Source organism: Salmo salar, chromosome 18 (assembly GCF_965601325.2).
Source record: "Salmo salar chromosome 18, fSalSal1, whole genome shotgun sequence".
In the NCBI taxonomy this organism is placed as follows: Eukaryota; Metazoa; Chordata; class Actinopteri; order Salmoniformes; family Salmonidae; genus Salmo; species Salmo salar.
The window spans coordinates 41,520,527-41,780,000 of record NC_138308.1 but is presented as its reverse complement, the minus strand read 5'-3'; the positions used below and the strand labels follow the sequence as shown (position 1 = coordinate 41,780,000).

Sequence of the window (259,474 nt, the reverse complement as noted above, 5' to 3'; positions counted from 1 at the left end):
GTGTGTGTGTGTGTGTGTGTGTGTGTGTGGGTGTGTGTGTGTCTGGGTGTGTGTGTGTCGGGTGTGTGTGTGTGTGTGTGTGTGTGTGTGTGTGTGTGACTTGTGTGCACTCACCCCTCCTCTTTCCACTACACTGGTGGTGTTCCCTTCCCTTACCTTCATTGTGGAGGTCCTTCCTTCTTTGGACTGGTTCACTTTTGATGGCAGATCTCCTGTAGACCACATGGACACGACCTTTCACCTCCACATCCTGCTGACCCTTCTCTAAAGGCTCGATGAAAAACTCCCCGTTATCAGTCCGGATCAGGCCTGCCTGGAAAAAGACACAGGTCTTCACATAATGTGGTTTATAGTACTTAAGTAAAAATACTTTAAAGTACTACTTAAGTAGTTTTTTTGGGTATCTGTACTTTACTTTAATATTTCTATTTTTTACAACTTTTACTTCACACCTGTTAGGGCTAGGGGGCAGTATTGACACGGCTGGATAAAAAACATACCCGATTTAATCTGGTTACCACTCCTACCCAGTAACTAGAATATGCATATACTTATTACGTATGGATAGCAAACACCCTACAGTTTCTAAAACTGTTTGAATGGTGTCTGTGAGTATAACAGAACTCAAATGGCAGGTCAAAACCTGAGAGATTCCTTTACAGGAAGTGGCCTGTCTGACCATTTCTTGAACCTCTTTTCCATCTCTATCTTTTACTAAGGATCTCTGCTCTAACGTGACACTTCCTACGTCGTCCATAGGCGCTCAGAGCCCGGGAAAAACCTGAATGTCGTCATCCCAGCCCCAGGCTGAAACACATTATCGCCTTTCTCAAGTGGCCGATCAAGGGACTCTGGGCTTAGGCGCGTGACCCGACCGCCCCCGCCTTTGTGATTTTTTCCTCTGTTTGCCGAAAAGGAGATTCCCTGTCGGAATATTATCGCTTTTCTACGAGAAAAATGTCGTAAAAATTGATTTTAAACAGCGGTTGACATGCTTCGAAGTACGGTAATGGAATATTTAGAATTTTTTGGTCACGAATTGCGCCATGCGCATGACCCTTCTTTACCATTTCGGATAGTGTCTGGAACGCACGAACAAAACGCCGCTATTCGGATATAACGATGGATTATTTTGGACCAAACCAACATTTGTTATTGAAGTAGCAGTCCTGGGAGTGCATTCTGACGAAGACAACAAAAGGTAATCAAACTTTTATAATAGTAAATATGATTATGGTGAGTGCTAAACTTGCCGGGTGTCTAAATAGCTAGCCCGTGATGCCTGGGCTATGTACTTAGAATATTGCAAAATGTGCTTTCACCAAAAAGCTATTTTAAAATTGGACATATCGAGTGCATAGAGGAGGTCTGTATCTATAATTCTTAAAATAATTGTTATGCTTTTTGTGAACGTTTATCGTGAGTAAGTTAGTAAAATGTTAGCGAATTCCCCGGAAGTTTGCGGGGGGTATGCTAGTTCTGAACGTCACATGCTAATGTAAAAAGCTGGTTTTTGATATAAATATGAACTTGATTGAACAAAACATGCATGTATTGTATAACATAATGTCCTAGGGTTGTCATCTGATGAAGATCATCAAAGGTGAGTGCTGCATTTAGCTGTCTTCTGGGTTTTTGTGACATTATATGCTAGCTTGAAAAATGGGTGCCTGATTATTTCTGGCTTGGTACTCTGCTGACATAATCTAATGTTTTGCTTTCGTTGTAAAGCCTTTTTGAAATCGGACAGTGTGGTTAGATTAACGAGAGTCTTGTCTTTAAATAGCTGTAAAATAGTCATATGTTTGAGAAATTGAAGTAATAGGATTTTTAAGGTTTTGAAAATCGCGCCACAGGCTTCAAGTGGCTGTTACGTAGGTGGGACGAATTCGTCCCGCCTAGCCCAGAGAGGTTAAGAAAATATTGTACTTTTTACTCCATACATTTCATTGACACCCAAAAGTACTCGTTACGTTTTGAACACTTAGCAGGACAGGAAAATGGTCCAATTCATGAACATAACAGAACATCCCAGTAGGGATCTACTGCCTCTGATCTGGTGCACTCACTAGACACAAATACTTTGTTTGTAAATGATGTCTGAGTGTTGGAGTGCCCCCCTGGCTACCCGCAAATTAAAAAAAATATAAGCAAATGATGCCTTCTGGTTTGCTTAATATAAGGAATTTGAAATTATTTATACTTTTACTTTTGATACTTAAGTATATTTTAAACCAAATACTTTTAGACTTTTAATCAAGTAAAATTCTACTGGGTGACTTTTACTTTTACTTAATAATTTTCGATTAAGGTATATTTACTTTTTTCCAACCACTGTTCACATTAGTACACAGGCCTCTACATTAGTACACAGGCCTCTACATTAGTACAAAGGTATTCACATTAGTACACAGGTATTCACATTAGTACACAGGCCCCTGTATTAGTACACAGACCTCCGTATTAGTACACAAGTTATAGTCTTCCCTGTGGCCCAGTTGGTAGAGCATGGTGTTTACAATGCCAGCATGGTGTGTGCAACGCCAGGGTTGTGGGTTCCATTCCCACGGGGGGCCAGTACGGAAAAAAAAGAACAAAAAAAATAAATGCATGAAATGAAATGTATGCATTCACTACTGTAAGTCGCTCTGGATAAGAGCATCTGCTAAATGACTAAAATGTTATTTTTAAAATGATTTCCCTTCTCTTCCATATCCATCCTTGAGTAATCTCCTCTTCTTTCAAGCTGTAATTGTAGAGGAGCTTATAATTATCAATAGGAAGTTAGCCTCCAGTGTATGGGGGAATCAAATGGGAAATTACATAGGTCGAAATAATTGAGATAATTATTTCAAAATTCAACAATGTCACTTTCAAAATGATTGGAAAATGTTTGACTGTGTGTTTTTCTCCAAGCAAATGATATATCTGATTGTTCAGTCTAGCATCTCTATTCATACGGTTTTATTCAATAATTTGAACAATAATAGTAAAAAAAATTAAGAAGGAAACATTCAATTGTGGGGCTACTGTGAGGTAAACTCATTTTTAACCAATCACTGGAGAGGCAGAGGTCCATAATGACTTCTAAACTGTAAAGGACACAATACCAGCTCTCTCTCCAATGTGTCTCATCTCAACTCTGTATGACCTCTGAGAGTTTGATTCAAAGTAAAGAGAGAGAGATGGCAGAGCCCAGGGTCTTCCATACTGGTTCTGAGAGTATTTCATGAGTCCAGACTGCAGAGCCATGCCATCTGGCACAGTCATTTCTGCATGATTGTAGAGCACTCCTTTCCTCTCCAATCCTCCCCTCTCTTCCTTTCCTCTCTCCTCTCCTCTCCACCCCTCTCCTCTCCCCCATCCATCCATCCACCCCTCTCCTCTCCCCCATCCATCCACCCCTCTCCTCCTCCTCCCCTCTCTCCACTCGTCTTCCTCTACTCTCCCCCATCCACTCCTCTCCCTCTCCTCCTCTCTCCTCCTCCTCTCTTCTCTCCTCCTCCTCTCTCCCTCCTCCTGTCTCTCCATCCTCCTCCTTTCCTCTCTCCTCCTCGCTCTTCTCTCTCCTCCCCTCTCCTCCTCTCTCCTTCTCCTCTCCTCTCTCCTCTCCCCTCCTCCTCCTCTCCTCTTTCCTCCTCCTCTCCTCTCTCCTCCTCCCCTCTTCCTCTCCTCCTCCTCTCCTCTCCTCTCCTCCTCCTCTCCTCTTCTCCTCTCTCCTCCTCCTCCTCTTCTCCTCTCTCCTCCTCCTCTCCTCTCTCCTCCTCCTCTCCTCTCTCCTCCTCTCCTCTCCTCTCTCCCTCCTCCTTCTCTCCTCACTCCTCCTCCTCTCCTCTCTCCTACTCTCCTCCTCCTCCTCTCTCCTCCTCCTCTCCTCTCTCCTCCTCCTCCTCCTCTCCTCTCCTCTCTCCTCCTCCTCCTCCTATAATTAACTAGTTCAGTTCTCCAGTAGTTTGATGATGCAATCCCATGACGGAGAGAAGTTAACATTTATAAATGGGTGATGACATTTGTTTGGTAATGACATGAACAGTGGTAGATTCCTTTTGAAATGTGTGACACAGTAAACTTAGTTGAAATGTGTGACACAGTAAACTTAGTTGAAATGTGTGAAACAGTAAACTTAGTTGAAATGTGTGAAACAGTACATTTTGTTAGATGTGATGCTTTAGAGTCTGTACTCATGTCCAAAATTCTCTGAGGAACCCACACCCTTTCCTTTAGAAAATACAGTGGTCCATCATTATGCTGGTAAAAATTAGAAAAAAAAACATCTGCATTTTGGCAGGGAGAGATATGTATTTCCAGATCCCAGACAAAATGGTACACAACTTAATATGCACAAGAAGTGAGAACAACTGTTTTGCAGCCAAATTTAACCCACACACACACACACACACACACACACACACACACACACACACACACACACACACACACACACACACACACACACACACACACACACACACACACACACACACACACACACACACACACACACACACACACAGCTAAATGTGACCCCTATCATAAAGAATCCTAAGCATCTTCTCATACATAACTTGTTGTGAGGAAAAACAAACTCAAGTTGGACAGGTAACAATAACACACTGGAGGAGGTGTAGCCAATAGGAAAGAACGGAGGGATCCATCACTTTAAAACCAGGAAATGCCAGGCAAACAAATGTATGAATACTTCCTCTGTGGTCTTTTCTTTTACCAGCCAGCTGGTCGGTGGGCGGAAACTGAACTGGGGCTGTCTGGGGGAGGACGTCTAGCGACACCACTCTAGAACACTACAGCAGCCAAACATCTGGGAGGCTGGGAGAGGAGATGGGGAATAGCCTGGCCTACTGAGTCTAATGGGAGGCTGGGAGAGGAGATGGGGCCTACTGAGTCTAATGGGAAGCTGGGAGAGGAGATGGGGAATAGCCTGGCCTACTGAGTCTAATGGGAAGCTGGGAGAGGAGATGGGGAATAGCCTGGCCTACTGAGTCTAATGGGAGGCTGGGAGAGGAGATGGGGCCTACTGAGTCTAATGGGAAGCTGGGAGAGGAGATGGGGAATAGCCTGGCCTACTGAGTCTAATGGGAGGCTGGGAGAGGAGATGGGGCCTACTGAGTCTAATGGGAAGCTGGGAGAGGAGATGGGGAATAGCCTGGCCTACTGAGTCTAATGGGAGGCTGGGAGAGGAGATGGGGAATAGCCTGGCCTACTGAGTCTAATGGGAGGCTGGGAGAGGAGATGGGGAATAGCCTGGCCTACTGAGTCTAATGGGAGGCTGGGAGAGGAGATGGGGATTAGCCTGGCCTACTGAGTCTAATGGGAGGCTGGGAGAGGAGATGGGGAATAGCCTGGCCTACTGAGCTTAATGGGAGGCTGGGAGAGGAGATGGGGAATAGCCTGGCCTACTGAGCTTAATGGGAGGCTGGGAGAGGAGATGGGGCCTACTGAGTCTAATGGGAGGCTGGGAAAGGAGATGGGGAATAGCCTGGCCTACTGAGTCTAATGGGAGGCTGGGAGAGGAGATGGGGAATAGCCTGGCCTACTGAGTCTAATGGGAGGCTGGGAAAGGAGATGGGGAATAGCCTGGCCTACTGAGTCTAATGGGAAGCTGGGAGAGGAGATGGGGAATAGCCTGGCCTACTGAGCTTAATGGGAGGCTGGGAGAGGAGATGGGGCCTACTGAGTCTAATGGGAGGCTGGGAGAGGAGATGGGGAATAGCCTGGCCTACTGAGCTTAATGGGAGGCTGGGAGAGGAGATGGGGCCTACTGAGTCTAATGGGAGGCTGGGAAAGGAGATGGGGAATAGCCTGGCCTACTGAGTCTAATGGGAGGCTGGGAGAGGAGATGGGGAATAGCCTGGCCTATTGAGCTTAATGGGAGGCTGGGAGAGGAGATGGGGAATAGCCTGGCCTACTGAGCTTAATGGGAGGCTGGGAGAGGAGATGGGGCCTACTGAGTCTAATGGGAGGCTGGGAGAGGAGATGGGGAATAGCCTGGCCTACTGAGCTTAATGGGAGGCTGGGAGAGGAGATGGGGAATAGCCTGGCCTACTGAGCTTAATGGGAGGCTGGGAGAGGAGATGGGGCCTACTGAGTCTAATGGGAGGCTGGGAAAGGAGATGGGGAATAGCCTGGCCTACTGAGTCTAATGGGAGGCTGGGAGAGGAGATGGGGAATAGCCTGGCCTACTGAGCTTAATGGGAGGCTGGGAGAGGAGATGGGGAATAGCCTGGCCTACTGAGCTTAATGGGAGGCTGGGAGAGGAGATGGGGCCTACTGAGTCTAATGGGAGGCTGGGAGAGGAGATGGGGAATAGCCTGGCCTACTGAGTCTAATGGGAGGCTGGGAGAGGAGATGGGGAATAGCCTGGCCTACTGAGTCTAATGGGAGGCTGGGAGAGGAGATGGGGAATAGCCTGGCCTACTGAGTCTAATGGGAGGCTGGGAGAGGAGATGGGGCCTACTGAGTCTAATGGGAGGCTGGGAAAGGAGATGGGGCCTACTGAGTCTAATGGGAGGCTGGGAAAGGAGATGGGGAATAGCCTGGCCTACTGAGTCTAATGGGAGGCTGGGAGAGGAGATGGGGAATAGCCTGGCCTACTGAGTCTAATGGGAGGCTGGGAGAGGAGATGGGGAATAGCCTGGCCTACTGAGTCTAATGGGAGGCTGGGAGAGGAGATGGGGAATAGCCTGGCCTACTGAGTCTAATGGGAGGCTGGGAGAGGAGATGGGGAATAGCCTGGCCTACTGAGTCTAATGGGAGGCTGGGAGAGGAGATGGGGAATAGCCTGGCCTACTGAGTTTAATGGGAGGCTGGGAGAGGAGATGGGGGAATAGCCTGGCCTACTGAGTCTAATGGGAGGCTGGGAGAGGAGATGGGGAATAGCTCAACCTGCAGAGTCTAATGGTGCTCACATGGTGGAGCTTTAAAACAACCACTGATCTTTTCCCTGCTTAACTAATGAGGTGGTCCTGTCATCGTGGCTCAGTTGGTAAGAGTAGTGTGGTGCTGTCAACATCAAGGTTGTGGGTTCAATTCCCACAGGGTTTACATAGACACACTGAAAAAGTATACACTCAGTGTACAGTCAGTTTCTACGGATAAAAGAAACTGACAAGTGTAATAGCTGTCTAATGAAAGTGTAATAAAGTGCTCACACGCTCTATCTATGTAATGGATATAATAACTATGCATTCATACTATGACTCCCATTCTATGGAACGTCCACCACCCTCATATGACATGTCTGTTAAAATGTTTTATCTGGTTCTTCAATGATAGACGAAACACACTTGGTGTCACGTCCTGACCATTGAGTGCTCTTATTTTCTATGGTAGAGTAGGTCAGGGCGTGACTGGGGGGTTTATCTAGTTTCTTTTTTCTATGTTGTGTTCTAGTTTCTTTTTTCTATGTTGGGGTTTTTGTATGATTGCCAATTAGAGGCAGCTGGTCATCGTTGTCTCTAATTGGGGATCATATTTAAGTAGTTGTTTTTCCCACCTGTGTTTGTGGGAGATTATTTTGAGTTAGTGCATGTTGCACCGCTGTCGTCACGGTTTGTTGTTTGTTTATAGGTTATTGTTTGTTTGGCTAAGTTTCGCAATATAATAAAGATGTGGAACGATACGCACGCTGCGCCTTGGTCCGTTCCTACACACAGTCGTGACAATTGGATTTTATACAAGACCAATAAAATCCAACTTATTACATGGAATGTGCACGGGCTTCATGATGGGGGGAAAAAAGCACAAGGTTCTTGAACACTTAAAGAAATTGTCAGCAAATGTGGTTTTCCTGCAAGAGTTACATAAAAAAATAGAAATTGAATATTTAAAGAGGAGCTGGGGTGAAGAGGCCTATACCGCCACCTACTGTAGCAACAGCAGAGGTGTAGGCATCCTGATAAATAAGAACAAACCCTTTTCCATTATATCCCAGCACACGGACCAAGAAGGCCGTTTTCTAATGTTGAATTGTACCTTACATGGTGAAAAATACACATTGATTTCATTGTATATCCCACCAGGGGCATATCTGGTGTTTTTGGATAGAATTCAAACTATATTATATCAAATCCAGACACAAACTATTATTCAAGCAAGACACCTAAATCATACATTAGATAAGATTGACAGATGTTGAAATAAGAAAAGGGCAAATTCAAGGAACCTGCCCAAAGAGGCTGAAAATGTTCATCTCTACAAATAATTTACAGGACACCTGGAGATTACTATTCCCAACTTCAAAAAAACCACTCCTTTTTTTCTCAAAGTAAGAAAATCTATTCAAGAATTGACTAGATTTATATTTTAAACAATGCTCTGAACAATTTACTGGGTTAAAAAATCTGTGAAATAGTGATATGGGATCATTCTCCGGTATCATGCTGAATTACACCAACAGAAAATACACTTAATGACAGAACGTGGAGAATGAACAGAGCACATCTTCAAGACCCGATATGTATTAAATTCGTACATGTAAAAAATTTAAAATTTTACCATTACAAATGTAAACATAGAAGACAGAGAAAAGTGTGTGTCCCGATATCATCTGAGATGCTTTTAAGGCGTACATTAGGGAAATTATAATCTCATACTCGGCCAAAATTAAATCTGAGTTAGAAATTAAAATGAAAGAAAAATTAATTACTATTTTAAAATAAGCCCATAAAAAAATCTTTAGAAGGTTTAAAGGTAAATGTCATGGTTCCAGTCCTATCAGTTGTATTCCTAAATGTCATGGTTCCAGTCCTATCAGTTGTATTCCTAAATGTCATGGTTCCAGTCCTATCAGTTGTATTCCTAAATGTCATGGTTCCAGTCCTATCAGTTGTACTCCTAAATGTCATGGTTCCAGTCCTATCAGTTGTACCCCTAAATGTCATGGTTCCAGTCCTATCAGTTGTATTCCTAAATGTCATGGTTCCAGTCCTATCAGTTGTATTCCTAAATGTCATGGTTCCAGTCCTATCAGTTGTACTCCTAAATGTCATGGTTCCAGTCCTATCAGTTGTATTCCTAAATGTCATGGTTCCAGTCCTATCAGTTGTATTCCTAAATGTCATGGTTCCAGTCCTATCAGTTGTACTCCTAAATGTCATGGTTCCAGTCCTATCAGTTGTATTCCTAAATGTCATGGTTCCAGTCCTATCAGTTGTATTCCTAAATGTCATGGTTCCAGTCCTATCAGTTGTATTCCTAAATGTCATGGTTCCAGTCCTATCAGTTGTACTCCTAAATGTCATGGTTCCAGTCCGATCAGTTGTGTGCATGGAGCAGGACATGACAAAGCATCGTACTAAAGTCAGACCTAGTAGAACGCACCACTGAACTGGCCTGGCTAGATCTGCTGATGTGATATCTAACTCCAATCCAACGGGTCAAGTGCTTGAAAGTGACTGACGCATTAGTTTCATCATGTACAGTAGTGAACTAAACACAGACTAATCTGCACCGACATACTGTAGTTGGACACGTAAAGAATTCAATATCACATGATGGTAGGAATCTGGAATCTGTCCCTGTCAATTTGGATGGGGTAACCCAACACCATCCTAACACACCCATCAGTTAGTTGATGTGATCCCAGGCTGGATTCCAAATGGCACCCTATTCTCTATTTAGTGCACTACTTTTGAACAGGGCCCATAGTGGGAATAGGGTGCCATTTGTGACGCATGCCCTCTCCGGCGCTGCTGTTGCTAGGTGGCTCTCTCTGTATTTAACTGACGGTAACAGAAATAGCCTGTCTTCTCTTCCTAGTTCCCAGTCAGCGCAGTCATCCATCCCAGTACTCATGTTTCAGTAACAGATGTCATTCCATCACACGTCATTGGTGTTAATTCCCCAACCATGAGAAATAGCACCCGTGTAATCATAGCCATCGTTCATCGGCACCTAGAACAACAATGGGCTAGAGTTATCCTAGAACATCTGCATGATGTTATCACTATCCTAGAACAGCTGTCATGGTGTTATCATTATCCTAGTACATCTGTCATGGTGTTATCACTATCCTAGTACATCTGTCATGGTGTTATCACTACCCTAGTATAGCTGTCATGGTGGTATCACTATCCTAGTACAGCTGTCATGGTGTTATCACTATCCTAGTACAGCTGTCATGGTGTTATCACTATCCTAGTACAGCTGTCATGGTGTTATCACTATCCTAGTACAGCTGTCATGGTGTTATCACTATCCTAGTACATCTGTCATGGTGTTATCACTATCCTAGAACAGCTGTCATGGTGTTATCACTATCCTAGTACAGCTGTCATGGTGTTATCACTATCCTAGTACAGCTGTCATGGTGTTATCACTATCCTAGTACATCTGTCATGGTGTTATCACTATCCTAGTACATCTGTCATGGTGTTATCACTATCCTAGTACATCTGTCATGGTGTTATCACTATCCTAGAACAGCTGTCATGGTGTTATCACTATCCTAGTATATCTGTCATGGTGTTATCACTATCCTAGTACAGCTGTCATGGTGTTATCACTATCCTAGTACATCTGTCATGGTGTTATCACTATCCTAGAACAGCTGTCATGGTGTTATCACTATCCTAGTACAGCTGTCATGGTGTTATCACTATCCTAGTACAGCTGTCATGGTGTTATCACTATCCTAGTATATCTGTCATGGTGTTATCACTATCCTAGTACATCTGTCATGGTGTTATCACTATCCTAGTACATCTGTCATGGTGTTATCACTATCCTAGTACAGCTGTCACAGTGTTATCACTATCCTAGTACAGCTGTCACAGTGTTATCACTATCCTAGTACAGCTGTCATGGTGTTATCACTATCCTAGTACAGCTATCATGGTGTTATCACTATCCTAGTACAGCTGTCATGGTGTTATCACTATCCTAGTACAGCTGTCACAGTGTTATCACTATCCTAGTACAGCTGTCATGGTGTTATCACTATCCTAGTACAGCTGTCATGGTGTTATCACTATCCTAGTACAGCTGTCATGGTGTTATCACTATCCTAGTACATCTGTCATGGTGTTATCACTATCCTAGTACAGCTGTCATGGTGTTATCACTATCCTAGTACATCTGTCATGGTGTTATCACTATCCTAGTACAGCTGTCATGGTGTTATCACTATCCTAGTACATCTGTCATGGTGTTATCACTATCCTAGTACATCTGTCATGGTGTTATCACTATCCTAGTACAGCTGTCATGGTGTTATCACTATCCTAGTACAGCTGTCATGGTGTTATCACTATCCTAGTACAGCTGTCATGGTGTTATCACTATCCTAGTACAGCTGTCATGGTGTTATCACTATCCTAGTACAGCTGTCATGGTGTTATCACTATCCTAGCAGAGGGGATGCTGTTCCTCGCTGTCTTTCATTGTGCTGCAGCCTGCATATCATTCATCACCATTACCATCCATACACTGACTACATATCATTCATCACCATTACCATCCATTACACTGACTACATATCATTCATCACCATTACCATCCATACACTGACTACATATCATTCATCACCATTACCATCCATTACACTGACTACATATCATTCATCACCATTACCATCCATTACACTGACTACATATCATTCACCACCATTACCATCCATTACACTGACTACATATCATTCATCACCATTACCATCCATTACACTGACTACATATCATTCATCACCATTACCATCCATACACTGACTACATATCATTCATCACCATTACCATCCATTACACTGACTACATATCATTCATCCCCATTACCATCCATTACACTGACTACATATCACTCATCACCATTACCATCCATACACTGACTACATATCATTCATCACCATTACCATCCATTACACTGACTACATATCATTCATCACCATTACCATCCATTACACTGACTACATATCATTCATCACCATTACCATCCATTACACTGACTACATATCATTCACCACCATCCATCACCATGACAACAGTCGTGTTCCAAATGGCACCCTATTAATGATATAGTCCAGAGGCAGACGTTGACCAGAGAGACAGACGTTGACCAGAGAGACAGACGTTGACCAGAGAGACAGACGTTGACCAGTGACAGACGTTGACCAGAGGCAGACGTTGACCAAAGAGACAGACATTGACCAGAGAGACAGACGTTGACCAGAGAGACAGACGTTGACCAGAGAGACAGACGTTGACCAGAGAGACAGACGTTGACCAGAGAGACAGACAGTTGACCAGAGAGACAGACAGTTGACCAGAGAGACAGACGTTGACCAGAGAGACAGACGTTGACCAGAGAGACAGACGTTGACCAGAGAGACAGACAGTTGACCAGAGAGACAGACGTTGACCAGAGGCAGACGTTGACCAGAGAGACAGACATTGACCAGAGAGACAGACATTGACCAGAGAGACAGACGTTGACCAGAAACACAGACGTTGACCAGGGACACAGACGTTGACCAGAGACACAGACGTTGACCAGAGACACAGACGTTGACCAGAGAGACAGACGTTGACCAGAGACAGACATTGACCAGAGACACAGACGTTGACCAGAGAGACAGACGTTGACCAGAGAGACAGACATTGACCAGAGAGACAGACATTGACCAGAGAGACAGACGTTGACCAGAAACACAGACGTTGACCAGGGACACAGACGTTGACCAGAGAGACAGACGTTGACCAGAGACACAGACGTTGACCAGAGACACAGACGTTGACCAGAGAGACAGACGTTGACCAGAGACAGACGTTGACCAGAGACACAGACGTTGACCAGAGAGACAGACGTTGACCAGAGAGACAGACATTGACCAGAGAGACAGACATTGACCAGAGACACAGACATTGACCAGAGAGACAGTCGTTGACCAGAGAGACAGACGTTGACCAGAGACACAGACAGTGACCAGAGACACAGACGTTGACCAGAGGCAGACATTGACCAGAGAGACAGACATTGACCAGAGACACAGACATTGACCAGAGAGACAGACGTTGACCAGAGAGACAGACGTTGACCAGAGACACAGACGTTGACCAGAGACACAGACGTTGACCAGAGAGACAGACGTTGACCAGAGAGACAGACGTTGACCAGAGAGACAGACGTTGACCAGAGAGACAGACGTTGACCATAAACACAGACGTTGACCAGAGGCAGACGTTGACCAGAGAGACAGACATTGACCAGAGACACAGACGTTGACCAGAGAGACAGACATTGACCAGAGAGACAGACGTTGACCAGAGAGACAGACGTTGACCAGAGACACAGACGTTGACCAGAGACACAGACGTTGACCAGAGACACAGACGTTGACCAGAGAGACAGACGTTGACCAGAAACACAGACGCTGACCAGAGACAGACGTTGACCAGAGACACAGACGTTGACCAGAGAGACAGACGTTGACCAGAAACACAGACGTTGACCAGAAACACAGACGTTGACCAGAGAGACAGACGTTGACCAGAGACACAGACGTTGACCAGAGACACAGACGTTGACCAGAGACACAGACGTTGACCAGTGAGACAGACGTTGACCAGAAACACAGACGTTGACCAGAGACACAGACGTTGACCAGAGAGACAGACGTTGACCAGAAACACAGACGTTGACCAGAGACAGACGTTGACCAGAGTGACAGACGTTGACCAGAGACACAGACGTTGACCAGAGAGACAGAAGTTGACCAGAGAGACAGACGTTGACCAGGGACAGAAGTTGACCAGAGACACAGACAGTGACCAGAGAGACAGACGTTGACCAGAGAGACAGACGTTGACCAGAGACAGACATTGACCAGAGACAGACATTGACCAGAGACAGACATTGACCAGGGACAGAAGTTGACCAGAGACACAGATAGTGACCAGAGACAGGGGATGCAATTGGGATGCATCCACAATTTCCCAATTTCCTGCCAAAACAACCACCCCTGTGAGTCTGAGTCTGGTCAGTTTCAGCCATATAGTCCAACCCCTCTGGATGGGCTCACTTGGTAAACTGTCCATCTACAGCGCCTTGCAAAAGTATTCATCCCCCTTGGCATTTTTCCTATTTTGTTGCATTACAACCTGTAATTAAAAATTATTTTTATTTGGACTTCATGGTAATGGACATACACAAAATAGTCCAACTTGGTGAAGTGAAATTGAAAAAATAACTTGCCTGCATATGTATTCACCCCTTTGCTATGAAGCCCCTAAATAAGAACTGGTGCAACCAATTACCTTCAGAAGTCACATAATTAGTTAAATAAAGTCCACATGTGTGCAATCTAAGTGTCACATGATCTCAGTATATATACACCTGTTCTGAAAGGCCACAGAGTCTGCAACACCACTAAGCAAGTGGCACCACCAAGCAAGCGGCACCATGAAGACCAATGAGATCTTTAAACAGGTCAGGGACAAAGTTGTGGAGAAGTACAGATCAGGGTTGGGTTATTAAAACACATCAGAAACTTTGAAAATCCCACAGAGCACCATTAAATCCATTATTAAAAAATGGAAAGAATATGGAACCCCAACAAACCTGCCAAGAGAAGGCTGCCCACCAAAACTCACAGATCAGGCAAGGAGGGCATTAATCAGAGAGGCAACAAAGTGACCAACGATAACCCTGAAGGAGCTGCAAAGCTCCACAGCGGATATTGGAGTATCTGTCCATAGGACCACTTTAAGCCGAGCTGGGCTACACTCCACAGAGCTGGGCTTTACGGAAGAGTGGCCAGAAAAAAAGCCATTGCTTAAATAGAAAAATAAGCAAACACATTTGGTCTTCGCCAAAAGGCATGTGGGAGACCCCCCAAACATATGAAAGAAGGTACTCTGGTCAGATGAGGCAAAAATTGAGCTTTTTGGCCAATAAGGAAAACGCTATGTCTGGCGCAAACCCAACACCTCACATCACCCGGAAAACACCATCCCCACAGTGAAGCATGGTGGTGGCAGCATCATGCTGTGGGGATGTTTTTCCATCGGCAGGGACTGGGAAACTGGTCAGAATTGAAGGAATGATGGATGGCGCTAAATACAGGGAAATTATTAAGGGAAACCTGTTTCAGACTTCCAGAGATCTGAGACTGGGACGGAGGTTCACCTTCCAGCAGGACAATGACCCTAAGCATACTGCTAAAGCAACACTCGAGTGGTTTAAGGGGAAACATTTAAATGTCTTGGAATGGCCTAGTCAAAGCCCAGATCTCAATACAATTGAGAATCTGTGGTATGACTTAAAGATTGCTGTACACCAGCGGAACCCATCCAACTTGAAGGAGCTGGAGCAGTTTTTCCTTGAATAATGGGCAAAAACCTTAGCGACTAGATGTGACAAGCTTATAGAGACATACCCAAAGAGACTTGCAGCTGTAATTACTGCAAAAATTGGCTCTACAAAGTATTGACTTTGGGGGGGTGAATAGTTATGCACGTTCAAGTTTTCATTTTTTTTGTCTTATTTCTTGTTTATTTCACAGTGGTAGGCATGTTGTGTAAATCAAATGATACAAACCCCTAAAAAAATATATATTTTAATTCCAGGTTGTAAGGCAACAAAATAGGAAAAATGCCAAGGGGGGTGAATACTTTCGCAAGCCACTGTATGAAGGCTATATGGCAGGGAAGAGAGCCATGAAGAACAAATATATCCAGAGAAAATCCATCAATATAAGAGAGAGGAGAGAGGACTGACTCTATGGGGAGTCGGGAGATGTTCCCCCCTCTGAGAGAGGAGAGAGGACTGACTAGCTATGCTGAATTTGAACGACTGTTATCCACAGTCAGCGTATCTCTAAGTTGTCAATCAAATGTACTTGGCATCGATCAAATGAGCTGGTGGGACAGGCAGGAAAGTTCCCATTCACTTGGGACAAGAATGCATTGGCAGGCAAGCTGCAGAAGGACATGGAGGCTACAATTCCCCATCGTTTATCAGTGTAATTTTGACGGCCAACTAGCTGAAAAAGTTTGAGGGTTTATCTAATGTTCCTTCGTTTGATTTTAGCTCATCTTGCTCTAGCTAGCATTAGTTGTTGATCTTGCTGATGTGCATAACTGAGGGAGAGAGCCTACCTTTTCATGGTTGTTTGATCAATAGGACTGTAAAGTTCCCAAATGTAAGAGGACTCCTGTGGTATTTACATATTTACAGAAATCTATTCAGGTGTATTTTGTGGTTTTTGGCGAATGCTTTCTAATGATCTAATGTCTCGCTGTTGCAACAGTCTGTAAACACACAGTCCATTTCAAAGTTAATGATGACAGGCCCTACTGCCTGTAAACACACAGTCCAGTTCAAAGTGAACGATGACAGGCCCTACTGCCTGTAAACACACAGTCCAGTTCAAAGTGAATAATGACAGGCCCTACTGCCTGTAAACACACAGTCCAGTTCATAGTGAATGATGGCAGGCCTGTGTGGCAAATGGCATATTTGCATATAGGCCTACGGTAGCTCTGATTGGCTATAGCACACCGGTCTGTGTAGACTCCGGTCCTGGACAAGACAGATGTTTTTATTAGGTTTTATTTACTGCAGTGTCTATTAATTGTTCAAGCGGATGGCCGCTTTCCCACTCTATACTGCTATAGAATTTTCACAAATGCCTCACTATGCACCATTCCCAAACATTCTATTAATTTATGAAAAACGTGAAAATGACCATATCTAAGTCTTTGCTTGTCAGAAAATGTAAAACATTTTTTTTTTAAACTGTTGTATTTTTCCTGGGTATTTATATGAACCGATTTTAATAAGATTTCATGTTGCTAAAACGCTGTCAGTTCCACTTTAAAGATAGAACTCCGCGGCCCCGCCCACCTGTGGGGAAAACAACATGTGGTTACCTAGGTTACCCCATTGGCTCACAGCAAAAAACTTTGACTTGTTTTAGTCAATTACAAAACGACATTTAAGAAAAGTACAACATGTCTAATGATTAATTTTCAACATTGCCTGCTACCGAGTGTTCTCACTACTTAACATTGTAGGGCTTCCCTCATGCCCCTTTTCATAACGGTGCTAGCTAGCTACGCGAGTGAGTGTTAGCTAGCTAGCTACAGGCCGGAACATTAATCTAGCCAAGACCAACAACTTAAATATACGGACTATACAGCTACAAGTAGTGAGTGGAGTTAAAAACGGACTAAACAAGTTAATTGTCTTACCTGTGATTCAATGTTTTCTCTAGCTACTTGAAGCCTACTTGGACTCCAAATAGCCTGGAGCCACAGGGCTCTTCTAGCAGGTTCTATTTCCCTACGTGGGAGCATTGCGAACCATAGGTCGGGATTTCTGACCTGCTTACATGTACATTGAACAACACAGCAGATTTTTCGGCATGTTTTGTTATTTTTGTATTACTCAAAATCAACAACAATGTTGGCTCTTTTACACTGGGGGTCAATGGGAAAGAATGTGGGCGTGGTCAAGGGAAATTCCTAATTATTAGGTGAATATCGGCTCGGAGTATCCCATTATCCTTTGCGAGATATGAGACAGATCAGTGCAGGCGGAATCAGTGTCAGTCAGCCACTAACAGTCATTCTGACGGCTAGTACATCTAACACTTTCAATCATTCATTTATGTTGTGTTATGAGCAACAGTACTGTGAAGGGAAGGCACCAAAGACTTTAAGTTACTCAAACATACAGCCATTATGTAACAGATCTGTGTGTGTGTGTGTGTGTGTGTGTGTGTGTGTGTGTGAGATACATACATACAGCCGTAGTGTAAGGGAGATGGAATGACCCACATCTGATGTTGCTGCACCTAAACAGGCTCCCTCTCTCTTTCTCTTTCGCTCTCTCCTATCTCTCTCTCCATCTCTGTCTCTCTCTGTCTGTCTGTCTCTCTCTCTGTCTGTCTCTCTGTTTCGCTCTCTCTCCATCTCTCTCTGTCTCTCTCGCTCTCTGCTTCTCTCTCCTCTCTCTCTCACCCTCTCTTTCTCTCGCTCTCTCCTATCTCTCTCCAGCTCTGTCTCTCTCTCTCTCTGTCTGTCTCTCTGTTTTGCTCTCTCTCCATCTCTCTCTGTCTGTCTCTCGCTCGCTGCTTCTCTCTCCTCTCTCTCACCCTCTCTTTCTCTCGCTCTCTCCTATCTCTCTGTCTGTCTCTGTCTCTCTCTTGCTCTCTCTCTCTCTCTGTCTTTCACTCTCTCTCTCTGCTTCTCTCTCTCTCCCTGTCTTTGCTTCTCTCTCTCGCTCTCTGTCTCCTTTCATCAGTCATTATCTCCTCTATGGCTTTAATTGAAATTCGATTCAAAGTGCTTTATTGGCATGGTATACATATTCTTACAATGCCAAAGCAAGTGAACTAGATAATAAACAAAGTGAAATAAACAAATTAACAGTAAACATTACACTCACAAAAGTCCAAAAGAATAAGGACATTACAAATGTTAATGTAAAAAAGGGAAAATAAATAAACATAAATATGGGTTGTATTTACAATGGTGTTTGTTCTTCACTGATTGCCGTTGTCTTGTGGCAACAGGTCACAAATCTTGCTGCTGTGATGGCACAATGGTATTTCACCCAATAGAAATGAGAGTTTATTGGGTTTGTTTTTTAATTCTTTGTGGATCTGTGTAATCTGAGGGAAATATGTGTCTCTAATATGGTCATACATTTGGCAGGAGGTTAGGAAGTGCAGCTCAGTTTCCACCTCATTTTGTGGGCAGTGTGCACATAGCCTGTCTTCTCTTGAGAGCCAGGTCTGCCTATGGCAGCCTTTCTCAATAGCAAGGCTATGCTCACCGAGTCTGTACATAGTCAAAGCTTTCCTTAAGTTTGGGTCAGTCACAGTGGTCAGGTATTCTGCCACTGTCTACTCTCTGTTTAGGGCCAAATAGCATTCCAGTTTGCTCATTTTTTTTGTTAATTCTTTCCAATGTGTCAAGTAATTATCTTTTTGTTTTCTCATGATTTCGTTGGGTCTAATTGTGTTGCTGTCCTGGGGCTCTGTGGGGTCTGTTTGTGTTGGTGAACAGAGCCCCAGGACCAGCTTGCTTAGAGGACTATTCTCCAGGTTCATCTCTCTGTAGGTGATGACTCTGTGGGATGTGTTTGTGAACAGAGCCCCAGGACCAGCTCGCTTAGGGGACTCTTCTCCAGGTTCATATCTCTGTAGGTGATGGCTTTGTATTGGAAGGTTTGGGAATCACTTCCTTTTAGGTGGTTGAAGAATTTAACGTCACTTTTCTGGATTTTGATCATTGGGGGTATCGGCCTAATTCTGCTCTGCATGCATTATTTGGTATTTTACGTTGTACACAGAGGATATTTTTGCAGAATTCTGCATGCAGAGTCTCAATTTGGTGTTTGTCCCATTTTGTGAATTCTTGGTTGGTGAGCGGACCCCAGGCCTCACAACAATAAAGGGCAATGGGTTCTATAACTGATTCAAGTATTTTTAGCCAGATCCTAATTGGTATGTCGAATTTTATGTTCCTTTTGATGGCATAGAAGGCCCTTCTTGCCTTGTCTCTCAGCTCGTTCACAGCTTTGTGGAAGTGACCTGTGGTGCTGATGTTTAGGCCGAGGAATGTATAGTTTTTGTGTGCTCTGGGTCAACAGTGTCTTGATGGAATTTGTATTTGTGGTCCTGGCGACTGGACCTTTTTTAGAACACCATTATTTTTGTCTTACTGAGATTTACTGTCAGGGCCCATGTCTGACAGAATCTGTGCAGAAGATCTAGATGCTGCTGTAGACCCTCATTGGTTGGGGACAGAAGCACCAGATCATCAGCAAACAGTAGACATTTGACTTCAGATTCTAGTAGGGTGAGGCCGGGTGCTGCAGACTGTTCTAGTGCCCTCGCCAATTTATTGATATATATGTTGAAGAGAGTGGGGCTCAAGCTGCATCCCTGTCTCACCCCACGGCTCTGAGGAAAGAAATCTGTGTGTTTATTACCAATTTTAACCGCACACTTGTTGTTTGTGCTTCACACATCCCACCACACGGCACATCTGAGACTAAACCATTTGCCTGGGAGCAGTAGTCTGTAGTCAGTAGTCTGGTCTGTAGTTTGTAGTCTATAGTCAGTGGTCTGTCTCTACAACTTCAAACTGCTCTCTCTCTGCTCTCTCTCTCTCTGCTCTCTCTCTCTCTCTCTGCTCTCTCTCTCAGAAAAGCGCCGGCTGGCAGGCATGTACAGACGAGCCTGATGTGTTTATTTTGGCTGTGGCTCAATGAAACACATGGACTGTCTTCTCTCCTCCTGACTGTGGTCAAGATCACTTCCCTTCAGGAGATGATACCCCATTTTCACATGTTCCGCTGCCATGTCAAACTCATAGCCTTTTAGACACACAAGAGACTATTCAATCATTCTGTGAGAGAGCCGAAGCCAGGGAAGAAGAAGACATGCCTTGAAATAGCTGACATTGCTGGGGTGCCTGTGGTGGGAACCTAGCCCTTATCTACAAATGTACAGACATCAGCAATGTCTAACTAACCAATGAGAGGGGTAGTCCATCTACAGGGCTGCTGTTATGCCAGCTTCATAGCATTGGCTCAGAACTCTCTGCCAAAATAACCAGTTCAAACTTATAGAGAATAGAGAAGAGGCTGCTCATTCAGCACTATTATTAGTGTGTGTGTGTGTCTGTGTGTGTCTGTCTGTCTGTCTGTCTGTCTGTCTGTCTGTCTGTCTGTCTGTCTGTCTGTCTGTCTGTCTGTGTGTGTGTGTGTGTGTGGGGGGGAGGTGGGAGTGTGTCTGTGGGGGCTGTGTGTGTATATGTGTCGGGGGAGTGTGTGTGTGTGTGTGTGTGTGTGTGTGTGTGGGATGTGCCTGGTGTTTTTTGGTTTAGCATTGATCAGATGGTTCATCAGTTTCTGGATGGATGGGCATGGAATCAACTAGACATATTGTGGATGGGAGCCATTGGCTACAGTCGATAGTTCTATCAGGGCCAACTACTGTAAGGCAGTACACGGTATTAACACTGTACCAGACAGTCTCAGCCCGGTGGTCCTCTGTGGCTCAGTCAGTAGAGCATGGCACTTGCAATGCCAGTATTGGGGGTTCGATTCCTGCTGGGGCAACTAATACGGGAAATATATGCATGCATAAAAGCTGCAGATAAATTATGTATATTATATATAACCATTGATTATGGGGGGGGGGGTCGATACAGTTACATATCACAATATTATTTGGGGACAATATTAAATCGATATTTGACTTTAGTTACTGTAGGTATCATTAGCTACTGTAGGTATCATTAGTTACTATAGGTATCATTAGTTACTATAGGTATCATTAGTTACTGTAAGTATCATTAGTTACTGTAGGTATCATTAGTTAGTGTTAGTCGGCTGTTCCTGCGCCAAAACTCCTGGTTCTCCATCTTCTTTTTAAATAGTGAGCCAACATGTTTTCAGAACATTTCTCTGAGTGATCACACTAACTTTCTCATGCTCTCTCAACACTGAGTGTACAAATTAGGAACACTTTCCTTATATTGAGTACCACCCTCAGAACAGCCTCAGTTCCTCGGGACATGGACTCTACAAGGTGTGGAAAGAGTTTCACAAGGATTCTGGCCCATGTTGACTCCAATGCTTCCCACAGTTATTTCAAGTTGGCTGGATGTCCTTTGGGTGGTGGACCATTCTTGATACACACAGGAAACTGTTGAGTGTGAAAACCCTGGCAGCGTTGCAGTTCTTGACACATTCAAACCGGTGCGCCTGGCACCTACTACCATACCCCGTTCAAAGGCACTTAAATATTTTGTCTTGCTGTTACGGATACAGGTATCCTGTGTATGTATCCTGTGTGTGTTTCTTGTCTCTCCTTCTCTCCTTCTCTTCTCTTGTCTTTACTGACACCCATGCCGCTCGTGCAACTTATTGTAGTGGTCTAGTTCAGTGTTGAGCGTCATAGCATTAGTGTTTGCTATTTGTTGGCTCTTGTGTAGTAGTTCAAGATGGCTACTTTTGAGTTGAAATCCTTTTTGGATAACCCTACGTTGGAGGTTTTTGACAAATGTCGTAGAGTTGATTTAATGACCTTGGCTGACCATTATTCTGTATCTATTCCGCAGAGTTTAGTTAAGGTGGAGGTTAACTTCTTTGGGATGGGGGCAGCATTTTCACGGCCGGATAAAAAACGTACCCGATTTAATCTGGTTACTACTCTTGCCCAGAAACGAGAGAATATGCATATAATTAGTAGATTTGGATAGAAAACACTCTAAAGTTTCTAAAACTGTTTGAATGGTGTCTGTGAGTATAACAGAACTCATATGGCAGGCCAAAACCTGAGAAGATTCCATACAGGAAGTGCCCTGTCTGACAATTTGTTGTCCTTCTGTTGCATCTCTATCGAAAATACAGCATCTGTGCTGTAACGTGACATTTTCTAAGGCTTCCATTGGCTCTCTAAAGCCACCAGAAAGTGGAATGAGGTGTCTGTTGTCTCTGGGCGAAGAACAGCAGGAGAATTTGTAAGTGGTCAGCCTGGGGACAGTGACACTGGAGATGTGCGGTCACGAGACTACTCCATTTTTTTCTTTCAGCCTTTGAATGAATACAACGTTGCCCGGTTGGAATATTATCGCTATTTTACGAGAAAAATAGCATAAAAATTGATTTTAAACAGCGTTTGACATGCTTCTAAGTACGGTAATGGAATATTTTGACATTTTTTGTCACGAAATGCGCTCGCGCGTCACCCTTCGGATAGTGTCCTGAACGCACGAACAAAACGGAGCTATTTGAATATAACTATGGATTATTTGGAACCAAAACAACATTTGTTGTTGAAGTAGAAGTCCTGGGAGTGCATTCTGACGAAGAACAGCAAAGGTAATCCAATTTTTCTAATAGTAATTCTGAGTTTAGGTTGTCCCAAACTTGGTGGGTGTCAAAATAGCTAGCCGTGATGGCTGAGCTATGTACTCAGAATATTGCAAAATGTGCTTTTGCCGAAAAGCTATTTTAAAATCTGGCACCGCGATTGCATAAAGGAGTTCTGTATCTATAATTCTTAAAATAATTGTTACGTATTTTGTGAACGTTTATCATGAGTAATTTAGTAAATTCACCGGAAGTTTTCGGTGGGTATGCTAGTTTTGAACATCACATGCTAATGTAAAAATCTGGTTTTTGATATAAATATGAACTTGATTGAACAAAACATGCATGTATTGTATAACATAATGTCCTAGGAGTGTCATCTGATGAAGATCATCAAAGGTTAGTGCTGCATTTAGCTGTGGTTTTGGTTTTTGTGACATATATGCTTGTTTTGAAAATGGCTGCGTGATTATTTTTGGCAGGGTACTCTCCTGACATAATCTAATGTTTTTCTTTCGCTGTAAAGCCTTTTTGAAATCGGACAATGTGGTTAGATTAACGAGAGTCTTATCTTTAAAATGGTGTAAAATAGTTGATTGTTTGAGAAAATTGAATTGTGGTATTTTAGTTGGTTTTGTATTTCACGCCGTGCGATGCCATTGGCTGTTGGCTAGGGGTTCCGCAGGCGGAACGGGGTTCCGCTAGCGGAACGTCTGTTCTCAACAGGTTAAGCAACTGGTGTTAAATGTTTTGTTGGAAGAACAAGTGCTAGTATTACCGCTGCCTGAACCTACTACCCCTGTAGGGGATGTTGCTGCTCCTGTAAGCCCGTCGGTGTCTGGGAACGAGAGCGAGGCTAAAGCTCCAGCCACATTGCCCCGTTTTGATCCACTCTCCCCACTGTCAGCCGGTGATGCCAGTTGGGATGTCCGTTCAATACAGTTCCAACTGGAGGCGGAAGAGAGAGCCCAAATTAGGCGAGAGAATCTCCAGTTGGAGATGTGTAAAATTGAGGCAGAAAAAGAACGAGAACAGCGGCAGTTAGAGTTGGAAATGTGTAAAATTGAGGCAGAAAGAGACCAGCGTCAGTTGGAGTTCAGAATGCGCCAGATGGAACTAGAGACAGCGAGGCTAGCCTCCGTTCCTACTGTGCCTGTTAGTGAGTCGTCCTCACCAGCTGTAGCTTCCAACACGTTTGACATTAGTAGGCAGATTGCCTTAGTACCTTTGTTTAGAGAGTCAGAGGTTGACTCCTATTTTTGTGTGTTTGAGCGAATAGCCGTCGCATTGAAATGGCCTGAAGAGGTATGGTGCTTATTACTTCAGTGTAAACTAACTGATAAAGCCCAAGAGGTTTTGTCAGCGCTACCTTTGGAAGACAGTTTGAACTATGAAGTGGTCAAAGCTACTGTTCTTCGTGCCTATGAGCTTGTGCCTGAGGCATACCGACAGAGATTTAGGTCTCTAGTCTTCTAGTAAGACTTATGTGGAATTTGCTAGAGACAAGGGAAATCTGTTTGATAAATGGCATGCTGGTAACTGATTTCAACTCTCTCCGGGAGTTAATCTTGTTGGAAGAGTTTAAAAATTGCTTACCCGAACGCATTGTTGTTTACCTAAACGAACAGAAGGTATCCTCCCTGTCAGAAGCGTCTGTGTTGGCAGACGAGTTTGTGCTAATGCACAAGAGCGTGTTTTCGGCTCATACTGAGAGTAGAGTCACTGAGTTGCCTACTTTTAGTCCTAGTCGGCCAGTAGTATATCAAGCACGCCAGAAAAATGAGCGTCCCTGCTTCTCTTGCCATAAAGTGGGACATATGATTAATGATTGCTTCCTGCTAAAACGCAAACAAGGGATGCCTATTCATGCCACGCCGCCAACAGGTGTTGGGCTAATTCATACGGTTGTGAGGTGTGAAACGAAACAAGTGCCTCAGGGTAAATGTAGTTTGAAAGTCTCAGTCCCTGACCTCAGTTACGAACCGTTCATTTTCGAGGGGTTTGTGTCCATAACGAATGACGAAGCATCTCAGCACCCGGTTAAAATCCTTAGAGATACTGGTGCGGCGCAGTCATTTATATTGTCTGATGTGTTGCCCTTATCCGACAATACATACTGTGGTTCCAGTGTGTTAGTTCAGGGTATTGAAATGGGCTTTGTCCCAGTGCCATTGCACTTTGTGAATGTACACTCTGAATTAACCAGTGGAATATTCAGAGTGGGGGTACATCCTATGTTGCCAGTAAAAGGTGTGACCTTTATAATGGGTAACGATATTGCCGGAGGAAAGGTAGTACCCGTATTGGAAGTATTGGATAAAAGTGACCACTCTCTCTCCAATGAGCTGGCACAGAGTTATCCACATGTGTTCCCCGCTTGTGCTGTCACTCGTGCTCAGGCAAGACAAGTGGGTGACGTGATAGATTTGTCGAACACTGTTCTGTTCAAAGAAGTTGATCAAGAGGATGGGTTGTGTGCTACTTCTGAGAAGCTGATCACCTCTGACAAACAGCCCCCGGAAGAATCGAAGTATGTTGAACTTATTGCTGATGCAATACAGTTACCAGATCCTCGTGAGCAGCTGATTGCTAACCAAAAGGTTGACAACAAGCTTGCTAAATGTTTTTCTAGCGTTGTCTCATTGGAAGAGGTAAAGAAGAAGAACGTGGCTTACTTCATTGATGGTAATCTCCTCATGCGTAAATGGACATCCCATGTTGACGCAGACAGAGATTGGAATGCTGTTTACCAAATAGTGATTCCTACAGCCTTTCAACAAAATGTGTTATCCCTTGCTCATGATCACCAGTGGTCTGGTCATTTAGGAATCACCAAGACTTATGATCGGGTCCTTCGACATTTCTTTTGGCCAGGTTTGAAACAGGATGTGGCTCAGTTCAGTCAGACATGCCACACATGTCAGATAACAGGAAAACCAAATCAGGTTATTCCTCCCGCTCCTCTTAGTCCTATACCTGTGGCTCAGTTGGTAGAGCATGGTGTTTGCAACGCCAGCATGGTGTGTGCAACGCCAGGGTTGTGGGTTCAATTCCCATGGGGGGGGGCCAGTACAAAAAAAAAAGTTTAAAAAATAAAGAAAGAAAAAAAATGCATGAAATGTATGAACTCACTACTTACTGTAAGTCGCTCTGGATAAGAGCGTCTGCTAAATGACTAAAATGTAAATGTAATAGGTGAACCAATTGAACATGTGGTGGTTGATTGTGTTGGACTGTTACCGAAGACAAAATCAGGTAACCAGTTTCTGTTAATGATTATGTGTATGGCAACAAGATACCCCGAAGCCATTCCTCTGAGAAGGATTACAGCTCCGGTAGTGAATAAAGCCTTAATTAAATTCTTCATGACATTCGGGTTACCTAAGGTGGTACAAATTTCCTGTCAAAGCACTTCAAGCAGGTGTTAAAATCCTTGTCAGTTACGCACCGTGTGGCAAGCACATATCACCCAGGGTGCGCTTGAGCGTTGGCATCAGACACTGAAGTCTATGTTACGTAAATATTGTTTGGAATCTGAGAAAGATTGGGATGAGGGAGTTCCTCTAGTTTTGTTTGCTGCTCGTGAAACTGTACAGGAGTCCCTAGGGTTCAGCCTGGCTGAACTAGTGTTTGGTCACACAGTGAGAGGACCAATGAAAGTCCTTAAAGAACAGTTTTTGGCCCAAGAGTTGTGTGTGGGAGATGAGAACGTGTTGGAACATGACATTAATGTTGGAAATGCTGCCCCTATCAAGCAACACCCATATCGTGTCAATGCTTCTAAAAGGAAGATAATGAGGGATGAAGTGAGATATTTGTTGGAGAATGACCTGGCTATGCCAAGTTCAAGCCCATGGAGTTCTCCTTACATTCTGGTTCCTAAATCTGATGGTACGTCCAGGTTATGTACGGATTATCAAAAGGTAAATTCTGTCACAATGCCAGATTCGTTCCCGTTACCCAGACTGGACGACTGTATCGACACTGTTGGTGCTGCTACTTATGTAACAAAGTTGGACCTCTTAAAAAGTTACTGGCAGGTTCCGTTAACCTCACGTGCTTCTGAGATTTCTGCTTTTGTTACCCCAGACAACTTCCTACATTTACATTTTACATTTACGTCATTTAGCAGACGCTCTTATCCAGAGCGACTAACAAATTGGTGCATTCACCTTATGATATCCAGTGGAACAACCACTTTACAATAGTGCATCTAAATCTTTTTTGAAGGGGGGGGTGGGGGTGGGGGGGGGGGTTAGAAGGATTACTTAATCCTATCCCAGGTATTCCTTAAAGAGGTGCGGTTTCAGGTGTCTCCGGAAGGTGGTGATTGACTCCGCTGTCCTGGCGTTATGAGGGAGCTTGGTCCACCATTGGGGTGCCAGAGCAGCGAACAGTTTTGACTGGGTACTCTGTCATGGCTTTTGGGATGCGGAATGCACCAGCCACTTTTCAACGACTGGTTAACACTGTATTAGCTGGCGTTCCCAATTGTAGTGCATATCTTGATGATCTAGTGATTTATTCATCTGAGTGGTCAGATCATGTTAGCTCTCTAAGGGTAGTATGTGAGCATTTGGCAGCTGCTTCTTTAACCCTGAACTTGGCAAAGTGCGAGTTTGGGAAGGCTACTGTTACCTATCTCGGCAAAGAGGTAGGCCATGGACAGGTGTGCCCTGTTGATCCTAAGGTCTTGGCTATTACTGCATTCCCTGCACCTACCACCAGACGAGAGCTATGCCGCTTTTTAGGGATGGTTGGCTACTACCGTAGCTTCTGTAAAAACTTCTCTGCGGTAGTTGCTCCATTGACCGATTTGCTCAGTCCAGCTAGATCGTTTGAGTGGTCCCCAGATTGTAAGGTAGCTTTTGAGACTGCTAAAGCACTCTTATGTAATACCCCTGTACTTGCTGCTCCGGATTTTGAACAACCATTTAAACTTGAAGTAGATGCTAGTGCCAGAGGTGCTGGTGCTGTTCTACTACAGCAGGACAAGAGTGGACTGGATCATCCTGTGTGTTATTTTTCACGTAAATGTAACAAATGTCAGGCAAACTATGCCACCATCGAGCAAGAAGCTCTAGCTTTGCAATATTTTGAAGTGTATATTGGTTCTAGAGCTCTACCAGTGATCGTATATACTGACCATAACCCCTTAGTGTTTCTCCACCGGATGTACAACCAGAACCAGTGCCTTATGCGTTGGGCACTTATTGTACAGAATTATAATTTGGAGATACATTATCAGAACCCTTTTTGTGGCGTATTAGCAGAAGCTTTGTCTCGTGTGTAATAATAATAATTTTGTATGTTTTGTAAGGTTGCCTTTGTTTATTGATATTGTGGGTATACTTTGTACATACTTTTGGTCGCAATCCCCCCTAGGGTTACTCTTTTAAGGTTGGGAGTGTTACGGATACAGGTATCCTGTGTATGTATCCTGTGTGTGTTTCTTGTCTCTCCTTCTCTCCTTACAGGTGACAATCATCATTCCCCCAATCAGTCATCAATCAGTCCCCAAACAGAAGACACCTGCTCCTCTTCCCTCACCCTTGGTTTAAAAACCCAGTCAGATGTTTTCTCCCCAGATCAATCTTTATTGTTCTCTATCTCTCTGTGTCCCCAGTTCTCTCTTTCTGTATTGATCTCTATTTTGTTTTGCAACTATATGTCACTTTGTCCATCCCACCTGTGAGTATTGTTTTTGTTAAAGTGTTGACTGTTTGTTTGTTGGTGGGAAAAGGGGGTACCAAGACAAGTCGCCCATGGGCATACACTACCCGTAGGTAACCCTTGTCTAAGTACCCTAGTTAGAACTGGGCGAACCACCCACTGTATTTTTGGTTAGTTAGCTAGCTGTTCTTGAGGTAGGCTAGTCTAGTTTAGGGGTGTTTTGGATTATTGTTTCTTTGCTTGGGTCCAGCTCAGCCCCTTTTCCCACACCCCCATTACTGTGTGTTTAAAGAAATAAACCCTAAAGAGTTTGACGGTAGATTTACGGTAGATTTGTCTGTGGTTTTTGTTCTCACTGTTACTTGTCACTATTATAATTTGCAGGAGTTATGGAGGGTCTCGTTGCCATCCCCCCCCCTAGACTGCAGGGCCAAAATGAATTCTTAACACTTGCCCATTCACCCTGTGAATGGCACACACACTTAAAAATCCTTATTTAAACTACCCTTCATCTACACTGATTGAAGTGGATTTTTTATTTTTATTTAACTATGCAAGTCAGTTAAGAACAAATTCTTATTTACAATGATGGCCTAGGAACAGATTTTTGTAAGCTCTGAGATTTGATCTAGCAACCTTTTGGTTACTGGCCCAACGCTCTAACCACTAGGCTACCTGCCGCTCCAATTTAACAAGTGACATCAGTAAGCTTAGCTTTCCCTTGGATTCACCTAGTCATTCTATGTCATGGAAAGAGCAGGTGTTCTTAATGTTTTGTCCACTCAGTGTATAGCGACCAATATGTTTGAAACATCAAATCTCAATTAAAATCGTAATCAAAATCTCAATAACCACAATAACATGTTCATAAAAATGTATCAATACTGTCCCTTAAGTCTGAGAATGTTTGTGAATTTGGTTAATCAAAATGTAACTCTTCCAGATCAATATTGTTCAGAAAAGTAATTGTTTGTTTTCTTCAGTCCATGGAGAAATGCAGTCTGTTTGAGAGCACCAACATAATGTTTAACCAGAAACTACAGTCAGAGAAACAACAACATTCAGACCTTTTAGGCTACGGGACTGATTCCCTCTCTCAGTACACAGAACAGAACAGCATTGTCCTCATATGGTTGGTTTGTCATTTACAATGAACAAACAGATCTGGGACCCGGCTGATAGTAAAGTATACAGTACTAGGGTGTGTGTTTGTGCAAGCATGTCTGTAATTACCTCAGAGTGAGAAATCAATGTCTCTTTAATGAATGATCTCATTGTTCCTATGCTGAACAGTGGTACTCTATTCTTCTGCCCCTGTCAGTGGGGGGGGGGGGGGGGGTTGACAGAAATAAATGCAATGTAATGTAGGGTACCACTATGGTTTATATTAGACGCACAAATACACATAAAACAACAGACAAAGAGGCAACCAGAGTTCAACAGGGTTAGACAGGTTAGGAGAACCAGGTGGTTCAGAGTTCAACAGGGTTAGACAGGTTAGGAGAACCAGGTGGTTCAGAGTTCAACAGGGTTAGACAGGTTAGGAGAACCAGGTGGTTCAGAGTTCAACAGGGTTAGACAGGTTAGGAGAACCAGGTGGTTCAGAGTTCAACAGCGTTAGACAGGTTAGGAGAACCAGGTGGTTCAGAGTTCAACAGGGTTAGACAGGTTAGGAGAACGAGGTGGTTCAGAGTTCAACAGGGTTAGACAGGTTAGGAGAACGAGGTGGTTCAGAGTTCAACAGGGTTAGACAGGTTAGGAGAACGAGGTGGTTCAGAGTTCAACAAAGTTAGACAGGTTAGGAGAACCAGGTGGTTCAGAGTTCAACAAAGTTAGACAGGTTAGGAGAACCAGGTGGTTCAGAGTTCAACAGGGTTAGACAGGTTAGGAGAACCAGGTGGTTCAGCGTTCAACAGGGTTAGACAGGTTAGGAGAACCAGGTGGTTCAGAGTTCAACAGCGTTAGACAGGTTAGGAGAACCAGGTGGTTCAGAGTTCAACAGGGTTAGACAGGTTAGGAGAACCAGGTGGTTCAGAGTTCAACAGGGTTAGACAGGTTAGGAGAACCAGGTGGTTCAGAGTTCAACAGCGTTAGACAGGTTAGGAGAACCAGGTGGTTCAGAGTTCAACAGCGTTAGACAGGTTAGGAGAACCAGGTGGTTCAGAGTTCAACAGGGTTAGACAGGTTAGGAGAACCAGGTGGTTCAGAGTTCAACAGCGTTAGACAGGTTAGGAGAACCAGGTGGTTCAGGGTTAGACAGGTTAGGAGAACCAGGTGGTTCAGAGTTCAAAAAAGTTAGACAGGTTAGGAGAACCAGGTGGTTCAGGGTTAGACAGGTTAGGAGAACCAGGTGGTTCAGAGTTCAACAGCGTTAGACAGGTTAGGAGAACCAGGTGGTTCAGAGTTCAACAGCGTTAGACAGGTTAGGAGAACCAGGTGGTTCAGAGTTCAACAGGGTTAGACAGGTTAGGAGAACCAGGTGGTTCAGAGTTCAACAGCGTTAGACAGGTTAGGAGAACCAGGTGGTTCAGGGTTAGACAGGTTAGGAGAACCAGGTGGTTCAGAGTTCAAAAAAGTTAGACAGGTTAGGAGAACCAGGTGGTTCAGGGTTAGACAGGTTAGGAGAACCAGGTGGTTCAGAGTTCAACAGCGTTAGACAGGTTAGGAGAACCAGGTGGTTCAGAGTTCAACAGCGTTAGACAGGTTAGGATAACTTTTTTTTCTCCCAGTTTTAACATGACAAGTGGCAGAATAATATCCACATAAACATGTCATTAGAGGTCAAGGGTGAAAAGGCTGTCTTAATCACTATTCCTTGCATGTTGTTTCTGTCAGAAGTAGCAGGGAAGCTGACAGACTGCGGTGGGACGTCACCTCAGCTTGGTCCAGCTATCATTACCACCCAATACTTGAAATCAGACTGCGATGGGACATCATTACCACCCAATACTTGAAATCAGACTGCGATGGGACATCATTACCACCCAATACTTGAAATCAGACTGCGATGGGACATCATTACCACCCAATACTTGAAATCAGACTGCGATGGGACATCATTACCACCCAATACTTGAAATCAGACTGCGATGGGACATCACCTCAGCTTGGTCCAGCTATCATTACCACCCAATATTTTAAATCACAGATGACTTGTTTGGTGGTTTTGATGATAGAGATGGAATATGCAAATACTACAGCTAATGCCTTGTCTATGTGGACATAACACCTGGTTCTCCTAACGTATCTAACCCAGCCCAGGTCTTGACACTTGTGTCCTGTCATGTGTGAAATGAAGTATGCTCCCTCTAATTATCTCTCTCCCTCTCCTCCCAGAGGACCTGAGCCCTGGGACCATGCCTCAGGACTACCTGGCCTGATGACTTCTGGCTGTCCCCAGCCCACCTGGTCGTGCTGCTGCTCCAGTTTCAACTGACTGCTGCTATGGAACCCTGACCTGTTCACCGGACATGCTACCTTGTCCAAGACCTGCTATTTTTGTCTCTCTTTCTCTACCGCACCTGCTGTCTCTAACTCTGAATAATCAACTATGAAAAGCCAACTGACATTTACTCCTGAGGCGCTAATCTGCTGCACCCTCTACAACCACTGTGATTATTATTATCTGACCCTGCTGGTCATCTATGAACGTTTCAACATCTTGGCCATGTTCTGTTATAGTCTCCACCCGGCACAGCCAGAAGAGGACTGGCCACTCCTCTGAGCTTGGTTCCTCTCTAGGTTTCTTCCTAGGTTCCTGCCTTTCTGGGGAGTTTTTCCTAGCAACCAGGCTTCTGCATTGCTTGCTGTTTGGGGTTTTAGGCTGGGTTTCTGTACAGCACTTTGACATCGGCTGATGAAAAAAGGGCTTTATAAATACATTTGATTTGATTGATTGATTGATATAAACACAATGCTTTTAGTACTCTAACAATTACTAGTAGCAGAGGCTACGAGCACTCATTTACAGCAAACACAGAAGGTTGGCAAATAATATTCATAGGGTTTGTAATCTCTCGTGGACAGACGCACGATCTAGCGCATTTACGTTCGATTTTAGTTCTGGGTATCTGGCTTGTAGTTTTTTTGTTCTTGGTGTCTGCTTTGTAGTTCTTTAGTTCTGGGTGTCTGCTTTGTAGTTCTTTAGTTCTGGGTGTCTGCTTTGTAGTTATTTGGTTCTGGGTGTCTGCTTCGTGGTTCTGGGTGTCTGCTTTGTAGTTCTTTAGTTCTGGGTGTCTGCTTTGTAGTTATTTGGTTCTGGGTGTCTGCTTTGTAGTTCTGGGTGTCTGCTTTGTAGTTCTGGGTGTCTGCTTTGTAGTTCTTTGGTTCGGGTGTCTGCTTTGTAGTTCTGGGTGTCTGCTTTGTAGTTCTGGGTGTCTGCTTTGTAGGTTCTGGGTGTCTGCGTTCTGTAGTTCTGGGTGTCTGCTTTGTAGTTCTGTGGTGTCTGGGTGTCTTTGTAGTTCTTTGGTTCTGGGTGTCTTTGTAGTTCTTTGGTTCTGGGTGTCTGCTTGTAGTTCTTTGGTTCTGGGTGTCTGCTTTGTAGTTCTTTGGTTCTGGGTGTCTGCTTTGTAGTTCTTTGGTTCTGGGTGTCTGCTTTGTAGTTCTTTGGTTCTGGGTGTCTGCTTTGTAGTTCTTGTGGTGTCTGGCGTTGTCGTGCTGTTGTAGTTCTTTGTAGTTCTGGGTGTCTGCTTTGTAGTTCTTTGGTTCTGGGTGTCTGCTTTGTGGTTCTGGGTGTCTGCTTTGTAGTTCTGGGTGTCTGCTTTGTAGTTCTGGGTGTCTGCTTTGTAGTTCTGGGTGTCTGCTTTGTAGTTCTTTGTAGTTCTGGGTGTCGGCTTTGCAGTCCTTTGGTTCTGGGTGTCGGCTTTGCAGTCCTTTGGTTCTGGGTGTCGGCTTTGCAGTCCTTTGGTTCTGGGTGTCGGCTTTGCAGTCCTTTGGTTCTGGGTGTCGGCTTTGCAGTCCTTTGGTTCTGGGTGTCGGCTTTGCAGTCCTTTGGTTCTGGGTGTCGGCTTTGTAGTCCTTTGGTTCTGGGTGTCTGGCTTTGTAGTCCTTTGGTTCTGGGTGTCTGGCTTTGTAGTCCTTTGGTTCTGGGTGTCTGGCTTGTCGCCTTCTTCCTAATAGTGTTATATGTTTACCATAGTGTTATTAAATGATTACACTATTAAAGCCAGTTATGACTGGCTGAATGAATGAATTGCTTGTAACATTTTCTGAATGACATCCCTAGGGGAAACCAGGAAGTTCCCCCTAGGTACAGATCTAGGATCAGTTTCCCTTCCCCTTATCCTAACCGTAAAGGTGCACTATGCAGGAATTGCTCCGCCATTTCCTGGTTGCTAAAATTCGAATAGTTCGGCTGATTTCAGATAATTTCACAAAACAAGTAAGTATAGTGTAGAGAATCATTGTACCATCGAAATCGCTGTGAAATGTATTTTCCATTTCCACGCTGTTTGAAGCTGTTGTACAAAACCGAAAGTTAAAGATGAGAAAAAACTAAACTTATGAACAGGAAGCATAGAAATAGCGGACATAGAACAGATCTACCGCTTCTTAGACTTGCTTTCAATGAGAATGACATATCTATAATTCACAGTTCTATGTGAATTTGGTTGGTCGTCCAAGCAAAAGCCCTTAACTGGGGAAAATGTAAAACTGACCCAAGAACAGCGCCTAAGGGCAACTTCACCCTATACATTTTAGTAATTTAGCAGACGATCTTACACATTTTCTTACTTTTTCCTACTATAGGTGAAAACGTTTGTGACAGAGCAGTAACCACTCTAAATTCCAAGCATCTGCCTCTAACCCTAGGAAGCTCTTTGCCGCCTTCTCCTCCCTCCTGAATCCTCCTATCCCCCCCCCCCCCCTCTCTGCGGATGACTTTGTCAACCATTTTGAAAATAAGGTTGACGACATTCGATCCTCGTTTGTTAAGTCAAACGACACCGCTGGTCCTGCTCACGTTGCCCTACCCTATGCTTTGACCTCTTTCTCCCCTCTCTCTCCAGATGAAATCTTGCGACTTGTGACGGCCGGCCGCCCAACAACCTGCCCGCTTGACCCTATCCCCTCTCTTCTCCAGACCATTTCCGGAGACCTTCTCCCCTACTTCACCTCGCTCAACTCATCCTTGACCGCTGGCTACGTCCCTTCCGTCTTCAAGAGAGCGAGAGTTGCACCCCTTCTCAAAAAACCTACACTCGATCCCTCTGATGTCAACAACTACAGACCAGTATCCCTTCTTTCTTTTCTCTCAAACTCTTGAGCGTGCTGTCCTTGGCCAGCTCTCTTGCCATCTCTCTCAGAATGACCTTCTTGATCCAAATCAGTCAGGTTTCAAGACTGGTCATTCAACTGAGACTGCTCTTCTCTGTGTCACGGAGGCTCTCCGCACTGCTAAAGCTAACTCTCTCTCCTCTGCTCTCATCCTTCTAGACCTATCTGCTGCCTTTGATACTGTGAACCATCAGATCCTCCTCTCCACCCTCTCCGAGTTGGGCATCTCCGGCGCGGCTCACTCTTGGATTGCGTCCTACCTGACAGGTCGCTCCTACCAGGTGGCGTGGCGAGAATCCGTCTCCGCACCACGTGCTCTCACCACTGGTGTCCCCCAGGGCTCAGTTCTTGGCCCTCTCCTATTCTCGCTATACACCAAGTCACTTGGCTCTGTCATATCCTCACATGGTCTCTCCTATCATTGCTACGCAGACGACACACAATTAATCTTCTCCTTTCCCCCTTCTGATAACCAGGTGGCGAATCGCATCTCTGCATGTCTGGCAGACATATCAGTGCCGATGACGGATCACCACCTCAAGCTGAACCTCGGCAAGACGGAGCTGCTCTTCCTCCCGGGGAAGGACTGCCCATTCCATGATCTCGTCATCAACGTTGACAACTCCATTGTGTCCTCCTCCCAGAGTGCTAAGAACCTTGGCGTGACCCTGGACAACACCCTGTCGTTCTCCGCTAACATCAAGGCGGTGACCCGATCCTGTAGGTTCATGCTCTACAACATTCGCAGAGTACGACCCTGCCTTACACAGGAAGCGGCGCAGGTCCTAATCCAGGCACTTGTCATCTCCCGTCTGGATTACTGCAACTCGCTGTTGGCTGGGCTCCCTGCCTGTGCCATTAAACCCCTACAACTCATCCAGAACGCCACAGCCCGTCTGGTGTTCAACCTTCCCAAGTTCTCTCACGTCACCCCGCTCCTCCGCTCTCTCCACTGGCTTCCAGTTGAAGCTCGCATCTGCTACAAGACCATGGTGCTTGCCTACGGAGCTGTGAGGGGAAGCGTCCCACCCCTGGTACACCCAATCAACAACAGGTGAAATATCAAGAGCGCCAAATTTGAAAACAATTAAATGTCATAATTCAAATTTCTCAAACATACAACTATCTTACACCCTTTGAAAGATAAACATCTCCTTAATCTAACCACGTTGTCCGATTTCAAAAAGGCTTTACGGCAAAAGCATAAAGTTAGATTATGTTAGGAGAGTACATTGACAATAGCTGTGTGTAATGTTTTGTCAATTCAAAGACAGGCGTCACCAAAAGCAGAAAACCAGCTAAAATGATGCACTAACCTTTGACAATCTCCATCAGATGACACCCCTAGGACATTATGTTAGACAAGGCATGCATTTTTTGTTCTATCAAGTTCATATTTATATCCAAAAACAGCGTTTTACTATGGCGTTGATGTTGAGGAAATCGTTTCCCTCCAATAACCGCCAGTCAAGCAGCACAACAAATTAAATAATTACTATTCGAAAACATTGGTAAAATATTATATTGTCATTCAAAGAATTATAGATTTACATCTCTTGAACGCAACCGGATTGCCAGATTTAAAAATAACCTTACTGGGAAATCACACTTTGCAATAATCTGAGCACTGCGCCCAGAAAAATACGCTTTGCGATACAGACTAACCGCCATGTTGGAGAGATCTAAAATCGAAAATACTATGTAAATAATCCATTACCTTTGATTCTCTTCATCAGATGTCACTTCCAGGAATCCCAGGTCCATAACAAATGTAGTTTTGTTCGAAAAAGCTCATAATTTATGTCCAAAAAGCTCTGTGTTGTTAGCACATGATCTATGCCAGCCGGACTTCTCGTCATGAACGAGGGGAAAAAAAATATTTACGTTCGTTCAAACATGTCAAACGTTGTATAGCATAAATCATTAGTGCCTTTTTTAACCAGAACATGAATAATATTCAAGGCGGACGTTTGCATTCTCTTTTGGAACGAGAGTACCCAACATGAACTCGCGAGTCAGAGTCTAATCGGCCACCACCGTTCCAAGGCTCTTGTTCGTTCAGTTCTCACAGTATAAGACTCAAAACACTTTCTAAAGACTGGTGACATCTAGTGGAAGCCATAGGAAGTGCTCAACAATTAATAAGCCCCTGTGTGTTTCAATGGCATAGGCTTAAAGGTAATTCAACACATCAGGTATCCACTTGCAGTCAGAATTTGTCTCAGGGTTTTGACTGCCATATGAGTTCTGTTATACTTAGACATCATTCAAACAGTTTTAGAAAATTCAGAGTGTTTTCTATCCAAACCTGAACAATAATATGCATATTCTAGCTTCTGAGTTGGTGTAGGAGGCAGTTAAAAATGGGCACATATTTTTTTCAAAATTCTCAATACTGCCCCCTAGCCCCAACAGGTTTTAAGGAATGCCTAGGATAGGATAAAGTAATCCTTCTACCCCCCCCCCAAGAAAAAAGATATAGATGCACTATTGTAAAGTGGTTGTTCCACTGTATATCATAATGTGAATGCACCAATTTGTAAGTTGCTCTGGATAAGAGCGTCTGCTAAATGACGTAAATGTAAATGCAGTGACAGAGCAGTGACAGAGCAGTGACAGTGCCGTAACATGAGCTCCTTGCATAAGTGTTGGAAAAAGAGAAAGTAACGTCTGGACAGCTTAACAGAAAACTATTCCCTGGAAGCAGCAGTGTAGGGCTGTAGGCTAAGTAGAGGCTACTGTATACTGAGTTCTCTATAGTTAACAGGGCTCCATAGCAAAGCAATGGACAAGCATCATGTCTCCCTGCTGTTTACGTCAACTTCTTGTTATATATTCAAGTTATTGTGTGCAGTGGACAATGCTTCAGTGTAAACCCCGATGTGCTGTCATTACTCTAAACTTTCGAGGAAACCCGTTGCACTTAAAAGGGATACTTCGGGACTCACGGAAACCATTTTTATGTCGCTGCATCCAGTATATAAAGGAAGTTAGGAAGAGTTTCAGAAAGCCAATGCTAACTGGCGTTTACACAATGACTGGAAGTTTATCTCTAGTTAGCAACCTCCTTCAAACTGCACACAGAGACATAAAACATGTTTATCCACGAGTTCAATTGACTGGGGAATTAGATAAATTACCTTGTTGCCAAAATTCCGATGAATCCCTTTAATATATATCAGTCCAGTTACTTAAAGGGATTTTGTAGTCATTACATTTTTTACATTTTAGTCATTTAGCAGACGCTCTTATCCAGAGCGACTTACAGTAGTGAATGCATACATTTCATACATTTAAAAAAAGAAATTCCGTACTGGTCCGCCGTGGGAAACGAACCCACAACCCTGGCGTTGCAAACACCATGCTCTACCAACTAAGCCACATGGGACCTATCCTTACACAAACGTATAGAGTCACTCTTTCAGCCCTGTGGCCTTCACTAAGTGAGTTCCTAGGTGAATGTTGTCATTATAATAAAACGTTTTTTGACAATGTATTACATATCTTATAAGGCCTTATTTTGAGGCCTAACTTTACCCTCACTCAGTGGCCTAAAACTCATGGTTTACAGACCACATGAGGCCTGCAAGTAGGGTTGCAAAATTCCGGTAACTTTCCAAAAAATTCTGGTTGAAGGATTTCCAGGAATCTTCCAACCAGTATTTCTGGAAAACCTGTGAAATGTAGCAACATTTTGCAATCCTACCTGCATGTCACATTATGCTGGCTTGCAAAGTGATGTGTAATTCCTATTGGAATCCAGCCAGAGTTAGGATATCCTACCGCTGATTTTTATTCACCCGCAACCTGCATTCATAGTGACTGCCAGGTCTAGGAACAGTGTGAGGAGAATACCTAAGCCATTTAAACAGTGTACAGCAGCCTGGTCCCAGATCTGTTTGTGCTGTCTTGCCAACTCATATGGTTACATTACAGCGTACAGCAACCTGGTCCCAGATCTGTTTGTGCTGTCTTGCCAACTCATATGGTTAGATTACAGCGTACAGCAGCCTGGTCCCAGATCTGTTTGTGCTGTCTTGCCAACTCATATGGTTAGATTACAGTGTACAGCAGCCTGGTCCCAGATCTGTTTGTGCTGTCTTGCCAACTCATATGGTTAGATTACAGTGTACAGCAGCCTGGTCCCAGATCTGTTTGTGCTGTCTTGCCAACTCATATGGTTAGATTACAGTGTACAGCAGCCTGGTCCCAGATCTGTTTGTGCTGTCTTGCCAACTCATACGGTTGATTTGTAATTTCCAATCCACAAACAGATCTGAGATCTGGCTGATAGTACAGTATACAGTACTAGGGTATGTGTGTGTGTGCGCTAACTCATTTGCACCATTGTATGGAATTCAGGGAGGGTGGGTTTGGTTATTGACTTACCAGTCCATCACAGTTGCTTATGGCAACAGTAGCCTCTGGCATGTCTGATACGTCTCCAGTGAAAACACAGTCCCCGTGGAGACGCTCCTTAGCCTTTTCCTCGAAGTCCTCCTGCCATTCCACAAATGCCCCCGGAGCCACCAGCCTCCTGTTTGCTTTGAGGCGAAGGTGCAACTCTTTCCCAAACACAGTGACGTTGAAAAACAGGTGTTGGCCTGTGCCAGAGGTGATAGAGGGAGTCTCGGGGGCGCTACGGGCCACACGCCTCTTTCCCGGACCAGGGGATGAGGAAGCACCAACACCACCACCTGCATCTTCACTTTCACTTTCTCCCGTTGCAGCTGAGGCCCAGGCTCCTGAGACTGAGACCACGTGGGAGATATAGCGGCCGTGGGAGTCTGTGCTGAACGGCACGATAAGACCATATTCACTTAACTTTCCAGAGAGATGTTCTGATGAGACAAATAGTCAAGAATAACATCAGAGAAACAGAGACAACTGGACAGTTCTAATATAAACTCTTAGAAAAAAAGGGTCTCAAAAGGGTTCTTAGGCTGTCCCCATAGGATAACCCTTTTTGGATCCATATAGAACTCTTTTGGGTTCCAGGTAGAATCCTCTGTGGAAACGGTTTTTACATGGAACACAAAAGGGTTCTACCTGAAACCAAAACAGGTTCTTCAAAGGGTTATCTTATGGGGACAGCCAAAGAACCGTTTTAGGTTCTAGACAGCACATTTCTTTCTCAGGGAGTAGGAACCTATGCACAGAAACATATGGGAACTTGGGGGATTGGGAACTTATGGGAATTTATGGGAACTTGGTGAAAGGCACAGAAAATAATATAGGATACTTTAATTGATACTGACTTGCCTAGTTAAATAAAGGTTAAATAAATAAATAAAACAATTATGATTATACTCTGTGTGGCTAAGAGTAATGCATGCTAGTTAAAGGAGAATTGGCCTACTAACAAATGGTTAATGAATATGGAAGATGATCCTTTTATTCTTTTTTGAACCTTTATTTAAAGATGATATTGAACTTCTGAACAGTGGAGACATAGGATAATGTGTCTCTAGTCTAGTTTGGTCTATGGGTTATGAGCCAGCCAGTTGCATCACTGTTTAGTTTGGCTAAACCCTTTCAGGTACAACTAAATTATTGGACTAGTTTGTGGCATTTCTGGACACGTTCATCAATAAGACCTCAGTCTCTATCAAACCCAGGGGGTTATATAACTTCAAATACTGTATGCCATACGTTTTATAGCCCTCTGCACAAAATCCACATTAGGCTACCTCAAAGTTGAATACCAAAAAGTTTAGAAAAAAAGTGTAAAATCATAAGAACTTACCATGTGATTTCACAGTATGTTTGTGATCTAAAAATATCAAGCTGAGAGAACAGCACATCAATAAATATATACAATCCAAAGCGAAAGCCATTGTGGAATTACGAGCTGCCACTTCACTTCAGTCCACTCTAACGGGAGTTGAAGTTTCCTTTCTATTGTAAACGTTGTAGTAGGCAACCGCTGTTCCCTCTCCCTCCTCCTGTCCTGCTCCAGTCCTGAACGCCGCACAGTTTATGAGAAAGAAAAAAACGTATCAATCTTTAACTTCTTCAGCGAAGCCGCCGTCGAGCATTCTTCTGAACGTTACCGCAAACGCAAACCAAACTGACGAGGGAATTCACAAGTTGTTCCAATCTTTCGGCTTCCGTTGAACTGTGCATGAAGCTGGACAGCCCCATCCATTTAGAAAAGGGAAAAAACCGGGGGTGCTGCTGATGACGACAGCTCCCTGCCCGGCTAATCGGAGAGTTCAGGGAGGTACAGATAAACTAACTCACAGCCGGAGCCTGGAACTGTTTAGATGCCTTGTGGTTGTTTAGAAAAAAGAGAGGTAGGCCTGCACCTTCATATGTACAGTCATTGGCCTACAACATACTAATTCGTATAAAATTCAACCCCAACCTCAGAAGTAAAAAAGCATTCCTGCACACAAACATCTGCGGCGCAGTCCCGCACCATTACGCACGGATGGGGAGGCGTTAGTACAAAAATTGCAGTCGGACTTCTCTAACTCCACGAAACTTTAAGCCACCGAGTTTTTAGGGTAAACGCATTCTGTCCACTGGTCTGAGAGAGAGACTCTGACACACAGGGAGAGAACAAGTCGTGGCGAATTGTTTAGTTTGTGAAACAAGTCTTGGAATGCACATTCAGTACGTAACTGTCTGCGGGCATGGATCTAACCACCCAGACTATTCTTAAAATAAAAAATAATACAGTATGTCTTCTGTTCAAATAAACGTTTTTACTGCATGATTTTATAAAAGTCATGGAAAAGTAATGATTCATACATTTGCCTAAAGGCTACCGTCTACAAGTTCCATCATCAGTAGGCTACGTTAACGCGTGAATATTATTTATGGGTAAGAATTTTATGTAATATCCTTGAAATGCTTCTGAATATATTTACAGTAGCACAGCCTACTGATAGGAAGTGGTGAGGAGTTTGCCCATCACTTATCTCCAGCCGAGACTGAACACTCGTTTCCGATGTAAATAGAAAATAAAAATGTCTGTTTTCTCTTGAAAATAGTCGAATAATGATTTCACCAAAATTATTGATTGCTAGATTATATGATATAAATCTAGATTTGAGTTGAACAGATCATTTTCCCATTGCTGTGCCATACATCTTGGTGATGGGATGTGTCTATTCTACACAGCTAGACTAGTATCTGTACTACTGTTGACCAATGTGTTTAGACAAATATATATAAATAAAACACATTTCATAAGTCAACAATATCATGAAAGGGGATATTATATAAACCTGCAGATGTCACTAAATGTATATGACATTCATTCCACTTGTAGTAAAAAAGACTAAATGAATTCCTCCAGTCATTGAAAGGGTTTTTAAAGTATGAAATGTGAAATGACTTGTCGTTTCCACCAGTGGAATGGAAGGCTAAGGGCTAAGACTCCTGGATGGCTGTTTTTATGACCGCCCACCTCGACCCTCACAGGTACTCAACCCAAACCACAGTAGTGAATCATAGAATGACTCCACACAAAATAACTACCCATGGAGCTCCGAGTCTACCTGTAAGGAAAGGCTTTAAAGGGTCCTTCAGAGGCAAGATAGAACTGACCTAAACTAAAAGTAACTATGTCTAGACTGAACCTTATTTTCCCCATCTTCAATTCTAAACAAGTTCCCTCCCTGAGAGGAAACTGCCTGCCTGCCTTCCTGTCTCTCTCTGTCTGTCTGCGTGTCTGACTGCCTGCCTGCCTGTCTGTATGTCTGTGCCTGTCTGGTTTTCTGTCAGTCAGTCTGTCTGTCTGTCTGTCTGTCTCTCTGTCTGTCCCCCTGTCTGTCTGTCCGTCTGTCTGTCCGTCCGTCTGTCCGTCGGTCCGTCCGTTTGTCTGTCTGAATGCCTCCACACCCTGTCAGTCTTCAGGATAATTGTCTACATGTTTCTAGGATGGACAGTCAATGTGGAGCAGGTGTGTTTTTTATGCCTTGGTTCATCTATGATGGTATATGCACAGTCATCACTATAGACTAGTAGAGAGGGTTGATGGTATATATACAGTCATCACTATAGACTAGTAGAGAGGGTTGATGGTGTACAGTTGAAGTCGGAAGTTTACATACACTTAGGTTGGAGTCATTAAAACTTGTTTTTCAACCACTCCACACATTTCTTGTTAACGAACTATAGTTTTGGGAAGTCGGTTAGGACATCTACTTTGAGCATGACACAAGTAATTTTTCCAACAATTTTTTACAGACAGATTATTTCACTTATAATTCACTGTATCACAATTCCAGTGGGGTCAGAAGTTTACATACACTAAGTTGACTGTGCCTTTAAACAGCTTGGAAAATTGCAGAAAATTATGTCATGGCTTTAGAAACTTCTGATAGGCTAATTGACATCATTTGAGTCAATTGGAGGTGTACCTGTGGATGTATTTCAAGGCCTACCTTCAAACTCAGGGCCTTTTTGCTTGACATCATGGGAAAATCAAAAGAAATCAGCCAAGACCTCAGAAAAACAATTGTAGACCTCCACAAGTCTGGTTCATCCTTGGGAGCAATTTCCAAATGCCTGAAGGGAGCACATTCATCTGTACAAACAATAGTACACAAGTATAAACACCATGGGACCATGCAGCCGTCATACCGCTCAGGAAGGAGACGCATTCTGTCTCCTAGAGATGAACGTACTTTGGTGTGAAAAGTGCAAATCAATCCCAGAAAAACAGCAAAGGACCTTGTGAAGATGCTGGAGGAAACTGGTACAAAGTATCTATATCCACAGTAAAATGAGTCCTATATCAACATGACTTGAAAGGCAGCTCAGCAAGGAAGAAGCCACTGCTCCAAAACCACCATAAAAAAGCCAGACTACGGTTTGCAGCTGCACATGGGACAAGGATCACACTTTCTGGAGAAATGTCCTCTGGTCTGATGAAACTAAAATAGAACTGTTTGGCCTTAATGACCATCGTTATGTATGGAGGAAAAAGGGGGAGGCTTGCAAGCTGAAAAACACCGTCCCAACCATGAAGCACAGGGGTGGCAGCATCATGTTGTGGGGGTGCTTTGCTGCAGGAGGGACTGGTGCACTTCACAAAATAGATGGCATCATGAGGTAGGAAAATTATGTGGATATATTGAAGCAACATCTCAAGACATCAGTCAGGAAGTTAAAGCTTGGTCGCAAATGGGTCTTCCAAATGGACAATGACCCCAAGCATACTTCCAAAGTTGTGGCAAAATGGCTTAAGGACAACAAAGTCAAGGTATTGGAGTGGCCATCACAAAGCCCTGACCACTATCCTATAGAATATTTGTGGGCAGAACTGAAAAGGTGTGTGCGAGCAAGGAGGCCTACAAACCTGACACAGTTACACCAGCTCTGTCAGGAGGAATGGGACAAAATTCACCCAACTTATTGTGGGAAGCTTGTGGAAGGCTACCGGAAACATTTGACCCAAGTTAAACAATTTAAAGGCAATGCTACCAAATACTAATTGAGTGTATGTAAACGTCTGACCCACTGGGAATGTGATGAAAGAAATAAAAGCTGAAATAAATCATTCTCTCTACTATTATTCTGACATTTCACATTCTTGAAATAAAGTGGTGATCCTAACTGACCTAAAACAGGGAATTGTTACTAGGATTAAATGTCAGGAATTGTGAAAAACTGAGTTTAAATGTATTTGGCTAAAGTGTATGTAAACTTCTGACTTCCACTGTATATACAGTCATCACTATAGACTAGTAGAGAAGGTTGATGGTCATCACTATAGACTAGTAGAGAGGGTTGATGGTATATATACAGTCATCACTATAGACTAGTAGAGAGGGTTGATGGTATATATTCAGTCATCACTATAGACTAGTAGAGAGGGTTGATGGTATATATACAGTCATCACTATAGACTAGTAGAGAGGGTTGATGGTATATATACAGTCATCACTATAGACTAGTAGAGAGGGTTGATGGTGTATATATATATACAGTCATCACTAGACTAGTAGAGAGGGTTGATGGTATATATACATTCATCACTATAGACTAGTAAAGAGGGTTGATGGTATATATAGTCATCACTATAGACTAGTAGAGAGGGTTGATGGTATATATACAGTCATCACTATAGACTAGTAGAGAGGGTTGATGGTAATCACTATAGACTAGTAGAGAGGGTTGATGGTGTATATATACAGTCATCACTATAGACTAGTAGAGAGGGTTGATGGTAATCACTATAGACTAGTAGAGAGGGTTGATGGTATATATACAGTCATCACTATAGACTAGTAGAGAGGGTTGATGGTATATATACAGTCATCACTATAGACTAGTAGAGAGGGTTGATGGTATATATACAGTCATCACTATAGACTAGTAGAGAGGTTTGATGGTATATATACAGTCATCACTATAGACTAGTAGAGAGGGTTGATGGTAATCACTATAGACTAGTAGAGAGGGTTGATGGTATATATACAGTCATCACTATAGACTAGTAGAGAGGGTTGATGGTAATCACTATAGACTAGTAGAGAGGGTTGATGGTAAAAATACAGTCATCACTATAGACTAGTAGAGAGGGTTGATGGTATATATACAGTCATCACTATAGACTAGTAGAGAGGGTTGATGGTATATATACAGTCATCACTATAGACTAGTAGAGAGGGTTGATGGTTATCACTATAGACTAGTAGAGAGGGTTGATGGTATATATACAGTCATCACTATAGACTAGTAGAGAGGGTTGATGGTATATATACAGTCATCACTATAGACTAGTAGAGAGGGTTGATGGTTATCACTATAGACTAGTAGAGAGGGTTGATGGTATATATACAGTCATCACTATAGACTAGTAGAGAGAGTTGATGGGTGTATATACAGTCATCACTATAGACTAGTAGAGAGGGTTGATGGTAATCACTATAGACTAGTAGAGAGGTTTGATGGTATATATACAGTCATCACTATAGACTAGTAGAGAGGTTTGATGGTAATCACTATAGACTAGTAGAGAGGGTTGATGGTATATATACAGTCATCACTATAGACTAGTAGAGAGGGTTGATGGTATATATACAGTCATCACTATAGACTAGTAGAGAGGGTTGATGGTTATCACTATAGACTAGTAGAGAGGGTTGATGGTATATATACAGTCATCACTATAGACTAGTAGAGAGAGTTGATGGTATATATACAGTCATAACTATAGACTAGTAGAGGGAGTTGATTGTGATCCAAGGCTGCATCCCAAATGGCACCCTATTCCCTATGTAAGGCCCATAGTGCTCTGGTCTAAAGTAGTGCACTACATCGAGAATAGTGTGCCATTTGGGACGTACACCTAAAACCTCAGCATTAATAAGCAATGGAAACTAACCGCAGCATTAAGAGATGGAAACCATTAACTGTCTTGAAGAAGTTTGGATGTTTTTTTTGTCTTCAGTTCGTAGCATTGAGTACCTGAGGTTTTTTTTTCAGTGTGTCCAGAAATCCACAATGACATTCCACAATATGCTGAGTATTCAGTTCAAAAGCCTGAGGCTAGGTCCCAAATGGAACCATGTTCCCTTTATAGTGCAGAGAGCCTCATGGGTCTTGGTCAAAAGTAATGCACTCTATAGTGAATAGGGTGCCTTTTGGGTCGCACATGGTTTATTCTAAGTAGAGGCTTTAGAATTCATTCTTTGCTATAATTAATTCTAATCCAACTGTCTCTTTTTTTACGTTGTCTCTGTAAAATAAATGTTCCTTAATTGTATAATAGTTTGCTGAAGGCTGGGAGGATTAGGGTTGTTAGAAGTATAGCTTATGCTAACTTATATAGTTGGTTGCTGCACTGATGAGAGCGAGAGAGTGAGAGAGAGAGGGTTGGTTGCTGCACTGATGAGACAGTGAGAGAGAGAGAGAGAGAGAGGGTTGGTTGCTGCACTGATCAGAGAGAGAGAGTGTGAGAGAGAGAGAGAGAGGGTTGGTTGCTGCACTGATCAGAGAGAGAGAGTGTGAGAGAGAGAGAGGGTTGGTTGCTGCACTGTTGAGACAGTGAGAGAGAGTGAGAGAGAGAGAGGGTTGGTTGCTGCACTGATCAGAGAGAGAGAGTGTGAGAGAGAGAGAGAGGGGGTTGGTTGCTGCACTGATCAGAGAGAGAGAGTGTGAGAGAGAGAGAGGGTTGGTTGCTGCACTGATGAGACAGTAAGAGAGAGGGGGGGGTTGGTTGCTGCACTGATGAGAGAGAGAGAGAGAGAGAGAGAGAGAGAGGGTTGGTTGCTGCACTGATTAGAGAGAGAGAGAGAGAGAGGGTTGGTTGCTGCACTGATCAGAGAGAGAGAGAGAGAGGGTTGGTTGCTGCACTGATGATACAGAGAGTGAGAGAGAGAGAGAGAGAGAGGGTTGGTTGCTGCACTGATCAGAGAGAGAGGGAGGGTTGGTTGCTGCACTGATGAGAGAGAGAGGGAGGGTTGGTTGCTGCACTGATGAGAGAGAGGGTTGGTTGCTGCACTGATGAGAGAGAGAGTGAGAGGGTTGGTTGCTGCACTGATGAGAGAGTGAGAGAGAGAGGGTTGGTTGCTGCACTGATGAGAGTGAGAGAGAGAGAGGGTTGGTTGCTGCACTGATGAGAGTGAGAGAGAGAGAGGGTTGGTTGCTGCACTGATGAGCGAGCGAGAGGGAGAGAGAGAGAGGGGGTTGGTTGCTACACTGATGAGAGAGAGTTGGTTGGTTGCTGCACTGATGAGAGAGAGAGAGGGGGTTGGTTGCTACACTGATGAGAGAGAGAGAGAGAGAGTTGGTTGGTTGCTGCACTGATGAGAGAGAGAGAGAGAGAGGGTTGGTTGCTGCACTGATGAGCGAGAGACAGGGAGAGAGAGAGGGTTGGTTGCTACACTGATGAGAGAGAGCGAGTGATAGAGAGAGAGAGTTGGTTGCTGCACTGATGAGAGAGAGAGAGAGAGAGAGAGAGAGAGAGGGTTGGTTGCTGCACTGATGAGAGAGAGAGAGAGAGAGAGAGAGAGGGTTGGTTGCTGCACTGATGAGAGAGAGTGAGAGGGTTGGTTGGTTGCTGCACTGATGAGAGAGGGTTGGTTGGTTGCTGCACTGATGAGAGAGAGAGAGGGTTGGTTGCTGCACTGATGAGAGAGAGAGTGAGAGGGTTGGTTGGTTGCTACACTGATGAGAGAGTGAGAGGGTTGGTTGCTGCACTGATGAGAGAGAGTGAGAGGGTTGGTTGGTTGCTGCACTGATGAAGTCACTCCTTTCTCAAATAAAAATACAACTTTAAAAAGATCGGTTGCCTCCCAAATAGTACCCCATTCCCCATAATATAGTGTACTACTTTTCAACAGAACTCTTTGGGCCCTGGTCAAAGGTTCACTCTTAGAACAAAGGGTTTCAAAGGAGTTCTTTGGCTGTTCCCATAGGAGAACCCTTTGATGTTCCCGGTAGAACTTTTGGGGGTTCCATGTAGAACCCTCTGTGGAAAGGATTCTACACAGAACCCAAAATGGTTCTACCTGGAATGGAAAAGGTTCTACCTGGAACCAAAAGGGGTTCTTCAAAGGGTTATTCTATGGGGACAGCCGAAGAACACTTTTAGATTCTGGATACACCTTCTTTTCTGAGTGTAGTGTACTAGTGGAGGAAGGACTAGTGGAGGAAGGACTAATGGAGGAAGGACTAATGGAGGAAGGACTAATGGAGGAAAGACTAGTGGAGGAAGGACTAGTGGAGAAAGGACTAATGGAGAAAGGACTAATGGAGGAAAGACTAGTGGAGGAAGGACTAGTGGAGAAAGGACTAATGGAGAAAGGACTAATGGAGGAAAGACTAGTGGAGGAAGGACTAGTGGAGGAAGGACTAATGGAGGAAGGACTAGTGGAGGAAAGACTAGTGGAGGAAGGACTAATGGAGGAAAGACTAGTGGAGGAAGGACTAATGGAGGAAGGACGAGTGGAGAAAGGACTAGTGGAGAAAGGACTAGTGGAGGAAGGACTAATGGAGGAAAGACTAGTGGAGGGAAGGACTAGTGGAGGAAGGACTAATGGAGGAAGGACTAGTGGAGGAAGGACTAGTGGAGGAAAGACTAGTGGAGGAAGGACTAGTGGAGGAAGGACTAGTGGAGGAAGGACTAGTGGAGGAAAGACTAGTGGAGGAAAGACTACTGGAGGAAGGACTAGTGGAGAAAGGACTAGTGGAGGAAAGACTACTGGAGGAAGGACTAGTGGAGGTAGAGGAAGGACTACTGGAGGAAGGACTAGTGGAGGAAGGGACTAGTGGAGGAAGGACTAGTGGAGGAAGGGACTAGTGGAGGAAGGACTAGTGGAGGAAGGACTAGTGGAGGAAGGACTAGTGGAGGAAGGACTAGTGGAGGAAGGGACTAGTGGAGGAAGGACTAGTGGAGGAAGGACTAGTGGAGGAAGGACTAGTGGAGGAAGGACTAGTGGAGGAAGGGACTAGTGGAGGAAGGACTAGTGGAGGAAGGACTAGTGGAGGAAGGGACTAGTGGAGGAAGGACTAGTGGAGGAAGGACTAGTGGAGGAAGGGACTAGTGGAGGAAGGACTAGTGGAGGAAGGCAGGGTGCTTTGAATTCCTCTGTGTGTGCTGTAATATGGGCGAGCCATGCCAGCGTGCCCAGAATATGTTACTATTCATCTCTCCAATGCATGGAGATGCAAAGCAGCTGCTAGCTAGACTGACTGCAGACCAGTTTGAGTGAAGAGAGGGGGAGAGAGGGGAGAGAGAGGGGGTAGAGAGAGAGGGGAGGAGGGAAGACAGAAAGAGGGGTACGGAGTAAGAGAGAGAGGGGGTAGAGAGAAAGAGGGGGGAGGGACGACAGAAAGAGGGGTAAGGGATAAGAGAGAGAATGGGTAGAGAGAAAGAGGAGGGAGGGAAGACAGAAAGAGGAGTAAGAGAGAGAGGGGGTAGAGAGAAAGAGGGGGGGGGAAGACAGAAAGAGGGGTAAGGAGTAAGAGAGAGGGGGAGTACGAGAGACAGAGAGAGAGACAAGAGGTAGAGAGAGAGAGAGACAGAGAGAAGGAGAGGGAGAGGCAGCGAGAGAGAGGGAGAGGCAGAGAGAGAGAGTGAGAGGGGGAGAGAGGGAGAGGGAGAGGCAGAGAGAGAGGCAGAGAGAGGCAGAGAGAGAGAGGGGGGAGAGAGAGAAAGAGAGGGAGAGGCAGAGAGAGAGAGTGAGAGAGAGAGGGAGAGGCAGAGAGAGAGGGAGAGGCAGAGAGAGAGGGGGAGAGAGGGAGAGGCAGAGAGAGAGGCAGAGAGAGAGGCAGAGAGAGAGAGAGAGAGCGAGAGAGAGAGGGAGAGAGAGAAAGAGAGGGAGAGGCAGAGAGAGAGTGAGAGAGAGAGGGAGAGGCAGAGAGAGAGGGGGAGAGAGGGAGAGGCAGAGAGAGAGTGCGAGAGAGAGAGGGGGAGAGAGAGAAAGAGAGGGAGAGGCAGAGAGAGAGGCAGAGAGAGGCAGAGAGAGAGAGCGAGAGAGAGAGGGGGAGAGAGAGAGGGGGAGAGAGAGAAAGAGAGGGAGAGGCAGAGAGAGAGAGAGAGAGCCTGCCAAGTTACAACCCTGCGTTTTAGAGGTTGTTATTAAGTTCCCCTGTCTCTCTCTCTCTCCCTCAGTCAGGACAGACAGAAGGCCCTGACAGATGTGCTGCTGACTTGTATAATATTATCAACACTTTTCACAAAAATGACACAAATATACTCTATAAATGTAGGATTCTGACAATGAATTCCATTTGAAAGAGTTCTGCTGACTACTTTCTGCTGAGGGCAGTGACTTTTTACAGGGACATACACTGAGTGTACAAAACAAAACATGCTCTTTCCATGACATAGACTGACCAGGTGAATCCAGGTGAAAGCTATGATCCCTTATTGATGGAGAGGTGGACACAGGTTAAAGAAGGATGTATAAGCCTTGAGACAATTGAGACATATGGATTGTGTATATGTGCCATTCAGAGGGTGAATGGACAAGCCAAAATATGTAAGTGCCTTTGAACGGAGTATGGTAGTAGGTGCCAGGAGCACCGGTTTGAGTGTGTCAAGAACTGTAACGCTGCTGGGTTTTTCACGCTCAGCAGTTTCCTTTGTTTATCAAGAATGGTCCACCACCCAAAGGACATCCAGCTTGACACAACTGTGGGAAGCAATGGAGTCAACATGGGCCAGCATCACTGTGGAACGCCCTGACGATTTGAGGCTGTTCTGAGGGCAAAAGGGATGCAACTCAATATTAGGAAGGTGTTCATAATGTTTTGTTCACTCAGTGTCATTTTTACAGTATGAATTTAAAGAACACTACTGCTACCTCAAAATACATAGGGAGATTTCCCTGTGATATGAATGTATTGTCACTGATCACATCCCTATTTGTAAGCCAGGCTAATGGATTCAATTCACTTCTCTCTCATTGGAGTCTGATACTACTCTTTTAAGTCACATCAGAAATATCAAAGGGGATGATATAAGCTGTGAAAAGGGATGCTAGTTGGGAGTGTCCTCCAGTCCACCTCCAACCTTCTCCCCTGAGTCCTCAGCACTCCTCTCTCATCTCTGGAGGGAAGGCTTTTCACATCAAGTTAATTACATCCCTCCTAGCCGCTCAGCTCTCAACGCAGCTCTTTGTCTCTGCTAATCTTAGGATCCCTCAGAACTGGTTGGGTTACACGTCAGAGAGGGGATCTGAACCAGCCTGGAAAACATTTCAAAGTCCAGAGGAGCGAGGGCCGCCATATCACCTCACCGCCCTGGACCACGGTCGGACTTCATGTCTTAGAGCTTATCGTGACCTGGAGTCAAGTTAGCTACCTACTGCAACAGAATAGCTTTTATCTCCTACAAGACATATCTTGATGTTTTTTTTGTTATGGCGATGGAAGAGAAGAGAGGTGTCCTTGTTGTTCATAGCAATACGGAAATGAATAATAATAATAATACATATATTATAAATTCTCTTCCCCCCCCCCCCCCCCCCATTCACTCCAGAACCAGCACCCTGTCCAAACCATCATGTCAATATGATGGGGTCGGCAGGTAGCCTAATGGTTAGAGTGTTGGGCCAGCAACCGAAAGGTTGCTAGATCGAATCCCTGAGCTGACAAGGTCTGAGCTGAAATCTGTCGTTCTGCCCCTGAACAAGGCAGTTAACCCCGTGTGGCAAAGAAGGGGGTAGAGTGATAAATGGCAGATATGTGAGGGCAGAACTAATAAACGGGCTCTGCCCGATCACTAAAATGGCCACCCCGATCAGAACTACAGATCACAAAATGGCCGACTGCCAAAACTACAATTCCCAGAAGCAAGGGGAACCCTCAGAAGGTGGAGCCGACCCACAGATAAAAGGTCAAGAAAAACGAGGAAGAGAGCGGGAAGGATCTATGAACCATAGAGAAAGAGACAATCTACATTGGCTGGATTTACCGTGTACGAGCTGGACTGTTTTGGATTTACCTGTTGGTGTTTAGACCTGGACCTACCGAGAACCAGATTTGTGTACCGAACCCTGCTATCCTTGACCTTACCTGCGGCCTGGGTGGACCAGGACAGCGAAACAAACACACAGGTACTGTCATGTTCGAAAGAACTTTCATTCTGGGCTGACTTTGGTGACAGTTTCCCACTTAATTTGTGACAAACGCTCCTAACTTTGAAGAGGTTTGCCACACCCGGTAGGCTGTCATTGTAAATAAGAATTTGTTCTTAACTGACTTGCCTAGTTAAATAAAGGTTAAATAAAAAATGATAAAACTAATGATGTCAGAGAGAATGTGGACAAGGCATAGAAGTAGGAGAGGATTTCCCTTAGCGATCTAAACGCCTCCTTGAACATGATATCCTGGTGACGTCCTTTAGTATGACTATTAAACATGATATCCTGGTGACGTCCTTTAGCATGGCTATTGAACATGATATCCTTTAGCATGACTATTGAACATGATATCCTTTAGCATGACTATTGAACATGATATCCTGGTGACGTCCTTTAGCATGACTATTGAACATGATATCCTGGTGACGTCCTTTAGCATGACTATTGAACATGATATCCTGGTGACGTCCTTTAGCATGACTATTGAACATGATATCCTGGTGACGTCCTTTAGCATGACTATTGAACATGATATCCTGGTGACGTCCTTTAGCATGACTATTGAACGTGATATCCTGGTGACGTCCTTTAACATGACTATTGAACATGATATCCTGGTGACGTCCTTTAGCATGGCTAAATCCTCAGCTGTTGTAAACTACAAAGGTCATTTCATCATGACCACTTAGTTTCCATTTTCATTAGTCCAAAATAGGGCTGCGATGAGATAAAATCCTAAACTTCCGTATTTTAGGTGATAAGCGTGTTATGGTCTTAGAGAACGGGAGGGACGGTGGGGAACTTATCTGGGATATCAGCCTTTTAAAGCAGGGCCAGCTTAGCCAAGGGAGCTTCAGTCTGCTCTGATCTGACCTGCTGGCTGGTACCCTTTCCTCAGGACTTCAGTCTGCTCTGATCTGACGTAATGGCTGGTACCCTTTCCTCAGGACTTCAGTCTGCTCTGATCTGACCTGCTGGCTGGTACCCTTTCCTCAGGACTTCAGTCTGCTCTGATCTGACCTGCTGGCTGGTACCCTTTCCTCAGGACTTCAGTCTGCTCTGATCTGACGTAATGGCTGGTACCCATTCCTCAGGACTTCAGTCTGCTCTGATCTGACCTGCTGGCTGGTACCCTTTCCTCAGGACTTCAGTCTGCTCTGATCTGACCTGCTGGCTGGTACCATTCCTCAGGACTTCAGTCTGCTCTGATCTGACCTGCTGGTTGGTACCCTTTCCTCAGGACTTCAGTCTGCTCTGATCTGACGTAATGGCTGGTACCCATTCCTCAGGACTTCAGTCTGCTCTGATCTGACCTGCTGGCTGGTACCCTTTCCTCAGGACTTCAGTCTGCTCTGATCTGACCTGCTGGCTGGTACCCTTTCCTCAGGACTTCAGTCTGCTCTGATCTGACGTAATGGCTGGTACCCATTCCTCAGGACTTCAGTCTGATCTGACCTGCTGGCTGGTACCCTTTCCTCAGGACTTCAGTCTGATCTGACCTGCTGGCTGGTACCCTTTCCTCAGGACTTCAGTCTGATCTGACCTGCTGGCTGGTACCCATTCCTCAGGACTTCAGTCTGCTCTGACCTGCTGGCTGGTACCCTTTCCTCAGGACTTCAGTCTGATCTGACCTGCTGGCTGGTACCCTTTCCTCAGGACTTCAGTCTGCTCTGATCTGACGTAATGGCTGGTACCCTTTCCTCAGGACTTCAGTCTGATCTGACCTGCTGGCTGGTACCCTTTCCTCAGGACTGCAGTCTGATCTGACCTGCTGGCTGGTACCCTTTCCTCAGGACTTCAGTCTGATCTGACCTGCTGGCTGGTACCCTTTCCTCAGGACTTCAGTCTGATCTGACCTGCTGGCTGGTACCCTTTCCTCAGGACTTCAGTCTGATCTGACCTGCTGGCTGGTACCCTTTCCTCAGGACTTCAGTCTGATCTGACCTGCTGGCTGGTACCCTTTCCTCAGGACTTCAGTCTGCTCTGATCTGACGTAATGGCTGGTACCTTTTCCTCAGGACTTCAGTCTGCTCTGATCTGACGTAATGGCTGGTACCTTTTCCTCAGGACTTCAGTCTGCTCTGATCTGACGTAATGGCTGGTACCCTTTCCTCAGGACTTCAGTCTGATCTGACCTGCTGGCTGGTACCCATTCCTCAGGACTTCAGTCTGATCTGACCTGCTGGCTGGTACCCTTTCCTCAGGACTTCAGTCTGATCTGACCTGCTGGCTGGTACCCTTTCCTCAGGACTTCAGTCTGATCTGACCTGCTGGCTGGTACCCATTCCTCAGGACTTCAGTCTGATCTGACCTGCTGGCTGGTACCCTTTCCTCAGGACTTCAGTCTGCTCTGATCTGACGTAATGGCTGGTACCCATTCCTCAGGACTTCAGTCTGCTCTGATCTGATGTGCTGGCCTGATACCTATTTGTCAGGACCACTAAGCTTCAGTTTAGTCGTCAGTTTAGTTTACAAATTTAAGAAGAGCTGGCCTTCACGTCAATCTTCTCTCCTGGAATCTTTACGTTTCCAACATTGAAGTGTGTTGTTGTGCTCTCTATAATCCTTCTCACCGCTGTCTGTTTCTAGACTCCTCTATAATCCTTCTTACCGCTGTCTGTTTCTAGACTCCTCTCTAGGATCCTTCTCACCGCTGTCTGTTTCTAGGCTCCTCTATAATCCTTCTCACCGCTGTCTGTTTCTAGACTCCTCTATGATCCTTCTCACCGCTGTCTGTTTCTAGACTCCTCTATGATCCTTCTCACCGCTGTCCATTTCTAGACTCCTCTATGATCCTTCTCACCACTGTCCATTTTTAGACTCCTCTATGATCCTTCTCACCACTGTCCATTTCTAGACTCCTCTATGATCCTTCTCACCACTGTCCATTTCTAGACTCCTCTATGATCCTTCTCACCACTGTCCATTTCTAGACTCCTCTATGATCCTTCTCACCACTGTCCATTTCTAGACTCCTCTATGATCCTTCTCACCACTGTCCATTTCTAGACTCCTCTATGATCCTTCTCACCACTGTCCATTTCTAGACTCCTCTATGATCCTTCTCACCACTGTCCATTTCTAGACTCCTCTATGATCCTTCTCACCACTGTCCATTTCTAGACTCCTCTATGATCCTTCTCACCACTGTCCATTTCTAGACTCCTCTATGATCCTTCTCACCACTGTCCATTTCTAGACTCCTCTATGATCCTTCTCACCACTGTCCATTTCTAGACTCCTCTCTATGATCCTTCTCAACGCCGTCCATTTCTAGACTCCTCTATGATCCTTCTCAACGCTGTCCATTTCTAGACTCCTCTCTATGATCCTTCTCAACGCCGTCCATTTCTAGACTCCTCTATGATCCTTCTCACCACTGTCCATTTCTAGACTCCTCTCTATGATCCTTCTCAACGCTGTCCATTTCTAGACTCCTCTATGATCCTTCTCACCACTGTCCATTTCTAGACTCCTCTATGATCCTTCTCACCATTGTCCATTTCTAGACTCCTCTCTGTGATCCTTCTCAACGCCGTCTGTTTCTAGACTCCTCTCAAGAAACAGTAGTCTACATTCCCAATACTGGAGACTGAGTATATGACATGCAATAAATTCATGATTATTTTGGTGGCATTTTACCAGGAAAAGACCCTTGAGGTTAGAAACGTATTCATTCAGGTAACAGGAACTGGTAAGAGGTCAGCAAGAACTCGTCAGCATGTACAAGGTCAATGTACAGTATACATACAAGTCGGCATCAGACCTCGCCTGCCCTGGTCTCTATAGACTCGAGGTGAACAAGTCAAACGGATGTGTGTGATTGGATGGCCAGTGGAGCCTTTATTCGTCTCCCTCTTATCTGACAGAAGACCTTCAGAGTGGTTGGACAGAGCACAGCAGTTACGCTCGGCTTAGATAACGTGTGGCAGGACAATCTCTGCCCTGGAACATCATATTTTAGAGAATGTGTGTGGCAGGAAAGTCTCTGCCCTGGAACAGACTGCAATATCTTAGAGAACGTGTGTGGCAGGAAAATCCAAGCTGTCTGGAAGAGCCACCTGGGGCGGCAGGGTAGCCTAGTGGTTAGAGGCAGGTAGCCTGGTGGTTAGAGGCAGGTAGCCTGGTGGTTAGAGGCAGGTAGCCTGGTGGTTAGAGGCAGGTAGCCTGGTGGTTAGAGGCAGGTAGCCTAGTGGTTAGAGGCAGGTAGCCTAGTGGTTAGAGGCAGGTAGCCTAGTGGTTAGAGTGTTGGACTAGTAATTGAAAGGTTGCAAGTTCGAAATCCCCAAGCTGACAAGGTAAAAATCTGTCGTTCTGCCCCTGAACAGGAAGTTAACCCACTGTTCCTAGGTCGTCATTGAAAATAAGAATTTGTTCTTAACTGACTTGCCTAGTTAAATAAAGGTTAAAAAAAAAATTAACAATGAAAGAAAGTACAGTATAATGAGGTACAGTTAGTGGGACGATATTCACAAAAAAGGGACAAATGCTGTTGTTGAATTCATTTTCATATTTATTTATTTAGCTTTAAAACAAATAAAAAAAGATTAACAATGGAGTCAAAATGCAATGGAATGAAATGAACATAAACCCCATCATCTCTGTACTGGACAATGTTCAAATAAAATGCATTTATATATACACACTTCTAATAGCTCCTTCATAACAACCGATATGCAGTAACGTGGCTGTTTAAATAGTAATGTATGATGTATTTGATAAGGAGAGCGGTAACGTGGCTGTTTAAATAGTAATGTATGATGTATTTGATAAGGAGAGCGATAACGTGGCTGTTTAAATAGTAATGCATGATGTATTTGATAAGGAGAGCGATAACGTGGCTGTTTAAATAGTAATGTATGATGTATTTGATAAGGAGAGCGGTAACGTGGCTGTTTAAATAGTAATGCATGATGTATTTGATAAGGAGAGCAGTAACGTGGCTGTTTAAATAGTAATGTATGATGATAGGTAAAGAACATGGTAAACTGATTGGACATTGGATGTTTCTCAAAGCTGAATGATGGTTGCATTACAAGCAGGAATGCATTGCTGCTATCATGAACACATTATTATACAGCCCTTCCTGTGGGTGTAAGATATAGTAAGTGTGCATCCCAAATCACACCCTATTCACTATGTAGTACACTGCATAGTGTACACTACTTTTGACAAAATGTGTCAACATTAGTACACAATACAGGGAATCGGGTGCCGGCCCAAATGTCACCCAGGAAGTCCTGCCAATGGAGAAAGAGTATCAGTAACCATTACCAATTGATACTAAAATATGGTTGACGTGGCAGCTTCCACATGTAGATTTCTGCCCAAGGCCATCCGGCCCGGACGTATCATTTGGTTCCTACTGGAGTGGGGAGTGGAGCACGCCCAATGACATCACAGAAACCCCCCAACCCTTTATGGTTATGAGTCATGGAGACTTAAGTCCGGCCTCTCCATTGTCCATTAACGACAGCTTTAAGTCCTACTCGTGTGTGCACACCGTAGCAAAACGCTTTTTTGCAATTGAAAACGTTTTGCCAACGAAAAGGTGCGTTTCTGATTGGACAAGTTCCGGTAGTCCTTTCCCGTTTTGGTCCGTTTTCTTCCATTCGGTGTCTAGTGAATACAACCCAGGACTGCTCAATAAAACAGTCATCCCTCAGCCCTCTAATGCAAAACAGATCCTGCACCCACAGAGAGATGGGGTTGTGTCCCAAATGGCACCCTATTCCCTACGCAGTACACTACTTCTGACCCTATTCCCTATTGACCATGGTCAAAAGCAGTGCACTAAAAAGGGAATAGGGTGCCATTTGGGACGCATTCGAGGCTGTGTTGGAATAATTTAGTTCACAAATAGCAAACCTACAGTAAGTGTTGTTTCTACAGTTTCACACCAGCCTGATCCACAGACTACTGTTGTTCTGCAGACTATCACTGTACTCTGGCTGGCTATATTTGCAGGATCTACTGTATGGCTCCTAAAGCATGTTCATTATGGCATTAGAAATACTGTAAAAACATGTAAGTATCAGGTATAGCTTACACAATACATGATAGTAGCTGAAGCGGATTCCTGTCGACGGACATTTGATAACCATTACATAGCTTTAGTGTGCTTAATGATAATAGTTTGTTGTTTTGGGGTATAACATTCCTGATCCCAGATCTGTTTGTGCTCTTGCTAACTCCACTGCTGTCGTTGTCAAGAAAAACATGTTTGGTATGACAATGAGTGCCAAGCAGTTGGCATGACAGTACAAACAGACTGTCCCTCAGGCCATAGCTTTCCTCCTAAAGGACACATCCTTCCCAGAAGCCCTCAGAACTGACTTTTTGTGAAAACAAACTGCATTTATTTACTGACCAATATATATATATATATATTTAATGATCTGTTCTTGGAGGCTGATTTTCAAAATAGCCTCATATTTTGTTGACAAACACCTAAAAATGCAGTTCATAACAACACAGACAGAAGACGGCAGGAGACGGGAGAGAAGAGGACACCGTGTGGGGGTGGACGACTAGTTACTGCACTACTTTTGACCAGAGCACAATGGACCCACATCAAAAGTAGTGCACTACTGTTTGGAATGGGGTGAAATTTGGGACACACCCAATATCCCAAGAGGGGGGGGGCACCTTTTACTGAAGTTGGAAACCTCAAATGAGTGGGTTGCATGAATGGTTTCAGCAGCTGTTCCAAGGATGCAGAGATATCAGTTAAAGGAAGAATCTGGGATTAGTACATATATGGTCACTGCTTAGAGCTGTCTGTGAATTTGAGAGTGGTTCCATTTCTCCAGTTCCATCCCTCAGCTGTTTACCGAAACAGGTGGTAGAGAGACGGCTTTGTTCTTGTTTCAATCCCATATTAACCCTTTAAAAAGGGGAAATTCACAGTTCAAAACACAGTGTCCACCCCACCACTGTTTTGGTAAAAGGCAGAGGGATGGTGCTGGAAAAATGTAACCACTCAAATTCATAGACGGCGCCATGGATACAAGGACAGACCATCCATGATATCAACATTATAGTTTAACCATGTTTTGAGGCTATACAGTGTTTACACTGACATCGTTTACAAACCTTGGAGTAAAACAAGCGTATATTTTGGGTTCTGATGGGGTACGACAGTTGGATTAACGCGAGGCATTTATAAGTTATATTCTTCAAGGATCAATTGGTATATATCATTATTGAAAAAATATCTAAAAATGGATGAACCTTATGCAGATTACCCCTTTAATGATTGGAGAAACGTCTGTGAAGAACTGAGGACCGAGGCACAAGCAAACAGCAGTAAAACACAGAGCAGAAGCTTAGCTTTGGCAGCATCTACAGCAGTTTGGCAAACGAATACTTGGGAGTGGACTTGGAGACACTGATACTGTATGTTAATTAAAAGTAGCAGAAATGTATTCAATCTAAACAAAGAAGCTGTCATTTTAAAAGTCTGCAGTTACATTCTAGTACAGACAAATACAATTCTGTCTTCTGGTTAAGGTAGTGTCTATTTAACCGGCAGAATATTTATGGAGGTGGAGTTCCGCTAACCCAAAGTTTAAGCCTTTCCCTACCTCTAACCCTTAGCGTAACCTCAAACTAACCTTAACATAACCCTTGTTTCTAACCCTAAAAGTAACCTACTTAAAACCTTCATTTCAACCCCTAATCTGTTTGTTCTGCCAGGTGAATATACACCTCCTTTGATAAACCTATAGGCCCATACTAGTGAGGCAGTTCTCGCCTTTTCTTTCATTAAACAAAAAGGACAAAATATGAATTAATTCTCCTCCTATATTAATAATGAAACAATAGAGCAAATGAGTCTAAATGTCAGCTTGAATCTTGGCGGCAGTCAGAGCAGACGCATCAGAACCAGGAAATACCAACTGACAGTACTAAAACAGTAATCCATTCAAATACTAAATAACATTGGTAGTGGGTTTGAAAAAAAACACTATTATAATAATAAAGTATCGGAGTGATGAGGGTAAAATACAAAGCATTATTACATTTTAAAATACAAAGCATTATTGCATTTTAAAGGTATAAAAAAAGAAAAGCACAGGAGGACATAGGTTGCATAAAATGGCACCCTAATCCCTTTAGAGTGCAGAGGGCTCTGGTCAAAAGTAGTGAACTACATAGGGAATAGAGTACCATTTCAGAAGCAGCCATAGTCTGGCAGTTCACAGTGATCTCTCCTCAGCTCAGATGAACGCCCCCCTGAAGGGACGTGATTGGATGTTCTGTCGTTGCCAGCGGCAGCGGAGCCTGGCGAGTGGCGTGTCCCGAAGGTTCTCAAACTCAGAGAAACCCAGCTGGTTGAGAAGGTCGTACACCCCGGCCCTGGCTGCCACCTACAGGAGGAGAGAAACACAATGTGTAAAGACCACAGCAGGAGAAACGGGAGGAACACAGGAGGAGAGAAACACTCTGACAAAAACAGTTGCATTTAACTCTACTTTCAATGTTCTGTTAACATCCTACATAACCACAGGAGATACACAGGGTCAATGTCCTGTTAACATCCTACATAACCACAGGAGATACACAGGGTCAATGTCCTGTTAACATCCTACATAACCACAGGAGATACACAGGGTCAATGTTCTGTTAACATCCTACATAACTGGTCCTTCTATCTGACCAACACAGTGGTTTTACTGGTCCTTCTATTTGACCAACACAGTGGTTTTACTGGTCCTTCTATCTGACCAACACAGTGGTTTTACTGGTCCTTCTATCTGACCAACACAGTGGTTTTACTGGTCCTTCTATCTGACCAACACAGTGGTTTTACTGGTCCTTCTATCTGACCAACACAGTGGTTTTACTGGTCCTTCTATCTGACCAACACAGTGGTTTTTAACTATGCAGGAGGAGAGAAACAGGAAACAACACATGACCAACAGAACAGGAATGATACACTTTAGAGCGTTTTTACACTACAGTATATTCTCTAGAGGTTGCCCAAAAATACCTTTAGACCTACTACTGAAGCATAAACTTCTCACGTCTCTTAAGCCACCGTCAGAGGTTGCGGGTGAGACTCTCTCTCTCTCTCTCTCTCTCCCACTCTCCCTCTCTCTCTCTCCTGCTCTCTCTCTCTCTCCCACTCTCCTTCTCTCTCTTTCTCCCTCTCTCTCTCCTTCCAAGCAGTCGGATGTAAACAGAATTGTCTCGTGAAGCCAAATGCTCCTACAGTAACAATCAACACATGAGCAACAGAAAAGGAACGGTGCACTTTAGATCAAACACTTGATTTAGGATAAAGCTGAACCCAAATGACCCTGTTTCCTGGTGATAGTGGATAATACATCATTATTCCTCCTTCTGGCTCCTCCTGAACCAACACAGTTGTTTTCAATTCTACTTACAGCTAATTCAATTAACATGTTTTTTAATATTTGAAGAAAAAAATTGATATTTGACCCAACTCTCCTCTGCGACACCTGGCCTCGCTCTCTGCGCGACACCTGGCCTCGCTCTCTGCGCGACACCTGGCCTCGCTCTCTGCGCGACACCTGGCCTCGCTCTCTGCGCGACACCTGGCCTCGCTCTCTGAGCGACACCTGGTCTCGCTCTCCTTATCAGCCTGGCAACACGTAAGTCTAGTATTCCGCTGTGAAGGTGGAGAAGCAACATTCACCTTCTGCTCCAGCTCTTCCCTAGAGAACTGGAGCAGTGAAGCCCTGAGGAGGTTACTTCCCTAGAGAACTGGAGCAGTGAAGCCCTGAGGAGGTTACTTCCCTAGAGAACTGGAGCAGTGAAGCCCTGAGGAGGTTACTTCCCTAGAGAACTGGAACAGTGAAGCCCTGAGGGGGTTACTTCCCTAGAGAACTGGAGCAGTGAAGCCCTGAGGGGGTTACTTCCCTAAAGAACTGGAGCAGTGAAGCCCTGAGGCGGTTACTTCCCTAGAGACCTGGAGCAGTGAAGCCCTGAGGCGGTTACTTCCCTAGAGACCTGGAGCAGTGAAGCCCTGTATGGGTTACTTCCCTAGACAACTGGAGCAGTGAAGCCCTGAGGGGGTTACTTCCCTAGACAACTGGAGCAGTGAAGCCCTGAGGAGGTTACTTCCCTAGACAACTGGAGCAGTGAAGCCCTGAGGAGGTTACTTCCCTAGACAACTGGAGCAGTGAAGCCCTGAGGAGGTTACTTCCCTAGAGAACTGGAGGAGTGAAGCCCTGAGGAGGTTACTTCCCTAGAGAACTGGAGCAGTGAAGCCCTGACTTCCCTAGAGACCTGGAGATGGGTCAAGCTGACTCATGGTTGGTCAACAAACTGTGTGTAACTGTCCACTGATGGTAAGCAGTACCACCATTAAAAGGATCACAGCTTGTTGAGTTGACTCTGCCTGCCATTTACAATGGACCCTAACCCTAACAACCAAAAGAGGACCTCCATTAGGACCCTAGCCCTAACCAACCAAAAGAGGACCTCCATTAGGACCCTAGCCCTAACCAACCAAAAGAGGACCTCCATTAGGACCCTAGCCCTAATCAACCAAAAGAGGACCTCCATCCTAACGAGAGCCCAATAGGACCCCAACACACACACTAACTGTAGGCTTACCTAGCCTGCAGACTTAACTAGCCTGTAGACTTAACTAGCCTGTAGACTTAACTAGCCTGTAGGCTAATCCAATGATTTATAAACATATACAATGCCTATGGACTAATCCAGCAAATTGCTCAGTCCACAGGGTGTCTGGCAATTATTCTGTGACACTGAAAGATCCGCTGCTCTGACTTGATCAAAGTAGATAAGTCTTGACTTGGCTGAACAAAACTAAATAGTGAGTAAGTGACCAACTTCAAAGAGCTACCTAATCTAAATAGAATTGAGTCTAAAATGGGACCCTATTCCCTATGCGGACCCTAGTCAAAAGAAGTGCACTATATAGGGAATAGGGTGCCATTTCAGACACAGTTCTGTTTAGATCAGGTAGCTCTTTGAAGTTGGTCACTTACTCACTATTTATTTGACCTACATTTTTTTTCACCACAAATATACTTCGGATAAATTAAACTCAGACGGCTATGGTTTTAACATTTACATACATTTAGCCTACGTGGAATCAGAAATGCTGTTACTAGAAGATATGGGGTGCTAATGAGGTATTTACATTCCAATATTTGCTTTAAAGATGCACCGGGAATGACAAAGGGTAAACAATAAGGTTCTGGAGGCCATATGAGTCTATGGAGAAACTGCTGAAGACATTGTCTGCGTCCCAAACAGTGGTACCCTATTCCCTTTATTGTGTAGTACTTCTGACCAGAGCCCTATATTCCTTATTCCCTATATAGTGCACTACTTTTGACCAGAGCCCCTTTAGTCTGGAAAACCCGACCCGGCAACAGTGACTAGGGTCTGGTTTCAATGACGGACTCTTTTGGCAACTTCTGGGGTGGGTCCTCTTCAGACAGGCAACTCTCCTAACAAATCACAAGCCACAACGTTGCGATTCAAAACCAAAGTTTCCAGGCAAAGCCTTTGTAGTGGTTTTAGTGAAGGTAGTTGATGCAAATTTGCAAGTAGCCAATTACAAAATGCACTCCTGAAAGAAAAAACTCTGATCTCCATCTGGCTAGTTACTATTTAGTATTTTATTTAAGTGGGTAAAGTAGAGATGTGGGCATGGTTCCTCTGAGCCAAAAGAGTCCATCATTGAAACCAGACCCATGTCCCTGTTGCCTGGGGTCGGGTTTTCCAGACTAAGAGCCCTATGGATGCCATTTGGAACCCAGCCATTTTCAGTCTCTGCTGGAGAGTTGTTGGGTATGTGAAACATGCTGAAGGACCTATTGGGGAACAATGGTTGAGATAATCGTTGTTTGGCAATATCACTTACTCTTCAACCATTGATTATAGCTTAGAAAGCCAGCATTGTAAGACAGCAAAGAAAGCAGACCTTGTGGTATAATGCTGTGGCCTTGTCTCTGACCATGCTACATTGAATGCTCCAACTGAACCCAGATTATGTAGCACTGCAAGCATTTTCAACCATCTACTGTGTCACTGTTGGAGAAATATTTTCAGCAACTCAGCAAGAATCCATGAGACCTTATCCATTCTAAGCTGACTCATTCAGAACAAAACAAGATGTACAGTTTCATCAATGGTGTAGCATAGTACTCACTATCCAGGAAACACAGAGACATTTACATAGTCATTTACCACACGCTCTTACCCAGAGTGACTTGCAGTTAGGTGGTTTTCTCACCTTAAGATGAAGGCACTAATCAAAGTCAGTACATAACTCTGCAGTAAACAAATCCCCCAATGACCCATAGCTAACTGGAAACACTACAGAATGGGTCCAGCCAAACTGACCATACAGCATGTTTGATTCCCAACTGACCAAGAGTCTATCAGTTTGATTCCCAACTGACCAGGAATCCATAGATTTAACATGAAAATAATTCCACTAAAGAATGGGTCCAGCAGAGGTATATGGCTCCAGGTCCATCAGTATGGCTCCAGGTCCATCAGTATGGCTCCAGGTCCATCAGTATGGCTCCAGGTCCATCAGTATGGCTCCAGGTCCATCAGTATGGCTCCAGGTCCATCAGTATGGCTCCAGGTCCACCAGCATGACTCCAGGTCCATCAGTATGGCTCCAGGTCCATCAGTATGACTCCATCAGTACGACTCCAGGTCCATCAGTACGGCTCCAGGTCCATCAGTATGACTCCATCAGTACGACTCCAGGTCCATCAGTATGGCTCCAGGTCCATCAGTATGACTCCAGGTCCATCAGTATGGCTCCAGGTCCATCAGTATTACTCCATCAGTATGACTCCAGGTCCATCAGTATTACTCCATCAGTATGGCTCCAGGTCCATCAGTATTACTCCATCAGTATGGCTCCAGGTCCATCGGTACGACTCCAGGTCCATTCTGTTAAAAGGTTGCTTGGGGACTTAGCCCTTACTGGAGAACTCTGTGTGTCTGGGTATTGGGGAGCATGTGAGCCTCAGCTGACTCAAGCCAAAGGTGAGCATCGCCGGTGAATAAAGAAGTATTTTCCCCCCTCTTTCTCCCTCTCTCTCTCTCTCTGGAGTCAGAAAATGAAGCCATCACGGGCAGGAAGGTGTTTATCCCCTTCTCTTCTTATGAAATGGTTTGGGCCCTGGGCCCTGGCTGAAGTGTGCCTGCCTGTGTGTTGTCTGTTCGGTGACTGACTGTCCAGTGTGTAGTTGTGATAGTGAGCAGAGCTGGCAGACTTGGTCTTTCATCTCCTACTGAGAAGATCCCACAGGCCAATACTCATTAGGAGCCTGGCGCCAATGCATGTACAGGGGTAGTGAGGTGAGTGTGTGTGTGTGTGCGCGAGTGCACGTCTGTGTGTCTGTGAGTTAGGGTCTTGTCCCACAGTCGACTATGTGAAAGGCCCCACATACCAGGCGGGTAAGGTGAACAGGGAGGCCACTGTAGCACACATCAAAATAGCTGGGCTGACTGATTGGCTGCCCCTCCGGGAGGCATCTGTGGCATCCGCCATACACAAACCTGTTCATTGTACAATGAACCACCTCACGTCTCGTCCGCAAAACAGGCATTTCAGATTTCCTCTGATAATATTCCTCTGATGCAACGAACATACCGGTACATACAGAGGCAATGTGGCCTAGTTAATGATACGTATGTGGATGTTACACACTGGTAGCTTTTTAACATCTTTGGTTGACGTACCACTTCAACCTACATCAATTCATGGCAAAGGAATGTACCGACTCCAACACACACACACGCACACGCACCAGGCAAAGCATCAATACAGGACTACGATGGAATCCTACTACGCCGTCTCTGACGCTCGTCGGATGTGGCAGGGCTTGCAAACTATCACGGATAACAAAGGGAAGCCCCAGTGATGCGAGCCTACCAGACAAGCTAAATGCCTTCTATGCTTGCCTCGAGGAAAGCAACACTGAAGCATGCATAAGAGCACCAGCTGTTCCAGACGGGGAGGCCAGACAGATTACCAGGACGCGTACTCCGAGTATATACTAACCAGCTGGCAAGTGTCTTCACTGACATTTTCAACCTCTCCCTGACCCAGTCTGTAATACCTACATGTTTCTTTTGACTCATCATGTATGCTGCTGCTACTGCTTATTATCTATCCTTATGCCTAGTCACTTTACCCCTACCTATATGTACATATCTACCTCCATTACGTCGTACCCCTGCACATTGACTAGGTACTGGTACCCTGTGTATATAGCCATGTTATTACCTTTACCCCTGCACATTGACTTGGTACTGGTACCCTGTGTATACAGCCATGTTATTACCCCTGCACATTGACTTGGTACTGGTACCCTGTGTATACAGCCATGTTATTACCCCTGCACATTGACTTGGTACTGGTACCCTGTGTATACAGCCATGTTATTACCCCTGCACATTGACTTGGTACTGGTACCCTGTGTATATAGCCATGTTAGTACCCCTGCACATTGACTAGGTACTGGTACCCTGTGTATACAGCCATGTTATTACCCCTGCACATTGACTTGGTACTGGTACCCTGTGTATACAGCCATGTTATTACCCCTGCACATTGACTTGGTACTGGTACCCTGTGTATACAGCCATGTTATTACCGCTGCACATTGACTTGGTACTGGTACCCTGTATATACAGCCATGTTATTACCGCTGCACATTGACTTGGTACTGGTACCCTGTGTATACAGCCATGTTATTACCCCTGCACATTGACTTGGTACTGGTACCCTGTGTATACAGCCATGTTATTACCGCTGCACATTGACTTGGTACTGGTACCCTGTGTTTATAGCCATGTTATTGTTACTCATTGTGGATTTATTCCTTGTGTGATAATTTGTATATTTTGTTCTCTGCATTGTTGGGAAGGGCCTGGTACCCTACTGTAACTAAGCATTTCACTGTTAGCCTACACCAGTTTAAGAAGCATGTGACAAATAACATTTGATTTCCCCCTGTTCTCTATGTGTGCTCAAAACACACAACCAAAGAAAACCAAAGAATAACAAAAGGTCAAAGTTGTTGATGTGTTGGTCAGTAGGAATCCAATGCATACATTTCCTCCTGCTCTCTAATAGATAGTAGTGTCTGTCTGTGTGCTCAAAAAGACACACAACCAAAGAAAACCATTCAAAGAAATACAAACAGATCAACGAAAACAAACCCAAAATGGAAAAGATCATTGAAGAACCACAAGAACACGGGAACCAAAGCGTGCGTCATTGTATCCCATCCACCTCACCACTGTGACGCCGTGCTCCATGTGCTGTTTGTTGATGTGGAGAACACATTTACATTTTAGTCATTTAGGAGACGCTCTTATCCAGAGACATCCAGGAGCAATTTGCGTTAAGTGCCTTGTTCAAGGTCACGTCGCTAGATTTTTCACCTAGTCGGCTCAGGTATTCGAATCAGCCACCTTACGGTTACTGGCCCAACGCTCTTAACCGCTAGACAACCCAGAGGTTGTCCCAAATGGCACCCTATTCCCTATATAGTGCACTACTTTTAACATTAGCCCAGAGATAATGTGGTTTGTTGCTAGAAAATGTGGTTTGTTGCGAGATAATGTGGTTTGTTGCTAGATAATGGGGTTAGATAATGTGGTTTGTTACTAGATAATGGTGGTTTGTTGCTAGATAATGGTGGTTTGTTGCAAGATAATGTGGTTTGTTGCGAGATAATGTGGGTTTGTTGCTAGATAATGGGGTTAGATAATGTGGGTTTGTTGCTAAATAATGTAGTTTGCTGCTAGATAATGGGGTTAGATCATGTGGGTTTGTTAATAGATTATGTGGGTTTGTTGCTAAATAATAGGGTTAGATAAGGTGGTTTGTTACTAGATAATGGAGTTTGTTACTAGATAATGATGCTTATTGGAGGAAGGAAAGAGAGGAAGGCTCCACTCTCTCACTTCAGTATCTTACCTAGTTATTTACAGATGAATCTAATTTTGCTCTTTTGTAGCTTTGGCAACTATGTGTGTGTTTTCTATGCCAGTTTGCTCCTCTCCCTGTAGGCTTTACAGACGCTACCCACCCCTTGGCTGCAACCCTTCTAATTTAGTGTACCCTGCGAACACAACCCATGAGGTATTCCTGGCCTCCGGCAGCGTTTTGAACTGCCGATCTGCGGTCAAGAACGCAGAGTTCATCTCAGCCTATGCTGCCCTTCAGTCCCTAGACTTTTTGTCCCTGACGGAGTCCTGGCTCACCCCAGAGAACACATAGGAGAACACTCCAGCTGCTCTCTCTTCATCTGACTACTTTTTCTCTCATAGTCTGAGAACATCTGGTCGTCGCGGTGGTGGAACAGGGCTACTCATTTCTCCTAACTGGAGATTTTCTCTTTTCTCCCTCCTCACCTGTCTATCTCATCATTTGAGTTCCATGCTGTCACTTGTTCACTCAAGCTTAACATTGTTGTCATCTATCGCCCACCAGGTGCCCTTAGAGAGTTCCTCAATGAGTTTGACACCTTGATAATTTCATTTTCTGACGATGGCTCACCGCTCTTCGTACTGTGCGGTTCAACCTCCCATCGTCTGCCTTCCGATTTAATTTATTTCCAACTTTTTCTTTCCCCTCTTTGCCTCTTTTGACCTCACCCTTTCCCAGTCCCTAGAGGCTGTTTGCCTACTAATCTTTCCGCATCCTATGACTCGCAATGTCCCCTTTCCTCCTGATCGGCTAGGCCTTCGCCTCCTGCTCCGTGGCTAAGTCACTCATTGCGAGCTTACAGAACAGGACTGCAGGCAGTTGACGAAAATGGAGGAAAACTAAACTTCTAAAATACCTATTGTCCTTTCACTCCCTCCTCTCGACCTTCTCTTCCTCTGTATCCACTGCTAAAGCCACTTTATATCACTCTACATTTTAAGCTTCTGCCTCTAACCCTAGGAAACTCTTTCCACCTTCTCCTCCCTCCGTAATCTTCCATCCCCTCCCTCCCTCTCTCTCTCTCTTCAGATGACTTTGTCAACCACTTTGAAAAGAAGGTTAACAACATCCGCTCCTTATTCACTCAGCCTATTGAGTCCGCTGGTCCCACTCACACAGAACTACCCTACGCCTAGACATCCTTCTCCCCTCTCTCTTCAAATTAAATCCTGTGACTAGTGGGGTTCGGCTGCCCGACAACCTGCCCGACAACCTGCCCGCTCAACCCCATCCCCTCCTCCCTTCTCCAGACCATCTCTGGAGACCTTCTTCCATTACTCACTTCCCTCATCAACTCCTCCCTGACCACTGGCTGTGTCCCCTCACTTCAAAATGGCCTGGGTCGCTCCCCTCCTCAAGAAATTATTGGTGGAGTGCTGCAGAGATGGTTGTCCTTCAGGAAGGTTCTCCCATTTCCACAGAGGAACTCTGACCCTGACCAAGGCCCTTGCTCAGTTTGGCCGGGCAGCCAGCTCTTGGTGGTTTCAGGTTCTTCCATTTAGGAATGATGGAGGCCACTTCATGGGGACCTTTAATGCTGTAGACATTTTTTGGTACCCTTCCCCAGATCTGTGCCTCGACACTATCTCGGAGCTCTACGGACAATTCCTTATACCTCATGGCTTGGTTTTTGCTCTGACATGCACGGTCAAATATAAACAGGTGTGTGCCTTTCCAAATCATGTCCAATCAATAGAATTTACCACAAGTGGACTCTAATCAAGTTGTAGAAACATCTCAAGGATGATCAATGGAAACAGGATGCACCTGAGCTCAATTTCGAGTCTCATAGCAAAGGGTCTGAATAGTTATGTAAATAAGGTATTTCTGTTTTTTTATACATTTGCAAAAAAAATTATAGAAACCTGTTTTCGCCTTTTCATTATGCAGTATTGTGTGTAGATTGATGTGGGAAAAAAATATTCAATCTATTTTAGAATAAGGCTGTAACGTAACAAAATTTTGAAAAATTCAAGGTGTCTGAATACTTTCCAAATGCACGGTACGTTCCTCTCAGGTTCTTGGCCCTTTCCAGAACAGCTACCTTGTCCTTGAACCTCAGGAACTGGGCCTGTCACCTGGGCCTGTGGTGGGTTTTCCAGTCCTGTGGGCGCGCTCCACCTCAATCTTCCCATGGTCCATCTTCAATTTCTCATAGATCATTTACCTCACTTTGTCCTCAGACTCTGTCCAGGTCTCATGTGGAGATTTTGCAATTTCGTCCACAACCATGTTGTTCCGCCTTGATTGTCCCTCAAGATAATCTGATGTCTCCGTCATTGTTATCATGGATTCACACGCAGAACTGATGTCCTCTCTCAATTACTTAGATTGCGGTCATCTTGCCGTTCTCCTGCAACAGTTCTTCAGGTCCTGGACGTCTCTGATCAGGTCATTCATTCTTTTATTAGTTGAATCCACCAGTATTTGGACAAAACACTTGAAGCTATTTTCTTGTTGTTGTAACAACTGCATGTAGAACTCTTTTTGTTCGATTAAAAGATCCTTTACCTGTGATAGAGAGACACCACTGTCCTCAACGGTACTCCCACCGGCTTTGGTCTTTGTCATGGTAGCTATCAACGTAGGTTATACTGTTATTCCACACAGTTCCAGACAGGGTTGGTCACAGGGAAGATTGAATACAACAACAAACAGCAGGGATCTAGACAGCCACAAACCCGGGACAATCCACGGTCCCAGCCACAATGGCTAACCACGTCGCGGGCTGCATTCAAGCCCTCAAGAAAACCCTGCTAGCTTGATAGCTAGCTGCTACGCCAAATAACTCCTCAGACCCGGCCTTGATCGGCAGGATCACTGGACAGAGAGTAGCAGTCCCAGCAACTGATGCCAACTGCGTCGCGGGATCCAAACTCAAAAGTTAGCAAAAGGGGGTTCAGCTCAATATCAGGAAGGTGTTCCTAATGTTTTGTTCATTCAGTGTATATTCCACCTAATCATAACAGGAAGGATATAGCCCCAACCGACTGAGCAAACCACCGACCTCACATATTTCTGTATTCAACAACTGTTTTCATAGCAATTGTTCCGGTCTATTTTGGAATTCAATGTTTTTATAGTGGGACGAAGGATCTGTTCAAATCGGTTTATTCTAGCTCAGAGACAGGAGGAACAGGGGCGGAGAACAGAGCAATATGTACGGTCATATTAACATTAGGATGTTTTAAGGTTTGATCCCTTTTGGTTGTTATTGCTGCTCCACTGTTTGTAACAGGAGGATGGTGAAGGAAAGGACAGCAATACCTAGAACTAAATCACCTACCTTAGTCTAACATATTGCAATGGTAGAGTCATGTGTGTCTTCAGCCTAAATGGAACCTGATTTTTTATTTTTATTTAACTAGGCAAGTCTAGTTAAATCTGTTTATAGCCCATCCAACTACCTCATCCCCATATTGTTATTTATTTTTTGGTCCTTTGCACCCCAGTATCTCTACTTGCACATTCATCTTCTGCACATCTATCACTCCAGTGTTTAATTGCTAAATTGTAATTACTTCACCACTACGGCCTATTTATTGCCTTACCTCCCTAATCTTACCTAATTTGCACACTGTATATAGATTTTTTTCTATTGTGTTATTGACTGTACGTTTGTTTATTTCATGTGTAACTCTGTGTTGTTGTTTGTGTCGCACTCCTTTACTTTATCTTGGCCAGGTCGCAGTTGTAAATGAGAACTTGTTCTCAACTGGCCTACCTGGTTAAATAAAGGTGAAATAAAAAATCAGTTAAGAACAAATTCTTATTTAAAATGACAGCCTAGGAACAGGGTTCAGGGGCAGAACGACAGATATTTACCTTGTCAGCTCGGGGATTCGATCTAGCAACCTTTCTGTTACTGGCCCAATGCTCTAACCACTAGGCTACCTTCCGCCCCAGGATATAGTGCACTAGTTTTGACCAGAGCCCTATGGTAATAGGGTGCCATTTGGGACACATCCAGAGGCAGTGCAGTCGTACCAACCGTACAGCTAAACCAGCCGTCTTAGTGTTAACATATTGGAACTGTAGATTAATCAATATGTCATGTTTTACTCTACTTCCTCCAAAACGCCTTTAGAACACTACAAACAGACGCTTTCCAAACCTGACCATTTTGACCATGTCCCAAACGGCCATCTATTCCCTCTAGAACACTACAAACAAACGCTTTCCAAACCTGACCATTTTGACCATGTGCCAAACGGCCATCTATTCTCTCTAGAACACTACAAACAGATGCTTTCAAAACCTGTTCTTGTCCCAAACAGCCCTCTATTCCCTTTATAGTGGACTACTTTTCACTACTTAGTCAAAATCAGTGCACTATACTATAAAGGGGTAGGGTGCATTTGGGATTCAGGCATTGATAAGCCTGACATTGATTGGGCTGGAGTGAAAATGAAATGATTGCCTTAAAGCAAAGCTTCCTCATATTAGGTTCAGCACTTCCATCAGTGGTTCTATAGTACAGTAACAGTCAGCTTCCCTCCGTGGTCCTATAGGACGGTAACAGTCAGCTTCCCTCAGTGGTCCTATAGGACGGTAACAGTCAGCTTCCCTCAGACTGGTCCTATAGGACGGTAACAGTCAGCTTCCCTCAGACTGGTCCTATAGGACGGTAACAGTCAGCTTCCCTCAGACTGGTCCTATAGGACGGTAACAGTCAGCTTCCCTCAGACTGGTCCTATAGGACGGTAACAGTCAGCTTCCCTCAGACTGGTCCTATAGGACGGTAACAGTCAGCTTCCCTCAGACTGGTCCTATAGGACGGTAACAGCCAGCTTCCCTCAGACTGGTCCTATAGGACGGTAACAGCCAGCTTCCCTCAGACTGGTCCTATAGGACGGTAACAGCCAGCTTCCCTCAGACTGGTCCTATAGGACGGTAACAGCCAGCTTCCCTCAGACTGGTCCTATAGGACGGTAACAGCCAGCTTCCCTCCGTGGTCCTATAGGACGGTAACAGTCAGCTTCCCTCAGTGGTCCTATAGGACGGTAACAGTCAGCTTCCCTCAGACTGGTCCTATAGGACGGTAACAGTCAGCTTCCCTCAGACTGGTCCTATAGGACGGTAACAGTCAGCTTCCCTCAGACTGGTCCTATAGGACGGTAACAGTCAGCTTCCCTCAGACTGGTCCTATAGGACGGTAACAGTCAGCTTCCCTCAGACTGGTCCTATAGGACGGTAACAGTCAGCTTCCCTCAGACTGGTCCTATAGGACGGTAACAGCCAGCTTCCCTCAGACTGGTCCTATAGGACGGTAACAGCCAGCTTCCCTCAGACTGGTCCTATAGGACGGTAACAGCCAGCTTCCCTCAGACTGGTCCTATAGGACGGTAACAGCCAGCTTCCCTCAGACTGGTCCTATAGGACGGTAACAGCCAGCTTCCCTCAGCTGGTCCTATAGGACGGTAACAGCCAGCTTCCCTCAGCTGGTCCTATAGGACGGTAACAGCCAGCTTCCCTCAGACTGGTCCTATAGGACGGTAACAGCCAGCTTCCCTCAGTGGTCCTATAGGACGGTAACAGCCAGCTTCCCTCAGTGGTCCTATAGGACGGTAACAGCCAGCTTCCCTCAGTGGTCCTATAGGACGGTAACAGCCAGCTTCCCTCAGTGGTCCTATAGGACGGTAACAGCCAGCTTCCCTCAGTGGTCCTATAGGACGGTAACGGCCAGCTTCCCTCAGACTGGTCCTATAGGACGGTAACGGCCAGCTTCCCTCAGACTGGTCCTATAGGACGGTAACAGCCAGCTTCCCTCAGACTGGTCCTATAGGACGGTAACAGCCAGCTTCCCTCAGACTGGTCCTATAGGACGGTAACAGCCAGCTTCCCTCAGACTGGTCCTATAGGACGGTAACAGCCAGCTTCCCTCAGACTGGTCCTATAGGACGGTAACAGCCAGCTTCCCTCAGAGTGGTCCTATAGGACGGTAACAGCCAGCTTCCCTCCGACTGGTCCTATAGGACGGTAACAGCCAGCTTCCCTCCGACTGGTCCTATAGGACGGTAACAGTCAGCTTCCCTCAGACTGGTCCTAAAGGACGGTAACAGTCAGCTTCCCTCAGACTGGTCCTATAGTACGGTAACAGTCAGCTTCCCTCAGACTGGTCCTATAGTACGGTAACAGTCAGCTTCCCTCAGACTGGTCCTATAGTACAGTAACAGTCAGCTTCCCTCAGACTGGTCCTATAGTACAGTAACAGTCAGCTTCCCTCAGACTGGTCCTATAGTACAGTAACAGTCAGCTTCCCTCAGACTGGTCCTATAGTACAGTAACAGCCAGCTTCCCTCAGACTGGTCCTATAGTACAGTAACAGCCAGCTTCCCTCAGACTGGTCCTATAGGACAGTAACAGTCAGCTTCCCTCAGACTGGTCCTATAGGACAGTAACAATCAGCAGACCACCATGGCCTATATCATTATGGAATATGTGAATGCAGGGCTGGCTGTCAGAGATGGACTGATGATGTTTTCATCTAGTTCTTACCTACAGCAAACATATTGCCTTTGCATAAGTATTGCATATTGTGTTGCATAAACACGCACGCACAAGCACTTATCAAACCATTTTAATGTATGGCACAGTGTGAAAGTGTACCTCTCCACGGCTGAAGGATATGAAATCACATGGGCACTCCTGTCTCCCATCGATTCTGTGAAACATGTCGCGTTTCAAGGCATCAGCCAAATAGGACCTCTTACAGTATGTCATAAGAATCTCATATTTCTTGGTTTACCTTTCCCTCTCAGAGTCTTCCTTCAGCCCTAGTTTACCATTCCCCAGCCTCTTCCTTCAGCCCTAGTTTACCATTCCCCAGCCTCTTCCTTCAGCCCTAGTTTACCATTCCCCAGCCTCTTCCTTCAGCCCTAGTTTACCATTCCCCAGCCTCTTCCTTCAGCCCTAGTTTACCATTCCCCAGCCTCTTCCTTCAGCCCTAGTTCACCATTCCCCAGCCTCTTCCTTCAGCCCTAGTTTACCATTCCCCAGCCACTTCCTTCAGCCCTAGTTTACCATTCCCCAGCCTCTTCCTTCAGCCCTAGTTTACCATTCCCCAGCCTCTTCCTTCAGCCCTAGTTTACCATTCCCCAGCCTCTTCCTTCAGCCCTAGTTTACCATTCCTCTTCCTTCAGCCCTAGTTTAGCATTCCTCTTCCTTCAGCCCTAGTTTAGCATTCCTCTTCCTTCAGCCCTAGTTTAGCATTCCTCTTCCTTCCTAGTTTAGCATTCCTCTTCCTTCCTAGTTTAGCATTCCTCTTCCTTCAGCCCTAGTTTAGCATTCCTCTTCCTTCCTAGTTTAGCATTCCTCTTCCTTCCTAGTTTAGCATTCCTCTTCCTTCCTAGTTTAGCATTCCTCTTCCTTCCTAGTTTAGCATTCCTCTTCCTTCCTAGTTTAGCATTCCTCTTCCTTCCTAGTTTAGCATTCCTCTTCCTTCCTAGTTTAGCATTCCTCTTCCTTCCTAGTTTAGCATTCCTCTTCCTTCCTAGTTTAGCATTCCTCTTCCTTCCTAGTTTAGCATTCCTCTTCCTTCCTAGTTTAGCATTCCTCTTCCTTCCTAGTTTAGCATTCCTCTTCCTTCCTAGTTTAGCATTCCTCTTCCTTCAGCCCTAGTTTAGCATTCCTCTTCCTTCAGCCCTAGTTTAGCATTCCTCTTCCTTCAGCCCTAGTTTAGCATTCCTCTTCCTTCAGCCCTAGTTTAGCATTCCTCTTCCTTCAGCCCTAGTTTAGCATTCCTCTTCCTTCAGCCCTAGTTTAGCATTCCTCTTCCTTCAGCCCTAGTTTAGCATTCCTCTTCCTTCAGCCCTAGTTTAGCATTCCTCTTCCTTCAGCCCTAGTTTAGCATTCCTCTTCCTTCAGCCCTAGTTTAGCATTCCTCTTCCTTCAGCCCTAGTTTAGCATTCCTCTTCCTTCAGCCCTAGTTTAGCATTCCTCTTCCTTCAGCCCTAGTTTAGCATTCCTCTTCCTTCAGCCCTAGTTTAGCATTCCTCTTCCTTCAGCCCTAGTTTAGCATTCCTCTTCCTTCAGCCCTAGTTTAGCATTCCTCTTCCTTCAGCCCTAGTTTAGCATTCCTCTTCCTTCAGCCCTAGTTTAGCATTCCTCTTCCTTCAGCCCTAGTTTAGCATTCCTCTTCCTTCAGCCCTAGTTTAGCATTCCTCTTCCTTCAGCCCTAGTTTAGCATTCCTCAGCCTCTGTTTTTTTTCTCTTCTGTTTTGTTGTGCAGTGCCCTGTGTTTTTTTTAAAGGCACCTTTTAATCCAGTGTACTATTATTATTTTATTTTAATTATTTATTGATGTTTAGCAGACAACAAATATTTGTCCAGAAGAACTTAACGGTGGGCTTTGACACATTTTTGTCCCTGGAGGGCGAGACATGTTTATTGGTTGTTTTTATCAACTAGAAGGCCGGAAGAAAAATGTCAACTTCAGTTTTTTAAAGAGTGAATGAACGTGTGCCTCCTAAAAACTCATTACTATCTTCCAAGTATAAAGCACTACATTCAACTGGAACTGACCCTGACCACCCACAAAGGTCAAAACATTTTCTTTAGTAAACAGCTGAAGATTGCATTCTATGATTTTGGATGGGTCCCTGTCAGCCCTGGTCAAAAATAGTTCACTAACTAGGGAATAGTGCCATTTGGGACTCACAACTTGCCTTGAATATAATGACCAACATGACACCCAGGGTGGCTAACGCTCCGCTAGCAGTGGAATGCCCATAGATTCAGTGCTTTACCGTAGGCTGCACAGCTGGCCAAACCAGGACAAGAGACAAAGCACCAAAAACACAGGGTCCCAGACCTTATGGAGTTTAATGTGTGAAGAACCAGGCCACAATAGAACTAGGATAAGCTTGTAAATTCCAGGGGGGAAATCCACATGAAACTCTGCTGACGCTTCAGAGCACACAAACTGGAGGGAGATTTTACCTCGCTTTTTTCCTGCTCCTCTGAGGCCATTTTCACCCAAACACTTACAGTATGACAGCTGGAGAGAATATAGTGTAATATATATTACACACACACACATTGTGGGTAATAGATGTTTTCCCTACTTCAGTTTAATGAACACAGATAAGTGTGGTGGCATCCCAAATGGTACCTTATTCCCTAGTTAGTGAGCTACTTTTGACCAGGCTCTAGTCAAAAGTAGTGCACTATCTAGGGAATAGGGAGCTATTTGGGATTACAACCTGTTGCTTTCGCCACACTTGTGAATAGAATGAAGGCAGCAGCTCCATTTTCTGAATAGATTGATTGATTCTCAGCTGGCCTTTTATAAAGCTGCTGGAATTGAGTCTCGGCTGGCCTTGTATGAAGCTGCTGGAATTGAGTCTCGGCTGGCCTTGTATGAAGCTGCTGGAATTGAGTCTCGGCTGGCCTTGTATGAAGCTGCTGGAATTGAGTCTCGGCTGGCCTTGTATGAAGCTGCTGGAATGGATTCTCAGCTGGCCTTGTATGAAGCTGCTGAAATGGATTCTCAGCTGGCCTTGTATGAAGCTGCTGGAATGGATTCTCAGCTGGCCTTGTATGAAGCTGCTGGAATGGATTCTCAGCTGGCCTTGTATGAAGCTGCTGGAATGGATTCTCAGCTGGCCTTGTATGAAGCTGCTGGAATTGATGAATGTGTCAGTCTGTGAGGAGGTGCGAGGGGTGCAGAGGGGGTTGGTTGTATGTGCCGTGGATCAGATATCCGATAGCCTGGGTCTGGAAACCTGCCACACGTTTCCTCACTGCACAGAAATGGCTGATGGGGTCCTTTTCCTTCATAAGCCACAGCAGCATTATTCTGACATTTCATTGGACCGGTATGGGTCAAAGAAACCTGAAACGGGTAAATCTGACAACTGGATATAAGAATACAACAGAATACAAAAACAATAATAACTGGCCGTTGATGTTGGATTTTATTTTATAAAAAAAGTTAAGATAAAAGTAAATTTAATTCACCTATTTAGTTGATGAATGTGACCAGGTTAAGGGTAATTACATTGAATTTTCTCTCATTGAAAAGCAATTTTCCTAATTGAAAAGCATATTTTTCCCCATGGAAAAGCAAATGGGGGAAAATGTATTTGGTATTGATATTTCAGTTTAGTTCCTGAATTGACTGAAATTAACTATAATTCTCTCAGCCCTGTAGTAATCATAAAGGTAATTCTATTACCTCATTCTGGGTCAGAATTTAATATAGGGTGAGTGTTTCTACTGTTCTGCTGTGTCAATGGGAGGCCAACCCAATGAAGATATATTCTATTCCAGCCCAGTCTAGTCCAGTCTCTTCTATTCTAGGCCAGTGTACGGCCACGTTATTCTACTGTGAGTTGTGCTGTGTGAATGAATAGGAGGCCCACCAACCTGTTGCATCCAGGTGGTAAAGGATCGTTGCCAGGAGTTTTTCTTCTCCAGATGCAGGTAGCTGTTGAAGAGGATCAGGTACATGTAACGCTCCAGATACTGGACACTCTTCAGAAGCAGCTGCTGCACCTCCTTCTCACTCTTACCACTTTTAATCTGCAGGGGAATCATGGAAAGAGGAGAGTCATTATAAAGGGCCCTCCACACCAAGGATGAGAAGTCTAACCATAAAAACATGTTAAGGTTGTTTTAGTTCAAGTGAACAGCAGCGTCCACATTACAACGGTAAATAAAACACGCTGCAGAAGAAACAAGACTATATTTTAGGTGAACTATTCCTTTAATTAATGTTGTGGATCAGACTACTATGAGATTGGGGTGGCAGGTAGCCTAGTGGTTAGAGGCAGGTAGCCTAGTGGTTAGAGGCAGGTAGCCTGGTGGTTAGAGGCAGGGAGCCTGGTGGTTAGAGGCAGGGAGCCTGGTGGTTAGAGGCAGGGAGCCTGGTGGTTAGAGGCAGGGAGCCTGGTGGTTAGAGGCAGGGAGCCTGGTGGTTAGAGGCAGGGAGCCTGGTGGTTAGAGGCAGGGAGCCTGGTGGTTAGAGGCAGGGAGCCTGGTGGTTAGAGGCAGGGAGCCTGGTGGTTAGAGGCAGGGAGCCTGGTGGTTAGAGGCAGGGAGCCTGGTGGTTAGAGGCAGGGAGCCTGGTGGTTAGAGGCAGGGAGCCTGGTGGTTAGATCCAGGGAGCCTGGTGGTTAGATCCAGGGAGCCTGGTGGTTAGATCCAGGGAGCCTGGTGGTTAGATCCAGGGAGCCTGGTGGTTAGATCCAGGGAGCCTGGTGGTTAGAGGGGGGGGGGGCAGGTAGCCTAGTGGTTAGAGGCAGGGAGCCTAGTGGTTAGAGCGTTGGGCCGGTAACCGAAAGGTTGTTAGATTGAATCCCCGAGCTGACAAGGTAAAATAAATCTGTCGTTCTGCCCCTGAACAAGGCAGTTAACCCACTGTTCCTAGACTGTCATTGTAAATAAGAATTTGTTCTTAACTGACTTGCTTAGTTAAATAAAGGTTAAATAAAGATTGACCGCTAGACATATCTCACCTACTTTTGATCAGGGGGACTCATGGGAAAAGAGTCATTATTATGGGTGTGGTCCGATGTCTGTACATTAGTAAACACTGTGTCACTAGCAACGTGAAGCTCATGGGTTCAATTCATCAGGGATCAGATCACACACAGTAAATGTATGTCACTTTGGATAATAGTGTCTTCTCAGTACTACAGTATATAGTGTATTATCATTATATTTCGTGGTGTCTGTTTGGCCAAGCATGAATACAGCACAGCCTGGTGAGAGTAAATCACAGTGCAACCCTTTCAACCAGGCCTTAACAGCCAGGTGACCACATGCCATGATGGAGACCTTTCAGCAGCTAAAAGGTCAGATAGCTGTATGTCTTCTCTAATAGGCTAGAACTGTAGCCAACCATTCAATACCTCTCTACGCACTAATGACTCCTGGGATATAATTTATACCATCTTGGTCTCGGTTGACATTTAACCTTCAGAAATAATAGGTGAGCAAATGGGGGCTACAGTATCAACATGACACTGTCGATAACATAGAACCTTTCCACACTTCATAGGACAAAGAAATTATTTCCTAGGATTTTCAGGGATTCCAGGACTGCACAACAGTGTTTCCGACTCATCAAAAATCTAAATGATTGCCGCCACGGCAAATAAATATGGAACATGAAAAATTATTTCTGCCGAGGCGCACTTTGACGATGCTAGAATTGACTTTTCCTCTGCCAACAAAACGAGTAATGAACAGAGAAATCAGACAACACTATATTACAATAAGTAGTAGATCTACCTTGTCGGCTTGTTGTTGTGTGTTCTATGCGAGATAAATATTCCTCCCGAGGAGCATTTAAGTTATGAATTTCCAATCGCAGGGAAAACTGCATTTTTAATAGTCATTGTTTAAAAAAAAAGGTAGATCCCAGCTTTCCATTCCTACTTTGGTTATTTCGCAACTCCTAAATATGCGCAAACTGCATCATTTTAAACCCAGGGTTTTTAGTAGCAGCATGGTTAAGCATGTTACCACTTTGCAATTTGCTGTGAGTGAATAGGGGAGAGTGGGGCTAAATGTAACACGAGTCAATTTTGGGGTAAATTGGGGTAAAAAGCCAACCTTATTCATTACACTTTGGATGGTGTATCAATACACTCAGTCACTACAAAGTTAGAGGCGTCCTTCCTAACTCAGTTGCAGGAGAGGAAGGAAACCGCTCAGGGGTTTCACCATGAGACCAATGGTGACTTTAAAACAGTTACAGAGTTTAATGGCTGTGATGGGAGAAAACTGAGGATGGATCAACAACATTGTAGTTACTCCACAATACTAACCTAAATGACAGAGTGAAAAGAAGGAAGCCTGAACAGAATACAAATATTCAAAAACATGCATCCTGGGCACTAAAGTAATATTGCACAAAATGTGGTAAAGCAATTCACTTTTTGTCCTGAATACAAAGTGTTAGTAATGTATTGAATTTTCACAGAACATGAGTACCACTCTCCATATTTTCAAGCATAGTGGTGGCTGCATCATGTTATGGGTATGCTTGTAATCGTTTTTCAGGATAAAAAAAATTACGGAATGGCACTAAGTACAGGCAAATCCTAGAGGAAAACCTGGTTCAGTCTTCTTTCCACCAGACACTGGGAGATGAATTCACCTTTCAGCAGGGCAATAACCTAAAACACAAGGCCAAATCTACACTGGAGTGGTTTACCATGAAGACAGTGAATGTTTCTTAGTGGCCGAGTTACAGTTTTGACTTAAATCTCATTTCAAATCTATAGCAATATATGAAAATGGTTGTCTAGCAAAAATATAAACGCAACATGCAACAATTTCTAAAATATTGAGTTACAGTTCATATAAGGAAATCAGTCTATTGAAATAAATTCATTAGGTCCTAATCTATGGATTTCACATGGCTGGGCAGGGGTGCAGCCATGGAGGGCATAGACCAAACCACTTGGCAGCCAGGCTGGATGTAGAGATCCCGTATTCATTCAAACTAAACGGAAGAAAACAGAACGAAACGGGTAGGGACAACCTGAACTTAAGAAGCGCTAATTTGCAACGGAATACTATTTTCTATGGTTTGCTACGGTGTGCACTAATGAATATGACCCAGGAAGTCCCTCTTCCTATTTGTGTGTTCTCCTCCATTTGGTGCAGCAGCAGATCAGTATCAGTGGCCATACATTTTATTTTTTAAAGAACACTCTCTAACTTTATGTCGAACTGAAAAGCCTAACCTAGCAATCAGGCCAACTGAAGAAAAAAAAACATCAGACGGAATACAATGACAAACATTTACCTCGTTCTCTCTCTACGCTGAGTAACCTTGTTAATGGGGTCCTTTTTCAATAACTGGTTACTGGCACCATGGTATCTGCTGACTAGGCTCTTCTAGCAGCGCTACGGTTTCGTCCCAAACTGCAACCTATTCCCTATTTAATCCACTGCTTTTTACAAGGGCCCATAGGGATTATGCTGAAAAATGGTGGACTAAATAGGGAGCCATTTGGGATGTAGGCCATTAGTCAATGTCAGGAACTAAGGTTTTTAATGTGAAGCTTTGATTGCTTTGGGCCTTAAGCTAACCTGGGAACAGAGTACTAATGCTTCAGAGTGTTTGTAGTGGCAAGGTTGGAGGGGAGGTGGGGGGTAGAGGGGTGAGGAGGGACAGGAAGGAATTGAGGGGTGAGGAGGGGGGTAGAGGGGGAGGAGGGGGGAAAGGGGAAAGGGGGGACAGGAGGGAGTTGAGGGGAGAGCAGGGTCTAGTTCCCTGTTGCATCAGCAGTCTGAGCAGAAAGCAGAATGTATTAAGACGGCATGATAATTCATATGTAACTACCAGAATGAGCTGTGTTTGGGGTCTGATAGAAAATGTTGCGAAATTAAATGAATTGCATTTTAAAAAGGTTACACTAACTGTAAAAGGACAAATTAAGAAACATTCTATGGCGCATTAGGGCTAATGAAAACTTGTCCTTTTACAATGTCAACAGGTAATAAATAGGTGGACTGGTGGAAATAAACACCTGCAGATCTGTAGAGTACCAATAAATGGCCTTTTCACGGTTTCACGGAGAGACACCGCCTCCTTGAAGGAGTCAGTGGTACTTCCTGTCCATTCCCAAACAGGGGCGGGAAGAGCGAGAGATCACAGTTTTCCGAGGTTCTATCCCAAATTGAACCCTATTCCCCATATAGTGTCCTACTTGTGACCAGAGAACTAAGACTATATCAAGAGAATAGGGTGCCATTTGGGACGTCAGACTGAGGTTGTTAAACGTTGTGCAGACGTTCCTCAGGGAATCCCCATGGGCCCTGTCGGTGGCCGGCACATGACATAATAAAGGAAAGGCATGTCATATTTTCACCATACTGTAGATGCATTCCTCTCCTCTCCTCTGGACCCCTCTCCTCTGGTCCCCTCTCCTCTCCTATCCTCTGGTCTCCTCCCCTCTCCTCTGGTCCCCTCCCCTCTCCTCTGGTCCCCTCTCCTCTCCTCTTGTCCCTCTCCTCTGGTCTCTTCTGACAGCTGATCTAACTGGACAACACGTGAATCCTGTCTATCTGAGAACCCTGTGAGGCTCATATTCATCAGTGCACAGCGTAGCAAAAACGTTTTTCTACGTAAAAACGAAAACAATATTTTCTTCTTGGTTCAATTCATTAGAAACTAAACGGAAGAAAACAGAACGAAACGGGTAGGGACAACCTGAACTTAAGAAGCGCTAATTTGCAACTGAATAATATTTTCTATGGTTTGCACTAATGAATATGACCCAGGAAGTCCCTCTTCCTATTTCAGTGTGTTCTCCTCTGTTTGGTGCCTATTGAACAGGACCCTGATCCCCCTGTGCACCCTGCCTTCCCAGAAGGCTCTGAGGCAACACTAGTTCAGCATGCTCTCACCCTCCTCTCAACCCTCTCTTCAGCCTGAATATAACACAGCGCCCATTCCTGGCAGACGCGTGTGCTCCAGATAGACACTCACAACACACACACACACACACACACACACACACACACACACACACACAAAGAGCAGCTGTGACTGCACACTTCTTGACACCTCCTTCCATACAACAGAAACATGTTTTCTGCATGCTCCTCGAGGACAACACACACACACACACCATGAATCCCTAAATGAGCATTGAATTAAAAACAGGAAGTCGTCTGTCAATTTGGAGCTGACGTGTTGTTGTTTTTAAAAGCATTAAAATGTTACGTCATATTGACATTGTACCTGACAGCAGACAGAGACAGGCGTCAAGCCATCAACTCACTATCTGTGGATCATGTAAAAGAGTAGAGAAATGCCAGAGGATGATGATGGAGAAACACTAGGATGAAGATGTACAGAAGTGGGAGTAGTCAGAGTCAGTCAGAGCCAGAGTCAGTCAGAGCCAGAGTCAGTCAGAGCCAGAGACCGTCAGTCAGAGAGGCAGAGTCAGTCAGAGACCGTCAGTCAGAGAGTCAGTCAGTCAGAGTCCTCAACTCATCCCTAGTATCCACATAACCTCAGTCATACAGAGAACCCCATGTGGCTCCCACAGATAGGACTAGAGGGTATTAACAGAGACTCTGAGAAAGGGAGAGGCTCAAGTCCATGTGGTCTATGTCCCAAACGGCACTCTATCCCCTATATACACTATATAAGGACTAGAGGGTCATTTGGGGCACGACCAACGACTGTTGTGTGAGCTACTGCTTATACCAGTCCATTAATCCACATGGACTGGATTTAGTAGAAACAGAGATATTACTGATATATACCAGTCCATTAATCCACATGGATTGGATTTAGTAGAAACAGAGATATTACTGATATACCAGTCCATTAATCCACATGGACTGGATTTAGTAGAAACAGAGATATTACTGATATATACCAGTCCATTAATCCACATGGATTGGATTTAGTAGAAACAGAGATATTACTGATATATACCAGTCCATTAATCCACATGGATTGGATTTAGTAGAAACAGAGATATTACTGATATACCAGTCCATTAATCCACATGGACTGGATTTAGTAGAAACAGAGATATTACTGATATATACCAGTCCATTAATCCACATGGACTGGATTTAGTAGAAACAGAGATATTACTGATATACGTCCATTAATCCACATGGATTGGATTTAGTAGAAACAGAGATATTACTGATATATACCAGTCCATTAATCCACATGGACTGGATTTAGATCCCTAAAGATTGGAAAGCTGCCGCGGTCATGCCCCTCTTCAAAGGGGTGACACTCTAGACCCAAACTGTTATAGACCTATATACATCCTGCCCTGCCTCTCTAAAGTCTTCGAAAGCCAAGTTAATAAACAGATTACCGACCATTTCGAATCCCACCGTACCTACTCCGCTGTGCAATCCGGTTTTCGAGCTGGTTACGGGTGCACCTCAGCCTCGCTCAAGGTACTAAATCCTACCAATCCTCGACTTCGGCGATACCATTTACAAAATAGCTCCCAATACTCTACTCAGCAAACTGGATGCAGTCTATCACAGTGCCATCCGTTTTGTCACCAAAGCCCCTTATACCATCCACCACTGCAACCTGTATGCTCTAGTCGGCTGTCACTCGCTACATATTCGTCGCCAGACCCACTGGCTCCAGGTCATCTATAAGTCTATGCTAAGTAAAGCTCCACCTTATCTCAGCTCACTGGTCACGATATCAACACCCACCCGTAGCACGCGCTCCAGCAGGTATATCTCACTGGTCATCCCCAAAGCCAACACCTCCTTTGGCCGCCTTTCCTTCCAGTTCTCTGCTGACAATGACTGGAACTAATTGCAAAAATCGCTGAAGCTGGAGAATTATATTTCCCTCACTAACTTTAAAAATCAGCTATCTGAGCAGCTAACCGATCGCTGCAGCTGTACATAGCCCATCTGTAAATAGCCCACCCAATCTACCTACTTCATCCCCATATTGTTTTAATTGACTTTTCTGCTCTTTTGCACACCAGTATTTCTACTTGCACATCATCATCTGCTCATCTATCACTCCAGTGTTAATTCGCTAAATTGTAATTACTTCGCTACTTCGGCCTATTTATTGCCTTACCTCCTCACGCCATTTGCACACACTGTATATAGACTTTCTTCTTTTCTATTGTGTTATTGACTGTACGCTTGTTTATTCCATGTGAAACTCTGTGTTGTTGTTTGTGTCGCACTGCTTTGCTTTATCTTGGCCAGGCCGCAGTTGTAAATGAGAACTTGTTCTCAGCTAGCCTACCTGGTTAAATAAAGGTGAAATAAATAAATAAAATAAAATAGTAACAGAGATAACACACATTACTGATAGTAGAAAGTTGAGGTATTGACGTTTGAACTCTAGTCTCTCCACTGGGTCTGTTATGAAGAAGGCTGATTCTACAGCACAACTGGATTACAGCAACACTAACAACAGTGTTTACAGTATACAGTTGTTGTTTTACAGTAGCGGAACTGCGATTGTGCAAGGATCCGTACCATTTGAAACAGGTAATGTTAAGGAGGATGAATTCAGTTCCTCTGTTAAACCCCAGAGCTGCACTAGTACACACAGAGGTCTTCCCTTTCTCACACAGGGCTCCATCCTATAAATCACCCTATTCCCTACATAGTACACTGCAGGCCCAGGTCAAAGTAGGGCACCATGTAGGGAATTTAGGTGACATTTGGGATGGAAGCAGAGGGTCTCCGGTAATCCCCTACAGGCATCTCCCCCTCCCCTCCTCTCAGGACAGGAAAGAGCACAGCTGGCTAGAAGAGGGAAACCCTAACCCCGCTTATTAAGCAAAGGAGTGCGAACACACATACACACACGCACACGCACACACACGCTGATCTGTAAACTGGCACAGTGTAAGAAATCCCAATCAATTGAAAAATGTGTGATTTATTAAGTTGAGGGTGGTGACACTGTTGGGGTTAAAATAAAGGCTGGTGACACTGTTGGGGTTAAAATAAGGGTGGTGACACTGCTGGGGTTAAAATAAGGGTGGTGACACTGCTGGGGTTAAAATAAAGGGTGGTGACACTGCTGGGGTTAAAATAAGGGTGGTGACACTGCTGGGGTTAAAATAAGGGTGGTGACACTGTTGGGGTTAAAATAAGGGTGGTGACACTGTTGGGGTTAAAATAAGGGTGGTGACACTGTTGGGGTTAAAATAAGGGTGGTGACACTGTTGGGGTTAAAATAAAGTCTGGTGACACTGTTGGGGTTAAAATAAGGGTGGTGACACTGCTGGGGTTAAAATAAGGGTGGTGACACTGTTGGGGTTAAAATAAAGGGTGGTGACACTGTTGGGGTTAAAATAAGGGTGGTGACACTGTTGGGGTTAAAATAAAGGGTGGTGACACGGTTGGGGTTAAAATAAGGGTGGTGACACTGTTGGGGTTAAAATAAGGGTGGTGACACTGCTGGGGTTAAAATAAGGGTGGTGACACTGCTGGGGTTAAAATAAGGGTGGTGACACTGTTGGGGTTAAAATAAAGGGTGGTGACACTGTTGGGGTTAAAATAAGGGTGGTGACACTGCTGGGGTTAAAATAAGGGTGGTGACACTGCTGGGGTTAAAATAAAGGGTGGTGATACTGCTGGGGTTAAATTAAGGGTGGTGATACTGCTGGGGTTAAAATAAGGGCTGGTGACACTGCTGGGGATAAAATAAGGGTGGTGACACTGTTGGGGTTAAAATAAGGGTGGTGACACTGCTGGGGTTAAAATAAGGGTGGTGACACTGCTGGGGTTAAAATAAGGGTGGTGACACTGTTGGGGTTAAAATAAGGGTGGTGACACTGTTGGGGTTAAAATAAGGTCTGGTGACACTGTTGGGGTTAAAATAAGGGTGGTGACACTGCTGGGGTTAATAAGGGTGGTGACACTGCTGGGGTTAAAACAAGGGTGGTGTGGAGAGAGTCTGCTCTTTATTTATAGCTGTGTGTCTCACTAATCGCTGAGTTGTGTCATTGTCCTCTTGGTGTCCATCAAGGATTAATGACAAAGGTTCAAGTTGAATTAATGAGCAGAAGGTATTAAAATTATACTTGACATTCACTTTTAATGACCAGGAGCACCTATTCCCTTTTTATAGGGCACTACTTATAACCAAGAGCACCTATTCCCTTTTTATAGGGCACTACTTATAACCCTATAAAGGGAATAGGTCCTCCTGGTTATAACCAGGGCCCATAGGGTTCTAGTCTGAAGTCATATATGGTGGGCCAGTGGGACAAATACAGGCTGTTTGAACAGAGGCAGTCAGAAGTTGAGGGATGAAGCGTTCCCCTTCCCCTACCTTTCTAATAAGGATACAGAGAGAGAGACACAGAGAGAGAGACACAGAGAGAGAGACACAGAGAGACAGAGAGAGAGAGACAGAGAGTGAGAGACAGACAGACAGACAGACAGACAGACAGACAGACAGACAGACAGAGACTACAGTAGTAGTACTTAATCTGGGGTCGATTGAGCTTGCCTTGTGAGATGGAACCAATAAAAAACTCCCAGAGCGGCAAACCCCGTCCATCTGGCACTCCAGGCAGGCTAAAACAAACCCCGTCCATCTGGCACTCCAGGCAGGCTAAAACAAACCCCGTCCATCTGGCACTCCAGGCAGGCTAAAACAAACCCCGTCCATCTGGCACTCCAGGCAGGCTAAAACAAACCCCGTCCATCTGGCACTCCAGGCAGGCTAAAACAAACCCCGTCCATCTGGCACTCCAGGCAGGCTAAAACAAACCCCGTCCATCTGGCACTCCAGGCAGGCTAAAACAAACCCCGTTCATCTGGCACTCCAGGCAGGCTAAAACAAACCCCGTCCATCTGGCACTCCAGGCAGGCTAAAACAAACCCCGTCCATCTGGCACTCCAGGCAGGCTAAAACAAACCCCGTCCATCTGGCACTCCAGGCAGACTAAAACAAACCCCGTCCATCTGGCACTCCAGGCAGGCTAAAACAAACCCCGTCCCTCTGGCACTCCAGGCAGACTAAAACAAACCCTGTCCATCTGGCACTCCAGGCAGACTAAAACAAACCCCGTCCATCTGGCACTCCAGGCAGACTAAAACAAACCCTGTCCATCTGGCACTCCAGGCAGACTAAAACAAACCCTGTCCATCTGGCACTCCAGGCAGGCTAAAACAAACCCCGTCCATCTGGCACTCCAGGCAGGCTAAAACAAACCCCGTCCATCTGGCACTTCAGGCAGACTAAAACAAACCCCATCCATCTGGCACTTCAGGCAGACTAAAACAAACCCCGTCCATCTGGCACTCCAGGCAGACTAAAACAAACCCCGTCCATCTGGCACTCCAGGCAGGCTAAAACAAACCCTGTCCATCTGGCACTCCAGGCAGGCTAAAACAAACCCCGTCCATCTGGCACTCCAGGCAGACTAAAACAAACCCCGTCCATCTGGCACTCCAGGCAGACTAAAACAAACCCCGTCCATCTGGCACTCCAGGCAGGCTAAAACAAACCCCGTCCATCTGGCACTCCAGGCAGGCTAAAACAAACCCCGTCCCTCTGGCACTCCAGGCAGGCTAAAACAAACCCCGTCCATCTGACACTCCAGACAGACTCAAATAAATCTTTCAAGTGTTAGAAAGATGTCAAATAGAATTTGAACTCAGGTCTGCTGAGAGGACCTAGTATGTGGACTGAGAGGCTCTGTATGTCTGCTCCTGGACATATGGACTCAATTAGCAGGCCCCGGGGTTGCCGAGGTAAAAAGGCCACTCAGAGTTCCTCTGTAATGGCCCTGCCCACCCAGATTAGCACAAGCATCCATTCATCAGTCCCCTACAGAGGATACCTCCTCTCCTTCTAGTCCCCTACAGAGGATACCTCCTCTCCTTCTAGTTCCCTACAGAGGATACCTCCTCTCCTTCTAGTCCCCTACAGAGGATACCTCCTCTCCTTCTAGTCCCCTACAGAGGATACCTCCTCTCCTTCTAGTTCCCTACAGAGGATACCTCCTCTCCTTCTAGTCCCCTACAGAGGATACCTCCTCTCCTTCTAGTCCCCTACAGAGGATACCTCCTCTCCTTCTAGTCCCCTACAGAGGATACCTCCTCTCCTTCTAGTCCCCTACAGAGGATGCCTCCTCTCCTTCTAGTCCCCTACAGAGGATGCCTCCTCTCCTTCTAGTCCCCTACAGAGGATACCTCCTCTCCTTCTAGTCCCCTACAGAGGATACCTCCTCTCCTTCTAGTCCCCTACAGAGGATACCTCCTCTCCTTCTAGTCCCCTACAGAGGATACCTCCTCTCCTTCTAGTTCCCTACAGAGGATACCTCCTCTCCTTCTAGTCCCCTACAGAGGATACCTCCTCTCCTTCTAGTTCCCTACAGAGGATACCTCCTCTCCTTCTAGTCCCCTACAGAGGATACCTCCTCTCCTTCTAGTCCCCTACAGAGGATACCTCCTCTCCTTCTAGTCCCCTACAGAGGATACCTCCTCTCCTTCTAGTCCCCTACAGAGGATGCCTCCTCTCCTTCTAGTCCCCTACAGAGGATGCCTCCTCTCCTTCTAGTCCCCTACAGAGGATACCTCCTCTCCTTCTAGTCCCCTACAGAGGATACCTCCTCTCCTTCTAGTCCCCTACAGAGGATACCTCCTCTCCTTCTAGTCCCCTACAGAGGATACCTCCTCTCCTTCTAGTCCCCTACAGAGGATACCTCCTCTCCTTCTAGTCCCCTACAGAGGATACCTCCTCTCCTTCTAGTCCCCTACAGAGGATACCTTCTCCCTGCCTCCTCTCCTTCTATGTAGTTATATTTCTGTAATTACAGTTTTTCACTCAGGAGGAGGGGTTTAAGAGTTTAAGGATAAATCATAAGAGGACAAAGTCCATTCATGGCCAGAGCACGCCACTTCACCATAATGACGTGCGACTGCTATTTCTTCTAAAGGCATTGAGAATGAATCAAGTTCATTGGAACAGTTTCTCTTTATAACGAGTCTAGAAACTAAAAGACCTTCAAGCGTTCTAATGTTATGTTCCGGTTCTACTCATTACATGGAACAATAGAACAGTACATTAGTGCATAGACAGGTCTGAAAGAAACTGCATTCAAGTCCGCTCAGCAGCCACGTGAGGTCTGCCAGCCACCAATGGAATGGAATCAATGCTAATTTCCAGGAAACCACACTACCACTTCCTCAGATGTCCTTCCAGGTGTTATTATATAGACATTGTGTAGGTCCCTGTACAGTTGGTGTTCAATCTGTGTAACAATGCATGTCCAAAATGGCCCCCTACCACCTACATAGTGGTCAAAAGAAGGGCATTATATATTTATATTGTATTTATTTTTTGATTTTTTTAATCCCAGGCCCCCGTCCCTGCAGGAGGCTTTTTGGTAGGCCGTCATTGTAAATAAGAATTTGTTCTTAGCTGACTTTCCTAGTTAAATAAAAAACGATATAGGGAATAGTGTACCATTTGGACACTGACTTGCTCTCCCCTCACCTACTCTCATTGTGAGCTGAGGGTTAAGGACCTCATTTAATAAAAGGCTCAATTAAATGAATACAAAAGCTCAAATCACATCACTGTAGATAAAAGGAACATTTAGACCTAGGCAACATCCCAATTGGCACCCTATTCCCTATATAATTCCCTATATAATGCACCCGGTAGTGCACTATGTAGGTGACAGGGTGCCATTTGGGTCACAGCCTTAGTGATTCCCTTGTCTGTTTAATTTCCTGTCCATGGTTAACAAGTCGTCTAGAGTAACACAGACCTGCGTCACGACTTATACTGGCTTCTCTATTGTGCAACAGGGAACATCAATGGAGGAGCACATTCAGTAAACCTACTAAAGGTGGATTTCTTTTGTGTGTATTTTTTTAATTCATTTATTTATATTTCTGGGAATTGGAACAGTTTTGAGACCACCAAAGAACGCCATGTGTGACCCTGTTTTAGGCCACTGCAGGAAAGGGTTTTAATGCCACTTCATTGACTTCCACAAGGACGTCATTTCTGACTACTATATTGAACCAGGACAATGGAACAGGAAAATAGGAACTCAAAAAGGCTGATAATCCAAAGTACTATACTTCAAAATCAAAAAAGATTGTCGGGACCCATTGTCGTCTGGAGTGGCAGTTCAATCAGCTCCTAAAGATCAAACTCTGCTGTTAATGACATGACCTACTGAATATGGAGAAAGGTCAAAGGTTACCACACAAGAAGAAGGAAAGAAACATGCAGCAATATTTGAATTGACAGGCCTCATTCCTACTCACACACACACACAGTGTCAAACGAACACACACACACACACACACACACACACACACACACACACTGCGGTGCATAGAAGTGTCAGATCCAGCGGTCTTGGAGCCCATAAGAGCCTCGGTTGTTCTGTGCTTGACAGTAATGGAATCCCATCCCTCTCACTGTGCCACTTTATTTTAGCATCGACACGGGATAAAGTTTTCCCTCTGGCAAGGTTGTTCACGTCCCCGAGGTTGTTCATGTCCCCGGGTCTCTGCCCCCTGCTGCCCCAGTCTCGCCCCTCACCATCCACGTCAATGTAGTCAGTCACCATCCACCTCAATGTAGTCAGTCACCATCCACCTCAATGTAGTCAGTCACCATCCACCTCAATGTAGTCAGTCACCATCCACCTCAATGTAGTCAGTCACCATCCACCTCAATGTAGTCAGTCACCATCCACCTCAATGTAGTCAGTCACCATCCACCTCAATGTAGTCAGTCACCATCCACCTCAATGTAGTCAGTCACCATCCACCTCAATGTAGTCAGTCACCATCCACCTCAATGTAGTCAGTCACCATCCACCTCAATGTAGTCAGTCACCATCCACCTCAACGTAGTCAGTCACCATCCACCTCAACGTAGTCAGTCACCATCCACCTCAACGCAGTCCGTCACCATCCACCTCAACGCAGTCCGTCACCATCCACCTCAACGCAGTCCGTCACCATCCACCTCAACGCAGTCCGTCACCATCCACCTCAACGCAGTCAGTCACCATCCACCTCAACGCAGTCAGTCACCATCCACCACAACGCAGTCAGTCACCATCCACCACAACGCAGTCAGTCACCATCCACCTCTTTTCACTTTTTAACCTTTCCTACTACAGAGATAATATATAGACATAGCAGCCATGGACCTAGTTATAGTAAACAGGGACCAGAACCAGACATGGACCTAGCTACAATACAGTAAACAGGGACCAGACATGGACCTAGCTACAGTACAGTAAACAGAACCAGACATGGACCTAGCTACAGTACAGTAAACAGAACCAGACATGGACCTAGCTATAGTACAGTAAACATGGAACAGAACCAGCCATGGACCTAGTTACGGGAGGACCACATGGTTCCCATGCGAGGGGAGACACATCAAGAAGCTGGACTGATGGGCAGGGTGAGGTAAAGCCCAGTCATCCCCCCACAGACAGGCAGGGAGTGAGGGCTCCACAGACCAAGCAAGTCCTGCCTGAAACCCCAGGCAGTCTGGACACCCTCATCCACAGACACTTTTTCATAAACACCACCATTTTTCTAAAAATAACCCCAGCCAGAGAGCCAGTCAGCCAGCCAGTCAGTCAGCCAGCCAGACAGTCAGTCAGTCAGCCAGCCAGACAGTCAGTCAGCCAGAGAGCCAGTCAGTCAGTCAGCCTGTCAGCCAGCCAGACAGAGAGCCAGTCAGCCAGCCAGACAGTCAGTCACAGTCAGCCAGCCAGCCAGAGAGCCAGACAGCCAGACAGTCAGTGACAGTCAGCCAGAGAGCCAGACAGTCAGCCAGCCAGCCAGCAGGGTAATTAAAGCTATATATTATCTGGCCTCAAGCTGCAGAGCTGATCTTTTATGGATCATCATAGCGGTTTTAAAAGGAGCACAGAGCCTCTGGATGGAACCAGCCAGGCAGAAGAGAGATCGTCCCAAATGGCACCCTATTCCCTACATAGTGCACTACTTTTGACCAGAGCCCTATTGGTAGTGTTCTATGTAGGGAACAGGATACCATTTGGGACATATTCAGAGAGTGGATGGAGATTAAATTTCTTTACGTTAATGATTTTCACAGATATAGTCCTTTCACCTCTTTTTCCAGTCGCCGGCCGTGCTGCTGCTGATGAAATCACAGATGTCCGTGTCCTAGACGGCACCCTATATTCCCTATATAGTGCACTACTTTTTATGAGAACCCTATGCGGGTTCTTGTCAGAAGTAGTGCACTACGTAGGGAATAATGGGTGCCATTTGGGACATGATCAGAGTTAGGAACAGGAGGGGCCAGGAGCGCAGCAGCTGAGTGGGTCCTGATATACATCTATCTGGAGGAATGTTCCTATCATATCCTGCCTGAAGAATGAATGTGAAAAGAGAGCTGGTGGAAACAATAGGAACTGTTTAACATTGCCATTAGGTTACAAACGTCTACATAAAAAAAAAAAATGTACCTTCCCTGTGGCTCAGTTGGTAGAGCATGGTGTTTGCAACGCCAGGGTTGTAGGTTCGATTCCCACGGGGAAACCAATACGGAGAAAAAAATAAAAAGATATGTATGAAATGTATGCATTCACTACTGTAAGCCGCTCTGGATAAGAGCGTCTGCTAAAATGACTAAAAAATAAATTAATACAGCTGGTGTTTCAACCAGAGCTCGGAACTGACATTTTTTTCCCCAATCGTTTCGTTCTGAACAGAAGCATAATTTTTTGGGGTTCCGTTCCACTCTTCTGACCGGTAAAAGAAGGTTTTGAACCGATCCTCTCCCACATAAAAATACAGGTTTATATCCTTCCTTTCCGTTCCTTTTTAAACTTCCGAAATCCTTTATTTTATTTTTTTACTTTTAGCTCGTCATTGAATGACTTCACCGTTCATGCAGTGAGGATAGAGCAGCTTGCTACAGAGCAGGCACTCTATAGCTCAGTGAGTTGTTTATGTGTCATGGAAAGACAAGTGTAGGGCGCAAGGTGCACCTGAAACTCTGCGGGTGGAGAGTGAAAGGGTGGAGAGTGAAAGGGTGGAGAGGAGGAGGAGGCTTGAAGCGCTGAGCATCTTGTTATGACATCATTATCTGAATTAGGCCAACAGAATTATACCTACGGAGGAGCAGCTTCTACGGACGAACTTTGAATGTCTGAACTTCAGAAAGGCTTAACGTTGGGCCAGCGCTAGCTAGCTAACAAGCTTGTGTGTGCAGAGCGGCACCAGAATTAAAAACACATCTTACCTTTTTGTAGTTAATAAATCCAATGTGAAATGTGATAACTATAGTATCTCTAACTAGCATTGAAAAATGTAATCCATTCTTTAATAAAAAATCTCTCCCCATCTTCTGAATCACACTTGTTGTAACATCAGTAGTCTACAGCTATGTTTCAGAGGGGGAGGGGCTTGTAACATCAGTAACCTACAGCCATGTTTCAGAGGGGGAGGGGCTTGTAACATCAGTAACCTACAGCCATGTTTCAGAGTGGGAGGGGCTTGTAACATCAGTAGTCTACAGTTATGTTTCAGAGGGGGAGGGGCTTGTAACATCAGTAGTCTACAGTTATGTTTCAGAGGGGGAGGGGCTTGTAACATCAGTAGTCTACAGTTATGTTTCAGAGTGGGAGGGGCTTGTACCATAGTAGTCTACAGCTATGTTTCAGAGGGGGAGGGGCTTGTACCATAGTAGTCTACAGCTATGTTTCAGAGGGGGAGGGGCTTGTAACATCAGTAGTCTACAGCTAGGGGGAGGGGCTTGTAACGTCAGTAGTCTACAGCTATGTTTCAGAGGGGGAGGGGCTTGTAACGTCAGTAGTCTACAGTTATGTTATGGAGGGGGAGGGGCTTGTAACATTAGTAGTCTACAGCTATGTTTCAGAGGGGGAGGGGCTTGTAACGTCAGTAATCTACAGCTAGGGGGAGGGGCTTGTAACGTCAGTAGTCTACAGCTTTGCTTCAGAGGGGGAGAGGCAGATAGCCTACACACACACACACACACACACACACACACACACACACACACACACACAGGCAAAGATGTTCAGCTGTCAGGGAGACGCTGGAAGAAGTTTCTGATTGACAGAAGGAGGGGCTTTGTATCGGCTCCTTGTTGAGTTATTTGTGGGACTGGAATAAAATACCAGGAACGTAGAAGAACGTTATTAGCCGGTTCCCATGCTTTTAAAATAACGGTTCTGTTCCGGAACAGTATAGATTTAGTTTCCCGGTTCTGGTTCTGTTCCTTGAAAAATGTAGTTATTATCCGGTTTTGCTCCTTGAAGCTGTTTTAATCCCTGAATTTAACACATTTCAATAATATTTCAATAAGTTTTACTTTCATGAAAGTAAAAATCCCCAATGGGTTACACACAATCAATTATGAATGACTCATATAATGCATTCCTGATTAACTGTAGTACATTGTTCAGATACTGAAACAGCTCAATTCAGCTGTAGAGCTACTGAGGAAATAATATGCAAATATTACATAGAGAAATACAGGGGTGGACGAGTTCTGCATTAACAACAAAATCTGGGCCAATAGTGCGCCGCCCTGTGGGACTCCTAATCACTACCGGATGTGATGCAGCCTGGATTCGAACCAGGGTTTGTAGTGACGCCTCTAGCACTGAGATGCAGTGCCTTAGACCGCTGCACCACCCGGGAGACCTTATTAATTGCGAGAAAAATGTGTCTCTTCAACTTTAGATTAGAAAGACCCAACAACACAAGTCAACTCAGAAGGTTAAACCACAATCACAACAACAGCCCACCCTTTAACCACATACAACAACATGCACACGCTTGGCAGCCTATCGACCAGCAGATCCCCTGCTATGAATCAGCTCTATGTAAACACCTCACCCACACTAACCACACACCCAACACTGTGGTGGTATTACAAGCCAATACACAAGGCTCTTCCTGTACAATGTGTGTGTGTGTGTGTGTGTGTGTGTGTGTGTGTGTGTGTGTGTGTGTGTGTGTGTCGATAACTCAAATCCCAGTATGAAGCCCTGTCTGATCAATGCTGTTCTATTGGGTGTTAATACAAGTCTTAATTAACACTAACCCTGGCAGGCAGTACAGTGTTTTATTGACTGCTGGTCCATCCTAGTCTTAATTAACACTAACCCTGGCAGGCAGTACAGTGTTTTATTGACTGCTGGTCCATCCTAGTCTTTCATCAGTTAAAACCCACTAAGCTACTGTTGAGAATAAACTATCACCTTGTCAGATTGTCTTGTCTTTATGCAGCCTGATATCTCTTTATCCTGGACTAACCTGGACCCCACGCACCGCTCCTCCCTCTATATAGCCTTGTTTTACTTATTTTATTACTTTTTACTTTAGTTTATTTGGTAAATATTTTCTTAACTCTTTCTTCAACTGCACTGTTGGTTAAGGGCTTGTACGTAAGCATTTCACTGTAAGGTCGATACTTTGTTGTATTCGGCAACAGGTGACAAATAAAGTTTGATTTGAAAACGTGTTGGAACTGGCCCTCAGTGGAAAAGAATGCTCACATACATGGCTTCTTTCCCAAATGGCATACTATTCCCTATATAGTGCACTACTTTTGACCAAGGCCCATTAGGCTTATGTAGGAAAAAAAGGTACCATTTGGAATGCGACCATTTTGGGTTGTTAACCATACACCCCCCACACTGAATGATGTCCCCTGTAGATTAGTGCCTCAGGTCATTCACTGCCCTGGCAACACAATATGTTAACCAAGTGAACTCCGTTTCTGTGTCATTAAATTGGTATTCATGACTGATTATTACTGGTATAGCTAATTGGGGGGGGGGGGAAATACTGTTTAAACCCTCTAAACCCTCACTGACTGGAAAGAGAAAATAATAGGATTTTAAAAAAACGACTTGTGAGGGGCGGGGGCACACACACACACACACACACACACACACACCTGTGGTGACATTCAGGTGGAGGTCTTTATGAGGAAGTGGTTTATGGTGTTGTTAATTAACATGTTTCACCTGTTGGGCCTCAACTGTCTTCACGTATGAAACACGGACTCTCGCACACACACACACACACACACACACGGTGCCTGGAGCAACTCGCCGCTGTCACGACTTCTGGATTTCCTGAATGCTTGGCATGTAAAGAGTTGGACTGTTGGACTCCAGACACCTCTATTCCTAAAAGGTATTTGTTCTACATGTAAAGAGTTGGGCTGTTGGACTCCAGACACCTCTATTCCTAAAAGTTATTTGTTCTACATTGGTCATGGCGTAAGTGAAGAAGAGAAGAATGGGATGTTGTTGCTAATTTGACTTTATTGGGAGAACTAAACCCACATAGACCTGGAGCAGTGCCGGATCCCTCAGATACCAGAACCACCACAGCTAGTGGGAGGAAGCAGGGAGCAGTGCAGGATCCCTCAGATACCAGAACCACCACAGCTAGTGGGAGGAAGCAGGGAGCAGTGCAGGATCCCTCAGATACCAGAACCACCACAGCTAGTGGGAGGAAGCAGGGAGCAGTGCAGGATCCCTCAGATACCAGAACCACCACAGCTAGTGGGAGGAAGCAGGGAGCAGTGCAGGATCCCTCAGATACCAGAACCACCACAGCTAGTGGGAGGAAGCAGGGAGCAGTGCAGGATCCCTCAGATACCAGAACCACCACAGCTAGTGGGAGGAAGCAGGGAGCAGTGCAGGATCCCTCAGATACCAGAACCACCACAGCTAGTGGGAGGAAGCAGGGAGCAGTGCAGGATCCCTCAGATACCAGAACCACCACAGCTAGTGGGAGGAAGCAGGGAGCAGTGCAGGATCCCTCAGATACCAGAACCACCACAGCTAGTGGGAGGAAGCAGGGAGCAGTGCAGGATCCCTCAGATACCAGAACCACCACAGCTAGTGGGAGGAAGCAGGGAGCAGTGCAGGATCCCTCAGATACCAGAACCACCACAGCTAGTGGGAGGAAGCAGGGAGCAGTGCAGGATCCCTCAGATACCAGAACCACCACAGCTAGTGGGAGGAAGCAGGGAGCAGTGCAGGATCCCTCAGATACCAGAACCACCACAGCTAGTGGGAGGAAGCCTGCTCCTAACACTGTGGTTATTTCTGCTCTCTCTCCAGACTGAGAGACAGAGGCAATGATAGGTCAAGCGTATGTGCTTGCTTGCGTGTGTATGTCACTCCGTGTAGTGCCTAGGACAGCTAGTTGGTACATTCCCAAACTCTTTCCTCCTGGGGCCACAGGGGAGGGCAAGAGGGGGTGGGAGCAGGGGAGGGGAAAGGGAGAGGGGGAGTTGGCAGGGGTAGGGGAGGGCAGAGGAGAAGACAGGGTGGGGAGGTGAGGGCAGGGCGGGAGAGGGGAAGTTGGCAGGGGTAGGGGAGGGCAGAAGAGAAGACAGGTTGGGGAGGTGAGGGCAGGGCGGGTTAGGGGGAGAGGGGGAGTTGGCAGGGGTAGGGGAGGGCAGAAGAGAAGACAGGTTGGGGAGGTGAGGGCAGGGCGAGGGAGGGGGTGAGGGGGAGTTGGCAGGGGTAGGGGAGGACAGAGGAGAAGACGGGGTGGGGAGGTGAGGGCAGGGGTGGGGAGGTGAGGGCAGGACGGGGGAGGGGGACGGCCAAGCGGGGGTAGCAGCAGCAGAAGAGGTCATTGGGTCAGGCAGGTCAAATGGGGAAGACCAGACAGACCAGGAATCATGCATGCTCATATTGATTTCCAAAGTGATCATCATGGAAGGGCAGACAATTAGCCCTCATGTAGAGAAGAACAGTGGGGGAAAAGTACTAAATTCTCATACTTGAGTAAAAGTAAAGATACCTTAATAGAAAATGACTCAAGTAAAAGTGAGTCACCCAGTAAAATACTTCTTGAGGAGAAGTCTAAAAGTATTTGGTTTTAAATATACTTAAGTTTCAAAAGTAAAAGTATAAATTATTTCACATTTCATATATTAAGCAAACCAGACGCCACAATTTTCTTGTTTTTTTAATTTACGGATAGCCAGGGGCACACTCCAACACTCAGACATCATTTACAATCGAAACATTTGTGTTTAGTCAGTCTGCCAGATCAGAGGCTGTAGGGACGACCAGGGATGTTCTCTGTTTAGTGAGTCCTCCAGATCAGAGGCAGTAGGGATGACCAGGGATTTTCTATTTAAGTGCGTGACTTAGACAATTTTCCTGTCCTGTTAAGCATTCAAAATGTAACGAGTACTTTTGGGTGTCAGGGAAAATGTATGGAGTAAAAACAACATTATTTTCTTTAGGAATGTAGAGGAGTAAAAGTAAAAGTTGTCAAAAAATATAAATAGTAAAGTACAGAAGTAACTACTTAAGTAAAAATACTTGAAAGTACTACTTAAGTACTTTACACCACCCACCCACCCGTAGACACCACCCACCCACCCGTAGACACCCCATGCCTCCATCCTCTCCTCCACAACATGAGGCAAAACAGCAGCAATACTGGGGGGTAAATAACTGAGCCCTGGTCTAAAGTAGTGCACTATATAGGGAATAGGGCTCTGGTCTAAAGTAGTGCACTATATAGGGAATAGGGAACCATTTGGGATGCAGACAGCCTGCTGCAGACAGCTGAGAGACATTACTAAATGGAGGGCAGTACAGCGTCCCAGAGCTCACCTGGTTGCTCCTGCACCTGTCTCACACTCCTGAACCTCAGAGGACCAGGCGATCCAGTCAAAATAAAGGCATTCCGTGGAGCAGACTGGCTACTAGAAATATTGCCGTTGGCACTGGCATGTGAAAGTCTGAGAATAAGGAATAAAAACAACACTTCCCTCAACTCTCTCTCCTCCTCTCCCATCCCCCCATCTCTCCTCTGCTCTGACTGAGTAGTCTAAGAACTGAGGGGCCCTTTCATGGCCCAGTGGTAACGCTGAGCAGCACCTCAGGGCCCATGTTCCAAACGGCACCCTATTCCCTACGCAGTTCACTACTTATATAGGGAATAGTGTGCCATTTGGGAAACATACAGGCTGGTAACGAACCTGCGACCACAGCAGTCATCCAGGAGGGTATACAGTACCTTGTCATTTTTCCTATTTTGTTGCATTACAACCTGTAATTTAAATGGGTTTTATTTGGATTTCATGTAATGGACATACAAAATAGTCCAAATTGGGGAAGTGAAATGAAAAAAAAAAAAAGTTAATTTTTTAATATTTTTATTTAAAACGGAAAAGTAGTGCGTGCATATGTATTCACCCCCTTTGCTATGAAGCCCCTAAATAAGATCTGGTGCAAACAATTACCTTCAGAAGTCACATAATTAGTTAAATAAAGTCCACCTGTGTGCAATGTAAGTGTCACATGAACTGTCACATGATCTCAGTATATACACACCTGTTCTGAAAGGCCCCAGAGTCTGGAACATCACAAAGCAAGAGGCACCACCAAGCAAGCGGCACCATGAAGACTAAACAGCTCTCCAAACAGGTCAGGGACAAAGTTGTGGAGAAGTACAGATCAGGGCTGGGTTATAAAAAAACATCTGAAACTTTGAACATCCCACGGAGCACCATTAAATCCATTATTAAAAAATGGAAAGAATATGGCACCACAACAAACCTGCCAAGAGAGGGCCGCCCACCAAAACTCACAGACCAGGCAAGGACGACATTAATCAGAGAGGCAACAAAGAAACCAAAGGTAATCCTGAAGGAGCTTCAAAGCTCCACAGCGGAGATTGGAGTATCTGTCCATAGGACCACTTTAAGCCGTACACTCCACAGAGCTGGGCTTTACGGAAGAGTGGCCAGAAAAAAGCCCAAAATAAGAAAACACGTTTGGTGTTCACCAAAAGGCAAGTGGGAGACTCCACAATCATATGGAAGAAGGTACTCTGGTCAGATGAGACTAAAATTGAGCTTTTTGGCCATAAAGGAAAACACTATGTCTGGCGCAAACCCAACACCTCTCATCACCCCGAGAACACCATCCCCACAGTAAAGCATGGCGGTGGCAGCATCATGCTGTGGGGATGTTTTTCCATCAGCAGGGACTTCAGAATTGAAGGAATGATGGATGGTGTTAAATACAGGGAAATACTTGAGGGAAACCTGTTTCAGTCTTACAGAGATTTGAGACTGGGACGGAGGTTCCCCTTCCAGCAGGACAATGACCCAAAGCATACTGCTAAAGCAACACTCAAGTGGTTTAAGGGGAAACATTTTTTGTCTTGGAATGGCCTAGTCAAAGCCCAGACCTCAATACAATTGAGAATTTGTGAACCCATCCAACTTGAAGGAGCTGGAGCAGTTTTGCCTTGAAGAATGGGCAAAAATCCCAGTGGCTAGATGTGCCAAGCCTATAGAGACTTACCCCAAGACACAGCTGTAATTGCAGCAAATGGTGGATCTACAAAGTATTGACTTTGGGGGGGTGAATAGTTATGCACGCTGAAGTTCTGTTTTTTAGTATTATTACTTGTTTTTTCACAAAAAATATTTTGCATCTTCAAAGTGGTAGGCATGTTGTGTACATCAAATGGTACAACCACCCCCCCCCCCCCCAAAAAAAAAAAAAATCCATTTTAATTCCAGGTTGTAAGGCAACAAAATAGGAAATATGGAAAGGGGGGGTGAATACTCTCGCAAGCCACTGTACGGACATAGCTTTACCTACAGCAGTCATCCAGGAGGGTATAGGTACATAGCTTTACCTACAGCAGTCATCCAGGAGGGTATAGGAACATAGCTTTACCTACAGCAGTCATCCAGGAGGGTATAGGAACATAGCTTTACCTACAGCAGTCATCCAGGAGGGTATAGGTACATAGCTTTACCTACAGCAGTCATCCAGGAGGGTATAGGAATATAGCTTTACCTACAGCAGTCATCCAGGAGGGTATAGGTACATAGCTTTACCTACAGCAGTCATCCAGGAGGGTATAGGAATATAGCTTTACCTACAGCAGTCATCCAGGAGGGTATAGGAATATAGCTTTACCTACAGCAGTCATCCAGGAGGGTATAGGAACATAGCTTTACCTACAGCAGTCATCCAGGAGGGTATAGGTACATAGCTTTACCTACAGCAGTCATCCAGGAGGGTATAGGAATATAGCTTTACCTACAGCAGTCATCCAGGAGGGTATAGGTACATAGCTTTACCTACAGCAGTCATCCAGGAGGGTATAGGAATATAGCTTTACCTACAGCAGTCATCCAGGAGGGTATAGGAATATAGCTTTACCTACAGCAGTCATCCAGGAGGGTATAGGTACATAGCTTTACCTACAGCAGTCATCCAGGAGGGTATAGGAATATAGCTTTACCTACAGCAGTCATCCAGGAGGGTATAGGTACATAGCTTTACCTACAGCAGTCATCCAGGAGGGTATAGGAATATAGCTTTACCTACAGCAGTCATCCAGGAGGGTATAGGAATATAGCTTTACCTACAGCAGTCATCCAGGAGGGTATAGGTACATAGCTTTACCTACAGCAGTCATCCAGGAGGGTATAGGAATATAGCTTTACCTACAGCAGTCATCCAGGAGGGTATAGGTACATAGCTTTACCTACAGCAGTCATCCAGGAGGGTATAGGAATATAGCTTTACCTACAGCAGTCATCCAGGAGGGTATAGGAATATAGCTTTACCTACAGCAGTCGTCCAGGAGGGTATAGGAATATAGCTTTACCTACAGCAGTCATCCAGGAGGGTATAGGAATATAGCTTTACCTACAGCAGTCATCCAAGAGGGTATAGGTACATAGCTTTACAGCCAATGTTTTCCTTGGCCACGAAGCCCCACCAATTGTGATTAGCCCACTTATGTCAAGCAGGCAACCTAATAGGACAGCTACTGCAAAACCTAGGGGTCCTTCCAATTACAGGAAGTTAGTATGATAACACTTAAAGTGTGTCTGAAATGTCAACCTACTCTCTATATAGTACACTAATGTGCCCTGATGATCAAAAGGGAATAGGATGAATCAACACAGGTTCAGGGAGTAATGTTTAGACTACTGGTGTAGTGGAGGATGAATCAACACAGGTTCAGAGAGTAATGTTTAGACTACTGGTGTAGTGTAGTGGAGGATGAATCAACACAGGTTCAGAGAGTAATGTTTAGACTACTGGTGTAGTGGAGGATGAATCAACACAGGTTCAGAGAGTAATGTTTAGACTACTGGTGTAGTGTAGTGGAGGATGAATCAACACAGGTTCAGGGAGTAATGTTTAGACTACTGGTGTAGTGGAGGATGAATCAACACAGGTTCAGAGAGTAATGTTTAGACTACTGGTGTAGTGGAGGATGAATCAACACAGGTTCAGAGAGTAATGTTTAGACTACTGGTGTAGTGTAGTGGAGGATGAATCAACACAGGTTCAGGGAGTAATGTTTAGACTACTGGTGTAGTGGAGGATGAATCAACACAGGTTCAGGGAGTAATGTTTAGACTACTGGTGTAGTGGAGGATGAATCAACACAGGTTCAGAGAGTAATGTTTAGACTACTGGTGTAGTGTAGTGGAGGATGAATCAACACAGGTTCAGAGAGTAATGTTTAGACTACTGGTGTAGTGTAGTGGAGGATGAATCAACACAGGTTCAGAGAGTAATGTTTAGACTACTGGTGTAGTGGAGGATGAATCAACACAGGTTCAGAGAGTAATGTTTAGACTACTGGTGTAGTGTAGTGGAGGATGAATCAACACAGGTTCAGAGAGTAATGTTTAAACACTGTCTGGCTAATGTTATTAATCTGCTGATTTCTGTCTGTTTGTGTCTCTCCATCTGTCCGTCCTTCCGTCTCACTCTGTCTCTCGCTCCCTCAGTGTCCCTGTCCCTCACTCCCGGTCCCGCTCTTTCCCTCACTCCCGGTCCCGCTCTTTCCCTCACTCCCGGTCCCTCACTCCCAGTCCCGCTCTTTCCCTCACTCCCAGTCCCTCACTCCCAGTCCCGCTCTTTCCCTCACTCCCAGTCCCTCACTCCCTGTCCCGCTCTTTCCCTCACTCCCAGTCCCTCACTCCCTGTCCCGCTCTTTCCCTCACTCCCAGTCCCTCACTCCCTGTCCCGCTCTTTCCCTCACTCCCAGTCCCTCACTCCCTGTCCCGCTCTTTCCCTCACTCCCAGTCCCTCACTCCCTGTCCCGCTCTTTCCCTCACTCCCAGTCCCTCACTCCCTGTCCCGCTCTTTCCCTCACTCCCAGTCCCTCACTCCCTGTCCCGCTCTTTCCCTCACTCCCAGTCCCTCACTCCCTGTCCCGCTCTTTCCCTCACTCCCAGTCCCTCACTCCCTGTCCCGCTCTTTCCCCCTCTCGCTCTTTCCCCCTCTCGCTCTCCCCCCCCCCCCCCCCGTTTCCCCCTCTGTCCTTCTCTCCTGACCATCAGTTAGTTTTGTGATGGTCCCTTTAACTTAGTGGCTCTAGCCCAATCCCTCCCTCCCTCCCTCCTCTTCCTGATGACGTCCATTACCTAACCTCAGAAAACCTGCTCACAACATTCTCCCCATTCTGAAAATATTTTTCCACTGCGCCGTCCAAACCATGAGGGCCTTTCTGTAGACACACACACACACACACACACACACACACACACACACACACACACACACACACATGTGGTCAAGATAGTAAGTGAGGGGGAGGGAGACAGCAGGAGGGAAAAGAAAGGAAAGCGGGGAGAGAAATGAAGATGAGCGAAAGAGGGAGATGGAGAGAAAGGAAGCTGGAGAGATTGAGAGAAAGGAAGCTGGAAAGAAAGGAAGCTGGAGAGAAAGGAAGCTGGAGGGAAAGAGGGAGCTGGAGAGAAAGAGGGAGATTGAGAGAAAGGAAGCTGGAGAGAAAGGAAGCTGGAGAGAAAGAGGGAGCTGGAGAGAAAGAGGGAGATTGAGAGAAAGGAAGCTGGAGAGAAAGGAAGCTGGAGAGAAAGGAAGCTGGAAGGAAAGAGGGAGATGGAGAGAAAGGAAGCTGGAGAGAAAGAGGGAGATTGAGAGAAAGGAAGCTGGAGAGAAAGGAAGCTGGAGAGAAAGGAAGCTGGAAGGAAAGAGGGAGATGGAGAGAAAGGAAGCTGGAAAGAAAGGAAGCTGGAGAGAAAGAGGGAGATGGAGAGAAAGGAAGCTGGAGAAAAGGGGGAGATGGAGAGAAAGGAAGCTGGAGAGAAAGGGGGAGATGCAGCTGGGAGGAGAAAGACAGACGAAGAGGGGGTGGAGAAGCTCAAATAGTTAAAAGTTTGTAAAACAAATGATCTTCAGAACCAATTTCCTCAGTAAAGCCAGGAAACCAAGATGTTTAATACACTCATGCTTGTGGGCGGTGAAAATGGCAGGTAAACAGGTACATTCTTGTGTTGCAGTTTTACATTTAAGAGAAGTCCTGATTCTCAGATCTAAAAGCACAAAGGAAATAGTATGTCTGTGAACAAAACAACCATGTCTGTCTGATCAAACAGACTACAGACCACTACGTACTGAAACATGAAGCTACTCTGTCTGTACCACACACATTCACAATGGAAAACAAGAAACCTCCAGCTGACAGAGAGATAGGAGAAAGAGAAAGAGAGATAAGAGAAAGAGAGATAGGAGAGAGAAGGAGAGAGGGACCTACAGAGAGAAAGCGTGAGAGAGGGACCTACAGAGAGAAAGCGTGAGAGAGGGACCTACAGAGAGAAAGCGTGAGAGAGGGACCTACAGAGAGAAAGCGTGAGAGAGGGACCTACAGAGAGAAAGCGTGAGAGAGGGACCTACAGAGAGAAAGCGTGAGAGAGGGACCTACAGAGAGAAAGCGTGAGAGAGGGACCTACAGAGAGAAAGCGTGAGAGAGGGACCTACAGAGAGAAAGCGTGAGAGAGGGACCTACAGAGAGAAAGCGTGAGAGAGGGACCTACAGAGAGAAAGCGTGAGAGAGGGACCTACAGAGAGAAAGCGTGAGAGAGCGACCTACAGAGAGAAAGCGTGAGAGAGGGACCTACAGAGAGAAAGCGTGAGAGAGGGACCTACAGAGAGAAAGCGTGAGAGAGGGACCTACAGAGAGAAAGCGTGAGAGAGGGACCTACAGAGAGAAAGCGTGAGAGAGGGACCTACAGAGAGAAAGCGTGAGAGAGCGACCTACAGAGAGAAAGCGTGAGAGAGGGACCTACAGAGAGAAAGCGTGAGAGAGGGACCTACAGAGAGAAAGCGTGAGAGAGGGACCTACAGAGAGAAAGCGTGAGAGAGGGACCTACAGATGTGGGGAGATGGAGGGTGTGTGTGTTACTCGTGTCTGATTCACGTTGCCCTGCTTCCTTCCAGCAGCCACATCTGGCTCAGTTTATCACCTAGACCTGCCGGCTGGACAGGAGGCCTCCACTACACGTCAGGAGACGAGAGGAGCTGGAGGCTGGACAGGAGGCCTCCACTACACGTCAGGAGACGAGAGGAGCTGGAGGCTGGACAGAATCTAATAATCAGCCATGACAGATATTCTACAAGGAGAATGACAGACTCCTCATTCAACACTCATATACAGGATTTGGATTCCTTCCCCCGAAGTGGAAAAAGTTACCTGCTCAGTTACTCTACCACAAAGTCACCACAAGTTTCTAAATGAGAGATTACTGGATGTAGAGATGATCACTATGACGGGTAAGAGTGCTGCAAACGCTGCAGAGAGGACAAAGACTATCGATGAATAAAACATTACAGAATAATGTCTCAGAGTGGAATCTATTAAAGGTAGGAAGCAGTGGCAGGGTTGGACTGCTGCTGTGTAGAAAGAAAGAAAGAAAGAAAGAAAGAAAGAAAGAAAGAAAGAAAGAAAGAAAGAAAGAAAGAAAGAAAGAAAGAAAGAAAGAAAGAAAGAAAGAAAGAGTAAAAGCTTGAGAGTGAGAGCAGGGGGAAAGAGAGAGAGAGAGAGAGAGAGAGACAGAGAGAGAGACAGAGAGAGAGAGACAGAGAGAGGGCGGGACAATGAGGCCCATTGATAGTGTGGAGACGGGGCAGGGTACCTCCGGCTAACCCATGTGCAGCCAGGCAGCCTCAGAGTGCAGCCTCAGTACAGACAGACATTGATTACAGTCTGTATTACAAATGGCAAAAACAGTTGAGAGCAGAGCACTGCAGTCCTGTTGAACTTCAACTACAGGATCCCTCTCTCCACACACACACACACACACACACACACACACACACACACACACACCGGTTACTCAACCCTGCACATTAGAGGCTGCTGCCCTATATACATAGACATGGAATCACTGGCCACTTTAATAATGGAACACTGGTCACTTTAATAATGTTTACATACTGTTTTACTCATCTCATATGTATATACTGTATTCTACTGTATTATATTCTACTGTATTTTAGTCAATGCCACTAATATGTATATATTCCTTAACTCCGTGTGTGTGTATTGTTGTGAATTGTTAGATATTACTGCACTGTTGGAGCTAGAAACACAAGCATTTCACTATAACATCTGCTAAACATGTGTATATGTGACCAATAACATCTGCTAAACATGTGTATATGTGACCAATAACATTTGAATTGATTTATCACACACACACACACACACACACACACACACACACACACACACACACACACACACTCCCACACCCACACACCCCCCTCAGGACAGGAGTCAACCAGAGCTGTAGTAGTAGTAGTAGTAGTAGTAGACACATAGGACCCAACACACTATACCCTACCCTACTCGCACTATACCCTACCCTACTCAACTAGTCAATATAAACCAGTATATAATATATTTTTATTTAAACTTGGAAAGTCAGTTAAGAACAAATTCTTATTTTCAATGACAGCCTACCTAGGAACAGTGGGTTAACTGCCTTGTTCAGGGGCAGAATGACAGATTTTTACCTTGTCAGCTCGGGGATTCGATCCGGTTACTGGCCCATCACTCTAACCACTAGGCTACCTGCCACCCCTAATTACCATAAGCAACAACATATTATTCATTTCTAACCAGTACTGCACCCTAAAGTCAAAGAATTAACATTAAACAACAACTACTAAACAAACATAGTACTTGTAGATGCTTATGAGTACCTCGGGTCCAAGACATGACGAGTCACCTAAAAACAAGAGCATTACTGCCATCAATGGGCCAAGAGTGGAACTGCAGCCATCTATGGGCCAGTAGTAGAACTGTAGCTAAATAAAAACAAGAGCATTACCACCATCTATAGGCCAGTAGCAGAACTGTAGCTAAATAAAAACAAGAGCATTACCACCATCTATAGGCCAGTAGTAGAACTGTAGCTAAATAAAAACAAGAGCATTACCACCATCTATAGGCCAGTAGCAGAACTGTAGCTAAATAAAAACAAGAGCATTACCACCATCTATGGGCCAGTAGTAGAACTGTAGCTAAATAAAAACAAGAGCATTACCACCATCTATGGGCCAGTAGTAGAACTGTAGCTAAATAAAAACAAGAGCATTACCACCATCTATGGGCCAGTAGTAGAACTGTAGCTAAATAAAACAAGAGCATTACCACCATCTATGGGCCAGTAGTAGAACTGTAGCTAAATAAAAACAAGAGCATTACCACCATCTATGGGCCAGTAGTAGAACTGTAGCTAAATAAAAACAAGAGCATTACCACCATCTATGGGCCAGCAGTAGAACTGTAGCTAAATAAAAACAAGAGCATTACCACCATCTATGGGCCAGCAGTGGAACTGCAGCTAAATAGTCTTGTCTCTCCCATTGGGTTGTACCAGTTCAGGGTCATGCCTTTCAGACTAGAAATGCACTTGTGACACATGACAACCATTCCCTTATATCAGTGTGATCAAAACAGTGTTTTAATGAGTTGACATTATTTGTGTTATTGATAGGTAGTGTAATGTAAAGGCAGGTGTCGCCCCCTACTGGACATGTCTGTAGGTGCAGATGATAATCACTCAGATGGTTGTCTATGGGGTGTATGGTGGTGTATGGTCTAGTATGGTTGTCTATGGGGTGTATGGTGGTGTATGGTCTAGTATGGTTGTCTATGAGGTGTATGTTCTAGTATGGTTGTCTATGGGGTGTATGGTGGTGTATGGTCTAGTATGGTTGTATGGTGGTGTATGGTCTAGTATGGTTGTCTATGGGGTGTATGGTGGTGAATGGTCTAGTATGGTTGTCTATGGGGTGTATGGTGGTGAATGGTCTAGTATGGTTGTCTATGGGGTGTATGGTGGTGAATGGTCTAGTATGGTTGTCTATGAGGTGCATGGTGGTGTATGTTCTAGTATGGTTGTCTATGAGGTGTATGGTGGTGTATGGTCTAGTATGGTTGTCTATGAGGTGTATGGTCTAGTATGGTTGTCCTACCTGTCTGTAGGTGTGTAATGGGGGGTTGGTCCTACCTGTCTATAGGTATGTAATGGGGGGATGGTCCTACCTGTCTGTAGGTATGTAATGGGGGATGGTCCTACCTGTATGTAGGTATGTAATGGGGGGTGGTCCTACCTGTCTGTAGGTATGTAATGGGGGGATGGTCCTACCTGTCTGTAGGTATGTAATGGGGGGTGGTCCTACCTGTCTGTAGGTATGTAATGGGGGGATGGGCCTACCTGTCTGTAGGTATGTAATGGGGGGTGGTCCTACCTGTCTATAGGTATGTAATGGGGGGGGGGTGGTCCTACCTGTATGTAGGTATGTAATGGGGGATGGTCCTACCTGTCTGTAGGTATGTAATGGGGGGTGGTCCTACCTGCGAGGTCGATGTATCTCTCTGAGGTGGTAATGCATGGGGGGGGTGGTCCTACCTGTCTGTAGGTACAGATGATTATCTCTCTGAGGTGGTAATGCATGGGGGGGGTGGTCCTACCTGTCTGTAGGTACAGATGATTATCTCTCTGAGGTGGTAATGCATGGGGGGGGTGGTCCTACCTGTCTGTAGGTACAGATGATTATCTCTCTGAGGTGGTAATGCATGGGGGGGGTGGTCCTACCTGTCTGTAGGTACAGATGATTATCTCTCTGAGGTGGTAATGCATGGGGGGGGTGGTCCTACCTGTCTGTAGGTACAGATGATTATCTCTCTGAGGTGGTAATGCATGGGGGGGGTGGTCCTACCTGTCTGTAGGTACAGATGATTATCTCTCTGAGGTGGTAATGCATGGGGGGGGTGGTCCTACCTGTCTGTAGGTACAGATGATTATCTCTCTGAGGTGGTAATGCATGGGGGTCATGGTCTCGCTGACTGAGTCCAGAGCCATGTCCACCTCCCTCTTCATCTGGTGACCGTCCGGCAGTAGTCTAACGAGCTGCATCACCACCTGGGAACAGACAAGACAGAATACACACTGACTGTCAGACAGGACAAAATACACACACTGACTGTCAGACAGGACAGAATACACACACTGACTGTCAGACAGGACAGAATACACACACTGACTGTCAGACAGGACAGAATACACACACTGACTGTCAGACAGGACAGAATACACACTGACTGTCAGACAGGACAGAATACACACTGACTGTCAGACAGGTAGCGTAGAGAGATGTTACCATGGACCCCAGGTAGTGTAGAGAGATGTTATCATGGACCCCAGGTAGCGTAGAGAGATGGTGGTGACGTGTTACCATGGACCCCAGGTAGTGTAGAGAGATGGTGGTGACGTGTTATCATGGACCCCAGGTAGTGTAGAGAGATGGTGGTGACGTGTTACCATGGACCCCAGGTAGTGTAGAGAGATGTTACCATGGACCCCAGGTAGCTTAGAGAGATGGTGGTGACTTGTTACCATGGACCCCAGGTAGTGTAGAGAGATGGTGGTGACGTGTTACCATGGACCCCAGGTAGTGTAGAGAGATGGTGGTGACGTGTTACCATGGACCCCAGGTAGTGTAGAGAGATGGTGGTGACGTGTTACCATGGACCCCAGGTAGTGTAGAGAGATGGTGGTGACGTGTTACCATGGACCCCAGGTAGTGTAGAGAGATGTTACCATGGACCTCCAGGTAGTGTAGAGAGATGGTGGTGACGTGTTACCATGGACCCCTGGTAGTGTAGAGAGATGGTGGTGACGTGTTACCATGGACCCCAGGTAGTGTAGAGAGATGTTACCATGGACCCCAGGTAGCGTAGAGAGATGGTGGTGACGTGTTACCATGGACCCCAGGTAGTGTAGAGAGATGGTGGTGACGTGTTACCATGGACCCCAGGTAGTGTAGAGAGATGGTGATGACGTGTTACCACAGACCCCAGGTAGCGTAGAGAGATGGTGGTGACGTGTTACCATGGACCCCAGGTAGCGTAGAGAGATGTTACCATGGACCCCAGGTAGCGTAGAGAGATGTTACCATGGACCCCAGGTAGTGTAGAGAGATGGTGGTGACGTGTTACCATGGACCCCAGGTAGTGTAGAGAGATGGTGGTGACGTGTTACCACGGACCCCAGGTAGTGTAGAGAGATGTTACCATGGACCCCAGGTAGTGTAGAGAGATGGTGGTGATGTGTTACCATGGATCCCAGGTAGTGTAGAGAGATGTTACCACGGACCCCAGGTAGTGTAGAGAGATGGTGGTGATGTGTTACCATGGACCCCAGGTAGTGTAGAGAGATGGTGGTGACGTGTTACCATGGATCCCAGGTAGCGTAGAGAGATGTTACCATGGACCCCAGGTAGCGTAGAGAGATGTTACCATGGACCCCAGGTAGTGTAGAGAGATGGTGGTGACGTGTTACCATGGACCCCAGGTAGCGTAGAGAGATGTTACCATGGACCCCAGGTAGCGTAGAGAGATGTTACCATGGACCCCAGGTAGTGTAGAGAGATGGTGGTGACGTGTTACCATGGACCCCAGGTAGTGTAGAGAGATGGTGGTGACGTGTTACCATGGACCCCAGGTAGTGTAGAGAGATGGTGGTGACGTGTTACTATGGACCCCAGGTAGTGTAGAGAGATGGTGGTGACGTGTTACCATGGACCCCAGGTAGTGTAGAGAGATGGTGGTGACGTGTTACCATGGACCCCAGGTAGTGTAGAGAGATGGTGGTGACGTGTTACCATGGACCCCAGGTAGCGTAGAGAGATGTTACCATGGACCCCAGGTAGTGTAGAGAGATGTTACCATGGACCCCAGGTAGCGTAGATAGATGGTGGTGACGTGTTACCATGGACCCCAGGTAGTGTAGAGAGATGGTGGTGACGTGTTACCATGGACGCCAGGTAGTGTAGAGAGATGTTACCATGGACCCCAGGTAGTGTAGAGAGATGTTACCATGGACCCCAGGTAGCGTAGATAGATGGTGGTGACGTGTTACCATGGACCCCAGGTAGTGTAGAGAGATGGTGGTGACGTGTTACCATGGACCCCAGGTAGTGTAGAGAGATGGTGGTGACGTGTTACCATGGACCCCAGGTAGTGTAGAGAGATGGTGGTGACGTGTTACCATGGACCCCAGGTAGTGTAGAGAGATGGTGGTGACGTGTTACCATGTACCCCAGGTAGCGTAGAGAGATGTTACCATGGACCCCAGGTAGTGTAGAGAGATGTTACCATGGACCCCAGGTAGCGTAGAGAGATGGTGGTGACGTGTTACCATGGACCCCAGGTAGTGTAGAGAGATGGTGGTGACGTGTTACCATGGACCCCAGGTAGTGTAGAGAGATGGTGGTGACGTGTTACCATGGACCCCAGGTAGTGTAGAGAGATGTTACCATGGACCCCAGGTAGCGTAGAGAGATGTTACCATGGACCCCAGGTAGTGTAGAGAGATGGTGGTGACGTGTTACCACGGACCCCAGGTAGCGTAGAGAGATGTTACCATGGACCCCAGGTAGTGTCGAGAGATGTTACCATGGACCCCAGGTAGTGTAGAGAGATGTTACCATGGACCCCAGGTAGCGTAGAGAGATGTTACCATGGACCCCAGGTAGTGTCGAGAGATGGTGGTGACGTGTTACCATGGACCCCAGGTAGTGTAGAGAGATGGTGGTGACGTGTTACCATGGACCCCAGGTAGTGTAGAGAGATGGTGGTGACGTGTTACCATGGACCCCAGGTAGTGTAGAGAGATGGTGGTGACGTGTTACCATGGACCCCAGGTAGTGTAGACAGATGTTACCATGGACCCCAGGTAGCGTAGAGAGATGTTACCATGGACCCCAGGTAGTGTAGAGAGATTGTGGTGACGTGTTACCACGGACCCCAGGTAGCGTAGAGAGATGTTACCATGGACCCCAGGTAGTGTCGAGAGATGGTGGTGATGTGTTACCATGGACCCCAGGTAGTGTAGAGAGATGTTACCATGGACCCTAGGTAGTGTAGAGAGATGTTACCATGGACCCCAGGTAGCGTAGAGAGATGTTACCATGGACCCCAGGTAGTGTCGAGAGATGGTGGTGACGTGTTACCATGGACCCCAGGTAGTGTAGAGAGATGGTGGTGACGTGTTACCACGGACCCCAGGTAGTGTAGAGAGATGTTACCATGGACCCCAGGTAGTGTAGAGAGATGTTACCATGGACCCCAGGTAGTGTAGAGAGATGTTACCATGGACCCCAGGTAGTGTAGAGAGATGGTGGTGACGTGTTACCACGGACCCCAGGTAGTGTAGAGAGATGGTGGTGACGTGTTACCACGGACCCCAGGTAGTGTAGAGAGATGGTGGTGACGTGTTACCATGGACCCCAGGTAGTGTAGAGAGATGTTACCATGGACCCCAGGTAGTGTAGAGAGATGTTACCATGGACCCCAGGTAGTGTAGAGAGATGGTGGTGACGTGTTACCATGGACCCCAGGTAGCGTAGAGAGATGTTACCATGGACCCCAGGTAGTGTAGAGAGATGGTGGTGACGTGTTACCATGGACCCCAGGTAGTGTAGAGAGATGGTGGTGACGTGTTACCATGGACCCCAGGTAGCGTAGAGAGATGGTGGTGACGTGTTACCATGGACCCCAGGTAGTGTAGAGAGATGGTGGTGACGTGTTACCATGGACCCCAGGTAGTGTAGAGAGATGGTGGTGACGTGTTACCATGGACCCCAGGTAGTGTAGAGAGATGCTGGTGACGTGTTACCATGGACCCCAGGTAGTGTAGAGAGATGGTGGTGACGTGTTACCATGGACCCCAGGTAGTGTAGAGAGATGGTGGTGACGTGTTACCATGGACCCCAGGTAGCGTAGAGAGATGGTGGTGACGTGTTACCATGGACCCCAGGTAGTGTAGAGAGATGGTGGTGACGTGTTACCATGGACCCCAGGTAGTGTAGAGAGATGGTGGTGACGTGTTACCATGGACCCCAGGTAGCGTAGAGAGATGTTACCATGGACCCCAGGTAGTGTAGAGAGATGGTGGTGACGTGTTACCATGGACCCCAGGTAGCGTAGAGAGATGGTGGTGACGTGTTACCATGGACCCCAGGTAGTGTAGAGAGATGGTGGTGACGTGTTACCATGGACCCCAGGTAGTGTAGAGAGATGGTGGTGACGTGTTACCATGGACCCCAGGTAGTGTAGAGAGATGGTGGTGACGTGTTACCATGGACCCCAGGTAGCGTAGAGAGATGTTACCATGGACCCCAGGTAGTGTAGAGAGATGTTACCATGGACCCCAGGTAGTGTAGAGAGATGGTGGTGACGTGTTACCATGGACCCCAGGTAGTGTAGAGAGATGGTGGTGACGTGTTACCATGGACCCCAGGTAGTGTAGAGAGATGGTGGTGACGTGTTACCATGGACCCCAGGTAGCGTAGAGAGATGGTGGTGACGTGTTACCATGGACCCCAGGTAGTGTAGAGAGATGGTGGTGACGTGTTACCATGGACCCCAGGTAGTGTAGAGAGATGGTGGTGACGTGTTACCATGGACCCCAGGTAGCGTAGAGAGATGGTGGTGACGTGTTACCATGGACCCCAGGTAGTGTAGAGAGATGGTGGTGACGTGTTACCATGGACCCCAGGTAGTAGGTAAGTAGCCTTGCCCTTGGCTTGTGCGAACCAGACCGGCTCAGAACGCTGTTTCTGAAGCGTGAAGCAACTTGATGTACCAGTACACCCCCTGGACAGGACACTAGTCTATCTCCTCAGTACACCCCCTGGACAGGACACTAGTCTATCTCCTCAGTACACCCCCTGGACAGGACACTAGTCTATCTCCTCAGTACACCCCCTGGACAGGACACTAGTCTATCACAGGGCCTTACCCCCAATCTATCTCCTTAATGCAGAGTGATAAGCAGAGATGTATCATGTCCCATTTTGACAGAGTTTGGTGTGACTGTTGGCCAGACTATTCCAGACCAGAGGAGAATCTTGTCTGCTAGGTGGTTGCTAGGCCACTACAGCTCTAACACTGAGCTGTAGCACTATAGTCTCTGCTATGTGGTCAATCTAAAACTCTTATGTTTCATTCAAACCCTCTTTTGGTAAAAGTCTCTATGTTTGTTACTCACCTTGAATTCTCCCTTGGTGTACTTGGCATCAGGAACACTGACAATCTCATCATCACCAAACTCAGGAAAGCCCTATGGCAGAACCAAACCAACAACGGATGAGCATTGCTGTTTTAATACTGGTTTAACAGCTCTGGTAACATCTGCAATGTGTTTATTACACAGCAAATACACTATTCCTGGAATATATGTTGGTTTTCCAGAATAGACTCTTACAGTGAAGTGTCACACAGTGAGGGGAGTGTAGTCTTACAGTGAAGTGCCAGACAGTGAGGGGAGTGTAGTCTTACAGTGAAGTGCCAGACAGTGAGGGGAGTGTAGTCTTACAGTGAAGTGTCACACAGTGAGGGGAGTGTAGTCTTACAGTGAAGTGCCAGACAGTGAGGAGTGTAGACTTACAGTGAAGTGCCAGACAGTGAGGAGTGTAGTCTTACAGTGAAGTGCCAGACAGTGAGAAGTGTAGTCTTACAGTGAAGTGCCAGACAGTGAGGAGTGTAGTCTTACAGTGAAGTGCCAGACAGTGAGGAGTGTAGTCTTACAGTGAAGTGCCAGACAGTGAGGGGAGTGTAGTCTTACAGTGAAGTGCCAGACAGTGAGGGGAGTGTAGTCTTACAGTGAAATGCCAGACAGTGAGGGGAGTGTAGTCTTACAGTGAAGTGCCAGACAGTGAGGGGAGTGTAGTCTTACAGTGAAGTGTCACACAGTGAGGGGAGTGTAGTCTTACAGTGAAGTGCCAGACAGTGAGGAGTGTAGACTTACAGTGAAGTGCCAGACAGTGAGGAGTGTAGTCTTACAGTGAAGTGCCAGACAGTGAGAAGTGTAGTCTTACAGTGAAGTGCCAGACAGTGAGGAGTGTAGTCTTACAGTGAAGTGCCAGACAGTGAGGAGTGTAGTCTTACATTGAAGTGCCAGACAGTGAGAAGTGTAGTCTTACAGTGAAGTGCCAGACAGTGAGAAGTGTAGTCTTACAGTGAAGTGCCAGACAGTGAGAGCAGCTATGACCATGGCCGTTGTGGTTCTTCCCTTGCCGTTGGAGCAGTTGAACACGAAGGCTGAGCGAGAGTCCTCAGCCAAGGTACTCTTCATGGCCTCCAAGAGCTGGTCAAAGTCCTGAGTAAAACAACACACAGGCACACACACACACACACACACACACACACACACACACACGCACACAGGCACACACACAACAGATGGCGAAATTCAGTTCTACAGTTCATAAAACATGTAATAACATTCAACACCACTAGAGGGAGAACAAAGATTTCCATTTTTCACCCTCATTTTTATTTATTTTACCTTTATTTAACTAGGCAAGTCAGTTAAGAACAAATTCTTATTTTCAATGATGGCCTAGGAACAGTGGGTTAACTGCCTTGTTCAGGGGCAGAAGGAGAGATTTGTACCTTGTCAGCTCGGGGATTCGATCTAACAACCTTTCAGTTACTAGTCCAACACTCTAACCACTAGGCTACCTGCTCTAACCACTAGGCTCCCTGCCTCTAACCACTAGGCTCCCTGCCTCTAACCACTAGGCTCCCTGCCTCTAACCACTAGGCTCCCTGCCTCTAACCACTAGGCTCCCTGCCTCTAACCACTAGGCTCCCTGCCTCTAACCACTAGGCTCCCTGCCTCTAACCACTAGGCTACCTGCCTCTAACCACTAGGCTACCTGCCTCTAACCACTAGGCTACCTGCCTCTAACCACTAGGCTACCTGCCTCTAACCACTAGGCTACCTGCTCTAACCACTAGGCTACCTGCCTCTAACCACTAGGCTACCTGCTCTAACCACTAGGCTACCTGCTCTAACCACTAGGCTACCTGCTCTAACCACTAGGCTACCTGACTCTAACCACTAGGCTACCTGCTCTAACCACTAGGCTACGCTGCCGCCTCATATCAGCCCCATGAAAACCTGTCACTGACCCTCATATCAGCCCCATGAAAACCTGTCACTGACCCTCATATCAGCCCCATGAAAACCTGTCACTGACCCTCATATCAGCCTCGTGATAACCTGTCACTGACCCTCATATCAGCCCCATGAAAACCTGTCACTGACCCTCATATCAGCCTCATGATAACCTGTCACTGACCCTCATATCAGCCCCATGATAACCTGTCACTGACCCTCATATCAGCCCCATGAAAACCTGTCACTGACCCTCATATCAGCCCCATGAAAACCTGTCACTGACCCTCATATCAGCCTCATGATAACCTGTCACTGACCCTCATATCAGCCCCATGATAACCTGTCACTGACCCTCATATCAGCCTCATGATAACCTGTCAATGACCCTCATATCAGCCCCATGATAACCTGCCACTGACCCTCATATCAGCCTCATGATAACCTGTCAATGACCCTCATATCAGCCCCATGATAACCTGCCACTGACCCTCATATCAGCCTCATGATAACCTGTCAATGACCCTCATATCAGCCTCATGAAAACCTGTCACTGACCCTCATATCAGCCTCATGATAACCTGCCACTGCAGTGCCTCCACAAAACCATTACCTTTGTGTGTGTGTGTGTGTGTGTGTGTGTGTGTGTGTGTGTGTGTGTGTGTGTGTGTGTGTGTGTGTGTGTGTGTGTGTGTGTGTGTGTGTGTGTGTGTGTGTGTGTGTGTGTGTCGTCTGCCTTTACCTCCTCCTTGGGGGCGCAGCAGTCTGACAGAGGGATGCGTTTATAGAGCAGTCCCTGGTGTGTTCTCTGGTACTGGTTGAAGACCTCCTGGACAGTCAGACAGGTTTTAAACATCTTCATCTGTTTCTCCTGCTCCAGAGTGACCTCCAGCCACTTCTGGGCTCTCTGAACCTCCTCTCCCAGGGCTGTCTCTAGTTTCTGGGGTAGAGAGGAGGGGGAGGGACAGTCAGACTGGGGCTCACTTTACTTTACTGGTTTATTGTCCACGTAAGGATCACTTAGTACCTCTATGTACTGGGGGTTAGGGTCACTTAGTACCTCTATGTACTGGGGGTTAGGGTCACTTAGTACCTCTATGTACTGGGGGTTAGGGTCAGTTAGTACCTCGGTCCACTGGGGGTTAGGATCAGTTAGTACCTCTATGTACTGGGGGTTAGTTAGTACCTCTATGTACTGGGGGTCAGTTAGTACCTCTATGTACTGGGGGTCAGTTAGTACCTCTATGTACTGGGGGTCACTTAGTACCTCTATGTACTGGGGGTCACTTAGTACCTCTATGTACTGGGAGTTAGGGTCAGTTAGTACCTCGGTGCACTGAGGGTTAGGATCAGTTAGTACCTCTATGTACTGGGGGTTAGTTAGTACCTCTATGTACTGGGGGTCAGTTAGTACCTCTATGTACTGGGGGTTAGTTAGTACCTCTATGTACTGGGGGTCACTTAGTACCTCTATGTACTGGGGGTCACTTAGTACCTCTATGTACTGGGAGTTAGGGTCAGTTAGTACCTCTATGTACTGGGGGTTAGTTAGTACCTCTATGTACTGGGGGTTAGTTAGTACCTCTATGTACTGGGGGTTAGTTAGTACCTCTATGTACTGGGGGTTAGTTAGTACCTCTATGTGTGTGGGGTGAGGACATGGATGTGTTAGTACACCAACAGTATGTAGACACCTGCTCGTCAAATATCTCATTCCAAAATCATGGTCATTAATATGGAGTTGTTCCCGCTGCTATAACAGCCTCCACTCTTCTGGGAAGGCTTTCTACTAGATGTTGGAACATTGCTGTGGGGACTTGCTTCCATTCAGCCACAAGAGCATTAGTGAGGTTGGTCGTAGTGATGTTGGGCGATTAGTCCTGGCTCGCAGTCGATGTTCCAATTCATCCCAAAGGTGTTCGATGTGGTTGAGGTCAGAGCTCTGCAGGCCAGGCAAGTTCTTTCACACTGATCTCAACAAACCATTTCTGTATGGATCTCGCTTTGTGCATGGGGCCATTGTCATGCTGAAACAGGAAAGGGCCTTCCCCAAACTGTTGCCACAAAGTTGGAAGCACCACTGCCACTGGAAGCCGATGAGGCGCTGGTTGTAGAGTGTTGGTCAGACGGGGGTGGATCAAAGTAAGTGTCATCCATCCCTCGGCTTCCAGTGGCAGTTTTTTATTCAACGAGAGACTGGGCCAACGGAAGGGCGCAGGTGGCCGCAGGCACGCGCATCGACGAGATGCCGCACCCGACGGGGTAAGAAGAAACGACTATCAGAGGCAGAGGAGACCGTTCACACGGTCCCAGAACCCACGGGACTGAGTGTCTTTAATTTATCAAGCAAGATATTGAGCCCTGCCCATGTCTCTTTGCTTAATAAAGGGTTATCTTTTGTGCCTACAACACAGTGTAACGATTTTGACGTTAAGGTAGACATGTTTAAGTTTTTTAGAAACATCCGTTTAAGGGAATACTTTAGCTCCCCTAATCATGATGTTTCTATTGAACCAGTAGGTTACTCACCTCTACATACTCCGACTCCTTTTAGAAGCAAGAGTTATTTTGTACCTCCAGCCAATCGCAATCACTCTATCGAGACATATTGCAGACTTGTTGAAAAAGATGTTGCTCATCTCCTTAAGAATAAACAGGACTTCAAATCTTTCCATAATTTATCTAAGGATGAAAAACAAGCTTTGCTTGATTTACAATCCGATACGTCAGTCCTTATTCGTCCTGCTGATAAGGGTTGGTCGGTTGTACTCATGGATAGGACAGCTTATGTAAATGAGTGTCATAGACAACTGCTTGACAATACCTTTTACAAGAAACTCAGAAGTGACCCTACTTCCCAATTTCAGAATACTATCTTTACTGTCCTAGATGGTTATTTAAATTCTGGTCAGATAACCAAAAAAGAATATAACTTTCTGGCCATTCAACACCCTAAAATTGCCACTTTCTATACTTTGCCGAAATTACACAAGAATGTTACAAACCCTCCAGGGCGCCCTATTGTAGCGGGCATTGATGCAGTAACGGCCCCTCTATCTACTTTTGTTGACTTTTTTATTAGACCACTCACAGAACAGCTCCCCTCCTTTGTAAAGGACACCAGCAGTATGATCTCTATCATTGAATCTCTTGATCCTCTGCCTGAGAACACCTTGTTAGTTACTTTTGATGTTGAGTCGTTATACACAAATATTCCACACGAGGGCGGTATTGAAGCCATGGAACATTTTCTTCTGCAACGTGACCCTAATGAGCTACCTTCCAGTGCCTGCATTGTAACGTTGGCTGAAATAGTACTCACACATAACTATTTCATGTTTCTAAATGATTTCTTTATTCAGACGAAGGGTACTGCTATGGGATCCCCCATGGCTCCTAACTATGCTAATTTGTATGTGGGTTACATGGAGAAACAATCCATTTTCAACCCTCTCAAAAATGTTTTCTTGCCTAACATCATTATTTGGAAACGGTATATTGACGATATTTTTGTTCTATGGAGGGGTGATGCAGAACTGCTTCAGGCGTTTTATGCTTTTCTTAACTCCTGTTCTGAACATTTGAGATTTACTATGCAATCTGATACACGTCAAATCAGTTTTCTTGATCTTCTGATCTTGTGTGAAGATAATGTTTTATACACTGATCTTTACAGGAAACCTACTGATCGTAACAGTTTGTTGAGGGCTGATAGTTGTCACCCACTTCCCTTGAAAAATAGTTTGCCCTACAGCCAATTCTGTCGAATCAAAAGAATTTGTATTAAACAATCAGATTTCGACAGAAATATGGCTGAGACTCAGGATAAGTTCAAGGAGAGGGGGTACAACAATGATCAGATTAATATTGCCATTGAGAAAATTCAAAACAAAACGAGACATGACCTTTTTCAAGGTCAGTCTCGCAAAAAGACGCATTCTTGCGTTCTCACTACCCGCTATTCAAAGTGCTCTGAACAAATTAAAGGAATCGTTCACAAACATTGGCACATTCTGAAATATGATGATAGTCTCGGTAATGTGTTTTCTGATCTTCCCCTGGTCGTATTCTCGAGGGGCAGAAATCTCAGAGACCAATTGGTACACTCTGATTTACCACCCCAAGATATTCCTGAACAACGCCTATTTGCGCCCCTACTGGATGGAAATTACAAGTGTAATGGCTGTGCTCAATGCAATGGCACTTATAAATGTAGATCCTTCAAACCCCCACAAACAGGGAAATCTATCCCAATTAAAGGTGTTATTACGTGTTCCACTAAGGCAGTTATTTATCTTATAACTTGTCCCTGTGGTAAAAATTATGTGGGTAAAACAAAGCGTGAATTAAAAGTACGTATCTCAGAGCACCGTAGCACCATTAGGTGCAAAAACTTGACTTACCCAGTTGCGGCCCACTTTTTGGAAGCAAACCATTCGATTTCGTCTCTGCGTTATATTGGCATCGAACATGTCACCCTCCCGAGGAGAGGGGGCGACCTTGATAATTTATTGTTGAAACGAGAGGCTGCCTGGATCTTTAATTTAAAGACCCTTGCTCCCTTCGGTCTCAACATAGACTTTGATCTGAAGCCATTCTTGTGATTATTGTGATTTTGCCATTGTAATTGTTTGTTAGATACATTTTAGACAACAAATGCTATGATCGTATGCTATCCATTTGTTTGTCTCTTTGTATGTTCTTTGTATGCCATTTAAAAAAAATATTTGAGTTAACCAATGATATTAGGCCATACTTGGCCATGATTACAAACACCTGTGTGTCTTGACACTATATAAATGACTCATCTCGCAGTGTTTGTGATGATACCCTGATGAAGACAGCTTCGCTGTCGAAACGTTGGTTATTAAATTTTTGCATCTGAGCTCTTAGAGTGTGCGGCTTTCCTTTATTTTCTAGCAATCGAGGACAGACCATTTTTAACACGCTACACGCTTGGAAGTCACTGAGCTATTCAGTAAGGCCATTCTACTGCCAATGTTTGTCCATGGAGATTGCATGGCTGTGGGCTCGATTTTATACACCTGTCAGCAACAGGTGTGGCTGAAATAGCCAAATCCACTAATGTGAAGGGTTGTCCACATACAGCTGTATATATAGTGTATAGTAGTACCTCAATCTGTGTGGGGTCTGTGGCAGGGACAGGGATGTGTTGCTCCAGACAGGACGGCTCTCTGGGGGTGAAGACCTGTCCGTTCCCCTCCAGAACCAGCTCCTCCTGCAGGTTGACCCACAGGACGTGGCTGTACTTCCTCTTCTCATCCGTCAGGTGGGTCAACACCACACCCGTCGCCTACAGAACACACAACCCAGCAGATACGCTTCAGTTCAGCTTCACAGACAACTTACTGGATCAACTGGGACATCTTCAAATGTTATGTCTGCTGAAGATAGAAATGGCTGAAACTAGCATTTTGGACGTTGACCAAATGTGATAGGGTACGGGCTTGGTGTTGATCATACCTCTGATGTAGGCTGTGACATGCCGTAGACGGGCATCTTGGGAACTCTTCTGAAGTTAGCCACCTTCATCTCCTTCACTGTGCTGAGTATGTCTGGAGACAGGTACTCATGAGCAACCTGCGCGCGCGCACCACACACACACACACACACACACACACACACACACACACACACCCCCGTAAGTCAATACGATAATGAGTTAGATTTCCGGTGAATGTATTCATTACACAACGCAAACAAACATGAACTGAGTTCCATGTTCTGCAGTGGGTCTGACTGAGTTCCGTGTTCTGCAGTGGGTCTGACTGAGTTCCGTGTTCTGCAGTGGGTCTGACTGAGTTCCGGTGTTCTGCAGTGGGTCTGACTGAGTGTGATGTTCTGACTGAGTTCCATGTTCTGCAGTGGGTCTGACTGAGTTCCATGTTCTGCAGTGGTTCTGACTGAGTTCCATGTTCTGCAGTGGGTCTGACTGAGTTCCATGTTCTGCAGTGGGTCTGACTGAGTTCCATGTTCTGCAGTGGGTCTGACTGAGTTCCGTGTTCTGCAGTGGGTCTGACTGAGTTCCGTGTTCTGCAGTGGGTCTGACTGAGTTCCGTGTTCTGCAGTGGGTCTGACTGAGTTCCGTGTTCTGCAGTGGGTCTGACTGAGTTCCGTGTTCTGCAGTGGGTCTGACTGAGTTCCGTGTTCTGCAGTGGGTCTGACTGAGTTCCGTGTTCTGCAGTGGGTCTGACTGAGTGTCCGATGTTCTGCAGTGGGTCTGACTGAGTGTGATGTTCTGCAGTGGGTCTGACTGAGTGTGATGTTCTGCAGTGGGTCTGACTGAGTGTGATGTTCTGCAGTGGGTCTGACTGAGTTCCATGTTCTGCAGTGGGTCTGACTGAGTTCCATGTTCTGCAGTGGGTCTGAATGAGTTCCGTGTTCTGCAGTGGGTCTGACTGAGTTCCGTGTTCTGCAGTGGGTCTGACTGAGTTCCGTGTTCTGCAGTGGGTCTGACTGAGTGTGATGTTCTGCAGTGGGTCTGACTGAGTGTGATGTTCTGCAGTGGGTCTGACTGAGTGTGATGTTCTGCAGTGGGTCTGACTGAGTGTGATGTTCTGCAGTGGGTCTGACTGAGTTCCATGTTCTGCAGTGGGTGTGACTGAGTTCCATGTTCTGCAGTGGGTGTGACTGAGTTCCATGTTCTGCAGTGGGCGTGACTGAGTTCCATGTTCTGCAGTGGGCCTGACTAAGTTCCATGTTCTGCAGTGGGTCTGACTGAGTTCCATGTTCTGCAGTGGGTGTGACTGAGTTCCATGTTCTGCAGTGGGCCTGACTAAGTTCCATGTTCTGCAGTGGGTGTGACTGAGTTCCATGTTCTGCAGTGGGTGTGACTGAGTTCCATGTTCTGCAGTGGGCCTGACTAAGTTCCATGTTCTGCAGTGGGCCTGACTGGGTTCCATGTTCTGCAGTGGGCCTGACTGAGTTCCATGTTCTGCAGTGGGCCTGACTGAGTTCCATGTTCTGCAGTGGGCCTGACTGAGTTCCATGTTCTGCAGTGGGCCTGACTGAGTTCCATGTTCTGCAGTGGGCCTGACTGAGTTCCATGTTCTGCAGTGGGCCTGACTGAGTTCCATGATCTGCAGTGGGCCTGACTGAATTCCATGTTTTGCAGTGGGTCTGACTGAATGTGATGTTCTGCAGTGGGTCTGACTGAGTTCCATGTTCTGCAGTGGGTCTGACTGAGTGTGATGTGATGTCATTTGGTGGGAGGTTCTCACCAGAACGCGGGCTCCCTTGGTGACGAGATCAGGCGGAGCGGAGAGTTCTGATAGGTCCATACAGGCCAGCAGGCGGTACACCCAGGGATGAGCACACAGCCACTGGCTGAAGTTGGACGCAAAGCCAAGAGAATACTGCAACACCACAAAACAGATGTAGAGATTGAGATGTCTGTTTTCCATGGTAAAAACAGGAAATAAAGGTTGAGATTAGAGGTTGACCGATTAATGGAAATGGCCGATTAATTAGGGCCAATTCATAACAATCGGTAATCGGTAAATGTGGCCACCGATTTTCCGATTATTATTATTCCCCCCCCAAAATTTGTACACCTTTATTTAACTAGGAAAGTCAGATTAAGAACACATTCTTATTTACAATGACGGCCTAGAAACGGGGGTTAACTGCCTTGTTCAGGGGGGATTCGTTTTTGCAACCTTCGGTTACCAGTCCAACGCTCTAACCACCTGCCTTACATTGCACTCCACAAGGATTAACAGGCTGACTACCTGTTACGCGAGGGCAGCAAGAAGCAAAGGTAAGTTGCTAGCTAGCATTAGACTTATAAAAAAACTATCAATCTTAACATAATCACTAGTTAACTACACATGGTTGATGATATTACTAGTTTATCTAACGTGTCCTGCGTTGCATATAATCGATGCGGTGCCTGTTAATTTTCATTGAATCACAGCCTACTTCGACAAACGGGTGTTGATTTAACAAGCGCATTTGCGAAAAAAGTACTGTCGTTGCACCAATGTACCTAACCATAAACATCAATGCCTAACAGGAATATTTAGACTTAGCCACCCGTTAGATAAAATACGGAACGGTTCCGTATGTCACTGAAAGAAAAAAACGTTTGTTTTCGAGATTATAGTTTCCAGATTCGACCAGATTAATGACCTAAGGCTCGTATTTCTGTGTGTTTATTATATTATAATTAAGTCTATGATTTGATAGAGCAGTCTGACTGAGCGGTGGTAGGCAGCAGCAGGCTCATAAGCATTCATTCAAACAGCCCTTTGCTGTGCTTCAAGCATTGCGCTGTTTATGACTTCAACCTGGGTGGGTATAATTTGTGGAACGTTCCAACAAGAATCTATTCCAAAAACTTCGTAAATAACAAGGTTTCCAAAAAACAACGCATAAAAAGTTGTATAGCGGCAGAATAAGATACCGGGTAGGGAGTGGTCTATTTCATTGCGTTTTTCACTCATCACGTTTATTCTGAAAAATGTCTGTCCTCACATGTCTGTTTGCCTATGGACAAACATTAAGAATAAGCTACATGGTGAGTTGATGCCTATTCGGCAGCTAGTTAGCTAGGTTTGTATGTGTTGCTGCTTTGTATGCGTTGTTGGTTGGCAACCTTTTACTTTACATTTTTTGGAACAGATTCCTGTTGGAACGTTCCACAAATTATACCCACCCCTTCAAGCCTGTCAACTCCCAAGATTAGGCTGGTGTAACCGATGTGAAATGGCTAGCTAGTTAGCCGGGTGCACGCTAATAGCGTTTCAAACGTCACTCGCTCTGAGACTTGGAGTAGTTGTTTCCCTTCCTCTGCATGGGTAACGCTGCTTCGAGGGTGGCTGTTGTCGATGTGTTCCTGGTTTGAGCCCAGGTAGGAGCGAGGAGAGGGACGGAAGCTATACGGTTACACTGGCAATACTAAAGTGCTTATAAGAACATCCAATAGTCAAAGGTATATGAAATACAAATCGTATAGAGAGAAATAGTCCTATAATTCCTATAATAACTACAACCTATAACTTCTTACCTGGGAATATTGAAGACTCACGTTAAAAGGAACCACCAGCTTTCATAGGTTCTCATGTTCTGAGCAAGGCACTTAAACATTAGCTTTCTTACATGGCACATATTGCACTTTTACTTTCTTCTCCAACACTTTGTTTTGCATTATTTAAACCAAATTCAACGTTTCATTATTTATTTGAGGCTAAATTGATTTTATTGATGTATTATATTAAGTTAAAATAAGTGTTCATTCAGTATTGTTGTAATTGTCATTATCACAAAGAAAAAAAGGGAAGAAAAAAATAAAATAAATAAATAAATAAAAAATAAAAAAAAATCGTCCGATTAATCGGCAGCGGCTTTTTTGGCCCTCCAATAATCGGTATCGGCGTTGAAAAATCATAATCGGTCGACCTCTAGTTGAGATGTCTTTGTTTTCCATGGTAAAAACAGGAAATAAAGGTTGTGATGTCTTTGTTTTCCATGGTAAAAACAGGAAATAAAGGTTGTGATATCTTTGTTTTCCATGGTAAAAACAGGAAATAAAGGTTGAGATGTCTTTGTTTTCCATGGTAAAAACAGACAAAGATTGAGATGTATTCGTTTGGTAAAAACAGGACACTTGTCATCTCAAAGCACAGACAATGACAGACAGAAAACAAGCAGGGTCAATGCTAAATAACATTGGCCTGTATGTACGGGTGAAAGATAATACTCATTATGGGTCCTTGTAAAATGTAGTGCACTGTAAAGGGAATAGGGTGCCATTTGGGACAAAACCTTACCTGTTCATGAAGGTATGCGTTGAACACAATCAGGTAGAAATAGCGTTCCAGGCTCTGGATGGCTCTGTGGAGAAAGTAGTCTTTGGTCGTGCTTCCCTAGAAGAGACAGACATCAAGGAGTCAGACAGTAGTCTTTGGTCGTGCTTCCCTAGAAGAGACAGACATCAAGGAGTCAGACAGTAGTCTTTGGTCGTGCTTCCCTAGAAGAGACAGACATCAAGGAGTCAGACAGTAGTCTTTGGTCGTGCTTCCCTAGAAGAGACAGACATCAAGGAGTCAGACAGTAGTCTTTGGTCGTGCTTCCCTAGAAGAGACAGACATCAAGGAGTCAGACAGTAGTCTTTGGTCGTGCTTCCCTAGAAGAGACAGACATCAAGGAGTCAGACAGTAGTCTTTGGTATTGCTTCCCTAGAATCATAACATACTAGCTAAGCACTGCAGCATCATATTACTGTATCAACATCATCATAGGGTACTGATAACGTTTTGATCAATCTGAAACATAAACCCACCTGAATTTGATAATCATCTCCGATCGCTTCAAGCTTCTTCTTATTTTCATATATCGCTTCTTTTATGTTGTGCATTTCTGAACACAGAGCGATCGCTTGGTCAACCTGAAGAACCAAAGGGACAGAATGATTTAGATGCTGGGAACTATCGCTATGCATCTAACTAGATGACACATTTCAGGATCCCTCACCTCTTCCATGACCTGTTGTCCTTCAGGTAGTCTGTTGATGAGGGTCTGAATGACTTGGAACAGGGGCTTGGCTTCTGCCTCTTCCACTCTGAAAACAATAACAAACCGGACAGGCAGCCATCTTTAAAACGCTTCATTACAGTTTAACTACATCACCACTGGTTTATTATGACACTGATCAATCCATCATTTGATTGAAATATAGGCCTACCCAGTGGGCAAATCTGGTTCTAATGATGTTCACTCAAGCAGAAAAACAGTTTGCAAACAGAAAACATCATTAACACGTCACGTGCCAAATGTTGCCCTCTGGGTATAATCTGGATCAGTTTCATAGTGAATGTTTACCTTTATTTTACCAGACAATTAAGAACAATGTCTTACATGTAATGACGGCCTGGCAATACACTACATACACAAAAGTATGTGGACACCCCTTCAAATTGGAGGATAAGGCTATTTCAGCCACGCCCATTGCTGACAGGTGTATAAAATTGAGCACACAGCCATGCAATCTCCATAGACAAACAATGGTACTGGAATGGCCTGTACTGAAGAGCTCAGTGACTTTCAATGTTGCACCGTCATAGGATGCCACCTTTCCAACAAGTCAGTTTGTCAAATTTCTGCCCTGCTAGAGCTGCCCTGGTCAACTGTAAGTGCTGTTATTGTGAAGTGGAAACGTCTAGGAGCAACAACTGCTCAGCCGCAAAGTGGTAGGCCACGCAAGCTCACAGAACAGGACTAGCTGGAGTGGAGTAAAGCTCAGGAGAACGCTACCTGCCCGAATGCATAGTGCCAACTGTAAAGTTTGGTGGAGGAGGAATAATGGTCTGGGCTGTTGTTCATGGTTCGGGCTAAGCCCCTGAGTTCCAGTGAAGGGAAATCTTAAAGCTACAGCATACAATGACATTCTAGACGATTCTGTGCTTCCAACTTTGTGGCAACAGTTTGGGGAAGGCCCTTTCCTGTTTCAGCATGACAATGCCCCTGTGCACAAAGCGAGGTCCATGTAGAAATTGTTTGTCGAGATCAGTGTGGAAGAACTTGACTGGCCTGCACATAGCCCTGACCTCAACCCCATCAAACACCTTTGGGATGAATTGGAACGCGAGCCAGACCTAATCGCTCAACATCAGTGTCAGACCTTACTAATGTTGTTGTGGCTGAATGGAAGCAAGTCCCCACAACAATGTTCCAACATCTAGTGGAAAGCCTTCCCAGAAGAGTGGAGGATGTTATAGCAGCAAAGGGGGGGACCAACTCCATATTAATGCCCATAATTTTGGAATGAGATATTTGACGAGCAGGTGTCTACATACTGTTGGCCATGTAGTGTATCTCTAGGAAAGGGTACAGTTTGGTTGCAGAGGTTGAGTCCAGTCTTACTGTGGTGGTTCCTGGGTTGTCTTCAGGTGGTTGAGGACCAGGGTCCCCAGGATCATGGCTAGGTTGGTCCGCCCTACCCCCACCTGACAGCTGAACAACAGGGCAGGCAGAGGCCTGGAAACATCCCTTCTCAAAGACAGGTTGGGGCTCTCCTGAAAACACGCAACACAAATACAAGGGATTAGAAAACACCACATACAAATGAAAAAGTTGCACTTTAATCTCTCCTAACTTTATTTGACCAACTCATCCGGAGTTTCTAGCTGTCCTCTAAACCAACACACACATTTGAAAAGGAATTGGGAGTGTCTGTCTTGCTGGTCTCCAGGCTACACCCTGACCATGTGACCAAACTATTGGAGGATTCCCATTTGTCAGAAAGAAAAAGACAGGCCGACTGCCTTTTAACCAGCTGCTATTATCACCAAACGTTTAATAAAACCACTGTTTGTTTAGCAGTCTAGTGCAGCTGCTACCAGAAATGTGACGTACATTTGGCGCCATGTGATTTAGATTGTTTTTGAACTGAAGCTCCTCCCCCTAGCCTGAGCCAGTCTGTGTTACCATGCCAACTCCTTGTCACTCATTGCCATGCCATGGTTTGATGATGAAAGCAATCAAGTTGACAAGAGCACAAGCAGATCTGGGACCAGGCTTCCACACCCCCCCAACCCCTCCCTTTCAACCTCTGAAATAGGAAGTGTGAAGAAACGTATCAGGAAGCTATCACAGACCTAGCAAACACTGTAGAGCTGCAGTCAGACAGACAGGCAGACAGAGACAGAGAAACAAACACTCAGCAGACAGACAGAGATGAAACAGAGCAGAGCAGCAGCAGGAATAACACTCTGTCCCAAATACCAACCTATTCCCTAACTACTGGAAACAACCACTTTAAAACCACAGAGAACTGGACAGTCTGCCTGTCACTAGAGAAACAGTCACTCCAAAAAGGCTAGACAGACAGAGCAGCAGCAGGAATAACACTCTGTCCCAAATACCAACCTATTCCCTAACTACTGGAAACAACCACTTTAAAACCACAGAGAACTGGACAGTCTGCCTGTCACTAGTCACTCCAAAAAGGCTAGGCTAGGCTAGGCTAGGCTAAGACAGACAGACAGACAGACAGACAGACAGACAGACAGACAGACAGACAGACAGACAGACAGACAGACAGACAGACAGACAGACAGACAGACAGACAGACAGACAGACAGACAGACAGACAGAAATCACATCCTGTACAGATGAAGGTGTAAAGTTAGATGTGAGGCTTAATGTCATTTTCAGAATAACTATTATGGTTATTGGTGATGGATGGGACACAGCAGTGCACAGTGTGAGAGTGGGGTCAACCTCCCATCTTCCGTCTCAGAACCTGGTTGAGAATCTCCAGGTGTTCTAGAATGTTCCACTCATGAATATATTTAATGTCTCCCGTAAAGACATCAGGGTAAGTACAGAACATCCTGTCCAGGTGCAGCCCTGCCGGGTCACTGCTGTTAGATCAGAGCCTGTAAGGACCTGGAACTGGAAGTACAGATCATCCTCAGGATGTTTCTAGCAGATGAAAGAAGGCGGGGCCATCGCGCTCAACCACCACTTAAGGACAGGATATAAAAAGTTATCGGATGGTGCATCAAATCAACAAACAGTTCAATGAAGAAGGTAGTTTCACATACGAGGAAGACACACTCCAATATATTACTGGAAAAGGAAGATATTTATTTGAGTGTGACTACATTAAGACAAATACAAGAGGATTTACCCCGAGAACACTAAGAACCCTCCTCGCCCCGAGAACACCAAGAACCCTCCTCGCACCGAGAACACCAAGAACCCTCCTCGCACCGAGAACACCAAGAACCCTCCTCGCACCGAGAACACCAAGAACCCTCCTCGCACCGAGAACACTAAGAACCCTCCTCACCCCGAGAACACTCAGAACCCTCCTCGCACCGAGAACACTAAGAACCCTCCTCACCCCGAGAACACTCAGAACCCTCCTCGCACCGAGAACACCAAGAACCCTCCTCGCACCGAGAACACTAAGAACCCTCCTCGCACCGAGAACACCAAGAACCCTCCTCGCACCGAGAACACTAAGAACCCTCCTCACCCCGAGAACACTCAGAACCCTCCTCACCCCGAGAACACTCAGAACCCTCCTCACCCCGAGAACACTAAGAACCCTCCTCGCACCGAGAACACCAAGAACCCTCCTCGCACCGAGAACACCAAGAACCCTCCTCGCACCGAGAACACTAAGAACCTTCCTCACCCTGAGAACCCTCCTCACCCTGAGAACACTAAGAACACTCCTCGCCCTGAGAACACTAAGAACACTCCTCGCCCTGAGAACCCTCCTCACCCTGAGAACACTAAGAACCCTCCTCACCCTAAGAACACTAAGAACCCTCCTCACCCAGAGAACACTAGGAACCCTCCTCACCCAGAGAACACTAGGAACCCTCCTCACCCAGAGAACACTAGGAACCCTCCTCACCCTGAGAACCCTCCTCACCCTGAGAACACTAAGAACCCCACCTTCACCCTGAGAACACTAAGAACCCTCCTCACCCTGAGAACAGTAACAAAGGCATCAAAATCCTCCTCTAGAGGTGCTCCCTCCATCGGTAGTGGCAGCCGGTAGTACCTGAGAGAGAGAGAGCGAGAGCGAGAGAAGAAAGGAGAGAGCAGAAAGAAGAGAGAGCGAGCGAGAGAGATCAGAAAGAAGAGAGAGCGAGCGAGAGAGAGCAGAAAGAAGAGAGCGAGCGAGAGAGAGCAGAAAGAATAGAGAGCAAGAGAGAGCAAAAGAAAGAGAGCAGAATGAACAGAGCGAGAGAACAGAAAGAAGAGAAAGCAGAAAGAAGAGAGAGAGAGAGAGCAGAAAGAAGAGAGAGCGAGAGAGAGAGCAGAAAGAAGAGAGAGCGAGAGAGAGAGCAGAAAGAAGAGAGCGAGAGAGAGCAAGAGAAAGAGAGCAGAATGAACAGAGAGAGCGAGAAAGAGAGAAAGAGAGAAAGAACAGAGAGAGAGTGTTATTGTGTTTTCACAGGAGAAATCCCATCTATTTTGTCAATATTGCCTTTATGTAGGTCACAACATAGGAAGACAACATTGACCTGGAATGAGACAGACAGTAATAAGAGACAACTGGTTACTAATATCATATCTGTGTCCCAACTTGCACCCTATTCCCTATGTAGTGCACTACTTTTGACCAATGGCGGTTGGGAAACATGGGTCTAAAACAAACCAGCCCACCAGGGAGTTCCAGAGTACAGAGATAAATCCCACACCCAGGAGGCCTGTTCTGCTCCCTGTCTTTATCACCAGATAACTAGGTCTTTACTGTGTACACACACACACACACACACACACACACACACACACACACACACACATATATGTTAAAAAGGCACAATCAAACATTTTCTTTGTTGACGTTATAGGGGTCATCCCTCAGATCCAGATGGTTGTGTGGGAAGGAGAGGGGACATGTACACATGTCTGGAGAGGACTGGAGCTGGCTGTTCATTACATCTCAATACAAGCTTTGGCTCCTCTGATCTGATTACTAACAGGATGCTACAGGAGGCCTTCCCAAGTGGCACTCTATTCCCCATAGGGCCCTGGACAAAGTAGTGCACTAGATTTATCAAATGGCATGCCATTTAAGACGCAACCGATCTCTCCTCCCTCGCCTCTCCCGAATGCAGAGGGGGCAGAGAGAGAGCAGAGAGAGAAACTGAAATTGAATTGAGAGCAGAGAGAGAGAGCAGAGAAAGAGAGAGAGCAGAGAAAGAGAGAGAGCAGAGAAAGAGAGAGAGCAGAGAAAGAGAGAGAGCAGAGAAAGAGAGCAGAGAAAGAGAGCAGAGAAAGAGAAAGAGAGCAGAGAGAGAAACTGAAATTGAATTGAGAGCAGAGAGAGAGAGCAGAGAAAGAGAGCAGAGAAAGAGAGCAGAGAAAGAGAGCAGAGAAAGAGAGCAGAGAGAGAGAGCAGAAAGAGAGAGCAGAGAGAGAGCAGAGAGAGAGAGCAGAGAGAGAGAGCAGAGAGAGAGAGAGCAGAGAGAGAGAGCAGAGAGAGAGAGAGCAGAGAGAGAGAGAGCAGAGAGAGAGAGAGCAGAGAGAGAGCAGAGAGAGAGAGAGAGCAGAGAGAGCAGAGAGAGAGAGAGCAGAGAGAGAGAGAGCAGAGAGAGAGCAGAGAGAGAGCAGAAAAAGAGAGCAGAGAAAGAGAGCAGAGAGAGCAGAGAAAGAGAGCAGAGAGAGAGCAGAAAAAGAGAGCAGAGAAAGAGAGCAGAGAGAGAGCGAGCAGAGAGAGAGAGCAGAGAGAGAGAGCAGAGAGAGAGAGCAGAGAGAGAGAGCAGAGAGAGAGAGCGAGCAGAGAGAGCAGAGAGAGAGAGCAGAGAGAGAGAGAGAGCAGAGAGAGAGAGAGAGCAGAGAGAGAGAGAGCAGAGAGAGAGAGCAGAGAGAGAGAGCAGAGAGAGAGAGAGCAGAGAGAGAGAGCAGAGAGAGAGAGCAGAGAGAGAGCAGAGAGAGAGAGAGCAGAGAGAGAGCGCGAGCAGAGAGAGAGAGCAGAGAGAGAGAGCAGAGAGAGAGAGAGAGCAGAGAGAGAGAGAGCAGAGAGAGAGAGCAGAGAGAGAGAGAGCAGAGAGAGAGAGAGCAGAGAGAGAGAGCAGAGAGAGAGAGAGCAGAGAGAGAGAGCAGAGAGAGAGAGCAGAGAGAGAGAGCAGACAGCATGTTGCATTGTGTCAATAAGAAAAAAAAAGAAACTAATCACTCATTAAAATATTCCAAAAAGAAGGAGTGAAAAAGAGGAAGTGACTATGAACCTGTAGAGTGGCATGGTGAACAGAGGTCTCCTGTAGACCTCCTCTGTGACGTTGATGTCCTCCTCACAGGTAATGGTCATCCTCTGAGGCTCGCCCTTGAAGTGCTCGATATCGTTATACACGTAGAAAACGTTATCGTTCAACTTGGCAAAGTCGTGGAGCTAGAGAAACCAGAGAGCATCACACCATTATTACTGACGTTAGGAAACACTGCGGCTGATTTTACCTGCTTTGTTTGTTCATTGTAATGATTTTTCTTTCTTTAACTAATATCATTTTGATCCAATATATCTACTTGTCTTGAGTATGGGAATTGCAGAAATGATGGAATCTCGAAGTGCTAGCTAGTCAGCCGACTGTTTGCATTTAAAAGATGCATTCTTGAGACAGCTTGACGTTTCACCAGCCAAAGCGTAAGAGAACTGCACTGCTGAGATGGCAGACGACTGCCTTGTAATGAGGATGACTAGAACTCTGGACTGATGTGTGGAGAGCTTTTAGCACCCGATTCTGCAGCAGAGGAAACATCACCCAGGTGGGTGTTACACGGGGCTACTGGAGGAGTCGAACAACTTCTGAGGATAAATCTAGCACCACAGCCATTACCAACCCTGTCCCTACCATCCAACCCTGTCATTACCAACCCTGTCCCTACCTTCCAATCCTGTCATTACCAACCCTGTCCCTACCCTCCAATCCTGTCATTACCAACCCTGTCCCTACCCTCCAACCCTGTCCCTACCCTCCAACCCTGTCATTACCAACCCTGTCCCTACCCTCCAACCCTGTCATTACCAACCCTGTCCCTACCATCCAACCCTGTCATTACCAACCCTGTCCCTATCCTCCAACCCTGTCATTACCAACCCTGTCCCTACCCTCCAACCCTGTCATTACCAACCCTGTCCCTACCGTGCAACCCTGTCATTACCAACCCTGTCCCTACCCTCCAACCCTGTCATTACCAACCCTGTCCCTACCATCCAACCCTGTCATTACCCACCCTCTCCCTACCCTCCAACCCTGTCATTACCAACCCTGTCCCTACCCTCCAACCCTGTCATTACCAACCGTGTCCCTACCCTCCAACCCTGTCCCTACCCTCCAACCCTGTCATTACCAACCCTGTCCCTACCCTCCAACCCTGTCATTACCAACCCTGTCCCTACCGTGCAACCCTGTCATTACCAACCCTGTCCCTACCCTCCAACCCTGTCATTACCAACCCTGTCCCTACCATCCAACCCTGTCATTACCCACCCTCTCCCTACCCTCCAACCCTGTCATTACCAACCCTGTCCCTACCCTCCAACCCTGTCATTACCAACCCTGTCCCTACCCTCCAACCCTGTCCCTACCCTCCAACCCTGTCATTACCAACCCTGTCCCTACCCTCCAACCCTGTCATTACCAACCCTGTCCCTACCATCCAACCCTGTCATTACCAACCCTGGCCCTACCCTCTAATCCTGTCATTACCAACCCTGTCCCTACCCTACAATCCTGTCATTACCAACCCTGTCCCTACCATCCAACCCTGTCATTACCAAACCTGTCCCTACCCTCCAACCCTGTCATTATCAACCCTGTCCCTACCCTCCAACCCTGTCATTACCAACCCTGTCCCTACCATCCAACCCTGTCATTACCAACCCTGTCCCTACCCTCCAACCTTGTCATTACCAACCCTGTCCCTACCCTCCAACCCTGTCATTACCAACCCTGTACCTACCATCCAACCCTGTCCCTACCCTCCAACCCTGTCATTACCCACCCTGTCCCTACCCTCCAACCCTGTCCCTACCCTCCAACCCTGTCATTACCCACCCTGTCCCTACCCTCCAACCCTGTCCCTACCCTCCAACCCTGTCATTACCAACCCTGTCCCTACCCTCCAACCCTTTCATTACCAACCCTGTCCCTACCCTCCAACCCTGTCATTACCAACCCTGTCCCTACCCTCCAACCCTGTCATTACCAACCCTGTCCCTACCCTCCAACCCTGTCATTACCAACCCTGTCCCTACCCTCTAACCCTGTCCCTACCCTCCAACCCTGTCCCTACCAACCCTGTCCCTACCCTCCAACCCTGTCATTACCAACCCTGTCCCTACCATCCAACCCTGTCCCTACCCTCCAACCCTGTCATTACCAACCCTGTCCCTACCGTCCAACCCTGTCATTACCAACCCTGTCCCTACCGTCCAACCCTGTCATTACCAACCCTGTCCCTACCCTCCAACCCTGTCCATACCAACCCTGTCCCTACCCTCCAATCCTGTCATTACCAACCCTGTCCCTACCCTCCAACCCTGTCATTACCAACCCTGTCCCTACCCTCCAACCCTGTCATTACCAACCCTGTCCCTACCCTCCAACCCTGTCATTACCAACCCTGGCCCTACCCTCCAACCCTGTCATTACCAACCCTGTCCCTACCCTCCAACCCTGTCATTACCAACCCTGTCCCTACCCTCCAACCCTGTCCCTACTGTCCAACCCTGTCATTACCAAACCTGTCCCTACCCCCCATAACCCTGTCCCTACCCTCCAACCCTGTCATTACCAACCCTGTCCCTACCATCCAACCCTGTCCCTACTGTCCAACCCTGTCATTACCAACCCTGTCCCTACCCTCCAACCCTGTCCCTACCCTCCAACCCTGTCATTACCAACCCTGTCCCAACCCTCCAACCCTTTCATTACCAACCCTGTCCCTACCCTCCAACCCTGTCCCTACCCTTCAACCCTGTCATTACCAACCCTGTCCCTACCCTCCAACCCTGTCATTACCAACCCTGTCCCTACCCTCCAACCCTGTCCCTACCCTCCAACCCTGTCCCTACTGTCCAACCCTGTCATTACCAACCCAGTCCCTACCCTCCAACCCTTCCGCTACCCTCCAACCCTGTCATTACCAACCCTGTCCCTACCATCCAACCCTGTCCCTACTGTCCAACCCTGTCATTACCAACCCTGTCCCTACCCTCCAACCCTGTCCCTACCCTCCAACCCTGTCATTACCAACCCTGTCCCAACCCTCCAACCCTGTCCCTACCGTCCAACCCTGTCCCTACCCTCCAACCCTGTCCCTACCCTCCAACCCTGTCCCTACCCTCCAACCCTGGCCCTACCCTCCAACCCTGTCCCTACCCTCCAACCCTGTCATTACCAACCCTGTCCCAACCCTGTCCCTACCGTCCAACCCTGTCCCTACCCTCCAACCCTGTCCCTACCCTCCAACCCTGTCCCTACCCTCCAACCCTGTCCCTACCAACCCTGTCCCTACCAACCCTGTCCCTACCCTCCAACCCTGTCATTACCAACCCTGTCCCTACCCTCCAATCCTGTCATTACCAACCCTGTCCCTACCCTCCAACCCTGTCCCTACCGTCCAACCCTGTCATTACCAACCCTGTCCCTACCCTCCAACCCTGTCATTACCAACCCTGTCCCTACCCTCCAATCCTGTCATTACCAACCCTGTCCCTACCCTCCAATCCTGTCATTACCAACCCTGTCCCTACCCTCCAACCCTGTCCCTACCCTCCAACCCTGTCCCTACCGTCCAACCCTGTCATTACCAACCCTGTCCCTACCCTCCAACCCTGTCCCTACCCTCCAACCCTGTCATTACCAACCCTGTCCCTACCCTCCAATCCTGTCATTACCAACCCTGGCCCTACCCTCCAACCCTGTCATTACCAACCCTGGCCCTACCCTCCAACCCTGTCATTACCCTCCAACCCTGTCCCTACCCTCCAACCCTGTCCCTACCCTCCAACCCTGTCATTACCAACCCTGTCCCTACCCTCCAACCCTGTCCCTACCCTCCAACCCTGTCATTACCAACCCTGTCCCTACCCTCCAATCCTGTCTTTACCAACCCTGGCCCTACCCTCCAACCCTGTCATTACCAACCCTGTCCCTACCCTCCAACCCTGTCATTACCAACCCTGGCCCTACCCTCCAACCCTGTCATTACTAACCCTGTCCCTACCCTCCAATCCTGTCATTACCAACCCTGTCCCTACCCTCCAATCCTGTCATTACCAACCCTGTCCCTACCCTCCAACCCTGTCCCTACCCTCCAACCCTGTCATTATTAACCCTGTCCCTACCATCCAACCCTGTCATTACCAACCCTGTCCCTACCGTCCAACCCTGTCCCTACCGTCCAACCCTGTCATTACCAACCCTGTCCCTACCCTCCAACCCTGTCCCTACCGTCCAACCCTGTCATTACCAACCCTGTCCCTACCCTCCAACCCTGTCATTATCAACCCTGTCCCTACCGTCCAACCCTGTCCCTACCGTCCAACCCTGTCCCTACCGTCCAACCCTGTCCCTACCGTCCAAAGCCCAAGTCACTATAGGCGCCCAACTCGCCTGGCGCCCAGCTCGCCCGGCGCCCAACTCGCCTACCATCAGAATACAGGTAGATGCCTTCAACATGCGCAAGCTACAGACATGATGTATGTTTGTTTTACTGGTCAAGCAATTTAAGAAAACATTTTTGTTTACTTGTAACCTGCAATTCAGGTTTTAGCTGCCAAGTATGGCCTACATGTCAAATGGAATAAACTACTACTACTAACACATATAGTAGACTCTAGAGACTTACTGGGAACACTATCTGTAGTGTAGACAAGCTGTTTACTGCTGGATCAAGAGGGACTATCTGTAGAGTGGACAAGCTGTTTACTGCTGGATCAAGAGGTACTATCTGTAGAGTGGACAAGCTGTTTACTGCTGGATCAAGAGGTACTATCTGTAGAGTGGACAAGCTGTTTACTGCTGGATCAAGAGGGACTATCTGTAGAGTGGACAAGCTGTTTACTGCTGGATCAAGAGGTACTATCTGTAGAGTGGACAAGCTGTTTACTGCTGGATCAAGAGGTACTATCTGTAGAGTGGACAAGCTGTTTACTGCTGGATCAAGAGGTACTATCTGTAGAGTGGACAAGCTGTTTACTGCTGGATCAAGAGGGACTATCTGTAGTGTAGACAAGCTGTTTACTGCTGGATCAAGAGGTACTATCTGTAGAGTGGACAAGCTGTTTACTGCTGGATCAAGAGGGACTATCTGTAGTGTGGACAAGCTGTTTACTGCTGGATCAAGAGGGACTATCTGTAGAGTGGACAAGCTGTTTACTACTGGATCAAGAGGGACTATCTGTAGTGTGGACAAGCTGTTTACTGCTGGATCAAGAGGGACTATCTGTAGAGTGGACAAGCTGTTTACTACTGGATCAAGAGGGACTATCTGTAGTGTGGACAAGCTGTTTACTGCTGGATCAAGAGGTATTATCTGTAGTGTGGACAAGCTGTTTACTGCTGGATCAAGAGGTATTATCTGTAGTGTAGACAAGCTGTTTACTGCTGGATCAAGAGGTATTATCTGTAGTGTGGACAAGCTGTTTACTGCTGGATCAAGAGGTATTATCTGTAGTGTAGACAAGCTGTTTACTGCTGGATCAAGAGGTATTATCTGTAGTGTAGACAAGCTGTTTACTGCTGGATCAAGAGGTACTATCTGTAGAGTGGACAAGCTGTTTACTACTGGATCAAGAGGGACTATCTGTAGAGTGGACAAGCTGTTTACTGCTGGATCAAGAGGGACTATCTGTAGTGTAGACAAGCTGTTTACTGCTGGATCAAGAGGTACTATCTGTAGTGTAGACAAGCTGTTTACTGCTGGATCAAGAGGTACTATCTGTAGAGTGGACAAGCTGTTTACTGCTGGATCAAGAGGTACTATCTGTAGAGTGGACAAGCTGTTTACTGCTGGATCAAGAGGGACTATCTGTAGAGTGGACAAGCTGTTTACTGCTGGATCAAGAGGGACTATCTGTAGTGTAGACAAGCTGTTTACTGCTGGATTAAGAGGTACATTGGGTTTATTAGTATGAGGAGGCCAGTATATTGATAGATAAAGAGGTTTATTAGTATGAAGAGGCCAGTATATTGATAGATAAAGAGGTTTATTAGTAGGAGGAGGCCAGAATATTGATATATAAAGAGGTTTATTAGTAGGAGGACAGTATATTCACAGATAAAGAGGTTTATAGGAATATTAGTAGAAGGAGGCCAGTATATTGATAGATTAAGAGGAGGTTTATAGGTTTATTAGTAGGAGGAGGCCAGTATATTGATAGATTAAGAGGAGGTTTATAGGTTTATTAGTAGGAGGAGGCCAGTATATTGATAAAGAGGTTTATTAGTAGGAGGAGGCCAGTATATTGATAGATTAAGAGGAGGTTTATAGGTTTATTAGTAGGAGGAGGCCAGTATATTGATAGATAAAGAGGTTTATTAGTAGGAGGAGGCCAGTATATTGATAGATTAAGAGGAGGTTTCTAGGTTTATTAGTAGGAGGAGGCCAGTATATTGATAGATTAAGAGGAGGTTTCTAGGTTTATTAGTAGGAGGAGGCCAGTATATTGATAGATAAAGAGGTTTATTAGTAGGAGGAGGCCAGTATATTGATAGATTAAGAGGAGGTTTCTAGGTTTATTAGTAGGAGGAGGCCAGTATATTGATAGATTAAGAGGAGATTTCTAGGTTTATTAGTAGGAGGAGGCCAGTATATTGATAGATAAAGAGGAGGTTTCTAGGTTTATTAGTAGGAGGAGGCCAGTATATTGATAGATAAAGAGGAGGTTTCTAGGTTTATTAGTAGGAGGAGGCCAGTATATTGATAGATTAAGAGGAGATTTCTAGGTTTATTAGTAGGAGGAGGCCAGTATATTGATAGATAAAGAGGAGATTTCTAGGTTTATTAGTAGGAGGAGGCCAGTATATTGATAGATAAAGAGGAGGTTTCTAGGTTTATTAGTAGGAGGAGGCCAGGTCACCTCCTTCCTGATGGTGAGCTCCAGGTTCTCCACCGTCTCCTCCTTGTCCAGGCCATGGAGATTCTCATGGAGGTTCTCCTTCCTCCGGGGGGTGTATGGAACAAAGTTCTCCTCCAGGTGCAGGAACACCACCGGTTCCTCACGCACACAGAAGAACATCACCTCCTGGGAAGAGAGGAGAGAAATCACTGCCTACATTTAAAAAGAGTCAGTAATTAATATGATGATGCAGACAGGGGAAACCTGATCCTAGATCAGCCCTCTAAACCCAGATCGTTTTTGAATACGGGCCCAGGAATAATAAGGATTCAACAGGCCAGTTATTTGGTTCTAGAATCTGTAAAGCTTTGTTCCAAACCCAATTGGAAACATTCCGTTGTCATTTGACATGTACCACATGAGTCAGGAATTGATCATGAACTCGCTGCTATATAATTAAGTTGATTTCATTTGGATTACAGTGAGTTTCCATACTGGACTCACGACCCTGAGAGATATTCTTTATTTTCCATCATTCCACATGGGGTTGAGTTCCAAATGGCACCCTATTCCCTATACAGAGCCCTATGGGCCCTGGTCAAATGGCACCCTATTCCCTATACAGAGCCCTATGGGCCCTGGTCAAATGTAGTACACTATATAGGGAATGGGGTGCCATTTGCCAAACAGCCAGGGTGTGTGTTTGCGCTTAGTGGCACCTGAACCCTCAATATTTATCCACGACACAGAAAGACACCAGGCGGAAGAGAAGATAGCGAGACAGACAGAGAGAGACAGAGAGGAGACTCAGTGAGCATAGTCTTGCTATTGAGAAAGGCCACCGAAGGCAGACCTGGCTCTCAAGAGAAGACAGGCTATGTGCACACTGCCCACAAAACTGGTGGAAACTGAGCTGCACTTCCTAACCTCCTGCCAAATGTATGACCATATTAGAGACGCATATTTCCCTCAGATTACACAGATCCACAAAGAAATCAATCTAATTTTGATAAACTCCCATGGGTGAAATACCACAGTGTGCCATCACAGCAGCAAGATTTGTGACCTGTTGCCACAAGAAAAGGGCAACCAGTGAATTTTTATTTGACCTTTATTTAGCTGGGCAAGTCAGTTAAGAACAAATTCTTATTTTCAATGATGGCCTTGTTCAGGGGCAGAATAACAGATTTGTACCTTGTCAGCTTGGGGATTCGAACTTGCAACCTTTCGGTTACTAGTCCAACGCTTTAAACACTAGGCTACCCTGAAGAACAAACCCGTTGTAAATACAACCCATATTTATTTATTTATTTTCCCTTTTGTACTTTGACTATTTACACATCGTTACAACACTGTATATATACACACACACATGACATTTGTAATGTCTTTATTCTTTTGGAACTTCTGTGAGTGTAATGTTTACTGTTAATTTTGATTGTTTATTTCACTTTAGTTTATTATCTATTTCACTAGCTTTGTCAATGTTAACATATGTTTCCCATGCCAATAAATCCCTTTGAATTGAAATTGAGAGACAGACAGAGATACAGAGACAGAGATACAGAGAGACAAAGACACACAGAGAGGAAGACAGAGAGACCGAGACAGAGAGACAGAGACACGCAGAGAGGGAGACAGAGAGAGAGAGAGAAAGAGAGACAGAGAGACAGACAGAGAGAGACACACAGAGACAGACAGAGAGAGACACACACAGAGACAGACAGAGAGAGACACACAGAGACAGAGAGAGACACACAGAGACACACAGAGACAGACAGAGAGAGACAGAGACACACAGAGACACACAGAGACAGACAGAGAGAGACAGAGAGAGACAGAGACACACAGAGACAGACAGAGACAGACAGAGACAGACAGAGAGAGACAGACAGAGAGAGACAGACAGAGAGAGACACACAGAGACAGACAGAGACAAACAGAGACAGACACACAGAGACAGACACACAGAGACAGACAGAGAGAGACACACACAGAGACAGACAGAGAGAGACACACAGAGACAGAGAGAGACACACAGAGACACACAGAGACAGACAGAGAGAGACAGAGACACACAGAGACAGACAGAGACAGACAGAGACACACAGAGACAGACAGAGACAGACAGAGAGAGACAGAGACAGAGAGAGACAGACAGAGAGAGACAGACAGAGAGAGACAGACAGAGAGAGACACACAGAGAGAGACACACAGAGAGAGACACACAGAGACAGACAGAGACAGACACACAGAGACAGACACACAGAGACAGACACACAGAGACAGACAGAGAGAGACACACAGAGACACACAGAGACACAGAGAGAGAGACACACAGAGACAGACAGAGACAGACAGAGAGAGACAGAGACACACAGAGACAGACAGAGACACACAGAGGCAGACAGAGAGAGACACACAGAGACATACAGAGACAGACAGAGAGAGACAGACAGAGACACACAGAGACAGACAGAGACACACAGAGACAGACAGAGACAGACAGAGAGAGACACACAGAGAGAGACACACAGAGACACACAGAGACACACAGAGACAGACAGAGACACACAGAGACACACAGAGACAGACAGAGACACACAGAGACAGACAGAGACACACAGAGACAGACAGAGACACACAGAGACACACAGAGACACAGACCTATGGGTCAACAGTAGTGCACTATGAAGGAAATAGAGTTCCATTTGGGATGCAGCCACAGTGAAAACATCCCCCCTGAAGGCAGTGCACTAACCTCATGCCCTTGACTCTGTAGTCTTTGGAGGACCTGTTTGAAGCCATTCAGGCTGGGCTGGCCCATGCCGTACAGCGGGTAGCTTCCTTTCACCTGGCGGTAGTTTGGCGCTCCGTAGCTGCCTGTAGTGTTGAGGACGTCAGCCTTGCTGTACACGTCCTGGACCATGAAGAACTCACCCTACAGACATACAGTACAGTCAATCAAACAATCTAATACATGCATTTAGAAATGCAATTTTTCCATCAACAGTTGTTGTTGGGGGTACAGTAGAGTCAGTATGGAGAACACTTAAAGGGAACTTACATACCTGCCCAGGGACTACGGCTGCAAATTAGCTTTTGGCTAACATCATTTACATGGATGTTGCATTATTGTAATATTGATGTTGATTAATGTGCATTGTCCCCAAATAAATAAATAAATAAATAAATACCTACCAGGACTTCATAACACATTTATTCAAGGTGGTCTTTATAGCATCAGTGTGAAATGAGCAACATTAGCGATTAGCAACAATAGTAGGAGACTTTTATGTTGAAGGGGACCTCCGATACCACTTTTGTGGATAACCGTTAATGTTGCTCGTTTCACACTGATCTCTGTCGCCTCGTCATTCATTATCAGATGTCCATCCTTGTTTAAAGCCGTCAGGTGAAACCGTAGTGATCTATGTGAGTAAACCAACTCCTCGGTAACAATAAGGGTCTGGGCCTGCCTGAACAGCTCTCTGACAGGTGATAGGAGGATCAAAAAGACCAATGGGAGAGCTGACAACGCTCCACTCAACGGCCACACAAGATGATAACAACAACATCAATGTGAAGTTTGTGGGCTATACTCGGCCTTGTCTCAGGATGGTAAGATGGTGGTTGAAGATATCCCTCTAGTGGTGTGGGGGCTGAGCTTTGGCAAAGTGGGTGGGGTTATATCCTTCTTGTTTGGCCCTGTCCGGGGGTTTCATCGGATGGGGCCACAGTGTCTCCTGACCCCTCCTGTCTCAGCCTCCAGTATTTATGCTGCAGTAGTTTATGTGTCTGGGGGCTAGGGTCAGTCTGTTATATCTGGAGTATTTCTCCTGTCTTATCCGGTGTCCTGTGTAAATTTAAGTATGCTCTCTCTAATTCTCTCTCTCTCTCGGAGGACCTGAGCCCTTGGACCATGCCTCAGGACTACCTGGCATGATGACTCCTTGCTGTCCCCAGTCCACCTGGCCGTGCTGCTGCTCCAGTTTCAACTGTTCTGCCTGCGGCTATGGAACCCTGACCTGTTCACCGGACGTGCTACCTGTCCCAGACCTGCTGTTTTCAACTCTCTAGAGACAGCAGGAGTGGTAGAGATACTCTCAATGATCGGCTATGAAAAGCCAACTGACATTTACTCCTGAGGTGCTGACTTGTTGCACCCTCGACAACTGTGATTATTATTATTTGACCATGCTGGTCATTTATGAACATTTGAACATCTTGGCCATGTTCTGTTATGATCTCCACCCGGTACAGCCAGAAGAGGACTGGCCACCCCTCATAGCCTGGTTCCTCTCTAGGTTTCTTCCTAGGTTTTGGCCTTTCTAGGGAGTTTTTCGTAGCCACCGTGCTTCTACACCTGCATTGCTTGCTGTTTGGGGTTATAGGCTGTGTTTCTGTAGAGCACTTTGAGATATCAGCTGATGTAAGAAGGGCTATATAAATAAATTTGATTTGAAGTAACAAGGGGTAACAACGACATCAATGTGAAGTAACAAGGGGTAACAACGACATCAATGTGAAGTAACAAGGGGTAACAACGACATCAATGTGAAGTAACAAGGGGTAACAACGACATCAATGTGACGTAACAAGGGGTAACAACGACATCAATGTGAAGTAACAAGGGGTAACAACGACATCAATGTGAAGTAACAAGGGGTAACAACATCCATGTGAAGTAACAAGTGGTAACAACTAGAGGTCGGCCGATTATGATTTTTCAAGACTCATGTTAAAAGGAACCACCAGCTTTCATAGCTTCTCATGTTCTGAGCAAGGAACTTAAACGTTAGCTTTTTTACATGGCACATATTGCACTTTTACTTTCTTCTCCAACACTTTGTTTTTGCATTATTTAAATCAAATTGAACATGTTTCATTATTTATTTGAGGCTAAATTGATTTTATTGATGTATTATATTAAGTTAAAGTAAGTGTTCATTCAGTATTGTTGTAATTGTCATTATTACAAATAAATAAATGTTTAAAAAAATAAAAATAAAAAATAAATAAATAAATAAATAAATTAAAAAAAAAAAAAAAATCGGCCGATTAATTGGTACCAGCCTTTTTTTGGCCCGCCAATAATCGGTATCGGCGTTGAAAAATCATAAATCGGCCGACCTCTAGTTGTTACCACTTGTTACTTCACATGGATGTTGTTACCCCTTGTTACTTCACATTGATGTCGTTGTTATCCCTTGTTACATCACATTGATGTCGTTGTTACCCCTTGTTACGTCACATTTATGTCGTTGTTACCCCTTGTTACTTCACATTGATGTCGTTGTTACCCCTTGTTACTTCACATTGATGTCGTTGTTACCCCTTGTTACGTCACATTGATGTCGTTGTTACCCCTTGTTACGTCACATTGATGTCGTTGTTACCCCTTGTTACTTCACATTGATGTCGTTGTTACCCCTTGTTACGTCACATTGATGTCGTTGTTACCCCTTGTTACTTCACATTGATGTCGTTGTTACCCCTTGTTACTTCAAATCAAATTTATTTATATAGCCCTTCTTAATCTCAGGAGTAGATAGGCTTGAAGTCATAAACAGCGCAATGCATTGCGAAGGGCTGCTGGCAAAATGCACGAAAGTGCTATTTTGAATGAACGCTTAGGAGCCTGCTGCTGCCTACCACCGCTCAGTCAGACTGCTATATCAAATCATAGACTTAATTATAACATAACACACAGAAACACGAGCCTTAGGTCATTAATATGGTCGAATCCGGAAACTATCATCTCGAAAACAAAATGTTATTCCTGTTACATGCACAACCTTCAGTGTTATGTCATAATTACGTAGAATTCTGACAAATTACCCAAAGTGTTGCATATACCCTGACTGCGTGCAATGAACGCAAAATGACACAATTTCACCTGCTTAATATTGCCTGCTAACCTGGATTTCATTTAGCTAAATATGCAGGTTTAAAAATATATACTTCTGTGTATTGATTTTAAGAAAGGCATTGATGTTTATGGTTAGATACAGTCGTGCAACGATTGTGCTTTTTTCGCAAATGCGCTTTTGTTAAATCATACCCGTTTTGCGAAGTCGGCTGTCTTTGTTAGGAAGAAATAGTCTTCACAGTTCGCAACAAGCCAGGCGGCCCAAACTGCTGCATATACCCTGACTCTGTTTACAAGAGAAGTGACACATTTTCCCTAGTTAAAAGAAATTCATGTTAGCAAGCAATATTAACTAAATATGCAGGTTTAAAAATATATACTTGTGTATTGATTTTAAGAAAGGCATTGATGTTTATGGTTGGAGCAACGTGTACCTAAGCGATTATATGCAAAGCAGGACAGGCTAGATAAACTAGTAATATCATCAACCATGTGTAGTTAACTAGTGATTATGATTGATTGATTGTTTTTATAAGATAAGTTTAATGCTTGCTAGCAACTTACCTCAGCTTCTTACTGCATTCGCGTAACCTCGTGGAGTGCAATGTAAAGCAGGTGGTTAGAGCGTAAGGTTGCAAGACCGTAAGGTTGCAAGATTGAATCCCTGAGCTGACAAGGTAAAAATCTGTCTTTCTGCCCCTGAACAAGGCAGTTAACCCACTGTTCCTAGGCCGTCATTGAAAATAAGAATGTGTTCTTAACTGACTTGCCTAGTTAAATAAAGGTCTAAAAAAATTAAATAAAAATATCGGCCAAATCGGCGTCCAAAAATACCGATTTCCGATTGTTAAGAAAACTTGAAATCGGCCCTAATTAATCGGCCATTCCGATTAATCAGTCGACATCTAGTAACAACAACATCAATGTAAAGTAACAAGGGGTAACAACGACATCAATGTGAAGTAACAAGGGGTAACAACGACATAAATGTGACGTAACAAGGGGTAACAACGACATCAATGTGAAGTAACAAGGGGTAACAACGACATCAATGTAAAGTAACAAGGGGTAACAACGACATAAATGTGACGTAACAAGGGGTAGGTCTGGAGAGAGAGAGAGGGCTGCTGTCAGGTCATTTTGATCCAGGTCTCCTCTCTTAAATATCTCAATGTAAATGCTGAACAAAACAATGATGGTGGCTGGGGGGGCTGTGTTGTGTGTTCTTCCTACCTGTACCAAGTAGTGTTCAGGCATGGAGTCTGATATCCGGCCCACTTTGTAGTTTGTTCTGAAGAGGTCATCGTGGATCTGAAACTCCTGTCTGCAATTATATCTAGAATACAGAAGATAACGTAGCCGTCATCTGCAACATGGTGAAACAAAGCATCCAATCCCTCTTAGTGGTCCTGAGGTTCCCACTGGAGACCGACCCAACATTTCATTAGTCACTGGTCCTGAGGTTCCTACTGGAGACCGACCCAACATTTCATTAGTCACTGGTCCTGAGGTTCCCACTGGAGACCGACCCAACATTTCATTAGTCACTGGTCCTGAGGTTCCCACTGGAGACCGACCCAACATTTCATTAGTCACTGGTCCTGAGGTTCCCACTGGAGACCGACCCAACATTTCATTAGTCACTGGTCCTGAGGTTCCTACTGGAGACCGACCCAACATTTCATTAGTCACTGGTCCTGAGGTTCCTACTGGAGACCGACCCAACATTTCATTAGTCACTGGTCCTGAGGTTCCCACTGGAGACCGACCCAACATTTCATTAGTCACTGGTCCTGAGGTTCCTACTGGAGACCGACCCAACATTTCATTAGTCACTGGTCCTGAGGTTCCTACTGGAGACCGACCCAACATTTCATTAGTCACTGGTCCTGAGGTTCCCACTGGAGACCGACCCAACATTTCATTAGTCACTGGTCCTGAGGTTCCTACTGGAGACCGACCCAACATTTCATTAGTCACTGGTCCTGAGGTTCCCACTGGAGACCGACCCAACATTTCATTAGTCACTGGTCCTGAGGTTCCCACTGGAGACCGACCCAACATTTCATTAGTCACTGGTCCTGAGGTTCCTACTGGAGACCGACCCAACATTTCATTAGTCACTGGTCCTGAGGTTCCTACTGGAGACCGACCCAACATTTCATTAGTCACTGGTCCTGAGGTTCCTACTGGAGACCGACCCAACATTTCATTAGTCACTGGTCCTGAGGTTCCTACTGGAGACCGACCCAACATTTCATTAGTCACTGGTCCTGAGGTTCCTACTGGAGACCGACCCAACATTTCATTAGTCACTGGTCCTGAGGTTCCCACTGGAGACCGACCCAACATTTCATTAGTCACTGGTCCTGAGGTTCCCACTGGAGACCGACCCAACATTTCATTAGTCACTGGTCCTGAGGTTCCCACTGGAGACCGACCCAACATTTCATTAGTCACTGGTCCTGAGGTTCCCAAAGGAGACCGACCCAACATTTCATTAGTCACTGGTCCTGAGGTTCCTACTGGAGACCGACCCAACATTTCATTAGTCACTGGTCCTGAGGTTCCCACTGGAGACCGACCCAACATTTCATTAGTCACTGGTCCTGAGGTTCCCACTGGAGACCGACCCAACATTTCATTAGTCACTGGTCCTGAGGTTCCCACTGGAGACCGACCCAACATTTCATTAGTCACTGGTCCTGAGGTTCCCACTGGAGACCGACCCAACATTTCATTAGTCACTGGTCCTGAGGTTCCCACTGGAGACCGACCCAACATTTCATTAGTCACTGGTCCTGAGGTTCCCACTGGAGACCGACCCAACATTTCATTAGTCACTGGTCCTGAGGTTCCCACTGGAGACCGACCCAACATTTCATTAGTCACTGGTCCTGAGGTTCCCACTGGAGACCGACCCAACATTTCATTAGTCACTGGTCCTGAGGTTCCCACTGGAGACCGACCCAACATTTCATTAGTCACTGGTCCTGAGGTTCCTACTGGAGACCGACCCAACATTTCATTAGTCACTGGTCCTGAGGTTCCCACTGGAGACCGACCCAACATTTCATTAGTCACTGGTCCTGAGGTTCCCACTGGAGACCGACCCAACATTTCATTAGTCAGATAAATGACCTTATCTTCTGAACCCAAGACAAGACAAATTAGATAACAGCACACACACACACACACACACACACACACACACACACACACACACACACACACAACTCAACTACCCCCCCGTCCACACACACTTCACCATTCACCCCCGTCCACACACACTCCCCCCCATCCATTCACACCTTAGTGATCAAAGCCTCAGAGATTAACATGGTAACATCCCTTGGATGGTGGTTACCTGACTTGAATGATTGGAGGCGTGATGAGACTTACGTGATAACGACAGGTGCCACCTTGTTAGTGATGATAGACTTGGCCTTGCCGCTGTGGATCTTCACCGTCTGGGAAGAGCTCATGCTGAGAGACTGCCTGCTGTTCACCACCCCGTTGCCATGGAGACTCTCAAGCGTAGGAGGATGCTGGTGCGCTGCTACAGAGGATATGGAGCCTGAGACAGAGATGGGTTGTGGCGCTGCGCTGGCAGTTGTACCCATACTCCACAAGCAGCTGGGGACAACAAGAGGAGAGGAGAGTGGACTCAGACACAGGTAGTCAAACAGAGGAACAGCAGTGAGGACTCAGACACAGGTAGTCAAACAGAGGAACAGCAGTGAGGACTCAGACACAGGTAGTCAAACAGAGGAACAGCAGTGAGGACTCAGACACAGGTAGTCAAACAGAGGAACAGCAGTGAGGACTCAGACACAGGTAGTCAAACAGAGGAACAGCAGTGAGGACTCAGACACAGGTAGTCAAACAGAGGAACAGCAGTGAGGACTCAGACACAGGTAGTCAAACAGAGGAACAGCAGTGAGGACTCAGACACAGGTAGTCAAACAGAGGAACAGCAGTGAGGACTCAGACACAGGTAGTCAAACAGAGGAACAGCAGTGAGGACTCAGACACAGGTAGTCAAACAGAGGAACAGCAGTGAGGACTCAGACACAGGTAGTCAAACAGAGGAACAGCAGTGAGGACTCAGACACAGGTAGTCAAACAGAGGAACAGCAGTGAGGACTCAGACACAGGTAGTCAAACAGAGGAACAGCAGTGAGGACTCAGACACAGGTAGTCAAACAGAGGAACAGCAGTGAGGACTCAGACACAGGTAGTCAAACAGAGGAACAGCAGTGAGGACTCAGACACAGGTAGTCAAACAGAGGAACAGCAGTGAGGACTCAGACACAGGTAGTCAAACAGAGGAACAGCAGTGAGGACTCAGACACACTATGAGGCCACACTGAGTCACACTATAGAGGTTTCACAAATCTGTGTTGATTCCAACACCACCACGTTCAAAATGTAGCCTGCTGATTGAAAGAGGAAACGTATGAATAGTGAAATATAACAACGAGACAATTTTTCTCATTGCTTTTCTTGATGATGTTTCTACAGTACTTCCAGCAGCTTTCTCAGAACATACCAAGCTGTAAACCCTGATTCTTGATCTGTACCGCTCAACATTTCAACAGGCTGAAGGGTCACATCAATCCTGAGGTTGGACGTGTTTAAATGTTAATTATAGCCTCATGTGATGCTGAGCCCTCTGCTACAGCCAGAAAACAACAATCTGAACAGGCATCCATCTGCAGCACCTCTCTGAATAAACCCAGGGCTCTGCATCTCAAATGGCACCCTTTTCCCTAGTGCACTACTGTTGACCAGAGCACAGTGAAGCAGATAAACAAAAGATGAGCCTCCCTGCCGCTCTGCTCCACTCAGACCAGCAAGCAGGGGCCGACCCCCGACCCCCACAGCTGGCCTGAGACCAACGGCAGACACTCTATCCCCCTAAACACACACACACACACACACACACACACACACACACACACACACACACACACACACACACACACACACACACACACACACACACACACACACACACACACACACACACACACACACACACACACACACACACACACACACACACACACACACACACACACACACAGGGGCGGCAGGTAGCCTAGTAGTTAGAGCGTTGGGCCAGTAACCGAAAGGTTGATAGATCAAATCCCCGAGCTGACAAGGTAAAAATCTGTCGTTCTGCCCCTGAGCAAGGCAGTTAACCCACTGTTCCCCAGGTGTCGAAGACGTGGATGTCGATTAAGGCATTCCCCCGCACCTCTCTGATTCAGAGGGGTTGGGTTAAATGCAGAAGACACATTTCAGTTGAACAACTGACTAGGTATCCCCCTTTCCCTCTTTACACTTCCACCCTGGGGCATCCAGAGAGAGACTTCAGAAATATATGTCCTCTTCAGATCAAACTTGCTAGAAAAATAGACAATGTCGCAGGTGGTTTATACTAGTGAACAACTAGTGATTGAATATGTTCATCAGGTGGTTTATACTAGTGAACAACTAGTGATTGAATATGTTCATCAGGTGGTTTATACTAGTGAACAACTAGTGATTGAATATGTTCATCAGGTGGTTTATACTAGTGAACAACTAGTGATTGAATATGTTCATCAGGTGGTTTATACTAGTGAACAACTAGTGATTGAATATGTTCATCAAGTGGTTTATACTAGTGAACAACTAGTGATTGAATATGTTCATCAGGTGGTTTATACTAGTGAACAACTAGTGATTGAATATGTCCATCAGGTGGTTTATACTAGTGAACAACTAGTGATTGAATACAGTGCCTTGCGAAAGTATTCGGCCCCCTTGAACTTTTCGACCTTTTGCCACATTTCAGGCTTCAAACATAAAGATATAAAACTGTATTTTTTTGTGAAGAATCAACAACAAGTGGGACACAATTATGAAGTGGAACGAAATTTATTGGATATTTCAAACTTTTTTAACAAATAAAAAAACTGAAAAATTGGCTGTGCAAAATTATTCAGCCCCTTTACTTTCCGTGCAGCAAACTCTCTCCAGAAGTTCAGTGAGGATCTCTGAATGATCCAATGTTGACCTAAATGACTAATGATGATAAATAGAATCCACCTGTGTGTAATCAAGTCTCCGTATAAATGCACCTGCTCTGTGATAGTCTCAGAGGTCCCTTTAAAGCGCAGAGAGCATCATGAAGAACAAGGAACACACCAGGCAGGTCCGAGATACTGTTGTGGAGAAGTTTAAAGCCGGATTTGGATACAAAAAGATTTCCCAAGCTTTAAACATCCCAAGGAGCACTGTGCAAGCGATAATATTGAAATGGAAGGAGTATCAGACCACTGCAAATCTACGAAGACCCGGCCGTCCCTCTAAACTTTCAGCTCATACAAGGAGAAGACTGATCAGAGATGCAGCCAAGAGGCCCATGATCACTCTGGATGAACTGCAGAGATCTACAGCTGAGGTGGGAGACTCTGTCCATAGGACAACAATCAGTCGTATACTGCACAAATCTGGCCTTTATGGAAGAGTGGCAAGAAGAAAGCCATTTCTTAAAGATATCCATAAAAAGTGTTGTTTAAAGTTTGCCACTAGCCACCTGGGAGACACACCAAACATGTGGAAGAAGGTGCTCTGGTCAGATGAAACCAAAATTGAACTTTTTGGCAACAATGCAAAACGTTATGTTTGGCGTAAAAGCAACACAGCTCATCACCCTGAACACACCATCCCCACTGTCAAACATGGTGGTGGCAGCATCATGGTTTGGGCCTGCTTTTCTTCAGCAGGGGCAGGGAAGATGGTTAAAATTAATGGGAAGATGGATGGAGCCAAATACAGGACCATTCTGGAAGAAAACCTGATGGAGTCTGCAAAAGACCTGAGACTGGGACGGAGATTTGTCTTCCAACAAGACAATGATCCAAAACATAAAGCAAAATCTACAATGGAATGGTTCACAAATAAACATATCCAGGTGTTAGAATGGCCAAGTCAAAGTCCAGACCTGAATCCAATGGAGAATCTGTAGAAAGAACTGAAAACTGCTGTTCACAAATGCTCTCCATCCAACCTCACTGAGCTCGAGCTGTTTTGCAAGGAGGAATGGGCAAAAATGTCAGTCTCTCGATGTGAAAAACTGATAGAGACATACCCCAAGCGACTTACAGCTGTAATCGCAGCAAAAGGTGGCGCTACAAAGTATTAACTTAAGGGGACTGAATAATTTTGCACGCCCAATTTTTCAGTTTTTTATTTGTTAAAAAAGTTTGAAATATCCAATAAATTTCGTTCCACTTCATGATTGTGTCCCACTTGTTGTTGATTCTTCACAAAAAATTACAGTTTTATATCTTTATGTTTGAAGCCTGAAATGTGGCAAAAGGTCGAAAGGTTCAAGGGGGCCGAATACTTTCGCAAGGCACTGTATGTTCATCGGGTGGTTTATACTAGTGAACAACTAGTGATTGAATATGTTCATCAGGTGGTTTATACTAGTGAACAACTAGTGATTGGATATGTTCATCAGGTGGTTTATACTAGTGAACAACTAGTGATTGAATATGTTCATCAGGTGGTTTATACTAGTGAACAACTAGTGATTGAATATGTTCATCAGGTGGTTTATACTAGTGAACAACTAGTGATTGGATATGTTCATCAGGTGGTTTATACTAGTGAACAACTAGTGATTGAATATGTTCATCAGGTGGTTTATACTAGTGAACAACTAGTGATTGAATATGTTCATCAAGTGGTTTATACTAGTGAACAACTAGTGATTGAATATGTTCATCAGGTGGTTTATACTAGTGAACAACTAGTGATTGAATATGTTCATCAGGTGGTTTATACTAGTGAACAACTAGTGATTGAATATGTTCATCAGGTGGTTTATACTAGTGAACAACTAGTGATTGGATATGTTCATCAGGTGGTTTATACTAGTGAACAACTAGTGATTGAATATGTTCATCAGGTGGTTTATACTAGTGAACAACTAGTGATTGGATATGTTCATCAGGTGGTTTATACTAGTGAACAACTAGTGATTGGATATGTTCATCAGGTGGTTTATACTAGTGAACAACTAGTGATTGGATATGTTCATCAGGTGGTTTATACTAGTGAACAACTAGTGATTGAATATGTTCATCAGGTGGTTTATACTAGTGAACAACTAGTGATTGAATATGTTCATCAGGTGGTTTATACTAGTGAACAACTAGTGATTGAATATGTTCATCAGGTGGTTTTGTGAATAACGGTCTTTCCTTCTTTGTCCGTCTTCAACTAAAAAACTGAAAGGTTGCACAGCAAGCCTTTTCTATCTAATCACAAGGACTTGTTACTCCATTACTTTCTGTAAAGTATTTTTGAGCAAGAAGAAAACCCATTTTCAGTAATATACCACAGTAGGGCTGGACGATATGGCCAAAATATCATATCATGCTGTTTTTCTAAGTTATGACGGTATTCAACGGTATTTTAGGGTGGGAACACATATATTCTAAATGATTTAAATGGGTCTTTCTCCATTCTGATTGGTTTATACTGTTCAATTCAAATGATTTCCTGCATTTCCATCAATTTCTGCATTTCCTGCCCTCATTTGAGATCATTTCCACACTGTCACGATATGGACAAAAATACTAGGCCTTATTTTTTAACCAAATGTTGCAATTACGATTTAGATCAAAACCCTTAGGTAAACTTTTGGAATCATGGAAATAGAATGTTTGTTATAATTCTATAGTTAGAATTAGAGGTCGACCGATAAATCGGAATGGCCGATTAATTAGGGCTGATTTCAAGTTTTCATAACAATTGGTAATCGGCATTTTTGGACGCCGATTACATTGCACTCCACGAGGAGACTGTGTGGCAGGCTGACCACCTGTTACACGAGTGCAGCAAGGAGCCACGGTAAGTTGCTAGCTAGCATTAAACTTATCTTATAAAAAATAATCAATCTTAACATAATCACTAGTTAACTACACATGGTTGATGATATTACTAGTTTAACTAGCTTGTCCTGCGTTGCATATAATCAATGCGGTGCCTGTTAATTTATCATCGAATCACAGCCTACTTCACCAAACGCGTGATGATTTAACAAGCGCATTCGGAAAAAAAGCACTGTCGTTGCACCAATGTACCTAACCATAAACATCAATGCCTTTCTTAAAATCAATACACAAGTATATATTTTTAAACCTGCATATTTAGTTCAAATAAATGCATGTTAGCAGACAATATTAACTAGGGAAATTGTGTCACTTCTCTTGCGTTCTGTGCAAACAGAGTCAGGGTATATGCAGCAGTTTGCACCGCCTGGCTCGTTGCGAACTGTGTGAAGACCATTTCTTCCTAACAAAGACCGTAATTAATTTGCCAGAATTTTACATAATTATGACATAACATTGAAGGTTGTGCAATGAAAGAATAAACGTTTTGTTTTCGAAATTATAGTTTCCGGATTTGACCATATTAATGACCAAAGGCTGATATTTCTGTGTTTATTATATTATAATTAAGTCTATGATTTGATAGAGCAGTCTGACTGAGCGGTTGTAGGCTGCAGCAGGCTCGTAAGCATTCATTCAAACAGCCCTTTCCTGCGTTTGCCAGCAGCACTTCGCAATGCTTTCTTCACAGCGCTGTTTATGACTTCAAGCCTATCAACTCGCGAGATTAGGCTGGTAATACTATAGTGCCTATAAGAACATCCAATAGTCAAAGGTATATGAAATACAAATCGTATAGAGAGAAATAGTCCTATAATTCCTACAATAACTACAACCTAAAGCTTCTTAACTGGGAATATTGAAGACTCATGTTAAAAGGAACCACCAGCTTTCACATGTTCTCATGTTCTGAGCAAGGAACTTAAACGTTAGCTTTTTTACATGGCACATATTGCACTTTTACTTTCTTCTCCAACACTGTGTTTTTGCATTATTTAAACCAAATTGAACATGTTTCATTATTTATTTGAGACTAAATAGATTTTATTTATGTATTATATTAAGTTAAAATAAAAGTGTTCATTCAGTATTGTTGTAATTGTCATTATTACAAATATAAATAAATAGGCCGATTAATCGGTATCAGCTTTTTTTGGTCCTCCAATAAATGGGTATCGGTGTTGAATACTCATAATCGATCGACCTCTAGTTAGAATATACATAATAGTGAGCACTTTGAATACAGTCTTGTTTGACATGACAATGAATGAAAATGGACGAGTTACTGTGACAGGGTAGGAACCAAAGTGATGTTCAATGTTTCCTAGGGGACCCTATAATCTTTGGCTACATGAAATCTATCTTTCGCCTATCCCTCTTTGATTTATTAGATACTGTTTGCTAGCCATCTAACTAGCGATTAGCGGCTAACATGATTTAGCTTAACTTGCTAAGAAAATACAAACTAGCTGTTTGCAGATGTAAGAAACACAAACTAATATTGTAATTATAGAATGCTTGTGGATTTATATTAAGATCAAAGTGGAAACAACATTGTCGTCATCAATATTGTTGCATGTGCTGCATTGACCATGCAGACTGAACGGAAGTGTCTCGTGGTCAAGCAACAACAAATGTGCTCCTTGAATGACAGGGGGTGGGACCAGGTCTGTGTAGAGAGAGAGAGAGAGAAAGAGAGAGACAGAGAGACAGAGCGACAGAGAGAGAGACAGAGCGACAGAGAGAGAGACAGAGCGACAGAGAGAGAGACAGAGCGACAGAGAGAGAGACAGAGCGACAGAGAGAGAGACAGAGCGACAGAGAGAGAGACAGAGAGAGAGACAGAGACTAGGTCTGTGTGGAGAGAGAGAGAGAGGGACTAGGTCTGTGTGGAGAGAGAGAGAGAGGGAGGGAGAGGGGGGAGAGAGAGAGAGAGACTAGGTCTGTGTGGAGAGAGAGAGAGAGAGAGACACTAGGTCTGTGTGGAGAGAGAGAGACAGAGCGACAGAGAGAGAGAGAGCGACAGAGAGAGAGACAGAGCGACAGAGCGACAGAGAGACTAGGTCTGTGTGGAGAGAGAGAGAGAGAGACACTAGGTCTGTGTGGAGAGAGAGAGTCTTAGTAGGTGAACGCTGGTCAGAGACTCCACGCTGCTCAGAGAATCCACGCTGCTCAGAGACTCCACGCTGGTCAGAGACTCCACGCTGGTCAGAGACTCCACGCTGGTCAGAGACTCCACGCAGGTCAGAGACTCCACGCTGGTCAGAGACTCCACGCTGGTCAGAGACTCCACGCTGGTCAGAGACTCCACGCTGGTCAGAGACTCCACGCTGGTCAGAGACTCCACGCAGGTCAGAGACTCCATCCCCTCCTCTGCTGTGACTGTGCCGCTTGTTTTCCGCCATGTTCCAAATTGTGAATCGCATTCCCAAAAAAATCCCTTCCCTCTGGGTCCCCAGCTCCTTCCACCTAGAGGGAACCACCCCTTAGAGCTTACACAGTCCGACACTTGAATGTCCCCTTTACCTGGCTCTGGTATCAGCTAGTGTGCTTATTGCCCCAGTCTAACAGCGTTGGTTCTCTACTTCTTTCTGTCCTCTTTGTGTAGGGTAGAAGTGAGAGAACTGTCCTGCCTGTCTGTTCCCTTGGGGGCCAGTACATCTGACTGCCAGATGGCTGGTGGGGCCGGCAGGGGTGCCATTACACTATGAAGGGAATAGGGTGCCACTGGGGACAGAGCCAGGACAGGAAACACAGCGCCAAGAGCAGACAGGAAACACAGCGCCAGGAGCAGACAGGAAACACAGCGCCAGGAGCAGACAGGAAACACAGCGCCAGGAGCAGACAGGAAACACAGCGCCAGGAGCAGACAGGAAACACAGCGCCAGGAGCAGACAGGAAACACAGCGCCAGGAGCAGGCAGGAAACACAGCGCCAGGAGCAGGCAGGAAACACAGCGCCAGGAGCAGGCAGGAAACACCGCGCCAGGAGCAGGCAGGAAACACCGCGCCAGGAGCAGGCAGGAAACACCGCGCCAGGAGCAGGCAGGAAACACAGCGCCAGGAGCAGGCAGGAAACACAGCGCCAGGAGCAGGCAGGAAACACAGCGCCAGGAGCAGGCAGGAAACACAGCGCCAGGAGCAGGCAGGAAACACCGCGCCAGGAGCAGGCAGGAAACACAGCGCCAGGAGCAGGCAGGAAACACAGCGCCAGGAGCAGGCAGGAAACACAGCGCCAGGAGCAGACAGGAAACACAGCGCCAGGAGCAGACAGGAAACACAGCGCCAGGAGCAGACAGGAAACACAGCGCCAGGAGCAGGCAGGAAACACAGCGCCAGGAGCAGACAGGAAACACAGCGCCAGGAGCAGGCAGGAAACACAGCGCCAGGAGCAGACAGGAAACACAGCGCCAGGAGCAGGCAGGAAACACAGCGCCAGGAGCAGGCAGGAAACACAGCGCCAGGAGCAGGCAGGAAACACAGCGCCAGGAGCAGGCAGGAAACACAGCGCCAGGAGCAGGCAGGAAACACAGCGCCAGGAGCAGACAGGAAACACAGCGCCAGGAGCAGGCAGGAAACACTGCGCCAGGAGCAGACAGGAAACACAGCGCCAGGAGCAGGCAGGAAACACAGCGCCAGGAGCAGGCAGGAAACACAGCGCCAGGAGCAGGCAGGAAACACAGCGCCAGGAGCAGGCAGGAAACACAGCGCCAGGAGCAGACAGGAAACACAGCGCCACGAGCAGACAGGAAGCAGACCTAATGGCACCCTAACCCCTAGTACACTACTTTTCACTAGAGTCCTATAAGTCCTATGAGTCCTATGGAGCATGCCATTACTTTAAACCTCAGAGAAACAAATAAACACACACACACACACACACTTTGGCCATGGTTGCACATAGGATATCAAGCAAACTGTGTAACCACTGTGACTTTAAGGGAATCTGATCATCAGATCTCCTGTGTCCAACACAATCATGTTATTGTCCTGTACAGGCCATCAGATCTCCTGTGTCCAACACAATCATGTTATTGTCCTGTACAGGCCAGGGTATAGGCCAGGGTAGAGGCCAGAGTATAGGGTATAGACCAGGCTATAGGCTAGGGTAGAGGCCAGGGTCTAGGGTATACACCAGGGTATAGATCAGGGTATAGGCCTGGGTCTAGGGTATAGACCAGGGTATAGGCCAGGGTCTAGGGTATAAGCCAGGGTCTAGATCAGAATATAGGCCAGGGTCTAGGGTATAGACCAGTGTATAGACCAGGGTCTAGGGTCTAGGCCAGGGTCTAGGCCAGGGTATAGGGTATAGACCAGGGTCTAGGGTATAGACCAGGGTATAGATCAGGGTATAGACCAGGGTCTAGGGTATAGACCAGGGTCTAGGGTATAGACCAGGGTCTAGGGTATAGACCAGGGTATAGATCAGGGTATAGACCAGGGTCTAGGGTATAGATCAGGGTATAGGGTATAGACCAGGGTCTAGGGTATAGACCAGGGTCTAGGGTATAGACCAGGGTCTAGGGTATAGACCAGGGTATAGAACATTACATTAAAGGCAATAAAACACTGCAGTGATAAAGCAAGCATTCTTACATGATTCTCAATTTGATTAAGACCATGTGAATGGACGTGACCGTGTAAGCAACGGCATGGCGAAACGGTTTCATTAATGCCTTTGAGTCTCCTTTCATTGACATTTCCTGAGAAAGAGATTTAGACAGGAAGGGATAGAGAGAGAGAGAGAGAGATATATATATAGAGAGAGATAGAGCGAGAGATAGAGAGGCCTGCCATACCGTAGCCGTTTATGGCTTCCTAGCTAAATGATTTATTATGTTGATGCTGAATGATATTTTCTCCAGAAGTTAAGCGGATTTTGCCTACTTCTGAATCTTCTGAATCAGTTGCTGAGGCTCTTTCCCTTGTGGCCCCCAGCAGCCTTCCCACCTAAAGCTAAAGAAATGCTCATGTAGAATACAGAGAGGGCACTAATTACAGTCATGGCAGACCACATTCAGAAGTACTCCCATTTAAACATCAGTGCCAACCAACCAGCCAGCATGCCATGCCAACATGGTCTGAAGGCCATGGAACACAGAGACTCCATGCAGCTCAGAGACTCCATGCAGGTCTGAGACTCCATGCAGCCAGCATGCCATGCCAACATGGTCTGAAGGCCATGGAACACTGAAACACTCTCAGACCATAGAAAAGGAGAACTGTGGAGGGCTTCCCTCCCTCAACATCCACCCTCCCTCCCTCAACAACAGCCCTCCCTCCCTTCCAATCTCCCTCTCTTCCACTCGTCCACCCTCCCTTCCAACAACCAGACAATCAGCATTGGTCCCTTTCAAAGCGGGGGACCAGCCTATTTAAATTCCGCCAGTGTCCCAACTTTGCTGTAGAAGCTCCTTCATGCAGACAAAAGGGTTCTAAATGAGAGAGACAGACAAACAGACAGACAGAGAAAGAGAGAGTGAAAGAAAGAGACAGAGAGCAACAGAGAGAAAGAGAGAGAGACAGAGAGTGAAAGAAAGAGACAGAGAGAGAGAGATAGACAAAGTGAAAGAATGAGAGAGACAGAGAGAGAGAGACAGAAAGACAGAAACAGAAAGACAGAAACAGAGAGACCACAACAGAGAGAGAGATAGACAGACAGAGACAGAGAGATACAGAGGGAGAGAGAGAGACAGACAGAGAGAGAGAGAAAGACAAAAACAGAAAGACAGAGAGAGAGAGACAGAGACAGAGAGAGAGACAGAGAGACAGAGAGAGAGAGACAGACAGAGACAGAGAGAGAAAGACAGAAACAGAAAGACAGAGAGAGACAGAGAGGGAGAGAGAGAGAGACAGACAGAGAGACAGGAAGGAGCATGCAGCTGCTGCAGGATACATCTGTCAGGAGCCTGGTGTGGTGGCCTCAGCCAGTTAATAAGAGGAAGGATACAGAGAGGAGGCCTGCAGAGAGCTCCTTTTTCACAGCACGGGAGATGTGAGGGGATCTCTCTCTCTCCGGAACATAATGCTAGCTAGAGGATCAGAAGTTCATGGACATTGATGATTTCCATGGAGGACATTCACTTAGTCTGACAATGAGAGAGGAACAGACAGTAACAGTCTGACAGACAGGAATAGAAAAGCTACGTGTGTCCTATGTTTTGGTAATAAAATACAAGGTCATGTGTTCTCTCATCTTACTATCTTGTCTATTTTATATATTGCATCTGTGTAAATATCCATGTATATCCGTGTTTAATTTGACTGCAATTTGGGATAAAGAAAAGTAAGTTGGTCCCCTGATGAGGCGAACTAACAGAGTAACAGGCCTTTCTGATGAGGCGAACTAACAGAGTAACAGGCCTTTCTGATGAGGCGAACTAACAGAGTAACAGGGCTTTCTGATTAGGTCAACTAACAGAGTAACAGGCCTTTCTGATTAGGTCAACTAACAGAGTAACAGGCCTTTCTGATGTGGCGAACTAACAGAGTAACAGGCCTTTCTGATTAGGTCAACTAACAGAGTAACAGGCCTTTCTGATGAGGCGAACTAACAGAGTAACAGGCCTTTCTGATTAGGTCAACTAACAGAGTAACAGGCCTTTCTGATGTGGCGAACTAACAGAGTAACAGGCCTTTCTGATTAGGTCAACTAACAGAGTAACAGGCCTTTCTGATGATGCGAACTAACAGAGTAACAGGCCTTTCTGATGAGGCGAACTAACAGAGTAACAGGCCTTTCTGATGAGGCCAACTAACAGAGTAACAGGCCTTTCTGATGAGGTCAACTAACAGAGTAACAGGCCTTTCTGATGAGGTCAACTAACAGAGTAACAGGCCTTTCTGATGAGGTCAACTAACAGAGTAACAGGCCTTTCTGATGAGGCCAACTAACCGAGTAACAGGCCTTTCTGATGAGGCCAACTAACCGAGTAACAGGCCTTTCTGATGAGGCCAACTAACCGAGTAACAGGCCTTTCTGATGAGGCCAACTAACAGAGTAACAGGCCTTTCTGATGAGGTCAACTAACAGAGTAACAGGCCTTTCTGATGAGGTCAACTAACAGAGTAACAGGCCTTTCTGATGAGGCCAACTAACAGAGTAACAGGCCTTTCTGATGAGGCCAACTAACAGAGTAACAGGCCTTTCTGATGAGGCCAACTAACCGAGTAACAGGCCTTTCTGATGAGGCCAACTAACCGAGCAACAGGCCTTTCTGATGAGGCCAACTAACAGAGCAACAGGCCTTTCTGATGAGGTCAACTAACAGAATGATGCTGGCGTTCTGCCTAGAAGGCCAGCATCCCGGAGTCGCCTCTTCACTGTTGACGTTGAGACTTGGTGTTTTGCGGGTACTATTTAATGAAGCTGCCAGTTGAGGACTTGTGAGGCGTCTGTTTCTCAAACTAGACACTCTAATGTACTTGTCCTCTTGCTCAGTTGTGCACCGGGGCCTCCCACTCCTCTTTCTATTCTGGTTAGAGCCAGTTTGCGCTGTTTGGTGAAGGGAGTAGCGTTGTATGAGATCTTCAGTTTCTTGGCAATTTCTCGCATGGAATAGCCTTCATTTGTCCTCAGAACAAGAATAGACTGACGAATTTCAGAAGAAAGTTCTTTGTTTCTGGCCATTATGAGCCTGTAATCGAACCCACAAATACTGATGCTCCAGATACTCAACTAGTCTAAAGGCCAGTTTTATTGCTTCTTTAAACAGTTTCCAGCTGTACTAACATAATTGCAAAAGGATTTTCTAATGATCAATTATCCTTTTAAAATGTTAAACTTGGATTAGCTAACACAACGTGCCATTGGAACACAGGAGTGATGGTTGCTGATAATGGGCCTCTGTACGCCTATGTAGATATTCCATTAAAATAAATTATACAATAGTCATTGTTAATGTTGTCAATGTCCACACTGTATTTCTGATCAATTTGATGTTATTTTAATGGACGAAAAATGTGCTTTTCTTTCAAAAACAAGGACATTTCTAAGTGACCCCCAACTTTTAAACAGTAGTGTAGACTGAAGGGCTGCTTCACATGCTGCATCAGATTCTCTTTTATCACAGAGGTCAGGGTCACAGAGAAGTGGGACTCCACAGGACATTGGTCCAATATCACAGCCGGCGTTGCCACGGAAATTAGCTCAGCGCTTCCTCTAACACAAAAAATATATTTTCGTTTCAACATTTCCTCTTCAACAGTTGAGTTCCCATGAAATCAGCATATTGTGCAATTGTTGAAGATTAAAATATCCAAAATGGACCCAATGTTTTTGGTTTTTTGAAAAGTCAATGTCTTCTGACTGAGATGTTTATCAGAAAAACACTGTTGAAAGAGGAAGACATGAGGACAACAGTTTGTGCACAAGGACGATGTTTGTTGCTGCACCCATCATTTTGCAATAAGGTTTGTGAATGAAAGCCCTTCGCTTCCTACCCACGGGGTACAGGCCCTTAGCTTCCTACCCACGGGGTACAGGCCCTTAGCTTCCTACCCACGGGGTACAGGCCCTTAGCTTCCTACCCACGGGGTACAGGCCCTTAGCTTCCTACCCACGGGGTACAGGCCCTTAGCTTCCTACCCATGGGGTACAGGCCCTTAGCTTCCTACCCACGGGGTACAGGCCCTTAGCGTCCTACCCACGGGGTACAGGCCCTTAGCTTCCCACCCACGGGATACAGGCCCTTAGCTTCCCACCCACGGGGTACAGGCCCTTAGCTTCCCACCCACGGGGTACAGGCCCTTAGCTTCCCACCCACGGGGTACAGGCCCTTAGCTTCCCACCCACGGGGTACAGGCCCTTAGCTTCCCACCCACGGGGTACAGGCCCTTAGCTTCCCACCCACGGGGTACAGGCCCTTAGCTTCCCACCCACGGGGTACAGGCCCTTAGCTTCCCACCCACGGGGTACAGGCCCTTAGCTTCCCTCCTACGGGGTACAGGCCCTTAGCTTCCCTCCTACGGGGTACAGGCCCTTAGCTTCCCTCCTACGGGGTACAGGCCCTTAGCTTCCCTCCTACGGGGTACAGGCCCTTAGCTTCCCTCCTACGGGGTACAGGCCCTTAGCTTCCCTCCTACGGGGTACAGGCCCTTAGCTTCCCTCCTACAGGGTACAGATGTCTCTGAAATATACAGTCAACTCACCACCATACAAGTTAAGAATGATCAGTGAATAGGCTTCCACCCACAGAAAGCCTTAATGAAAGAAAGAAAGATATCCCATCCGGTATACTACTGAGTGACACAGTACAGTTGATATCCCATACGATATACTACTGAGTGACACAGTACAGTAGATATCTGGTATACTACTGAGTGACACAGTACAGTAGATATCTGGTATACTACTGAGTGACACAGAACACTAGTTATACGGTATACAACTGAGTGACACAGTACAGTAGATATACGGTATACTACTGAGTGACACAGTACACTAGATATACGGTATACTGCTGAGTGACACAGTACACTAGATATCCCATACGATATACTACTGAGTGACACAGTACAGTAGATATCTGGTATACTACTGAGTGACACAGTACAGTAGATATCTGGTATACTACTGAGTGACACAGTACAGTAGATATCTGGTATACTACTGAGTGACACAGTACAGTAGATATCTGGTATAGTACTGAGTGACACAGTACACTAGATATACGGTATACTACTGAGTGACACAGTACACTAGATATACGGTATACTACTGAGTGACACAGTACAGTAGATATACAGTATATTACTGAGTGACACAGTACAGTAGATATCTGGTATAATACTGAGTGACACAGTACACGAGATATCTGGTATACTACTGAGTGACACAGTACAGTAGCTTTAAAACATGAAAATCCTACTGTCCAATAAATGATAGCAATGTAGTCAAAAGGCTTCCATGTCCATTCTGTTTCTAGGGAAAATGAATACTGTATACTTTACACTGTTGTCTTTCTGTTTAAATACTGTATACTTTACACTGTTGTCTTTAAAATATATGTATGTTTTATTGTCACATACCCTGGATAGCTGCAGTGTAATGTGTTGTTTTACAGGGTCAGCCATAGTAGTATGATAGGTGCAGTGTAATGTGTTGTTTTACAGGGTCAGTCATAGTAGTATGATAGGTGTTGTTTTACAGGGTCAGTCATAGTAGTATGATAGGTGTTGTTTTACAGGGTCAGCCATAGTAGTATGATAGGTGCAGTGAAATGTGTTGTTTTACAGGGTCAGCCATAGTAGTATGACAGGTGCAGTGTAATGTGTTGTTTTACAGGGTCAGCCATAGTAGTATGATAGGTGTTGTTTTACAGGGTCAGCCATAGTAGTATAATAGGTGCAGTGAAATGTGTTGTTTTACAGGGTCAGCCATAGTAGTATGATAGGTGTTGTTTTACAGGGTCAGCCATAGTAGTATGATAGGTGTTGTTTTACAGGGCCAGCCATAGTAGTATGATAGGTGTTGTTTTACAGGGCCAGCTGTAGTATGATAGGTGCAGTGTAAGGTGTTGTTTTACAGGGTCAGCCATAGTAGTATGATAGGTGTTGTTTTACAGGGTCAGCCATAGTAGTATGATAGGTGCAGTGAAATGTGTTGTTTTATAGGGTCAGTCATAGTAGTATGATAGGTGTTGTTTTACAGGGTCAGCCATAGTAGTATGATAGGTGTTGTTTTACAGGGTCAGCCATAGTAGTATGATAGATGTTGTTTTACAGGGTCAGCCATAGTAGTATGATAGGTGCAGTGAAATGTGTTGTTTTACAGGGACAGTAATAGTAGTATGATAGTGACACAGTACAGGTGTTGTTTTACAGGGTCAGCCATAGTAGTATGATAGGTGCAGTGTAATGTGTTGTTTTACAGGGTCAGCCATAGTAGTATGATAGGTGTTGTTTTACAGGGTCAGCCATAGTAGTATGATAGGTGTTGATTTACAGGGTCAGTCATAGTAGTATGATAGGTGTTGTTTTACAGGGTCAGTCATAGTAGTATGATAGGTGTTGTTTTACAGGGTCAGTCATAGTAGTATGATAGGTGTTGTTTTACAGGGTCAGCCATAGTAGTATGATAGGTGCAGTGAAATGTGTTGTTTTACAGGGTCAGCCATAGTAGTATGACAGGTGCAGTGTAATGTGTTGTTTTACAGGGTCAGCCATAGTAGTATGATAGGTGTTGTTTTACAGGGTCAGCCATAGTAGTATAATAGGTGCAGTGAAATGTGTTGTTTTACAGGGTCAGCCATAGTAGTATGATAGGTGTTGTTTTACAGGGTCAGCCATAGTAGTATGATAGGTGTTGTTTTACAGGGTCAGCCATAGTAGTATGATAGGTGTTGTTTTACAGGGCCAGCCATAGTAGTATGATAGGTGTTGTTTTACAGGGCCAGCTGTAGTATGATAGGTGCAGTGTAATGTGTTGTTTTACAGGGTCAGCCATAGTAGTATGATAGGTGCAGTGAAATGTGTTGTTTTACAGGGTCAGCCATAGTAGTATGATAGGTGCAGTGTAATGTGTTGTTTTACAGGGTCAGCCATAGTAGTATGATAGGTGCAGTGTAATGTGTTGTTTTACAGGGTCAGCCATAGTAGTATGATAGGTGCAGTGTAATGTGTTGTTTTACAGGGTCAGCCATAGTAGTATGATAGGTGTTGTTTTACAGGGTCAGCCATAGTAGTATGATAGGTGTTGATTTACAGGGTCAGTCATAGTAGTATGATAGGTGTTGTTTTACAGGGTCAGTCATAGTAGTATGATAGGTGTTGTTTTACAGGGTCAGTCATAGTAGTATGATAGGTGTTGTTTTACAGGGTCAGCCATAGTAGTATGATAGGTGCAGTGAAATGTGTTGTTTTACAGGGTCAGCCATAGTAGTATGACAGGTGCAGTGTAATGTGTTGTTTTACAGGGTCAGCCATAGTAGTATGATAGGTGTTGTTTTACAGGGTCAGCCATAGTAGTATAATAGGTGCAGTGAAATGTGTTGTTTTACAGGGTCAGCCATAGTAGTATGATAGGTGTTGTTTTACAGGGTCAGCCATAGTAGTATGATAGGTGTTGTTTTACAGGGTCAGCCATAGTAGTATGATAGGTGTTGTTTTACAGGGCCAGCCATAGTAGTATGATAGGTGTTGTTTTACAGGGCCAGCTGTAGTATGATAGGTGCAGTGTAATGTGTTGTTTTACAGGGTCAGCCATAGTAGTATGATAGGTGCAGTGAAATGTGTTGTTTTACAGGGTCAGCCATAGTAGTATGATAGGTGCAGTGAAATGTGTTGTTTTAAAGGGTCAGCCATAGTAGTATGATAGGTGTTGTTTTACAGGGTCAGCCATAGTAGTATGACAGGTGCAGTGTAATGTGTTGTTTTACAGGGTCAGCCATAGTAGTATGATAGGTGTTGTTTTACAGGGTCAGCCATAGTAGTATGATAGGTGCAGTGTAATGTGTTGTTTTACAGGGTCAGCCATAGTAGTATGACAGGTGCAGTGTAATGTGTTGTTTTACAGGGTCAGCCATAGTAGTATGATAGGTGCAGTGTAATGTGTTGTTTTACAGGGTCAGTCATAGTAGTATGATAGGTGCAGTGCAATGTGTTGTTTTACAGGGTCAGCCATAGTAGTATGATAGGTGCAGTGTAATGTGTTGTTTTAAAGGGTCAGCCATAGTAGTATGATAGGTGTTGTTTTACAGGGTCAGCCATAGTAGTATTATAGGTGTTGTTTTACAGGGCCAGCCATAGTAGTATGATAGGTGCAGTGTAATGTGTTGTTTTACAGGGTCAGCCATAGTAGTATGATAGGTGCAGTGAAATGTGTTGTTTTACAGGGTCAGCCATAGTAGTATGACAGGTGCAGTGTAATGTGTTGTTTTACAGGGTCAGCCATAGTAGTATGATAGGTGTTGTTTTACAGGGTCAGCCATAGTAGTATGATAGGTGCAGTGTAATGTGTTGTTTTACAGGGTCAGCCATAGTAGCATGATAGGTGTTGTTTTACAGGGTCAGCCATAGTAGTATGATAGGTGCAGTGAAATGTGTTGTTTTACAGGGTCAGACATAGTAGTATGATAGGTGTTGTTTTACAGGGTCAGCCATAGCAGTATGATAGGAGCAGTGTAATGTGTTGTTTTATAGGGTCAGCCATAGTAGTACGATAGGTGCAGTGTAATGTGTTGTTTTACAGGGTCAGCCATAGTAGTATGATAGGTGTTGTTTTACAGGGTCAGCCATAGTAGTATGATAGGTGCAGTGTAATGTGTTGTTTTACAGGGTCAGTAATAGTAGTATGATAGGTGTTGTTTTACAGGGTCAGTCATAGTAGTATGATAGGTGTTGTTTTATAGGGTCAGCCATAGTAGTATGATAGGTGCAGTGTAATGTGTTGTTTTACAGGGTCAGTCATAGTAGTATGATAGGTGCAGTGTAATGTGTTGTTTTACAGGGTCAGCCATAGTAGTATGATAGGTGCAGTGAAATGTGTTGTTTTACAGGGTCAGCCATAGTAGTATGATAGGTGTTGTTTTACAGGGTCAGCCATAGTAGTATGATAGGTGCAGTGTAATGTGTTGTTTTACAGGGTCAGCCATAGTAGTATGATAGGTGCAGTGTAATGTGTTGTTTTATAGGGTCAGCCATAGTAGTATGATAGGTGCAGTGCAATGTGTTGTTTTACAGGGTCAGCCATAGTAGTATGATAGGTGTTGTTTTACAGGGTCAGTCATAGTAGTATGATAGGTGCAGTGTAATGTGTTGTTTTACAGGGTCAGCCATAGTAGTATGATAGGTGCAGTGAAATGTGTTGTTTTATAGGGTCAGCCATAGTAGTATGACAGGTGCAGTGTAATGTGTTGTTTTACAAGGTCAGCCATAGTAGTATGATAGGTGTTGTTTTACAGGGCCAGCCATAGTAGTATGATATGTGCAGTGTAATGTGTTGTTTTACAGGGTCACCCCATAGTAGTATGACAGGTGCAGTGTAATGTGTTGTTTTACAGGGTCAGCCATAGTAGTATGATAGGTGTTGTTTTACAGGGTCAGCCATAGTAGTATGATAGGTGCAGTGATGTGTTGTTTTACAGGGTCAGTCATAGTAGTATGATAGGTGTTGTTTTACATGGTCAGTCATAGTAGTATGATAGGTGTTGTTTTACATGGTCAGTCATAGTAGTATGATAGGTGCAGTGCAATGTGTTGTTTTACAGGGCCAGCCATAGTAGTATGATAGGTGCAGTGTAATGTGTTGTTTTACAGGGTCAGACATAGTAGTATGATAGGTGCAGTGCAATGTGTTGTTTTACAGGGTCAGCCATAGTAGTATGATAGGTGCAGTGTAATGTGTTGTTTTAAAGGGTCAGCCATAGTAGTATGATAGGTGTTGTTTTACAGGGTCAGCCATAGTAGTATGATAGGTGTTGTTTTACAGGGCCAGCCATAGTAGTATGATATGTGCAGTGTAATGTGTTGTTTTACAGGGTCAGCCATAGTAGTATGATAGGTGCAGTGAAATGTGTTGTTTTACAGGGTCACCCCATAGTAGTATGACAGGTGCAGTGTAATGTGTTGTTTTACAGGGTCAGCCATAGTAGTATGATAGGTGTTGTTTTACAGGGTCAGCCATAGTAGTATGATAGGTGCAGTGTAATGTGTTGTTTTACATGGTCAGCCATAGTAGTATGATAGGTGTTGTTATACAGGGTCAGCCATAGTAGTATGATAGGTGCAGTGAAATGTGTTGTTTTACAGGGTCAGTAATAGTAGTATGATAGGTGTTGTTTTACAGGGTCAGCCATAGTAGTATGATAGGTGCAGTGTAATGTGTTGTTTTACAGGGTCAGCCATAGTAGTATGATAGGTGTTGATTTACAGGGTCAGCCATAGTAGTATGATAGGTGTTGTTTTACAGGGTCAGCCATAGTAGTATGATAGGTGCAGTGAAATGTGTTGTTTTACAGGGTCAGTAATAGTAGTATGATAGGTGTTGTTTTACAGGGTCAGCCACAGTAGTATGATAGGTGTTGTTTTACAGGGTCAGCCATAGTAGTATGATAGGTGCAGTGTAATGTGTTGTTTTACAGGGTCAGCCATAGTAGTATGATAGGTGCAGTGTAATGTGTTGTTTTATAGGGTCAGCCATAGTAGTATGATAGGTGCAGTGTAATGTGTTGTTTTACAGGGTCAGTCATAGTAGTATGATAGGTGCAGTGTAATGTGTTGTTTTACAGGGTGAGCCATAGTAGTATGATAGGTGCAGTGTAATGTGTTGTTTTAAAGGGTCAGCCATAGTAGTATGATAGGTGTTGTTTTACAGGGTCAGCCATAGTAGTATGATAGGTGCAGTGTAATGTGTTGTTTTACAGGGTCAGCCATAGTAGTATGATAGGTGTTGTTTTACAGGGTCAGCCATAGTAGTATGATAGGTGCAGTGTAATGTGTTGTTTTACAGGGTCAGTAATAGTAGTATGATAGGTGTTGTTTTACAGGGTCAGTCATAGTAGTATGATAGGTGTTGTTTTACAGGGTCAGCCATAGTAGTATGATAGGTGCAGTGTAATGTGTTGTTTTACAGGGTCAGCCATAGTAGTATGACAGGTGCAGTGTAATGTGTTGTTTTGCAGGGTCAGTCATAGTAGTATGATAGGTGTTGTTTTATAGGGTCAGTCATAGTAGTATGATAGGTGTTGTTTTACAGGGTCAGCCATAGTAGTATGATAGGTGTTGTTTTACAGGGTCAGCCATAGTAGTATGATAGGTGCAGTGTAATGTGTTGTTTTACAGGGTCAGCCATAGTAGTATGATAGGTGCAGTGTAATGTGTTGTTTTACAGGGTCAGCCATAGTAGTATGATAGGTGCAGTGTAATGTGTTGTTTTACAGGGTCAGTAACAGTAGTATGATAGGTGTTGTTTTACAGGGTCAGTCATAGTAGTATGATAGGTGTTGTTTTACAGGGTCAGTCATAGTAGTATGATAGGTGTTGTTTTACAGGGTCAGCCATAGTAGTATGATAGGTGCAGTGTAATGTGTTGTTTTACAGGGTCAGCCATAGTAGTATGATAGGTGCAGTGTAATGTGTTGTTTTACAGGGTCAGCCATAGTAGTATGATAGGTGCAGTGTAATGTGTTGTTTTACAGGGTCAGCCATAGCAGTATGATAGGTGCAGTGTAATGTGTTGTTTTACAGGGTCAGTAATAGTAGTATGATAGGTGTTGTTTTACAGGGTCAGTCATAGTAGTATGATAGGTGTTGTTTTACAGGGTCAGCCATAGTAGTTTGATAGGTGCAGTGTAATGTGTTGTTTTACAGGGTCAGCCATAGTAGTATGATAGGTGTTGTTTTACAGGGTCAGCCATAGTAGTATGATAGGTGCAGAGTAATGTGTTGTTTTACAGGGTCAGTAATAGTAGTATGATAGGTGTTGTTTTACAGGATCAGTCATAGTAGTATGATAGGTGTTGTTTTACAGGGTCAGCCATAGTAGTATGATAGGTGCAGTGTAATGTGTTGTTTTATAGGGTCAGCCATAGTAGTATGATAGGTGCAGTGTAATGTGTTGTTTTACAGGGTCAGTCATAGTAGTATGATAGGTGCAGTGTAATGTGTTGTTTTACAGGGTCAGCCATAGTAGTATGATAGGTGCAGTGTAATGTGTTGTTTTACAGGGTCAGCCATAGTAGTATGATAGGTGCAGTGTAATGTGTTGTTTTACAGGGTCAGCCATAGTAGTATGATAGGTGTTGTTTTATAGGGTCAGCCATAGTAGTATGATAGGTGCAGTGTAATGTGTTGTTTTACAGGGTCAGCCATAGTAGTATGATAGGTGCAGTTTAATGTGTTGTTTTAAAGGGTCAGCCATAGTAGTATGATAGGTGTTGTTTTACAGGGTCAGTCATAGTAGTATGATAGGTGTTGTTTTACAGGGTCAGCCATAGTAGTATGATAGGTGTTGTTTTACAGGGTCAGCCATAGTAGTATGATAGGTGCAGTGTAATGTGTTGTTTTACAGGGTCAGTAACAGTAGTATGATAGGTGTTGTTTTACAGGGTCAGTCATAGTAGTATGATAGGTGTTGTTTTACAGGGTCAGTCATAGTAGTATGATAGGTGTTGTTTTACAGGGTCAGCCATAGTAGTATGATAGGTGCAGTGATGTGTTGTTTTACAGGGTCAGTCATAGTAGTATGATAGGTGTTGTTTTACATGGTCAGTCATAGTAGTATGATAGGTGCAGTGTAATGTGTTGTTTTACAGGGCCAGCCATAGTAGTATGATAGGTGCAGTGTAATGTGTTGTTTTACAGGGTCAGCCATAGTAGTATGACAGGTGCAGTGTAATGTGTTGTTTTACAGGGTCAGCCATAGTAGTATGATAGGTGCAGTGTAATGTGTTGTTTTACAGGGTCAGACATAGTAGTATGATAGGTGCAGTACAATGTGTGGTTTTACAGGGTCAGCCATAGTAGTATGATAGGTGCAGTGTAATGTGTTGTTTTAAAGGGTCAGCCATAGTAGTATGATAGGTGTTGTTTTACAGGGTCAGCCATAGTAGTATGATAGGTGTTGTTTTACAGGGCCAGCCATAGTAGTATGATATGTGCAGTGTAATGTGTTGTTTTACAGGGTCACCCCATAGTAGTATGACAGGTGCAGTGTAATGTGTTGTTTTACAGGGTCAGCCATAGTAGTATGATAGGTGTTGTTTTACAGGGTCAGCCATAGTAGTATGATAGGTGCAGTGTAATGTGTTGTTTTACATGGTCAGCCATAGTAGTATGATAGGTGTTGTTATACAGGGTCAGCCATAGTAGTATGATAGGTGCAGTGAAATGTGTTGTTTTACAGGGTCAGTAATAGTAGTATGATAGGTGTTGTTTTACAGGGTCAGCCATAGTAGTATGATAGGTGCAGTGTAATGTGTTGTTTTACAGGGTCAGCCATAGTAGTATGATAGGTGTTGATTTACAGGGTCAGCCATAGTAGTATGATAGGTGTTGTTTTACAGGGTCAGCCATAGTAGTATGATAGGTGCAGTGAAATGTGTTGTTTTACAGGGTCAGTAATAGTAGTATGATAGGTGTTGTTTTACAGGGTCAGCCACAGTAGTATGATAGGTGTTGTTTTACAGGGTCAGCCATAGTAGTATGATAGGTGCAGTGTAATGTGTTGTTTTACAGGGTCAGCCATAGTAGTATGATAGGTGCAGTGTAATGTGTTGTTTTATAGGGTCAGCCATAGTAGTATGATAGGTGCAGTGTAATGTGTTGTTTTACAGGGTCAGTCATAGTAGTATGATAGGTGCAGTGTAATGTGTTGTTTTACAGGGTGAGCCATAGTAGTATGATAGGTGCAGTGTAATGTGTTGTTTTAAAGGGTCAGCCATAGTAGTATGATAGGTGTTGTTTTACAGGGTCAGCCATAGTAGTATGATAGGTGCAGTGTAATGTGTTGTTTTACAGGGTCAGCCATAGTAGTATGATAGGTGTTGTTTTACAGGGTCAGCCATAGTAGTATGATAGGTGCAGTGTAATGTGTTGTTTTACAGGGTCAGTAATAGTAGTATGATAGGTGTTGTTTTACAGGGTCAGTCATAGTAGTATGATAGGTGTTGTTTTACAGGGTCAGCCATAGTAGTATGATAGGTGCAGTGTAATGTGTTGTTTTACAGGGTCAGCCATAGTAGTATGACAGGTGCAGTGTAATGTGTTGTTTTACAGGGTCAGTCATAGTAGTATGATAGGTGTTGTTTTATAGGGTCAGTCATAGTAGTATGATAGGTGTTGTTTTACAGGGTCAGCCATAGTAGTATGATAGGTGTTGTTTTACAGGGTCAGCCATAGTAGTATGATAGGTGCAGTGTAATGTGTTGTTTTACAGGGTCAGCCATAGTAGTATGATAGGTGTTGTTTTACAGGGTCAGCCATAGTAGTATGATAGGTGCAGTGTAATGTGTTGTTTTACAGGGTCAGTAATAGTAGTATGATAGGTGTTGTTTTACAGGGTCAGTCATAGTAGTATGATAGGTGTTGTTTTACAGGGTCAGCCATAGTAGTATGATAGGTGCAGTGTAATGTGTTGTTTTATAGGGTCAGCCATAGTAGTATGATAGGTGCAGTGTAATGTGTTGTTTTACAGGGTCAGTCATAGTAGTATGATAGGTGCAGTGTAATGTGTTGTTTTACAGGGTCAGCCATAGTAGTATGATAGGTGCAGTGTAATGTGTTGTTTTACAGGGTCAGCCATAGTAGTATGATAGGTGCAGTGTAATGTGTTGTTTTACAGGGTCAGCCATAGTAGTATGATAGGTGTTGTTTTATAGGGTCAGCCATAGTAGTATGATAGGTGCAGTGTAATGTGTTGTTTTACAGGGTCAGCCATAGTAGTATGATAGTTGCAGTTTAATGTGTTGTTTTAAAGGGTCAGCCATAGTAGTATGATAGGTGTTGTTTTACAGGGTCAGTCATAGTAGTATGATAGGTGTTGTTTTACAGGGTCAGCCATAGTAGTATGATAGGTGTTGTTTTACAGGGTCAGCCATAGTAGTATGATAGGTGCAGTGTAATGTGTTGTTTTACAGGGTCAGCCATAGTAGTATGATAGGTGCAGTGTAATGTGTTGTTTTACAGGGTCAGCCATAGTAGTATGATAGGTGCAGTGTAATGTGTTGTTTTACAGGGTCAGTAACAGTAGTATGATAGGTGTTGTTTTACAGGGTCAGTCATAGTAGTATGATAGGTGTTGTTTTACAGGGTCAGTCATAGTAGTATGATAGGTGTTGTTTTACAGGGTCAGCCATAGTAGTATGATAGGTGCAGTGATGTGTTGTTTTACAGGGTCAGTCATAGTAGTATGATAGGTGTTGTTTTACATGGTCAGTCATAGTAGTATGATAGGTGTTGTTTTACATGGTCAGTCATAGTAGTATGATAGGTGCAGTGTAATGTGTTGTTTTACAGGGCCAGCCATAGTAGTATGATAGGTGCAGTGTAATGTGTTGTTTTACAGGGTCAGCCATAGTAGTATGACAGGTGCAGTGTAATGTGTTGTTTTACAGGGTCAGCCATAGTAGTATGATAGGTGCAGTGTAATGTGTTGTTTTACAGGGTCAGACATAGTAGTATGATAGGTGCAGTACAATGTGTTGTTTTACAGGGTCAGCCATAGTAGTATGATAGGTGCAGTGTAATGTGTTGTTTTAAAGGGTCAGCCATAGTAGTATGATAGGTGTTGTTTTACAGGGTCAGCCATAGTAGTATGATAGGTGTTGTTTTACAGGGCCAGCCATAGTAGTATGATATGTGCAGTGTAATGTGTTGTTTTACAGGGTCAGCCATAGTAGTATGATAGGTGCAGTGAAATGTGTTGTTTTACAGGGTCACCCCATAGTAGTATGACAGGTGCAGTGTAATGTGTTGTTTTACAGGGTCAGCCATAGTAGTATGATAGGTGTTGTTTTACAGGGTCAGCCATAGTAGTATGATAGGTGCAGTGTAATGTGTTGTTTTACATGGTCAGCCATAGTAGTATGATAGGTGTTGTTTTACAGGGTCAGCCATAGTAGTATGATAGGTGCAGTGTAATGTGTTGTTTTACAGGGTCAGCCATAGTAGTATGATAGGTGTTGATTTACAGGGTCAGCCATAGTAGTATGATAGGTGTTGTTTTACAGGGTCAGCCATAGTAGTATGATAGGTGCAGTGAAATGTGTTGTTTTACAGGGTCAGTAATAGTAGTATGATAGGTGTTGTTTTACAGGGTCAGCCACAGTAGTATGATAGGTGTTGTTTTACAGGGTCAGCCATAGTAGTATGATAGGTGCAGTGTAATGTGTTGTTTTACAGGGTCAGCCATAGTAGTATGATAGGTGCAGTGTAATGTGTTGTTTTATAGGGTCAGCCATAGTAGTATGATAGGTGCAGTGTAATGTGTTGTTTTACAGGGTCAGTCATAGTAGTATGATAGGTGCAGTGTAATGTGTTGTTTTACAGGGTGAGCCATAGTAGTATGATAGGTGCAGTGTAATGTGTTGTTTTAAAGGGTCAGCCATAGTAGTATGATAGGTGTTGTTTTACAGGGTCAGCCATAGTAGTATGATAGGTGCAGTGTAATGTGTTGTTTTACAGGGTCAGCCATAGTAGTATGATAGGTGTTGTTTTACAGGGTCAGCCATAGTAGTATGATAGGTGCAGTGTAATGTGTTGTTTTACAGGGTCAGTAATAGTAGTATGATAGGTGTTGTTTTACAGGGTCAGTCATAGTAGTATGATAGGTGTTGTTTTACAGGGTCAGCCATAGTAGTATGATAGGTGCAGTGTAATGTGTTGTTTTACAGGGTCAGTCATAGTAGTATGATGTGTTGTTTTATAGGGTCAGTCATAGTAGTATGATAGGTGTTGTTTTACAGGGTCAGCCATAGTAGTATGATAGGTGTTGTTTTACAGGGTCAGCCATAGTAGTATGATAGGTGTTGTTTTACAGGGTCAGCCATAGTAGTATGATAGGTGCAGTGTAATGTGTTGTTTTACAGGGTCAGCCATAGTAGTATGATAGGTGCAGTGTAATGTGTTGTTTTACAGGGTCAGCCATAGTAGTATGATAGGTGCAGTGTAATGTGTTGTTTTACAGGGTCAGCCATAGTAGTATGACAGGTGCAGTGTAATGTGTTGTTTTACAGGGTCAGCCATAGTAGTATGATAGGTGCAGTGTAATGTGTTGTTTTACAGGGTCAGCCATAGTAGTATGACAGGTGCAGTGTAATGTGTTGTTTTACAGGGTCAGCCATAGTAGTATGATAGGTGCAGTGTAATGTGTTGTTTTACAGGGTCAGCCATAGTAGTATGATAGGTGCAGTACAATGTGTTGTTTTACAGGGTCAGCCATAGTAGTATGATAGGTGTTGTTTTACAGGGTCAGCCATAGTAGTATGATAGGTGTTGTTTTACAGGGCCAGCCATAGTAGTATGATATGTGCAGTGTAATGTGTTGTTTTACAGGGTCAGCCATAGTAGTATGATAGGTGCAGTGAAATGTGTTGTTTTACAGGGTCACCCCATAGTAGTATGACAGGTGCAGTGTAATGTGTTGTTTTACAGGGTCAGCCATAGTAGTATGATAGGTGTTGTTTTACAGGGTCAGCCATAGTAGTATGATAGGTGCAGTGTAATGTGTTGTTTTACATGGTCAGCCATAGTAGTATGATAGGTGCAGTGTAATGTGTTGTTTTATAGGGTCAGCCATAGTAGTATGATAGGTGCAGTGTAATGTGTTGTTTTACAGGGTCAGTCATAGTAGTATGATAGGTGCAGTGTAATGTGTTGTTTTACAGGGTGAGCCATAGTAGTATGATAGGTGCAGTGTAATGTGTTGTTTTAAAGGGTCAGCCATAGTAGTATGATAGGTGTTGTTTTACAGGGTCAGCCATAGTAGTATGATAGGTGCAGTGTAATGTGTTGTTTTACAGGGTCAGCCATAGTAGTATGATAGGTGTTGTTTTACAGGGTCAGCCATAGTAGTATGATAGGTGCAGTGTAATGTGTTGTTTTACAGGGTCAGTCATAGTAGTATGATAGGTGTTGTTTTACAGGGTCAGCCATAGTAGTATGATAGGTGCAGTGTAATGTGTTGTTTTACAGGGTCAGCCATAGTAGTATGACAGGTGCAGTGTAATGTGTTGTTTGACAGGGTCAGTCATAGTAGTATGATAGGTGTTGTTTTATAGGGTCAGTCATAGTAGTATGATAGGTGTTGTTTTACAGGGTCAGCCATAGTAGTATGATAGGTGTTGTTTTACAGGGTCAGCCATAGTAGTATGATAGGTGCAGTGTAATGTGTTGTTTTACAGGGTCAGCCATAGTAGTATGATAGGTGTTGTTTTACAGGGTCAGCCATAGTAGTATGATAGGTGCAGTGTAATGTGTTGTTTTACAGGGTCAGTAATAGTAGTATGATAGGTGTTGTTTTACAGGGTCAGTCATAGTAGTATGATAGGTGTTGTTTTACAGGGTCAGCCATAGTAGTATGATAGGTGCAGTGTAATGTGTTGTTTTATAGGGTCAGCCATAGTAGTATGATAGGTGCAGTGTAATGTGTTGTTTTACAGGGTCAGTCATAGTAGTATGATAGGTGCAGTGTAATGTGTTGTTTTACAGGGTCAGCCATAGTAGTATGATAGGTGCAGTGTAATGTGTTGTTTTACAGGGTCAGCCATAGTAGTATGATAGGTGCAGTGTAATGTGTTGTTTTACAGGGTCAGCCATAGTAGTATGATAGGTGTTGTTTTATAGGGTCAGCCATAGTAGTATGATAGGTGCAGTGTAATGTGTTGTTTTACAGGGTCAGCCATAGTAGTATGATAGGTGCAGTTTAATGTGTTGTTTTAAAGGGTCAGCCATAGTAGTATGATAGGTGATGTTTTACAGGGTCAGTCATAGTAGTATGATAGGTGTTGTTTTACAGGGTCAGCCATAGTAGTATGATAGGTGTTGTTTTACAGGGTCAGCCATAGTAGTATGATAGGTGCAGTGTAATGTGTTGTTTTACAGGGTCAGCCATAGTAGTATGATAGGTGCAGTGTAATGTGTTGTTTTACAGGGTCAGCCATAGTAGTATGATAGGTGCAGTGTAATGTGTTGTTTTACAGGGTCAGTAACAGTAGTATGATAGGTGTTGTTTTACAGGGACAGTCATAGTAGTATGATAGGTGTTGTTTTACAGGGTCAGTCATAGTAGTATGATAGGTGTTGTTTTACAGGGTCAGCCATAGTAGTATGATAGGTGCAGTGATGTGTTGTTTTACAGGGTCAGTCATAGTAGTATGATAGGTGTTGTTTTACATGGTCAGTCATAGTAGTATGATAGGTGTTGTTTTACATGGTCAGTCATAGTAGTATGATAGGTGCAGTGTAATGTGTTGTTTTACAGGGCCAGCCATAGTAGTATGATAGGTGCAGTGTAATGTGTTGTTTTACAGGGTCAGACATAGTAGTATGATAGGTGCAGTACAATGTGTTGTTTTACAGGGTCAGCCATAGTAGTATGATAGGTGCAGTGTAATGTGTTGTTTTAAAGGGTCAGCCATAGTAGTATGATAGGTGTTGTTTTACAGGGTCAGCCATAGTACTATGATAGGTGTTGTTTTACAGGGCCAGCCATAGTAGTATGATATGTGCAGTGTAATGTGTTGTTTTACAGGGTCAGCCATAGTAGTATGATAGGTGCAGTGAAATGTGTTGTTTTACAGGGTCACCCCATAGTAGTATGACAGGTGCAGTGTAATGTGTTGTTTTACAGGGTCAGCCATAGTAGTATGATAGGTGTTGTTTTACAGGGTCAGCCATAGTAGTATGATAGGTGCAGTGTAATGTGTTGTTTTACATGGTCAGCCATAGTAGTATGATAGGTGTTGTTATACAGGGTCAGCCATAGTAGTATGATAGGTGCAGTGAAATGTGTTGTTTTACAGGGTCAGTAATAGTAGTATGATAGGTGTTGATTTACAGGGTCAGCCATAGTAGTATGATAGGTGTTGTTTTACAGGGTCAGCCATAGTAGTATGATAGGTGCAGTGAAATGTGTTGTTTTACAGGGTCAGTAATAGTAGTATGATAGGTGTTGTTTTACAGGGTCAGCCACAGTAGTATGATAGGTGTTGTTTTACAGGGTCAGCCATAGTAGTATGATAGGTGCAGTGTAATGTGTTGTTTTACAGGGTCAGCCATAGTAGTATGATAGGTGCAGTGTAATGTGTTGTTTTATAGGGTCAGCCATAGTAGTATGATAGGTGCAGTGTAATGTGTTGTTTTACAGGGTCAGTCATAGTAGTATGATAGGTGCAGTGTAATGTGTTGTTTTACAGGGTGAGCCATAGTAGTATGATAGGTGCAGTGTAATGTGTTGTTTTAAAGGGTCAGCCATAGTAGTATGATAGGTGTTGTTTTACAGGGTCAGCCATAGTAGTATGATAGGTGCAGTGTAATGTGTTGTTTTACAGGGTCAGCCATAGTAGTATGATAGGTGTTGTTTTACAGGGTCAGCCATAGTAGTATGATAGGTGCAGTGTAATGTGTTGTTTTACAGGGTCAGCCATAGTAGTATGATAGGTGCAGTGTAATGTGTTGTTTTACAGGGTCAGCCATAGTAGTATGATAGGTGTTGTTTTACAGGGTCAGCCATAGTAGTATGATAGGTGCAGTGTAATGTGTTGTTTTACAGGGTCAGTAATAGTAGTATGATAGGTGTTGTTTTACAGGGTCAGTCATAGTAGTATGATAGGTGTTGTTTTACAGGGTCAGCCATAGTAGTATGATAGGTGCAGTGTAATGTGTTGTTTTACAGGGTCAGCCATAGTAGTATGATAGGTGTTGTTTTACAGGGTCAGCCATAGTAGTATGATAGGTGCAGTGTAATGTGTTGTTTTACAGGGTCAGTAATAGTAGTATGATAGGTGTTGTTTTACAGGGTCAGTCATAGTAGTATGATAGGTGTTGTTTTACAGGGTCAGCCATAGTAGTATGATAGGTGCAGTGTAATGTGTTGTTTTATAGGGTCAGCCATAGTAGTATGATAGGTGCAGTGTAATGTGTTGTTTTACAGGGTCAGTCATAGTAGTATGATAGGTGCAGTGTAATGTGTTGTTTTACAGGGTCAGCCATAGTAGTATGATAGGTGCAGTGTAATGTGTTGTTTTACAGGGTCAGCCATAGTAGTATGATAGGTGCAGTGTAATGTGTTGTTTTACAGGGTCAGCCATAGTAGTATGATAGGTGTTGTTTTATAGGGTCAGCCATAGTAGTATGATAGGTGCAGTGTAATGTGTTGTTTTACAGGGTCAGCCATAGTAGTATGATAGTTGCAGTTTAATGTGTTGTTTTAAAGGGTCAGCCATAGTAGTATGATAGGTGTTGTTTTACAGGGTCAGTCATAGTAGTATGATAGGTGTTGTTTTACAGGGTCAGCCATAGTAGTATGATAGGTGTTGTTTTACAGGGTCAGCCATAGTAGTATGATAGGTGCAGTGTAATGTGTTGTTTTACAGGGTCAGCCATAGTAGTATGATAGGTGCAGTGTAATGTGTTGTTTTACAGGGTCAGCCATAGTAGTATGATAGGTGCAGTGTAATGTGTTGTTTTACAGGGTCAGTAACAGTAGTATGATAGGTGTTGTTTTACAGGGTCAGTCATAGTAGTATGATAGGTGTTGTTTTACAGGGTCAGTCATAGTAGTATGATAGGTGTTGTTTTACATGGTCAGTCATAGTAGTATGATAGGTGCAGTGTAATGTGTTGTTTTACAGGGCCAGCCATAGTAGTATGATAGGTGCAGTGTAATGTGTTGTTTTACAGGGTCAGCCATAGTAGTATGACAGGTGCAGTGTAATGTGTTGTTTTACAGGGTCAGCCATAGTAGTATGATAGGTGCAGTGTAATGTGTTGTTTTACAGGGTCAGACATAGTAGTATGATAGGTGCAGTACAATGTGTTGTTTTACAGGGTCAGCCATAGTAGTATGATAGGTGCAGTGTAATGTGTTGTTTTAAAGGGTCAGCCATAGTAGTATGATAGGTGTTGTTTTACAGGGTCAGCCATAGTAGTATGATAGGTGTTGTTTTACAGGGCCAGCCATAGTAGTATGATATGTGCAGTGTAATGTGTTGTTTTACAGGGTCAGCCATAGTAGTATGATAGGTGCAGTGAAATGTGTTGTTTTACAGGGTCACCCCATAGTAGTATGACAGGTGCAGTGTAATGTGTTGTTTTACAGGGTCAGCCATAGTAGTATGATAGGTGTTGTTTTACAGGGTCAGCCATAGTAGTATGATAGGTGCAGTGTAATGTGTTGTTTTACATGGTCAGCCATAGTAGTATGATAGGTGTTGTTTTACAGGGTCAGCCATAGTAGTATGATAGGTGCAGTGTAATGTGTTGTTTTACAGGGTCAGCCATAGTAGTATGATAGGTGTTGATTTACAGGGTCAGCCATAGTAGTATGATAGGTGTTGTTTTACAGGGTCAGCCATAGTAGTATGATAGGTGCAGTGAAATGTGTTGTTTTACAGGGTCAGTAATAGTAGTATGATAGGTGTTGTTTTACAGGGTCAGCCACAGTAGTATGATAGGTGTTGTTTTACAGGGTCAGCCATAGTAGTATGATAGGTGCAGTGTAATGTGTTGTTTTACAGGGTCAGCCATAGTAGTATGATAGGTGCAGTGTAATGTGTTGTTTTATAGGGTCAGCCATAGTAGTATGATAGGTGCAGTGTAATGTGTTGTTTTATAGGGTCAGCCATAGTAGTATGATAGGTGCAGTGTAATGTGTTGTTTTACAGGGTCAGTCATAGTAGTATGATAGGTGCAGTGTAATGTGTTGTTTTACAGGGTGAGCCATAGTAGTATGATAGGTGCAGTGTAATGTGTTGTTTTAAAGGGTCAGCCATAGTAGTATGATAGGTGTTGTTTTACAGGGTCAGCCATAGTAGTATGATAGGTGCAGTGTAATGTGTTGTTTTACAGGGTCAGCCATAGTAGTATGATAGGTGTTGTTTTACAGGGTCAGCCATAGTAGTATGATAGGTGCAGTGTAATGTGTTGTTTTACAGGGTCAGTAATAGTAGTATGATAGGTGTTGTTTTACAGGGTCAGTCATAGTAGTATGATAGGTGTTGTTTTACAGGGTCAGCCATAGTAGTATGATAGGTGCAGTGTAATGTGTTGTTTTACAGGGTCAGTCATAGTAGTATGATGTGTTGTTTTATAGGGTCAGTCATAGTAGTATGATAGGTGTTGTTTTACAGGGTCAGCCATAGTAGTATGATAGGTGTTGTTTTACAGGGTCAGCCATAGTAGTATGATAGGTGTTGTTTTACAGGGTCAGCCATAGTAGTATGATAGGTGCAGTGTAATGTGTTGTTTTACAGGGTCAGCCATAGTAGTATGATAGGTGCAGTGTAATGTGTTGTTTTACAGGGTCAGCCATAGTAGTATGATAGGTGCAGTGTAATGTGTTGTTTTACAGGGTCAGCCATAGTAGTATGACAGGTGCAGTGTAATGTGTTGTTTTACAGGGTCAGCCATAGTAGTATGATAGGTGCAGTGTAATGTGTTGTTTTACAGGGTCAGCCATAGTAGTATGATAGGTGCAGTGTAATGTGTTGTTTTACAGGGTCAGCCATAGTAGTATGATAGGTGTTGATTTACAGGGTCAGCCATAGTAGTATGATAGGTGTTGTTTTACAGGGTCAGCCATAGTAGTATGATAGGTGCAGTGAAATGTGTTGTTTTACAGGGTCAGTAATAGTAGTATGATAGGTGTTGTTTTACAGGGTCAGCCACAGTAGTATGATAGGTGTTGTTTTACAGGGTCAGCCATAGTAGTATGATAGGTGCAGTGTAATGTGTTGTTTTACAGGGTCAGCCATAGTAGTATGATAGGTGCAGTGTAATGTGTTGTTTTATAGGGTCAGCCATAGTAGTATGATAGGTGCAGTGTAATGTGTTGTTTTACAGGGTCAGTCATAGTAGTATGATAGGTGCAGTGTAATGTGTTGTTTTACAGGGTGAGCCATAGTAGTATGATAGGTGCAGTGTAATGTGTTGTTTTAAAGGGTCAGCCATAGTAGTATGATAGGTGTTGTTTTACAGGGTCAGCCATAGTAGTATGATAGGTGCAGTGTAATGTGTTGTTTTACAGGGTCAGCCATAGTAGTATGATAGGTGTTGTTTTACAGGGTCAGCCATAGTAGTATGATAGGTGCAGTGTAATGTGTTGTTTTACAGGGTCAGTCATAGTAGTATGATAGGTGTTGTTTTACAGGGTCAGCCATAGTAGTATGATAGGTGCAGTGTAATGTGTTGTTTTACAGGGTCAGCCATAGTAGTATGACAGGTGCAGTGTAATGTGTTGTTTGACAGGGTCAGTCATAGTAGTATGATAGGTGTTGTTTTATAGGGTCAGTCATAGTAGTATGATAGGTGTTGTTTTACAGGGTCAGCCATAGTAGTATGATAGGTGTTGTTTTACAGGGTCAGCCATAGTAGTATGATAGGTGCAGTGTAATGTGTTGTTTTACAGGGTCAGCCATAGTAGTATGATAGGTGTTGTTTTACAGGGTCAGCCATAGTAGTATGATAGGTGCAGTGTAATGTGTTGTTTTACAGGGTCAGTAATAGTAGTATGATAGGTGTTGTTTTACAGGGTCAGTCATAGTAGTATGATAGGTGTTGTTTTACAGGGTCAGCCATAGTAGTATGATAGGTGCAGTGTAATGTGTTGTTTTATAGGGTCAGCCATAGTAGTATGATAGGTGCAGTGTAATGTGTTGTTTTACAGGGTCAGTCATAGTAGTATGATAGGTGCAGTGTAATGTGTTGTTTTACAGGGTCAACCATAGTAGTATGATAGGTGCAGTGTAATGTGTTGTTTTACAGGGTCAGCCATAGTAGTATGATAGGTGCAGTGTAATGTGTTGTTTTACAGGGTCAGCCATAGTAGTATGATAGGTGCAGTGTAATGTGTTGTTTTATAGGGTCAGCCATAGTAGTATGATAGGTGCAGTGTAATGTGTTGTTTTACAGGGTCAGTCATAGTAGTATGATAGGTGCAGTGTAATGTGTTGTTTTACAGGGTGAGCCATAGTAGTATGATAGGTGCAGTGTAATGTGTTGTTTTAAAGGGTCAGCCATAGTAGTATGATAGGTGTTGTTTTACAGGGTCAGCCATAGTAGTATGATAGGTGCAGTGTAATGTGTTGTTTTACAGGGTCAGCCATAGTAGTATGATAGGTGTTGTTTTACAGGGTCAGCCATAGTAGTATGATAGGTGCAGTGTAATGTGTTGTTTTACAGGGTCAGCCATAGTAGTATGATAGGTGCAGTGTAATGTGTTGTTTTACAGGGTCAGCCATAGTAGTATGATAGGTGTTGTTTTACAGGGTCAGCCATAGTAGTATGATAGGTGCAGTGTAATGTGTTGTTTTACAGGGTCAGTAATAGTAGTATGATAGGTGTTGTTTTACAGGGTCAGTCATAGTAGTATGATAGGTGTTGTTTTACAGGGTCAGCCATAGTAGTATGATAGGTGCAGTGTAATGTGTTGTTTTACAGGGTCAGCCATAGTAGTATGATAGGTGTTGTTTTACAGGGTCAGCCATAGTAGTATGATAGGTGCAGTGTAATGTGTTGTTTTACAGGGTCAGTAATAGTAGTATGATAGGTGTTGTTTTACAGGGTCAGTCATAGTAGTATGATAGGTGTTGTTTTACAGGGTCAGCCATAGTAGTATGATAGGTGCAGTGTAATGTGTTGTTTTATAGGGTCAGCCATAGTAGTATGATAGGTGCAGTGTAATGTGTTGTTTTACAGGGTCAGTCATAGTAGTATGATAGGTGCAGTGTAATGTGTTGTTTTACAGGGTCAGCCATAGTAGTATGATAGGTGCAGTGTAATGTGTTGTTTTACAGGGTCAGCCATAGTAGTATGATAGGTGCAGTGTAATGTGTTGTTTTACAGGGTCAGCCATAGTAGTATGATAGGTGTTGTTTTATAGGGTCAGCCATAGTAGTATGATAGGTGCAGTGTAATGTGTTGTTTTACAGGGTCAGCCATAGTAGTATGATAGTTGCAGTTTAATGTGTTGTTTTAAAGGGTCAGCCATAGTAGTATGATAGGTGTTGTTTTACAGGGTCAGTCATAGTAGTATGATAGGTGTTGTTTTACAGGGTCAGCCATAGTAGTATGATAGGTGTTGTTTTACAGGGTCAGCCATAGTAGTATGATAGGTGCAGTGTAATGTGTTGTTTTACAGGGTCAGCCATAGTAGTATGATAGGTGCAGTGTAATGTGTTGTTTTACAGGGTCAGCCATAGTAGTATGATAGGTGCAGTGTAATGTGTTGTTTTACAGGGTCAGTAACAGTAGTATGATAGGTGTTGTTTTACAGGGTCAGTCATAGTAGTATGATAGGTGTTGTTTTACAGGGTCAGTCATAGTAGTATGATAGGTGTTGTTTTACAGGGTCAGCCATAGTAGTATGATAGGTGCAGTGATGTGTTGTTTTACAGGGTCAGTCATAGTAGTATGATAGGTGTTGTTTTACATGGTCAGTCATAGTAGTATGATAGGTGTTGTTTTACATGGTCAGTCATAGTAGTATGATAGGTGCAGTGTAATGTGTTGTTTTACAGGGCCAGCCATAGTAGTATGATAGGTGCAGTGTAATGTGTTGTTTTACAGGGTCAGCCATAGTAGTATGACAGGTGCAGTGTAATGTGTTGTTTTACAGGGTCAGCCATAGTAGTATGATAGGTGCAGTGTAATGTGTTGTTTTACAGGGTCAGACATAGTAGTATGATAGGTGCAGTACAATGTGTTGTTTTACAGGGTCAGCCATAGTAGTATGATAGGTGCAGTGTAATGTGTTGTTTTAAAGGGTCAGCCATAGTAGTATGATAGGTGTTGTTTTACAGGGTCAGCCATAGTAGTATGATAGGTGTTGTTTTACAGGGCCAGCCATAGTAGTATGATATGTGCAGTGTAATGTGTTGTTTTACAGGGTCAGCCATAGTAGTATGATAGGTGCAGTGAAATGTGTTGTTTTACAGGGTCACCCCATAGTAGTATGACAGGTGCAGTGTAATGTGTTGTTTTACAGGGTCAGCCATAGTAGTATGATAGGTGTTGTTTTACAGGGTCAGCCATAGTAGTATGATAGGTGCAGTGTAATGTGTTGTTTTACAGGGTCAGTAACAGTAGTATGATAGGTGTTGTTTTACAGGGTCAGTCATAGTAGTATGATAGGTGTTGTTTTACAGGGTCAGTCATAGTAGTATGATAGGTGTTGTTTTACAGGGTCAGCCATAGTAGTATGATAGGTGCAGTGATGTGTTGTTTTACAGGGTCAGTCATAGTAGTATGATAGGTGTTGTTTTACATGGTCAGTCATAGTAGTATGATAGGTGTTGTTTTACATGGTCAGTCATAGTAGTATGATAGGTGCAGTGTAATGTGTTGTTTTACAGGGCCAGCCATAGTAGTATGATAGGTGCAGTGTAATGTGTTGTTTTACAGGGTCAGCCATAGTAGTATGACAGGTGCAGTGTAATGTGTTGTTTTACAGGGTCAGCCATAGTAGTATGATAGGTGCAGTGTAATGTGTTGTTTTACAGGGTCAGACATAGTAGTATGATAGGTGCAGTACAATGTGTTGTTTTACAGGGTCAGCCATAGTAGTATGATAGGTGCAGTGTAATGTGTTGTTTTAAAGGGTCAGCCATAGTAGTATGATAGGTGTTGTTTTACAGGGTCAGCCATAGTAGTATGATAGGTGTTGTTTTACAGGGCCAGCCATAGTAGTATGATATGTGCAGTGTAATGTGTTGTTTTACAGGGTCAGCCATAGTAGTATGATAGGTGCAGTGAAATGTGTTGTTTTACAGGGTCACCCCATAGTAGTATGACAGGTGCAGTGTAATGTGTTGTTTTACAGGGTCAGCCATAGTAGTATGATAGGTGTTGTTTTACAGGGTCAGCCATAGTAGTATGATAGGTGCAGTGTAATGTGTTGTTTTACATGGTCAGCCATAGTAGTATGATAGGTGTTGTTTTACAGGGTCAGCCATAGTAGTATGATAGGTGCAGTGTAATGTGTTGTTTTACAGGGTCAGCCATAGTAGTATGATAGGTGTTGATTTACAGGGTCAGCCATAGTAGTATGATAGGTGTTGTTTTACAGGGTCAGCCATAGTAGTATGATAGGTGCAGTGAAATGTGTTGTTTTACAGGGTCAGTAATAGTAGTATGATAGGTGTTGTTTTACAGGGTCAGCCACAGTAGTATGATAGGTGTTGTTTTACAGGGTCAGCCATAGTAGTATGATAGGTGCAGTGTAATGTGTTGTTTTACAGGGTCAGCCATAGTAGTATGATAGGTGCAGTGTAATGTGTTGTTTTATAGGGTCAGCCATAGTAGTATGATAGGTGCAGTGTAATGTGTTGTTTTATAGGGTCAGCCATAGTAGTATGATAGGTGCAGTGTAATGTGTTGTTTTACAGGGTCAGTCATAGTAGTATGATAGGTGCAGTGTAATGTGTTGTTTTACAGGGTGAGCCATAGTAGTATGATAGGTGCAGTGTAATGTGTTGTTTTAAAGGGTCAGCCATAGTAGTATGATAGGTGTTGTTTTACAGGGTCAGCCATAGTAGTATGATAGGTGCAGTGTAATGTGTTGTTTTACAGGGTCAGCCATAGTAGTATGATAGGTGTTGTTTTACAGGGTCAGCCATAGTAGTATGATAGGTGCAGTGTAATGTGTTGTTTTACAGGGTCAGTAATAGTAGTATGATAGGTGTTGTTTTACAGGGTCAGTCATAGTAGTATGATAGGTGTTGTTTTACAGGGTCAGCCATAGTAGTATGATAGGTGCAGTGTAATGTGTTGTTTTACAGGGTCAGTCATAGTAGTATGATGTGTTGTTTTATAGGGTCAGTCATAGTAGTATGATAGGTGTTGTTTTACAGGGTCAGCCATAGTAGTATGATAGGTGTTGTTTTACAGGGTCAGCCATAGTAGTATGATAGGTGTTGTTTTACAGGGTCAGCCATAGTAGTATGATAGGTGCAGTGTAATGTGTTGTTTTACAGGGTCAGCCATAGTAGTATGATAGGTGCAGTGTAATGTGTTGTTTTACAGGGTCAGCCATAGTAGTATGATAGGTGCAGTGTAATGTGTTGTTTTACAGGGTCAGCCATAGTAGTATGACAGGTGCAGTGTAATGTGTTGTTTTACAGGGTCAGCCATAGTAGTATGATAGGTGCAGTGTAATGTGTTGTTTTACAGGGTCAGCCATAGTAGTATGATAGGTGCAGTGTAATGTGTTGTTTTACAGGGTCAGCCATAGTAGTATGATAGGTGTTGATTTACAGGGTCAGCCATAGTAGTATGATAGGTGTTGTTTTACAGGGTCAGCCATAGTAGTATGATAGGTGCAGTGAAATGTGTTGTTTTACAGGGTCAGTAATAGTAGTATGATAGGTGTTGTTTTACAGGGTCAGCCACAGTAGTATGATAGGTGTTGTTTTACAGGGTCAGCCATAGTAGTATGATAGGTGCAGTGTAATGTGTTGTTTTACAGGGTCAGCCATAGTAGTATGATAGGTGCAGTGTAATGTGTTGTTTTATAGGGTCAGCCATAGTAGTATGATAGGTGCAGTGTAATGTGTTGTTTTACAGGGTCAGTCATAGTAGTATGATAGGTGCAGTGTAATGTGTTGTTTTACAGGGTGAGCCATAGTAGTATGATAGGTGCAGTGTAATGTGTTGTTTTAAAGGGTCAGCCATAGTAGTATGATAGGTGTTGTTTTACAGGGTCAGCCATAGTAGTATGATAGGTGCAGTGTAATGTGTTGTTTTACAGGGTCAGCCATAGTAGTATGATAGGTGTTGTTTTACAGGGTCAGCCATAGTAGTATGATAGGTGCAGTGTAATGTGTTGTTTTACAGGGTCAGTCATAGTAGTATGATAGGTGTTGTTTTACAGGGTCAGCCATAGTAGTATGATAGGTGCAGTGTAATGTGTTGTTTTACAGGGTCAGCCATAGTAGTATGACAGGTGCAGTGTAATGTGTTGTTTGACAGGGTCAGTCATAGTAGTATGATAGGTGTTGTTTTATAGGGTCAGTCATAGTAGTATGATAGGTGTTGTTTTACAGGGTCAGCCATAGTAGTATGATAGGTGTTGTTTTACAGGGTCAGCCATAGTAGTATGATAGGTGCAGTGTAATGTGTTGTTTTACAGGGTCAGCCATAGTAGTATGATAGGTGTTGTTTTACAGGGTCAGCCATAGTAGTATGATAGGTGCAGTGTAATGTGTTGTTTTACAGGGTCAGTAATAGTAGTATGATAGGTGTTGTTTTACAGGGTCAGTCATAGTAGTATGATAGGTGTTGTTTTACAGGGTCAGCCATAGTAGTATGATAGGTGCAGTGTAATGTGTTGTTTTATAGGGTCAGCCATAGTAGTATGATAGGTGCAGTGTAATGTGTTGTTTTACAGGGTCAGTCATAGTAGTATGATAGGTGCAGTGTAATGTGTTGTTTTACAGGGTCAACCATAGTAGTATGATAGGTGCAGTGTAATGTGTTGTTTTACAGGGTCAGCCATAGTAGTATGATAGGTGCAGTGTAATGTGTTGTTTTACAGGGTCAGCCATAGTAGTATGATAGGTGTTGTTTTATAGGGTCAGCCATAGTAGTATGATAGGTGCAGTGTAATGTGTTGTTTTACAGGGTCAGCCATAGTAGTATGATAGGTGCAGTTTAATGTGTTGTTTTAAAGGGTCAGCCATAGTAGTATGATAGGTGATGTTTTACAGGGTCAGTCATAGTAGTATGATAGGTGTTGTTTTACAGGGTCAGCCATAGTAGTATGATAGGTGTTGTTTTACAGGGTCAGCCATAGTAGTATGATAGGTGCAGTGTAATGTGTTGTTTTACAGGGTCAGCCATAGTAGTATGATAGGTGCAGTGTAATGTGTTGTTTTACAGGGTCAGCCATAGTAGTATGATAGGTGCAGTGTAATGTGTTGTTTTACAGGGTCAGTAACAGTAGTATGATAGGTGTTGTTTTACAGGGACAGTCATAGTAGTATGATAGGTGTTGTTTTACAGGGTCAGTCATAGTAGTATGATAGGTGTTGTTTTACAGGGTCAGCCATAGTAGTATGATAGGTGCAGTGATGTGTTGTTTTACAGGGTCAGTCATAGTAGTATGATAGGTGTTGTTTTACATGGTCAGTCATAGTAGTATGATAGGTGTTGTTTTACATGGTCAGTCATAGTAGTATGATAGGTGCAGTGTAATGTGTTGTTTTACAGGGCCAGCCATAGTAGTATGATAGGTGCAGTGTAATGTGTTGTTTTACAGGGTCAGACATAGTAGTATGATAGGTGCAGTACAATGTGTTGTTTTACAGGGTCAGCCATAGTAGTATGATAGGTGCAGTGTAATGTGTTGTTTTAAAGGGTCAGCCATAGTAGTATGATAGGTGTTGTTTTACAGGGTCAGCCATAGTAGTATGATAGGTGTTGTTTTACAGGGCCAGCCATAGTAGTATGATATGTGCAGTGTAATGTGTTGTTTTACAGGGTCAGCCATAGTAGTATGATAGGTGCAGTGAAATGTGTTGTTTTACAGGGTCACCCCATAGTAGTATGACAGGTGCAGTGTAATGTGTTGTTTTACAGGGTCAGCCATAGTAGTATGATAGGTGTTGTTTTACAGGGTCAGCCATAGTAGTATGATAGGTGCAGTGTAATGTGTTGTTTTACATGGTCAGCCATAGTAGTATGATAGGTGTTGTTATACAGGGTCAGCCATAGTAGTATGATAGGTGCAGTGAAATGTGTTGTTTTACAGGGTCAGTAATAGTAGTATGATAGGTGTTGATTTACAGGGTCAGCCATAGTAGTATGATAGGTGTTGTTTTACAGGGTCAGCCATAGTAGTATGATAGGTGCAGTGAAATGTGTTGTTTTACAGGGTCAGTAATAGTAGTATGATAGGTGTTGTTTTACAGGGTCAGCCACAGTAGTATGATAGGTGTTGTTTTACAGGGTCAGCCATAGTAGTATGATAGGTGCAGTGTAATGTGTTGTTTTACAGGGTCAGCCATAGTAGTATGATAGGTGCAGTGTAATGTGTTGTTTTATAGGGTCAGCCATAGTAGTATGATAGGTGCAGTGTAATGTGTTGTTTTACAGGGTCAGTCATAGTAGTATGATAGGTGCAGTGTAATGTGTTGTTTTACAGGGTGAGCCATAGTAGTATGATAGGTGCAGTGTAATGTGTTGTTTTAAAGGGTCAGCCATAGTAGTATGATAGGTGTTGTTTTACAGGGTCAGCCATAGTAGTATGATAGGTGCAGTGTAATGTGTTGTTTTACAGGGTCAGCCATAGTAGTATGATAGGTGTTGTTTTACAGGGTCAGCCATAGTAGTATGATAGGTGCAGTGTAATGTGTTGTTTTACAGGGTCAGCCATAGTAGTATGATAGGTGCAGTGTAATGTGTTGTTTTACAGGGTCAGCCATAGTAGTATGATAGGTGTTGTTTTACAGGGTCAGCCATAGTAGTATGATAGGTGCAGTGTAATGTGTTGTTTTACAGGGTCAGTAATAGTAGTATGATAGGTGTTGTTTTACAGGGTCAGTCATAGTAGTATGATAGGTGTTGTTTTACAGGGTCAGCCATAGTAGTATGATAGGTGCAGTGTAATGTGTTGTTTTACAGGGTCAGCCATAGTAGTATGATAGGTGTTGTTTTACAGGGTCAGCCATAGTAGTATGATAGGTGCAGTGTAATGTGTTGTTTTACAGGGTCAGTAATAGTAGTATGATAGGTGTTGTTTTACAGGGTCAGTCATAGTAGTATGATAGGTGTTGTTTTACAGGGTCAGCCATAGTAGTATGATAGGTGCAGTGTAATGTGTTGTTTTATAGGGTCAGCCATAGTAGTATGATAGGTGCAGTGTAATGTGTTGTTTTACAGGGTCAGTCATAGTAGTATGATAGGTGCAGTGTAATGTGTTGTTTTACAGGGTCAGCCATAGTAGTATGATAGGTGCAGTGTAATGTGTTGTTTTACAGGGTCAGCCATAGTAGTATGATAGGTGCAGTGTAATGTGTTGTTTTACAGGGTCAGCCATAGTAGTATGATAGGTGTTGTTTTATAGGGTCAGCCATAGTAGTATGATAGGTGCAGTGTAATGTGTTGTTTTACAGGGTCAGCCATAGTAGTATGATAGTTGCAGTTTAATGTGTTGTTTTAAAGGGTCAGCCATAGTAGTATGATAGGTGTTGTTTTACAGGGTCAGTCATAGTAGTATGATAGGTGTTGTTTTACAGGGTCAGCCATAGTAGTATGATAGGTGTTGTTTTACAGGGTCAGCCATAGTAGTATGATAGGTGCAGTGTAATGTGTTGTTTTACAGGGTCAGCCATAGTAGTATGATAGGTGCAGTGTAATGTGTTGTTTTACAGGGTCAGCCATAGTAGTATGATAGGTGCAGTGTAATGTGTTGTTTTACAGGGTCAGTAACAGTAGTATGATAGGTGTTGTTTTACAGGGTCAGTCATAGTAGTATGATAGGTGTTGTTTTACAGGGTCAGTCATAGTAGTATGATAGGTGTTGTTTTACAGGGTCAGCCATAGTAGTATGATAGGTGCAGTGATGTGTTGTTTTACAGGGTCAGTCATAGTAGTATGATAGGTGTTGTTTTACATGGTCAGTCATAGTAGTATGATAGGTGTTGTTTTACATGGTCAGTCATAGTAGTATGATAGGTGCAGTGTAATGTGTTGTTTTACAGGGCCAGCCATAGTAGTATGATAGGTGCAGTGTAATGTGTTGTTTTACAGGGTCAGCCATAGTAGTATGACAGGTGCAGTGTAATGTGTTGTTTTACAGGGTCAGCCATAGTAGTATGATAGGTGCAGTGTAATGTGTTGTTTTACAGGGTCAGACATAGTAGTATGATAGGTGCAGTACAATGTGTTGTTTTACAGGGTCAGCCATAGTAGTATGATAGGTGCAGTGTAATGTGTTGTTTTAAAGGGTCAGCCATAGTAGTATGATAGGTGTTGTTTTACAGGGTCAGCCATAGTAGTATGATAGGTGTTGTTTTACAGGGCCAGCCATAGTAGTATGATATGTGCAGTGTAATGTGTTGTTTTACAGGGTCAGCCATAGTAGTATGATAGGTGCAGTGAAATGTGTTGTTTTACAGGGTCACCCCATAGTAGTATGACAGGTGCAGTGTAATGTGTTGTTTTACAGGGTCAGCCATAGTAGTATGATAGGTGTTGTTTTACAGGGTCAGCCATAGTAGTATGATAGGTGCAGTGTAATGTGTTGTTTTACATGGTCAGCCATAGTAGTATGATAGGTGTTGTTTTACAGGGTCAGCCATAGTAGTATGATAGGTGCAGTGTAATGTGTTGTTTTACAGGGTCAGCCATAGTAGTATGATAGGTGTTGATTTACAGGGTCAGCCATAGTAGTATGATAGGTGTTGTTTTACAGGGTCAGCCATAGTAGTATGATAGGTGCAGTGAAATGTGTTGTTTTACAGGGTCAGTAATAGTAGTATGATAGGTGTTGTTTTACAGGGTCAGCCACAGTAGTATGATAGGTGTTGTTTTACAGGGTCAGCCATAGTAGTATGATAGGTGCAGTGTAATGTGTTGTTTTACAGGGTCAGCCATAGTAGTATGATAGGTGCAGTGTAATGTGTTGTTTTATAGGGTCAGCCATAGTAGTATGATAGGTGCAGTGTAATGTGTTGTTTTACAGGGTCAGTCATAGTAGTATGATAGGTGCAGTGTAATGTGTTGTTTTACAGGGTGAGCCATAGTAGTATGATAGGTGCAGTGTAATGTGTTGTTTTAAAGGGTCAGCCATAGTAGTATGATAGGTGTTGTTTTACAGGGTCAGCCATAGTAGTATGATAGGTGCAGTGTAATGTGTTGTTTTACAGGGTCAGCCATAGTAGTATGATAGGTGTTGTTTTACAGGGTCAGCCATAGTAGTATGATAGGTGCAGTGTAATGTGTTGTTTTACAGGGTCAGTAATAGTAGTATGATAGGTGTTGTTTTACAGGGTCAGTCATAGTAGTATGATAGGTGTTGTTTTACAGGGTCAGCCATAGTAGTATGATAGGTGCAGTGTAATGTGTTGTTTTACAGGGTCAGTCATAGTAGTATGATGTGTTGTTTTATAGGGTCAGTCATAGTAGTATGATAGGTGTTGTTTTACAGGGTCAGCCATAGTAGTATGATAGGTGTTGTTTTACAGGGTCAGCCATAGTAGTATGATAGGTGTTGTTTTACAGGGTCAGCCATAGTAGTATGATAGGTGCAGTGTAATGTGTTGTTTTACAGGGTCAGCCATAGTAGTATGATAGGTGCAGTGTAATGTGTTGTTTTACAGGGTCAGCCATAGTAGTATGATAGGTGCAGTGTAATGTGTTGTTTTACAGGGTCAGCCATAGTAGTATGACAGGTGCAGTGTAATGTGTTGTTTTACAGGGTCAGCCATAGTAGTATGATAGGTGCAGTGTAATGTGTTGTTTTACAGGGTCAGCCATAGTAGTATGACAGGTGCAGTGTAATGTGTTGTTTTACAGGGTCAGCCATAGTAGTATGATAGGTGCAGTGTAATGTGTTGTTTTACAGGGTCAGCCATAGTAGTATGATAGGTGCAGTACAATGTGTTGTTTTACAGGGTCAGCCATAGTAGTATGATAGGTGTTGTTTTACAGGGTCAGCCATAGTAGTATGATAGGTGTTGTTTTACAGGGCCAGCCATAGTAGTATGATATGTGCAGTGTAATGTGTTGTTTTACAGGGTCAGCCATAGTAGTATGATAGGTGCAGTGAAATGTGTTGTTTTACAGGGTCACCCCATAGTAGTATGACAGGTGCAGTGTAATGTGTTGTTTTACAGGGTCAGCCATAGTAGTATGATAGGTGTTGTTTTACAGGGTCAGCCATAGTAGTATGATAGGTGCAGTGTAATGTGTTGTTTTACATGGTCAGCCATAGTAGTATGATAGGTGTTGTTATACAGGGTCAGCCATAGTAGTATGATAGGTGCAGTGAAATGTGTTGTTTTACAGGGTCAGTAATAGTAGTATGATAGGTGTTGTTTTACAGGGTCAGCCATAGTAGTATGATAGGTGCAGTGTAATGTGTTGTTTTACAGGGTCAGCCATAGTAGTATGATAGGTGTTGATTTACAGGGTCAGCCATAGTAGTATGATAGGTGTTGTTTTACAGGGTCAGCCATAGTAGTATGATAGGTGCAGTGAAATGTGTTGTTTTACAGGGTCAGTAATAGTAGTATGATAGGTGTTGTTTTACAGGGTCAGCCACAGTAGTATGATAGGTGTTGTTTTACAGGGTCAGCCATAGTAGTATGATAGGTGCAGTGTAATGTGTTGTTTTACAGGGTCAGCCATAGTAGTATGATAGGTGCAGTGTAATGTGTTGTTTTATAGGGTCAGCCATAGTAGTATGATAGGTGCAGTGTAATGTGTTGTTTTACAGGGTCAGTCATAGTAGTATGATAGGTGCAGTGTAATGTGTTGTTTTACAGGGTGAGCCATAGTAGTATGATAGGTGCAGTGTAATGTGTTGTTTTAAAGGGTCAGCCATAGTAGTATGATAGGTGTTGTTTTACAGGGTCAGCCATAGTAGTATGATAGGTGCAGTGTAATGTGTTGTTTTACAGGGTCAGCCATAGTAGTATGATAGGTGTTGTTTTACAGGGTCAGCCATAGTAGTATGATAGGTGCAGTGTAATGTGTTGTTTTACAGGGTCAGTCATAGTAGTATGATAGGTGTTGTTTTACAGGGTCAGCCATAGTAGTATGATAGGTGCAGTGTAATGTGTTGTTTTACAGGGTCAGCCATAGTAGTATGACAGGTGCAGTGTAATGTGTTGTTTGACAGGGTCAGTCATAGTAGTATGATAGGTGTTGTTTTATAGGGTCAGTCATAGTAGTATGATAGGTGTTGTTTTACAGGGTCAGCCATAGTAGTATGATAGGTGTTGTTTTACAGGGTCAGCCATAGTAGTATGATAGGTGCAGTGTAATGTGTTGTTTTACAGGGTCAGCCATAGTAGTATGATAGGTGTTGTTTTACAGGGTCAGCCATAGTAGTATGATAGGTGCAGTGTAATGTGTTGTTTTACAGGGTCAGTAATAGTAGTATGATAGGTGTTGTTTTACAGGGTCAGTCATAGTAGTATGATAGGTGTTGTTTTACAGGGTCAGCCATAGTAGTATGATAGGTGCAGTGTAATGTGTTGTTTTATAGGGTCAGCCATAGTAGTATGATAGGTGCAGTGTAATGTGTTGTTTTACAGGGTCAGTCATAGTAGTATGATAGGTGCAGTGTAATGTGTTGTTTTACAGGGTCAGCCATAGTAGTATGATAGGTGCAGTGTAATGTGTTGTTTTACAGGGTCAGCCATAGTAGTATGATAGGTGCAGTGTAATGTGTTGTTTTACAGGGTCAGCCATAGTAGTATGATAGGTGTTGTTTTATAGGGTCAGCCATAGTAGTATGATAGGTGCAGTGTAATGTGTTGTTTTACAGGGTCAGCCATAGTAGTATGATAGGTGCAGTTTAATGTGTTGTTTTAAAGGGTCAGCCATAGTAGTATGATAGGTGATGTTTTACAGGGTCAGTCATAGTAGTATGATAGGTGTTGTTTTACAGGGTCAGCCATAGTAGTATGATAGGTGTTGTTTTACAGGGTCAGCCATAGTAGTATGATAGGTGCAGTGTAATGTGTTGTTTTACAGGGTCAGCCATAGTAGTATGATAGGTGCAGTGTAATGTGTTGTTTTACAGGGTCAGCCATAGTAGTATGATAGGTGCAGTGTAATGTGTTGTTTTACAGGGTCAGTAACAGTAGTATGATAGGTGTTGTTTTACAGGGACAGTCATAGTAGTATGATAGGTGTTGTTTTACAGGGTCAGTCATAGTAGTATGATAGGTGTTGTTTTACAGGGTCAGCCATAGTAGTATGATAGGTGCAGTGATGTGTTGTTTTACAGGGTCAGTCATAGTAGTATGATAGGTGTTGTTTTACATGGTCAGTCATAGTAGTATGATAGGTGTTGTTTTACATGGTCAGTCATAGTAGTATGATAGGTGCAGTGTAATGTGTTGTTTTACAGGGCCAGCCATAGTAGTATGATAGGTGCAGTGTAATGTGTTGTTTTACAGGGTCAGACATAGTAGTATGATAGGTGCAGTACAATGTGTTGTTTTACAGGGTCAGCCATAGTAGTATGATAGGTGCAGTGTAATGTGTTGTTTTAAAGGGTCAGCCATAGTAGTATGATAGGTGTTGTTTTACAGGGTCAGCCATAGTAGTATGATAGGTGTTGTTTTACAGGGCCAGCCATAGTAGTATGATATGTGCAGTGTAATGTGTTGTTTTACAGGGTCAGCCATAGTAGTATGATAGGTGCAGTGAAATGTGTTGTTTTACAGGGTCACCCCATAGTAGTATGACAGGTGCAGTGTAATGTGTTGTTTTACAGGGTCAGCCATAGTAGTATGATAGGTGTTGTTTTACAGGGTCAGCCATAGTAGTATGATAGGTGCAGTGTAATGTGTTGTTTTACATGGTCAGCCATAGTAGTATGATAGGTGTTGTTATACAGGGTCAGCCATAGTAGTATGATAGGTGCAGTGAAATGTGTTGTTTTACAGGGTCAGTAATAGTAGTATGATAGGTGTTGATTTACAGGGTCAGCCATAGTAGTATGATAGGTGTTGTTTTACAGGGTCAGCCATAGTAGTATGATAGGTGCAGTGAAATGTGTTGTTTTACAGGGTCAGTAATAGTAGTATGATAGGTGTTGTTTTACAGGGTCAGCCACAGTAGTATGATAGGTGTTGTTTTACAGGGTCAGCCATAGTAGTATGATAGGTGCAGTGTAATGTGTTGTTTTACAGGGTCAGCCATAGTAGTATGATAGGTGCAGTGTAATGTGTTGTTTTATAGGGTCAGCCATAGTAGTATGATAGGTGCAGTGTAATGTGTTGTTTTACAGGGTCAGTCATAGTAGTATGATAGGTGCAGTGTAATGTGTTGTTTTACAGGGTGAGCCATAGTAGTATGATAGGTGCAGTGTAATGTGTTGTTTTAAAGGGTCAGCCATAGTAGTATGATAGGTGTTGTTTTACAGGGTCAGCCATAGTAGTATGATAGGTGCAGTGTAATGTGTTGTTTTACAGGGTCAGCCATAGTAGTATGATAGGTGTTGTTTTACAGGGTCAGCCATAGTAGTATGATAGGTGCAGTGTAATGTGTTGTTTTACAGGGTCAGCCATAGTAGTATGATAGGTGCAGTGTAATGTGTTGTTTTACAGGGTCAGCCATAGTAGTATGATAGGTGTTGTTTTACAGGGTCAGCCATAGTAGTATGATAGGTGCAGTGTAATGTGTTGTTTTACAGGGTCAGTAATAGTAGTATGATAGGTGTTGTTTTACAGGGTCAGTCATAGTAGTATGATAGGTGTTGTTTTACAGGGTCAGCCATAGTAGTATGATAGGTGCAGTGTAATGTGTTGTTTTACAGGGTCAGTCATAGTAGTATGATAGGTGCAGTGTAATGTGTTGTTTTACAGGGTGAGCCATAGTAGTATGATAGGTGCAGTGTAATGTGTTGTTTTAAAGGGTCAGCCATAGTAGTATGATAGGTGTTGTTTTACAGGGTCAGCCATAGTAGTATGATAGGTGCAGTGTAATGTGTTGTTTTACAGGGTCAGCCATAGTAGTATGATAGGTGTTGTTTTACAGGGTCAGCCATAGTAGTATGATAGGTGCAGTGTAATGTGTTGTTTTACAGGGTCAGCCATAGTAGTATGATAGGTGTTGTTTTACAGGGTCAGCCATAGTAGTATGATAGGTGCAGTGTAATGTGTTGTTTTACATGGTCAGCCATAGTAGTATGATAGGTGTTGTTATACAGGGTCAGCCATAGTAGTATGATAGGTGCAGTGTAATGTGTTGTTTTACCGGGTCAGCCATAGTAGTATGATAGGTGTTGATTTACAGGGTCAGCCATAGTAGTATGATAGGTGTTGTTTTACAGGGTCAGCCATAGTAGTATGATAGGTGCAGTGAAATGTGTTGTTTTACAGGGTCAGTAATAGTAGTATGATAGGTGTTGTTTTACAGGGTCAGCCACAGTAGTATGATAGGTGTTGTTTTACAGGGTCAGCCATAGTAGTATGATAGGTGCAGTGTAATGTGTTGTTTTACAGGGTCAGCCATAGTAGTATGATAGGTGCAGTGTAATGTGTTGTTTTATAGGGTCAGCCATAGTAGTATGATAGGTGCAGTGTAATGTGTTGTTTTACAGGGTCAGTCATAGTAGTATGATAGGTGCAGTGTAATGTGTTGTTTTACAGGGTGAGCCATAGTAGTATGATAGGTGCAGTGTAATGTGTTGTTTTAAAGGGTCAGCCATAGTAGTATGATAGGTGTTGTTTTACAGGGTCAGCCATAGTAGTATGATAGGTGCAGTGTAATGTGTTGTTTTACAGGGTCAGCCATAGTAGTATGATAGGTGTTGTTTTACAGGGTCAGCCATAGTAGTATGATAGGTGCAGTGTAATGTGTTGTTTTACAGGGTCAGTAATAGTAGTATGATAGGTGTTGTTTTACAGGGTCAGTCATAGTAGTATGATAGGTGTTGTTTTACAGGGTCAGCCATAGTAGTATGATAGGTGCAGTGTAATGTGTTGTTTTACAGGGTCAGCCATAGTAGTATGACAGGTGCAGTGTAATGTGTTGTTTTACAGGGTCAGTCATAGTAGTATGATAGGTGTTGTTTTACAGGGTCAGTCATAGTAGTATGATAGGTGTTGTTTTACAGGGTCAGTCATAGTAGTATGATAGGTGTTGTTTTACAGGGTCAGCCATAGTAGTATGATAGGTGCAGTGTAATGTGTTGTTTTACAGGGTCAGCCATAGTAGTATGATAGGTGCAGTGTAATGTGTTGTTTTACAGGGTCAGCCATAGTAGTATGATAGGTGCAGTGTAATGTGTTGTTTTACAGGGTCAGCCATAGCAGTATGATAGGTGCAGTGTAATGTGTTGTTTTACAGGGTCAGCCATAGTAGTATGATAGGTGCAGTGTAATGTGTTGTTTTACAGGGTCAGCCATAGTAGTATGATAGGTGCAGTGTAATGTGTTGTTTTACAGGGTCAGCCATAGTAGTATGATAGGTGTTGTTTTACAGGGTCAGCCATAGTAGTATGATAGGTGCAGTGTAATGTGTTGTTTTACAGGGTCAGCCATAGTAGTATGATAGGTGTTGTTTTACAGGGTCAGCCATAGTAGTATGATAGGTGCAGTGTAATGTGTTGTTTTACAGGGTCAGCCATAGTAGTATGATAGGTGCAGTGTAATGTGTTGTTTTACAGGGTCAGCCATAGTAGTATGATAGGTGTTGTTTTACAGGGTCAGCCATAGTAGTATGATAGGTGCAGTGTAATGTGTTGTTTTACAGGGTCAGTAATAGTAGTATGATAGGTGTTGTTTTACAGGGTCAGTCATAGTAGTATGATAGGTGTTGTTTTACAGGGTCAGCCATAGTAGTATGATAGGTGCAGTGTAATGTGTTGTTTTACAGGGTCAGTCATAGTAGTATGATAGGTGCAGTGTAATGTGTTGTTTTACAGGGTGAGCCATAGTAGTATGATAGGTGCAGTGTAATGTGTTGTTTTAAAGGGTCAGCCATAGTAGTATGATAGGTGTTGTTTTACAGGGTCAGCCATAGTAGTATGATAGGTGCAGTGTAATGTGTTGTTTTACAGGGTCAGCCATAGTAGTATGATAGGTGTTGTTTTACAGGGTCAGCCATAGTAGTATGATAGGTGCAGTGTAATGTGTTGTTTTACAGGGTCAGCCATAGTAGTATGATAGGTGTTGTTTTACAGGGTCAGCCATAGTAGTATGATAGGTGCAGTGTAATGTGTTGTTTTACATGGTCAGCCATAGTAGTATGATAGGTGTTGTTATACAGGGTCAGCCATAGTAGTATGATAGGTGCAGTGTAATGTGTTGTTTTACCGGGTCAGCCATAGTAGTATGATAGGTGTTGATTTACAGGGTCAGCCATAGTAGTATGATAGGTGTTGTTTTACAGGGTCAGCCATAGTAGTATGATAGGTGCAGTGAAATGTGTTGTTTTACAGGGTCAGTAATAGTAGTATGATAGGTGTTGTTTTACAGGGTCAGCCACAGTAGTATGATAGGTGTTGTTTTACAGGGTCAGCCATAGTAGTATGATAGGTGCAGTGTAATGTGTTGTTTTACAGGGTCAGCCATAGTAGTATGATAGGTGCAGTGTAATGTGTTGTTTTATAGGGTCAGCCATAGTAGTATGATAGGTGCAGTGTAATGTGTTGTTTTACAGGGTCAGTCATAGTAGTATGATAGGTGCAGTGTAATGTGTTGTTTTACAGGGTGAGCCATAGTAGTATGATAGGTGCAGTGTAATGTGTTGTTTTAAAGGGTCAGCCATAGTAGTATGATAGGTGTTGTTTTACAGGGTCAGCCATAGTAGTATGATAGGTGCAGTGTAATGTGTTGTTTTACAGGGTCAGCCATAGTAGTATGATAGGTGTTGTTTTACAGGGTCAGCCATAGTAGTATGATAGGTGCAGTGTAATGTGTTGTTTTACAGGGTCAGTAATAGTTTTATGATAGGTGTTGTTTTACAGGGTCAGTCATAGTAGTATGATAGGTGTTGTTTTACAGGGTCAGCCATAGTAGTATGATAGGTGCAGTGTAATGTGTTGTTTTACAGGGTCAGCCATAGTAGTATGACAGGTGCAGTGTAATGTGTTGTTTTACAGGGTCAGTCATAGTAGTATGATAGGTGTTGTTTTACAGGGTCAGTCATAGTAGTATGATAGGTGTTGTTTTACAGGGTCAGTCATAGTAGTATGATAGGTGTTGTTTTACAGGGTCAGCCATAGTAGTATGATAGGTGCAGTGTAATGTGTTGTTTTACAGGGTCAGCCATAGTAGTATGATAGGTGCAGTGTAATGTGTTGTTTTACAGGGTCAGCCATAGTAGTATGATAGGTGCAGTGTAATGTGTTGTTTTACAGGGTCAGCCATAGCAGTATGATAGGTGCAGTGTAATGTGTTGTTTTACAGGGTCAGCCATAGTAGTATGATAGGTGCAGTGTAATGTGTTGTTTTACAGGGTCAGCCATAGTAGTATGATAGGTGCAGTGTAATGTGTTGTTTTACAGGGTCAGCCATAGTAGTATGATAGGTGTTGTTTTACAGGGTCAGCCATAGTAGTATGATAGGTGCAGTGTAATGTGTTGTTTTACAGGGTCAGTAATAGTAGTATGATAGGTGTTGTTTTACAGGGTCAGTCATAGTAGTATGATAGGTGTTGTTTTACAGGGTCAGCCATAGTAGTATGATAGGTGCAGTGTAATGTGTTGTTTTATAGGGTCAGCCATAGTAGTATGATAGGTGCAGTGTAATGTGTTGTTTTACAGGGTCAGTCATAGTAGTATGATAGGTGCAGTGTAATGTGTTGTTTTACAGGGTCAGCCATAGTAGTATGATAGGTGCAGTTTAATGTGTTGTTTTAAAGGGTCAGCCATAGTAGTATGATAGGTGTTGTTTTACAGGGTCAGCCATAGTAGTATGATAGGTGTTGTTTTATAGGGTCAGCCATAGTAGTATGATAGGTGTTGTTTTATAGGGTCAGCCATAGTAGTATGATAGGTGCAGTGTAATGTGTTGTTTTACAGGGTCAGCCATAGTAGTATGATAGGTGCAGTGTAATGTGTTGTTTTACAGGGTCAGTCATAGTAGTATGATAGGTGTTGTTTTACAGGGTCAGCCATAGTAGTATGATGGGTGCCGTGTAATGTGTTGTTTTACAGGGTCAGCCATAGTAGTATGACAGGTGCAGTGTAATGTGTTGTTTTACAGGGTCAGTCATAGTAGTATGATAGGTGTTGTTTTATAGGGTCAGTCATAGTAGTATGATAGGTGTTGTTTTACAGGGTCAGCCATAGTAGTATGATAGGTGTTGTTTTACAGGGTCAGCCATAGTAGTATGATAGGTGCAGTGTAATGTGTTGTTTTACAGGGTCAGCCACAGTAGTATGATAGGTGCAGTGTAATGTGTTGTTTTACAGGGTCAGCCATAGTAGTATGATAGGTGCAGTGTAATGTGTTGTTTTACAGGGTCAGTAACAGTAGTATGATAGGTGTTGTTTTACAGGGTCAGTCATAGTAGTATGATAGGTGTTGTTTTACAGGGTCAGCCATAGTAGTATGATAGGTGCAGTGTAATGTGTTGTTTTACAGGGTCAGCCATAGTAGTATGATAGGTGCAGTGTAATGTGTTGTTTTACAGGGTCAGCCATTTGTAGTATGATAGGTGCAGTGTAATGTGTTGTTTTACAGGGTCAGCCATATCAGTATGATAGGTGCAGTGTAATGCGTTGTTTTACAGGGTCAGTAATAGTAGTATGATAGGTGTTGTTTTACAGGGTCAGTCATAGTAGTATGATAGGTGTTGTTTTACAGGGTCAGCCATAGTAGTATGATAGGTGCAGTGTAATGTGTTGTTTTACAGGGTCAGCCATAGTAGTATGATAGGTGTTGTTTTACAGGGTCAGCCATAGTAGTATGATAGGTGCAGTGTAATGTGTTGTTTTACAGGGTCAGTAATAGTAGTATGATAGGTGTTGTTTTACAGGGTCAGTCATAGTAGTATGATAGGTGTTGTTTTACAGGGTCAGCCATAGTAGTATGATAGGTGCAGTGTAATGTGTTGTTTTATAGGGTCAGCCATAGTAGTATGATAGGTGCAGTGTAATGTGTTGTTTTACAGGGTCAGCCATAGTAGTATGATAGGTGCAGTGTAATGTGTTGTTTTACAGGGTCAGCCATAGCAGTATGATAGGTGCAGTGTAATGTGTTGTTTTACAGGGTCAGCCATAGTAGTATGATAGGTGTTGTTTTATAGGGTCAGCCATAGTAGTATGATAGGTGCAGTGTAATGTGTTGTTTTACAGGGTCAGCCATAGTAGTATGATAGGTGCAGTTTAATGTGTTGTTTTAAAGGGTCAGCCATAGTAGTATGATAGGTGTTGTTTTACAGGGTCAGCCATAGTAGTATGATAGGTGTTGTTTTATAGGGTCAGCCATAGTAGTATGATAGGTGTTGTTTTACATGGTCAGTCATAGTAGTATGATAGGTGTTGTTTTACATGGTCAGTCATAGTAGTATGATAGGTGTTGTTTTACAGGGTCAGTCATAGTAGTATGATAGGTGTTGTTTTACAGGGTCAGCCATAGTAGTATGATAGGTGCAGTGTAATGTGTTGTTTTATAGGGTCAGCCATAGTAGTATGATAGGTGCAGTGTAATGTGTTGTTTTACAGGGTCAGTCATAGTAGTATGATAGGTGCAGTGTAATGTGTTGTTTTACAGGGTCAGCCATAGTAGTATGATAGGTGCAGTGTAATGTGTTGTTTTACAGGGTCAGCCATAGTAGTATGATAGGTGCAGTGTAATGTGTTGTTTTATAGGGTCAGCCATAGTAGTATGATAGGTGCAGTGTAATGTGTTGTTTTACAGGGTCAGCCATAGTAGTATGATAGGTGCAGTGTAATGTGTTGTTTTACAGGGTCAGCCATAGCAGTATGATAGGTGCAGTGTAATGTGTTGTTTTACAGGGTCAGCCATAGTAGTATGATAGGTGTTGTTTTATAGGGTCAGCCATAGTAGTATGATAGGTGCAGTGTAATGTGTTGTTTTACAGGGTCAGCCATAGTAGTATGATAGGTGCAGTTTAATGTGTTGTTTTAAAGGGTCAGCCATAGTAGTATGATAGGTGTTGTTTTACAGGGTCAGCCATAGTAGTATGATAGGTGTTGTTTTATAGGGTCAGCCATAGTAGTATGATAGGTGTTGTTTTACATGGTCAGTCATAGTAGTATGATAGGTGTTGTTTTACATGGTCAGTCATAGTAGTATGATAGGTGTTGTTTTACAGGGTCAGTCATAGTAGTATGATAGGTGTTGTTTTACAGGGTCAGCCATAGTAGTATGATAGGTGCAGTGTAATGTGTTGTTTTATAGGGTCAGCCATAGTAGTATGATAGGTGCAGTGTAATGTGTTGTTTTACAGGGTCAGTCATAGTAGTATGATAGGTGCAGTGTAATGTGTTGTTTTACAGGGTCAGCCATAGTAGTATGATAGGTGCAGTGTAATGTGTTGTTTTACAGGGTCAGCCATAGTAGTATGATAGGTGCAGTGTAATGTGTTGTTTTATAGGGTCAGCCATAGTAGTATGATAGGTGCAGTGTAATGTGTTGTTTTACAGGGTCAGCCATAGTAGTATGATAGGTGTTGTTTTATAGGGTCAGCCATAGTAGTATGATAGGTGCAGTGTAATGTGTTGTTTTACAGGGTCAGCCATAGTAGTATGATAGGTGCAGTTTAATGTGTTGTTTTAAAGGGTCAGCCATAGTAGTATGATAGGTGTTGTTTTACAGGGTCAGCCATAGTAGTATGATAGGTGTTGTTTTATAGGGTCAGCCATAGTAGTATGATAGGTGTTGTTTTATAGGGTCAGCCATAGTAGTATGATAGGTGCAGTGTAATGTGTTGTTTTACAGGGTCAGCCATAGTAGTATGATAGGTGCAGTGTAATGTGTTGTTTTACATGGTCAGTCATAGTACTATGATAGGTGTTGTTTTACATGGTCAGTCATAGTAGTATGATAGGTGTTGTTTTACATGGTCAGTCATAGTACTATGATAGGTGTTGTTTTACATGGTCAGTCATAGTACTATGATAGGTGTTGTTTTACATGGTCAGTCATAGTAGTATGATAGGTGTTGTTTTACATGGTCAGTCATAGTAGTATGATAGGTGTTGTTTTACATGGTCAGTCATAGTAGTATGATAGGTGTTGTTTTACAGGGTCAGTCATAGTAGTATGATAGGTGTTGTTTTACAGGGTCAGTCATAGTAGTATGATAGGTGTTGTTTTACAGGGTCAGTCATAGTAGTATGATAGGTGTTGTTTTACAGGGTCAGTCATAGTAGTATGATAGGTGTTGTTTTACAGGGTAAGCCATAGTAGTATGATAGGTGTTGTTTTACAGGGTCAGTCATAGTAGTATGATAGGTGTGGTTTTACAGGGTCAGCCATAGTAGTATGATAGGTGCAGTGTAATGTGTTGTTTTACAGGGTCAGCCATAGTAGTATGATAGGTGTTGTTTTACAGGGTCAGCCATAGTAGTATGATAGGTGCAGTGTAATGTGTTGTTTTACAGGGTCAGTAATAGTAGTATGATAGGTGTTGTTTTACAGGGTCAGTCATAGTAGTATGATAGGTGTTGTTTTACAGGGTCAGCCATAGTAGTATGATAGGTGCAGTGTAATGTGTTGTTTTATAGGGTCAGCCATAGTAGTATGATAGGTGCAGTGTAATGTGTTGTTTTACAGGGTCAGTCATAGTAGTATGATAGGTGTTGTTTTACAGGGTCAGCCATAGTAGTATGATAGGTGCAGTGTAATGTGTTGTTTTAAAGGGTCAGCCATAGTAGTATGATAGGTGTTGTTTTACAGGGTCAGCCATAGTAGTATGATAGGTGTTGTTTTATAGGGTCAGCCATAGTAGTATGATAGGTGTTGTTTTATAGGGTCAGCCATAGTAGTATGATAGGTGTTGTTTTATAGGGTCAACCATAGTAGTATGATAGGTGCAGTGTAATGTGTTGTTTTACAGGGTCAGCCATAGTAGTATAATAGGTGCAGTGTAATGTGTTGTTTTACAGGGTCAGCCATAGTAGTATGATAGGTGCAGTGATGTGTTGTTTTACAGGGTCAGTCATAGTAGTATGATAGGTGTTGTTTTACAGGGTCAGACATAGTAGTATGATAGGTGCAGTGTAATGTGTTGTTTTATAGGGTCAGCCATAGTAGTATGATAGGTGCAGTGTAATGTGTTGTTTTACAGGGTCAGTCATAGTAGTATGATAGGTGCAGTGTAATGTGTTGTTTTACAGGGTCAGCCATAGTAGTATGATAGGTGCAGTGTAATGTGTTGTTTTACAGGGTCAGCCATAGTAGTACGATAGGTGCAGTGTAATGTGTTGTTTTACAGGGTCAGCCATAGTAGTATGATAGGTGTTGTTTTACAGGGTCAGCCATAGTAGTATGATAGGTGTTGTTTTATAGGGTCAGCCATAGTAGTATGATAGGTGTTGTTTTATAGGGTCAGCCATAGTAGTATGATAGGTGTTGTTTTATAGGGTCAACCATAGTAGTATGATAGGTGCAGTGTAATGTGTTGTTTTACAGGGTCAGCCATAGTAGTATAATAGGTGCAGTGTAATGTGTTGTTTTACAGGGTCAGCCATAGTAGTATGATAGGTGCAGTGATGTGTTGTTTTACAGGGTCAGTCATAGTAGTATGATAGGTGTTGTTTTACAGGGTCAGACATAGTAGTATGATAGGTGCAGTGTAATGTGTTGTTTTATAGGGTCAGCCATAGTAGTATGATAGGTGCAGTGTAATGTGTTGTTTTACAGGGTCAGTCATAGTAGTATGATAGGTGCAGTGTAATGTGTTGTTTTACAGGGTCAGCCATAGTAGTATGATAGGTGCAGTGTAATGTGTTGTTTTACAGGGTCAGCCATAGTAGTATGATAGGTGCAGTGTAATGTGTTGTTTTACAGGGTCAGCCATAGTAGTATGATAGGTGTTGTTTTACAGGGTCAGCCATAGTAGTATGATAGGTGTTGTTTTATAGGGTCAGCCATAGTAGTATGATAGGTGTTGTTTTATAGGGTCAGCCATAGTAGTATGATAGGTGTTGTTTTATAGGGTCAGCCATAGTAGTATGATAGGTGCAGTGTAATGTGTTGTTTTACAGGGTCAGCCATAGTAGTATAATAGGTGCAGTGTAATGTGTTGTTTTACAGGGTCAGCCATAGTAGTATGATAGGTGCAGTGATGTGTTGTTTTACAGGGTCAGTCATAGTAGTATGATAGGTGTTGTTTTACAGGGTCAGTCATAGTAGTATGATTTTTGCAGTGTAATGTGTTGTTTTATAGGGTCAGCCATAGTAGTATGATAGGTGCAGTGTAATGTGTTGTTTTACAGGGTCAGTCATAGTAGTATGATAGGTGCAGTGTAATGTGTTGTTTTACAGGGTCAGCCATAGTAGTATAATAGGTGCAGTGTAATGTGTTGTTTTACAGGGTCAGTCATAGTAGTATGATAGGTGTTGTTTTACAGGGTCAGTCATAGTAGTATGATAGGTGCAGTGTAATGTGTTGTTTTATAGGGTCAGCCATAGTAGTATGATAGGTGCAGTGTAATGTGTTGTTTTACAGGGTCAGTCATAGTAGTATGATAGGTGTTGTTTTACAGGGTCAGCCATAGTAGTATGATAGGTGCAGTGTAATGTGTTGTTTTAAAGGGTCAGCCATAGTAGTATGATAGGTGTTGTTTTACAGGGTCAGCCATAGTAGTATGATAGGTGTTGTTTTATAGGGTCAGCCATAGTAGTATGATAGGTGTTGTTTTATAGGGTCAGCCATAGTAGTATGATAGGTGTTGTTTTATAGGGTCAACCATAGTAGTATGATAGGTGCAGTGTAATGTGTTGTTTTACAGGGTCAGCCATAGTAGTATGATAGGTGCAGTGATGTGTTGTTTTACAGGGTCAGTCATAGTAGTATGATAGGTGTTGTTTTACAGGGTCAGCCATAGTAGTATGATAGGTGCAGTGTAATGTGTTGTTTTATAGGGTCAGCCATAGTAGTATGATAGGTGCAGTGTAATGTGTTGTTTTACAGGGTCAGTCATAGTAGTATGCTAGGTGCAGTGTAATGTGTTGTTTTACAGGGTCAGCCATAGTAGTATGATAGGTGCAGTGTAATGTGTTGTTTTACAGGGTCAGCCATAGTAGTATGATAGGTGCAGTGTAATGTGTTGTTTTACAGGGTCAGCCATAGTAGTATGATAGGTGTTGTTTTATAGGGTCAGCCATAGTAGTATGATAGGTGTAGTGTAATGTGTTGTTTTACAGGGTCAGCCATAGTAGTATGATAGGTGCAGTTTAATGTGTTGTTTTAAAGGGTCAGCCATAGTAGTATGATAGGTGTTGTTTTACAGGGTCAGCCATAGTAGTATGATAGGTGTTGTTTTATAGGGGCAGCCATAGTAGTATGATAGGTGTTGTTTTATAGGGTCAGCCATAGTAGTATGATAGGTGCAGTGTAATGTGTTGTTTTACAGGGTCAGCCATAGTAGTATGATAGGTGCAGTGTAATGTGTTGTTTTACAGGGTCAGCCATAGTAGTATGATAGGTGCAGTGATGTGTTGTTTTACAGGGTCAGTCATAGTAGTATGATAGGTGTTGTTTTACATGGTCAGTCATAGTAGTATGATAGGTGTTGTTTTACATGGTCAGTCATAGTAGTATGATAGGTGTTGTTTTACATGGTCAGTCATAGTAGTATGATAGGTGTTGTTTTACAGGGTCAGTCATAGTAGTATGATAGGTGTTGTTTTACAGTGTCAGCCATAGTAGTATGATAGGTGCAGTGTAATGTGTTGTTTTAAAGGGTCAGCCATAGTAGTATGATAGGTGTTGTTTTACAGGGTCAGCCATAGTAGTATGATAGGTGTTGTTTTATAGGGTCAGCCATAGTAGTATGATAGGTGTTGTTTTATAGGGTCAGCCATAGTAGTATGATAGGTGCAGTGTAATGTGTTGTTTTACAGGGTCAGCCATAGTAGTATGATAGGTGCAGTGTAATGTGTTGTTTTACAGGGTCAGCCATAGTAGTATGATAGGTGCAGTGATGTGTTGTTTTACAGGGTCAGTCATAGTAGTATGATAGGTGTTGTTTTACATGGTCAGTCATAGGACTATGATAGGTGTTGTTTTACATGGTCAGTCATAGTAGTATGATAGGTGTTGTTTTACATGGTCAGTCATAGTAGTATGATAGGTGTTGTTTTACAGGGTCAGTCATAGTAGTATGATAGGTGTTGTTTTACAGGGTCAGTCATAGTAGTATGATAGGTGTTGTTTTACAGGGTCAGTCATAGTAGTATGATAGGTGTTGTTTTACAGGGTAAGCCATAGTAGTATGATAGGTGTTGTTTTACAGGGTCAGTCATAGTAGTATGATAGGTGTGGTTTTACAGGGTCAGCCATAGTAGTATGATAGGTGCAGTGTAATGTGTTGTTTTACAGGGTCAGCCATAGTAGTATGATAGGTGTTGTTTTACAGGGTCAGCCATAGTAGTATGATAGGTGCAGTGTAATGTGTTGTTTTACAGGGTCAGTAATAGTAGTATGATAGGTGTTGTTTTACAGGGTCAGTCATAGTAGTATGATAGGTGTTGTTTTACAGGGTCAGCCATAGTAGTATGATAGGTGCAGTGTAATGTGTTGTTTTATAGGGTCAGCCATAGTAGTATGATAGGTGCAGTGTAATGTGTTGTTTTACAGGGTCAGTCATAGTAGTATGATAGGTGCAGTGTAATGTGTTGTTTTACAGGGTCAGCCATAGTAGTATGATAGGTGCAGTGTAATGTGTTGTTTTACAGGGTCAGCCATAGTAGTATGATAGGTGCAGAGTAATGTGTTGTTTTACAGGGTCAGCCATAGTAGTATGATAGGTGTTGTTTTACAGGGTCAGCCATAGTAGTATGATAGGTGTTGTTTTATAGGGTCAGCCATAGTAGTATGATAGGTGTTGTTTTATAGGGTCAGCCATAGTAGTATGATAGGTGCAGTGTAATGTGTTGTTTTACAGGGTCAGCCATAGTAGTATGATAGGTGTTGTTTTACAGGGTCAGTCATAGTAGTATGATAGGTGCAGTGTAATGTGTTGTTTTACAGGGTCAGCCATAGTAGTATGATAGGTGCAGTGATGTGTTGTTTTACAGGGTCAGTCATAGTAGTATGATAGGTGTTGTTTTACATGGTCAGTCATAGTAGTATGATAGGTGTTGTTTTACAGGGTCAGTCATAGTAGTATGATAGGTGTGGTTTTACAGGGTCAGCCATAGTAGTATGATAGGTGCAGTGTAATGTGTTGTTTTACAGGGTCAGCCATAGTAGTATGATAGGTGTTGTTTTACAGGGTCAGCCATAGTAGTATGATAGGTGCAGTGTAATGTGTTGTTTTACAGGGTCAGTAATAGTAGTATGATAGGTGTTGTTTTACAGGGTCAGTCATAGTAGTATGATAGGTGTTGTTTTACAGGGTCAGCCATAGTAGTATGATAGGTGCAGTGTAATGTGTTGTTTTATAGGGTCAGCCATAGTAGTATGATAGGTGCAGTGTAATGTGTTGTTTTACAGGGTCAGTCATAGTAGTATGATAGGTGCAGTGTAATGTGTTGTTTTACAGGGTCAGCCATAGTAGTATGATAGGTGCAGTGTAATGTGTTGTTTTACAGGGTCAGCCATAGTAGTATGATAGGTGCAGAGTAATGTGTTGTTTTACAGGGTCAGCCATAGTAGTATGATAGGTGTTGTTTTACAGGGTCAGCCATAGTAGTATGATAGGTGTTGTTTTATAGGGTCAGCCATAGTAGTATGATAGGTGTTGTTTTATAGGGTCAGCCATAGTAGTATGATAGGTGCAGTGTAATGTGTTGTTTTACAGGGTCAGCCATAGTAGTATGATAGGTGCAGTGTAATGTGTTGTTTTACAGGGTCAGCCATAGTAGTATGATAGGTGCAGTGATGTGTTGTTTTACAGGGTCAGTCATAGTAGTATGATAGGTGTTGTTTTACATGGTCAGTCATAGTAGTATGATAGGTGTTGTTTTACATGGTCAGTCATAGTAGTATGATAGGTGTTGTTTTACATGGTCAGTCATAGTAGTATGATAGGTGTTGTTTTACATGGTCAGTCATAGTAGTATGATAGGTGTTGTTTTACAGGGTCAGTCATAGTAGTATGATAGGTGTTGTTTTACAGGGTCAGTCATAGTAGTATGATAGGTGTTGTTTTACAGGGTAAGCCATAGTAGTATGATAGGTGTTGTTTTACAGGGTAAGCCATAGTAGTATGATAGGTGTTGTTTTACAGGGTCAGTCATAGTAGTATGATAGGTGTGGTTTTACAGGGTCAGCCATAGTAGTATGATAGGTGCAGTGTAATGTGTTGTTTTACAGGGTCAGCCATAGTAGTATGATAGGTGTTGTTTTACAGGGTCAGCCATAGTAGTATGATAGGTGCAGTGTAATGTGTTGTTTTACAGGGTCAGTAATAGTAGTATGATAGGTGTTGTTTTACAGGGTCAGTCATAGTAGTATGATAGGTGTTGTTTTACAGGGTCAGCCATAGTAGTATGATAGGTGCAGTGTAATGTGTTGTTTTATAGGGTCAGCCATAGTAGTATGATAGGTGCAGTGTAATGTGTTGTTTTACAGCGTCAGTCATAGTAGTATGATAGGTGCAGTGTAATGTGTTGTTTTACAGGGTCAGCCATAGTAGTATGATAGGTGCAGTGTAATGTGTTGTTTTACAGGGTCAGCCATAGTAGTATGATAGGTGCAGTGTAATGTGTTGTTTTACAGGGTCAGCCATAGTAGTATGATAGGTGTTGTTTTACAGGGTCAGCCATAGTAGTATGATAGGTGTTGTTTTATAGGGTCAGCCATAGTAGTATGATAGGTGTTGTTTTATAGGGTCAGCCATAGTAGTATGATAGGTGCAGTGTAATGTGTTGTTTTACAGGGTCAGCCATAGTAGTATGATAGGTGTTGTTTTACAGGGTCAGTCATAGTAGTATGATAGGTGCAGTGTAATGTGTTGTTTTACAGGGTCAGCCATAGTAGTATGATAGGTGCAGTGATGTGTTGTTTTACAGGGTCAGTCATAGTAGTATGATAGGTGTTGTTTTACATGGTCAGTCATAGTAGTATGATAGGTGTTGTTTTACATGGTCAGTCATAGTAGCATGATAGGTGTTGTTTTACATGGTCAGTCATAGTAGTATGATAGGTGTTGTTTTACAGGGTCAGTCATAGTAGTATGATAGGTGTTGTTTTACAGGGTGAGTCATAGTAGTATGATAGGTGTTGTTTTACAGGGTCAGTCATAGTAGTATGATAGGTGTTGTTTTACATGGTCAGTCATAGTAGTATGATAGGTGTTGTTTTACATGGTCAGTCATAGTAGCATGATAGGTGTTGTTTTACATGGTCAGTCATAGTAGTATGATAGGTGTTGTTTTACAGGGTCAGTCATAGTAGTATGATAGGTGTTGTTTTACAGGGTCAGTCATAGTAGTATGATAGGTGTTGTTTTACAGGGTCAGTCATAGTAGTATGATAGGTGTTGTTTTACAGGGTCAGCCATAGTAGTATGATAGGTGTTGTTTTACAGGGTAAGCCATAGTAGTATGATAGGTGTTGTTTTACAGGGTCAGTCATAGTAGTATGATAGGTGTTGTTTTACATGGTCAGTCATAGTAGTATGATAGGTGTTGTTTTACATGGTCAGTCATAGTAGCATGATAGGTGTTGTTTTACATGGTCAGTCATAGTAGTATGATAGGTGTTGTTTTACAGGGTCAGTCATAGTAGTATGATAGGTGTTGTTTTACAGGGTCAGTCATAGTAGTATGATAGGTGTTGTTTTACAGGGTCAGTCATAGTAGTATGATAGGTGTTGTTTTACAGGGTCAGCCATAGTAGTATGATAGGTGTTGTTTTACAGGGTAAGCCATAGTAGTATGATAGGTGTTGTTTTACAGGGTCAGTCATAGTAGTATGATAGGTGTGGTTTTACAGGGTCAGCCATAGTAGTATGATAGGTGCAGTGAAATGTGTTGTTTTATAGGGTCAGCCATAGTACAGCACCTCTGGAGCAAATCAGAAAGCTGTAACCTATAGACTGGCTACCTGCCACCCTAATAACAGGCCTCCAGGAACATAAACCCCTAGTGGTTTAATCACATTTAAAAAGACAGAATGCCATGTTTTGACCACTCTGCCCTCTTCCAGAAATATAAACCCCTAGTGGTTTAATCACATTTAAAAAGACAGAATGCCATGTTTTGACCACACTGCCCTCTTCCAGGAACACGTGGTCCTCTGTAACTCAGTTGGTAGAGCATGGCTCTTTTGCAACGCCAGGATAATTGGTTCGATTCCCGGGACCACCCCTTACATTAAAACATGTATGCACACATGACTAAGTCTCTGTGGATAAAAGTCTCTGCTAAATGTTATAATATTACTATTATTAAAATCCTACCTGTTAACTTTTGCTACCCAGTAATAAATGTTGAATGTGACTAACGGCACTCGTTAGTCACATTCCGTTCCCTCACGGTGGACTATATAGGGAATAGGGTACCACAGGGCACTGGCCTAAAGTAGTGCACTATATAGGGAATAGGGTACCACAGGGCTCTGGCCTAAAGTAGTGCACTATATAGGGAATAGGGTACCACAGGGCTCTGGTCTAAAGTAGTGCACTATATAGGGAATAGGGTACCACAGGGCTCTGGTCTAAAGTAGTGCACTATATAGGGAATAGGGTCCAAATAATGACACAGACCCGACACTCGTCAGTTAAAGCAGAGAGCGTTTTAAAAAAGGAATGGTAAATCTATTTTTGAACCAGCACTGTGTAATTTACTTTATTTCAAGATGGTAATTTCACATCCCCCTATGATTTCAAGGCTGAAGTAATGTGGCCTGGATGTTTTCTGAAACCCCAGAGAATGTTGCTGCCAACACTGTGCTGTCAGCACCGTGAGGACGTCGGACAACATTTCATGTCAGAACGAGGAGCTAAAAACCAAACTAAACCAGATTTGCAGAAACGCCTCTCAAATGCTTTCCATTCAACCCAAAACCACCTTGTTTCTCCCCTCAGCGGCTATTAAGAAGGTCAAGTCAGTTTACAACGTCCTCCACATGTAAACACCAGACTGGCAGAACGGCCTCACTACACTCACAATGCCTTGCTATACATCTTTACTATACATCTGTTCACATCATTGACTTTCACATCATTTCTTGTCGTGATGCGTGTCTTGTCCTATATTTTGATTTCATTTATTTGTATTTTTAATCCCATCCCCCGTCCCCGCAGGAGGCCTTTTGGTAGGCAGTCACTGTAAATAAGAATTTGTTCTTAACTGACTTGCCTAGTGAAATAAAAAGGTTAAATAAAAAGTTCAATAAAGGTGCAATAAATACAACATTTGAGAGACAGCTTGATAGGAGTTATTGTCAACTTGGTATGCTCTCCCAGCATGCTCTGCATTCTCAGGAGTAAGGAGGACTACCTAAAGATAGCACAGTGGTGATGTAATGATCCCAGATCAGCAGGAAATAGGGAGGACAGAGATGATCTATCCATCAGTAACCACCACTTGTCATTGTGTTCCAAGACCCCAGCAGTATGGAGGCCAGTGCTGGTGACTGGCTGGTCACTGCACTAATGTTGTGTACAACAGGTCGTCCTTCCTTCTAAAACACGGGTGGGCAGCTTTCAATACTTTAAGTGTGTAGGTTCACTATGCATACATTTACAAATAACCATGGCATGGTAATCATGCATATGGCATTGTGGGGTACGCCGACATGACATTCTGCCGTCTGGAAGGACAAGCATCAGACAAGACACCCTTCCACATAGTATAGCACGGAATCTCCCTACATGTCATTCACATGTTGTTGACAGGGACAGACACGGAGCGTTTCTGCAACATGCTCAGAAAGACCTGTCAGAATGATCCCTCTGAAGGTGCATCGTTTCTCCCTGAAGTAGTACTGAACTGGTAACCCAAGAGAAACAGAGAATAAAAGCCTTGCAGTACCTGTGTCCCTGAAGTAGTACTGTACTGGTAACCCAAGAGAAACAGAGAATAAAAGCCTTGCAGTACCTGTGTCCTGCTGCTGCACACCATCCAGGGGGGTGGAAGTCTTGAAGATTGAGAATAAAACAGGACAACAGTTTTTGTCTCCGTCAGACTGACATTCTTCCAGTCCACTCTGCTCTGCTCTCTGTGGTTGTCGAGGCTGGCTTCAGTCCCCTCTGCTCTGCTCTCTGTGGTTGTCGAGGCTGGCTTCAGTCCCCTCTGCTCTGCTCTCTGTGGTTGTCGAGGCTGGCTTCAGTCCCCTCTGCTCGGCTCTCTGTGGTTGTCGAGGCTGGCTTCAGTCCCCTCTGCTCGGCTCTCTGTGGTTGTCGAGGCTGGCTTCAGTCCCCTCTGCTCTGCTCTCTGTGGTTGTCGAGGCTGGCTTCAGTCCCCTCTGCTCTGCTCTCTGTGGTTGTCGAGGCTGGCTTCAGTCCCCTCTGCTCTGCTCTCTGTGGTTGTCGAGGCTGGCTTCAGTCCCCTCTGCTCTGCTCTCTGTGTCTGTTCAGGCTGGCTTCAGTCCACTCTGCTCTGCTCTCTGTGTCTGTTCAGGCTGGCTTCAGTCCGGTGGTTGACTGTGCCTGTTCAGGCTGGTTCCAGTCCGGTGGTTGACTGTGCCTGTTCAGGCTGGTTCCAGTCCGGTGGTTGACTGTCCCTGTTCAGGCTGGTTCCAGTCCGGTGGTTGACTGTGCCTGTTCAGGCTGGTTCCAGTCCGGTGGTTGACTGTGCCTGTTCAGGCTGGTTCCAGTCCGGTGGTTGACTGTGCCTGTTCAGGCTGGTTCCAGTCCGGTGGTTGACTGTGCCTGTTCAGGCTGGTTCCAGTCCGGTGGTTGACTGTGCCTGTTCAGGCTGGTTCCAGTCCGGTGGTTGACTGTGCCTGTTCAGGCTGGTTCCAGTCCGGTGGTTGACTGTGCCTGTTCAGGCTGGTTCCAGTCCGGTGGTTGACTGTGCCTGTTCAGGCTGGTTCCAGTCTGGTGGTTGACTGTGCCTGTTCAGGCTGGTTCCAGTCTGGTGGTTGACTGTGCCTGTTCAGGCTGGTTCCAGTCTGGTGGTTGACTGTGCCTGTTCAGGCTGGTTCCAGTCCGGTGGTTGACTGTGTCTGTTCAGGCTGGTTCCAGTCCGGTGGTTGACTGTGCCTGTTCAGGCTGGTTCCAGTCCGGTGGTTGACTGTGTCTGTTCAGGCTGGTTCCAGTCCGGTGGTTGACTGTGCCTGTTCAGGCTGGTTCCAGTCCGGTGGTTGACTGTGTCTGTTCAGGCTGGTTCCAGTCCGGTGGTTGACTGTGTCTGTTCAGGCTGGTTCCAGTCCGGTGGTTGACTGTGTCTGTTCAGGCTGGTTCCAGTCCGGTGGTTGACTGTGTCTGTTCAGGCTGGTTCCAGTCCGGTGGTTGACTGTGTCTGTTCAGGCTGGTTTCAGTCCTACGTGAAGCGGTCGCTCATCATTAACACCTCCTTACAAAGAACGGACGAGTCAATGACAGAGCTCTTCAGTCAGTCAGGATGCAGTGGAGAGGAGTGGCAGGCAGACAGACAGCTAACTCACCACAGAGAGAGAGAGAGACACAGGAGTAGCAACGACTAAAGAACGACACAGCTCAGGAACAGACAGATTGTGACAGGGTGTGTTCGTGTGCACATGCATTTGAAGAGGATGTGGGGGAGGACTCAGTGCTTACTACTCATCAGCCAGTTCATCATCATATCACCCGCTTGGGCTCCTGGAAACAGCATGCCTTCTACACAACGACAGACAGCACAGAGAGACAGCATGCCTTCTACACAACGACAGACAGCACAGAGAGACAGCATGTCTTCTACACAACGACAGACAGACAGCACAGAGAGACAGCATGCCTTCTACACAACGACAGACAGACAGCACAGAGAGACAGCATGCCTTCTACACAACGACAGACAGACGGCACAGAGAGACAGCACAGACAGACAGCAAAGACAGACAGACAGCAAAGACAGACAGACAGCAAAGACAGACAGCAAAGACAGACAGCAAAGACAGACAGCAAAGACAGACAGCAAAGACAGACAGACAGCAAAGACAGACAGACAGCAAAGACAGACAGACAGCAAAGACAGACAGCAAAGACAGACAGCAAAGACAGACAGCACAGACAGCACAGACAGCACAGAGAGACAGCACAGAGAGACAGCACAGAGAGACAGCACAGCACAGACAGACAGCAAAGAAAGACAGCACAGAGCCTCCATGCAGTCTCAAACACATGAACTGAACTCAAATGACGTCTGTGGTAAAAAATAATAATAATAATGGTAAAAATTGTAAAAAGAGACCAAGCACACTGCAATCTATGTTCCCATCATGGTTTATCAGTCCCAACGTTTCCAAACGTCACCCTCATCGTTACTGTATACTGCAGAACTACACAGACACACAGCAACCTAGGGAGATGGGTAATCACAGCACCCAGCTGAGAGGTAACCAGCACGTTGTTGCTATCGCGTAATGTACTGCCACGTACTAATTACTTCATTCATTAGCAATTAACGTATGATGTCATTTCATCTCAGAGGGTAAATAGACTTCCAGCTGAGATAATAGGAACAGCAGGCTTGGAACATCTGCTGCAGGTTGAGCTGTATACACAGGGCTGTGTGTCTGTGTTCTGACTGGAGGATGTAGTGGTAGTAGTAACACATCGTGTCATCTCTAGTCCACACACACACACACACACACACACACACACACACACACACACACACCCCCCCCCCCCCCCCCCCCCCCCCCCCCCCCCCCCCTGAGGTGGAGGAGCAGGAAGTGTAGCTCAATCAAGAAAGGATCTGTGATGACGTCAAATCTAATTTCGAAATGCTTACTGACAAGCCCTTTCCCAACAAATCAGAGTTAAAAAGCAAGAGAAATTTGTAAAAAATACAAAAAGGAAATAGTAACACAATAAAATAACAATAATGAGGCTATATACAAGGAGTACTAGTGCCTCTGTAGTATTATAATAATGAGGCTATATACAAGGAGTACCAGTACCCCTGTAGTATTATAATAATGAGACTATATAGAAGGAGTACCAGTACTCCTATAGTATTATAATAATGAGGCTATATACAAGGAGTACCAGTACCCCTGTAGTATTATAATAATGAGGCTATATACAAGGAGTACCAGTACCCCTGTAGTATTATAATAATGAGGCTATATACAAGGAGTACCAGTACCCCTGTAGTATTATAATAATGAGGCTATATACAAGGAGTACCAGTACCCCTGTAGTATTATAATAATGAGGCTATATACAAGGAGTACCAGTACCCCTGTAGTATTATAATAATGAGGCTATATACAAGGAGTACCAGTACCCCTGTAGTATTATAATAATAATGAGGCTATATACAAGGAGTACCAGTACCCCTGGAGTATTATAATAATGAGGCTATATACAAGGAGTACCAGTACCCCTGTAGTATTATAATAATGAGGCTATATACAAGGAGTACCAGTACCCCTGTAGTATTATAATAATGAGGCTATATACAAGGAGTACCAGTACCCCTGTAGTATTATAATAATGAGGCTATATACAAGGAGTACCAGTACCCCTGTAGTATTATAATAATGAGGCTATATACAAGGAGTACCAGTACCCCTGTAGTATTATAATAATGAGGCTATATACAAGGAGTACCAGTACCCCTGTAGTATTATAATAATGAGGCTATATACAAGGAGTACCAGTACCCCTGTAGTATTATAATAATGAGGCTATATACAAGGAGTACCAGTACCCCTGTAGTATTATAATAATGAGGCTATATACAAGGAGAACCAGTACCCCTGTAGTATTATAATAATGAGGCTATATACAAGGAGTACCAGTACCCCTGTAGTATTATAATAATGAGGCTATATACAAGGAGTACCAGTACCCCTGTAGTATTATAATAATGAGGCTATATACAAGGAGTACCAGTACCCCTTTAGTATTATAATAATGAGGCTATATACAAGGAGTACCAGTACCCCTTTAGTATTATAATAATGAGGCTATATACAAGGAGTACCAGTACCCCTGTAGTATTATAATAATGAGGCTATATACAAGGAGTACCAGTACCCCTGTAGTATTATAATAATGAGACTATATACAAGGAGTACCAGTACCCCTGTAGTATTATAATAATGAGGCTATATACAAGGAGTACCAGTACTCCTGTAGTATTATAATAATGAGGCTATATACAAGGAGGACCAGTACCCCTGTAGTATTATAATAATGAGGCTATATACAAGGAGTACCAGTACTCCTGTAGTATTATAATAATGAGGCTATATACAAGGAGTACCAGTACTCCTGTAGTATTATAATAATGAGGCTATATACAAGGAGAACCAGTACTCCTGTAGTATTATAATAATGAGGCTATATACAAGGAGTACCAGTACCCCTGTAGTATTATAATAATGAGGCTATATACAAGTAGTACCAGTACCCCTGTAGTATTATAATAATGAGGCTATATACAAGGAGGATCAGTACCGAGTCAATGTGCAGAGGTACGAGGTAGTTGAAGTACGGCTGGGTGATATGGCCAAAATATCATATGGTAATTTTCACATTTTGGACGGTATGAGGGTATTTTATGTTGTTGATTAATAGAAGTTGTACATTTGCTTTATGAGTAGTGCGTGACCCGAGGGTGGGAACACATATATTATACATTATTTCAATGGGTCTTTCTCCATTCTGATTGGTTTATACTGTTCAATTCAACTTCAACCTAAAATTATTTCCTGCATTTCCATCAATTTCTGCATTTCCTGCACTCATTTGTGTAGTAGCACTGTCATTAACCACCCTGCCCTAGTGTGTAGTAACACTGTCATTAACCACCCTGCCCTAGTGTGTAGTAACACTGTCATTAACCACCCTGCCCTAGTGTGTAGTAACACTGTCATTAACCACCCTGCCCTAGTGTGTAGTAACACTGTCATTAACCACCCTGCCCTAGTGTGTAGTAACACTGTCATTAACCACCCTGCACTAGTGTGTAGTAACACTGTCATTAACCACCCTGCCCTAGTGTGTAGTAACACTGTCATTAACCACCCTGCCCTAGTGTGTAGTAACACTGTCATTAACCACCCTGCCCTAGTGTGTAGTAACACTGTCATTAACCACCTTTATTAGCATATTGTTACACAGTCCTTCAGTAATTACAATGACTGTTGTCATTAAGCTCTGCAGCTCTCATGGAAAGTGGACTCGGCACACTGAGACCAGCATGTCAAACCAAGACTGCCCTGCCTCCGATATTCATCTTTCTACAGAAGAGAAAAGGAGCAGAGCAGAAGTGAGACGTGAGAGGACCGTTACAGCACATCTTCCATGACGGGACAGAGCAACATTCTCTCCACTAAGCTGTTTTACCAGTCAAAACCAGCAGGATCAGGGTAATGTCCCCTATCTAAGTTCCCGACATCCTGCCCTGGCCAATATCCTTCTAACCCATATCCCCATGTCCAACATCCTTCTATAATTTAACACAATGAATCCCTCCCTCCAGCTCTCCTTCCTTTTCCGCACAGGGACTCAGTTCATTCTCCCCAGTGGCACAGCGCTGACACCTGTGTTTATAGTGTACTCTGTCTACAACCTAGACAGAACTATGCAAAGACCCCTTCTCCAGACAAGAATGTAAATAAAAGAGTTCCAGACAGGGAGAACAAGGTTCTGCTTCACAACCTCAAAGTATCACAGTATTTGATTTATTAGGAGAGAATAGAGCAGAGCCGCTCTGGAATAGATGGAGGACAATATGCTGAGAATAGAAACAGGAATAAAACATTTAAAAGAGAGAATAGAGTGCGGGCAAGTCAGAGAACAAACTAGCAGGATGTCTCTAGTGTAACGTCCCCTGAGACAAAAAGGTTGGAAATATATGTTGTAAGTATGTCAGATAATGTAGGCTAGAACATTTAAAAACACTCAGAGCTGATGTTACGCCACCTAGTGGCAGAAACCACCATTGCACTACCTTGGCTTGGACATAAAAACATTATTCCAGAATGGCTAAGGAATTGATGATGGTAAGTAAATAAATTAGGGCTGACCCCATTTAGTCGACTGGTCGATTGGTTGAACGAGATTTCTTTAGTCGAGCAGTCGCATTTAAAAAAAAAAAAAAAGATTTTTTTTTTTAACCTTGATTTAACTAGGCAAGTCAGTTAAGAACAAATTCTTATTTTCAATGACGGCCTAGGAACAGTGGGTTAACCGCCTTGTTCAGGGGAAGAACAACAGATTTTTACCTTGTCAGCTCGGGGATTCGATTGTACAACCTTTTGGTTACTAGTCCAATGCTCTTACTACTAGGCTACCTGCCGCCACTTCCACGGGACAGTTGAGCTAACGTAGGCTAATGCAATTAGCATGAGGTTGTAAGTACCAAGAAAAATTCCCAGGACATAATCTTTCTACCAATATCAGATATGTCTAAATTCTTGTTAATCTAACTGCACTGTCCAATTTATAGTAGCAATTACAGTGAAATAATACCATGCTATTGTTTGAGGAGAGTGCACAATGTTGAACATGAAAAGTTATTAATAAACAAATTGAGGCACATTTGGGCAGTCTTGATACAAAATTTAGAACAGAAACGCAATGGTTCATTGGATCAGTCTAAAACTTTGCACATACACTGCTGCTATCTAGTGGCCAAAATCTAAATTGCACCTGGGCTGGAATAATACATTAAAGGCCTTTCTCTTGCATTTAAAAGATGGGACAAAAAATACAAAAGAACAGGGTTTTTTTTCTTTGTATCATCTTTTACCAGATCTATTGTGTTATATTCTGCAGCAGAGGGAGCAGAGATGAGGAAACTGCCCTTGCCTTAGCCTAATTGTCTAAGAAAATTGAGGAGAGTGGAAACCAAGTTAATTAGGTCTACAATCAATTGCCTAACTGTATAAATCACTCATATATATCTACATAAATAATACAGATATTGCTTCTGTTGCCTGTGAGTGTTTGTTTAATAGCCTACTGATTCCATGAGCATCAAGCCTCGCAACGGCAAAATGTCAGATAAAGCAATTTCACAGATTCGGCTGTTTTTAAATGCTGTAATAAAGGCTTTACAACAACAAAATATGTTAGAACAGACTAGTATTACTTAGAATGTATTTAGTGTTGTTTACACTGTTCCAAACAGGCAGACAAATAATATTGTAATCGAACAGCACCTATTTTTTTTATTATTATTTAACTAGGCAAGTCAGTTAAGAACAAATTCTTATTTACAATGACAGCCTACCAGGTAACAGAGGGTTAACTGCCTTGTTCAGGGGCAGAACGACAAATTTTTACCTTGTCAGTTCGGGGGATTCGATCTTGCAACCTTTTGGTTACTAGTCCAATGCTCTCGCCACTGGCTACCTGCCACCCCATCTCCTTATTATTGTTACTATTACTATTACTACTATTATGGTCATTATAATAATAAGTAATGTCATTATTAGCCTTTGTATAGCAGCCTTGTATAACCAACATGGAGCTGTAGGCCTAAGAGTGTGTCCTGTTTAGTCTGAATACCGTAACTTACATGGGCATATATTTTAATATATAGGCTACTGTATCAATCATTCATTTGTTCATGCCATCATACAGCACACAAGACATTTATGCTTTGAAATGCAATCAAGCATTTTGGGGGGGGGGAAGCTTTGAATAATTAGCCTAAACAATGAATTAAACCACAATTCACGAATACATGCAACTGTTTTCAGTCTGCTGTAATAAAGGCTTTATATTTCTCCTTTGTTTTCCGTTAGAACAGACTCTCTGGTACACTTCTTTATATAGGTCGACCGATTATGATTTTTCAACGCCGATACCAATTATTGGAGGGACAAAAAAAACGATACCGATTAAATCGGCCGATTTTAATAAAAAAAACACGACAATTACAACAATAGTGAATAAACACTCATTTGAACTTAATATAATACATCAATAAAATCAATTTAGCCCCAAATAAATAATGAAACATGTTCAATTTGGTTTAAATAATGCAAAAACAAAAGTGTTGGAGAAGAAAGTAAAAGTGCAATATGTGCCATGTAAAAAAGCTAACGTTTAAGTGCCTTGCTCAGAACATGGGAACATATGAAAGCTGGTGGTTCCTTTTAACATGAGTCTTCAATACTCCCAGTTAAGAAGTTTTAGGTTGTAGTTATTATAGGAATTATAGGACTATTTCTCTCTATACGATTTGTATTTCATATACCTTTGACTATTGGATGTTCTTATAGGCACTTTAGTATTGCCAGTGTAACAGTATAGCTTCCGTCCCTCTCCTCACTCCTACCTGGTCTCGAACCAGGAACACATCGACAACAGCCACCCTCGAAGCAGCGTTACCCATGTAAAGCAAGGGGAACAACTACTCCAAGTCTCAGAGCGAGTGACGTTTGAAACGCTATTAGCGCGCACCCGCTAACTAGCTAGCCATTTTACATCGGTTACACCAGCCTAATCTTGGGAGTTGACAGGGTTGAAGTCATAAACCGCGCAATGCATTGCGAAGGGCTGTTTGAATGAATGCTTACGAGCCTGCTGCTGCCTACCACCGCTCAGTCAGACTGCTCTATCAAATCATAGACTTAATTATAATATAATAAACACAGAGAAATACGAGCCTTAGGTCATTAATATGGTCGAATCCGGAAATTATCATCTTTTCTTTCAGTGAAATACGTCACCGGTCCATATTTTATCTAACGGGTGGCATCCCTAAGTCTAAATATTCCTGTTACATTGCACAACCTTCAATGGTATGTCATAATTACGCAAAATTCTGGCAAATTAGTTCGCAACGAGCCAGGCAATGAACGCAAGAGCAGTGACACAATTTCATGTTAGCAGGCAATATTAACTAAATATGCAGGTTTAAAAATATATACTTGTTATTGATTTTAAAGAAAGGCATTGATGTTTATGGTTAGGTACATTGGTGCAACGACAGTGCTTTTTTCGCAAATGCGCTTGTTAAATCAACACCCGTTTGTTGAAGTAGGCTGTGATTCGATGAAAAATTAACAGGCACCCCATCGATTATATGCAACGCAGGACACGTTAGATAAACTAGTAATATCGTCAACCATGTGTAGTTAACTAGTGATTATGTTAAGATTGATTGTTTTTTTATAAGATAAGTATAATGCTAGCTAGCAACTTACCTTGGCTTCTTGCTGCCCTCGCGTAACAGGCTCCTCATGGAGTGCAATGTAAGGCAGGTGGTTAGAGCGTTGGACTAGTAACCAGAAGGTTGCAAAAACGAATCCCCGAATCCCCCCTGAACAAGGCAGTTAACCCCCGTTCCTAGGCCGTCATTGAAAATAAGAATGTGTTCTTAATCTGACTTGCCTAGTTAAATAAAGGTGTAAATATATATATAAATGATATTACAAAAAATAAAAATAATAAATAAATACATTTAAAAATCGGCAAATCGGTGGCCAAAAATACCGATTAACGATTGTTATGAAAACTTGAAATCGGCCCTAATTCATCGGCCATTCCGATTAATTGGTCAACCTCTACTTCTTTAGTGTTGTTTACACTGTTCCAGATGGTCAGTAAATTATAATATGGTAATCTACCAGCACCTGTTTGGCACACATAATACTCACACAACGCCTGCTCCTATACCCTCCTTTATCTGGATCTCCTGTAGTTTCTACAACTAAGTCAAATGTCTTCAACAGATCTGACTTCCCCTCTTCCTCCTGAGCAGCCACTAAACAGTCGCCCGCTTCGAGTTTCTTTTTTTACAACGTCCTCCGCATCCATTTTGCTATCATGTGATACTGTGTTGGGAGTTTGTTATAACCAAATGTATTAATGTGATTATGATGTGCTATAGGTCAGGTCCTATTGGTCACATGAAAGCAATGCTTATGTGTTTCACAGAAAGAGATCAAAGGTTGAGGGAATAGTGAATGTTTTGTCTAAACTAATGAAGGATTTTGATGAGATAACTTTTCAGTCATTTGCTGTGCTGTGGTGCCTTTTCTCTGCAGTAGGGAGGAGAGAGAGACAACGTGCACCAGTCACAGGCACTCGCTGTCATTTTCTAACACAGTGTGACCATCGGGCTCTTTCTTCAAAATCATCTGCTAAAATGGCATAAATGTATATTATTACTTAACACCATATTCTTATACAAGACAGAGCTTGACTATAGAACCGCCACAACATGGAATAATTTCAAGCACCTGCGATGAGTCACCTACTTACACTTAATAATGAGATCTTCAACAAGGTGCCACAACAAATCATCTACAATTAAATGTGATTGACGGCAGGGAATACATTATGTGCTTTTAAAATCATTGGAGATTAGAGGACCCTTAAGTGCATCAAATGCCTGTTCGTGTACCAGTACACAGAGGAACACTAGGTTTAAATGGCACCCTATTCCCTATATAGTGCACTATATACACACACACACAGTTTACCAACATTAGGAACACCTTCCTAATTTTGAGATGCACCCTTTTGCCCTCAGAACAGCCTCAATTCGTTGGGGCATCCACAGGGATGCTGGCCCATGTTGACTCCAATGCTTCCCACAGTTGTGTTAAGTTGGCTGGTTGTCCTTTGGGTGGTGGACCATTCTTGATAAACACAGGAAACTGCTGAGCGTGAAAAACCCAGCAGCGTTGCAGTTCTTGACACACTCAAACCGGTGCTCCTGGCACCTACTACCAAACCCCGTTCAAAGGCACGTACATTTTTTATCTTGCCCATTCACCCTCTGAATGGCACATATACACAATGTTCTCCAGGCTTAAAAATCCTTATTTAACCTGTCTCCTCTCCTTCATCTACACTGATTGAAGTGGATTTAACAAGTGACATCAATAAGGGATCACAGCTTTCACCTGGTCAGTATATGTCATGGAAAGCGTAGGTGTTCCTAATGTTTTGCACTCAGTATATTGTGAATAGGGTTCCATCAGAGAGGAAGCCTGGGGAATAGTCTCTTGACTACCAACAAGAGCCCTATAGTAGTTGGTCAGGTCCAACTTGGCTTGCTTTTTGTTTGTCTGGTCAATAGAGGTCAACAGCTTGTAGTCCTAAAACCCGGAAATTAGTTACGTCTGGTTCGTTCAGCCATCCCTATGGGAAATATTTATGGGGAAAGAAAAGGGTTTTTGGAATAAATTCTGAAATTAAGTTCTGAGGTTAACACAGGTTTAGGAGATTGTATTCGTTTTGTGTTATGAGATAATCAGTCAGTTCATATGACATTTTTATTATGAAGCCTTTGTGGGGTTTTTTTTTAAATAAATTACATACATTTTAAAAAATTCACTAAAAGTGACGTTGGCTGATGAAGATGATCTCATAGAAAATATTTTTTAAAGTATGAGATCTCCTAAACCTGTGTTTACCACACCTTATTTTCGGCCAAAAACGCCATTAATTTTCCCCCATAGGCTTTGTCCAAAGAACCATGTCGGAGTTAGTGCCTACAGAAAGACGCCATTTCTCTCTCTCTATGTGGCTCCTTTATTTTTGATTAAAGGAAGGGGAGGAGCAGGGGGGTGTCAACAACAGTATCGATATGTTGTAATGGCTTGATTGATCTTCATAATCACTTTTCATTTTGAGTTTGACAAGATTAAAAATGTAGCGCCTAGTCTCAGTGTCTATGCAGCGTAACGGACATTAAACAAGATCTTGCTTTATTTGATGTGCCTAATTCGAGAGCTTGGCAAATCACTCTATTAGGTTTAAACGGGAGGTTTAAATGGGGGTTTAAAAGGGACATCAAACGTAAAGGACATTTCAATTGCCGTCCAAATCACCTGCTCTATTTACATAAACTTAGTCTAACAAACTAATCGCTAAATACTGACCTGTTGTATTTGTAGCACAGTAACGGACCTAAGAGGTGTTAAACACCTGAACAGGTCTACTGAAAGTGTAAAAGCCCCAATAATCATTTAGTCCACCGAAGAGTTATCATTTGAATATTACACACCTATTAGCCAATGAACAGCGTCCCCATCTGTATGACATGAATTCCACCCCCCAGCCGCCATGGACAATGAATGATAGGTTGGCACGTCAAACAAGTTTACTGGAACAATTTAAACCATTTCGGGGCTACATCAAACATGACTGGGTCGACATACAATAGCCTATCGATGGAGACTGGAGGAGGCATGGAGGGAGGGCGGCCAAGCCAACCACATGCCACAAACTGCAACTTTATACCACATTTGATTTTGTTTGATGCAACGTAGTCGTGCACTGACCGCGCGTACCGACATGAACACACACACGTCACATTTGGCTAACATATTCACATAAACACAAACTCGAATACGGATGTTTTACAGTTTAGCCTACCAATGTGCGCGTGGACACGGGAAACGAGACAGGACTGTAAAAATGTACTCACCATTTCACTCGGAAGAACCGTGTATGCTCCAAAAATCACTCATTAGTCGGATGTTTCAATAAACGTAGGAAACGTGATTTAAAGCAGCGATTTGTGTTTTATTTCAGGGATAGTTTCTTCCACGTATTTGTCTACCTATACGGTCCTTTCTCGCAGATTTTCGGAGGAAAGGATTTCCACTATCTGAATAAAAGCAGGGGCTGGGCATGCGCACTAAGAGGAATGGTTTTTGTCCGTTGAGCGTTCAATCCACTGTTCTTTTCACGCCGAGACGCAGAGCGCAATATTTATAATAGTCTATAATAAAACACAAAAAGACAGCACATCTCCAAAAACATAGAATTGTATTTGCCCACACAGGCCTATTGATATCATGCTATTAATGGAGGGTTTAAATGGGGGTTTACAATAACATTGCCCCTCGAGCCTATTTAAAGTATACATGCCTAAACTGAAGAGAAAGATAAATGACCTAATGTTTTTCCTTTTATATCATAATAAATAAGATTATATAGACAGATTCTAGATCAGAACTTATAACTCTGAGATGCTTTGTGGATACGGGCCCCGATTCTAGATCAGAACTCATAACTCTGAGATGCTTTGTGGATACTCCCAGATATACTATGAAAAACATATGCGAGAAAGACTATATAGGCTTATGTCCATAGAATGAATAGTAATCTTTTGTCATAACCAGCTTGCTCTTCGTTTTCAGAAAGCAGAATGTATAGGTTTGTCAAATTAAAACCCTTAACCCTAATCTATAGCCTAACTGATTGATTGGAATGAATATATTTCATATGGAAAGTGAACGTAGCTGAAGGCTGATAAAACCAGGGGACATTTGAAAGAGCTATTGATGAGAAAGGTGCTACTGGGAACCTTTGCTCACTGGTCGTTCTAAACACACGTCATCCAGTCATTGGCTTGGGCATCTCATTAACAAGTGAATGGATGATGACCTGCCTTGCCACAAGCCTTGAAGACGCATGTCAATTTCCTTTAATGTTCGCGGCTACATGTTAAATATGCGTGGTGCGGGAGGGGTATAAAAAGCCAAGTTTATCTCAACCCACAGAGGAATCTGTCATCCAATTTGACCAGCATGCGTTCATTAGGCGTTCTAGGTGTAGCACTACATGCCTCTCTGCTCATACTGCTTACTCAAGGAATTCACCAATCTAGAGATGGAGTTTATCACGGGACATCACGACGCTTTGCTATAGACCACCGTCCACCTGGATACCATCACCTGGCACCGAAGTATATGATGCACCTTTACCGGAATTACAAGTCAAATCTCACTCGGCCTATAGACGTAATGGAGAAGAGCATCGCAAAACAAGCAGACACAGTCAAGAGTGTGATGGCAAAAAGTAAGATGGCATTTTTTATAGTATAATAGCCTATAGGCATATTTATTCATTCGTTTAGTAGGGCATATAGGCTATATTCTTGACATGTAGCCCATACTGCCTGCCAGAATTTAGTTTAACACAGGAGAAAATTATAATAAATATCCTGTTTACGGCCTTTTATAATAGTTTATGGCCTATTGCCTAGCCTCCTCTAAGACTAGTAAATTAAATTTTGTTTTGCGCTATTTTTTGTTTGCATTATTTTTATTCTTCCAAAAAAGTTAAGAGATCATTTTCTTGCTATGTTTGCGCACCACAGTGGCTGTCAAATCTCTCCGCCAGACGATCTCAAAGCGCTCCAATCCACATTCAGTTGTGTCGGCCTGAATAACCGTACAAGGATCAGCGTGTGAAAAGGCTGGTTTTCAGCCTAATTCTCAAAGCAAACCTCTTTTTTTCTTTAAATGGGAGATGTTGATTAGAAATGTTGCCAGACATGCCTATTCAAATCTGTTGTTAACTCAAATCAACAAGTCCCCTCAGTTCTTTTCACACTTCACTTGATTAGATTAAAGTGATGACCTAGACCCACATCTCGGGTCAGAGCGGGATTTTAACAACCTGTACCCTACATGTTCCACGGACCGCTCCGCTCCCAACACCACTAAATCTAATTTAACATCACTGCTAGGTGTTATAGTTGTTAACTATTTGTTTGAATGGAGGATATGCGGAAGCCGAGCTAAGGACGTGTTAAATGATTGGTTTCGATCCGGTGTTTACTTTGAGTGGATTAGTCCTAGCCTCGTCCTCATGTCGTTGTCGTTGTGTTATCCTTAATCTTCATAGTTTTATTTCCCCAGCCATCAGATCTGAGCAAAACAGACCCATAAAGGAATGTAGATGTTTTGGTACAGTACCTTTAATCAACAAATAGACTATCAATTGCAACAATACATTACATTTGAACAATAGTACAATAGTCTTTAATCTTCTTGATGAATTATGTACCACACCTCCAATGTCTTGTTCTTCTTTGCATCACAATTCATGTCCTAATTCACACATGTTGATGTTGACCCCAGCCGATGGTAGATTCATCCACAAGCTAGTTGCCTAGTTACATTGAAAAACATGGTTGGAATTTCTATTTGCAAACATGCTTTACCTAGATCTAAAATTGTATTTCTTTAAAAATATTAAAACAATATTGTTTTTAGAATACAAGCATGTCTCATTCAGACTACTTAGATGTAAACCAGAAACAATATGCTAAATATTCTGCCTGAATTGCTGTCCAGAATTGAATAGAATTTGGGTATTCCTCCTAAATTAACAGTTTATTCATCAGCTCGATGGTTCTTTAAAAGCTCTTTTTACCAGTAAAAACAATTAACATGAATTATTATAATCTATTTTACCTTTAGTAGACCCTTAAAGGGTTTGAAAAAGGTGGGTGACATAAAAACTAATATTTGATTATATTTCTATATAGGCCTAATCTTAAAGTACTTAACATTCTATGGTGGTCCAGATGGATAACTTGGATGTATGTTTGTCTAATAGACATGTATGTGAAGTACTTAGTTGACATGAGACCAGACCAGATGATAATGTTCAAAGTAGTCAGTACAAATGTTGAAAAATCTGTTTTTTTTCTTCTTTTTCTTCTTTCCAATAGGTTTATTTCACAGATCCCGACGCTGGACTGCAACCTTTGACCTGACCACGTTATTGGCCGACGACCGGATCCAAGCAGCGGAGCTCAGGTTCAGGTTTCCCCGGGCGACGAGGGCTTCCAACATTACCGTGGAGATCTACCATCACCACGACTACCCGTGCAGGCAGACACAGGAGATCTGCCAGGAACACCAGCTGGTGGGATATCTCTCTGTCTCCTCTGTGATTAACTCCTCTCAGCACTGGAAGGTGTACAACCTCACTGATCCGCTGTTGAACTGGCTCGGCCAGGAACAGGTTTCCAGGAGCTCAAAAAAGAGGAGATCACCAAACAAGACAAAGAGAGATGTGTTCTTCCCCAACCCTGTCCAGTTGGCTGGGTCTAAAACACAGCAGAACCCTGTCCAGTTGGCTGGGTCTAAAACACAGCAGAACCCTGTCCAGTTGGCTGGGTCTAAAACACAGCAGAACCCTGTCCAGTTGGCTGGGTCTAAAACACGGCAGAACCCTGTCCAGTTGGCTGGGTCAAAAACACGGCAGAGTCCGTGTGTGAGCGACAGAGCCTTGCTGGTTGTATTCTCTCATACAGGGTCAGAGGAGGGCTCCCAGGCCAAGGCTAGCCTCCTCCACACGGCTGAACAGTCCAAGTTCCTGTCCACCACCGAGCCCAAGAAGATCCGCAGGCCGAAGAGACACAAGAAAAAAAGGGGCCACTCAGGCCAGAGGGATCCACCGGACATGAGAGGTCCAGAGGTGTCCAGCGGAAACAATGAGATTGACCTGTCTCTCTGTCGAAGAGTTGATATGCATGTAGACTTCAATCAGATAGGCTGGGGGTCCTGGATCGTCTTCCCAAAGAAGTATAATGCCTATCGATGTGAGGGGATCTGTCCAAGTCCTTTGGGAGAAGACTTGAACCCAACAAATCATGCTTACATGCAGGTACGTTTCAATGTGTTTCTACAGGATTTTCCAAAATATGTCATAGAATATATTGTTTTCAAATGTACCTATACTGTTTTCAAATGTATCTTAACGGTACAAAGCTCATTGATTATGTTACCATTGCTAGATACTATAGCAATGCTTCATACCTATTTGAAGTTGTTTGGCCATTTTTTTGCTCACAGATTGCTTCTTGACACTTTTTTTTCTCTAGAGTCTCCTAAAACACTACCACCCTGAGCGGGTTCCCTCGGTGTGCTGCGCCCCCACCAAGATGAGTCCTCTAAGCATGCTGTATTATGAGAATGGAGAAATGCTGCTTCGCCATCACGAAGATATGGTTGTGGATGAATGTGGCTGCCTGTAGCCTCTGTCACAGGATTTAACCTGACCTTCAGTAAAGAAACGACCGGAGCAAAGCCTTGGGCCGTCTTCTCACAACTGCTTGAGAATGAGACTAGGCTACCACTCATCTCCTTTGGAAACACACAACAGAGGGTTCCGGAAACTTTAGAGTGGAATTTCACTGACAGAACTATTATCCAAGAGTCTGTATCAGATGGTTGAAAACAATAAGAAAACACTTTGTTAGTTCTTTGATTATTGTGACTGTGCACTCCTCAAGCAGTATGGCAGATGTCCTGTATGTTTAGAAAGCCTAGATATATACAGTATGGATTTTCTCTCAGAATGTGACTGATTTTATGTTACTGATTTTAGGAATCAGTAAGCGGACCTGCCATTTCATTATAAGTCATAGGAAATGGTGTTGTTCACCATTTAAGCACTGTTTATACTATAGTATACACCTACTGGGTGTAACGGAACATGGACATTATATTTATTGTAAATAATAATAAAATAAAGCTTGGGTATTTATGTTAATTTATTGCTCTCTCTGTTTTAGGAGGATTTCATCATAAATATGTTTATTGTAAAAATATTTTGTTAGCTGATTAAAGTGTATGTATTTTGTAGCTAATATTTGTCATGTTATTCATTCATTAGTAACATAACATATGCTTATGACTCTTGTCTATAAAAACCACGATATGTACATTCACTAGAATGACCTGTTGTGAACTCAGTTGTGAATATTCATTCATTCTAATTCTATGGGTTCTGGAGTTCTCTGAGTTGAGCGATGCACCATTCTGGATTGTTGGAATATTTACCTGAAACGACCACACTATTATTAGACTGACAAGTGGGGCACAAAAAAAAATCGAATAATTCCTGACACAAAATAAACAAAGGTGGATGGAATTTCAGTTTTTACAATGATCAAAAACTATTTTTTTCCCCTTCTCAAAATCACCAATAAATACACAAAAGTTCAAGAATATAAATACCTTTTTCTCACTATAAATAGCCTACTTCTCAATAACTAAATCAGATATCAAGTACTAGGTAATAACTCATGTGTAACTGGTGAGAACGTGCAACAAGGACATTTTGAAAAAAAGTACATTCACTAACAGCATCTTCTGGCCTCATTCACCTGGCATCCTATTCAGCATGATTGATTTAATGTTGAATGAACAGAGAGTACGTTTCAATACATGCCCATTGTCTTCAGGTCCATTGACAAAGAACACTGAATAGTTGACCAATCAGGGGTTTTCCAGAATAGTGGCTGTGGCAGGACAACTCTGTCATTACACAGCGGGCTAAGTCCTAACCAGGATCCCAAGGTAGGTCAAACTCTGAACTTCCATTTTTATACTGTTATAACTCAACAATCAGTTCATCTAGTTGTATATGTGCTATTAGTGCTGAGACACTGTACACTGTGATGGCACAACTTGATACAACCTGACACCCGTTACAGCCTGATATTTATACAGATCAATCCTGCGTAAGACATGGGCAGAATTTAAATCTGTAGTCCTTCGCAGTTCTCTCTCTGAAACTTCCTTGTGCGCCTTTGACTCTCGTCAATACGGTAGCTTGTACTGTAGAAGCAATATAAATATTGATGGAAACAAGAGGCTAAAATAGTGTCTTTAAACTCAAATTACGCACAAAAACAAAACTATTTTAAAGTATTGGACTGATTTTAACAATAACGTCGGAACAGGTAATCTGAAAAGTGCATCGATTGACTTTAGTTCAGTGTATCCTCTTCGGCTAAAAATACTCTCTCGCCAAATTTGACGGTGGTTGTTTGAAAATGAATGGATTTGATTGGACGGAGTCTTGACCTGACTTGCTAACATTTCCAGCTGTCAAACACAGTTCAAGTTTAAGGGTAAGTTGATCCACCTCCCGTCATACAGTATATGCTGATTCTATTGTACAATCTATTATACAGATCTCCACCCGGACGTCGTTTGTGGAATTATGAGTAGGCTACATTAGGAAACTAGCAATTGAGCTATTACTACGAATTAAACTCGCTTTAATAGCTAACTAACTGTTGTAGCTCGCCTATAACTTGACGTGGGACAGGTGATGAAGTTATTCATGTGATTCTGTGTGAACTTTGTGAAGAGGACACAATGTTGCAGCAGTGGCTGACATATTGAACAAGATGCATTGTAACATTCTAATGTACTGTACAATAGAGGATCCTTGACACAAAATTGCAACTAGCAATCTTAGTATGCATGACCTGGTAACATATTGAAAATAGCTAATTACCAAATTGCATGAAAAAAAAAACTTGTTAACCTGATGAATGAATAATAATATTTTAATATGCCAAAGAAAATTCACTTGGAAATGTCTGGTTTGAAAATGTTTATCTGAAGTATTACAACGACTTCTCCCATCTCTACCCCAGGTGAGATTCGTAGACCGAGTATAATGGCAGAGGCTGTGGCCAATGTTGCCCGGAGGGTCAATGCAACAGTGGAAGAAGAGAAAGATACTCTGGGTAAGTTAATTAAATCCTCTGATTTAATTGATGTCTTCGTTATTTGTCACGTCCTGACCCTAGTAAGATGTCATTTTCTATAGTAGAGTAGATCAGGGTGTGACAGGGGGTGTTTTGTGTTTTCTATGTTTTCTATTTCTATGTTTTGTTCTAGTTTTTCTATTTCTATGTTGGGGTTGATCTCCAATTGGAGGCAGCTGGTCCTCGTTGCCTCTGATTGGAGATCATATTTAAGTAGGGTTTTTTCTTCCTGGGTTTTTGTGGGTGGTTGTTTTCCATTTTGTATGTGTTACCTGATGGAACTGTTGGTGGTTGTTTTTGCTACGTGTTTCATTAATAAAGTAAATATGAGCCCTCTACACGCTGCGCCTTGGTCCCCTTTAGACGACCCGCGTTACATTATTATTCTACAATGTAGAAAATAGTAAAAAATACACCTACTCATTCAAGGGTTTTTCTTTATTTTTTACTATTTTCTACATTATAGAATAATAGTGAATACATCAAAACTATGAAATTACACATATGGAATCATGTAGCAACCAAAGAAGTGTTAAACAAATTCTAATATATTTTAGATGTTAGTTTCTTCAAAGTAGCCACACTTTGCCTTGACGACAGCTTTGAACACTCTTGGCATTCTCTCAACCATCTTCATCAGGAATGCTTGTTTAACACTTTTTTTTGGTTACTACATAATTCCATATGTGTTATTTCATAGTTTTGATGTCTTAACTATTATTCTACAATGTAGAAAATAGTACAAATAAAGAAAAACCCTTGAATGAGTAGGTGTGTCCAAACTTTTGACTGGTACTATATATTATAATATTTTGTCTAATTTTCATTGTTGGTCATAAAAGACTGTAAAAACAGCAGTAAATCAACTCCAAGTAATTTTAATTGAAGAAATCTGTTTCCAAGTATTCCAACACATAATAGAGAGACATGCGATCGTTTACAAATGTAAGCAAGGTTCGAAATGATTATGTTTTAGTCAAACATTATATCTGTTTAGGCTTCTTGCAGTCAATTTGCAGTCTACAAACTATTTGTAATTATGTTCCGGCCCCCCGACCATCCGCTCCAGGAGAATGTAGTTGATGATCCCTGATCTACTTGTACATCCAGTATGTTGAGTCTTACTACTTTCGGCCAGCAGATGACAGTAATGTGTTACCAAAAGCTCTACTTCCAGGATGATATTATGTTGTCCTCTCAGCCTGACTATGGGAATCCATTATATTCTTGTGAACTTAATTGCATATTTGACATAAGAAGCAGAGTGTTGCAGTGATGTTAGATTTGAACAATGATTGGAGGTATGACTGTAAAGTTTATATTGAAATAACCTCTTCAATATAACACTAATCTTCTAATATAACACTAATCTTCTTCAGCTTTAAGCCATGCTTTCTCATATCTGCATCCCAAATACCACCCTATTCCCTATGTAGTACACTACTTTTGAACAGAACCCTATGGGCCCTGGTCAAAAGTAGTGCACTAAATAGGGAATATGGTGCCATTTGAGATGTAACCATGGCCATTCCTAATTGTTCTCCTTTATTTCTTTAGATCTGTCAAACTGCAAACTGATCAGTTTCCCAGATGGTGTATTCAGGGTCCTCAACAGCGTTGCAGAGAAGATACACATCATCACATTGGCTGACAATGAGATGAAGGGAGTTACTAGCAAATTCTTCAAAACCTTCACTCAATTGAGAGGTAGCTATGCATGCATGCATACCCCCTGGGGCCAGTATAGCAGCCTTACACTAGCCTGGGGCCAGTATAGCAGTCTAACACTAGCCTGGTGGCCAGTCTGTTTCTGTTCACTTGCCAGCACCTTACGGAATTGTCATTGGCTTGGCAATAACATAATGGAGTAGGCAAGAGCACAAACAGATCTGAGACCAGGCTAGCCTAATATAACAATAATCAACAAATATTTGACTGAATGTGTTGAATCTGTGCAAGGAATATTCAGGTAAGATAGCTAGTAATTTAGCAGTATTTTCCAATACCTTTTCAGAACTGGATTTGCACGGCAATGTAATCACTAAACTGCCAGATGTAGTTGGGGATCTGCAACATCTGACCAGCATCAACTTGGCCAACAACAAGTTGTCTGTCTTCCCTGAGAGACTGACGGAGATCCAGTCACTGGAAAGAATCAACCTGGAAGGGAATGACATCACTGGTAAGATGGAGTCAGTGCTTCATTCCCATTCTCTACCCTTCTTCCAAGGATTTAAATGCATTGGATTGGTGTTACAATTGGCTGGAGGAAGTTAATACCGTTGGATTGGTGTTAGAATTGGCTGGAGGAAGTTAATACCATTCGACTGGTGTTAGAATTGGCTGGAGGAAGTTAATACCGTTGTTTAATCCGTGAGAGAAAGTGAGCAAGTGCAGAGAAGTGGGAGAAGTGTGGAGAATCAGGAACCAGCCATAATGACGCCTTTAGTCTCTTGTGAACATTCATTGGCTCTTTCTCAAATGTCTAAAAATGTGTCTTCTCCTCATCTCTCCCACAGAAGTCCCCATGGAAAAGTTGCAGGCCATGCCAGCTCTGAAGTGTATCAACTTGAAGTCAAATCCTTTGGACAACAACTTGTTAACTGCCATTCAACAATTTCCTCAAACATTTGAAATTCAAACTACAACAGACAACTAAGACCTTGTTTTCTTCTAAGATGGACATTTTATCCACACCTAGAGACAATGAAGATTGCATGCTGTGCCTTCAGACTTTTTCAATAGTACAATTAGTTGCTTTTGATTCTTCAGAGATTCAATTGTTTGTCCTCTATTTCATGACATTTTTTCCCCCATCATGTTTGCTGTATGGGAACTATCAAACTTGAGGCCTCTCCAGAACAGAACACGTGAGCCTACTGAAGTTGCTGCCATTACTAAAAGTCCATTTGAGTTGGGCTCAGTTCAGAGATGACTAGATGTTGCTGTTTACACTTTTCAGTAGCCTTTCCAGAGTGCACCAAGAGCTACACCTAGTACATAGTCCTTATTAACAATGGGCTTCAGTGTTTTCATCATCAAAGGAATGGCAATTAGGTGCTGTCTTTTTTAAATAATCTTCAACCAATCATCATAACTGGAGAGATGTGCTGTCCCTCCTTTTGTAGATGACAACTAAATCAAGCAGTCTGAGTTCACTGGCGTCACCCACTTTGGAGCTTCACATGCCCCTGTGAATGGACTTCCTTTACTCATTTAGAAAACGCTCAATAAATATTATTATTCCAAATTGTATTTGATCAGCTCCTTGGATTAATTTGCTTGCTAAATGTAGTGTATATAGTTTGATTGATTGTTACAGTACCCCGTTGTGTGGAAATGTAAAAAATATATATATTATATTAAAGTTGGAGACTTTCATAAGAGGGATGATGAACCAAGGCCAAATTCAAGGTAAGGAGTTGAGACCAGATAGCCCACCAGATAGGCAGATAACTGCATAACAAATTCTGTGCATGAAAACTAAGTTATTATCTGTTTTCAGAGCATGAAGACTAGGTTATCTGTTTTCAGAGCATGAAGACTAGGTTATTATCTGTTTTCAGAACATGAAGACTAGGTTATTATCTGTTTTCAGAACATGAAGACGAGGTTATTATCTGTTTTCAGAGCATGAATACCAGGTAAATATCTGTTTTCAGAGCATGAAGACTAGGTTATTATCTGTTTTCAGAGCATGAAGACGAGGTTATTATCTGTTTTCAGAGCATTAATACCAGGTTATTATCTGTTTTCAGAACATGAAGACTAGGTTATTATCTGTTTTCAGAGCATGAATACCAGGTAAATATCTGTTTTCAGAGCATGAAGACTAGGTTATTATCTGTTTTCAGAGCATGAAGACGAGGTTATTATCTGTTTTCAGAGCATGAATACCAGGTAAATATCTGTTTTCAGAGCATGAAGACTAGGTTATTATCTGTTTTCAGAGCATGAAGACTAGGTTATTATCTGTTTCCAGAGCATGAAGACTAGGTTATTATCTGTTTTAAGAGCATTAATACCAGGTTATTATCTGTTTTCAGAGCATAAAGACAAGGTTATTGTCTGTTTTCAGAGCATGAATACCAGGTTATTATCTGTTTTCAGAGCATAAAGACAAGGTTATTGTCTGTTTTCAGAGCATGAATACCAGGTTATTATCTGTTTTCAGAGCATAAAGACTAGGTTATTGTCTGTTTTCAGAGCATGAAGACTAGGTTATTATCTGTTTTCAGAACATGAAGACTAGGTTATTATCTGTTTTCAGAGCATGAAGACCAGGTTATTATCTGTTTTCAGAGCATGAATGCCAGGTTATTATCTGTTTTCAGAGCATGAATACCAGGTTATTATCTGTTTTCAGAGCATTAATACCAAGTTACTATCTGTTTTCAGAGCATAAAGACTAGGTTATTATCTGTTTTCAGAGCATGAATACCAGGTTATTATCTGTTTTCAGAGCATGAAGACTAGGTTATTATCTGTTTTCAGAGCATGAAGACTAAGTTATTATCTGTTTTCAGAGCATGAAGACTAGGTTATTATATGTTTTCAGCGCATGAAGACCAGGTTATTATCTGTTTTCAGAGCATGAATACCAGGTTATTATCTGTTTTCAGAGCATGAATAAGTGTATGCTATTTATTTTATTTGCATTTACAATCTGTAAGATTGCCATAAAGCACCATAGGTCTCTGTTCAAAAGCAGTGCACTATTTAGGGAATAGGGTGCCATTTGGGACTTATACAGGTGGCGAAAGGTCATGCCATGGACATAAGACTGGTCGAACTCTAACCACCAGTCAGCTCCATCTGTTTTAGTTGGAATGAAGAGGAACTCAGAAAGCCCTGACATTTAGGCCAGCTAACGCTGTTATATTGTATGTCTATCACATTATGGAGGGAACTGGGCATCAAAACACTTACCAACAAGGACAATAATGTGTTGTATTTTGACTAGCCTCTGATCTAGTTGTCTTATACAGCAGTAGGGATCAGGGATTTACAAGGCAGCGGTAGGACTGTACAGCAAAGGGATTAGGTTAGGCTACCAAGGACCAATTATAGCTTTCTCAAAGTCTAAATTCACCCTTGTACTGTGCTATATTTAACTGTGCAGTTATTGTAACATTGAAGGTAGTTCCTTGTTCATCGACTAACACAGAGCCTTATAGACTTGCCCCCCCCCCCCCCCCCCCCGCCCCTTCTGTTGTCACACACACACACACACACACACACACACACACACACACACACACACACACACACACACACACACACACACACACACACACACACACACACACACACACACACACACACACACACACACACACACACACAGAGACACACACACAGACCAAGCCTGACGTCACCAATCCCCTGCCATGGCCTTAAGACGTGCACATGCCTCCTGCGCACACTCCCTCCCGCTCCAACCTACGATCTTAACCTACTAGTTAACCTGCATGACGAGGAGATGGGCTTCCCATTGTCAACTCCTACAGGTAGTACAGGAAGTACGCCCACTAGCAGCAGTACCAAGGAGCAGACTGGACAAAATAAGGCAGTAGACATGAGCTTCACCATCGAGGAGAGGGGCAAGCCCAACACACTGGACTACAGGGTGTTTTTCAGTGAGTGACCAGCTCTTTCAATACATCACTGTATAGTGTAGAGCTAAAGACATTAGACTGTAGCTGTGTCTAGCTTGGTACGTAGTGAACTAGCTTAGTGGTGGTAGCTATACAGCTTGACATGTACATACTACAGTATGGCTCTCATGCTACAGTATAGGCATCTACAGTATGTCCGTATGTGAGTCGACGACTTCCATGTTGGCGTAAGTCCCCCACATTACTGTTCATTAATAATCAGGTGGTTTGAAGTTACTGGAATGTATTAGTACAGTAGTATGTTTCTGATATACTGTGCATTCATCACTGCCTCTCTACACAGGAAATACTGAGGGAAAATACGTCTCTCCATTCCATGACATACCAATTTATGCAGATGAAGCTCAGGTATGTGTATTGTTGTTGTTGTTGTGTGTGTGTGTGTGTGTGTGTGTGTGTGTGTGTGTGTGTGTGTGTGTGTGTGTGTGTGTGTGTGTGTGTGTGTGTGTGTGTGTGTGTGTGTGTGTGTGTGTGTGTGTGTGTGTGTGTGTGTGTGTGTGTGTGTGTGTGTGTGTGATTAATCAACAATCATTATTTAATTGTGTTTTTCAATAGAAATTTGGTGATATCTGAAACATTGGTGTTAACCTTGACTATTTCCACCAACAGAACATCTTCCATGATGTTGTTGAGTTAACTCTGACTATTTCCTCCAACAGAACATCTTCCATGATGTTGTTGAGTTAACTCTGACTATGTCCTCCAACAGAACATCTTCCATGATGTTGTTGAGTTAACTCTGACTATTTCCTCCAACAGAACATCTTCCATGATGTTGTTGAGTTAACTCTGACTATTTCCACCAACAGAACATCTTCCATGATGTTGTTGAGTTAACTCTGACTATGTCCTCCAACAGAACATCTTCCATGCTGTTGTTGAGGTGCCCAGATGGACCAATGCAAAGATGGAGGTTTGTTTCAGTACTTGTCTTGTTGTCGTATGATCCTTTGTTAGCTCAATGTATGAACCCTGAAAGAAGCTGTGGTGAGACAAGTGAAGTTCTTGTTCCACTCCACAAGAATTAGCAGTATGGTTTTATGCTTATTGTTTAATCAGTATTCTATTGCAAACACATAGTAAACAGGTACAAAGTCATCAGTCACTTAATATTTCCATTCATTGTTTCATGTGAATGTTGTAATATTTCCCTCAGATTGCCACCAAAGACCCTCTAAATCCATTGAAGCAAGACATCAAAAAGGGGAACCTTCGTTATGTGGCCAACGTGTTTCCACACAAAGGATACATCTGGAATTATGGAGCCATCCCACAGGCACGTTAACCAGGGGTGTACTATCTCTCCCTAGAATAGAAACATTTTGGTTAAATGTATTGAACGTTATAAAATGACAGTGTAAAAGAAAACACACATTTTCCCTTCCTTATCAGTAGCTTTCTAGCATGAGATTTGCCTATGAATGATTTATGAAGCATCTTTATGGTTTATGAATGATTTCTGAAGCATCTATAGAGTTATGAATGATTTCTAAAGCATCTATACGGGTTATGAATGATTTATGAAGCATCTATACGGGTTATGAATGATTTCTGAAGCATCTATAGGGTTATGAATGAATTCTGAAGCATCTATACGGGTTATGAATGATTTCTGAAGCATCTATAGGGTTATGAATGATTTCTGACGCATCTATATGGGTTATGAATGATTTATGAAGCATCTATATGGGTTATGAATGATTTATGAAGCATCTATTGGGTTATGAATGATTTCTGAAGCATCTATAGGGTTATGAATGATTTCTGAAGCATCTATACAGATTATGAATGATTTATTAAGCATCTATATGGTTATGAATGATTTCTGAAGCATCTTTATGGTTTATAAATGATTTCTGAAGCATCTTTAGGGTTTATGAATGATTTATGAAGCATCTATAGGGTTTATGAATGATTTCTGAAGCATCTTTATGGTTTATTAATGATTTCTGAAGCATCTTTATGGTTTATGAATGATTTCTGAAGCATCTTTATGGTTTATGAATAATTTCTGAAGCATCTATAGGGTTTATGAATGATTTCTGAAGCATCTATACGGGTTATGAATGATTTCTGAAGCATCTTTATGGTTTATGAATGATTTCTGAAGCATCTTTATGGTTTATGAATGATTTCTGAAGCATCTTTATGGTTTATGAATGATTTCTGAAGCATCTTTATGGTTTATGAATGATTTCTGAAGCATCTATAGGGTTTATGAATGATTTCTGAAGCATCTTTATGGTTTATGAATGATTTATGAAGCATATTTAGGGTTTATGAATGATTTCTGAAGCATCTTTATGGTTTATGAATGATTTCTGAAGCATATTTAGGGTTTATGAATGATCTCTGAAGCATCTATAGGATTTATGAATGTTCTATAATGGCTTTGTAAGTTGTCGTTTATTTCAAATAGAACCAGGTTATCAATCACTGTTCTCTCATCTTTATTTATTATCAGACATGGGAGGACCCAGGCCATAAAGACAGAGATACAGGATGCTGTGGTGACAATGACCCTATTGACATCTGTGACATAGGATACAAGGTACTGTGCTACAACTTTATTGAATGGAGGAAACTTTCTGTTATTATTCAGTGTGTGTTTTCTACTTGTCAAAGGAACATGGTTGTGTGAATGTACTATCTTAATTCATTGTCTTCTAATTGAATGTTGTCAATCTCGTTCTCTTTCTCCCTCTCTCTCTCTTTCTCTCTCTCTCTTTCTTTCTCTCTCTCTCTTTCTTTCTCTCTCTCTTTGTTTCTCTATCTCTCTCGCTCTCTTTCTCCCTCTCTCTCTCTTTTTCTCTCTCTCTTTCTCTCTCTCTCTCTTTCTTTCGCTCTCTCTCTCTCTTTCTCTCTCTCGTTCTCTCTCTCGCTCTCTTTCTCCTTCTCTTTCCTTCTTCTTCTTCTTCTTCTTCTCTCGTTGTGATTTTGAGGTGTGCTCTCGTGGAGAGGTGATTAAAGTCAAGGTGCTGGGAACTCTGGCTCTGATCGACGAAGGAGAAACAGACTGGAAAGTCATCGTCATCAACATGGAGGATCCAGAGGCCAACAACTTTAACAGTATGAGGATATCTAATACATATTCAGAATATATGGGATTTATATAGCGCTTTTTAGAGGCACTTCAATAGACTAGCATCCTGTCCAGAATGATGTACTCATACGTCAAGCTGCCTCACGCTACAGAAACAGGAGCAGGTGTCAGTATGTAGTGAGTTGATGGGCCATTCTGACATGGACAAGGTTACTTACTTTCTTTCAGAGACCTTAAGACGCTGATGGAATGTCTGTCTGATATCTGATCAACAGTTACACAGTAGTGGGTGTTTAAATGTGTTTGTGGCTAACCATGGAATACACATCTTCTTCTTGTGATCAATGCAGATATTGATGACGTAAGAAGACTCAAGCCTGGGTATCTGGAAGCTACATTTGAGTGGTTCAAAAAATATAAAATTCCTGATGGAAAACCTGAGAACCAGTTTGCATTTAACGGAGAGTTCAAGGACAGGGTAAAAATACAGTTTTCACCTGTTTGTACTGCACAGTAGGCGTACAAGAGCAAAGCCCAATAACAAGACATTTATATTGATATCAGATACTATTTGATTCTTCCTCTAAATCAGGGATGTCAAACATATGGCCCGCAGGCCGAAGGGGGTCCAATCCGGCTCGCGAGGGGGTCCAATCTGGTCGGGGGGGGGGGGGGGGTCCTGTCTGTGTAGCAGTGATAATGGCCCTACAGTCATACAGTTTCCTGGCTGTGTAGCAGTGATAATGGCCCTACAGTCATACAGTTTCCTGGCTGTGTAGCAGTGATAATGGCCCTACAGTCATAGAGTTCCCTGACTGTGTAGCAGTGATAATGGCCCTACAGTCATAGAGTTCCCTGACTGTGTAGCAGTGATAATGGCCCTACAGTCATAGAGTTCCCTGACTGTGTAGCAGTGATAATGGCCCTACAGTCATAGAGTTCCCTGACTGTGTAGCAGTGATAATTGCCCTACAGTCATAGAGTTCCCTGACTGTGTAGCAGTGATAATGGCCCTACAGTCATAAAGTTCTCTGACTGTGTAGCAGTGATAATGGCCCTACAGTCATAGAGTTCCCTGACTGTGTAGCAGTGATAATGGCCCTACAGTCATAGAGTTCCCTGACTGTGTAGCAGTGATAATGGCCCTACAGTCATAGAGTTCCCTGACTGTGTAGCAGTGATAATGGCCCTACAGTCATACAGTTTCCTGGCTGTGTAGCAGTGATAATGGCCCTACAGTCATAGAGTTTCCTGACTGTGTAGCAGTGATAATGGCCCTACAGTCATAGAGTTTCCTGGCTGTGTCCAGCTGATAATAATCACCCAAATGAAAACTAGACAGTCAGGAAGCATAGAACATTTCTCACACTCTGGTAGAGGACAATTCTGGGCTAATTTTGATGGCGTGGAAATATAACCGATTTTCAGTGCGGCCCTCCAGACGAAAAAAAATGCTTTGACATCCCTGCTCTAAATCATTCATAGAACAGGGTATTTATACACTCAATCACACACAATACAATAAAACAGTGTATTACAGTGTAAGTACACATTGTTACTCTTTTTCTATTGAAATATGGAACATACCAAGGGTGGAACTCGATTCCCATAGTGCACTACTTTTGATGGGCCCTGGTCAAAAGAAGTGCACTATAAAGAGACTAGGGTGCCATTTGAGACAACATACTTTCTACTCAGTACAGAGAGTACTATAGTGGAGGTGTATGCAGAGTTTTTTATTTTCTTAAGCATGCAGGGAATCATTTGGCATTCTTTTTTCCAGGACTTTGCTCTTAAGACAGTCAAGGAAACTCATGAGTTCTGGAAGGCGCTGATCTCCAAAAAGACCAATGCTGGAGAACTGAACTGGTGAGACTGAGATACAGATTTACAATCTCTGTGTAATATGGCCATCTGTTCAATAGGCTGTCAGTGATGCGGTTGCATTGCTACAACGACAAGTAAAAAGAAACAACGATAAAGCAAAATAAGACGTTTTAGTTAAGTCAATGACTTGTTTTTACTAAAATAGTGTATTTGTGTTTTTACAGAGGCATCCTTTTCTTCTCAACTAAAACAGTTGTATTTGTGTTTTTACAGAGGCATCCTTTTCTTCTCAACTAAAACAGTTGTATTTGTGTTTTTACAGAGGCATCCTTTTCTTCTCAACTAAAACAGTTGTATTTGTGTTTTTACAGAGGCATCCTTTTCTTCTCAACTAAAACAGTTGTATTTGTGTTTTTACAGAGGCATCCTTTTCTTCTCAACTAAAACAGTTGTATTTGTGTTTTTACAGAGGCATCCTTTTCTTCTCAACTAAAACAGTTGTATTTGTGTTTTTACAGAGGCATCCTTTTCTTCTCAACTAAAACAGTTGTATTTGTGTTTTTACAGAGGCATCCTTTTCTTCTCAACTAAAACAGTTGTATTTGTGTTTTTAGAGGCATCCCTTTCTTCTCAACTAAAACAGTTGTATTTGTGTTTTTCTCCCATCTTCTGTTTGTTGGAACACTGATCCAGTACCAACACCTGTGTCACAGACAGTCCATTCTGCTGTTCCACTACTGATGCTAAGGCTGTTGTTGATGCCGTGAGTTCCTTTCAATTATCATACTATTTGGTTCATCATACTAAAACAGCTTAGCTGTAATATTAATGTGTGCTTGATAAATAATATTGATAATAATGATATTGTCTTGTAGGCATGTGCTTTTGGCCCTGAAGACCCTATTCCAAGTGCAGGTATGTATTTCTATTGTTAGTTAATTCCATTGGTATATGTGCTTTGACGTGAAATTAATCTTATTTAAATTCAATACGCCTGTGATTTATTTACAAAATATCTCTATACGCTATGTATATATCTTTATATTCAACTTTGTTGGATTTCACACTTAACAATGGAACATGTCCTACTTCTTTTCTCAGTTGACAAATGGTTCTATGTCTGAGTTAACTGACCCAGAAAGAAGAGCCTTCAGATTGGACCAAAATGTGTTCTCACCTGAACAGAAGAATATACCTGAAAATTACAGAAAACATGTGTAGTATAATTACAGTTTCCCATGTTTAGTATAAATTCTGGTTGATGAATGTCATCTTAACATGACAAGTACTCAACCAAGTGAGTATCTTCTTTATGTTTATTATATTTCTCAAACGTGTAAACAATATGACCGTTATAGTCCATCTAAACCTCTGCACTTTACCGTGTCTTGCATCATGTTGTTTAATACTGAAATCGGAAAATTGTCATAAATCTTCAAATAAATACCATCACCACATTCCCCTCCTCCTGTTCTGAACACGGTCTTTACTAGTATCTAGTGGTCATGTATCACAACACAAGCCTTGTAGCAGACAGGAGAAAAGCTGTTTAAACAGGTGTGTTGAATGTGAAGAATAAAAATGATTTCCCTGAAGTTGGCTCTTACCGGAAATGACAGCATGAAAAGAACTGCTGGAGAATCACTCATCCAACACTCCTCCACTGCCAAGAGGAAAAGATAGGAGCTACTAGATGTCATGTCTAAATATAATGCCGATGATATAATGCAAAGGATTTGAGGTATTTTATGTGAAAGGTAGGTGAAAGGTGAACGCCATAAACCTATTGCAATATGCTCCCGCACAGCAGGCGGCACTAGTGACCACTAGGGGGGTTAGCTAGTTCCCGAAGTCACGTCGAAGAACAATACAATCAGCTGTTCGTTTATCGGATCCGCAGAAGAAACCTAACCAAAGCTGTCATTGTCGACAGGGAGAGGTAAGCTTTGGCAGCTTAATTAAAACATATCCAGTCATTTATATAGTTACATAACGTTACTTGTGTTCCGTCATACATTTACTTCGAAAGGGAGAGCTGTCTGTCTTAGAGTCCTTAGTCCACATGAGGCCAGGATTTTAGCTAAGCTGATAGCCACGTAGCCGAGCTAGCAAGCTAAGTTAGCGATCAGCTGGTGCTAACTAGCATGCTAGGATAAGAAAAGACTTGTATTGTAGTTGATAAACCTAAAGCTGGCTAGCAGCAGTAGCAAGTGCATGTGTGTAAAGAGAGCCTGTAGCTATCAATATAGTCATGATGCAATGTGAAAATACTGCTGATCCAGTGAGACAAGTTGATCTCGTCTTGACAAGTGCTAGTTAGCTAGCTAACTTCTCCATTGTCTTCTTTCTTAGGCAAAGACCAGTGAAATGTCATTCCTCTTTGATTGGCTCTACAGAGGCTTTAGTGGTGTGCTACAGTTTTTAGGTAATCTCTGATTTCACGTCAATGACTTCAAATGTATTATCAGTCATTTGTAGGACGTTCCACCTAGAATCTGTTCCAAAAAACTTAGTAAATAACAAGGATGCCAACAAACAACGCATACAAAGTAGCATGATCAACTCACCTAGTTAACTAGCTGCCGAATAGGCATCAACTCACCACGTAGCTTATTCTTAATATTTGTCCATAGGCTACCAGAGTGAGGACAGACATTTTTCGGAATAAACGTGGGCGGTGAGTGAAAAACTTAACAAAATAGCCCACTCCCTACCCGGTATCTTATTCTGCCGCTATACAACTTTGTATTCGTTGTTTGTGGGCATCCTTGTTATTTACGAAGTTTTTGGAACAGATTCCTGTTGGAACGTTACTCATTATACCCACTCTTATCAGTATAATACTGCATGTCACAATGAGGGGTGTGTGTGTTTACAACTCAAACGTTTAATTAACTTGTCAATGTACTTTCCCAGGGTTGTACAAAAAGTCTGGAAAGCTGGTTTTCCTGGGGTTGGATAATGCTGGTAAAACAACCCTTCTGCATATGCTGAAAGATGACAGACTTGGACAGCATGTGCCCACGTTGCATCCAAGTAAGCAGCATCATTTCGAAGTACATTATTGTGTTGTTTTTAAGTCTAATAACGGCAGTGAACACAATGTCAGTGATTTTAAATGTTTTTTTTCTCCCTGAAGCATCGGAAGAGTTGACGATAGCTGGAATGACATTCACCACGTTTGATCTGGGCGGTCACGTACAAGGTAAGACTTAGGCCTAACTAAGTTGGACACTGCGTCTTTCTAGGGTTTGGTCAGCATCTTGACACATTACATTGTCTTTGTAGGGTTGGGTCAGCATCTTGACACATTACATTGTCTTTGTAGGGTTTGGTCAGCATCTTGACACATTACATTGTCTTTGTAGGGTTGGGTCAGCATCTTGACACATTACATTGTCTTTGTAGGGTTTGGTCAGCATCTTGACACATTACATTGTCTGTGTAGGGTTTGGTCAGCATCTTGACACATTACATTGTCTTTGTAGGGTTTGGTCAGCATCTTGACACATTACATCATGTGCTACATCTTCTGTCTCTTTCACAGCTAGAAGAGTGTGGAAGAACTACCTGCCGGCTATCAATGGAGTTGTCTTTCTGGTTGACTGTGCTGACCATGACCGCCTTACAGAATCCAAGATCGAACTTGATGTAAGTCACTGCACACAATGGGCCTAATTTATCAACATTCATTATGAAAAATGCATACACAAAACCCACGCGTTGAGGCAGCCCTGTTGAGGCAGCCCTGTTGAGGCAGCCCTGTTGAGGCAGCCCAATTGAGGCAGCCATCACTGCAGGTTAGTCCAGGACACACAACGAACATTCTCACTGTCCCATCTCGGTCTCATTGCTGAACCTCTTTCGTGTGTGTGTGTGTGTGTGTGTGTGTGTGTGTGTGTGTGTGTGTGTGTGTGTGTGTGTGTGTGTGTGTGTGTGTGTGTGTGTGTGTGTGTGTGTGTGTGTGTGTGTGTGTGTGTGTGTGTGTGTGTGTGTGTGTGTGTGTGTGTGTGCGTTCAGGCGCTGTTAGCAGATGAGACCATCCTCTCTGTGCCTGTGCTGGTCCTGGGTAACAAGATAGACCGTCCTGAAGCCATCAGTGAGGGGGGACTGAGAGAGGCGTTTGTTCTCGATGGTCAATGCACTGGAAAGGTAAGCATAGAGATGGATGTAGCCTATGGAATTTGTATCTATGGGTAGCATTATACATTTTTGTTAAAGTCCATTTCAGATGAGTGTGTAACACAACTAACGTGTGTGTGTGTGGTACAGTATTCATGTTCTTTAGATATGCTGTATAAAATGTTAGTGGCACTCCAGTCTATTTTCACCTCATTTATCACCTGATTTACTTAATAAAAGCCACATCTCAATAGGTGGTCCAGGTACAGTGCCCTTCGAAAGGTATTCAGACCCCTCAACTTTTTCCACACTTTGTTTTACGTTACAGCCTTTCCTCATCAAGCTACACACAATACCACATAATGACAAAAGCAAAAACAGGTTTTTAGAAATTTGTGCAAATTCATTCAAAATAAAAAATGAAAATATCACATTTTACATAAGTATTCAGACCCTTTACTCAATACTTTGTTGAAGCAGCGATTACAGCCTCGAGTCTTCTTGGGTATGAAGCTTGGCACGCCTGTATTTGGAGAGTTTCTCCCATTCTTCTCTGCAGATCCTCTCAAGCTCTGTCAGGTTGGATGGGGAGCGTTGCTGCACAGCTATTTTCAGGTCTCTCCAAAGATGTTTGATCGGGTTCAAGTCTGGGCTCTGGCTGGGCCTCTCAAGGACATTCAGAGACTTGTCCTGAAACCACTCCTGCGTTGTCTTGGCTGTGTGCTTAGGGTCATTGTCCTGTTGGAAGGTGAACCATCACCCCAATCTGAGGTCCTGAGTTCTCTGAAGCAGGTTTTCATCAAGTATCTCTCTGTACTTTGCTACGTTCATCTTTCCCTCAATCCTGACTAGTCTCTCAGTCCCTGCAGCTGAAAAACATCCCCACAGCATGATGCTGCTGCCACCACAATGCTTCACCGTAGGGATGGTGCCAGGTTTCCTCCGGACGTGACGCTTGGCATTCAGGCCAAAGAGTTAAATATTGGTTTCATCAGACCAGAGAATCTTGTTTCTCATGGTCTGGGTCCTTTAGGTGCCTTTTGGCAAACCCAAAGTGGGCTGTCATGTCCGCTTTTACGGAGGAGTGGCTTCCTTCTGGCCACTCTGCCATAAAGTCAGTGTTCTGAGAGTTCTGCAGAGATGGTTGTCCTTCTGGAAGGTTCTCCCATCTCCACAGAGGAACTCTGGAGCTCTGTCAGAGTGACCATCAGGTTCTTGGTCACCTACCTGACCAAGGCCCTTCTCTCCCAATTGCTCAGTTTTGCCGGGCGGCCAGCTCTAGGAAGAGTCTTGGTGGTTCCAAACTTCTTCCATTTAAGAATGATGGTGGCCACTGTGTTCTTGGGGACCTTCAATGCTGCAGACATTTTTTGTAACCCTTCCCCAGATCTGTGCCTCGACACAATCCTTTCTTGGAGCTCTACGGATAATTCCTTTAACCTCATAGCTTGGTTTTTGCTCTGACATGCACTGCCAACTGTGGGACCTTATATAGACAGGTGTGTGCCTTTCCAAATCATGTCCAATCAATTGAATTTACCACAGGTGGTCTCCAATCAAGTTTTCGAAACATCTCAAGGATGATCAATGGAAACTGGGTGCACCTGAGCTAAATTTTGAGTCTAATAACAAAGGGTCTGAATACTTATGTAAATAAGTTGTTTCATTTTTTCTAAATTCTTTTTAAATAAATTTGCAAAAATGTATTAACCTGTTTTTGCTTTATTATGCAGTGTTGTGTGTAGATTGATGAGGAAACAAATTTAATACATTTTAGAATATGGCTGTAACCTAACAATGTGGAAAAAGTCAAGGGGTCTGAATATTTCTGAATGCACTGTATGACATTGTACAAGTCGGTAAAACATTATTATTTTTTTTACCCTTAAGTGTTTGTACATTACTATATGTATACTTGGGATAATGTTTTTCATCAGAGAAACTCAAGTTGCTGGAGTGGTCTTTAACAGCTTGACCCTGTTGTTCTTCTCCAGGGCAACGTGTCGTTGAAGGATCTGCAGGTACGACCTCTGGAGATTTTCATGTGCAGTGTCCTGAAGAAGCAGGGCTATGGAGATGGCTTCAGGTGGCTGGCACAATACATCGACTGAATATAGGCAGCGGTTGTTTTGCTAAACGGACTCCATCTTTCTTTGGGGAATGAAGAAGATAAGCTATCAAATGAAATGGCCCTTATCGTCCAACCCCCCCCCCCCCCCCCGTGTGGAAAGATGTGAAGCTCCCAATGGTCAATAATCCGCTTTCTGATTGAGTACATCTGTCAATTTCAGCATTTAATTGGTCAGTTTTAAAGGTTTCTATCTATGCAAACTTTTAAAAGTGGTTCATGGTCACAAGATTGAAGATGGGTTTGCGTGTAATACTAGTCCATTAATGAAGTATAACGTCAACCCATTCTCTGGCATGTAATTAGTATCCAGTTCTATCCCAACATATTTGATCATATCTGCAATTCAAGCTACAGTACAGGGCAGATGATATGTAACAATGTAGAACCTTTATAAGGTAAACTGTGAACTTTTACATTATTTCTGACAAATGATGGACCAAGTAGTTTTTAAATGAAATAGATTATAAATGATAAGGATATTTATGTGAATGGTGGCGGTACAATGCTTGTTGCGTGTACATAGCAGTCCTACCTAGAATAACATGTTCCATCACTAAGTGGACATGAAAGAGAATAGATAGACTGAGAATTATTATTCCAGCAGACCAAGTTCCAATGCACCGAATAGAACAGTGCAAATGTTAAGGGGCTGAGTCTGTTTCTATACATGGGGTGTATCCCAAATGGCAGCATATTGACTATATAGTGCACTACTTCAGAGAACCCATACTTTCTATGCCCCCCCCCCCCCCCCCCCCCGGTCAAAAGTAGTGCACGGAATAGGGTGCCAACCCTGGTCAGAAGTAGTGCACTAAATAGGGAATAGGGTTGACATCTGGTACGCATCCAGGGGGTTTGAGATCAATTGTAATTGTCCATGCAGCTATTGCCTTCAATGCACTCAGCCAAAGATGAATGCAAACTATTTTGCAAGTGACTTTGGGATGTTTACATATAATAAACCTGGGGGAGGGGTTATAGTAGTGATGTAAAGTTCGTCCTACTACAGTTTAATGAATGAATGGCTATAGTGCCATGATGTGCAGGTACATTGTAACAGGCCAGAACAAGAGACCACCATTGCCATCATTCCATGGTATGCAGCAATAAAGTGGAATGACCATCACTGGCCACTGCAATGCTAATGTTAACAAAAAGGCTATGCTACTCCACTAACACAGCTCTGGCAGAGGTTTCGTTGAAAAATATAGATATTGGTCCTTATTCAATCAGGTCTAGTTTAAAAATACATATATTTCGCCCTATTCGATCAAGGCTGGTTTAAAAAAAAGAAAATCCCTCTTGCATGCTTAGAGTGACGTACTACTCAAGGAAACACCAGATAGCCTGGGCACCAGTTTGAATAGGGCTCTTGGACCTTGCCCTGTCCTGGTTGCAGACCTGGGTCATGTTCATTAGGCACCAAACGGATGAAAATGGACTGAAACGGCACTTGGACAATGGAAACACTCATTTTCAGTTGCAAAATGTTTTAAAATGTTTTCCGTTGCGAGCCCTAAAATGAACACGTCCCAGAGATTTCTAGACCTGCTAGTAAATCTTCTTTGTCATTCTAAGCCTCTGTCATTTGCAACATTTGTTATTATCTTGATGTCAATTTCATTTGAATCTGAAATGGCCATCACTGACATATTTTAGTTGTTTATTATTTATTATCAGAATGAACTAATGGGAACAGGTACTTCCAGCCATGTAGGCTAATACTGCCTTATAGTTTAAATAGAGGGGAGTGTTTCGGCAGTCTGATTCAGCCTTTTGATGATCTAATTGTCACATTTCCTGTCTGCTGTGTAGGTGATTTATTGAAATGATTTATAATGTCCATGATGTGAAGTATTGGCTGTGTGATTCAGACAAATCTATGGTTGAAATGCTGCAGGTACTTCTTGACTATCAGTACAATGATATGAGAGTACATGTGTAGCTCTGAATCTCTGGGAATAACAGCCTTTATATCAGCCAGCATTGGGCTCCGTTCCATTTAAATTCAGGAACTAAACTGATATTCACATTTTTTCTCAAAGCTTTTTAATGAGGAGAAATGTAATTGGAATTTCAGTTTCCTACCTGAATTGAAATGGAACTGACCCCAACGCTGTATATCAGTATTTAACTATTGACTACCATTAATGTTTCTGTATTCATTGTAAATAATGTAAAATGGAGATGGTATCTTTCTTTGTACAATTCTTTATCCTGGAGCTGACAACACACGCAGGCTGTATCTCAAATAGCACCCTATTCCCTACATAGTGCACTGCTTTTGACCAAAGCCCTATTGACCCTGGTCCAATGTAGTGCACTATAAAGTATAGGTTGCCATTTGGCACATAGACATTATTACTGGATGTACTTATGATAACTCAGATCATTTTAATGTGAGAAATTCCATAAATATTTTTAACAATCAATCCTCACTTGTCATGTTTTGTTGTAAGGCTGTAGATAAAATTGCAAATGCTACAAATCCACACTTCTAATCCACATGTGATAATAAAGTATGTTTGAGATGAGCAGTATTTGCAAATACTGTATAAATACGGCATTAACTGAAAATATAATCTTCAGTGCAGGGCTGTTATCATGCAACTTCCAAAGAGTATCTCTACCCTCTCCTTTAGGTTTATATCAGAGTATTGTTGGTGATGTAGCTCAGTCTCCTTTAGGTTTATATCAGAGTAATGTTGGTGATGTAGCTCAGTCTCCTTTAGGTTTATATCAGAGTATTGTTGGTGATGTAGCTCATTCTCCTTTAGGTTTATATCAGAGTATTGTTGGTGATGTAGCTCAGTCTCCTTTAGGTTTATAACAGAGTGTTGTTGGTGATGTAGCTCAGTCTCCTTTAGGTTGTATATCAGAGTATTGTTGGTGATGTAGCTCATTCTCCTTTAGGTTGTATATCAGAGTATTGTTGGTGATGTAGCTCAGTCTCCTTTAGGTTGTATATCAGAGTATTGTTGGTGATGTAGCTCAGTCTCCTTTAGGTTGTATATCAGAGTATTGTTGGTGATGTATCTCAGTCTCCTTTAGGTTTATATCAGAGTATTGTTGGTGATGTAGCTCATTCTCCTTTAGGTTTATATCAGAGTATTGTTGGTGATGTAGCTCAGTCTCCTTTAGGTTTATATCAGAGTAATGTTGGTGATGTAGCTCAGTCTCCTTTAGGTTTATATCAGAGTATTGTTGGTGATGTAGCTCAGTCTCCTTTAGGTTTATATCAGAGTATTGTTGGTGATGTAGCTCAGTCTCCTTTAGGTTTATATCAGAGTATTGTTGGTGATGTAGCTCAGTCTCCTTTAGGTTGTATATCAGAGTATTGTTGGTGATGTAGCTCAGTCTCCTTTAGGTTGTATATCAGAGTATTGTTGGTGATGTAGCTCAGTCTCCTTTAGGTTGTATATCAGAGTATTGTTGGTGATGTAGCTCAGTCTCCTTTAGGTTGTATATCAGAGTATTGTTGGTGATGTATCTCAGTCTCCTTTAGGTTTATATCAGAGTATTGTTGGTGATGTAGCTCATTCTCCTTTAGGTTTATATCAGAGTATTGTTGGTGATGTAGCTCAGTCTCCTTTAGGTTTATATCAGAGTATTGTTGGTGATGTAGCTCAGTCTCCTTTAGGTTGTATATCAGAGTATTGTTGGTCATTTAGCTCAGTCTCCTTTAGGTTTATATCAGAGTATTGTTGGTGATGTAGCTCATTCTCCTTTAGGTTTATATCAGAGTATTGTTGGTCATTTAGCTCAGTCTCCTTTAGGTTTATATCAGAGTATTGTTGGTGATGTAGCTCATCTCCTTTAGGTTTATATCAGAGTATTGTTGGTGATGTAGCTCATTCTCCTTTAGGTTTATATCAGAGTATTGTTGGTGATGTAGCCCAGTCTCCTTTAGATTGTATATCAGAGTATTGTTGGTCATTTAGCTCAGTCTCCTTTAGGTTTATATCAGAGTATTGTTGGTGATGTAGCTCAGTCTCCGTTAGGTTTATATCAGAGTATTGTTGGTGATGTAGCTCAGTCTCCTTTAGGTTTATATCAGAGTATTGTTGGTGATGTAGCTCATTCTCCTTTAGGTTTATATCAGAGTATTGTTGGTGATGTAGCTCAGTCTCCTTTAGGTTTATATCAGAGTATTGTTGGTGATATAGCTCAGTCTCCTTTAGGTTGTATATCAGAGTATTGTTGGTCATGTAGCTCAGTCTCCTTTAGGTTTATATCAGAGTATTGTTGGTGATGTAGCTCAGTCTCCTTTAGGTTGTATATCAGAGTATTGTTGGTGATGTAGCTCAGTCTCCTTTAGGTTGTATATCAGAGTATTGTTGGTCATTTAGCTCAGTCTCCTTTAGGTTTATATCAGAGTATTGTTGGTGATGTAGCTCAGTCTCCTTTAGGTTGTATATCAGAGTATTGTTGGTGATGTAGCTCAGTCTCCTTTAGGTTTATATCAGAGTATTGTTGGTGATGTAGCTCAGTCTCCTTTAGGTTGTATATCAGAGTATTGTTGGTGATGTAGCTCAGTCTCCTTTAGGTTGTATATCAGAGTATTGTTGGTCATTTAGCTCAGTCTCCTTTAGGTTTATATCAGAGTATTGTTGGTGATGTAGCTCAGTCTCCTTTAGGTTTATATCAGAGTATTGTTGGTGATGTAGCTCAGTCTCCTTTAGGTTGTATATCAGAGTATTGTTGGTGATGTAGCTCAGTCTCCTTTAGGTTGTATATCAGAGTATTGTTGGTCATTTAGCTCAGTCTCCTTTAGGTTTATATCAGAGTATTGTTGGTGATGTAGCTCATTCTCCTTTAGGTTTATATCAGAGTATTGTTGGTGATGTAGCTCATTCTCCTTTAGGTTTATATCAGAGTATTGTTGGTGATGTAGCTCATTCTCCTTTAGGTTTATATCAGAGTATTGTTGGTGATGTAGCTCAGTCTCCTTTAGGTTGTATATCAGAGTATTGTTGGTCATGTAACTTAGTTGTGTCCCAAATGGCACCCTATTCTTTATAAAGTGAACCCTATGGGCCCTGGTCAAAAGTAGTGGACCATAAAGGCAATAGGGTGGCCATTTGGGATGCAGACAAAGGTGGTAAATGGCACTTTGAGCCTGTAGGCGTACATTATCTGCTTCCAGAGTGGTGTCTCCTTCTGCCTGTCACGCCACAAGGACAACAGTGGCTCAGCATCTGCCGTGTCGTGCCTTTAAATTCCCCAGAATAGGTGCAGCTATGGTTTATGTGGCTTTCACCTGTGTCTTCAGCACCCAGATACTTTGCTGTCGAGACCACTGAGCTATGATTGAGCCTGTTGAGAGTGCAGTTTCATGTCCTGACGTTGGGAGGCAGTTTAGGACCAATGAAATGAAAA

The 259,474-nt window shown here is 43.6% G+C and overlaps 6 protein-coding genes across 11 annotated transcripts in view; 4 read left to right on the top strand and 2 right to left on the bottom strand.

The window, feature by feature from the left end:
* Positions 1–41,246, bottom strand: part of LOC106593178 (A disintegrin and metalloproteinase with thrombospondin motifs 14) — a 135,607-nt gene extending 94,361 nt beyond the window's left edge. The window contains exons 1-3 of the mRNA XM_082964979.1: positions 40,532–41,246; positions 39,175–39,626; positions 157–313 (exon numbers count right to left, since the gene is read on the bottom strand). Of these exons, the coding sequence (XP_082821105.1) occupies positions 157–313; positions 39,175–39,626; positions 40,532–40,622 (700 nt within the window). The 5' untranslated portion in view covers positions 40,623–41,246. The remainder of the gene's footprint in view (positions 1–156; positions 314–39,174; positions 39,627–40,531) is intronic.
* A 15,591-nt stretch (positions 41,247–56,837) lies between these two features.
* Positions 56,838–230,607, bottom strand: LOC106577339 (paladin). Of its 4 annotated transcripts, none has more exons than XM_082964975.1 (21): positions 230,410–230,598; positions 217,972–219,472; positions 150,895–151,128; positions 148,726–148,828; positions 144,382–144,561; positions 141,642–141,806; positions 134,785–134,945; positions 132,533–132,608; positions 129,950–130,101; positions 128,561–128,648; positions 128,370–128,474; positions 127,858–127,953; positions 125,308–125,442; positions 123,551–123,667; positions 123,201–123,380; positions 118,809–119,006; positions 117,122–117,262; positions 116,153–116,224; positions 110,882–111,022; positions 78,679–78,834; positions 56,838–60,709 (listed from the first exon to the last, which is right to left on the bottom strand). In XM_082964975.1, the coding sequence occupies exons 3-21, from the start codon at positions 151,113–151,115 to the stop codon at positions 60,560–60,562; spliced, it is 2,637 nt and encodes an 878-aa protein (XP_082821101.1). In that variant the 5' UTR covers positions 151,116–151,128; positions 217,972–219,472; positions 230,410–230,598; the 3' UTR covers positions 56,838–60,559. The 4 variants fall into 4 exon arrangements, with proteins under 4 accessions (XP_082821101.1, XP_082821104.1, XP_082821102.1 ...); XM_082964978.1 differs by having other exon boundaries at positions 217,972–219,390; positions 230,410–230,584; XM_082964976.1 differs by lacking the exon at positions 217,972–219,472 and having other exon boundaries at positions 230,410–230,607.
* On the top strand, positions 230,608–235,273 carry LOC106594691 (nodal homolog 2-A). The gene is made up of 3 exons (XM_045701093.2): positions 230,608–231,788; positions 233,452–234,392; positions 234,610–235,273. Exons 1-3 carry the CDS (start codon positions 231,518–231,520, stop codon positions 234,760–234,762), a joined length of 1,365 nt encoding a protein of 454 aa, XP_045557049.1. The 5' UTR covers positions 230,608–231,517; the 3' UTR covers positions 234,763–235,273.
* A 713-nt stretch (positions 235,274–235,986) lies between these two features.
* On the top strand, positions 235,987–240,549 carry LOC106594692 (leucine-rich repeat-containing protein 20). Of its 3 annotated transcripts, none has more exons than XM_014186087.3 (5): positions 235,987–236,089; positions 237,181–237,273; positions 238,852–239,001; positions 239,309–239,476; positions 239,814–240,549. In XM_014186087.3, the coding sequence occupies exons 2-5, from the start codon at positions 237,204–237,206 to the stop codon at positions 239,951–239,953; spliced, it is 528 nt and encodes a 175-aa protein (XP_014041562.1). In that variant the 5' UTR covers positions 235,987–236,089; positions 237,181–237,203; the 3' UTR covers positions 239,954–240,549. The 3 variants fall into 3 exon arrangements, with proteins under 3 accessions (XP_014041562.1, XP_014041561.1, XP_014041560.1); XM_014186086.3 differs by lacking the exon at positions 235,987–236,089 and adding an exon at positions 236,327–236,646; XM_014186085.3 differs by lacking the exon at positions 235,987–236,089 and adding an exon at positions 236,692–236,846.
* Positions 240,550–242,694: 2,145 nt separating this feature from the next.
* Positions 242,695–249,324, top strand: LOC106577348 (inorganic pyrophosphatase). The gene is made up of 11 exons (XM_045700557.2): positions 242,695–242,933; positions 243,256–243,320; positions 243,832–243,885; positions 244,129–244,248; positions 245,437–245,523; positions 245,915–246,041; positions 246,366–246,493; positions 247,799–247,884; positions 248,536–248,605; positions 248,718–248,757; positions 248,944–249,324. Exons 1-11 carry the CDS (start codon positions 242,777–242,779, stop codon positions 248,964–248,966), a joined length of 957 nt encoding a protein of 318 aa, XP_045556513.1. The 5' UTR covers positions 242,695–242,776; the 3' UTR covers positions 248,967–249,324.
* Positions 249,325–249,605: 281 nt separating this feature from the next.
* Positions 249,606–254,233, top strand: LOC106577347 (small COPII coat GTPase SAR1B). The gene is made up of 7 exons (XM_014155309.3): positions 249,606–249,781; positions 250,195–250,267; positions 250,759–250,878; positions 250,982–251,047; positions 251,390–251,493; positions 251,863–251,994; positions 253,959–254,233. The coding sequence occupies exons 2-7, from the start codon at positions 250,210–250,212 to the stop codon at positions 254,073–254,075; spliced, it is 597 nt and encodes a 198-aa protein (XP_014010784.1). The 5' UTR covers positions 249,606–249,781; positions 250,195–250,209; the 3' UTR covers positions 254,076–254,233.
* The last annotated feature ends 5,241 nt before the right edge of the window (positions 254,234–259,474 follow it).

Bases quoted from the DNA above. Each gene is read 5' to 3' on its own strand.
- LOC106577339 (XM_082964976.1), bottom strand. From the start codon at position 151,115: ATGGGTACAACTGCCAGCGCAGCGCCACAACCCATCTCTGTCTCAGGC. The intron at 125,443-127,857 runs GTAAGGTTTTGT...GTGGTGTTGCAG, and splicing joins ACGCATACCTTCATGAACAG to TATTCTCTTGGCTTTGCGTC. The intron at 117,263-118,808 runs GTAAAGGCAGAC...TGTTTTACTCAG, and splicing joins GCTGCGCCCCCAAGGAGGAG to GACTTTGACCAGCTCTTGGA.
- LOC106577348 (XM_045700557.2), top strand. From the start codon at position 242,777: ATGGGCTTCCCATTGTCAACTCCTACAGGTAGTACAGGAAGTACGCCC. The intron at 243,321-243,831 runs GTATGTGTATTG...GTCCTCCAACAG, and splicing joins TTTATGCAGATGAAGCTCAG to AACATCTTCCATGCTGTTGT. The intron at 244,249-245,436 runs GCACGTTAACCA...ATTTATTATCAG, and splicing joins ATTATGGAGCCATCCCACAG to ACATGGGAGGACCCAGGCCA.
- LOC106594692 (XM_014186087.3), top strand. From the start codon at position 237,204: ATGGCAGAGGCTGTGGCCAATGTTGCCCGGAGGGTCAATGCAACAGTG. The intron at 239,002-239,308 runs GTAGCTATGCAT...ATACCTTTTCAG, and splicing joins AACCTTCACTCAATTGAGAG to AACTGGATTTGCACGGCAAT. The intron at 239,477-239,813 runs GTAAGATGGAGT...TCTCTCCCACAG, and splicing joins GGAAGGGAATGACATCACTG to AAGTCCCCATGGAAAAGTTG.
- LOC106577347 (XM_014155309.3), top strand. From the start codon at position 250,210: ATGTCATTCCTCTTTGATTGGCTCTACAGAGGCTTTAGTGGTGTGCTA. The intron at 250,879-250,981 runs GTAAGCAGCATC...TTCTCCCTGAAG, and splicing joins TGTGCCCACGTTGCATCCAA to CATCGGAAGAGTTGACGATA. The intron at 251,494-251,862 runs GTAAGTCACTGC...GTGTGCGTTCAG, and splicing joins AATCCAAGATCGAACTTGAT to GCGCTGTTAGCAGATGAGAC.
- LOC106594691 (XM_045701093.2), top strand. From the start codon at position 231,518: ATGCGTTCATTAGGCGTTCTAGGTGTAGCACTACATGCCTCTCTGCTC. The intron at 231,789-233,451 runs GTAAGATGGCAT...TCTTTCCAATAG, and splicing joins CAAGAGTGTGATGGCAAAAA to GTTTATTTCACAGATCCCGA. The intron at 234,393-234,609 runs GTACGTTTCAAT...TTTTTTCTCTAG, and splicing joins CAAATCATGCTTACATGCAG to AGTCTCCTAAAACACTACCA.